The sequence below is a fragment of the Pleurodeles waltl genome, chromosome 8 (genome assembly GCF_031143425.1).
Source record: "Pleurodeles waltl isolate 20211129_DDA chromosome 8, aPleWal1.hap1.20221129, whole genome shotgun sequence".
In the NCBI taxonomy this organism is placed as follows: domain Eukaryota; kingdom Metazoa; phylum Chordata; class Amphibia; order Caudata; family Salamandridae; genus Pleurodeles; species Pleurodeles waltl.
In genome coordinates this window covers 739,765,265-740,053,622 of record NC_090447.1, presented here as the reverse complement: position 1 = coordinate 740,053,622, position 288,358 = coordinate 739,765,265, and the positions used below count along the sequence as shown (strand labels likewise).

At 45.2% G+C, this 288,358-nt stretch overlaps 1 protein-coding gene across 1 annotated transcript; it reads right to left on the bottom strand.

The window, feature by feature from the left end:
- Positions 1-142,314: 142,314 nt before the first annotated feature.
- TAGLN3 (transgelin 3) lies at positions 142,315-271,461 on the bottom strand. Its single transcript, XM_069204942.1, has 5 exons — positions 271,070-271,461; positions 222,748-222,929; positions 169,071-169,245; positions 149,538-149,640; positions 142,315-144,310 (listed from the first exon to the last, which is right to left on the bottom strand). Exons 1-5 carry the CDS (start codon positions 271,269-271,271, stop codon positions 144,169-144,171), a joined length of 804 nt encoding a protein of 267 aa, XP_069061043.1. The 5' UTR covers positions 271,272-271,461; the 3' UTR covers positions 142,315-144,168.
- Between the last annotated feature and the right edge of the window lie 16,897 nt (positions 271,462-288,358).

Here is a 288,358-nt window from a genome sequence, read left to right as displayed (position 1 = left end):
ACAGGAAGGGCCCAGCGGAGCGGTGCAGAGACGGCGGGGCCCAGCGGAGCGGTGCTTGAGATGAAGGGCCCAGCGGAGCGGTGCTTGAGATGAAGGGCCCAGCGGAGCGGTGCAGAGACGGCGGGGCCCAGCGGAGCGGTGCTTGAGATGAAGGGCCCAGCGGAGCGGTGCTTGAGATGAAGGGCCCAGCGGAGCGGTGCTTGACAGGAAGGGCCCAGCGGAGCGGTGCTTGACAGGAAGGGCCCAGCGGAGCGGTGCTTGAGACGGCGGGGCCCTGTTCAGCGGTGCCTGTCTTGGCGGGGCCCTGTTCAGCGGTGCTCTTCACGGCGGGGACCTGTTCAGCGGTGCTCTTCACGGCGGGGCCCGGTTCAGCGGTGCCTGTCTTGGCGGGGCCCTGTTCAGCGGTGCTCTTCACGGCGTGGCCCTGTTCAGCGGTGCTCTTCACGGCGGGGCCTGGTTCAGCGGTGCCTGTCTTGGCGGGGCCCTGTTCAGCGGTGCTCTTCACGGCGGGGCCCTGTTCAGCGGTGCCTGTCTTGGCGGGGCCCTGTTCAGCGGTGCTTTTCACGGCGGGGCCCTGTTCAGCGGTGCTCTTCACGGCGGGGCCCTGTTCAGCGGTGCTCTTCACGGCGGGGCCCTGTTCAGCGGTGCCTGTCTTGGCGGGGCCCTGTTCAGCGGTGCCCTTCACGGCGGGGCCCTGTTCAGCGGTGCATGTCCTGTCTTTCAAGGGAGCCAGACCTGGCCAAGACTCCCCGCTTAGTCGCCCTCCGACCTTGCGGTAGCGGGGCCCTCCTGTGATGGAGTCTTGGGCCCATGGGTGTCGTCCGTCACACCCGGTATGGGGCTGGTGGGGCCCTCCTGGTGCGCTCGCCTGCTGCATGTCTTCTCCGCCCTGCTGCCCTTGCCCTCCTTCGCTGCAGCTCTCTGGCCCTTGCCTCCCTTAGATGATGTGGCAGGTGACGGGGCAAGGCCACTCTCCTTGGTGGCAGCCGTCTCAGGCTTTTCGCGCCGGCCCTTAATTTTTCTTGTCCTCTTCCCAGGGGGTGGGCTGGCTGTCCCCTTGCTGCTGGGCGATGTTCCTTCCCTAGGAGCTGGTGGACTCCAATAGCCCTGCACTATGGTGATACTAGATGCAGGGCTGGTGGTGGCTGAGGTGCTCTTTGGACTCTTACCAGATGGAGGGGGTGGGTCAGGTGATGCAAAGAGGTTAATTTTGGAGAGGAAAAGTTTTTTAGGGTCAATGGGAAGGGTAGGTGCAGTGGGTATGGGAGTGGAGGAAGAGGATGTGGTTGTAGGAGAGTCAAGTGTGCTGTCCTTGGGTGCAGGTGCTTGGGCTGGAGGCTGTCGTGAGGTGGATGGCTGTTGGGTGGGTGGCTGCCTGCGTTTGTGTGGTTTGGAAGAGGGGGTGACAGACACAGTGGGAGAGGACACAGGGGACGTGTAAATGGCAGTGGGGGTGGTGACTGCACGTGTGCTGACTGTAATGGAGGGTGTGCTGGTGATGGAAGTACTGGCTGATGGTGGTGTGCATGCAGGTGTGAGTGGAGACGTCACAGGGAGGGAGGAGGGAGACGAGGAGGAGGGGGACACAGAGGTGGTAGTGACTGTTGGCATGTCTGCATCTGGATGTTGCTTGTGTGAATGCTTGTGGGATCTGTGGTGCTTATGTCTGGATGAGCTGCCCTTGGGTGTTGAGGTGTGTGCAGGCTGGTCTGATGGTGTGGATGGGATAGGCTGAGGAACAGGAGACTGGGACTGGGTGGAGGGAGTTAGAAGAGGGAGGCTGGAGACAGGGACAATGGCTGCCGTCAGTGCTGAGGCCAGAGCGTTGAACGATCGCTGATGGGCAGCCTGACCCGAATGAATGCCCTCCAGGTATGCATTGCTCCGATGCACCTCCCTTTCTACACCCTGGATGGCATTCAAAAGGGTAGACTGCCCAACAATGATGGTCTGGAGGAGGTCAATGACCTCCTCACTGAGGGCAGCAGGGGTAACTGGGGCAGGGCCTGAGGTGCATGGGGCGAAGGAGATGCCCACCTTCCTGGGTGAGCGGGCACGGAGCGAAGGCTGAGGGGCTGCTGGGAGGGCGGGGCTGGTGCGCTGGGTGGCGGCTGTACCTGTTGTGGCGGTGGGCACGGATGTTGCCGCCACCGCAAGGGAACTCCCTTCCGAGGATGTGTCGGTGTCGCTGACGTCTCCACGGGTCCCCGTTGTGGAGCTCCCCTCGCCCTCCGTCTCACTGGTGAACTCGGAGTCGGTTGCATGGCCCTCCGGGGCCATGTGAGATGCAGCTCCCTCGTGCGCCGATGCCAATTCTCCTCCGCCTGGTGATGCTAATGCACACATGCACAGGAAGAAAAAGAAAATGGGTGGGGGGGAGAAATGAAGACAGGTTGAGTGCATGCATTGGCAACACCGTTGGCGGAGAGGACAGACACAGAAGCCCCCTGCACTACGCTGCGCAATCGGGGTACACTATTCAGTTCTTGTGACTAGGCCTACAGGTCTATGGACGACAAATGCACACATGGGTGATGCAGGACCATGGATAGCTGTACTTGGCACCCTACAGAGGTGGGGGGCGGGGGCACAGGGCCATGCCTAACGGAGGGGACTAGCCTACAGAAAGCGCCCTGGCCTTGAGTTACCCACAGCCCTCCTCCCCAACCCAGACACCTCCACTGCGCGCAAAGATAGCAGAATGTGATGATACTCACCCCCTTGTGTCTGCTGTGATGTCCTCACGCGCCCATCCAAATCGGGGTAGGCCACTGCCAGGATCCGGGACATCAGTGGGGTCAATTGGCGGCTGGCACCCCTCCTACGTTGGGAGGCCATCCCCAGCAGAGACTCGGCGGTCTTTCTGGTCCCGCGGCGGATGTCCTCCCACCTCTTTCGGCAGTGGGTGCCCTGTCTGGAGTGGACCCCCAGGGCCCGGACGTCCTTGGCGATGGCACGCCAAATGTCGATCTTCTGATGGGCGCTGACCTATTTGACATGTACAGGGTGGGAAAGGAAATATCATCACTTTTCTGCATGGTCGATGTGAGGGGCCCCCCCTCCCCAACCTTGCCATGTGGCACATGTTCCCATCTGTCGTGCGTTGCACTCCTCATTCGCTCCCCTCCCCACCATCTTACATCCACCCCACTCAACACAGGCAGAGCCCATTCAGCGTGCACCCTGTGTACTAACCTGTTGGTCTGGAGGACCATAGAGTAGCGCATACTGGGGGAGGACCCCATCAACAAGTTTCTCCAATTCCTCAGATGTGAAGGCAGGGGCCCTTTCCCCAGTCGCAGCAGCCATAGTATCTCCCAGACCGAGGTCACAGCAGCACTTGCAGTATAGGTCCTCTCCTGTGGATGCTCAGGTCTCGAGTGAATAATCAGATAGAAAATGGCGGTCACGCCCGCGGCGGTGCGTACCGCGACCGCGACCGCCGGCGCACATCGTCATTGGCTCATGAAACCCATAGGGTGCAATGTTAACCAATGCGGCTTCGCACCGCGGTCTTCGACCGCCTACCGCCACGGTGTGCCACGCCAGCGCATTGACCTCACATCCCACTGTCACACTTCACAGGTCAGGCAGCCGCCATTTCCAGGGCCCACATGGCATAATTTCAACTGCGTCACACAGGCCTAGGCCTTGCATTGCCACTCATACAAGCCTTTCAATGCATTGCGATTCTTTTACTGTGCAAGCTGTGTGAACGAACCTGTGGGTTGCTTGACTGTGTGCTCCATGTTGTCCTTCCTAGGCACCGTCCGCTGGGACTTGTGAGGAGAAGGATGAATCCTCCCGTGTACCGACCGCTGGTGGACCTGTCGACAATGGAAGAACGACATATCATACTTACATACCGGCTTGACAGAGCCAGTATACATGAACTGTGTGCCCAGCTGGAGCCAGACCTGATGTCCCCCATCCGCCAACCCACAGGGATTCCCCCTCTGGTGCAGGTTCTGTCAGTACTCCATTTTTTGGCAAGTGGGTCTTTTCAGACAACAGTGGCCATGTCATCAGGGATGTCTCAGCCTATGTTTTCTAAGGTTTTGTCCAGAGTGTTGTCTGCCCTGATGAAATACATGCGGAGCTACATTGTTTTCCCTGAGGAGGATGATTTGGCTACAGTGAGGGTTGATTTCTATGCCCTTGGACATATCCCCAACATCATTGGTGCCATTGATGGGACCCATGTGGCTTTGGTTCCCCCCAGTGGAAGTGAGCAGGTGTACAGAAACAGAAAAAGTTATCATTCGATGAATGTCCAGGTGGTCTGTTTGGCAGACCAGTACATCTCCCATGTAAATGCCAAGTTCCCTGGGTCAGTGCATGACGCGTATGTTATGAGAAATAGCAGCATCCCTTATATGATGGAACAGCTACAGAGACACCGTGTGTGGTTATTGGGTGATTCTGGTTACCCCAACCTCTCCTGGCTATTGACCCCAGTGAGGAATCCCCGGACCAGGGCAGAGGAACGGTACAATGAGGCCCATGGGCGAACTAGGAGGATCATAGAAAGGACCTTCGGCCTCCTGAAAGCCAGGTTTAGGTGCCTACATATGACAGGTGGATCCCTAATGTACTCACCAAAGAAGGTGTGCCATATCATCGTGGCCTGCTGTATGCTTCACAATCTTGCTTTGCGACGCCAGGTGCCTTTTGTGCAGGAGGATGGTCCAGATGGTGGTGTTGTTGCAGCTGTGGAGCCTGTGGAGAGTGAAGAGGAGGAAGACGACGGGGACGACACGGACAACAGGGATACAGTCATACAACAATACTTTCAGTAGCACACAGGTAAGAAACAGCCACCCCAATTTACATTTACTTAAGGCCTCCTGCGTCTCTACTGTCTGTGTTTCCCCCCCAGTTCCTTTTAAGTTAATTGTGACTTTCCCTTCCCTTTTCAGAGCTGTATGACCGACTGCGTGACTACTGCTTTGTTTGCCCATGGACTAAACCTTATTGACATTGGTATGTTGTCATCACAATGTGACTGAACATAATTGCACCGTTATGTGCAATACATTTGTGAAAAATACAAACAGACTCCTGTTATTTTAAGTGCAATGAGTGATTTATTTCAAGTGCTACATATAGGTACATGATTGTAAGACGGTGATGGGTGGTGGTGGAGTAATGTCCATGGCAGAGTCCAGTTCTCAGTCGCACAGGTGCATTGTCCATATGCCTGTGGAAGGATGGAGCAGGGGCAGTTCAAGGTTGGACAGCGTGACAATGTGGGACAGTGGGATGACATCAGGGGGTATCATATGCTGGCGGGGGTCTTGCAATCCTACTCTGTCTTCTTGTGAGATCTCTGGTTCCGCTTGCGGGGTGGTTCTTCTTCAGCAGGAGGTGGGGTTCTGGTGGACTGTCGTTGTGTGGGGGCCTCCTGTCCACTAGCGCCGACGGAGGTGGTAGGCTGTTCCTGGCCTGGGCTAGTGACAGGGGCCCTTTGGGGTGCCATATGGTCCCGCAATGTGGTGACTATCTGGTTGAGGGCCAGGACGATGGTCCCCATTGTGGAACGGATGTTCCTCAGTTCCTCTCTGAACCCCATGTACCGTTCCTCCTGCTGTGCCTGAATCTCCTGGAACCTGGCCAGTACCGTCGCCATCGTCTCCTGGGAGTGGTGGTATGCTCCCATGATGGAGGAGAGGGCCTCTTGGAGAGTGGGTTCCCTGGGCCTGTCCCCCCCCTGTAGCACAGCAGCCCTCCCAGTTCCCCTGTTTCCCTGGGCCTCTGTCCCCTGGACGGTGTGCCCACTACCACTGCCCCCAGGTCCCTGTGGTTGTTGGGGTGGTGGGTCAACCTGGGTGCCCTGTAGTGGCGGACACACCGCTGATTGACGTGTCCTGGAGACAGAGGCATGGGCCCGCTGGGTGGGAGCTGTGCTGGTGTTCCCAGAGGGGGTTAGGTCTGCTGTAGCCTGTGGCGGTCTGTGGGGAACCGACTGTCCAGAGGTCCCCGATGGGCCGGGCTGGTCATCTGGGTCCAGGGAGACAGAGCTGCTGTCATCGCTGGGGGCCTCATCTGGGGGTGGGATGGACATCTCTGGACCCTCTGTGGCGGTGTGGTGGCGTTCGGGTCCTGCAGGGGTATTAAGGTATGGTTATAGCTTCTGTGTGTGGCATTTCGTGTGATGGGTGGGTGTCCGTGTACCCAAGTGCAGGCATTCCCTTGTGGGGGCTTTTGTGAGGGTGGCTTGTGGGGGTGATGTGTGTGTGCAGTGGGCATGCTTTGGTGATGGGTGTCCATGCTTTGTGGTCGCATGCAGGGCTTGGTGTTGGGATGGGTGGGTTGTGATGGTGAGCCTTTTGCAAGGAGTTGGTGTGATGGGGTGGGGGTATGTACTGGCATGCAGGTGGGGTGGGGGTGGGAAGTAGTAGTTAAGATTTGACTTACCAGAGTCCATTCCTCCAGATACTCCTGCGTGGCCCTCAGGATGCAGGATGTGCAAGACTTCCTCCTCCCATGCTGTAAATTCTGGGGGAGTAGGTCGGGGTCCGCCGCCAGTCTTCTGCACCGCAATGTTGTGCCTTGATACCATGGAACGCACCTTCCCCCGTAGGTCGTTCCATCGCTTCCTGATGTCATCCCGATTGCGTGGATGCTGTCCCACCGCGTTGACCCTGTCCACTATCCTTTGCCATAGCTCCATCTTCCTAGCTATTGTGGTGTGCTGCACCTGTGCCCCGAATAGCTGGGGCTCTACACGGACTATTTCCTCCACCATGACCCTGAGTTCTGCGTCAGAGAACCTGGGATGTCTTTGGGGTGCCATGGGGTGGTGTGGATGAGGTGAGGGGTGGTGTATGTGTTGTGGGGTGTAATGTGTGTGGTGGTGTATGGTGTTTTGTGCGTGGTAATTGTGTGGGTGATGTTGTGATTTGCCTCTGTGTGATGGTCTACTCTAAGCAGTGCTGTCTCTCTCTGTCCTTGATTCGCTTATGTTGTCGTAGGGGTTTGTGAGTGATGTGGGTGTGTGTTTTATTTTGTATTGGGTGTGTGGGAGTGGTGTGTATATGTATCTCAGGTGTGTGTGTTTCAAATTGACCAATGTGGGGATGTTTTGTAAAGGTGTGTGTATTTTGAGCGCGGCGGTGTGTACCTCCAATAGAATACCGCGGTTGAAAGACCGCCGCGTGGATTCGTGGGTCGTAATGGCATGGGCGTATTTCTGTTGGCGTGACGGTGGAGGTTTGTTCATCGCCATTTTTTCGCTGACCTTTGGTGTGGCGGACTTTTGTGGATGTCTGGTTTTTGGAGGTTTTCAAGTAGCGGGTCAGAATGACCGTGGCGGTTTACCGCGGCCGCGACGGTGTTATGGCGGTCTTCTGACCGGCGGTAAGCACCTTTTACCGCTGAGGTCAGAATGACCCCCTATATGTTTTGTGGAAAGCCACACTTTATCACCTGGTTGATACTGCGGTCCCTCACAATGTTTCTTGTCATAATGCTTTTTGTATTTTTGTTTGGCCTTTTCTAAATGCTGTTGAATCAATTTCTGGGTTTTATGCAGATGTTGAATGCTTTCTGACACAGCTGGATTAAGAGAACTTTCTTGAGGGATTGTGATGGGCAAGGTGTCAGGATTATAGCCAAACAAGCCAAAAAAAGTGTAACACCAGTAGAAGTGTGGAATTAGTTATTGTAGGCTAACTCAGCTAACCAGAGAACTGATGTCCAAGAATGAAGTGCTTTTTCAGTGTAAGCATGCAGGTATTGCTTCAAAGTCTGATTTAGTCTCTCAGTTTGACCATCTGTTTGAGGATGGTGGCTAGTAGATAGTGTAGATGTCACTTGGGGTGTTTAACACCATGTCTTCCAGAAATTGGAGGCAAATTGCGACCCTAGGTCGGGGAGGATCCTTTTCGGCAGTCCATGAGAACGAACCACTCTATTCAGTAAAATAGTTGCCAGTTCACTGGAGGTGGGCAATTTCTTACAGGCAATGAAATGTCCATATTTCGTGAGACTATCTACTACCATCAGGATTACTGAATGTTGTTGAACCACTGGTAGACCTGTAATAAAGTCTAAAGAAAAGTGCTCCCAAGGACGACTTGGAGTTGGGAGTGGATGCAACAACCCTTTCGGTTTTGAATGACTTGTTTTAGTGCGAGCACAGACTTCGCAGTTTTTACCATCGCTTTTACATCTTTTGTTAGGGTAGGCCACCAAAAATAGCGTTGGATTAATTCAAGAGTTTTAGGAGTACCTGGATGACCTGCCGTAGGTATAACATGCAACCAATGAAACACTATCTTGAGAAGTTTGGTAGTGGGCATGAACAAACGAGCATCATGAAAAGGTAATTCTTGCTTGATTGACCTTTTTCGGATCTGCTTGGGCCAATGTCTGCCATTTCTCAACAGTGAAAGAATTGCAGATATCTTCAAAGAAATCTTCAGTTTTTATGATACATAGGACTTTGTCTGGATCAATGATAGCTCTGGAGGTTTGAACTGCAGGCAACGTGGTAGACTCTTAGCGGGACAAGGCGTCAGCTTTGCGATTGTCTTTACCAGGCTGGAAAGTGACCACAAAATCAAATTCGGCAAAAAACAGCATCCAGCATAATTGCCGAGGAGTCAAAAGTCTCTCTGAACTCATGAACTGAAGATTGCGATGATCAGTATATACCGTGACAGTGTATTTGGCATCCAACAAATTATGTCTCCATTCTTTAAAGGCGTCACGATCGCCAGAAGCTCTTTTTCAGCAATGACATAGTTCTGTTTGGCTTCGTTCAACTTCCGAGACATGTAAGCTACAGGATGAAGTTGACCAGTGTCTTTGTTTCGTTGCGACAAGACTGCTCCTATTGCCACATCTGAAGCATCAGCTTCCACTATGAAGGGTCGATCCACATCAGGATGAGTCAAGACTGGGGCAGTGGAGAAAGCTTCCTTCAAAGTTGAAAAGGCTTGGTCAGCTTCTGGGAACCATACACATTTTTCTTTCTTTCCTAGTAGCTTAGTGATTGGAGCCACTGTCTGGGAGAAATGATTTATGAACCTCTGGTAAAAATTTGCAAACCCCAGGAAACATTGTACATTACGAACAGTCTTTGGGGTGTGCCAATCAGATACGGCCTTTATTTTCTTTTCTGCCATCACCATGCCTTGCGGGGTAAGGATAACCCCTAAAACCTCAACTGTGGTAACATGAAACTCACACTTGGTTAGTTTGTAATATAAATGGTGCTTTCAAAGGGCTGCAAGAATTTTCTTGACATGTTGTACATGTTCATTTTCATTGTCTGAGTAGATCAAAATGTAATTGATGTAGACTATGACAAACATGTTGAGGTACTCTCTAAGAACGTCATTCAAGAAAAATTGAAATGCTGCTGTAGCATTACACAGACCAAAAGGCATGACGGTGTATTCAAAGGGGCCATATCTTGTCTTGAACACTGTTTTCCATTCGTCGCCCTCTCTCATTCTGACCAAATGATAAGCACCTCGAAGATCAAGCTTTGTGTAGATTTTTGCTTTCTTTCCTTGTTCCAGCAAGACCGGAATTAGGGGCAAAGGATATTTATTCTTGATGGTGACTTTGTTCAATCCCCTATAGTCGATACAAGCTTGAAGTTCTCCATTCGCCTTCGGAACAAAAAACAAAGGAATAGCTGTAGGAGACTTAGAAGGGCGAATTAAACCATTCTCCAAGAATTGATCTAGATACTTTCATAAATGTTGATTTTCATGTTCTGACAGGGCATATACACGACAGTTAGGGAGTATCAAACCTGGAACTAGATCAATTTGGCAGTCATAAGATCTATGAGGAGGTATGTTCTCTGCTTCTTTCTCATCGAATACATCTTCGTAAGATGAATACTGTTTGGGCAATTTAACTTCTTTCTCCGCGGCAGTGGCTATGTAAGAGTTGCAAACTTTTGATACTTGAAACTTTTGGAGGCATTGTTCTTTACATAGCACAGATGATAACACAACCTTTTGTTCTGCCCAATTAATCTCTGGATTGTAATGAGTTAACCATGGTGAGCCAAGGATAATTCCATACTGGGGAGCATGGATCACATCAAGGATGAGTTTCTCTTTATGTTTCTTTCTTTGATTCTTATCTTCACAAATCACTGACAAGGGGACAGTCTGAAGAGTTACCGGACCTCCAGTCAAGAGTTTTCCATCTACTGCCTGGATGATTTCTGGGGTCTCTTTTTTAATACATGGGATCCCCCGTGCACTAACCAATTGGGTGTCAACAAAGTTCCTGGTAGCCCCAGAATCGACTAGAGCCTTCTTGAAATAGGTCTTTTTCTTTACCTGAACTTTTATACCCAGTTTGAGATGTCTAGATTGTGAAGGGTCCACAGTGACACCCAAGAGCAACCCTTCTCTGCATCTTGGGTGCTTTAGTTTTTCCGACTCGACTTGTGCATTGGCTGCAACCTTCTGGACCGGACCTCGTTTGCTCTTTGGTTTGATTGGACATTCTTTGGCAAAATGACCCTTGCGCCCAGAATAGAGACATTGTCTATTCTTTCTGCGTAGGTCCTTTTCCTCTTTGGTCAAAGGTCTCCTGATGGTTCCAATTTCCATAGGTTCCGGCGTTCTTTCTTTCGGAGTTCTTGAGTCTCTATTATTGTGAACACACCAGGAATATTTTTCTGTCTTTTTGCGTGTTCCTTTTCGTTCTGTTAAACGATGATCCAGCCTCAAAACAAGGTTTTCAATTCTTGACAGTCTGTAGGCTGCAGGTCTATTTGAGCTAGAATATCTTTTAGCTCCTCTTTGAGTCCCTTGTAGAACAAGGCTGCTTGTTTTTCTTCAGGCCAGGATGTCTCGGCGACCAGCCGATTAAAGTTGGCTAAATATGACACTAATTCCTAAATCCCTTGTCGTAAGTCTAATAATTCACGATCTGCTGACAATGTTACAGTTCTACGATCAAACACTCGATCAAACTCGCGAACAAAATTTCTCCAGTTGTACAGCAGGGGACTGTCTTTACGCACAAGAGGAATAGCCAAGGTAGCTGCATCTCCAGTCAGATATGATAACAAGAAAGCTACTTTGGACTGGGCATCAGGGAAAGTATGTTGCCTGCAGGTGAAGTGTAATTCCACTTGAACCAAGAAAGATTGCGCTTTCAAGGGGTCGCCTGAGAAACGTTCTGGGGGAGCTAAAGGAATGGCTGAAGGAACATTGAGGGAAATGTTTGTCGGATTACCTCCAGAAGTCTGAGAAGAAGGACCTGACCAAGACACACCTGTGGGATTTTGTTCCTTCTTCTCTACCTTATCCTGTAACTGACTCACTCTCTCAGCTAGGCTAGTTTGCCAAATCTTTTGATGATACCACCTCTGCTTGGAGCTGAGTGATAGTCTTGACTAGCTCGTCCAGTGTGGCCATGTTGAGAACATACAAAAACCAGGAGGATAATAATTTGTGGGCTCACTATTCTGTCAGAGTCACCAGGTCCTCGGGGTCTGTGCACGTTCCCAACACTTCCACCACAAGACAGCTCCAATACTCTGATTAGGATTGTCCCAGAGTCTAAGAGAGTTCAAGTGGGCAAAAGGGAATTAGGAAGGGAACAGCTGGGAAGGAGACCTGTAGGAAGCAAAAAGGTTAAAACACACAATATCATGATTCTATCATATTAATCAGTACTAGGCTATGACTCTAAGCATTTTCATTCTGAAAACATGGACAACCTAAGCATAGAATTAAATAACTAGGCTTCAATATTACTGGATACCTGTGAGGGAATCAATAAAGTTTAAATTCAGCTTTCAAATTCAAGTATTATCTTTTGCATGAGGATCAGGAAATAATCCGAATGATTTCTAAACCATCGTATGAATTGTGTTTGAGGAACTTATTATGTACATACAACATCACATCTAGAACTCTAGCATTTTCGTTTTCTCAAAATTGCCGGAACATGAATTGCGCACATTGCAGATTTTCACAAAGGTTGTAAATACCATGGAATGATTGTGCACCATGAATAAACATAAATTAGACTTGAGAAATAAATCACGCGTCTTGCCAACTCAAAAGCCACCAAGTAAATGCCATGAAGTGGTAGCGCATAATGAACACTGTGATTTTAAACACAAGAAATGAATCGCGCGTATTGACGATTCGAGCACCCCCAAGTAAATGCCATGAAATGGTAACGCTCGCTGAATAGCATGAGTTCAACACAAGTAATGAATCGCGCGTTCTGCCGATTCGAATGTCAGCCAATAAAGTCATGAAATGGTAACACACAATGAATATCATGAATTAAACACAAGAAATGAATCGCGCGTCTTGCCGATTCGAAGCCCATCATGTGAATGCCAAGGAATGGTGGCGCACACTGAATATCATGAACGAAAACACAAGAAAAGGAATCGCGCGACTTGCCGATTCGAAGACTACCTTATGAATAACAAGAAATGGTGGGGTTCAAGGAATAACATGAATCTAGGCACCGGAGAAGAATCGCGCCTCTTGCTGATTCGAATGTCACCATATGAATGTCAGGAAATGGTAGCGTACAATGAATAACATGAATTACACACAAGAAATGAATTGCGCGTCTTGCCGATTCGAATGCCAACATGTAACTGCCAAGAAATGGTAGCACACAATGAATATCAAGGGTTAAAGCACGAGGAATCGAATTGCGCGTCTTGCTGATTCGAATGCCACCATGTAACTGCCAAGAAATGGTAGCGCACAATGAATATCAAGGGTTAAAGCACGAGGAATTGAATCGCGCGCCTTGCCGATTCGAATGCCACCATGTAACTGCCAAAAAATGGTAGCGCACAATGAATATCGAGGGTTAAAGCACGAGGAACGAATTGCGCGTCTTGCCGATTCGAATGCCACCATGTAACTGCCAAGAAATGGTAGCGCACAATGAATATCAATGGTTAAAGCATGAGGAACGAATCGCGCGTCTTGCCGATTCGAATATTAACATGTAAATGCCAGAAAAACCCAGAGCACATTCACACACATAAGGTAAAATCTCTCAACATGAATATTAGGCCCAAGAACTCGGAGGCCTTCGAAAACGGGATCGGGGGCCCAGTCCGACCTCCGTCTTACCGCCCTGACCAAGGATCACCAATGTAAATGAAGGGCAAAGGCCTGGAAGATCAAAGTAGGCCTCTGGAACAGGAGCTCAGGAAGTTGCTGCTGCTCTGCACCGGGACCTCTGAATAGTGAGCATGTGGAGCTGGGCTGGCTCCCTTTTATAGAGTCTTAGCCCAGCCCACCAACCACACCCAGGCATGCTGCAAGGAAGGCTTCTAGAAGGCCCTGGAAGGGGACCACACCCTGACACAGTCTGAAAGCCTGCAGCAGTACATTGCATGTGAACAGTATTTATATGAATGTTGAACATAAGTCTTCAGGATTAAACTCTGCAATGCAAAAGGTTAAACAACATCATATCAGCACAATGCATAAATTACGTTATCTTGAGAGTGCTGGATTTTTGCATTCTAGTCGCCCGTAGAGTGCACACTGCCCTGATGAAAGCAGTAACTTTCCTAGAACACACAAGAACACGAGAAAGAAGATTATGCAAGAACCAGAAGAGACTGTGAAAGTGAAGTAAAGGATGCAGAGGATTCTTGCTGGAGTCTTGCAATCTGAATCTGAAGAACCACCCAAGAGAGAGACTCTAAATAGCTCTGAAAGGGGGATTGGTCAGCTAAACAGGAAAGCACCTATCAGGGGAGGGCTCTGACCTCACGTGCTGGCACTGGCCAGTCAGATGCTCACAGAGTTCCCTGTTAACTTGGAATCCAAGATGGCAAAACCGAAAGACCCTCTGGAGGAGCTCTGAGCACCACCCGTGGGGTGGTGATGGAAAGGGGAGTGGTCACTCCCCTTTCGTTTGTCCAGCTTTGCTCCAGAGCTGGGACTGGAGGTCCCTGAACCGGAGTAACCTGGATTATGCAAAGCATTTTCCAGTGGCTTGCGGAGGCTACCCCTCCCAAGCCTGTAACACCTATTTCCAAAGGGAGAGGGTGTAACACCCCTCTCCTAAAGGAAATCCTTTGTTCTGCCTTCCTGGGCTTGAGCAGCTAAAGAAAGAGGAGGGCATAAACCTGTCTGAGAGGTGGCAGCAGCTGGGGCTGCGTGGAAAACCTCTGAAGGCTGTAGTGGCAATACTGGGGGTCCTCTAAGGAGCCTCCAGAGTGCATGGAATCATACCACCAATACATTCAAAAACATTGGAGTATGATTCCAACATGTTTGATACCAAGCATGCCTATGTTCTGAGTTACCATTATGTAGCTGGAAATAGGTAGTGACCTATGACAGCAACACTCGTAAAATGGGATCCCCGCACTCACGAAATCCAGGAAAATGGTCCTGGAGGTCATAGGGGCACCTCTGCTAGTGCAGGGGTGCCCTCACACACAGGTACTCTGCACCCTGCCCTCAGGGCTGGAGGGCCTGCTATAGGGGTGACTTATAAGTGACCTGGTGCAGTGTAAATGGCAGTGAAAAGGTGCATGCATCTTTTCACGCAGGCTGCAATGAAAGTCCTGCAGAAGCCTTTGCATAGCAAAAGAAATGCTGCAGCCCATAGGGATCCCCTGAAACCCCAATACCCTGGGTACCTAGGTACCATATACTAGGCACTTATAAGGGGGCACCAGTGTGCCAATTTTGGGTAAAATACTGGGTTACCAGTATGCAGTGACAACATTTAGAGGATAGAGAGCATAATTACTGGGGTCCTGGTTAGCAGGATCCCAGTGAACAAAATCAAGCACACTGACATCAGGCAGAAAATGGAGGTAACCATGGCAAAAAGAGGGCACTTTCCTACATGCGCAGTCAGAACTTCAGGATTAGATGCTCTTGTTCCAACACCAGCTGTTGACTCATTCAGACATATAGGTAGTAGATTTGCAGGATTCAACATTGTACATCTTTTAAAAGTAACATCGGTTGCAGCAAGATTAATCTTCTTATATGTCAAGTGACTGCGAGATGTTGGGTTTTGGTGTGGATCAACTATATCTCCACAGAGTAGGGAACAAAAACATTCAAAGGATGATGAATAACAATGCTTTTTAACTGTTCAATCGTGATGTGGTTGCTATGACTTTAAGGCAACCCAGCAGCTACTGGGTCAAGTGTAGCTGAAAATAGGCAACGGGTCTGTGAGCATTCTCATGCATCTGAGTTAGCAGTGAGAGAGGGCATCCCTCCCTCTTACTGCAAAACAAAGTAAAGCATTTGTTGCAATCAAGTATTCCCAGAAAAGGGCACAACAGAGACTTCCTCTCAGCTCTGAGAAGGCAGCCATGCAGATGTCATCCCAAGCTACCGGATCTGACACATCCTTGTGTGTCAGCCTCCGTAAAGGCTTGGTCACTAGGGAAAAGTCCGGCATCCACTGACAACAGTAGCCCACCATTCCCAACAACATCTTGACTTCTTTCTGAGTTGTTGGTGGATTCATATGCAGAATCGCTGAGATTCTCACTTGTGACACCTTCCTCGCTTCTTTCTCAAAGTGATGTTCGAGATACAGCTGTTGTTTCTTACTGTACTACAATTTGAATGGAGATACTTTATGTCCATTTTCAGATATGTGGTTCAACAGGGCAATAGTAACATATTTGCAAGCTTCCTGAGTATTTGACACTACCAATAGGTCGTCAATATACTGAACCAAGACTGAATGAAAGGGCAATTCCATGGACCTGGTAGAAAATGGAAGGATTCTCCGTGTACCCTGTGGGACTCAACACCATGCCAGAACATGACTGCCAAACTGAAATGCGAAGAGGAACTGGCTATCCTCAAGCATGTGTATGGAAAAGAAGGCTTGGCAAAGGTCAGTCCCAGTGAACCACTCGGCCTCACATGGAATCTGAAATAAAATCACAGATGGATTCAGTACCATGTGACAATAAGGAACTACAATGGTGTTAATCTTTCTAAAATCCTGCATAGTGCGGTACTTGCAATTGGGTTTCTGCAAGCCTATAATTGGTGAGTTACATGGGCCCCCAGTAATCTCTTTCAGGATGTGTTGTCGGATCATTTTTTTTTTTAAACTTGTTTTTATTAGCATTTGGTTCAAAATGAAGACACGTGAGGACAGCCTGGGCATCATGGAGCCACGTGGGGTGACTATGTGCCAAGTGTATCCTTCAACAGTTTACAGAATGATCAGGTATCAGATGCACAACATAAAAAATACAGCAAAACAAATGCAGTTTATATCTAGATATCTTACTCTAAAAGAAACAGCCGCTCAACAAAACAGAAAAAGCCGGCACTTCCCATTTTGAGAAATTTTCTTGTGTATCCCACTGGGACACAGTGGGGTGTAGCGGTGTCAGATACGTTTTTAAATGTCCATGGGGCATGTTGGGTGGGGGGAGAGGGAGTCATCAACATGGTGAAGAAAGAGGGGGGTAGATGTAGCTTTAGCACACCCCACTTATCACCAACCCTCCGAAATCTACAGGAGCTCAACTAGCCTCTAAGTCTGACACAGCAGTCGAGCCAGCTGTGCAGGGTGTCTCCTGTACCTGGCACCATGAGGTTGGGGAGAGCGGCCACCAGCAAATCTACCCCTGACAGGTTATTCAACATATCCTCCCACAGTCCTAGATCCCTCTCAGCATTCTCGTCTGTGCATGTAGCTCTTACACATCTCTCTTCTGCCATGCCCAATTCTTGAAAATCAGCTAGCCATCTACCACCTGTTGAAGCTGCAGGTTGTTTCCAGTGTATGGCCACTCTCCTCTTGGCAAACACCAGACATAAGAGAGCAAATCTTTGGCATATTCAGGCCCCTCGTTTAGGAGTCAGGAGCACTCCAAGCAAGCAGTGTTCCACTGAGCCCTCCACTGACAACTGTGTGCCTCTCCATAATGTATTCAGGACTTTCTCCCAATACCCTCGTAAAGCGCCATAAATCCCAGATCATATGAACTAAGGTCACTGAAGTCACCCCACAGCACAGGCAATCTTCTGAATAGGCTCTATTAATCCTGCCAGGGCGACCCAGGGTTCAGTATTACCTGCAGAGTCTGAGACTCCATCGGCTTGGTGGGGAAAGGGCAAATTCGCCACAAGGGTACCAAGGGTCTGCCACCAACCACTCCCCACTCCAGTAGTAGTGGTGCATGGTCTGAAAGGAATCCACTAACTGTGTGTGTCTGTACTACTTGAGCTGCTATCTCCACTATGGTTAGGAATCTTCCTAAGTGGATGTATGTGTCGTGTGCCAGGACACAGCATGTGTATTCCTTGATGCCTGGGTGTGTTGTACGCCAGACATCCAAACAGCCTGTCTGCTCCATTATCCCATGCAGTGCAGCTACCATATTGGGTGTTGTACCTACCATGGGAGGGTGATGATCCCAACCACCGTCCAGCACACAATGAAAATCCCCAGCCCATAGTACGGGGTTTCAAGGTAGGGGAGGAGTTCTCATTTTAGATCAAGATAGAACGCCCAGTAATCTTTGTTGGGTGCATCCAAGCTCAGTAAACACACTTTGCATCTGTCCAGTAAGCGAAACAACAAAAGATATCTACTCTGGACATCTGCCTTAAAACTTTGCAACTGGAAAGGGCCCTGAGGTGTAATCTAGATGGAAACACGTTGGGCATAATTAGAGTATGTAGCATAGTGGAACACCCCCTCCCTCCTTTTCACCTCCTGGGCTTCGCTCTCCAAGACGTGGGCTTCCTACAGCAGAGCTATCTGTACACCCTTCCATCTAAGATATATGTAGACCCTACATCATTTGACATATGAGTTAAGAACCCGCACATTCCAAGGCAGTACTTTAAAGCGTGTAGTCATGGTGCTCTGTGAGCCACAGTATCCCACCCAACACACCCTGCCTCACTACACACTGCTGTACTGCTGCTGCAACATAGAAACAATTCAAATAGAAACCCATTGGGTAAACATTCCAAAACAACATGTGTCTACCCAATCACCCCAATCCCGCTACACCCACCCGAACAACGCCTCACTCCACTATAAACTTTCTATCTCCCAAACAACGCATAATCCTGAGCCAACTCTTACTACTGTGAAATAAATGGAGAGCTGGAGCATGTCAATCTCAGTTACCCTCCAACGGCAGACCTAGGTTCACCCCATATACACTCCCTCAGCACACCAGACACACTTCTACACAAACAGCACATCCACTTCTGTATACAATCCAAGAAAAACAATACATAAAGTAGGCAAAAGAAAAGGAGCAAAAGAGGGGGAGGCGTGGGACCAGCCTGTCCTATTTGACTCAGTATGGTCAACTTACAGGCCATCTTCAACTGTCGGCACCGTAAAGCTCATCAATGATATCAAAGGCCTGTCCCTAGGAAGTCTTCTGTCCCACGTCTCGTCCCAGTCACTGAGTGAGGGGGCCATTACAGTCAGGTCAGCCACCAGGATCAGATCTCTCCCATTTCTGGTGTCTCCTCCACCACATCCACGGCACTGGAATCTGAGCCAGAGGCTGTCACTGCCTCCACCAGTGCCCTTACTGCCTCTCGTTCTGATCTCTGCTGTTCTAGATCTAGTGTGCCATCGCGTCTGACCACCACCAGAGAGGGGGATCTGGAATGTCCGCTGCACGTCTTCTCAGTTTCCCTGATTGCCGTGAGTGCTAGGGGTTTTCCGTACTGTTGTAAAATCTGCGGGAAGGTTACACTGGGATTCTACCATCTCGATGGATCTCCAGCCAGTCCCTCACCCCCTAAGGCACGGTGAAGAAGCACAAATGGTCAGTATGTAATACTCTTGAATTCACTAGCTAAAGGAGCATATAGCGGAGTCCCATAGTTCTCAGCTTTTGTTTAACTTCCCGGATGTCTGGCATAATGTTTTTAAAATTTGGGGTCTCTGTCGGGCGGACCCTGTCTCTATAATTAAGCACTTTATCGATGACTGTGCATGGGGGGAGCGCCACAGCGAGCTTTGATGCCAATTTGTTGTGAACTCTCTCTCGACTACGAAACAGGTGAAAAGTTGGGAGAGGGGATTATCGTCATTATCCAGAGTTCAAGAAAGAGTTCTGGGCTCTGATCCGCCACACCTTCTGGAAAACTAATGAGGCAAAGATTTCAATGACGTAAGTGACTCTCCACATCTTCAGCTCTAGTCTTTAATGTGCTTGTTCTAATTGATAAAGATGGCAGCTCAGCCCACAGGGAGGCAACCTTTCCCTGTAATCTAGAGACCTCATGCTCAGTACACAAGGTGCGTTCCGCCACTCCACGAATATCCGCACGTAATAGGCCCACATCTTGTGAAACAGCTTCAATGTTTGCCTGAACCACTGCACTTGAGGCCTCTATGGTGGCCAATATTTGGCCATTGGTTGGAGTCAGTGGTTCCTGCACACGTTCTTGGCTCTCCTGTGACAGAGGGTTCAACCCTGTGCTTGATCCTGGAGCTGTAAATTAGTCTATCGTGGTCTGCTGTGCCCCTCTCTGTGGTCTGTCATTCCCCCATGGTGGACGTCGGCTGGTGGGGGAGACTCTGCGGGTTCACGCCTCAGATCAGTGGGTAGTACCAACTGCAATCTGGGCCTGCTTGCACTCCCTGGCTTCAAGGTGAGTGCAGCATGTGTAGTCCCGCAATGGCAACTGAAGAGTTCCTTTGGAGTCAGCTGCATCCACAGACAGGTTGGATGGTGTCACTTATGAAGAGCAGAATCTGCTTGAGTTCCCAGTGGAGCTCAACATGAGCACCTCTGTGGACCTGAAGGGGGGAGCTCCCAGGGGTCTCCCACAGCACAGTGGAGGAAGATGTAACTCCAGCAGGCGATGTATCAGCTCTTGCCCCTAAGTCTGTTAGCAGGGACAGCTTCAACCGCTCAGTATTTCTGTGGGGACAGTCCCCTGGAGCCCTTAAGTGCCAGGGGACCAGCCAAAAGACACTGCAGTCCTGGACAGTGGGGAGTGATATCAATCAGCAGGTAAAGGCTGCAGCATTCCCACCGGCAGCAGCAGGTGCAATGAAGGGCCCCTGCACTCACAGCAACCTGTTTAGTCCACCGTAGGTAGCCCAGTGTGGATCAGTGAGGCAGAAATATTATGTTGGTGCTGGCCCGCTTGTGCATGAAGGTGTCCAGAAGCAGCACAATGGGGGAGCAGGGCCTCTGCAGTACTGTGTTCACTGTGGTCTGTAATGTACGGCAAATGAAGATGATATACCCCTGCACTCTACACTAGCAGGTAACACTCCCAATCTTAAAGCACAATGTTCTTAGGGGAAAAGCTGGGGGGATGTCTCGCCATAAGTAAGGGGTGAAGTCTAAGTGTCCGAAAGCGGCCTGGCTCTCAATGGCTGTCTCTCTTCGGTCTCACTCCCGCCTTCAACAGCCAGAGCTGTCAAGCAGAGTAATCCCCCAGGACAGAGGCAGGAGAGGCGAGAGGGAGGCAGAGTACGGGGGGCTTGAAGATGAGTACCGTCCAGATGGGCCCACAGTAACAGCATGGCAGCTCAGCCAGCCGGAAGCCAGGTTCGTCCACACTAGAGGCCCCACCTAGGATGGCACACCGATACATGGCATCCAAACCCCAAGGAAGGCCAAGGGCCACACCAGGGGCCAAAGAGTCTCCCCCATCCGTCACCTCAAAGCGTCAGACTCCAGCCACACCCAGGGCGTGGGACCACACACAAACCCTTGTAGCAGGCAAACTGGGTCCTCTCTGCAGGCGCCAAGTACACAAACCTCCTTCCCTCTCAGGCACCATCATTGCGATAGGTGTGAGTTGTAATCCTCACCTGCTTGAATCATCAGGTATTATTGAGAGGTACCCTTATTCACAAAAGGGTTGTTGTTTGCATTGTGGACCTGATTCAGGTTAAATCTGGAAGTGCTTACATTCTATTGTGGCATTGGGCCTTGTAGAACCTGCATTCCTTGTGTCTTGGGTGACATTAAAATTTTGAGGTCCCTGTACATACTGTGTCTGAACCAGATTATTACCCTGTGTTTGTACAAATCCACAATTCTCAACCTAGTTCTCATTCTCCACATTATTAGCACTGAAACAACATTCCTGCTTCCAATGCCCCATCCTGCAGCAACCATGGCAAGGATTTGTCTTCTTCAAGACAGCTACATCAATTCCTGTACTCAGATCATTTGGGACACCACATCTTCTACACTGTTTGTGAAATCCATTACCACCTTGCATTACCAGGACTCCCTGCATATGACAAACATTCTCTACAAACTGTTGATTCTGACTTTGCTGTGCAGCTTTCATCTGTGCCACCATTAGCTATTGTTTCAATTTCTTTTCCTTCATCTTCAATGCATCACTACAGTATTTGGCATACTGCAAGATTTTATCAGTTGACTTACTCTGCCATCAAATTGAGGCCCGTATTTATACTTTTTGACGCTAAACTGCGCTAACGCAGTCTAGCGTCAAAAAATTTGCGCCGGCTAACGCCATTCTGAAGCGCCATGCGGGCGCCGTATTTATTGAATGGCGTTAGCCGGCGCAAGCAGACCGGCGCTGCCTGGTGAGCGTGGAAAAAAACCACGTACACCAGGCAGCGCCGGCGTTGGGAAAAATGGCGTTAGGGCGTCTTAAAATGGCGCAAGTCAGGTTGACGCTAAAAAATCGTCTTAACCCGATATGCGCCATTTGAAACGACGCCCAGACGCCATTTACATGACTCCTGTCTTAGTAAAGACAGGAGTCATGCCCCCTTGCCCAATGGCCATGCCCAGGGGACTTATGTCCATATACTTACCTGAACTTACCTGAATGTCCCTGGGATGGGTCCCTCCATCCTTGGGTGTCCTCCTGGGGTGGGCAAGGGTGGCAGGAGGGGTCCCTGGGGGCAGGGGAGGGAACCTCTGGGCTCATTCTGAGCCCACAGGCCCCTTAACGCCTACCCTGACCCAGGCGTTAAAAAGTGGCGCAAATGCGGGGTTTTTTGACCCGACCACTCCCGGGCGTGATTTTTGCCCGGGAGTATAAATACGACGCATTTGCGTCGCCGTCATTTTTTTAGACGGGAACGCCTTCCTTGCATCTCATTAACGCAAGGAAGGCGTTCACGCAAAAAAATGACGCTATTTGCCCATACTTTGGCGCTAGACGCGTCTAACGCCAAAGTATAAATATGGCGTTAGTTTTGCGCCGAATTTGCGTCGAAAAAAATGACGCTAATTCGGCGCAAACGGAGTATAAATATGCCCCTGGATGTTGTTGAATCATCGTGTTAATTTAAGGTTTCAATACATGCACAAATCTAAAACAAAATGTCCCATATGTTTAGCCTCAATGGTCTCTGTCACATTATACTGTTTAACTGCCTGCAACAATCTCTCATAATAGGAATGTATTAACTCTTTGGTTTCTTGGACCATTCTGTCAGTCTTAACCCAATCATTGTCTTTAGGTGACACCTTTGATTTAAAAAATGTAATCACCTGATGATACTTCCTCATCACCACTGGAGACAGACCCCTTGTCACTGGAGGACTTATAGGTTCTTTCTCAGGCTAATCCATGGCTATTTTGCATTCAACTCACAAATCACTCCGAACCACAATCTTAAACAAGGTATTCAAATCTATCTACAAGATGGCTGATATTTTCACAAATCTTTAACCTGTCTGTACCATTCCACTGGTTTTTCTCTCAATTTTGGAAAAGCATTTGTGAATGACGCAAGATCACTCCTACTTTAGGGCACATTGACATAGCCTCCACCTGGAACTTCTCTCCTTGGGAGCAGTTGTATATCCTATTTCTCCTTGTTCTCTGCTCCAACTGGAGGCAGCTCTAGTCATACTTTTGTTGGTTCTTTCTTCTTTACTCGCATGCCTTCCCATCTATCCAGTTCACTCCAATGTTGAATGTAGCCAATTAATTCCCCGATCTGTAATTTAATTCCTGATGGTCTCATGTTAGAGAGATCTAGGGCTTTGAGGCTTAAATTATTACGTTTTCTGTAATGCTCTGAATTTATTGAAATCAATTTCGGCCAACCTCTCATAACCCTGTCTTGCATGTCTAGTGATATCCTTACATATGAACAAGAGCTCATTTTCTTGGTAGGTGTCTAATTGAGACATATCAAGAGTTCCTAGTATCATTTCATTTAATTTCAATTTTAATTTAGCCACATCTATTGTCTTTTCTCTCACTAGGGTTTGAACTATCTTTCCGCCTGTTCCTGAATCTTGACCTCCATCTGTAATGTTTATGCCTTTGACCCAGTCATCTAATTCTTGGACACTATGACCTGGTTGCTCTGCTGGGGTATTAATTATTATTTCTCCTTGAGAGGTACTGGAGTTTGCATGGTCTGGTGAGTTCCAAGTCGACATATCAGAATTTGGCAAATCTAAAGGTATCCCTGATAGGGGCACTGCAATGTTCATTGAGAAGTACATTGATTTTAGGCAAGATAAAGGGTAATGATATTTGGAGTAACCCTTCAGGTGGGGAAAATCCTGTCTGACTTACTGTTGGATCTGCGCTTGCAGTACATTGAGCATTTCCTTGTGTCGGAACTGAAGGGATTCTTCTCATTGTGGAGCCAATAGGATTGTTACCTGAGGTACCCATTTTAGTAGGAACAGCCAAAGTATGTGTAGTGCTTCCTGCTACTCCAGGTTTATGCCACGGAACTACATGATCAATTATAACACAAACTGTCAATGCATCTGGAATATTATAGACACATTCATTCCTGAACCCTCTCCCATCAAATTAGAACTCTCCTCTACTGGTGCGGTGGACACATCCGAATTCCCAATGATGTTTGCATGACTCACTTCTCCCACCGGGTTACATTATATGGGTGCGGACGATTTAACAAGAGTTAATTTATTAAATCTTCATCCGAATCGCGATCACTGTCCTTCTATTCTTGGTATCATCTATCTCTTCTTCCTTTTTCTTTGGCTTTAGTTCATTATTCCTCTCTTCCTCACTTGTCAATGCAGGATACTGTCTAGTTCCCTCAATCACATTAGTTCTGCATATCTTTTGTTCTGCATCCCATTTAGCCTCCACACAAGTGAGTATTGCCTTCTTGACCCTTCCTTGAGAGCTTTTCTTTTGTTTTTGATGATCCATATGTTCCCAAGCATTAAGTGCTTCATATTGTGCAGGTCTAGGAGGAGGTTTCATGTCATAAAACATCTTTCTTAAATGTTCAATGATTCTCAAATTATGTGTGCCAAACCGTGGAAATGCCAGGGCTCCCTCTTTCTCAGTGATCTTAAGCCATTGTTCAAGCCAAATACATGTGTGAATGGCCACATTTATTGTCAGATAATGCCTTGGTGTACCTTCGGGACACACCTTTTCCACCTTTCTAATAGGTAAGGTTACATCTCTTGTTATTAGACTTCGTATTGCTTTAAAGAACTTCATTTTCGGTAAAAATATGCATGTTTCACAATAACTTTTTGTTCAAACCAGGAGATGTTTTTTTACCCACAGTGCTCTGTTCAACATCCACAACCAATGCCACCACTGCTTTACATCAACCAACCAATAATAGCATGGCACGTTGTGACGTCAGTCTCACTCCTTGCAGCGACTGTCCGTCCTTTACAATTTTCACGAACACTATATGACTCAACAATCTATGCGCAAAAACAAATGCAAGCACTTCAACAACTAACTTTGTCTGCTCCTCTAAAGAAATAAAAGTTCTTTAATCACTTCAAGAAATGGTTTAGAGTAATGCTTTCTCACCTACCCTGACTCACACTCAAATGAAACCTCGACCAGCGAGGTCTCACTCTGATTGATACAGTTCCTACGGGTGCACTGAGATTTACTATACTAACCACCTCACAATCACACAAAGATGAGTTCCCAATCCAATAGTGGAGCCGATGAGGTTGCACGACTAACACTACAACACAGCAGACCAGTACAATATAGTGCATTCTACACTTCTCTCATATCTATCCCAGGATCTTAGGCCATGACGGACCAGATAAACACTTCAACTTCTTTGCAATAAGCAGCATATTCAGACTCAACTCAAAATATTTCCACAGAACACCACACAATCCTAGCAAAGCACAGAAGCTAAGCATATGCAATCACAACATGCAACCCTATTGATACTCACACCTGCGCTGCTACAACTTGTTTCCGAACCACTGGAACTCCATCAGTCCTACGAATGAACCATGGGCTTTGGGCATTTGGGTTGTGTTTTGGGCAAATTTGGGTAGGACACCGTAACTCCCTCAATTTGGTGACTAAACCAACCAACAGTACTACCAGCTGATGGAGCATTGGGCCACCCTGCTAAATTCAGTCATCCGATGGACCTTTTTAAGTCAACTCAAAAGATGTAGGGAGTTAGCATTAATTAAATAATCTTCAATTAACAGTGTAACAGATTTGGCTACACAATGAGGAGAGGAATCTGGAATAAAGTTAAGAATCTTATTACAAGTTAACAGCCAGGTTAACAATATTCAAACTCAAAAACATGCTGTAAAGATACAAGATCACAACAGGATAACCAAATCTCCTGAAGAAGGTTAGGCACATTCACTTAAGGCATACAGGAAGTTAAGATACAGCAATACAAAAATTAGCAATACGATTAATGCTCAGAGAACAGCCTTCCATTCTCTATCCTAAACATGAGTAATATGTGAGGTCATCTAGCTTGGGACCTTAATCAAAATTTCTAAAACTAGGAAAAAATCTCAAAAAGTCAGAAAAATGTAGGAAAAGGAAAACATATGCTTGTGCATATAGGAAAGGTGTCAGCATTTCAGAAGTTTGGTCAATAGTCTTCTTAGGCTAACACTTAATTTTGGATTCTAAGCCAAAATTGGCAAAAGGGGACATAATGAAGGGGAAAGATAGAGGTCTGTACCTCTCAAAATCCAAAGAAGATCTGGCTCACAACCTGTGTGAGCACTAAAATATTACCACATGAATCCTCATAAGCAACACCCCTTGTTGACACCATCATGAGGTATATCGTCTTTTCCATTTTCACATTGTAAACTGCAATATCCATGGATTATCCCACAGCAATCCTGAGAACAACATCACCCTTGAGCACCTGTAACATTACTGAATGGAGAATGTCAGCTCACACTCTGTCTCTCCATGTTCTCCATCAAGGTCTTTTTCTCAGGCTCTCTAATTCTAAGAATGGACACCTATTCCCAAGGTTACAGCTCATGTGAACTTTCCTGAAAAGAAAAAGACATGCAAGTAGAAATGGAAAACAGCATTTCATGTCAAAAGAAATTCAGTCCTAGTCATGTCAAGTTTAAACGTACAATTCAATTGTGCACATTTAAATTTGTGTCAACTTTGCACATGTAACTACAAAATAAATGAGAATGTCAGTATATAAGTTCAAATTACTTCATGTTACATTTTAGTAAAAGCAAAACACTTTTAAAATTAATGAGCATAAATACGACTAGAAACTACATTAAAATCCAGATGTGAAAACATTAGTGCACACATTTACATGAATTCTTCTCATTTCTGAAGCTAATACATTTAAATAATATGGGGATGGTTTTAGTCCATCTCTAAAGAACACATTTAATTTAATAAGGTTAAGGCACACATCATATATGAATCTCTACCGTGAATGCACTTCAGCATAGTATTCAAGTGTAACACTTTACATTAATAACAATACATCACACAAACTATATAGTCCTAAGTGCATATATATTGCGTATTTGAGACGTGTGGGGTGGAGTCAAATGTACGCTCGTCCATCTGCATTAACATGTCACTGCTCATTTACTTCAGCCTACTATGCAGCAAAGGTTTTAAATTTAAGAGATCCTGTTCCAACAAAATGGTGTACCTTAGTATTGTCTTGAATACAAAATGTTAACAATCTAGTTATTAATTAGACGCTAAGGAGACAATTTCTGCTCGTTTTGAAAATACATGTTTTAGTCTGCATGTCAGAATGTTTTTCTGACATGGATGAGAGAGATATATGAGAAATCATGGAAAAAGTGTAATTTTAGATTTCTAGAGCACTAATCATAATTTCTACGAGAAAAAGAGTCCCACATGTAGTTCAGTTCGAACCTAAATCCTTTAAGTTTCATAGATTTAATTCCATCAAGATGGCTTCAGGTGTGCCACACTTTTGCGATAAATACAAATATTAGCACTCTAGTTGTTCATTAGAACATTATGAGAAGTTGGAGTATAACACTGGAGAGTTAACTGACAGAATGATGATGGTGTTGAAAGTACACATCTCGGTCTCCCTATCAAAATGTTTTATTGACATGCATGAAATAGATATCTGAGAACTCATAGAAAAATAATCCTCATTTTAACTTTCTAGAACAGTGATCATTTTTTTAGAAAAAAAAGAACCCCCTCTGTTGTGACTCTCAGTAAGTAAGTTAGACAGTACGTATTTCATTTGCACACCACATGATGAATAAATGCTTTCTCCTAATTGGTTGCTAAAAGTAAATGAAAAAATGAACGGAATGCCAATTGTGCTTTCTCCACGGCTAATTCAGAACTCATGTCTTTTGTACTTCTATTAGTGCTTTTTCCAGAAAATGTCAAATGCACTTTTCTTAGCACTTTAAGCCCATAAATGTCGGATATGATTTACTTAGTGTTTGTATTTCACTACAAAATATCAAATGTGGTTACCTCAGTGGTTATTCTGCCAAACGCTCTTTCCTCAGAGCTTGTTTTCCCATGTGTGACAAACGTCCTTTTCTCAGTGTTTGTTTTCCAATAAAGAAGTCAAGCGTTCTTCTTCCAACGCTCTTACAGCTTCAGATTCAGTGGCCTGAGATCCCAACAGTGGTGGCAGCTGCAAATGTCAAGGGGAGGGGTAGGGCAGGATACGGGGTAAATAAAATATATTTTTTTTAAACGTACTTGTTTCGGAACCGCTGATGCCACCTACCTCGATCCTTTTCCCTCGATGGTGTTGGTGTCCCAGCAGTCCCTGGGACACATGCACAGGTTCCCCAGCAATCCTGGTACTGCTCTCATGTTATACCTAGCATGAGAGCAGCGTTAGGATTGGTCTGAGTGGCTTGATCTGCCGCTCAGACAGTGCAATTGGGTCTGTGCAGTTTCTCCAATCCAGCTGTGCAACACAGCTGGATTGGAAAAACCTAAGTGAATATGTCAGTTTGGCCAGCCTAAGAAAGCCGGCCAAAGTGACATGCGCACTTAGTGCACTGAATCCACTCCCCCTCCTCCTCCCTCCCATGGACCAGCCCCGCCCCTCCCTGTACCTGCTGGCGGAGACAGCAGCTGAAAAGTAAAATAATATTAAAATATTGTTTAATTTTTTAGCTGCTGGCTCAGTCAGTGTCGCGACGCTCCTTCGCCATTGAGAAGGAGCTGCCCCTGGGTACCACTCCCGTGTACGGTTCAGAAGTGTCTTCTTGAAAGCAGAGATTGCCGGATAGAGGCCTATCCTTTCCTGGCACTGTGACTGGAAGAATTTGGGTATGACCGAGAGCTCTTTGGCCTCTCCCCACCCAGGCAGTCTGTACAGCAAGCAATTGTAACAAGGCATGGCTTCCTTTTGAATAGGAGTTTCCCAAGGTGGCCAGTCAGTATGGGTTTCGGAGAACTGAACCGGCATGAAGTGCCACAAAGGTTCATAGTCATGACACACTCATTTTGTTAATTTTTAAAGGATGTGTATAAGTTTTCCAGCTTTGATTCCATTGAGATGGCTTCAGGTGTGGCACACTTATCATGTGTCTCTTGTCACAAATACAGAATGTTAGTGCTCTAGTTGTTCATTAGAACACTTTGATGGACTGTGATAGAACACTGGAGAATCACTGACAAGCTGCTGTTTCTTTTGGAAGTGAATGTTTTACTCATAATATCAGAATGTATGCTCTTATGGTTGACGAATACAGTGTGAACACACAGAACATGTGCGCTCTTTTTCGCTTCTGGGGCACCTTCCGGAACCTCTATGAGAAAGTCATGAGAGAACAACAGTTTTCTAGTTCAGCAAATCCCAGCAGAGGATCAGCAATTTTCACATGATAAAATCACATGAGAACTCACCAGAATATCTAAAATGAGTATAACACCACATGCAAATGATTTATATTGTGTCGAAGGTCTGTTATTGTCCTTCATATGTGGGCTTTTTATGACGCTGATTTCAGTGGGAACCATGTCCCCAAGAACTTTAATGGCTGCAACTACATGTTGTTCAAGTTGAGGATGCCCAAACAAGTGGGCTCCATTTGAGGACTCCACTTGCCTCTGGGAGTCATGGTGTGCTCACCCTTCCCCATTATATATCTATATATATATAGATATATTTTTTTATGATTTTCAGGACGCAGGGACCACAGCATATTGTTCATGTTCTGGCCAGCCAATCAGGATTCACTAGTCCCATTTAAATTGGACAATCAAAGCAGATCCATGGACGTCATTTAGGGGTCGCACCTGCGACCCCTGCCTTGCCCCTTGCGACCCCTGACACTCCTTTTGCGACCCCTGGTCTCAGAGATGGCAAAATCAGTACCAGGAGCACAGGGGCAGCTCTTCCTTGCGACGTCGGCTGGAGCTTCATTTCCCTTGTTTTCTGTCAGTATGTTTTTTACACTAATAGTGAATCAAATATTATTCACAATTAGTGTAAAAAAGAATGGAGTACATTTAGATTAAATATGACCCTAACTGGCATCTGAGGTAGATAAACATACTTTTAAATGGATGATGTGTACATGCTTAAGGGTGAGAGTCTGTTTTTTTTAGAGTGAGTGCGTGTATGTGTAAAAGGTTGTGTGTGTGTGTGTCACTTCCGCTACCCCTGCAATTTGGCGACTTGACATTCGTGAGCGTATCTGGATACCAACAGTACACATACACCTATTTTTTAACCCCATTTATGACCACCCAACCAACCCTTTAAATGCTCTGGCGACCCAATCCGCCAGGGCTCAGAACAAGTACAGTCTCCCTGGGACCCCATTCCCTTGGGCATCGCTGTTCCCTCCTGGGAGAGTGTGGGCAGGGAATATAATCTTTATTCCTTGGCTGTGAATTGATGGTGCCAGCTGGGGCCGTGCAGCCTTGGGCTCACCTTCCATCCCCCACCATCAATGTCACAGGTTATGGGCACCCCAGTAGGGCACCGAGGCACACACCTTTTTAAACAATTGCCTGCTCCTGCCTCACCACACTAGGTGGGAATAAATGAGCAGAAGGAGCTGCTGATTTATTATTCACTGGTGTGTGCAAGTAGTGCACAATAATTGCCCGCAAGTGCTTTTTATTATTATTTTTAGATCTTGAGGGTGCCCCTAAAAGGGACAGGGGCACCAGCAAGCATTTTATAATGTTCTCAAGTGGTGCTGGCTGGGGACAAGATTGGGGCATTATGGGCCCTGGGGGCCCACTCATGGCCCCCAACATTTTGTAGTGTCATGGGTGCTTTGGATGGGCACTGGGACTCCCAAAAACTACTTAGACAATGATATATAAAGAATAAAAAATGAGATGAAGGAGCATTACAGTGCACCCCATAATGCTCTGTGAGGGCATTTTAATAATGTTTGTAAATCTTGGAGGTGCCACTAGAAGGGGCTGGGGGCACCACTAAGCAATGCATTTTAATGTTCTGGAGGGCAGCAGCCACCCAGCAACATAAGAAAAGAACACAGTAAGTCTCCTGGGTTATTGAATCCTTGACCCCACAAAAGCGTGCCATATTTCTTTAAAGCACTCTGAGCCAGAGTGCAGGGATTGGCTGTGGTCTATGGCTGTGCTTTGTCATCTAAAAGACTTAAAAAGCACTCAAAAACATGTTTCATATTTTATTTTTTAATAATGCTTTTTTGAAAATATATTCACTATGATTAACTATTGAAATGTGCCAATTTATTAAATATACAGTTGATTATAATTATTGGTGACTTTTTGACAAATCCAATAAGATTGTTTTATATATGTTGATGAGCTGACACCTTGATAAAGCCAATAAGCCAGCTGACCCTTTCGCAAAGCCAATAGGTCTGCCTTTTTTAAAATGACACCCTTTATATTGTTACATGAGAGACAGCCATGTGCAGCAGGGAGTAGCACCTGCATAATGGTTGGGTGCAAGCCGTGCCTGGGACCAGGCCTTGCACCCAACCACCCACTGTGCCTAGCCGAAGGAGACCATGCGCAGCAGGGAGTTGAGCATTAATTCAGGGAATCACAGGGCAGGCCCGACACTCAACCCCTGCTATGCATGGCGATTGACTTCTTACTTAACATTAAAAAAAACATGGAAATGCACTAATAAAACAAAGGTTATAGTTAGGAATTGTAATAATATTTTACTTTAGATTTTAAAAAACTTCACTGAAAAAAGCAAAGGTTAAAGAGACATCACAGTTAGGTGAATATGTCAGTTGAAACATGCTGTGTTAATTGAACAAACCTACTGAAATTCACCAGTTATAGTTATCTATAACACATGCTGCAAAGTAACTATAACTCTCGCCTTCACCATGCACTGCTACTTAATTCCCAGATTGCATTACTCTTAACATGTTCTTTGACATCATTGATAACAGGACTGCAACATCTGGAATGTCATCATTGATGATAACACTGTGCATGGCAGGAGCATGAAGTGTGGGCGCCCTATGTGGGACCAGGCCCCTAGCAAATTAAACAAAACAGAAAAAATAAGCACATGTGTTTCTTACTTGTGGGGCCCCAAGAGACAGAGCAGCACCAATGATTCATTTAAGTGTTGTGGCAGACTGCATGGAGCACAGCAGCTCCTCCAGAAATGTTTTGAAAAAAATTGTAGTATGTCTCCTGGGTCATTGTATAAATGACCTCAGAAGATCTTTCCGAAATTCTTAAAGCAGTCAAAGCCGGAGCTGCATGCCCTGCAGATGAATTGTGGGGACTCATTGCAGTTAGTTTTATGGCTACATTATGTGGCCTGAATAGTGTTAAAGAATGGCTCATGCACATGTTCATGGTTAGTTTGATTAGGAATATTTAATTTAAAATATTTTAGTGATAATGATTATTGAAAATTAATGCATTACATTAAGGTTATTGATTGAATCTGCTTTAATGATATTTTTGACATGTGCCTCATTTACTATTGTGGGGACTCTTTGACAAAGTCAATATACCTGCCTTTTATATATTGCTGTGTTGACCCTATGACAAACCCAATAGGCCAGAGTTTTATATATTGATGTCCTAAACTCTTAACAAAATAAGTAGTTCTGCCTTATTTAAAATGGCACCTCCCTATATTATGATGTTGCTCTGGTACAGGTGGGAGGATTGGTATTATGGGGGGTCATTACCTACTAGTGGTCTGGTGTTATTTGCGGGTGTCTAAAAAGGTATTGTCGTCTATTTAATGCATAGTATTTAGTAGTGTGTGTAATAAATGAACTTTTTATTTTTATAAGAAAAGGCACTGACTAGTCATTCATTTATTGACTTGTTGCATGTCAATGAATTGGCATTGCTACTGCACATCACTTACGCTGAGTAGGCTCTATACTAGTCTACTTCTTTACCCTGAGGGAGTCAAATGGTAAAGTGGGGTTTGTGGTTGGCAGTACATGTAATGAAATCTTACTTTACATTAATTAAACCCTAGAAACTCACTGAAAAAACACAAAGGTTAAAGTGATGTCAGTGTTAGGTGTAGAAAATTGACGCTAACTTCCATTAAATACAATTTAGAAATTCACTAAAAACACAAAGGTGGTAGTCAGGTGACAATGTCACCTATAGTGTTATGTTTTAAACCAAAAGATTTGTCACGTATAGTTCAGTGAGAAAAGTCTAATTTGCACCCCACCATTCATTGCTTATGACCTCACACATTACATAATTTGTGGCATGTTCAATGACATCATCAAAGACATCACTCATTATCCATACTACTGCTCTTCAATTTACATTATAAACCAGTAAATTATTTCACTTTTGCAATGAACTACTAAGTAGTGCACAATCATGCAAACCATAAATTGCATGCTCATATGTGCATATGTGAAATAATTATAGTGAAGCTCTCTCCTTTAAGACACCAATAACACCATATGTGAGCTAGCCACTACCCCTACACCCTACACCCTGTACAGAACCATTCATGATGACCATACTCCCTCCAGACAGCAAAACCCCTATTAGATCGCCAAACCATTAGTATGCAGAGGCCTTTGCCCTGTGCACAGTACTTTACAGAGACCACACTCCCTCCACATGCCCAAGCATCCTTAAGTATCCAAGCTTCCTACTATGCACAGCTTTCATCCTGTACATATGTCTTCACAGAGAGGCCACTTCTTCCCGGAAAACAAGACCCATTAGGTTGTCAAGCCCCTACTCTGCCCAGCTTTTGCCATGCGTACAGGACTTTATGGATGAACACTCTTTCCAAACACATATGCTGCGTTAGGTGATGAAACCCATACTACCAACAAACTTTACCCTGTGGACAACTGTTAATAGAGAGCAAACTTGTTTCTTACACCCAAGCCCCATTAGGTGGGCAAGCCAGCACTAGGCACAGCCTTCGCGCTATACACAGCTCTTCACGAACAGACCACTCCTTCCAAGCACACAAGCCACATTAGGAGGCCAAGCATGTTACAAAAGCTTACACTGATTAGCAACATGAATGTTATGGAAAATGTTCTGTTCTCCACATGTAGCTTACTAAATACATTTCAGTTTGAGGAGCATTTAGCAAGTTATAGTTACTTTACAGCACAAGCTATAGTTACTTGGGATAACTGAAACTGGTGAATTTCAGTGGTTTTGTTCCTTTAATTTTTTTTATTTTTTCAATTAACTATAACGCGCTTTTAACCTTTGTGTTTTCATTAAATGAATATATGTATGGGTCATGTGATTTCCTTAAGTGACTAGTTGATTTAAGGTGAATAGAAAATTGGCCACATTTGTAAAATGCTGAATTACTTCAAGTTCATAAACCTATAGCATGCAGTCACAATGACTGTAAGATGTCGTCAATGAGTGATGTAATATGTGAGGTCATAAGCAGTGTATGACAGGAGCGCAAGTTATAGTTACCTGAGCACTCTATAGCTGTGAGATTTTAATGTTTTCCTGGTTTTTAAACATTACTTTTATCATATTTCAACACCTAACTATAACTTCTCTTTAGCTTTTGTTTATTTCAGTGAATTCCTAGGTTTTTCTTAAGGTAAGATAAGATCTTATCACCATATCTGACCATAAAGTTGCTTTAATCTTTGTTTTTTTTTTCAGTGAATGTCTGTGGTTTATTGATCATAGGCAACCAATTCTGCAGTTGCGCATGGCCTTCGCCTGTGTGCAAGGGTGGGTGTGGTTGGTCGCAGCGAACCACTTCACAAAATCCCCTCCTCCAAACTGTCCACATCAGCTCATTTCAGGAAAGATTCAGAGGAGTGATCCGTCAAGAAGGGGCCATTAAAAAGCAAGGGTTCCAAAATCAGTTTTCCTCATACAGTTTCCCATTAGAAATTTTTGATAATGCTACAGCAACAACGAATGAACAGAATGACACCAAATTAGGCATACAGATAGGCTTGTACCCAGAAAGCATGTTTTTGTGTTTTGGTGTAGATCTGTTCACTAGTTTTTGAAATAATAGGGTTCAAAATGTACAATGTTTTTATGCTGCAGGGCTCCCTCAGGACAGGCAGATCAAAATTTAAGGGTCTGATTATGAGATTAGCAGCCGCACCACTGTACTGCCGCTGCGGCGGTCCGAAGACGACCACTGAGCCAGTGGTCTTCCACCCGCTGTATTACGATGCTTCTGTTGTGCCAGCGGTCTCGCAGCAGCGGTCCTCCCATGGAGGTGGACCGTTGTGCTAGGAACCTCACTTTTTGTAGGTATTGTTCCACAATGCAAAAACATATGTGTGTATATGCCATGAAGCAAATCTGAAAATGCATCCGTTTGTATCTCACCTATGAAAAACATACCTTGTCCAACAGCATGGATCAACAGCCATTGTACGAATGACCGACCTTAGGAGTTGACCCCGACTGCATGGATTTTCTTTGTGGACAAGTGTCTGCAGCAAAGGGAGGACCTTAACGAGGGGCTACTTGACAGGAAGAGGAGTGGCAACTAGACATAAGGTGTGTACTTACCTTTTTTCTCTTGCTTCTGCCAAGTTCAGTATAGAGGTCTTCCCAACACAGTTGGCTTGACAGTGAGCCACATTGTAATACCGCCGGTGGGAACAGGGGCTGGACTCCAGCCATAAGCTACTGTAGCCTGTGACCGCCATCAATGCAGGTGGCGAGAGGCTGGCCGTGGTTGCGGGACCACGGCGGTCTTTCACCTATATGATCACACGCATTGTAATAGGGTGGTCAGATCGCCAATGCTGCAGCAGTGATTCTGATGCTGCCACCACAGTGGTACCAATACCAACAAACTCGTAATCAGGCCCTAAGGTCTAAATAGCTGCGTCAATAGCCAGAGAGATGAGGGATGCTCATTTTAAGACTAAGGGACTGTTTCTATGTTCTGAAAGGAAAATGTTAATAACATATAGAGAGGGAGGGTATGGGTACCCAAAGCCCTTAGGCCTTGTGTGGTAGTCCTAGAGGGACCACCCCTGGTGCCAAAATTAAAAAAAAAAAATTTGCCATATCCTGGCCCTGTTGGAGTACGCTGGAGCCTGCAATTGTATTTTTGTTTAAAAAGGCATGCCACAGTTTTTCATTAAAATCCCTGAGGTAGTCCAGGGTCCGAGTGGTCACTGCATTTTTCTTTTATGATTGTGGGGAGGGGTCTGTGGGTTAGCCCCCTCCACGAGCCACGTCCCTGGCCCTGTGAACACCATACCCCTAGGCCCAACAGAACTGTTTTTTGTTTAATTACTATAATGGACAGGCAGGATCCCAGTGGCCTAAGACAGCTCTCCAGGCAGCACCCATTGTGGTGCTTGCAGGAGCCTGCTCTTTCACTTTGCTCCCGCTCGGGCACAAGCAGAATATTTCTCTGCTCCTCCCCAGGCAGAAAAAAAGTTGTGAACCCAGACCAAGTGAGTGTGGGTGTGGGCAGGCAATAAAGATTACATTCCTTGCCTGCACTATCCCAGGCAGGGAACATGAGTGTGCCCGGGGATTGGATTTCTAGGGACACTGCACCAGTATTGGGCTCTGGGGATAGGGTCGCTGTGGGCTATATAGAGCCAGGAAGGGGGCCCAATGGCACTCTCTAAAAAAAAAAAACACTAGACCCAGGGAATTGGGCCCTAATGGCCCAAAAGATCCTCAGAGAGGGGGAGCCTCATACACCCTCCCCTAACTAAATCAGCTCAGGGAGGGTAAGCCACTTGCCCCTCCCTCTCCCCTAATCGACCCAGTAGCACCAATAAAAACAAATTATGTTTTTGGCCCCAGGCTTAAAGGGCCGGGGAAATCTAACCTGCCCCCTCTAAGGTTCATTACTTCTTTTGTAACTTTTTTAACAGAACAGGGGACTGAGTCCCCAAGTCCTAAAATGACTGCTGCTGCCACATCTTTGTTGATGTGGTGGCAGCCAATAAGATCAAATATTTTGATCTGTTCAATTCACGGTGTGATATATACATACATTTTGAATCTTAATTTATCAAAAACTACTAAACGGATTTACACCAAATTACAAAAAGCACACTTTCTGGACTGAGTTCTAGCTGTCTGCCAATTTTGTTGTAATTCCGTTCAGCAGTTTTTGTGGTATCATTGTTCATTTGTCCTTTGAGCTTTCGGACCCCCTTTCCTTTTTCTCCTTCCCGCGCTTGATGGATCGCTTCAAACTTTCCAGAAAAGGAGCTGAGGTAGATTAACTTTTTTTTATCGAAAGTTTTGTGAAGATTCATCAAATGTGGTCCCAACTATAATGGCAATATATATATGTGTGTACATATACGCACACACACAATATATATATATATATATATATATATATAGATATATATAGATATATAGATATATATATACATATATATTTATATATATACATACTGTATATATATATATATATGTATATATATACAGGGAGTGCAGAATTATTAGGCAAGTTGTATTTTTGAGGATTAATTTTATTATTGAACAACAACCATGTTCTCAATGAACCCAAAAAACTCATTAATATCAAAGCTGAATATTTTTGGAAGTAGTTTTTAGTTTGTTTTTAGTTTTAGCTATGTTAGGGGGATATCTGTGTGTGCAGGTGACTATTACTGTGCATAATTATTAGGCAACTAAACAAAAAAAAATATATACCCATTTCAATTATTTATTATTACCAGTGAAACCAATATAACATCTCAACATTCACAAATATACATTTCTGACATTCAAAAACAAAACAAAAACAAATCAGTGACCAATATAGCCACCTTTCTTTGCAAGGACACTCAAAAGCCTGCCATCCATGGATTCTGTCAGTGTTTGGATCTGTTCACCATCAACATTGCGTGCAGCAGCAACCACAGCCTCCCAGACACTGTTCAGAGAGGTGTACTGTTTTCCCTCCTTGTAAATCTCACATTTGATGATGGACCACAGGTTCTCAATGGGGTTCAGATCAGGTGAACAAGGAGGCCATGTCATTAGATTTCCTTCTTTTATACCCTTTCTTGCCAGCCACGCTGTGGAGTACTTGGACGCGTGTGATGGAGCATTGTCCTGCATGAAAATCATGTTTTTCTTGAAGGATGCAGACTTCTTCCTGTACCACTGCTTGAAGAAGGTGTCTTCCAGGAACTGGCAGTAGGACTGGGAGTTGAGCTTGACTCCATCCTCAACCCGAAAAGGCCCCACAAGCTCATCTTTGATGATACCAGCCCAAACCAGTACTCCACCTCCACCTTGCTGGCGTCTGAGTCGGACTGGAGCTCTCTGCCCTTTACCAATCCAGCCACGGGCCCATCCATCTGGCCCATCAAGACTCACTCTCATTTCATCAGTCCATAAAACCTTATAAAAATCAGTCTTGAGATATTTCTTGGCCCAGTCTTGACGTTTCAGCTTGTGTGTCTTGTTCAGTGGTGGTCGTCTTTCAGCCTTTCTTACCTTGGCCATGTCTCTGAGTATTGCACACCTTGTGCTTTTGGGCACTCCAGTGATGTTGCAGCTCTGAAATATGGCCAAACTGGTGGCAAGTGGCATCGTGGCAGCTGCACGCTTGACTTTTCTCAGTTCATGGGCAGTTATTTTGCGCCTTGGTTTTTCCACACGCTTCTTGCGACCCTGTTGACTATTTTGAATGAAACGCTTGATTGTTCGATGATCACGCTTCAGAAGCTTTGCAATTTTAAGAGTGCTGCATCCCTCTGCAAGATATCTCACTATTTTTGACTTTTCTGAGCCTGTCAAGTCCTTCTTTTGACCCATTTTGCCAAAGGAAAGGAAGTTGCCTAATAATTATGCACACCTGATATAGGGTGTTGATGTCATTAGACCACACCCCTTCTCATTACAGAGATGCACATCACCTAATATGCTTAATTGGTAGTAGGCTTTCGAGCCTATACAGCTTGGAGTAAGACAACATGCATAAAGAGGATGATGTGGTCAAAATACTCACTTGCCTAATAATTCTGCACTCCCTGTATATGTGTATGTATATATATATATATATATAACCGATTGGCCAGTAGGTAGTTATATTTAAGACCATGTTTCCATAGAAAAAGTGTTTTTGAGTTGCCTATGTCTATGGCACAGTTTGACAAATATTCACAAACCTTTCCAAAAAATAAGTGTGCTTGTGATTCTTGTTGCTCACAGAATGTTTCGAGGTGATCTGTCAAGATGGGACCCAGAAAAATGGGGGGCAGGGGGTATAAAAACATGCATTTCTCATGTTAATCTCCATAGGAGTTTTGAACATGACTACAGACCGAACTGTTGGATGGAATTATATCAAATTTGGCAGAAAGCTAGATTTTGCTATGCAGATTGTGCTTTTGGTTGTTTGGTATAAATCTGTTCAGCAGTTTTTTAGATATTAAAGTGAAAATACATTTGTATAACTGAGGTTAGGAATTTGTTGCAACGATCGCGACGCATGTGCAAATGCACATGACTCCAGAAATGCTGTGATTGGCTTGCCGCAACCTGAGCAGAAATTTGCAGCTGTCATTTGATATTACGGTACATGGTCCCCGGGGCTTAAAATACAAAATGATAAGAGGCATAAGGGGTCAGGGTCGAGATATCCTGACCCCAGGGGTGTGATATAGTAGTCTTTGTAGGTCAAATCATGACCTTACTATGTTTATTTTCACGACGTGCGATATTCACACATATGCTACGATGCTCAACCTTGACCCCCCATGTAACATCGCAACAAATTTGCGAATATTGGCGACAACAAAAAACATTCACAGAGTCATTTATGCACTAATTCATTCACTCATAGTAGCTCTCAGAAACTCATGCACCCACTCACAGACTCACTCAGTCACATGCCCACTTTCAGACCCACTCAGACACTCATGCACCCAACAGACACACTCAGACACTCATGCAATTACTCACAGACCCACTTATACCCTCACACACCCACTCTTAGACCAACTCAGGCACTCATGCACACACTCACAGGCCCACTCTGACCCTCATGCACCCACTCACAAACCCATTCAGACATTGATGCACCTACTCACAGACCCACTCTGAGTGTAAGACATCCACTCACATAGCCACATAGCCAGTCAGACCCTCATGTACCCACTCACAGACCCACTCAGACCCCCACTTAAAAACTCAAAGATCCAGTCAGACACTCATGTACCCCCTCACCACTCAGAGGCTCACCCATCCACTCACACACCTTCTAAGTGACTCATGTGCCCACTCACGCACACAGTCAGAGTCTCACACACCAACTCACAGACCCACTCACACATTCATGCATCCACTCACACCCTCACTCAGAAACTCACACACCCAGTCACAGACCAATCAGTCATGCACTCACTGACAGACCCAGTTTGACAGTCACACACCAACTCAGAAATATACTATGCACCCACTCACAGACCCACTTAGACACTGATGCACCCACTCAGTGTCCCAGTCACACAATCACGCAACTAGTCACTGACCCACTCAGACACTTACACACACCCTCACAGACCCAGTGATGCACTCCTAAACCCACTCACAGATCCTGACAGGTACTCCCACACCCACTTACACAGCCATGTACACAGTCATACTATCACTCACACACACCCACTCAGACCCACACAGCCACTCACACACCCACAAACCCACAAACCCACTCATGCATCCATACTGTCACACATACACGCACTCACCTACCTATCTAGCCACTCACACACCCACTTTCAAAAGTTTCAGGTTACAACTAGGAAATAAAAATTTAAAAATATCTTAGAAATTCACTTAAAAACCAAAGGTTACAGAGACGTTATAGTTAGGAAATATAATTAAAAAAAACATTAGGGACGTTTTAGTTAGGCTCAGATTTCACTCACACAAAACCATTGAAATTTGGCAGTTATAGTTACCTGAGCTAACTATAACTTACGCCCTCACAATGCACTGCTTATGATCTCACATATTACATCACTCGTGACATGGTCAGTGACATCACTGATGACAGCATTGATGACATCTCAAAGACATCACTGAGGACATCACTGATGATATCATCTGGTGAGTTTATTTCATAAAACATTCTGAGAGTTAAAGATATATACTAAGTTACTGTAGAAGTGAAATTCTTATTCTTTTTGTACTACTAATGAGGGATACTATTTCTAATATATATCATCTGGATGGCACTGTGACTGTTTCAGTGTGGGAGTGGGTGTGGGAGTAGCTGTATGGGTGAGTTGGTGACTGTGTGACTGGCTGTATGGGTGGGTTAGTGTGTGTGTGAGTGGCTGTATCAGTTACTCTGGTGGCTGTTTGACTGGGTGTATGGGTAAGTGACTGGCTGTGTGAGTAGCTGTTTTCCACAGTAAGTATTTATGTGAGTGACTGCATAGATGAGTGAGTGGCCGTGTGACTGATTTTCTTCATGTGTGAATAGGCATGTAAGTAGTTTTGTGGATGAGTGAATGGGTGTGGGAGTGTCTGTATGGGTGAGCCAGTAGCCCTGTTAATAGCTGTATGGGTGAGTGACTGGCTGTGTGAGTGGCTGTAGGGGTGAGTGAGTAGTTGTGTGAATGGCTGTGTGGGTGTGTGAATGGGTATGTGAGTGGCTGTATGGGTCTGTGAGTGAGTGTGTGAGTATTTTTTTTGGGTGTGTGAGTAGCTGTATGAGTCTGTGGGTAGCTCTGTGAGTATCTGTATGGGTTGGGGAGTGGTTGTATGAGTGGCTGTTTGAGTGAGTGATTGTGTATGTCAGTAGTTATAGGGGTCTATGAATGAGTATGTGAGTGGTTGTGTGGGTGTATGAGAGATTGTATGGGGGTGTGAGTTGGTGTTTGAGTGGTTCTGTGGATGATGTCATCAGTGATATCATCAATGATGTCATCAGTGATGTCACTGACCATTTCATGAGTGATGTAATATGTGAGGTCAAAGGCAGTGCATTACGGGGACGTAAGTTATAGTTTGCTCAGGTAACTATAACTGCCGAATTTCAATGGTTATGTATGAGTGAAATCTGAGCCTAACTATAACATCCCTGTAACCTTTGTTTTTTTCAGTGAATTATATAAATATATGATGAAGAGGTCATGATGACGACCTCTTCATCATCAGCTCCTCCTTTTGTCTGTTTTAGTTCTTCTCTCTCAGCAACAGCCATCTTTTTAGGCATTGTTCCCACACAATTGAATGTTAGTTTTTTACATGGACCATTTGGATCCCAGTATCATGCCGTCCACCTAGCTTGACATGACACAGTGATCTGCTACACACTTTGCAGTCAGCAGTGTGGTTCCCATATGACCTAAGTGTAAAGAAGTCTCAAAATGGGGAAGAGAGCTTCTTCATAGAGCCAAAGTCAGATGTTGTGCTGATGCTAGGCTAGGTTTCCTTATCCTTAGGGAGATCTATGACTGCAGTGGGGTTTGTTTGTGGTGGTTCTGGACTTTTGAGAAGATGGATGCCTGTCGTGGTGGTACAGGAGCAGGGTTAATAGAAGGGATCGTGGTTTTCTCAGGGGCACTCTCAAAATTAACAATCAGTGGTTCATCTTATTTACTTGCAGCCATGTTTTCTAGAACTTTTGGCATGCCTTGTTTACTATGGTAGGGTTTGCAGATCCACTTCAAGTCACCTTCATTTTCATCTAGAGATGATGGGGGATAGGTCTTTTTTTTCCTCCAAAGAGATGGTGAAGATGATGTGTCCGATGCATAAAAGCAGGTACAACATCTTGCTGCACAGCAAGCTCAACTTCCTGCTGTGCTCCTCCCTCAGGGAGGTCAAGTGTAGCAGTCTTTTGTTCCTGTTGAGTTTCCTGGGATGATTAGATTTGATGGGATAATTTAATTTCTGACTCACTGATCTTAGTCATGACTGCAGTCACTGCAGAATTGAGAGGCCACTGCTTTGGTTTTGTTGGCGGTAGTACGATTGTTGATCCGGGGGGATCCTGCCAATGTCTTCTTGTCCACAAAAGAGTGCAGCAGGTACACTTTGTTGTGCACTATCATGGATGTAGGTCCCTTGCTTGCTGTGCCATTGAATTCAAGCTAGCCTGGCTGTTGAAGGGTGATACCCTGAAACCGGTCCCAGGATGCTTGAATCTTGTCCAGGGAGGACCTGGCTTGGCAGTTCGGGCTGGACTGTTTCCATAGGTTGTTGGATCAAGACTGATTAGCATATGGCTGGGTCCGAACTGGGGTGATATGGCAAGCAAAATAACGATGGATTGAACCCAGATGTGTGACTGGGGTTCAGGCTTTGAAAAGTTTCAGCACTCCGTCCATCATTTTATTTTGTGATGTTGCCCTGGGCGCCCTAAGTGGCTAGGGTATGCCCAAAGAAGGCCCCTTGCTTGCTGCTTCATTGGATTCAAGCTAGCCTGGCTGATCAAGGCTGAAACCGGTCCCAGAATGCTTGAATATGGTCTAGGGAGACTCTGGCTTAGCAGTTCGGGCTGGACTGCTCCCATGGGGAGCAGGGTCAAGACTGATTTGCATATGGCTGGGTCTGAACTGGGGTGACGTGGCAAGCAAAATAATGATGAACTAAACCCAGATCGGTGAGTGTTTGAAAAGTTTCAACACTCTGCCCATCATTTTATTTTGTGATATTGCCTTGTATGCCCTAAGATGCTAGGTTGTGCCCAGACGTGGGTCCTGTGTTTGCTGCGCCATTGGATTCAAGCCAGTCTGGCTGATCAAGACTGATTTGCATATGGCTGGGTCCGAACCGGGGTGACGTGGCAAGCAAAATAACAATGGATGAAACTCAGATCGGAGACTGGGGGTGAGTGTTTCAAAGTTTTCAACACTCTGTCTATCATTTTATTTTGTGATGTTGCCTATCATGGAAAAAGGCAGATGGCTTAATACCAGTGGTGGAAACAAGCTTCTCCTCACTGGTTGTTTACATGGAAAGAAGATGTTTCAAAGGTGCCAACTATTTCACTTCTTGTTGGTCAGCACAAGCAGTAGCACTTAGCAGAGAGATCTGTGGTTTGCAGTGTCAGCTAATTTACAGATTTCAATCTAACTCAGTCTCGACCACCTGCCGGCAATATAAAACAGAAAGGAAGACAGTCAGATGTTGCAAGTTCTAATAAATGTAATACAGGTCTTCATCATCTCAATAATCGTGCCCATGTGTAAACTAAAGTGCATATTTATACTCTGTTTCGCATTTTAGCTTCATTTTTTTTAACGATAAAATGTCGCAAACTTAACTCCATATTTATATTTTGACGCTAGACACAAATAGCGCCAAAATATTGAAGTTAGCGCTATTTTTGGGATGCGTGAACCCATTGCGTCAATGATATGCAAGGTAGGCGTTTCCGCCCCAAAAATGACTCTAAGCACATAGCGCCATATTTATCCCCGTGCAGAAATGGTGCACAGGTGGGAGGCGGACCTAAATAATGGCGATAAGCCTGCTTAGCGCCACTATTTAACTCCTGGGTCAGACAAGGCGCTAGGGGACCTGTGGATCCATTTCCAAGACCAAACACCATGGAATGGGCCCACCCCAGTTCGGACCCAGCCATATTCAAATCAGTCTTGACCCCGCATACCCTAAGCCCCACCCACACCAGAGGGACACCAGAGGACAGGGGCCTCCTTCCCAGGTGAGTGAGGTAAGTATTTATTTCAGTTTTATTACAGTGCCATTGGGGGCCCTTACATGGGGCCCCCAGCCTGGCACTGAGTGTAATGGCCATGCCCAGGGGACACTGGTCCCCTGTGCTGGCCATTGGGGTGGTGGGCATGATTCCTGTCTTTACTAAGACAGGAGTTATTTTTTGGGTGGTTGTGCATCAGGCAATGACGGTAGACTGGTTACCGTCATTTTATGTCACACAGCCTCCTTTTCCCATACTGCTAACCCCACCAGGCTAACATCTTTTTGTGACGCTAGGCCAAGCTTAGGGCCGGCGTGCGCCATTCCTTAGATATGGCACCTGGCTGGCGCTGCAGAGTGGCGCAAGCCGGCGCTATACTTTTTTATGCAAAACTGCGTTAGCACAGTTTTGCATCAAAAAGTATAAATATACCCCTAATAGTTTTGTTAGACTGGCTACTAGTTAGACAGAAATCAGTGAAGCGCGCTACATAAATAATAATAATAAATATCTGCTATCACTCCAGAGCCTATGTGACCCACATGGGAGCTTGGAGAAGGTTGGCAAAATGGATTGAATTAATTTAAAAATATATTAATCTTGGCAAAAGGGCCCATCCATGTGATAGAATTTATGGAAAAAATTGAGTGAGAAATAATACATAGTGTCCCTCTAGGACCCAGGGGATCCCTATGGAAACCAAGGGAAAACTGGCAAAAAACTTGAATAAATCAAATAAAAATAATTATTTTCGACTACAGAGTACTACAACCTGTACTACAATCATAATATAATAAGGGGAAACATATATTAAAAAAGAAAAGCTAGCAAAAATATTGGTGAGCCTCTAAATGGCAATCTCATACAATCCTCACAGGACAATTGCCAAAAGTAGTTAGTAATCAATGATCAGACATGCATGAGTTTCAAACAATGGTGAACAAGCACATGGCTTGGCAGGGAAGAAGGCATGGCGAACAAAGACAAGATGACCACCAATGAGGCACACACTGGTTTCCCAAAATGGTGGATGACCACATGATAATCAAGAAGGAGGTATGGAGGGCAAAGAGAACATAGCTGCCTGCCCTTGCTAGATTCCCTTCCTCTCCCCTCCACCAACAAACACTTGCAGAATTGCAGGAAACAAATTGCACACATACAGGGAGTGCAGAATTATTAGGCAAATTAGTATTTTGACCACATCATCCTCTTTATGCATGTTGTCTTACTCCAAGCTGTATAGGCTCGAAAGCCTACTACCAATTAAGCATATTAGGTGATGTGCATCTCTGTAATGAGAAGGGGTGTAGTCTAATGACATCAACACCCTATATCAGGTGTGCATAATTATTAGGCAACTTAACAAAAAACAAATATATACCCATTTCAATTATTTATTATTACCAGTGAAACCAATATAACATCTCAACATTCACAAATATACATTTCTGACATTCAAAAACAAAACAAAAACAAATCAGTGACCAATATAGCCACCTTTCTTTGCAAGGACACTCAAAAGCCTGCCATCCATGGATTCTGTCAGTGTTTTGATCTGTTCACCATCAACATTGCGTGCAGCAGCAACCACAGCCTCCCAGACACTGTTCAGAGAGGTGTACTGTTTTCCCTCCTTGTAAATCTCACATTTGATGATGGACCACAGGTTCTCAATGGGGTTCAGATCAGGTGAACAAGGAGGCCATGTCATTAGATTTCCTTCTTTTATACCCTTTCTTGCCAGCCACGCTGTGGAGTACTTGGACGCGTGTGATGGAGCATTGTCCTGCATGAAAATCATGTTTTTCTTGAAGGATGCAGACTTCTTCCTGTACCACTGCTTGAAGAAGGTGTCTTCCAGGAACTGGCAGTAGGACTGGGAGTTGAGCTTGACTCCATCCTCAACCCGAAAAGGCCCCACAAGCTCATCTTTGATGATACCAGCCCAAACCAGTACTCCACCTCCACCTTGCTGGCGTCTGAATCGGACTGGAGCTCTCTGCCCTTTACCAATCCAGCCACGGGCCCATCCATCTGGCCCATCAAGACTCACTCTCATTTCATCAGTCCATAAAACCTTAGAAAAATCAGTCTTGAGATATTTCTTGGCCCAGTCTTGACGTTTCAGCTTGTGTGTCTTGTTCAGTGGTGGTCGTCTTTCAGCCTTTCTTACCTTGGCCATGTCTCTGAGTATTGCACACCTTGTGCTTTTGGGCACTCCAGTGATGTTGCAGCTCTGAAATATGGCCAGACTGGTGGCAAGTGGCATCGTGGCAGCTGCACGCTTGACTTTTCTCAGTTCATGGGCAGTTATTTTGCGCCTTGGTTTTTCCACACGCTTCTTGCGACCCTGTTGACTATTTTGAATGAAACGCTTGATTGTTCGATGATCACGCTTCAGAAGCTTTGCAATTTTAAGAGTGCTGCATCCCTCTGCAAGATATCTCACTATTTTTTACTTTTCTGAGCCTGTCAAGTCCTTCTTTTGACCCATTTTGCCAAAGGAAAGGAAGTTGCCTAATAATTATGCACACCTGATATAGGGTGTTGATGTCATTAGACCACAATCACAAAAAGGGAGTACGGGTTAGTTGTAATGTGGGTAGGTCACTAATGTACTAATTATGACGCTAAGCCACTCAAAAAACCTCGACTAGAGGTGTAAATTATGTACGCTGTGTGGTGGTGTGAGGTCTGCGGGGTGTAGGGGAAGGGAAGTTTCCTTTACGGACTAGGTGGTCTCACACACTATGTAGTGTCATGCTTCATCATATGACCACCTAGCCCCACCCAGGTAGGACAGTGCCACCTGGGCGGACTCAACCTCACTGTTAAAAGAACAGGAGGGAGTGCGTAAATTGGACTTAATTCTGGAAAGTAGGGATCCAGCTATACTAGGGGAATAAAAACACCTACTCAGGTACCCGGGTAACTTTTAATAGGGGTCCTGTGCGGTGTGGTTAAAAGGAATGGGGGACCAGTGCGAGAACAATGACTCACAAGGTCACCTAACTAAAAGGAGTAGCCGACATGTTTCTGCCCTTATGGTTGAGCTATGGAGAGTCTCTGGGCATTCATCAGGGCATTGGATCCCTGTAGTAATTACTACTTGACCGCTACACAAATACGTGAAAGAGGAGGGGCCTACCTTAACCAAGATAATATCTGGGGAGGACCTAAAGAAAATGGGATGAAAAACAGACCAAAAACAATGTGAAAGATAAAACACTGCAAACCACTCCACACGTGACATAATTCATACAGGCTGCAGGGGTGCTGGTTGCAAATATAAATACAGTAGTGTCAAGGTTATGCACGGCGTACACTAAGTAAGGGAAGACCATTTCTTACCCTCACACTTGAGGCTACTAGCCTCTGGTATCCTGGAGAGGGAGCGTCCCCTTATAGTCAGACTCTAGAGTTCAAGGGGAAAGAGAAAGAGCAGAAGGGAAATCATGAAAGTAGTGAGGGGAATGCAGAGGAGAAGAAGAGGGGAAGAAATGAAAGGAAAAAAGGAGAAAAAGAACTGAGAAAAAGAGGGGAAGAAACAGGAGAAGAGGGATAAGAAAAAGGTTAAAAAAGACAAAAAAGGGGGATAAAAGGGGATAAAGAAGGGGGTCTGGGGGTGGGGAAGAAAGAGGGGAGGGAGAAAGGAGGGAAAGAAAAAAGAAGAACAAGGTAAAGAGAATGGAAAAAAGAAAGAAAAGGAAGGCAGAAGATCAGGGGGAAGGAGAAAGAAATAGAAAAAGGAGAGAAGGGAAGAAAGGAGTTCAAAAAAGAGAAGACAGAGACTTCTTATCTGTATCTCCAACGCTGTCTGACTCACTGCATCAAAGGTGGGCGCTCTCTGTGCGCCTATACCGACCTCTCGTTCAGGACCGCTTGAATGCAATGGCCAGGAGATGAGGGGTAGATATAGTGACCTTAATTAGGACAGGTAGCAGCTGAGGTAGATCACCGTCGTGGCCCGGGGTGGGCGGGGCCGGAAATATGACGTGCTCCCCACAAATATGGTCATTGCCCGGCGAGGCCCGTTGTGGCCATGGATATGCCGTGGGACAGAAACTGTGGGGAAGCGCTTGGTGGAGCGCCAAAAAGAGACGCTGCCCAAGTGCAGGGAAACGCCGGTGAAGGCGCGCGGGCCGCGTCAGCCAGTACTCCGTGTCTGGCTAGCCCCGCAAGTGTCGTCGGGAAACGTAGTTTCCCGGCTGCACTCTCTGTGTGCCGAAGGGTGTGTGTCGCTGGGAAACGTAGTTTCCCGGCGGCACAGCACGGGCACACTGGGGAGGGGGGAAAAAAAGAAAGAAAAGCAAAGATAGGAAGGAGGAAAGGAGGAGGATGGGGGGGGGGAGGGAAAAAAGGAAGAGAAAAGAGAAAAGAGAAGGAGGGAAAGGGGAAGGGGAGGGAGAAAAGAGGGAAAAAAAGGGAAGGGGAAAGAAGGGGCAGGACGGGGAGGGGGAAGGCAAGGGGGGAAAAAACACGGAGAGGGAAGGGGGACGGGGGACGGCACATACTCAACATGGGGAAACATGTGAGGGGTATATAGAAGGGGGAAGGAGAACCTCCAGACAAAAAGGGGGGGGGGGGTTTGTCGAAGAGGAGAAAGAAAGAACGCAAAGGGGGAAAGAGAGAGAAAACAGAGAAGGGGGGGGGGGAAGGGAGGGGAAAAAAAGAGAGGGGAAGGAGGAGGGCAGGGGAATGCAGGGGAATGCACAGGAGGGAACCAACCAGGTTCACCCGTGTCAGGAAGAGAAGAGAAAACTAAGTAGGACGGAATGTGATCCAGAGGGAAGGAGGAAACGAAAGCGGATCAAGGGGGGAAAAGAAAAAGAAAAAGACCGGAGGAAGGAAAAGTCAAGGGGCAGAGTATGTGGGGGGGGTTTCTAGGGTTGAAGCGAGAACCAGGGTATCTCATCGTTTAATCCAATCGTGTCTGTGTGCAACCTCCAAATCCAGCGTTGCTCAGCCCTAAAAAGTTTTTCGGACATGTTAGGGGTCGAGGGGGAAAGTTGTTCCAGGACTGTCCATGACATGTCGTCTGGGGAATGATTTTTTTGTAAGAAATGACTGGTAAGTTTAGTAGCATCTCGTTTGCACCTGATCGTGCTCCTGTGCTCACAGATTCTGATGCTGATTTTTCTCGTGGTCATCCCCACATACTGGAGTTGACAAGGGCATTTGATTAGGTAAATTACATTTTTACTATTACAGTTAGTGAATGATTTTTGTACCCAAGGGGTTCTTAGGTTGATGTTTATGGTGGTGGATTTTTGGGTAAAGGGACAGACACTGCAGTTGCCACATGGGTGATGACCTGCAGGGGGGGCCAATTGCCAGAGTGTGGTCTGTGTGGGACGTCGTTTCTCCTTTGGTCTGGTGTGGACCACCATGTCGCGTATATTACTTGCTCTCTTATACGCGTGTAGTGGAGGTTCAAAGGGTAAACCCCCTGAAGTTAGAATTTTCCAATTGTCTTTTATGATCTTTTGGATTTCATTAGATAAGGGATTGAATGTGGTCACACAAACGATCTTGTCCAATTTGGGTTTCGGTGTGTGGGGCTGTAGCAGTTGGTCCCTATTATTATTGCGTGCCCTTTTTAATGCCCTGCTCACCAGGTGTGGGGGATAGTCCTTGGTGTGTAGCTTAGCAGTTAGTTTGTCTGCATGTTTGCGGTAGTCAATCACTGAAGAACAGTTTCGTCTTAGCCGCAGGAACTGCCCGACCGGGAGGTTATCTCTTAAGGCTCGAGGGTGGAAGCTCTGATATTGTAACAAATTGTTACAATCCGTAGGTTTGTAATACACCTCTGTGGCTAGCCCTCCATCATGTTCATAAATGAGTAAGTCAAGGAAAGGTAACTTGTTGTCACCTATGTTCATTGTGAAGGTGAGGAAAGGGTTTGCTCCGTTGAGCCAAATAGCGAATGCCTGGGCTTCTTCCCTACTCCCAGTCCATATCAGCAGTACATCGTCGATGTATCGCTTCCAGAGTTTGATCTGGTCATGGTAGGGGTTCTCCTCATTCAAGACAATTTGTCTTTCAAAGTGGTCAACATATAGACATGCTAGACTAGGGGCGAAAGTGCTGCCCATTGATGTACCCTGTGTCTGCAAAAATAATTTATCCTCAAATTTAAAGTAGTTTCTGGTGAGAGCGAGGTGTGCTAGATCCAGGATAAAACCCGGAGGGGTTTGGGAATCACTCGTCTGGATTTCCAACAAATCGCTTATCACTTCCAAGGTAGCCTCTTGCGGAATATTTGTGTATAATGACTCCACGTCGAGGGTAATCAGGAGCTCCTTAGTTTTGTCAAAGGCTATAGAATCCAGTAGTAGGAGGACATGGGTGGTGTCTTTAAGATAGGTTGGTATTTTTTTGACTAGCGGTTGTAGGAAGACATCCACAAATTTAGACAGAGGCTCTAGTACTGAGCCTAGACCGGAAACTATGGGTCGTCCCGGAGGAGGGATCTTTTCTTTGTGTACTTTTGGTAAAATATAAAAGTACGGGATTTTAGGATTCGTCTGTATCAGGAATGATGCCTCATGATCTGTAATCCAGTTGTTCTCTTTCCCTTTAGATACTAGGAAAGCGATTTCTTCTTGGACATCAGTGGTAGGGTCACGTGCCAGGCGTTTGTAGTGTCTGGTATTCCCCAGTAATCGCTCACACTCGTCTCTATACATTTTTTGTGGAAGAATCACTGTAGCACCGCCTTTATCTGCTGGTTTTATAATGATGTTGGGATCGGCTGTGAGGCCCTTCAGTGACTCTATTTCGACTTTGCTCATATTGTGGAATGTGTTGTTGGGTGCTTCAGTGAGACCTTTGATTTTAAGGGACACTGATTTCTCAAAAGCCAGTACCTCAGGGGGCATTTGCCCTGCCAGGGGACAGAAGGTAGATTTAGGACGTAGTCCCGTGTTTTGTGTGGGAGTATCATATTCCTTCCCAAGGAAGAAGGTTTTTAGACGGATCTTACGGAACAGGCCCGCTAGTTCTGTTCTAGTTCTGAATAGGTCGACCTTAGGAGTAGGCACGAAGTTCAGACCTTTGTTCAGTGCTTGGGTTTCGGTTTGGCTCAGACTCCGGTTACTCAAATTAATGATGTTGCCTGTGTTTTCAGGGCCCAGTTTCACTTTGTCTTGCTTGTCCCTGGGATGGTATCCCTGTGTGGTGGATTTTCCAAGGCATCCTCTTTTGGGCGCCACTGTACCTCTTTTTTCCTCCCCCTGTCCCTTCCATGACCTCTGTCTAAAAAAGGCGGCGGAGGTTCAGAGAAAGACCATTGGGCAGGGTGCTGTAGGTAGGGTGCCTGGTACTGTGGAGGTGGGCCATATTGGTTTGGCCAGCCCCATTGTTGGTTAAAGTATGGTGGGTAAAGGGGAGGTGCAGATGGAAAGTTCCATCCTCCTCGACGTTGTCCACGTCGCCCACGGCGGTATCGTGTGTTTCCTGAAGAGTTACTATCACTGTCTGAGCTGATATTGCCCCCAGAGGAGGTATCGGAAGTGTTAGTGGAATTCTTCGCTACATAGTCAGGTTTGGTGTAGGGATATATCCTTTCTAAGGAAAAGCGATTTAGGTCTTTTTGAAATTTGGCTATTTTTTGCTGGGTTAAGTATTCTTTATATTCGTTCATGTTTTTGTTTACCTCCTCCAGTTTCTTTTTGAAGGAGAGGATACTCACACCTGACTTTAGGTTATTCTCACTGGTTTTTATCTGAACCAGTAAGGTTTCAGATAACCTAGTTGCTGTTTTTATAATTAAAATCAGCCAATCTCGTGTGCATTTCCATGCTATAAGCGACCAATCTTTACGAAACTCGAGGTCGTCTAGGAATATGCGAGGTTCATTGGTGACAAGAAGTCCGTTTGGAGCCGAGTTGCTACGGAGATATTCTGTAAGGACAGCCCCATGTAGTATAGTCTTAATTTGGGAGCGTTTTAATTCCACTAGGGTGTCCCAGTCCCCAAGTTGGGACAAACTCTTTGATAAGGCTGTGTCCCCGAGGAGTGAGGGGGCTGCGAGGATAGCTGATACTTCCTCATCATTAAAGGAGAGACCATCTGCCATTGTATGGCCTGGGGGGGGGGAAAGGAAGTGTAGGAGTGGGCCCAATAGGGGTGGTGGAGAGTCAGATCAAGGAGGAAAGAAGAAGGAAGAAGGAACCGAAGTTCTAAGGGGCGCAGGCTAGAAAGGGTGCTAGCTGGGAATCAGCAAGCTAATACTCTCGCACTTGAGAGATCTATGTAAGCTAACTCTCGCAGCCAGGAGGCTGCTCTACTATCATATTACACAAAGGAGAGTAATTGGGAGCAAGGAGAGAACCATTGCATTCAAGCGGTCCTGAACGAGAGGTCGGTATAGGCGCACAGAGAGCGCCCACCTTTGATGCAGTGAGTCAGACAGCGTTGGAGATACAGATAAGAAGTCTCTGTCTTCTCTTTTTTGAACTCCTTTCTTCCCTTCTCTCCTTTTTCTATTTCTTTCTCCTTCCCCCTGATCTTCTGCCTTCCTTTTCTTTCTTTTTTCCATTCTCTTTACCTTGTTCTTCTTTTTTCTTTCCCTCCTTTCTCCCTCCCCTCTTTCTTCCCCACCCCCAGCCCCCCTTCTTTATCCCCTTTTATCCCCCTTTTTTGTCTTTTTTAACCTTTTTCTTATCCCTCTTCTCCTGTTTCTTCCCCTCTTTTTCTCAGTTCTTTTTCTCCTTTTTTCCTTTCATTTCTTCCCCTCTTCTTCTCCTCTGCATTCCCCTCACTACTTTCATGATTTCCCTTCTGCTCTTTCTCTTTCCCCTTGAACTCTAGAGTCTGACTATAAGGGGACGCTCCCTCTCCAGGATACCAGAGGCTAGTAGCCTCAAGTGTGAGGGTAAGAAATGGTCTTCCCTTACTTAGTGTACGCCGTGCATAACCTTGACACTACTGTATTTATATTTGCAACCAGCACCCCTGCAGCCTGTATGAATTATGTCACGTGTGGAGTGGTTTGCAGTGTTTTATCTTTCACATTGTTTTTGGTCTGTTTTTCATCCCATTTTCTTTAGGTCCTCCCCAGATATTATCTTGGTTAAGGTAGGCCCCTCCTCTTTCACGTATTTGTGTAGCGGTCAAGTAGTAATTACTACAGGGATCCAATGCCCTGATGAATGCCCAGAGACTCTCCATAGCTCAACCATAAGGGCAGAAACATGTCGGCTACTCCTTTTAGTTAGGTGACCTTGTGAGTCATTGTTCTCGCACTGGTCCCCCATTCCTTTTAACCACACCGCACAGGACCCCTATTAAAAGTTACCCGGGTACCTGAGTAGGTGTTTTTATTCCCCTAGTATAGCTGGATCCCTACTTTCCAGAATTAAGTCCAATTTACGCACTCCCTCCTGTTCTTTTAACAGTGAGGTTGAGTCCGCCCAGGTGGCACTGTCCTACCTGGGTGGGGCTAGGTGGTCATATGATGAAGCATGACACTACATAGTGTGTGAGACCACCTAGTCCGTAAAGGAAACTTCCCTTCCCCTACACCCCGCAGACCTCACACCACCACACAGCGTACATAATTTACACCTCTAGTCGAGGTTTTTTGAGTGGCTTAGCGTCATAATTAGTACATTAGTGACCTACCCACATTACAACTAACCCGTACTCCCTTTTTGTGATTGTGTTCTTATGGGAGTAGAGTACGGTTTGGTTCTCTCCTTGCTCCCAATTACTCTCCCTTGTGTAATATGATAGTAGAGCAGCCTCCTGGCTGCAAGAGTTAGCTTACATAGATCTCTCAAGTGCGAGAGTATTAGCTTGCTGATTCCCAGCTAGCACCCTTTCTAGCCTGCGCCCCTTAGAACTTCGGTTCCTTCTTCTTTCCTCCTTGATCTGACTCTCCACCACCCCTATGGGGCCCACTCCTACACTTCCTTTTCCCCCCCCCAGGCCATACAATGGCAGATGGTCTCTCCTTTAATGATGAGGAAGTATCAGCTATCCTCGCAGCCCCCTCACTCCTCGGGGACACAGCCTTATCAAAGAGTTTGTCCCAACTTGGGGACTGGGACACCCTAGTGGAATTAAAACGCTCCCAAATTAAGACTATACTACATGGGGCTGTCCTTACAGAATATCTCCGTAGCAACTCGGCTCCAAACGGACTTCTTGTCACCAATGAACCTCGCATATTCCTAGACGACCTCGAGTTTCGTAAAGATTGGTCGCTTATAGCATGGAAATGCACACGAGATTGGCTGATTTTAATTATAAAAACAGCAACTAGGTTATCTGAAACCTTACTGGTTCAGATAAAAACCAGTGAGAATAACCTAAAGTCAGGTGTGAGTATCCTCTCCTTCAAAAAGAAACTGGAGGAGGTAAACAAAAACATGAACGAATATAAAGAATACTTAACCCAGCAAAAAATAGCCAAATTTCAAAAAGACCTAAATCGCTTTTCCTTAGAAAGGATATATCCCTACACCAAACCTGACTATGTAGCGAAGAATTCCACTAACACTTCCGATACCTCCTCTGGGGGCAATATCAGCTCAGACAGTGATAGTAACTCTTCAGGAAACACACGATACCGCCGTGGGCGACGTGGACAACGTCGAGGAGGATGGAACTTTCCATCTGCACCTCCCCTTTACCCACCATACTTTAACCAACAATGGGGCTGGCCAAACCAATATGGCCCACCTCCACAGTACCAGGCACCCTACCTACAGCACCCTGCCCAATGGTCTTTCTCTGAACCTCCGCCGCCTTTTTTAGACAGAGGTCATGGAAGGGACAGGGGGAGGAAAAAAGAGGTACAGTGGCGCCCAAAAGAGGATGCCTTGGAAAATCCACCACACAGGGATACCATCCCAGGGACAAGCAAGACAAAGTGAAACTGGGCCCTGAAAACACAGGCAACATCATTAATTTGAGTAACCGGAGTCTGAGCCAAACCGAAACCCAAGCACTGAACAAAGGTCTGAACTTCGTGCCTACTCCTAAGGTCGACCTATTCAGAACTAGAACAGAACTAGCGGGCCTGTTCCGTAAGATCCGTCTAAAAACCTTCTTCCTTGGGAAGGAATATGATACTCCCACACAAAACACGGGACTACGTCCTAAATCTACCTTCTGTCCCCTGGCAGGGCAAATGCCCCCTGAGGTACTGGCTTTTGAGAAATCAGTGTCCCTTAAAATCAAAGGTCTCACTGAAGCACCCAACAACACATTCCACAATATGAGCAAAGTCGAAATAGAGTCACTGAAGGGCCTCACAGCCGATCCCAACATCATTATAAAACCAGCAGATAAAGGCGGTGCTACAGTGATTCTTCCACAAAAAATGTATAGAGACGAGTGTGAGCGATTACTGGGGAATACCAGACACTACAAACGCCTGGCACGTGACCCTACCACTGATGTCCAAGAAGAAATCGCTTTCCTAGTATCTAAAGGGAAAGAGAACAACTGGATTACAGATCATGAGGCATCATTCCTGATACAGACGAATCCTAAAATCCCGTACTTTTATATTTTACCAAAAGTACACAAAGAAAAGATCCCTCCTCCGGGACGACCCATAGTTTCCGGTCTAGGCTCAGTACTAGAGCCTCTGTCTAAATTTGTGGATGTCTTCCTACAACCGCTAGTCAAAAAAATACCAACCTATCTTAAAGACACCACCCATGTCCTCCTACTACTGGATTCTATAGCCTTTGACAAAACTAAGGAGCTCCTGATTACCCTCGACGTGGAGTCATTATACACAAATATTCCGCAAGAGGCTACCTTGGAAGTGATAAGCGATTTGTTGGAAATCCAGACGAGTGATTCCCAAACCCCTCCGGGTTTTATCCTGGATCTAGCACACCTCGCTCTCACCAGAAACTACTTTAAATTTGAGGATAAATTCTTTTTGCAGACACAGGGTACATCAATGGGCAGCACTTTCGCCCCTAGTCTAGCATGTCTATATGTTGACCACTTTGAAAGACAAATTGTCTTGAATGAGGAGAACCCCTACCATGACCAGATCAAACTCTGGAAGCGATACATCGACGATGTACTGCTGATATGGACTGGGAGTAGGGAAGAAGCCCAGGCATTCGCTATTTGGCTCAACGGAGCAAACCCTTTCCTCACCTTCACAATGAACATAGGTGACAACAAGTTACCTTTCCTTGACTTACTCATTTATGAACATGATGGAGGGCTAGCCACAGAGGTGTATTACAAACCTACGGATTGTAACAATTTGTTACAATATCAGAGCTTCCACCCTCGAGCCTTAAGAGATAACCTCCCGGTCGGGCAGTTCCTGCGGCTAAGACGAAACTGTTCTTCAGTGATTGACTACCGCAAACATGCAGACAAACTAACTGCTAAGCTACACACCAAGGACTATCCCCCACACCTGGTGAGCAGGGCATTAAAAAGGGCACGCAATAATAATAGGGACCAACTGCTACAGCCCCACACACCGAAACCCAAATTGGACAAGATCGTTTGTGTGACCACATTCAATCCCTTATCTAATGAAATCCAAAAGATCATAAAAGACAATTGGAAAATTCTAACTTCAGGGGGTTTACCCTTTGAACCTCCACTACACGCGTATAAGAGAGCAAGTAATATACGCGACATGGTGGTCCACACCAGACCAAAGGAGAAACGACGTCCCACACAGACCACACTCTGGCAATTGGCCCCCCCTGCAGGTCATCACCCATGTGGCAACTGCAGTGTCTGTCCCTTTACCCAAAAATCCACCACCATAAACATCAACCTAAGAACCCCTTGGGTACAAAAATCATTCACTAACTGTAATAGTAAAAATGTAATTTACCTAATCAAATGCCCTTGTCAACTCCAGTATGTGGGGATGACCACGAGAAAAATCAGCATCAGAATCTGTGAGCACAGGAGCACGATCAGGTGCAAACGAGATGCTACTAAACTTACCAGTCATTTCTTACAAAAAAATCATTCCCCAGACGACATGTCATGGACAGTCCTGGAACAACTTTCCCCCTCGACCCCTAACATGTCCGAAAAACTTTTTAGGGCTGAGCAACGCTGGATTTGGAGGTTGCACACAGACACGATTGGATTAAACGATGAGATACCCTGGTTCTCGCTTCAACCCTAGAAACCCCCCCCCACATACTCTGCCCCTTGACTTTTCCTTCCTCCGGTCTTTTTCTTTTTCTTTTCCCCCCTTGATCCGCTTTCGTTTCCTCCTTCCCTCTGGATCACATTCCGTCCTACTTAGTTTTCTCTTCTCTTCCTGACACGGGTGAACCTGGTTGGTTCCCTCCTGTGCATTCCCCTGCATTCCCCTGCCCTCCTCCTTCCCCTCTCTTTTTTTCCCCTCCCTTCCCCCCCCCCTTCTCTGTTTTCTCTCTCTTTCCCCCTTTGCGTTCTTTCTTTCTCCTCTTCGACAAACCCCCCCCCCCCTTTTTGTCTGGAGGTTCTCCTTCCCCCTTCTATATACCCCTCACATGTTTCCCCATGTTGAGTATGTGCCGTCCCCCGTCCCCCTTCCCTCTCCGTGTTTTTTCCCCCCTTGCCTTCCCCCTCCCCGTCCTGCCCCTTCTTTCCCCTTCCCTTTTTTTCCCTCTTTTCTGCCTCCCCTTCCCCTTTCCCTCCTTCTCTTTTCTCTTTTCTCTTCCCTTTTTTCCCTCCCCCCCCCCCCCCATCCTCCTCCTTTCCTCCTTCCTATCTTTGCTTTTCTTTCTTTTTTTCCCCCCTCCCCAGTGTGCCCGTGCTGTGCCGCCGGGAAACTACGTTTCCCAGCGACACACACCCTTCGGCACACAGAGAGTGCAGCCGGGAAACTACGTTTCCCGACGACACTTGCGGGGCTAGCCAGACACGGAGTAATGGCTGACGCGGCCCGCGCGCCTTCACCGGCGTTTCCCTGCACTTGGGCAGCGTCTCTTTTTGGCGCTCCACCAAGCGCTTCCCCACAGTTTCTGTCCCACGGCATATCCATGGCCACAACGGGCCTCGCCGGGCAATGACCATATTTGTGGGGAGCACGTCATATTTCCGGCCCCGCCCACCCCGGGCCACGACGGTGATCTACCTCAGCTGCTACCTGTCCTAATTAAGGTCACTATATCTACCCCTCATCTCCTGGCCATTGCATTCAAGCGGTCCTGAACGAGAGGTCGGTATAGGCGCACAGAGAGCGCCCACCTTTGATGCAGTGAGTCAGACAGCGTTGGAGATACAGATAAGAAGTCTCTGTCTTCTCTTTTTTGAACTCCTTTCTTCCCTTCTCTCCTTTTTCTATTTCTTTCTCCTTCCCCCTGATCTTCTGCCTTCCTTTTCTTTCTTTTTTCCATTCTCTTTACCTTGTTCTTCTTTTTTCTTTCCCTCCTTTCTCCCTCCCCTCTTTCTTCCCCACCCCCAGCCCCCCTTCTTTATCCCCTTTTATCCCCCTTTTTTGTCTTTTTTAACCTTTTTCTTATCCCTCTTCTCCTGTTTCTTCCCCTCTTTTTCTCAGTTCTTTTTCTCCTTTTTTCCTTTCATTTCTTCCCCTCTTCTTCTCCTCTGCATTCCCCTCACTACTTTCATGATTTCCCTTCTGCTCTTTCTCTTTCCCCTTGAACTCTAGAGTCTGACTATAAGGGGACGCTCCCTCTCCAGGATACCAGAGGCTAGTAGCCTCAAGTGTGAGGGTAAGAAATGGTCTTCCCTTACTTAGTGTACGCCGTGCATAACCTTGACACTACTGTATTTATATTTGCAACCAGCACCCCTGCAGCCTGTATGAATTATGTCACGTGTGGAGTGGTTTGCAGTGTTTTATCTTTCACATTGTTTTTGGTCTGTTTTTCATCCCATTTTCTTTAGGTCCTCCCCAGATATTATCTTGGTTAAGGTAGGCCCCTCCTCTTTCACGTATTTGTGTAGCGGTCAAGTAGTAATTACTACAGGGATCCAATGCCCTGATGAATGCCCAGAGACTCTCCATAGCTCAACCATAAGGGCAGAAACATGTCGGCTACTCCTTTTAGTTAGGTGACCTTGTGAGTCATTGTTCTCGCACTGGTCCCCCATTCCTTTTAACCACACCGCACAGGACCCCTATTAAAAGTTACCCGGGTACCTGAGTAGGTGTTTTTATTCCCCTAGTATAGCTGGATCCCTACTTTCCAGAATTAAGTCCAATTTACGCACTCCCTCCTGTTCTTTTAACAGTGAGGTTGAGTCCGCCCAGGTGGCACTGTCCTACCTGGGTGGGGCTAGGTGGTCATATGATGAAGCATGACACTACATAGTGTGTGAGACCACCTAGTCCGTAAAGGAAACTTCCCTTCCCCTACACCCCGCAGACCTCACACCACCACACAGCGTACATAATTTACACCTCTAGTCGAGGTTTTTTGAGTGGCTTAGCGTCATAATTAGTACATTAGTGACCTACCCACATTACAACTAACCCGTACTCCCTTTTTGTGATTGTGTTCTTATGGGAGTAGAGTACGGTTTGGTTCTCTCCTTGCTCCCAATTACTCTCCCTTGTGTAATATGTCATTAGACCACACCCCTTCTCATTACAGAGATGCACATCACCTAATATGCTTAATTGGTAGTAGGCTTTCGAGCCTATACAGCTTGGAGTAAGACAACATGCATAAAGCGGATGATGTGGTCAAAATACTCATTTGCCTAATAATTCTGCACTCCCTGTATATAAACTCTATAGGTACCTGGGCCCATCCTTGGGTCTATACACTACCAATAAAGCAGCAATGAGGATATAAAAAAACAATCAAGATAAAAATAATAGCAGCTCAACGGAATAGAAACTGACAAAAATCAATTAAAATACATGTGAACATGGTCAAAATGTAAAGAACTGTAGTTAAAAATTATCCCAGCAAAATAATTCACACACTAGTTAACTGAATCACCAACATAGACATACAGGCATACAATAAAAGACATCAGAAAGTGCATTAATAGTGCTAAACCAATATGTACATAACAAAAATTAATACAGATACTTTAAATAAAACATCAGTTCAATGGCCACAGCATGTGCTAAAACAAATTAAAACTCTGTACCTTTCATCTTTTTGATTAAGCACACAGCGTGCAAAATTCTGCTTAGGACAAAAGCAATAAAAAGAGAAGTATTGTTTAAAAATAATCCTAGCACTGGTTGAAAAGTGTGTAAACCCAATGTAAGACACAGATATCTGTTTGTGTCTAGATTTTGCCTACCTTGGACACAATAATAAAACATGTTTGATATTTTCAGCAGCACAAACTTTTCCACCCGAGGAGTAATTTAATTGGTTCACATGTGTGTATGTGGGTCGTGTTACTCGCTAAAACACCTCATCCTCTCTAAACCCCTCTTACTCCTCCCTAATTCTATTCCTTTTAGTAGTAAGTCTGCCCTTTTCCCTCCCACACCCCTGTGTCCCTCCCACATGCACTACTTAAATCTATACTTATATGTATGGAGACTCTGCAATAGGGGTGGGGAATTCCACACACATAAGTATTGGCAAAACTTAGTTTTGTAATACTACAAAATGTACTACAAGGTGCAGTTTGAGAATCAGGCCCTTTGTGTGCTTTTCTAATTTTGAGGTTTTTTTTTAAGAGGTTGTTGTATTTATAGGAGAATAGGAAGGAAAGTGAATACAAATAAAAAGTATTGCATTTTATGTTTTTATGTAATTAAGTGATTAAGTGATTAATTTGTTGTGATGAAAAATGCAAACATATCTTTATTGTTTGGATCAAAAAATAAAATTGTTGTTATTAAATGTCCAATATATTAAAACTATATAATTTATTTAGTTAATGTATTTTTAAAATATTTAATTGGGTAAATAAAAAGATAATGCTATAGTAATAATGTATGTAGAAAATTGAAAGTATATTTAATTATTTAAGTAATATTTAACATTTCAATTATTTTTTATTTGATTTAGTATATAACAAGCTTGCCATTTGATGGAATTCTAAACTTTTAATTACAAAATGTCTTGTGAAAAATTGTAGTTGGCATTTTTGCATTAATCTAGTGAAATGTGAAATATAAAGTAATTCATTATTTTATTTAAATAGTAAAATGTGCATTTGTATATTGTAATACTATGTTTTAAATAAAGAAGTTATTTGAACAATATATTTGATTTTCCAAAAATAAAACATTATTTTCAGTGTTGGTTGGTTTGATTGACTTGGAGTAAGGAAATAGTTTTCACCTTACTAACATTCAACATTTGCTCTATTGCTCTGACTGGCCCAGTATTAAACATTTTCTCTAATATGTGTGGGTCTAGAGTTTGAGTAGTAAAAATGACCCCCACAAAATTTAATTATTTTTCTAATGAGTGTGGACTTGGAGCTAGAATAAAATACTTAACCTTTGAATATGTAATACTGTCTCCAATATGAGTGTTGCTGCTGTTGGAATCGTAAATATGTCCCCTAATGTTTTTACTATTCTATGTTAGAGTTAGAATACTAAGGGGGTCATTACAACATTGGCGCTAAAAGGCGCTTACTGCCGTGCAGAAGACCGCCAATACACCGCCACGGCGGCGGCATTCCGCCACAGCTATTATGACACACATCTTGGAATCCGGTGAAATTCAGACACCCACACAAAACCGCCACACCAAAGGTCAGTGATAAACTGGCGGAACAAATCCTCCACCTCCACGCCAACAGAAACACGCCCATGCCATTACGACCCACGAATGCAGGCGGCGGTCTTTCAACCGCGGTATTCCATTGGCGGTACACACCGCCGCGCTCAAAATGCAAACACACATACAAAACACCGCCACATTGGTCAATTCCAAATACACACAGCTGATACACATACACACACCACTCCCACACACCCATTACAATATAAAACACACACCCACATCACACACAAACCCCTACGACCAAAACATTAGACACGAAAGCGACAGAGAGAGAGCACAGAATAGACAACCCCACTACACAGAGGCACACAACACCATCACCCACACAACATCCACGCACAAAACACCTCACACCACTACACTCACCACACTCATCACCACATACACCACCCCACACATCACCCACACCACCCCATGGCACGCCAAAGACACCCCTGCTTCTCCGAGGAGGAGCTCAGGGTCATGGTGGAGGAAATCCTCCGGGTAGAGCCACAGCTATTTGGCTCACAGGTACAACACACATCAATAGCCAGGAAGATGGAGTTATGGCGCAGAATAGTGGACAGGGTGAACGCCGTGGGACAGCACCCAAGAAATAGGGAGGACATCAGGAAGAGGTGGAACGACCTACGGGGGAAGGTGCGTTCAACGGTCTCCAGGCACAACATCGCGGTACAGCGGACTGGCGGCGGACACCCACCTCCTCCCCCACAACTAACAACATGTGAGGAGCAAGTCTTGACCATCTTGCATCCTGAGGGCCTCGCAGGAGTCGGTGGAGGATGGGACACTGGTAAGTCAATTCTTAACTATCATATCCCCCACCCTACCTGCATGCTATCACACACACCCTCCCTCACCCCCTCCCCTATCACGACAACTCCCCACTAATGTACCCATGACACAAACCACCCATCCCAACACCAAGCCCTGCATGACACAACTAAGCATGGACACCCCTCACTAAAGCATGCCCACTGCACATACCCAGTACACCCCCCCAACCATCATCACACAAGCCCCCACACAGGAATGCTAGTACTGGGGTACACAAACACCCACCCATTGTACACCATAACACACACACATGCAATAATCATGCTCTTATGCCCCTGCAGGAACCCGAAGGACCATCACCACACCAGAGGGTCTAGACAACACCACACCACCCCCAGAAGAGGCCCACAGTGACGAGAGCAGCTCTGCCCTACTGGATCCTGATGACCAGCCCGGACCATCGTGGGCCTCTGGACAGTCGGTTCCCCTTGCACAGGCACAGCCCAACACCGACCTTCCACCCTCTGGTAACACCAGCACAGCACCCACCCAGCTGGCCCAAACCTAACTACCCAGGACAGGTCAATCAGTGGTGTGTCCACCACTACAGGGAACCCAGGATAACCCACCACCCCAACAACACCAGGGACCTGGGGGCAGTGGTAGTGGGCACAGGGTCCAGGGGACGGAGGCACAGGAACACAGGGGAACTAGGAGGGCTGCTGTGCGACAGGGGGCGGACAGGCCAAGGGAACCCACTCTCCACGAGGCCCTCTCCTCCATCAAGGGAGCATACCACCACTCCCAGGAGACGATGGCGACGGTTCTGGACAAGTTGCAAGAGACCCTGCGCCTGCAGGACGAACTGTATTTGGGGTTCAGGGAGGAGCTCAGGACCATCAGCTCCACCCTGGGCACCATCGTAGGGGTGCTGAAGGACATACAGCAGACCTTGAGGGACACCGTGGCACTCCAAGGGGCCCCTGACACTAGCCAGGACTATGAAATGCCCACCACCTCCGCCGGCGCTAGTGGACAGGACGCCCCGCCACAGGACCACCAGCACCCCACCCCCTGCAGACGGACAACCACCATGCAAGTGGTCCCTGAGATCCAGGAACAGGACAGAGCAAGATGGCAAGACCCCCGCCAGGAAATGACACCACCCTGATTGTCCTCCCACTGTCCCACTTTGTAACCCTGTCCATACTTGAACTGCCCCAGCTCCTCTTCCTATGCCCAGATGGGCAGTGCACCTGTGAGACTAATAGACTGGACTCTGCCATAGACATTCCTCCACCATCACCCATCCTCATTTTACAACCCCCTCCCATTTCTGAGCACTTCAATAAACACCCTTGAAACACAGAACATGCTGGAGTTAGTCTGTGATTTAGTAAAAATGTATTATCAATGACAGTGTCATAATGGGTGTCCCATTCTAAAGCTAACATACCTATGTCACACATCACAAGCCCTTGAAGGATGCAAGCAGTTGACACGTAGGTAACCACACCTGTGAAACCGTAATGGAAGGGTACAACTCAGTTACCAAATGTTGACTTACATCGAAAAACAGGATAGAGGTAGACTTGTGAAAGTTAATGTAATGCTAAAAATGCAATTGTTCTCACCTGTGTCTCACTGGAAATATTGCTGTATGACTGACTCCCTGTTGTCGTTGTCTTCTTCATCAGCTTCATCCTCATCACTGTCCACAGGCCCCACAGGCTCCACAGCTGCTACAACACCGTCATCTGGATCATCCTCCTGCAGAAAAGGCACCTGGCGTCGCAATGCCAAATTATGGAGCATGGAGCAGGCGATGATGATGTCGCACACCTTCTTCGGTGAGTAGAATAGGGATCCACCTGTCATATGGAGGCACCTGAACCTGGCCTTCAGGAGGCCGAAGGTGCGTTCGATCACCCTCCTAGTCCGCCCATGGGCCTCATTGTAGCGTTCCTCTGCCCTGGTCCTGGGATTCCTCACTGGGGTCAATAGCCACGAAAGGTTGGGGTACCCAGAGTCCCCCAAAAGCCATACACGGTGCCTCTGGAGTTGACCCATCATATCAGGGATGCTGCTATTCCGCAGGATGTAGGCGTCATGCACTGAGCCAGGAAACATAGCATTTACCTGCGAGATGTACTGGTCTGCCAAACATACCATCTGTACATTCACGGAATGATAACTCTTCCTGTTCCTGTACACCTGTTCACTCCTGTGGGGGGGGACCAGAGCTACATGGGTACCATCAATAGCACCTATGATGTTGGGGATATGTCCAAGGGCATAGAAGTCACCTTTCACTGTAGGCAAATCCTCCACCTCAGGGAAAATGATGTATCTCCTTACGTGTTTCAGCAGGGCAGCCAACACTCTGGACAACACGTTGGAAAACATAGGCTGGGACACCCTGATGCCATGGCCACTGTTGTCTGAAAAGACCCACTTGCAAGGAAATGGAGCACTGACAGCACCTGCACGTCAGGGGGGATTCCAGTCGGACGGCGGATTGGTGACATCAGGTCTGGCTCCAACTGGGTACATAGTTCCTGGATTGTGGCACGGTCAAACCGGTAGGTTACGATGACATGTCGCTCTTCCATTGTCAACAGGTCCACCAGCGGTCAGTACACCGGGGGATTCCGCCATCTTCTCATATGTCCCAGCAGACGGTGCCTACGAAGGACAACAGCGAAGAACCAGTCATTATTCCTCCAGGTATGTACCCACAGTCACACACAAGACTACACCACTCACATAACCCTTCCTGTATGTGTGTTGGGTGTAGGCCTAGCTATGTGTGACGCAGTATGAAATGAAGCCATGTGGGCCCCTGAAATGGCGGCTGCCTGACCTCCAAACTGGGACAATGGGATTGTGGGGTAACAGCGCTGGCGTTACACACCGTCGCGGTAGGCGGTCGTAGACCGCGGCGCAATGCTGCATTGGTTAACATTGGACCCTATGGGTCCCAGGAGCCAATGAGCAGGTGCGCTGGCGTTGATGATGCGCACCGCCGCGGACGTCACCGCCGCAGACGTAACCACCATTTTCTATATGTTCAATCACTAGATACCTGACCTTCGACAGGAGAGGACCTACACTGCAAGTGCTGCTGTGACCTCGGTCTGGAAGCGACGATGGCTGCTGCGTCTGGGGAAAGGGCCCCTGCCTTCACTGCACAGGAGTTGGAGAAACTGGTAGACGGGGTCCTCCCCCAGTACACGCTACTCTACGGTCCTCCAGACCAACAGGTTAGTACACAGGGAGCACGTTGTATGGGCTAGGCCTGGGTGGAGAGGGCTGGTTGGAAGAGGGAAGGGGGCAGAGACCACAGAACATTAATGCATGGGAATGAATGGGCCACATGGCCAGAGTAGGGAGGGGGCCACTCACAACGACGGTGCAGTTGGTAATGACTGGTCCTCTTTCCTTGTGCATGTTATGTAGGTCAGCGCCCACCAGAAGAGGGACATTTGGCATGCCATCGCCAAGGAGGTCCGGACCCTGGGGTCCCACCAGAGACGGGGCACCCACTGCCATAAGAGATGGGAGGACATTCGCTGCTGCAGCAAGAAGACGGCGGATGCTCAGCTGGGGATGGCCTCCCAACGTGGGAGGGGTGCCCGTCGCACCATGACCCCCCTGATGTTCCGGATCCTGGCGGTGGCCTACCCGGAGTTGGATGGGTGCTTGAGGGCATCACAGCAGACACAAGGGGGTGAGTACAACTTCATTCTGCTGACTTTGCGTGCAGTGGAGGTGTCTGGGTGGTGGAGGTGGGCTGTGGGTGTCCCTAGGCCAGGGCGAGTTCGGTAGGCAAGCTCCCTCCGTAATGTAGCCCATGTGGCACTCTACCCCACCTCAGCAGAGTGCCAAGTCGAGGTATAGTTGCCCCTGTGGCATCCATGTGCGCTGATGTCCACCATTGCCATATAGGCCATATCCCAGAAATTGCATGTGCAGAGGGCAGGAGCACGGCGTAATGCAGGGGGCATCTGCGTTTGTCTTGTCCGCCAACGGTAGCGGTATGCCATGCACTAAAACCCTCTTTCTTCTGTCTCCCCCCCTTTGTCTGCTCTCCCTGTCCTTTTGTACATCAGCATCAACAGGCGGAGGTAGAGTGGCACCGGAGCACGAGGGAGCTGCATCCCACATGGCCATGGAGGGCCACACCACAGACTCTGAATGCACCAGTGGGACGGAGGGGAGCTTCACGTCGGCCACCGGATCACCAAGCAGCGACACGGACTCGTTCGACGATGGGAGCTCCCTTGTGGTGGCGGCACCATCTGTGCCCCCCACCTCTACGGGTACAGCCGCCACCTCTCCTACCAGCACCGCCCTCCCAGCAGCCCCTCAGCGTTCGCCCCGTGCCCGCTCACCCAGGAGGGTGGCCATCACCTTCGCCCCAGGCACCTCAGGCCCTGCCCCAGTCACCCATGCTGCCCTCAGTGAGGAGGCCATTGACCTCCTCAGGTCACTCACTGTTGGGCAGTCTACCATTGTGAATGCCATCCAGGGTGTAGAACGAGAGTTGCAACACGGTAATGCATTCCTGGAGGGCATTCATTCTGGTCAGGCTGTCCTTCAGTGAACCCTGCAATCTTTGGCCTCAGCACTGATGGCAGCAATTGTCCCTGTGTCTAGCCTACCCCCTCCAACTTCCTCCACCCAGACCCAATCTCCTGTACCCCAGCCCATCCCAAGCACACCTACAGACCAGCATGCACACAAGTCAACATACACAAGTAGCTCAAGCAAACAAAGGCACCACACACACCACAAGCACTCACGCAAGCCTCACCCACATACAGACACAACAACATCCACTGCCTCCACTGTGTCCCCCTCCTCCTCTTCTCCCTCCTCCATCCCAGTGTTGTCTACACTCTCACCTGCATGCACTACATCTACAGGCACTAGGACTCGCAACAGAACACCCAGCACCACACCCCGCTCACCTGCACTCACCACCTCCACTGCCATTTACATGTCCCCTGTGTCCTCTCCCAGTGTGTCTGTGACGCCCCCTCCCAAAGTACCCAAACGCCGGCAATCACTCACCCAACATCCATCCACCTCACGACAGCCTCCAGTACCTGCACCTGCACCCAAAACACCTAAAGTGACACCTCCGACAACAACCTACTCTTCCTCCACTCCCAAACCCCCTCCAGCTACCCATCCCAGTGTTCGTCAGAAACTGTCCCTCTGTCAAGTTGACCTTTTTGCCCCCACCCCACCCCCTCCAATTCATCAGTCCCGTCGTAGCGCCTCAGCCAAAAAGGCACCAATACCAGTGGTGCCTGTTCAAGGTTTTTGGAGTGCACCGGCCACCAGGGCAGGCAGTAGGGCCCGGAGCCAAGGCACTGGCAGCCCACCCCCTGTAAAGGCAATAAAATTGGAGAGTGGACGACGGGACCGTGTGAAGACTCCAGGTGGGAAAACAACTGACATGGGTTCCAAGGGGATTGGAGAGTCAGCTGTGACTCCACCACAGGTGGGGAAGGGCCAGAGGAAGTCTGCCCAGCCTGTTGTGAGTGTCACGGCGGAGAAGTGCGCCATCATTTCGGGCGGTCGAGACACAACCGCCAGCACCGTCGTTACTGGTCCAGAGACCACAGCCAGAGTCACAGCCCAGGAGGGCCCAAGTATCGTCACTGGTCCAGAGACCACCGCCACCGCCAGAGTCACAGCCCAGGAGGGCCCAAGTATCGTCACCGGTCAGGAGATCACCGCCAGAGTCACAGCCCAGGAGGGCCCAAGTATCGTCACTGGTCAGGAGACCACCGCCACCGCCAGAGTCACAGCCCAGGAGGGCCCAAGTATCATCACTGGTCCAGAGACCACCGCCAGAGTCACAGCCCAGGAGGGCCCAAGTATCGTCACTGGTCCAGAGACCACCGCCAGAGTCACAGCCCAGGAGGGCACAAGTATCGTCACTGGTCAGGAGACCACCGCCACCACCAGAGTCACAGCCCAGGAGGGCCCAAGTATCGTCACTGGTCAGGAGACCACCGCCACCGCCGGAGTCAGTGCCCAGGAGGGCCCCGGCTGCCACAGCCCCGCTGGGCAATGATGAAACATCATGCCACACACCAATGTCCAGTGTATAGAACGTCATGCCACACACCAATGTCCTTATCAGAACCACCATGGCAAACCATCGCTGAACAGGGCAAAGACCGCCAGGGCAAAACACCGCTGAACAGTCCTGAACCGCCATGTCAAACCATCGCTGAACAGGGCAAAGACCACCATGGCAAAGCACCACAGAACAGTCCTGAACCGCCATGGCAAACCATCGCTGAACAGGGCAAAGACCGCCATGGCAAAGCACCGCTGAACAGTCCTGAACCGCCATGGCAAACCATCGCTGAACAGGGCAAAGACCGCCATGGCAAAGCACCGCTGAACAGTCCTGAACCGCCATGGCAAACCATCGCTGAACAGGGCAAAGACCGCCATGGCAAAGCACCGCTGAACAGTCCTGAACCGCCATGGCAAAGCACCGCTGAACAGGGCAAAGACCGCCATGGCTAAGCACCAGTGAACAGTCCTGAACCGCCATGGCAAACCATCGCTGAACAGGGCAAAGACCGCCAGGGCAAAGCACCGCTGAACAGTCCTGAACCGCCATGGCAAAGCACGCTGAACAGGGCAAAGACCGCCATGGCTAAACACCGCTGAACAGGGCAATGCACCGGGTAGGAATGAATGGGCCGCCACATCAGGCATCCTTATCCCATGTGCAGCTGGGACAGTGACAGGACACGACCTTTCGTGGGGAGACTCATCCAGTCTGGGCACCAGTCCCCCCCAGTACCAGTAGAGACCTGCATCAACTTGAGAGACTGTGGCTTTGCACTCCCCAGGATGGCACAGTGGGCAAGCCACCCACTGTAGAGACTTGAGAGACTGTGGCTTTGCACTCCCAGGATGGCACAGTGGGCAAGCCACCCGCTGTAGAGACTTGAGAGACTGTGGCTTTGCACTCCCCAGGATGGCACAGTGGGCAACCCACCCGCTGTAGAGACTTGAGAGACTGTGGCTTTGCACTCCCCAGGATGGCACAGTGGGCAACCCACCCACTGTAGAGACTTGAGAGACTGTGGCTTTGCACTCCCCAGGATGGCACAGTGGGCAACCCACCCACTGTAGAGACTTGAGAGACTGTGGCTTTGCACTCCCCAGGAGGGCATAAATGGGCATGGAGACCAGTCGTGGATCTGGCTTTGCAGTCATCCGGCTGAGGTGCCCGCCCTTCCCTTCCCCCTGAGGTGCCTGTAGTATTTCTATCTGATGCCCCGGCAGTGTTCTCTCCGATTGTGGTCAGGTATCATTTGTGGGCCTCGCCCATGTATTTTTGGACTGATGGTGCACGGACATTTTTATTTACATATCTGCACTACTTCTCGTATTGTAAATAATTATGACTGATTTTCAAATATATATCTGTGTATTTTTGTATGACATGTATATTGGCACATTACATTGTTTGACCTATTTTCGCTTTGTGTATTCATTCTTCCGGGGGATTGTGGGTTGGAACTGTGATTTTTGTGAATGCATTGGTGTGTATGTTGTAATATGCGAGGTTGGGGGTGGGGGTGTTTGGTGTGTGTCCCCCTAACTTTTGCCTCCCCCCTCCCCCATGTCGTAGGTGCAGTACTCACCATTGTCTGCGGCGCCTACGTAGCTGTTGGTCGTAGAAGAGCAGAAAGACGAGGGCAGGGAGTATTTGGAGTTCCGGCTCCATGGATTCCTCGTTACTCGTGGGATATGTTCAGGTGAGCCTTTTCCCATAGCAAAAGCTGTTTCCGCCGTGTTTTTATCCACAGTGAATCCGCCCCGGAAAAGGTGGCGGATTGGCGGGTTGTAATACTGTGGGCGGTACACTGTCTTCCACCTGTCTGTTGGCGGTGACCGCCGCGCTGCTTGTCTGTACCGCCGTGGCGGGCGAAGTGTTAAAGTGGCTGTCTTTGTTGGCGGTTTCCGCCAGGGTCATAATTCCATTTTTTGGTTCGCCGGCCTGTTTGCGGTATTTCCGCTGCTTTAACACCGTCCGCCAGGGTTGTAATGACCCCCATAATCTGTTCCCTTCTCAATTTTAAACATCTTCCCTAACATGCATGTGGTTGGATTTAGAATAGTAAATATGACCTGCCAAATAGTAAACATTTTGTCACATGCATGTGGTTTGGAATAGAATTATAAACCCCAAATCCCTAACTTTAAACACTTTCCCTAATAAGTGCTTGGATTGAGTTAGAATAGTACATCTCACCACCCTTTAACTGAAGTCTGTGGTGATGGAATTAGAAAAATAATTCAGACCGCCGTACTCCCCCCCACAACATTAAACCCATTCCCTAATATGTGTGGGGTTGGAGTTAAAATAGTAAATATGAACTTTCTAAAATGAAGAAAAAAAGTCCCAATGAGTATGGATTTGGAGGTGACATAGTAAATGTGTTCTTTCTAACATTAAGCACTTGTTATAGTTATAAGAAATATGGCCTCCCCACAAAATGAAGTATTTTCCATAATAAATATGAAGTAAGAGAATAATAAATCTGAGATTACGGATATCAAACAAGTCCTTAATCAGTGTTAGTTTTGTGTAAAATTAGTAAATCTCAACCCCCCCCAAAATGATATAATTTCTCAATAAGTGAGAGGTTGAATTTAGAATAGGAAATATGATCACCTAAACATTTAAGAGTGTCTTCAATGCATTTGGGGTTGGAGTTAGAATAGTATTAGCCCTACCTAAAAGTATTGGGTCAGGGTTTGAATCATGAATATGAACTCCCCAAATTATAATATTTTCCAAATTAATGTGGGAGTGCAGTTAGTATAGTATGTTGGTATTTTCTATTTTAACAGTAAACAAACTCAAAAGGTAATATATTTTTAATAATTGTATTTTAGTAACTAATTTTTCTATTATATTACAGTTCATTAGCAAAGTACAAAAACAAATTTAAATTATTTTACACAAATCATTTATGTTTACAATACTTATCCATATAGAGGCTTTTAAAATGGCTAAAATGCATTACATATCTTTAAGGAATTAAAGAAAGTAGGTTACATTTTTAGATACGTATTGATGTATTGCAAAAAAAATGTGATTAAAGTAATATAACATTTTTTTCAAAAACACTAACAGATACTTTGTAGATCTCTCTTCAATTTTATAATGAGTACATGTTTTTAAATACTAAATATCACAAAAATTAATATATAATTTCAACAGTATTTGTTATTTACTTAGTCAAAGACTGTTTTATTTAATATCATGTGTATGTTATATTCAAAACATGATAACATTCTCTAATTCATTTCCTCATTGTTTTCAATGGAGGTAAACAATTTTACTTCATTTTCCCCACCATTTTATTTTCCAGTAACTCCATTTTCTAGTTTTTTTAATTCTTGAGGAAGAAGCAGCAACTGATGTGGATGGCGGTTCTGGAGTGGTGGCTCTATGTTTTAGATAAGGCCAATTATTTTACTATTCTAACTAGTAGTAGGGGATCTGGGTTTGCTAAGGTTGTTGATTTTAGTGATTGTGCTTTGATTAGTTAGGTAGATTAGGTTGTTAATTATTAATTTTATAGTTAGATTAGGGCCTGGTGTGTCATGTAGTGAGCTGTTAGGCCTATTGTGTTGCAGTTAGTATAGTATGGTTAGGGTGTGTACTTGTTTATGTATTTTATGAATATACTTTTGGGTATTGTATGTTTTGTGGTTTGGAGGGTACATTTTCTAATTATAGCTATAATTCTCTTTTTGGGATTAGGATTTCAGCATGTAGTTTTTCTACAAAAAATAAATGTTTTATCTCTTTAATGTCCAGACAGATTATGCTCCACAGATGGGCCCACTACCCGTGGGGGTGGAGCATGTGCCGGTGAAGCACACCGGTGAATCAGTGTTCTCTGTACCCAATTAAAGTAAGCACGCTCACTCAGGCTGCAGGTGACAAATAGAATTTACTCCAAAACTGATGTGTTTCAGCTGACTCTGCCTCCTTGATCACATGACCAGTTCCAAAATTACACAGAGTGAAATACTGATAGTAAAGATAAAAAACGAACACAATATGTAATGTGTACATCACCGCCATGTTGAAGAAGAATTGTAAATCACATCATACCACAAAAACCTTGCATCCCAAAGTAATAGACTATTCAAACTGCTTTCAAATACAAATAATTTAATCAGCTTTCAAAACAGCCCAGGTACAGTCCTTCAACATATCACATTAGCAGGGATGTATAAGGTAAGCACCATAAAGCTTGAATATACATATAATTTATAAACATATTTTGGTAGAAAACCATGTATATATATACATATATTTTTTTTGATTTAGAACTTTGGTTCTCTGCCAAAATATATATAAATGCCCAAGAACATAAAAAAAAAAATATCATGATGAAAAGCAAAATTAGAGCTTGGTTGATCACACCCCATGTATATCTCATTGTATAAATAACCCCTATTGTGCAGACAGAGGGGGGTACCCTGGTCTCCAAAAGCTATCTAAAATATTGTACTAGAACAGTGAAAGTAGTAGGGAAAATGACATATGTGGACTCAAAGGTTGGTTTATACTATAAATGAGGACATATGGAAACAGTGCATTGCGCTGGCAGCCAAAATAATCAACCCCCCCCCCATGGACCATGGTAAGCACAATTAATGGTGACAACAAAGGTAAGTACTAAACATAGCCCACAGCTGGTAAAAATCCCAGTAGAGAGTCATTCAGGCTCAAATGGGCAATAACATGAGAATATGCATAAATATCTATGAGGAGGAATATACTAGGGATTCCAAAAAGGGTACCTATGGTCAGTATAGAGATAAAGAGGAAATAAAAATGGTATAAAAACTGAACAATCAGTGTATCCCTGTGTGAGAACATCAAGCCGATGTGGGCAATTCTATAAAAAAGAGAATAACCCTACCTGCTTCAATGTCAATGGAAAAAATCCACCCAGAAGACAAGCCCATACATTCTGCCAACAACAACACTAACAGATATCATATACCTTCATAACTATACAGTGTACACCTCACAAGCTCCTGCAATGATTGGCGACAACCCTAAGAAACCCAAAATGCAAAATTTACAATGAATACAAAAACACATAGTGCTTATCTGACGAAGAGTGCTGAACTCAGTGTTAATGAAGAAAGGGTAGAGGAACCCTTGTGAATAAAAAAAAGTGAGGAGCCCCTTCCTTTCCTCTTGTAAAAAAAGGAAAATTTGAAAAAAGCAGCATGTAAGTGTAGTCTAAATGGGTGATAATTCAAAATGCAATATGATCATATATAAGGGCAACCAACATAGAGTAAGATGTAAAGAAAAACAAGCTAACATCGAAATTAACATACATTGTACTGAAAGAAAAAACATATTATCTGAATAAGTAACAGATTTTACTACCGTTGTAAATGAATCCTGAGTTCCTCATCCAAATTGAGACCCCTGGGACTAAGGGTCTCCAGATCAATAATCAATTCAGACTCCCTCTGTCTTAACCTGAGTGTCCGAATGCCTCCTTTAGGACTGAGTTCAATTTGTTCCACAGCAAGGAAAGATAGTTTAGTACGAGCTTTGTTGTGCTTTTCTTAGAAATGTCTGGCAAATTGATATTTCACATCCTTATGAACAATGGCTCTCAGATGTTCTTGCACCCTCTTTCTGACTGCGCAAACAGTGCTTCCAACATATTTCATTTGGCAAGGACATATTAATAAATAAACAACATACTGGGATCTGCATGTAAGGAATTGTCCTTATCCTCCGCTTCTTACCACTAACAACTTCAAACTCATTTCTGGGCTGACTGTTCCTACATGCTTTGCAACGGCCACAAGGAAAAAAAGCAATTGAGGCCATGTTTCTTAATGCCCTTGTCAATGTGATGTCCTTGTGTATCAGGGAATCTCTCAGGGATTTGGCTTTCCAGAAAATGATCATCGGTCTCTCACCAACTTCCCTGCCGATGATAGGATCACTCTTGAGAACATCTTAATGTTTGGCTAGTGTGTGCCTGATATTCTTCGAATTCCCATTATATGTAAGGTTAAGTCTCTTAGCTGTTGGTTGTTCTGTGGGTAACTTGTTCTCAAAAAGGGTCGCCTCCCTGCTGACCTGAGAAACACGTTTTATTTTGTGGCTTTATTAAGAACCCACATGGGATAACCCCTTTCTTTGAACCTAGCAAGCATAATTTTTTGTTCTCCCCGGAATGCTATGTCTGTGCTACAGTTCCTTTTGGCCCTAAGAAGTTCCCCGTATGGAATACTGATGCATTTTTAATTCTTGTTATTTGCTTTGCATTGTGCATGAATACACACATATATATATATATATATATATATATATATATATATATATATATATATATATATCCTCAAACAAAGATGGTCTGAAAGTTGCTGAGCGGAGCACTCTGCTGCCGGTGCCAGTGACGGAGAGGACCAGTCTCGAGAAATACAAATCACCAAAAGTATTCACTGCACTCCATGAAGTTTCAATAGTGCAAATGTATTCCCAAAATAACAACCACCAACGCGTTTCAACTCCCTAAGGAGTCTTGTTCACAGTGAATGAGTCCCTTTTCCCTTTTGCTATTTATACCCCATGGTTCTACATCATACACAATGCATAATGGATAGTGTAGTTTCCAGTTAAAAGTTAAAAATCAATTCTATATTTTTCTAAATTTCTATTAAAAAGTAATAATAAATAAAACTAATAATAAAGATACCATTCTCAATATATAATGCTTTTTGCGTGTGTTCTCCAGTTTTGTGCTATGTTATTCTAATTCGTAATTTCATGCTATTTACAATCACTACTGATTAATTACTTCATTATGATTGTCAAAGCTGTACATATGTGACATTATTTACCCTTTAACATCTACTACATTTTTCATATTGCATATCTGTATTTAAAGAGATAATGTCCCTCTGATATTTCAGCATTTCTTACTAAAGCATTCCTAAATGTCAATATTCATCTTGAGAGATTTGATGATTTCATTCATTATTGTAATTTTGGCAATCTTGCCCTTTTACACTTATTTAGATCTACTCTATTGATTCTACATAAACATCAATAAATGTCCTCCAACTTAATAGCTATAATTATTTAACAAGGATGTTATATACTTTAATAGTATTTTATCAATAGCCGCCCGCATAGATGCCATTATTATCATGTGTTTGACCATATTACGGAATCACAAATGTACATGTAATTCCTCGTCCATATTCAATCCATAAGGCATCTTGGTGCGGAGCTGGATAATAAACTTATTCTCCATTTGTCTTAACTTTCGAGTTCTATCTCCTCCTCTCTCACTTCTTTTCATTTGCGCTATACCCATGAATCGTAGTGATCTCCAATCATTGGTATGTGAATTCACATATTGTTTTGCCATTGTGTAGCTCATGTCTTTATTGGTAATGGCTCTAGTGTGTTCCAAAATCCTTTTCTTCAATGGACAGATTGTACTCCCAATATATCTCAAACCAAACTCACATTCAAGCATGTAGACTACATATTGACTGTCACAAGTGATTCTTTGTAAGATATGTGTGGCCTTACCACTGTAGTCCATATGGGTTTTTGTGTTTCTTGCAATTTGACACACTTTGCATTTATTGTAAGGTTAAGTCTCTTAGCTGTTGGTTGTTCTGTGGATAACTTGTTCTCAAAGAGGGTCGCCTCCCTGCTGACCTGAGAAACACGTTTTATTTTGTGGCTTTATTAAGAACCCACATGGGATAACCCCTTTCTTTGAACCTAGCTAGCATAATTTTTTGTTCTCCCCGGAATGCTATGTCTGTGCTACCGTTCCTTTTGGCCCTAAGAAGTTCCCTGTATGGAATACTGATGCATTTTTAAGTCTTGTTATTTGCTTTGCATTGTGCATGAATACATATATATATATATATATATATATATATATATATATATATATATATTGTTTATAGATTGAAGCACAGTATTCTTTGTACATGTTCTTATTTCATTGCTGTGACCATTTTTTAAATGTGCACTTTCAGTTGTACACTTTTGACCTTTCTTAGCGAGCCTCATGGAGTGGTTTAATAAATGTATTTCCTAGACTAAGAGTTGCATACCAGAAATTCCTTTCAGTGTGTGTTTTATCTCTGTCCGTAGTGAAGCAAAACACTTTGGCGTATAGTCGGCAGTCTAAGGAAGGTTAGAAGTTGAAAGTGTACGATTTAAAAGTGAAAATCTGTTTGGCAAAAAGTCAAAAGCAGCATCTGTTTCTAAAAATGTGTGTGAACAAGGTGTCCATGACATCCACATCCCTTGATGGGTCTGGGAACCTTATAATGTTTTAGCAAACAAGTTTTCCCATTTATCTGGATTGTCAGAATGTTAGGATGAATATTTAGGTGAAGCAGAACCACATAATGTTTTACCTTGTTTGAAAAAAGTACCTGTTGAAGGGAAGGATGATTTCTCAGTTCTTGGCAGACAGGGGTGGATACTTTTGTCTGCTTACAGGAAAATGCATGAAAAGTGAAAACAGTTAGTACATGAAAATCAACAGTTAGAAAAACAACTTGTTGACTCCAAAAATACTGTCACCATGCTGTCTTGTCAGAATAAGTTATTGCAGGACAAGGCAGATACATAACAAACCATAACAGAGCGTGTCTCAATTAAAGTTGCCCAGAACAAATACTGTGAATGCAGAGAAAGGATGTAGGAAAGTACCATCTTGCCTGGCATGTTACCCCCATTTTTCACTGTATATATGTTGTTTTAGTTGTATGTGTCACTGGGACCCTGTTCTCCAGGGCCCCAGTGCTCATAAGGGTGCCTGAATGTGTTACCTGTGTAGTGACTAACTGTCTCACTGAGGCTCTGCTAATCAGAACCTCAGTGGTTATGCTCTCTCATTTCTTTCAAAATTGTCACTGACAGGCTAGTGACCAATTTTACCAATTTACATTGGCTTACTGGAACACCCTTATAATTCCCTAGTATATGGTACTGAGGTACCCAGGGTATTGGGGTTCCAGGAGATCCCTATGGGCTGCAGCATTTCTTTTGCCACCCATAGGGAGCTCTGACAAATCTTACACAGGCCTGCCACTGCAGCCTGAGTGAAATAACGTCGACGTTATTTCACAGCCATTTTTCACTGCACTTAAGTAACTTATAAGTCACCTATATGTCTAACCTTTACCTAGTAAAGGTTGGGTGCTAAGTTACTTAGTGTGTGGGCACCCTGGCACTAGCCAAGGTGCCCCCACATTGTTCAGGGCCAATTCCCCGGACTTTGTGAGTGCGGGGACACCATTACACGCGTGCACTACATATAGGTCACTACCTATATGTAGCTTCACAATGGTAACTCCGAATATGGCCATGTAATATGTCTATGATCATGGAATTGCCCCCTCTATACCATCCTGGCATAGTTGGCACAATCCCATGATCCCAGTGGTCTGTAGCACAGACCCTGGTACTGCCAAACTGCTTTTCCCGGGGTTTCACTGCAGCTGCTGCTGCTGCCAACCCCTCAGACAGGCAGCTGCCCTCCTGGGGTCCAGCCAGGCCTGGCCCAGGATGGCAGAACAAAGGACTTCCTCTGAGAGAGGGTGTTACACCCTCTCCCTTTGGAAAATGGTGTGAAGGCAGGGGAGGAGTAGCCTCCCCCAGCCTCTGGAAATGCTTTCTTGGGCACAGATGTGCCCAATTCTGCATAAGCCAGTCTACACCGGTTCAGGGGACCCCTTAGCCCTGCTCTGGCGCGAAACTGGACAAAGGAAAGGGGCGTGACCACTCCCCTGACCTGAACCTCCCCTGGGAGGTGTCCAGAGCTCCTCCAGTGTGCTCCAGACCTCTGCCATCTAGGAAACAGAGATGCTGCTGGCACACTGGACTGCTCTGAGTGGCCAGTGCCACCAGGTGACGTCAGAGACTCCTTGTGATAGGCTCCTTCAGGTGTTGCTAGCCTATCCTCTCTCCTAGGTAGCCAAACCCTCTTTTCGGGCTATTTAGGGTCTCTGTCTCTTGGGATTCCTTAGATAACGAATGCAGGAGCTCATCCGAGTTCCTCTGCATCTCTCTCTTCACCTTCTGCCAAGGAATCGACTGCTGACTGCGCTGGAAGCCTGCAAAACTGCAACATAGTAGCAAAGACGACTACTGCAACTCTGTAACGCTGATCCTGCCGCCTTCTCGACTGTTTTCCTGGTGGTGCATGCTGTGGGGGTAGTCTGCCTCCTCTCTGCACTAGAAGCTCCGAAGAAATCTCCCGTGGGTCGACGGAATCTTCCCCCTGCAACCGCAGGCACCAAAAAGCTGCATTACCGGTCCCTTGGGTCTCCTCTCAGCACGACGAGCGAGGTCCCTCGAATCCAGCAACTCTGTCCAAGTGACCCCCACAGTCCAGTGACTCTTCAGTCCAAGTTTGGTGGAGGTAAGTCCTTGCCTCACCTCGCTATACTGCATTGCTGGGAACCGCGACTTTTGCAGCTACTCCGGCCCCTGTGCACTTCCGGCGGAAATCCTTTGTGCACAGCCAAGCCTGGGTCCACGGCACTCTAACCTGCATTGCACGACTTTCTAAGTTGGTCTCCGGCGACGTGGGACTCCTTTCTGTAACTTCGGGTGAGCACTGTTTCACGCATCCTTGTAGTGCCTGTTTCTGGCACTTCTCTGGGTGCTACCTGCTGCTAAGAGGGCTCCTTGTCTTGCTCGACGTCCCCTCTACCTCCTGGTCCCTCCTGGGCCACAGCAGCGTCCAAAAACGCTAACCGCACGAATTGCAGCTAGCTAGGCTTGTTGGCGTTTTTTCGGCGGGAAAACACTTCTGCACGACTCTACAAGGCGAGAGGGATCCGTCCTCCAAAGGGAAAGTCTCTAGCCCTTTGCGTTCCTGCAGAAACCGCAGCTTCTTCTGTCCAGTAGAAGCTTCTTTGCACCCGCAGCTGGCATTTCCTGGGCATCTGCCCATCTCCGACTTGCTTGGGACTTTTGGACTTGGTCCCCTTGTTCCACAGGTACCCCAGATTGGAAATCCAGCGTTGTTGCATTGTTGGTTTGTGTCTTTCCTGCCTTATTCCCCTATCACGACTTCTTTGTCCTTTGGGGAACTTTAGTGCACTTTGCACTCACTTTTCAGGGTCTTGGGGTGGGCTATTTTTCTAACCCTCACTATTTTCTAATAGTCCCAGCGACCCTCTACTAGGTCACATAGGTTTGGGGTCCATTCGTGGTTCGCATTCCACTTTTGGAGTATATGGTTTGTGTTGCCCCTATCCCTATGTGTCCCCATTGCATCCTATTGTAACTATACATTGTTTGCACTGTTTTCTAAGACTATACTGCATATTTCTGGTATTGTGTATATATATCTTGTGTATATTTCCTATCCTCTCACTGAGGGTACACTCTGAGATACTTTGGCATATTGTCATAAAAATAAAGTACCTTTATTTTTAGTATAACTGTGTATTGTGTTTTCTTATGATATTGTGCATATGACACTAAGTGGTACTGTAGTAGCTTCACTCGTCTCCTAGTTCAGCCTAAGCTGCTCTGCTAAGCTACCATTATCTATCAGCCTAAGCTGCTAGACACCCTATACACTAATAAGGGATAACTGGGCCTGGTGCAAGGTGCAAGTACCCCTAGGTACCCACTACAAGCCAGTCCAGCCTCCTACAAAGGATAAATCAAAAAAAGGCTCATTTAGCCATTGGTAGAGCTGACTTGGGCTGGAGCCCAGCTTCTTGGCACGCCGACATTTGGAGCAGTGATTTTTCAAACTCTAGTGATGAAGAGGTTAAAAAAGGTGGCAGCCAGTGTGAGCCAGAGGAGCAGAATGTGGTTCTTTTACATCAAATATTTAGACAAAAATTGCAGCACACACCACAGAATCCGGCAGGAATTTAAATGCATTCCTTTGAAGATTACACCCAACAAGAAGTCAATGGTATTATAGATAGATTTAAGCAGCGGGCTGGGAAAACAGTACTTACCTGGATGGTGCATTGATTTGGTTCCGGAGCCTCAGGGTAATTCTTGATGTAGGAGACTCTCCTAAACTCTGCACTCTTAGTTCAGACCCTCTTATACAAAAACAGTTCAGAAGTTTTCAGGGTCCACACCAAATCACCCTGCTGCAGTTAGCCTCAGAGGGGTGTAACCATAAGTCCCCTACAGAATCAGATTGGCCAACTAATGATAAACCCTGGTACATCTTAAGAGATGCAATGCAGAGACTTAAAGAGGAAAGTATGAAGACAGCTTTTTTCCTGAATAATGCACACCATCTGTTAGATGGACCACTCACTGTTGCAGTGCACAATAGATTTATTCGCCTTGCTCCGCCAGCCTATAAACAAGTAATCATGGCTCTCCTAATTAACCAGACAGGGCAGTCACTGAAGGATGTCCTTGAGTCTGTTTGAGAGTTAGGTGATTTAGGGTAATGGGATAAACCAGAAAGAGCTTCACGCTCTGAGGGTCACACAGATAACAACAGACTGTCCAGGAGAGATATGTTTATGGGATTACTAAAGGATGGTGTCAGCAAAGAGTAGATTGATGGGATAGATACCAAAAGTTTGTGGGAGATGTACCGTAAAAGTGGTTTGGATCAGTAGGAAGGTAGCAGAAAGGTAAACAAGCAAGACAATAAACGTGGAATGCAGAACCAGCCACAGTTGCCAGAGGAAGGAAAAGAAAGGGAGAAAAATGTTTCCTGACGAGAGAAAGAGGAAGATCTGGACAGTGACTGGTCAACTTTTGAGAAAAGGGATGGAGGTGAGGCTGCTAGAAAATATGAAAGCATTTATCCAGACCTCACTTGGGCAAAAGTCGACAGGTTTAAATCAGACTAGTAAACTTGCCAAGCTCCGGTACAAAGTTGGGCTCATAAAAATAACAGACCCTATGCTGATTTAGAAATACATTGGAGACACAAAAATGTGCAAAAAGTTCGAGCATTAGTGAATACTGGAGCGGAGGCCTCACTGATTTAGGGAAACCCTAAGAAATTGAATGGGCAGCAGTACACCATCATAGCTGGGGGGAAAGCAAACCCCCGCTGTGCAAACTACAGTTCAAATGAAAATAGGAAAAACACCAAAAAGAGAATATACTGTCTTAATTGCACCCCTTCTGGAGTACATACCGGGAATTAACATTTTGAAAGGAATTACTTCGTATTTGGATGATGGTTATTACCAGTTTGGGTCAAAATTTCAGTGGCAGCTATGAGAGCAGGTCATCTGAAGATACCCCCACTGAAGTTGCCCCAAGCCACTAAGGTAATTCATTTGAAACAGTACTGCATTCCTGGAGGGCATGATGAAATAAGTGAAACTATAAAAGACATGATTGAAGCTAGTGTAATAGCTCCAACTACCACTGAATGGAACAATACCCTCTGGCTGGTTAGATGGCCTGACGGGCCATACAGAATGATGAATGATTACCGCGAGCTGAATAAACATACACACTCTTTAACAGCCGCAGTCCCAGACACCATCACTTTGATTGAACGAATACAGAAACATTAAGGCGCAGGGTATGCAACTATTGATATAGGCAGTGCGTTCTTCTCTTTACCCTTGGCCCCAGAAAGTCAATAACAATTCTCCTTTTCACATGCTGGCAGACAATATCAGATGCTATCTTTGCCAATGGGGTACATACATAGCCCCACCATCTGTCACCCGCTGGTGGCAGAACACCTGGATGAAGTATCCATCATCCCAGGCATGCAATTGAACCATTATATTGATGATGTGATGATTCAGGGAGAGACGGAAGATCAGGTGCAGACTCAGTTGGAGCAGGTGTTAGAACTCTTGCAGAGTAAAGGGTGAATGATTAATTCAGACAAGACACAAGGACCCTCTAAAAATGTGAAGTTTCGAGGGATTCAATGGAATCAGGGATACAGAGAGGTGTTGCCGCAAGCGATCCTCGAGTTTGCCACTCCCTGCACTAAGCAAGAGACACAGTGATTAATTGGATTGTTTGGTGTTTGGAGACAGCATCTCCCTCATTTGAGTCAGATCTTGGCCACTTTGTACAAAGTGACAAGAAAGAAACATGAGTTTGAATGGGACGAGCAGCAGCAGTGTGCCTTTGATTTGGCAAAAGAAGCAATTCAACAGGCTTTAGACTTGTGGCCAGTGCAGGAAGGAGACACTGAGTTGCACGTAACTGTCCAGGGACAATATACAAATTGAGTATGTGGCAAAAACAGAGAAGGATGAGGGTGCCCCTGGGGTTCTGGACTAGGAAACTACCTGATTCCGGGGAGCGTTTTACTCCCTTCGAAAAACAGCTTTTGGCTGGTTATTCGGCTCTAGTGGATACTGACCAAATAACATTGGGTCATGATGTGATTTTGAGACCTGAGATTCCAATAATACAGTGGTGATGAGTTCACCTAAATCTCACCATACAGGACATGCACAAGAAGCTAGCATTATACACGGGAAATGGAAAATACAAGATAGGGCTCGAGTAGGACCAGCAGGCAAAGCAGCACTACATGAACAGGTGTCACAAGCCCCTGTGCAGGATGAGGAGAGGGTGCACGAGGTACCACAGGTAAAAGAGTCACCAGTGAGATGGGGTGCGCCATTTGAATCCTTGTCCCCTGAGGAAAGGAAGCATGTATGGTTTACTGATGGTTCATCAAAATATGTGGGTACCAAAAGACATTGGAAAGCAGTGTCATATAACCCACTTACCAAAAAACTGTTGACCCCTACAGGAGAAGAGAAGAGTAGTCAATATGCTGAGTTGTACGCTGTGTACCAGGGGCTGAGACAGGAGCTGCCTGGAACTTGTCATATCTACCCTGATTCTTGGTCTACTGTCAATGGGTTAGCCACCTGGCTTCCCACATGGCATACCCATAACTGGTACATTCGCTCCAAAGAATTGTGGGGCAAAGAGTTGTGGCAAATAATTTGTGAAATGCTAGAGCAAAGCACCGTTACTGTGTATCATGTAGATGCTCACTGTCCCAGTGACTCACTGGAACGCTGGTTCAGTTCCCTTGCAGACGACAAAGCCAAAATCTGAGAGGCAGAAGTAGCAACGCAGGTTTCAGACTTGGTGGGGATGGCTAAATGGGCGCACCAAAAATGTGGATACCTGGGAGAAAAAGCCACTTGCAGGTGGGCAGAGATTAGAGGGATGCACATTCCCCTAGATTTGATAAAAACTGTGCTTTTGCAATGTCCTATTTGTCAGCACACACAACAGAGATCTGTTCCGCAAACTGTCAAAGGTCAATTGGGGAGAGGAAAGTTACCAGGACAGGTATGGCAAATTGATTTCATCGGGCCACTACCAATTAGTCGCAGGTGTCAATACGCCTGCAGAGCAGTGGACACTTAGGTGGTCATTCTGACCTCGGCGGTAAAAGGCGCCTACTGCCGGTCAGAAATCCTCCATAATCCCGCCGCGGTCGCGGAAACCCGCCACGGTCATTCTGACCCGCAGAAGGCAAACCTCCGAAAATCCGACCGCCACAACAGACCGCCAGACCAGCGGTCGGCGGAAAGGTGGAGGTGACAAAACCTCCACCGTCACGCCAACAGAAATACGCCCATGCCATTACGACCCACGAATCCACGCGGCGGTCATTCAAACGCGGTATTCCATTGGCGGGACACACCGCTGCGGTCAGAATACACACAAACGAACAAAACCCAGCCACATTGGACGATTTGAATCCCACACACCTGATACACATACACACACCACTCCCACACACACAATACAATATAAAACACCCACCCACATCACCCACAAACCCCTACGCTAAAAAATTCGTAAAGAAGGCAAGAGCGAGACACCAGCATCCAAAAAATAACAGCCACAGCCACTCAACACCATCACCCACACACTATCCACACACAAAACAACACACACCACCACACTCAACTCACTTAAATACACATACTCCACCCCACACATCATACACACCACCCCATGGCACCCCAAAGACAACCCCGCTTCACAGACGAAGAACTCAGGGTCATTGTGGAGGAAATCGTTCGGGTAGAGCCCCAGCTGTTCGGCACACAGATACAATACACTAGCATTGCCCGGAGGACGGAGCTATGGCAGAGGATTGTCGACAGGGTGAACGCAGTGGGACAGCACCCCAGAAATCGGGAAGACATCAGGAAGCGATGGAACGACCTACGGGGGAAGGTGCGTTCCATGGTATCCAGGCACAACATCGCCGTGCAGAAGACTGGCGGAGGACCCCCACCTCAACCCCCACAATTCACATCATGGGAAGAGGAAGTCTTGAACATCCTGCATCCTGACGGCCTCGCAGGAGTCGGCGGAGGAATGGATACTGGTAAGTTGAAGCTTCACTACTGCTTCCCCCCCACCTGCATGCCAAATCATACCCCAACCCTCACCCCCATCCTCGAACCCCACCCTCACCCCCACCCCCATCCTCACCCCCACCCTCACCCCCACCACCATCCTCACCCCCACCACCATCCTCACCCCCACCACCATCCTCACTCCCACCCCCAGCACACCTATTCCCCGCCAATGTCTCACCATCACAACCCACACATCCCAAAACCTAGGCCTGCATGCGTCCACTAAGCATGGACACCCATCACCAAAGCATGCCCAATGCATATACACATCCCCCCCACAAGCCACCCTCACGAAAGCCCCCACACACGAATGCCAGCACTTGGGGACACGAGAACCCACAGATACACCCATATGCCACACATTGAAACTATAACCATACCTCTATACCCCTGCAGGACCCGACCGTCAACACACCGCGGCGGAGGGGCCAGAATTATCCCCACCCCCCACCCAAGAGGCCGTCAGCGATGACAGCAGCTCTGTCGACCTGGACACCGATGACCAGCCCGGACCATCGGGGACCTCTGGACAGTCGGTTCCCCTCACACAGGCCCAGGCCACTACAGACCCTAACCCCTCTGGGAACACCAGCATAGCTCCCACCCAGCGGGCCCATGCCTCTGTCTCCAGGGCGCGTCAATCTGCGGTGTGTCTACCACTACAGGGCACCCAGGATAACCCACCACCCCAACAACAACAGGGACCTGGGGGCAGTGGTAGTGGGCACACCGGCCAGGGGGCAGAGGCCCAGGGAAACAGGGGAACTCGGAGGGCAGCTGTGCGACAGGGGGGGGAGGAGAGGCCCAGGGAACCCACTCTCCACGAGGTCCTCACCACCATCATGGGAGCATACAACCGCTCCCAGGAGACGATGGCGACGGTACTGGCCCGGTTCCAGGAGATCCAGGCACTGCAGGAGGAACACTATCGGGGGTACAGGGAGGACATCAGAGCCATCAACACCACCCTGGTTACCATGGTAGGGCTGCTGCAGGACCTCGTAAACACCAGGGCGGACACTGAACAACACCCAAGGGCCCCTGCCACTAGCCTGGACCAAGAACAGCCAACCACCTCCGCCGGCGCTAGTGGACAGGAGGCCCCCGCACAGCAGCAGCCCACCAGACCCCCACCTCCTGCAGGAGAAGAACCACCCCGCAAGAAGGCCCTGAGATCTCGCAAGAAGACAGAGTAGGATGTCAAGACCCCCGCCAGCAATGGATACCACCTGATGTCATCCCACTGTCCCACATTGTCACCCTGTCCATCCTTGAACTGCCCATGCTCCATCTCTCCACAGGCCTCTGGACAATGCACCTGTGTGACTGTTACTCTGGACTCTGCCATGGACATTCCTTCACCATAGCCCCCCCCCCACTTGAAACCACCCATCCCATTTTGAGCACTTCAATAAACACCTATTTTGCACCAAAATATCTGGAGTCTGGCTGTGATTTCAATAGATTGTAATTGACATGACAGTGCAAATATGTCCTTGTACATGGTGAAGTCAACAAACAGCTGCCACAAAGCTGTAGTCCATGGGGAAACGAAGCACAGGACTCGTAGTGGGGACCCCAGATCTGAAATAGGGAGGGAAAAGCCAAAACTCAGTCATCATACACTGGGGCAAATAGACAGGCAGCAGAGATGCTGGAGAGTAGTTCAGATTTACTAAATTATCTTTGAATTGTTACCTGTGTCCTATTGGAAGTACTGTTCAATGATTCTGTCCCTGTTGTCTGTTTCAGCCCCGTCGTCTTCCTCCTCGTCACTCTCCTCAGGTTCCACCGCTGCCACAACACCACCGTCTCGACCATCCTCCTGCAGGAAAGGCACCTGGTGGTGCAAAGCCAGGTTGTGAAGCATGCAGCAGGCCACGATGATGTGACACACCTTCTTAGGTGAGTACATTAGGGATCCACCTGTCATATGCAGGCACCTAAACCTGGCCTTTAGGAGGCCAAAGGTGCGTTCGATCACCCTCCTAGTACGCCCATGGGCCTCATTGTACCGTTCCTCTGCCCTGGTCCGGGGATTCCTTACTGGGGTCAGTAGCCACGACAGGTTGGGGTACCCAGAGTCCCCCACTAGCCATACACAGTGTCTCTGTAGCTGTTCCATCACGTAAGGGATGCTGCTATTCCTGAGGATGTAGGCGTCATGCACTGACCCTGGGAATTTGGCATTTACATGCGAGATGTACTGGTCAGCCAAACACACCACCTGGATGTTCATTGAATGCTAATTTTTTCTGTTCCTGTACACCTGCTCCCTGTCTCTTGGGGGAACCAAAGCCACATGGGTCCCATCAATGGCACCAATTACGTTGGGAATATGTCCAAGGGCGTAGAAATCACCCTTCACTGTAGCCAATTCGCCCACCTCAGGGAAAATGATGTAGCTCCTCACGGATTTCATCAGGGCAGACAACACTCTGGATAACACCTTCGAAAACATGGGCTGAGACATCCCAGAAGCAATTCCCACGGTTGTCTGAAATGACCCACTTGCCAAGAAATGGAGTACTGACATGACCTGCACCAGAGGGGGAATCCCTGTGGGTTGGCGGATGGGGGACATCAGGTCGGGCTCCAGCTGGGCACACAGTTCATGGATAGTGGCACGGTTAAGACGGTAGGTCAGGATAATGTGGCGTTCTTCCATTGTCGACAGGTCCACCAGCGGTCGGTACACGGGAGGATTCATCCGTCTCCTCGCCCAACCCAGCGGACGGTGCCTAGGAAGGACAACATGGAGCACACAGTCAAGCAACCCACAGGTACGTACTCACAGCTAGCACAGTATACGATTCTCTATGCAGTGAATGGCGTGTCTGAGTGGCTATGCAAGGCCTAGGCCTGTGTGACGCAGTTGAAATTGAGCCATGTGGGCCCTGGAAATGGCGGCTGCCTGACCTGTGAAGTGTGACAATGGGATGTGAGGTCAATGCGCTGGCGTGGCACACCGCGGCGGGCGGCGGGCGAAGACCGCGGCGCAAAGCCGCATTGGTTAACATTGAAGCCTATGGGTTTCAGGAGCCAATGGCGAAGGGCGCCGGCGGTGGCGGGACGCACCGCCGCGGTACGCACCGCCGCGGACGTGACCGCCATTTTCTATCTACTTATCCACTTGCGACTTGAACTTTCACAGGAGAGGACCTATACTGCAAGTGTTGCTGTGACCTCGGTCTGGAAGGGACAATGGCTGCTGCACCTGGGGAAAGGGCCCCTGCCTTCACTGGAGAGGAGTTGGAGAAACTCGTGGATGGGGTCCTCCCCCAGTATGCGCTACTCTACGGTCCTCCAGACCAACAAGTGAGTTTAATTCAATCTGGATTTGGGGACACTGGCTGGCTTGGGGGCCTGGTGGGGGGCCTGGCGGGGATGGGGGGCATGTTGGGCCTGGCGGGGGGCCTGGCGGGGGGCCTGGCGGGGATGGGGGGCATGTTGGGCCTGGCGGGGGGCCTGGCGGGGATGGGGGGCATGTTGGGCCTGGCGGGGATGGGGGGCATGTTGGGCCTGGCGGGGGGCCTGGCGGGGGGCATGGCGGGGATGGGGGGCATGTTGGGCCTGGCGGGGGGCCTGGCGGGGATGGGGGCATGTTGGGCCTGGCGGGGGGCCTGGCGGGGGGCTGGCGGGGATGGGGGGCATGTTGGGCCTGGCGGGGGGCATGGCGGGGATGGGGGGCATGTTGGGCCTGGCGGGGGCATGGCGGGGATGGGGGGCATGTTGGGCCTGGCGGGGGGCCTGGCGGGGATGGGGGGCGTTGGGCCACTGGCAAGGAAAATGCTGACAAACTTGAACGTGGTATTTCTCCCTCCCTGTACGTGTCACATAGGTCCGCGCCCATGAGAAGATCGGGATTTGGCGTGCCATCGCCAGGGAAGTCCGGACCCTGGGGGTCCACCATCGACGGGGAACCCACTGCCGCAAGAGGTGGGAGGACATCCGCCGCGGGACCAAGAAGACCGCCGAGTCTCTGCTGGGGATGGCCTCCCAACGTAGGCGGGGTGCCTGCCGTCAACTGAGCCCCCTGATGTTCCGGATCCTGGCGGTGGCCTACCCTGAATTGGATGGGCGCGTGAGGGCAGCACAGCAGACACAAGGGGGTGAGTACAAGCATTATCTACTCTGTTGTCGCGCAGTGGAGGTGTCTGGTTGGGGGAGGATGGCTGGGGGTCCCCCTAGGCCAGGGCGATATCTGTAGGCTGGGCACCCCCGTAAGCCCCTGTGTCCCCAGCCACCACCCTCAGTAGTTTGTCAGTACAGCCATCCCTGGGCCGTGTCATCCATGGGTGCAGTTGTCAACTCTAGGCGTGTAGGGCATGTTCCACGGAATGCGTAGCGGACCCCAAGTGCGCAACTTAGTGCAGGGGGCATCTGTGTCTGTCATGTCCGCTAACTGTACCGGAGATCCATGTACTCAATATCCCTTTATTTCTCTCTCCCCCCCCCTTTTTGTTTGTCTTTCTGTGCTTGTGTGCATCAGCATCATCAGGCGGAGGAGAAGTGGCATCGGGGCAGGAGGGAGCTGCATCTCACATGGCCCAGGAGGGCCATGCCACAGAGTCAGACTGGACCAGTGAGACGGAGGGCAAGGGGAGCTCCACGACGGGGACGACTGGAGCCTGCAGCGACACGGACACGTCCTCGGAAGGGGGCTCCCTTGCGGGGGTGGCACCATCCGTGCCCCCCGCCATTACAGGTACAGCCGCCACCCAGCGCACCATCTCCGCCCTCCCAGCAGCCCCTCAGCGTTCGCCCCGTGCCCGCTCTGCCAGGAAGCCGGGCATCTCCTTCGCCCCAGGCACCTCAGGCCCTGCCCCTGTTACCCCCGCTGCCCTCAGTGAGGAGGTCATTGACCTCCTCCGAACGCTCATTGTTGGGCAGACTACCCTTTTGAATGCCATCCAGGGGGTGGAGAGGGAGGTTCATCGCAGCAATGCGTACCTGGAGGGCATTCATTCGGGTCAGGCTGCCCATCAGCGATCGTTCCAGGCTCTGGCCTCAGCACTGACGGCAGCCATTGTCCCTGTCTCCTGCCTGCCTCTACTAACTCCCTCCTCCCAGTCTCCTGTTCCTCTGCCTGTCCCACCCACACCATCAGACCAGCCTGCACACACCTCAACACCCAAGAGAAGCTCATCCAAACATAAGCACCACAGATCACGCAGACATTCACACACGCAACATTCCGATGCAGACATGCCAACAGTCACTACCACCTCTGTGACCCCCACCTCCTCGTCTCCCTCCTCCCTCCCTGTGACGTCTACACTCACACCTCCATTCACCTCACCATCAGCCAGTGTTTCCATCACCAGCACACCCTCCACTCCAGTCCGCACACGTGCAGTCACCACCCCCACTGCCATTTACACGTCCCCTGTGTCCTCTCCCACTGTGTCTGTCACCCCCTCTTCCACACCACACAAACGCAGCCACCCACCCACCCAACAGCCATCCACCTCACGACAGCCTATCCCTCCTGCACCTGCACCCAAAGACAGCAAACGTGACTCACCTACAACCACATCCTCTCCCTCCACTCCCATTCCCACTGTACCTACCACTCTCCATTGTCCCAAGAAGCTCTTCCTCGCCACTACTAACTTCTTTCCTGACCCTGAGCCCCCCCCCTCCTTCTCGTCGGGGTAAGAAGAGCACCTCAGCCACCACCAGCCCTGCAGCCCCCTTGACAAGGGTGCAGGGGTATTGGAGCCCGCCAGCCCGCATGTCTGGATCTTCGCCCAGCAGCAAGGGGACAGCCAGCCCACCCCCTGGGAAGAGGAGCAGAAGGCGGAAGGGGCGCCGCAGGAGCCCGCCTTCTACATCCCCCCCGGACACCACCCAGAGACAGTCACCAGCCACAGCTCCAAAGGGAGGAAAGGGCCACAGGCCCACGACTAAGGAGGGCAAGGGCAGCAAGTCGGAGAGGTCAGGCAGCAGGCCTGCTGCCCAGGAGGAGCCCACAACCCCCATAGCCGCTGCCCCGGGAGGAACCGGCACAGCTGCCCCGGGAGAGCCCACCACCCCCATAGCCGCTGCCCAGGGAGGACCCAGCCCAGCTGGCCAGGAGGGCCCCACCACCCACAGCCCAGGTGGGCATTGAAGGAGCACCATCCCCGCTGCCCAGGAGGGCACCACCAGGCAATTAGCAGTTGGCCATAGACCGGCCGCCGTCTCAAGAACCGCTGAACTGGGCCCCACCGTCTCAAGAACCGCTGAACTGGGCCCGCCGTCTCAAGAACCGCTGAACTGGGCCCTTCAAGGCAAGGAGCGCTGACCTGGGCCCCGCCGTCTCAAGAACCGCTGAACTGGGCCCCGCCGTCTCAAGAACCGCTGAATTGGGCCCCGCCGTCTCAAGAACCGCTGAACTGGGCCCCGCCGTCTCAAGAACCGCTGAACTGGGCCCTTCAAGGCAAGGAGCGCTGACCTGGGCCCCGCCGTCTCAAGAACCGCTGAACTGGGCCCCGCCGTCTCAAGAACCGCTGAACTGGGCCCTTCAAGGCAAGTAGCGCTGACCTGGGCCCCACCGTCTCAAGAACCGCTGAACTGGGCCCCGCCGTCTCAAGAACCGCTGAACTGGGCCCTTCAAGGCAAGGAGCGCTGACCTGGGCCCCGCCGTCTCAAGAACCGCTGAACTGGGCCCCGCCGTCTCAAGAACCGCTGAACTGGGCCCTTCAAGGCAAGTAGCGCTGACCTGGGCCCCACCGTCTCAAGAACCGCTGAACTGGGCCCCGCCGTCTCAAGAACCGCTGAACTGGGCCCCGCCGTCTCATGAACCGCTGAACTGGGCCCTTCAGGGCAAGGACCGCTGAACTGGGCCCGCCGTCTCAAGCACCGCTCCGCTGGGCCCCGCCGTCTCAAGAACCGCTGAACTGGGCCCTTCAAGGCAAGAACCGCTGGCCCTTTGGCAGACGTGGCAGGGCAGGATCTATCTCGGGCAGGGCTGCAGGATGTCCTCTGGCCAACTTGCCTCCTCCAGTGGCAGTGGGTTCTGTTATGGACTGTATGGACTGTGGCTTTGCTCTCCCCAGGATGGCCCAGTGGGCAGGCCACCCACTGTATGGACTGTATGGACTGTGGCTTTGCTCTCCCCAGGATGGCCCAGTGGGCAGGCCACCCACTGTATGGACTGTTTGGACTGTGGCTTTGCTCCCCCCAGGATGGCCCAGTGGGCAGGCCACCCACTGTATGGACTGTTTGGACTGTGGCTTTGCTCTCCCCAGGATGGCCCAGTGGGCAGGCCACCCACTGTATGGACTGTATGGACTGTGGCTTTGCTCTCCCCAGGATGGCCCAGTGGGCGGGCCACCCACTGTATGGACTGTATGGACTGTGGCTTTGCTCTCCCCAGGATGGCCCAGTGGGCAGGCCACCCACTGTATGGACTGTTTGGACTGTGGCTTTGCTCTCCCCAGGATGGCCCAGTGGTCATGGAGTCCCCTCGTGGATCTGGCGTCGTGTACTCAAGTGGCTGAGGTGCCCCCCCTTCCCTTCCCCCTGAGGTGCCTGTCCGATTTTCTTTCTGATGCCCCTGCAGTGTTCTCTCCGTGGAGTTCTTGTCGTGGGACTGGGCCTTGCCCCTTTGCACAGGAACCCTGTGATCCACGGACAGTGGTTGGACTACATTTAGTAGATGTATATATTTGGTATATAGTTTATTTATTTATTGGGATTACTGGTGTCCATATTTCAATATATCTGCCCGTTTATGATCTCTTCTTTTGGTCTTTGCATTATTTCGGAGGGGGGTGGTTTGTGGGTTGTGACAGTGATCTGTGGGAATGCATTGATGTGTGTGTTGTAGTGGGTGTGGGTGGGTGGGTGTGTGCCGGTAATCTTTTCCCTCCCCTGTGTCGTAGGTGCAGTACTCACCGATGTCTTCTGCGCCGCCGGGCGTGCTCCTGGTATATGAGCAGGAATAGGAGTGCGGGGATGACCTGCAACTCTGGTTCCATGCTGCCGGAATCTCGCGTGGAGTGCGTAGAGGTGAGCGTTTTCCCGTTCGTAGTCTGTTTCCGCCGTGTTCTTATCGGCGGTGCTCCCGCCCCGGAAAAGGTGGCAGATTGGTGGGTCGTAATAGGGTGGGCGGTACATTGTCTGCCGCCTGGCTGTTGGCGGGAACCGCCGCGCTGTTTGTTTGTACCGCTGTGGCGGGCGGAGTGTTAAGTTGGCGGGCTGTGTTGGCGGTTCCCGCCAGGGTCAGAATTGCATATTTTAGACCGCCGGCCTGTTGGCGGCTTGGCCGCCGCTTTATCACCGACCGCCAGGGTCAGAATGAGGGCCTTACTCTGGTTATCTGATTGCTATCCCTTGTAAATGTGCCACCCAGCACAAAAACATAAAAATGCTGGACTTGTTAATGTTATACTATGGAGTACTACTCCAGGTTCAGAGTGACAATGGGTCACACTTCAAAAGAAAACTGGTGCAAGACTACTGTTCACAGCACAATACTGAGTGGATATGCCACATCCCTTACTATCTACAATCCTCAGGACTGATTGAGAGAATGAATGGCTTGCTGAAAGCTCAGTTGCGAAAATGATCTGACGGAACTCTGAAAAACTGGAGAGAGCATTTAAATGAAGCCCTCCAGATTCTGAATACCAGACCATTAACAAATGCTGAAACCCCCCTGATGCGAATACTAACCCCAGCTTTACAGATACAACCACATGTGGCCACCAACACCATCATGTACTGGGAAATAAAACCAGGAGCTTTAGCTCCTCACAGAGCCACACCAGAATCTGCAGGTCTCGACCTACATACTTTGAAAGCTTACAGGCGGAAACCAAGAGACATGGCACTGTGTGAGACCGGTGTTGGAATACAGATTCCCCTGGAGCAGTTCAGATTGATTGCTCCCAGATCTGGATTGGAACTTAAAGGTATTGAGGCCTTGGGGTGAGTGATTGATGCAGATTACCAAGGAGAAACTAAGACTATTCTTTTGAATAGTGAAGACACTGATTTGTTCATACAGATTGGAGACAGAATTGTCCTAATTCCAGTGTATGGAGGATTAGTGAGGAAGAGAACTGCCCCAGCTCTTCTTACAGTGCCTAGGGTGGGAGATTTTGGTTCAACTGTTAAAAACCCTGGTGCTAATGTGTGGGTGGAATCACAAAATGGCCATCCAGAACCTGCAGAAATTATAGCCAAGCGCCCCAATAATGTGTTGTTGATATGAAACCACAAAAGGAACGATGGGAACATATCCCAGCTGACAAATGTTATTTGCGAGAATTATTATACTTGTTTCCGTTACAGATCATACTCCAGGGTGTCTATGCCCTCAGTGTGCTGTGTGGTCTCTTTTTAGGCGTGTGTGTGGGGGTCAGGAGGGACACAACACCCCCAACTTCAACCAGATTGAACAACCATGTCGAGAGACACCTTTGCTACACTTGTCAGAAGACATCTGGACCCTCTTAACATGAGTTGTGCTCAACAGATCAGACTTCTGCATGGGAACAATGCAGAGTACCGTGGATGTTCTATCAACCTGTTTAATTGCCATACCTACACCAGCAAGTATCTTTTTAGAAATTTTCAATGCTACTAACCAGGATGAAGATGTGCAAGAACATGACGTGAAAACTCATCTCATGTAGGGACTATCAGGAAGCAACTGATGAGAAGTGGGATAATCTAACTCAGATAATTGCATACAATATCACCACCGGCGACGTTTGTTATTGTATGTTGTGTAATCCTCGTGATGTTGGAAAATGCAATCAACTGCGTTTAGAAAGAAAAACATTGACTTCCCAAGACATACCTTGGAAACACAGAACACTGTCTTCTTACCGATCGGATCAGCACTGCAAAAATGTGACCAACCACATGGCTTGTCATCACCTGGTGACTGTTGCCAGTCACATTAAGCTTGTTAAATTGCCAGTTGGTTGGATGTTTTCATGCGGAAACACTACATACACCTGCCTTCCTGCTAATATAACAGGTGGACTCTGTACATACTCTTTATCCTAGGGACGCAGTTCAATTAAGTGAGGGCTGTGATTCAGACATTGAATTACTATCCCAATCAGAATATATAAGTTTAAGTCTTTCTATTGTAGGCATGTCTGGCTTAGCTGTTCATAATACCCGAATGATCAATAAGTTAGCATGCCTAATGTTAAAAATATTACTTTCACTTTTATATTGCTTTATCTGAATTTTTGCTAGACATACCCGGAACTAGAAAAGCTGCTTTGCAAAATAGGGCTGCTATCGACTATCTTTTATTACAACATTATCACAAGTGCTCGGAGTTTGAAGGCATGTGCTGCTTCAATCTCTTAGACCACTCTAAATCTATCCAGTCCCATATTGACTCCCTACATGAACGAGTGAAAGGAGTAAAATAGGATGTAAATCAAAGGTGGTGGGACTGGTTATTTCAGTGGTTACCTGATTTCTGAGCAAAATCTTGGGTGGAATATTTGCAGTGATTGCTCTTGTCATCTTATTATGTTGCTACGTACAATGCTTACCCAATTTGCTTGCAATGTTTAAACCAAAAAAGGTTGATTTTAGACTTGTATGTTATGTGAGTCATTGGTCAAAGGGTGGAGTGTAATGATACTTGTGTTTGACCACTGACTCCACTTTGCACTTAGCCTAGCTGCACACTGTCACATTGGTGACCACCATCTTCATTTTGATTATTGACTTCATTTTATGCTTAACTTAGCGTTAGCCAATGCCATGTTAGAGGTGCAGACGTTAGAAGTGCAGAAGCTGCAGGTATCTTTCCGTGCCCATGTTATGCAATGTGTTTTTGCTCATGTTTTCACTCTACGTGTCTGCGTGTTCTTTCTCATCGAGGGCTAGGACATAACGTGAGGGAGTCAAAGAGATAAGGATGTACTAGGATGATGTTTATGGTACTGTAGGGAACGGTTTGCATTTGGGGAAGCACCTTGGGATCTTGGCCAGTTCCAACGTGTTCCTTTCAAAAATGACCTGAAGTAGCTAGCATTTTTTAAATAAAACCTATGGAGCAGGAGGGGTTTTCTAGAATTCTGCTCTCTGGCTTGTTTAAGGTATATAAGAGACCGAGACCACATTAACCAGGAAGTGGATTGAGCTTTGGTGGAACAGGGAGGCTTGTGTCCATTACAAATTCCTGTGAAGGTAGTTTTTCTCTCTTTCTTCATGGTCGACCAGGTTCAATGGCCTGTTGCTGGCAGAAGGGATGAAGTGAACTAAACTGTGCTCCATAGTGATGCATTTTTAATTCTTGTTATTTGCTTTGTATTGTGCATGAATATAAACTATATATATATATATATATATGCAAACAGTTCCTCCAAAATAGTAGACGAATGCCCGGTCAACAAGTTGAAGTCATATACACATTTTAATACCAAATTGCTTCCTCTCACAAAAACACGTTTCAGCCGTAGCCTTGCTCACGTATAGAATGGGAGTTGGCTGCACACATTAAATATCCTTGTCTTACATAAACATAAACAAAGGACTAACAACACCCTATATTTACAATTAACAAAACGTGCAGGCGCCATATTTGAATGACCAAACATACATGATCCAGATCTTCAAATGACCAATTCATATACGATATAGCTATTTATCATAAATGTATTGGTTTTAATAATTACTTATAATAGTAGTATTTAATTATTTAGTATTAATTAAAAAAAATTTATTATGAAAAAAAACCATTAATGAAATAGAATGAAGGAATATGACTTAAACATTACTGTAAAACTATTTTATTCAAAGTATATATGAATCAATAATTCCTCTAATGCTGAACAGTAAATCAGAGAATCCATGTTGTATCTTGATTTGGACCATCCACTAATAACGCCCTCCAGACCATTTGTGAGATCCCAAAAGAATCTATTGAACTAAACAAATACATTTAAATCTTAAAAAGAGCCCTTAGTCATTAATATAAGTGCACACCCCAATCTACACTTTTGTGTAAAAAAAAAATATATATAACCGAAATAATCAAAATATTTAAAATATACGAGTTGCATAAATGGCATTAAAAATGTTGTTACAAAATTATTTAGCAGCAAACAAAATCAGCAAACTTATTCAGCCCAAATGTACATTCATTTCCTCACTGGAATTCAAACCTATGGGACTCAGGGTATTCAGCCTAATAATCATGCTGGATTCTAAAATCCTCATTCTTCTCTCTCTGTTACCACCCCTAACAGTGGGTTTGATTTGATCCAAAACAGCAAAACTTAATAGCCGTTTTACATGCAGCTATGCGTAACTTGTGATCAACGATGGTATAAAGGGAACTCACATCAAGTGTCCTAAGGCAAAAGTTAGGTTCCCAAGGAATACCATTAATTTTACCAAGGAAATATTTGCTGTCCTTCACATATGAGGGTAAGCTCCATACAAAATCTCTCAGTATCTCATCTACGTGTTTAGATTAATTTTCAGTGGCACTCTCTCTGGAAGATACCATGGGTCTCCTTGGGGGGGATGAAGCCCTCAGTGATGACGATATGCCTGGATGTCTGGACGTGGAGGATGGTTCTGGCCCATCTGGACAACCTGGTCAAACCCCTACATTGAACTCGCTGTGCCCACATCAAGAATTCCCAGCCCGGTTGCCTCAACCTCACAGGCAGCCATTCACCCCCCCCTCAGTCTGTGTCCCTAAGACAGTGGCAACCATCTTGTGCCCCCAGTAAAGGATGCTGAGTCATAGTACAACTGGGGTGAGGTCACTGGGGATGCTTCTGGCCAGGACTCCGTCAGCCAACTCTTGGGGGTTTATCAGGAGTCCCAAGGCATGATGGGCCAGGTAGTAACCGAACTCTGGGAGATCAAGCAGCTATGGAGGGTCATCCACAGAGATATGCTTGAACAGTGGGAGTCCACCAATAAGGGGTGTTGAGGGACATTAGCAGTGCCCCGATCACGGATCGTTAGCAACACTCTGCCCCTTCCATTGGCGCAGCAACACCAGGCCCTAATTCATCGGTGCCAGCCACTGCAAGGGAGGCCTTGTCATGGGAAGAACCTGCCACAGACACTCCTGCCTATGTAGCAGCAGCACCCTCCCATGCAAGCAGGGACATCCAGCTAATAATTTAGGACGTGCAGATGGCCAGACACCGACCACTGCCAACAAGTGATCTCTTCCTGAAGGAATTCCTTTGTGTTCCACAGATTCACTCTGTTGACTGTCCTTCAGCCACCTTCCATTTCCTATGGACGGAGTACACTGGATTTGGGACTTACAGTGCTGTGGCATCTACTACAATGATTTCATGCACCATGACTGAACTCTTCTCTATTCTGATCCGTCATGTTTCTTATTTGTATTCTATGCACAAATTCACAATAAATACCACCTATCACAAAGTTTGTGTCTGCTTGCTTTTGTTTCAATTGTTGCTTTGTAAAGATGTAAGACCATGCCAAGGAAATGATGAACACACAAGAAACTAGTGCAAGGAAGGGATGTGTTACAGGTACAGTGTCCTGATAAAGATTACGACCAACACACACAAACACATTGTTACATGTGTCTGGTCACACCAAACATTTTATTTCACTATACAGAACATAGGCTGTTGAAATGTCTGGACTGTCATAGCCAAGAAAGGTTGACTCATATTGTGTCAAGGTAGACATACGGAGGTACAGTCCCCCAGACCACAGAAGGAAGGGCCTTGCCAGACAATGGGGGTCATTCTGACCCCGGCGGTCCTTGACCGCCGGGGCCAGGGTCGGCGGGAGCACCGCCAACAGGCTGGCGGTGCCCCGCAGGGCATTCTGACCGCGGCGGTTTGGCCGCGGTCAGAACAGGAAAACCGGCGGTCTCCCGCCGGTTTTCCGCTGCCCTGCTGAATCCTCCATGGCGGCGCAGCTTGCTGCGCCGCCATGGGGATTCAGACACCCCATACCGCCATCCTGTTCCTGGTGGTTCGCCCGCCAGGAACAGGATGGCGGTATGGGGTGTCGTGGGGCCCCTGGGGGCCCCTGCAGTGCCCATGCCAGTGGCATGGGCACTGCAGGGGCCCCCGTAAGAGGGCCCCACAAAGTATTTCAGTGTCTGCTCAGCAGACACTGAAATACGCGACGGGTGCAACTGCACCCGTCGCACCTTCCCACTCCGCCGGCTCCATTCGGAGCCGGCTTCCTCGTGGGAAGGGGGTTTCCCGCTGGGCTGGCGGGTGGCCTTCTGGCGGTCGCCCGCCAGCCCAGCGGGAAACACAGAATAACCGCAGCAGTCTCCTGACCGCGGTGCGGTATTCTGGAGGGGGGAACTCTGGCGGGCGGCCTCAGCCGCCCGCCAGAGTTAGAATGACCCCCAATGTCTTGTAGAATAGGCAAACAGAGAAGTGAATGTTGTCGCCAACTTGAGCCTTATCACATACTAAAACCAAGTAATCCAACATCACATACACCAAGATACAGACAGGGGGCAGTACAACAGTCCCTGATCACAGGTCCATCATAATCCAATGACCATGCATCTGGTGGTGGTATGATACAAACATATGTCAGTGTTGGGGTACAGCCGCTGTGGCTGCAATGATGAAACATACCTACAGCTACATACAAGTTATACAAGAAGAGTGTTTAGCCTATGTCAAGGGTGACTGGATGGCTTGCAGTTGCTGATAACATATTTCATGGCCACATGATCACACACTTAAAGCAATGGGCCAACCACAGTAAACTAAACAAGTACAATGCGTACTTCAATCCTTCTACCCACACACGGTCCAAGCTGGCTTGGCACAGGTCTCATATACCCCAAATCTGTTACTCACATTACCTGGAACAATCCATGTCAACTTCCTATGTCGAAACAGCATCAGGTACCTGCCAATGTCACAACTCTGAAATGCTCACATGAGGATGTCAGGGAGAAGGTACCTGTAAAAAGACAACACAAGGAGCATAGATTTGAAAACATACTTATTACACAAATCACATAACAACCATCTGGAAATGAAGTTGCATTGCAATGAAACTGACAATCAAGGTGGGAATATTTCAGAGGCTAACTCTTCAAGCACCCTTTTGCTGAATATTGTTAAGCATTAGCTCCCCATTGTTATGCCAAAACACTCTACTTCACACATTCTGACAACTACAGTCCTTCGTACAGTCACCATCATTACATCACATGACATACTTACACTCAAGAAGAGCAGTTGTTGATAAGATCTTCCTGCAAGTCACCTCCTTCCTCTTCACCACTGTCATCCTCACTTGGCATTCCAGGAGGCTCACCCGGTGGCACTGCAGGCTGCCCCTCCTCAAGAATATATGGGATGTTCCTCCTCAGGGCAATGTTGTGAAGCATGCAGCAGGCCACAATGATCCTACACACTTTTCTTGGTGAGTAGAGGAGGGCTCCACCAGTCCATTCCAGACACCTATATCTGGCCTTCAGTAGCCCAAATGCCTTCTCCATTACCCGTCTTGTTCTTACATGGGGCTCATTGAAGCGTACTTCCCCAGGCGTAGTAGGATTCCTCAGCAGCGTCAACAACCAAGGACGGTTATGCTATGCTGAGTCTCCAGTTAATTGAATATGTGCAACAATGAGTCCCTCTTATCAGAAAATCCTCACAAAACATTGCACACACACAAACATGACAGATGTGACTTACCAACCAGCCAGGCCCTCTCTGGGTACAGTTGTGACACTAGCTGGTGAATCATGCTGTTCCGTATAATGAAGGCATCATGGATTGACCCCAGAAAACTGGCACAGACGTGAAATGTATAGGTCCGCCAAACATACAACTTGGACATTGATGGAACGGAAGTTCTTTCGGTTGCGGTATACTTGTTCATTGGCATGCGGTGGGACCAAGCCAACACGTGTGCCATCATTAGCCCCCGCCACATGTGGGATGCGTGCAAAGCCATAAAAGTCAGCCTTCGCATGGGCTAAATCCCCATGTTGGAGAAACTGGGTTAAGCTGTCCAGATGTTTCAACATTGCAAAGAGGACATCCTTCAACACCAGACTGACCACAGGATTGGGCATACCACCATTTTGGGCCACTCTATGTTGGAAAAACCTTGTGGTCGGGAAGTGGAACACTGACATGACTTGTACAATGGGTGGTATGCTGTTTGGATTACTAATAACTGGCATCAGATCTGGCTGCAACTGACAATATAGATCCACTATTGCTTGCCGATTCAGATGATACAGGAGGATGATATGTCTTTCTTCAATGGCCTGAAGGTCTGGCAGTGGATGGTAGACCAGTGGTTGTTGCATCCTCCCTCTCCCTTGGTACCTATATATGGCACGAAATGAGTACTGACATTACTTATTGTGTCCACAGCAGCATACATGATGCACGCCAAGGATAACATGTGACAAGACAATTTAGAAGGGATGGACATGGCAAACAGCACACATCACAGATGTTGATGACATAAGGGTCACATTGTACTACCCTGGTTTGCCACACATGTGTACAGATCATGTATCTGAGCCTAAATCCACAATGTAAATCAAAACTGTCACTCAGAATGTGACTGGATGTCCTGAGTACAAAAATTATCTTTGACAGGGGTAGAATGTGCCCCACTGTAAATTGCCATCTGTGCCCTGCAACATACAACAATGGTGTTTGAGTAGTAGGACCTAAATGACAAGACAAGATGAGCAGATTTTTGTGCAAAATACAACCTTTTCATGCCACTAAAATGGCAGATGCCTGACCTACTCCACTAGACATTAGGACCGTCGGCGGACATCGTCCGCAGCAGACACAGCCAAAGGCTGACGTTGTTGCCAGTGGCGGTGGCAGGCCAATGGCTGTGTCTGCCGGCGGTGACGAACGCGTACGTGGCGGAGGTGACCGCTATGTTCTGCAAAATCCCTCACTTGACGCCTGAAACTACTGACAGCAACACCTCCACTACCGAGCTATTGTGTTCCACCTCTGGGAGCAATCATGCCACGTCGAGCAGATGATAGGGCCCCTGCCTTTTCACCAGAGGAATTGGAGAGGCTGGTGACTGAGGTCCTACCCCTGTATGACCAGCTCTATGGTGCACCAGGGGAGCAGGTAAGTGCCTTATTTACACAGTTTTCTCTGTACGTCTTCATCCTTTCCCTCCTCACAGGCTAGAATGTGCCCATGTGTAGCAGATCGAATACTCATGTGCCTGTAGGTACGGTCTGTGTGGCATCAATGGGAGAGTCAATGTGCATGTTTTGTTGGCCAGTACCACTTGATCAGTTCATTCACATTGTGGTGTGTGTGTGTGTTCATTGTGTTCCCTGATCCACCTTGTGTTGAATGCACATAACTAAGTGAGGTGACATTATAGCCATCCACTGACATCTCCTTCCTCATGAATGTTGTATTTGTGAGATAACATGTACGTGCATGACAGCATGAGCTGAGCATGCATTTTGTGTGTGTCAGTTGTGAGTAATGTGAGCTATGTATATGTTGCCACAGAGATTTCTTCGCACATCTTCCGTTGTTTTTGTAAGGAATGTCATCACTCTTTCTGCCCTCCAGGTTTTTTCACATACACTACATGCCAGTTTGCTGTTGGATACATGATGTACTGTTATGCATGGAGGTGGTGGGAGTGTAGTGTCATGTAGGTTCTGTCTGCTCAGCCAGCAGTGACCAGGGCCTGCACATGTATCTCCCAGTATGGGTCATAGTCTAAGTTGGGGTGGCGTCACTGTGGCTATGGAACTGTGGCACTGTGCCCACTCACTGTACACCATCAGATCCTGTCATGTGCCAATATGAGGCTCTGTTGTAGTATACTGCCCAGAATGACTCATTCCCTTGATCAAATTGGAAATGGGCACAGGGGTGCCTTACTTATTTGTGGCAGATGTGCCCTTAGCATCACTGTCAATGTGTGTCTCTGACTTCTGACAGGTTCCTTACTACCACAGCCCTGTTGTCACATTCGTGCATGTAATATTTGTCCTGTGCAGGCTCATTGCATAACATGTGCGGACAATGTGCTGAATCCCAGGAGACCATGATATGTGACGCAGTAGCTCATTGCACAAACTGGTCAATGTATGCCTTTGTTCGTTGGATGCCATCACTGTGGGATGGACACATATGTCCAAAAGCGTGTTCTGTGGTACAGATAAATAACACAGACCCACACCCCCTGATGTGGTATGAGTCTGCATTTGTTATTGCAAATGTCCACACATGGACAGGGTAGACACTCTCTCTATCCACCATGCCAGTCATTTCATTGTTACCCATGTGTGATATTTGAGCTTGTTTTCTACCAGTAGACTGTAGGGACTGTATGCAGAGAATCATTCTCACAGAGTGTGAATGTGTTGTTCCTTTTATGCCTAAGGATTCTACCTTTCGGAAGCCACAGAGGTGTGAGGTGTCTCATAGTGACTCACATCTCAGTCAGGTTGCTAAGGCACGTTCCACAAGATGTCAGTAAGCCTGCCTATTCATTGTCTGGCCTGAGCAGGGTGATGGGTTGGTCTGCAGATTAAGAAATGTATATCTGTAAACATGCCCCTTGGCTTGTATTTGTCACACTTGGGGAGTATTGACAAAATGGGAAAGTTCTAGCTAGGTGTAAATGACATGTATGTGACTGGACTATTTGTGATGAAACTTGTGATCATTATCTCTTGATTTGTGTTTTGCATCGATGCAGGTCAACGCCCATCAAAAGAAAGGTATATGGAGAGCCAGAGCCAGAGGAGCACCCACTGCAGAAAGAGGTGGGAAGACCTGAGATGCTGGTCCCAGAAGATTGCGGAAGCCCAGCTGGGGCTGTCCTCCCAGTTTGTGGGGGGTGCCTATCGGACCATGACCTCCCCCCAATAGCCCTCATTCTGGCAATGGCCTATCCGGAGCTTGATGGGCATTCGAAGGCAGCACAACAGCTACAAGGGGGTGAGTACAGGGCATATTCCGGCCTGTCACATTGCCGAGAGATTGAGTGAGGTTCTGACTGCTCCCCCTGACTATTAGGGATGAGCCATGAGTCATACAGTAGAGGAGAGATTGTTTGTGTTGACATGTGAGGTGTTTTCTACTGATGTGCCTGGCCTATCGGGCAATGTATCATGTGTATGATGTATGATGTTTGCAGGTGCCTCACTGCAGTCTGTGATCTGAAGGTGTCCAACAGACATGTGACGAGGCTTACATTGTTCTTTGTGTGCAGCTACAGACCACTACTTTCTCTTGGTAAGTGGGGAATGTTAATTGACTTGAATTATGTGCCATCACTGTAGCAACACCAAAGGATAGTGGACTGAGTGTTGAAAGTTTTTAAACACTCACCCCCAGTCACAGATCTGAGTTTAATCCATCATTCTTTTGCTCACTATGCCACCCCAGTATGGACCCAGCCATATGCAAATCAGTCTTGAACCTGTTCCCCGATGGGAACAGTCCAGCCTGAACTGCCAGGCCAGGTCCTCCTTGACCGGAAACAGGCATGCTGGTACTGGTTTCAGGGTGTCACCCTTCATCAGCCAGGCTAGCTTGAATCCAGTGGTACAGTGAGCAAGAGACCCATGACTGGGCACACCCTTCCCACTTAGAGCAACTTTAGCAACACAAACGAATGCTGGACGGAGTGTTATAACTTTTCAAACACTCAGCCCCAGTCAAAGATCTGAGTTTAATCCATTGCTCTGTTGCTCACCATGCCACTCTAGTTTGGACCAAGCCATATTCAAATCAGTCTTGACCCTGGTCCCCATAGGAACAGTCAAGCCTGAACTGCCAGGCAAGGTCATCCCTGGACCCAGTGACAAGCATCCTGGAACTGGTTTCAGGATACCACCCTTCATCAGCCAGGCTAGCTTGAATCCAGTTGCACAGTAAGCAAGGGACCCACGTCTGGGCATACCCTTCCCACTTAGAGCAACTTTAGCAACACAAACGAATGCTGGACGGAGTGTTATAACTTTTCAAACACTCACCCCCAGTCACAGATCTGGTTTTAATCCATCGTTCTTTTGCTCACCATGCCTCCCCAGTTTGGGCCCAGCCATATGCAAATCAGTCTTGACCCTGTTCCCCATGGGAACAGTCCAGCCTGAACTGCCAGGCCATGTCTTCCTGGGTCCTATTTCAGGGTATCACCCTTCCTCAGCCAGGTTAGCTTGAATCCAGTGGCACAGTGAGCAAAGGACCCACGTCTGGGCATAACCTTCCCACTTAGGACAATTTTAGCAACACAAAAGGATGACAGACAGAGTGTTCAAACTTTTCAAACACTCACCCCCAGTCACAGATCTGGGTTTAATCCATAGTTCTTTTGCTCACCATTCCACCCTAGTTTGGACACAGCCATATGCACATCAGTCTTGACCCTGTTCCCCCTGGGAACAGTCAAGTCCAAACTGCCAGGCCAGGTTCTCCCTGGAGCAGAAACAAGCATCACAGACCTGGTTTCAGAATAACATCCTTGATCAGCCAGGCTAACTTGAATCCAATGGCACAGTGAGCAAGGGACTAACGACTGGGCATACCCTTCACACATAGGGCAACTTTAGCAACACAAAAGGGTGATGGATGGAGTGTTGAAACTTTTCAAACACTCACCCCAGTCCAGATCTGGGTTTAATCCATCTTTCTTTTGCTCATCATGCCACCCCAGTTTGGACCCAGCTATATGCAAATCAGTCTTGACCCTGTTCCCCATGGGAACAGTCCAGCCTGAACTGCCTGGCCAGGTCCTCCCTGGACAGGAAACAAGCATCCTGGGACTGGTTTCAAGGTATCACCCTTCATCAGCCAAGCTAGCTTGAATCCAGTAGCACAGAGAGCAAGGGACCTACGTCTGGGCATACCCTTCCCAATTATGGCAACTTTAGCAACACAAAATAATTATGGACGAAGTCTTGAAACCTTTCAAACACTCACTCCCACTCACCCCCCGAGAACTGATGCCAACATTCCTTGTGCCTACGTCAGCAGGTGTTCCTTTCTCTTTAGAAAACATTTGTAGACTGCAGTTTTATGCATGTTCTACCCACATTGATGGGATGATGTCTGTATTCCCTCACATATGTGTGCATGGCAAACTGTTTGTGGGATAGTACATTTACAATGAGGCTATGTAGGAAAGTACCATCTTTCTTGGCATGTTACCCCCAATTTCTGCCTGTTTGTCAGTGTGTTTTGCCTGTCTCACTGGGATCCTGCTAGCCAGGACCCCAAGGCTCATAGGCCCATATTTATACTTTTTGACGCAAAACTGCGCCTACGCAGTTTTGCGTCCAAAAAATTAGCGCCGGCTAACGCCATTCTGAAGCATCATGCGGGCGCCGTATTTATTTAATGACGTTAGCCGGCGTTAGCCGCCGGCGCCGTCTGGTGTGCGTTAAAAAAAACGACGTACACCAGGCAGCGCCGGCGTAGGGGGATATGGAGCTTGGGCGTCAAGAAATGGGGCAAGTCAGGTTGAGGCAATTTTTTCGCCTCAACCCGATTTGCGCCATTTTTTTTCACTCCCAACCCCCATAGAAATGACTCCTGTCTTAGCAAAGACAGGAGTCATGCCCCCTTGCCCAATGGCCATGCCCAGGGGACTTCTGTCCCCTGGGCATGGTCATTGGGCATAGTGGCATGTAGGGGGGCACAAATCAGGCCCCCCTATGCCACAAAAAAAAAAAAAAAACACTTACCTGAACTTACCTTAATGTCCCTGGGATGGGTCCCTCCAGCCTTGGGTGTCCTCCTGGGGTGGGCATGGGTGACAGGGGGTGTCCCTGGGGGCATGGGGGGGCACCTCACAGGTCCCTTAACGCCTGCCTTTTGCAGGCGCTAAAAAACGGCGCAAAAGCGGCCGTACGTAATTTTTTTTGACCCGCCCACTCCCGGGTGTGATTTTTGCCCGGGAGTATAAATCCCACGTACATGACTCGGAGTCGATTTTTTAGACGGGAACGCCTACCTTGCATATAATTAACGCAAAGTAGGTGTCCACGCTAAAAAATGACGCTAACTCCATGGACTTTGGCGCTAGACGCGTCTAACGCCAAAGTATAAATATGGAGTTAGTTTTGCGTCGAAATTGCGTCAAAAAAAGACGCAATTTCGGCGCAAACGGAGTATAAATATGCCCCATAGTTTGTGGCCTATGTGTGTTGTCAGTATGCTTAACTTTGTCACTGAAGTTCTGCTAACCAGAACTCCAGTGCTCATGCTCTCTCTACTTACCAAATTGGTCACTACACTTTAGTGACTCCATATTCCAATTCTGATTGGCACACTGGACCCCCCTTCATAGTCCCCAGTATATGGCACAAAGGTACCCGGGTCATTGGGGTTCCAGGAGATCCTTATTGGCTGCAGCATTTCTTTTGCCACACATAAGGAGCTCATACAAACCTATCATCAGGACTGCCACTGCAGCCTGAGTGAAATAGTACACACAATATTTCAAAGCCATTTTCACTGCACTAAGGTAACTTACATGTCACCTATATGTCTAACCTTCATTTACTGAAGGTGCAAAGTTACTGTGTGTGAGGGAACCCTTGCACTAGAAGGTTGCCCCCACGTTGTCCAGGACCAATTCCCCAGACTTTGTGAGTGCGGGGTACCATTATAAGCGTGCACTACATATATGTCAATATATATATACATATAGCTTCACAATGGTAACTCAGAATATGGCCATGTAAGGTGTCTAAGATCATGGAATTGTCCTCCCAGTCCAAATCTGGTGTTGAGGGGGGCAATCCCATGCACCCTGGGGGCTCCACCATGGACTCCCAGTACTGCCAAACCAGTTCTTTGAGGTTTCTACTGCAGCCCAGCTGCTGCCACCTCACAGACAGGTTTCTGCCCTCCTGGGGACTGAGCAGCTCAATCCCAGGAAGGTAGAACAATGCATTTCTTTTGGGAGGAGGGTGTTATACCCTCTCCCTTTGGAAAAAGGTGTTACAGGCTTGGGAGGGGTAGCCTTCCAGAGCCTCTGAAAATGCTTTGAAGGGCACAAACGGTGCCCTCCTTGCATAATCCAGTCTACAATGGTTCAGGGACCCCAGTCCCTGATCTGGCGCGAAACTGGACAAAGGAAAGAGGAGTGACCACTCCCCTGTCCATCACCACCCCAGGGGTGATGCCCAGAGCTCCTCCAGAGTGTCCCTGGCATTAGCCATCTTGGATTCCAATGTGTGGGGACCCTCTGGAGACCTCTGAGTGGCCAGGGCCAGCAGGTGAAGTCAGAGACCACTCCTGATAGGTGCATACCTGGGTAGGTAGCCAATCCCACTCTCAGGGCTATTTAGGGTCTCTCCTCTGGGTGTTTCCTCAGATTCAGTTTGCAAAATTCCTGCAGGACTCCACTGCATCCACTGCTTCAGCTTCTGACCGTCGGATCAACCGCAGACTGCTTAAGGAACCGCTGTAACTGCAATAAAGTATGCAGGACGACTCCTGTGACCTGCAACTTGAGCTCCAGCCAGCATTTGCAACAGTTTCCAAGGTGTACACGCCTTGAGGACTACCTGTATTTACCCTTCACCAGAAGAACTGAAGGAATATCCCGTGGAGTGACAGAGTCACTTCCCTGCTTCTTCAGGAACCCTTCTGCGCCGACAACCAGTGCTCTGGGACTCCTCTCCTGATGACGAGCGTTCTCCCTGGAACACAGGTGGTGGAACGAAGTGACCCAGACTGTCCAAAGGACCAGCTGTCCAAATGTGGTGGAGGTAAGAGCTTGCCTCCCCATGCTGCAACAGTACCCCTGTGCACTGAGTCTTCTGCCGCTCCTTGGGCTTCTGTGCACTTCTTCCAAGTATCCGTCGTGCACAGCGTAGCCCAGGTCCCCAGCACTCCATCCTGTGATGTACAGCTCCTAGAGTTGTTCTCCGGCAGCATGGAACCTTCCAGTGTAGTGGTGCGACAACTGTATTTTGCATCCTCTTTGTCCCCGTGTTCTGGGACTCCCGTGGGTGCTGCCTGGTCTTCTGAGGGCTCTCTGAAGTGCTGAAAGCCCCCTCTGTCTCCTCAGTCCAACTTGAGACCCCCAGGTCCCTCCTGGGTCCAGGCAGCTCCTTTTTTATGCAAACTGCGTACTTGCTTGAACCAAGGCTTGTTGGCGGAATCCAACACCTCGACGTGGGACATCTCCTGCACCAAGCAAGAACCCACAGCCATCTTCTTTGGTGCTCTTCTGTACTTTTCTTCTGACTGGAGAATCCACTTTTACACCTTCTTCCAGGTTGGCAGTGGCTCCTGCCCTTCCTGGACTCTTCTTCGACTTCTGGACTTGGTCTCCTCTCTCCACAGGTCTTCAGGTACAGAAATCCATCATTTGTTGCTTGCAGTCTTGCTTAGTTCTTGAAAAGTCCTTTATCATGACTTGTAGTGTGTCCTGAGGAAACTTGCTGTACTTTACTCCTGCTTTCCTTGGCTTTGGGTGGGGTACTTTACTTAGCTTTGGTGTTTCCCTACACTCCCAGCACCCCTCTACACACTACACTTGCCTAGGGGGGAATTCAACATTCGCATTGCACTGTTTTAGTATATGGTTTGTGTTGCCGCTAGGCCCATTGCAATCTATTGTATTTTCTACTGTTTGCACTATTCTATGACTGTTTACTTACCTGATTGTGGTTACTGGTGTATATATTGTGTATAATACTTACCTCCAGAAGGAGTTTTGGCTCTAAGGTATTTTTGGCCTTTTGTCACTAAAATAAAGTACCTTTATTTTTGGTAACACTGAGTATTGTCTTTTCTTGTGTATAAGTACGGTGTAACTATAGTGGTATTGCAGGAGCTTTGCATGTCTCCTCGTTCAGCCTAAGCTGCTCTGCTACAGCTACCTATAGACAGCATAAGCTGCTAGAACACTGCCTACATTTCACTAGTAAGGGATACCTGGAACTGGTATAAGGTGTACTTACCTTAGGTACCCCTTACAAACCAGGCCAGCCTCCTACGGGCTACATTTCATGTTGTACTACATACATGAGTGTGTCACCATTGTTTATTGGCTGACACATTCCCTCATGTTTCATAGCATGTCATATGGCATGTACAACTGCAGTAGCATTGGTTGACATGATGGGTAGGCATAGAGTTTTGAGCCACAATGTGTATTTCTATGAGTTTGATGTGGCATCAGGTGGAACAACTGTACTGCAGATGTGTAAAGTTTAGGGTATATGCCCTGACTGTTGACATGCATCATGGAGTGACTTGCAGTTATACTTTAGACACATGTGTTTGGGTATAGGCATTCATCCACAGAGAGACATCTGGGATTCCACGACTATAATGAGGACGGTGATGTAGCTTCCCATTGGGCAACATGTTGTGAGCCTTCTACAAGTCCTTGCAACTTCTGTGTCTCTCCAACATGCAGAGAACCAATGGCTTCTACTGATGCACTCAGAGTATGACATTGTAAGAGAGTCAGCCATTAGTGGTGATTAGCCTGGGGCTTGCTCATTCATTGTGTGGTGTATTTTGGGGACCCTCTCTCCGTGACTTATTGGACATGATGTCTACAGTGGTCATTTCCATGCCATATGTGTGGCCTATCTGTACAACATTGATACTACCTCCTTGACTCTATTGGGACTAATATCACTTGGTGAAGTGTAAATTGTTGATATTTTTCCAGTGTTACGTGGGTATTTTCACGTCACCTTCTCCAGGCTATTGTACTTTTGTCATCAACATGGCTGAATTTTGGAACATCATTTGTTATTGTAGGGTCATTATGTTTGTGGCAAAATGATGTGTGCGTGCCCTTGTGTGGGGTCGGTGGGAATGGACTTTGCATTGGCCTACAATTGTATGTCAAAATGTAACTGAAGTCTGCTCCATGGGGTAAAGCTGTGTGGGTGATGAGGTCTCCTACTTGTTGACTGGTTCTCAGATTGCATAACTTCAGTAGTTTTCTGAGATCCTGATTTTGCTGTGGGTAGATGTTGACAGTGCAGATGGCATGCAAGAATATGGTATGGCACATGTATGGGCCACTTAGATGGAATTTGTTTCTGGGGCCTTCTTGACATCATAATAATGTTTGCTAAACAGACCGGTTGTTCAAGTGTGTTCATGGACATGTGATGATCCTATTCTCTTTTTCTTTGCAGCATCAGCACCAGCAGTCAAAGGAGACAGGGCACAGCCGAGTGGGGATGCATCTGACCACGGGACCTTGTGTCAAGACACAACTGACACAGAGGGACCCACTGGCCCAGAGGGCGAGGGGAGTGCAACAGGAGGAGACCAGAACATCATCATCATTGGATTACTCCTCATGTGGACACTCCCTAGTGGTGGTGGACCCATCAGGGAATCCCCCAGTACCATCCTTGTCCACCAACCCCATTCTGTCACCGCCACCCCCTGTTGCACTCCATCTAGCTGGCCATGCCCACTCACCCCAGAGGTTGGGCATCTCCTTTGCCGCAAGCATGTCCGCCCCAGTCCCTTTTACCCCTGCTTCTCTCAGTGAGGAGGCTACTGACCCCCTGAGAAGTATCGCTGTGGGTCAGTCAGCCATTGTGAATGTCATCCAGGGATTGGCCACCCAACTCCAGCAAACCATGCATTCCTGGAAGGCATTCATGGTATAATGTCTAGGCTACAGAGATCTTTTCAGGCTCTGGCTTCCTAACTGACGGCAGTCAGCCACACCCCACCTTGTATCTTCCCTCCACCTCCCTCTTCCCATTCCAAATCCCCACTTCCCCTACCTACCCAAAGCACACAGACTGATCTGCAGACACCCACCTCAACAACCAAGAGGAGCGTACATAAACACAAGCAGCACAAAACAGACCGGCATGCACACAAACAACATCCCCCCACAGACACAGCAACAACCACAACTTCCCTTGATATCCCCACCATCCCCAGCATCACACACACACACACCATATCCAGCATACCCAAAGGGACCACACCAACAGTGACTGACATACCCACCACACTCATCAAACACACAGACAGCACACCAGCAGACCCGCAGACATTCACCACAAGCAGTACATCCAGACACCACAACTACAGACACACAGACATCTACAACATCCACCATACCTGCACTCACCACCCCACCAGCCACACACACTCTACGACTGCATCCCCCAGCACCTCCACCTCTAACCTCAAGACACACAAACGCCCATACTCACATACCCAACAGACAGCCACCTCACACAAGCATACCCTCCATAAGCATGCACCCGCGACACTCACATGTACAGAGCATATAACTACCCCCTCGACCTCCAAATCCCAAACCCCTTCTGATGACTATTCAGTGTCTCTAAAAAACTTATTTTGTTAGAGCTTGACCTTACCCCTGCTCCCCTTACCCCCTGTTCCAACCCAAGAGGCACCTACCCAGCTCCCAGGCTGTCCCTTCCACCTCCAAGGCCTCAGTTTCTTCACTTGCAAGCACCCATACCCCCCAAGAAGAAGCCCACCCCTCCCAAGAGGAAGCCCACCCCTCCCAAATCTGACCCCCGAATAATCCCTGAGGTGCCTGGGTGCCCCCTTGATGCTCCATCCTGTGGAGGTTTCATGGCAGTCAAGTTTGGCACAACACTGTGCTTCTGTCATTGTTGGACACGCTCCATAGCAAGACTGTTGGTTTAGGGGCGGCAACACTTCAGTTTGTAGGTGACAGAGTCACTCCTACACATGTTGCAACTGTCGGCCCAGTCCTCCTGGCTCACAAGCAGTACCTCACTGAAACTCACACAATAAAGGTGATTTCTGGCAGCTTTATGCATGGACTCTAGATGCGACTTCTCAGGGGAGTCGTGGTGGAATGGAAGTTACCTTTTTCTCCTGTTAGCAATAAGTCTGATGCACAATTAGGCATGCAGGAGAGGTTTCAATATATTTATTGAATGGACTGCAATATACACCAAAACCCTCTTTATACCCTACACCAAAACCCTCTTTATTAAGTTCAGACTAGGGATCCTTCCGCTCAAGACATTTACTGCGAGATGGAGAGTGGAGGATCGTAATCTGACTTCTTGTCATCATTGTCAAGAGATACCAGAGTCACTCGAACATTTTATGTTTTTTTGCCCTAGATAACTGGCCCCTAGGAAGAAGTGGATTGTTCTGTCATGCAGGTCAATGGGGATAAGGGAAGGTAATACATCATTACGCCTTTTGACAACTGATACAACTGACAAGATAGTTTTTTCAGTTGCGAGATACCTGCAAAGTGCATGGGCTATAAGAACTAGAGAATTGTTATAACTGTGTATTTTAACAAATAGATTTTAGACCTGAATTATTCAATGCAGCAGCTGATAATTGATTGGAGTTAAGATTAACCGCCCACTATATTTTTATATCTTAATATTTAATATTCTATAATTTTAAGATTTTAAGATCAATGTCTGGTTTGTGCTGCTTTAATGAGTATGTGATTTTATAACTTGTTCAGGGTTTCTTAATGTATAATATGGCACTTCTCGTTTATCTCCTTTTACAATTGATTCACTGTATAACTATGGTATGGTGTTTTATTGCATACTTTTATGGCTTCTAGCCAAAATAAAGTTATTATTGATTAGACTGCAATATACGGTAAGATCCATGAATTGCAATGAATAGGACAATGAGCAATAATAAAAGCAAAATCATGAAGATGAAAGTTGTGAAAATGAAAACCCTCAGCATATTCAATAAACGTGATATATGAAATTCCGAAAAAAGAAAGCCTAATCTCTATCCTAACGAAAGCTAGGTGTGATAAACTGTAATCTGCCAGTAACATGTCCATGAGAAGCGCCCACCAGCTCTCCTTACCTTGGAATGAGGTCTCTAGGTTAGACTCCATGGAGACACAAAGAGTTCTGCAGTAATGTGACGCCCAGCATAGATGGCAATTAGAAGGAACCCCTCTAATGACCTTGCCCGTCTGAGGTGTATGTATACGGCTCATGTAGTATCCCTGAAGCAGGTATGTACCTAAACTACTGGTTATGTACGCAAACCATTGTCGGCAATCACATAAACAATGTCTAACAGGTGAGCATTACGTTCCTGTCAAATGTAAGAAAGAAAGGAACATGATGAAAATACCTATGTACATCACTGATAAAGACGTCTTTGCAGAATGCTATTGTTTACATTTTATGAGAAATGTTTTGCTTTTCGTTATCAGTGCCAGAGTGCTAGAAGAAATAATGAAATAAATAGGATAAAACAGAGCATACTAAGTGGGTAAAAGGTTACTAGCTAAAATGGGCAACAGGTTTGCAAGCCAATGGCTAAGCTGTCTCTGGTGCCCAGTGGGGAACTAAAATGGATTCACCACACTACTTTGGGGTAAATCTATATGGACTGGCCAATGACCTTTGGACTTTCATATTTCATACTTAATAAACCCACACAGTTTGTTTTTTAGGTATACATTTGTCCTGCAATTCCTTTTCTACCTTAATGTTGATCCTGATTAACTTGTGTTTTGTACATACTGTTGTGTGTGTGTTTGAGTCTGCTTGATGTCCCTTTTGCTGTTGTTTGCAGTAGTGACTTTGTGGGCAGTGCTGGTGTCCCCCAAGAGGAAGGTATATGTTGTGTGTATTTATATGTGTGTGTAAATGCAATGGTGGTGTCATGCCATTGTTTGGTGTTTGTTATGGTGAGTATTTCATTTTGTGTTGTCCAATGTGAGCATGTATGGTGTTAGACTTCTCCCCTGATATTGCTTATGTATTAATCTGATGTGTGTCAGCTTGAGTTTTGTTAGTTCAGACATGGAGTGAGTTTATGTGTGCTAGCTTTGTTTGCATTTGCTTGTGCATGTGTCCATTTAGATGTGTCCCCCTTGTAGCTAGTTCCTGTAGATGTATGTCCCATGCAGTTGGTGTTGTATGTGCTTACTTGACTTGCACTTCCACATTGTGCAGATGAGCTTGCCATTTATGTCTAGTACTGTTTGTCCCTAAGACACACGTAGGGCCATTTCATGCACACATGTTTTATCTGCAGTTGCAAGGTAATATGTGTCCCATGCAGCCTCCTTCCCTGAGTGTTCCTCATGCTCCCATCCTAATTGTGAAAGTATTGTGTGCATAGTGCCCTTTATCTATTTGTTTCTCTGTGTATCGTGAATGCCATTGTCCTTCCACTGTGCTGTGATGTGTGTCCATTACAGGGTCGTTTAATGGTGGCGTTGTTTGTGTTCCATGACACATTGATACATATGTGTGTTGTATGTGACTGCAGTCCCTGGCCTGTGTGGAATGTGAGAGTGTGAGTTGTATTTATATGTGTGATGTTTGTGTGGTGTTAGTGATGTGTGGGTAAATGTTGTGTAGTCTTCACTGTCTCTGTGCCAGAGATGTGTGGTAGTGTGTTTTTGTGTAGTGTTGTGATGCAGTGTAAGTGAGCTGCTCAAAGGGGGCGTATCGTGACTGTGATTGTGTCTTTCTTGATATATGTTTTGGACATCCATGGCAGCGTTGGTTTTGTGCACCTTCAAGGATCATCAGCAGTGGCAGAACATGTGAGATGGGCTCCATGGCGACAAAAGACAACTGAGGCTGCCTGCAGGTGAGTGTCTCCCTTTATACTGTCCTTTTCTGCCTTTTTTATTTCTAGTGCAAATTGGGTGTTTGTTGAGTAATCTATGTTCAAGATAGATTTTTGTAGGTGTTTCTATAGTGCCTGATTAAAATTGAAGTAACAGCCCTGTATTGTGGTTTGAGGAAAAACTTCACAGATGGCTTGAATTGCGACTTTGTCAATGCCCATGGCTATTTTTGAGGGCATTCATTGTTATTATTTTCTCTTATTGTACTTAGCAGTTTATGATGTGTACTGCTTCATTTATTTAGCTTTAAGGAGTAAATTAGTGGTGTTATTATAGTTTGGTACTGCCCATTGTGTATTGCCTAGGTCTGTGTAAAAGGTGCTGGATGGGGCTTTAATGTGCCATCCACTACCCATGTTGTGCATTGAGTACCTCTTAGTACATTGGTAGTAGTGCTGAAATCGATATATTCTGTGCTCACTGTTTATTGTACATGAAAAAGTTTTCTCCTATGTGAGTTATTTTGAGGTGGATTGGTATTTTTATCTTACAGGGGCAGTAGTGGTTCTTCTTTCTTCTCTTCAGATTCTAATAATGATCCCTTTAAATTTGAGATTAAGGGTTACATGACTTCTCAGGAACATTGATGAAGAAGGGCCACATGTACAAAGCTTTTTGTGGTGGCACACAGCAGAATTCAGAGAATAGACCTGTTTTTCAATGCAAAAAGGCGTTTTCACGTGTACAAAGCCAATTCAGTATCCTATTTTCGAGTCGCAAATTGGTTTGCTATTCGGTGGTAGGAAGGGGCGTGTTTTGGGTGTCCCTTCCTAATACCAAATCACAGTGATATGTGTGAATGTTTTGTGACTGAAATGCGGTTGCAAAACAGTCGCATTTTACCGCTGGACCACTGCCTACTCTTAAAAAAATGAAAAGAAAACATTTTTTTTAAAATCATCTCGTTATCTTTAAGAAAATTTGCGACCCATTGGGAATCGCAAAATTTGTCAAAGACACATTTGTACATTGGTGTTTTTGGTTACCAAACAGTGTTGCGCAAAATTTGGCTATTTGGTAATAGCAAACGATTACCTTTGTACATGTGTCACGAAGTCTTTTAAAATTGTTCCTGTGGTGCCAAAGAACTAGTGCTTTCTTCTTTTTTAGTCCAACACTATGTTACGAATTCAGACTTCTGTTATGTTTGCAGGATGGTTATGTTCCTTTCAGATCTCTACAATATCATTAATGGTGGTTGCACAACCATATAAGTTATTTGAGTGATATTTTTTGCACTTCCGGTAGGTTCTCCTACTGGAAATGCTCTGATTAGTGTAAGTATAGAGTAGACCATATATATTATTATTTTCTGTGATATTGTGTGACCTGCTATTTTGGACAATATGAAATCTGGTAATGACATAGGTATAAGGATATGAATTAATTCAAATTTTACTGAAGATATTTTTTGGGTAAGTGTGTTTAGAGTAAATATTTTAACATTTGTTTTTTTAACCCCTTTAGTGCGGGCATCGGCCACTGGCCGACGCCCGCACTACCTCCCTGCTGCGGGTCACGACCAGTTGGCGACACCAGGGTGGGGGTTTGAAAATCCTCGGGTTTCTTTTTTTTTTTTTTGCCCTGGGAGACCTAGAAGAGCTTCCGTGTCCCCCCCCCCCCACCAACCCCTTTGTGACGTCAGCGCGCCGCGGGGCGTGATGACGTCACAGGGTTGTTTTCCCCATCGGAGCAGGAAGCGGCCCTGTGGCCGCTTCCTGCTCCGATGGGGAAAATGGCCCCAAGCGGCCTTCCCCACATTCGGGAAGGCCTTGTATGAAAGGGGAGACTCTCCCCTTTCATATGAGGCCTTACTGAATGTGTTTCCTGGCCCCTGATCGCAGCACAGCTGCGATCGAGGGCCAGGAAACGGCACTAGATGCCAGGGATTTCACTTGGGGGGGTCAGCCCCCCTAGGAAAACGGGCTGCCCCCCCCCCCAGGGGCCATATTTTTAAAAATCAATGTTGGGGCCCCCGCGATCGCGCCACCCTCAGGGGCTCATTTTTTTTTTTTTAAAGTAAAGAAATTCTCAGGGGGTCACCCGTAGGCAGGGCAGCCTCCTGTGGGGCCATATTTTTCAATTTTGATGTTGGGGCCCCAGGAGGGGCGAGATCACACCACCCCCAGGGGCTAATTTAAAAAATAAATAAATAACGAAATTGACAGGGGGTCGTCCATAGGCAGGGCGACCCCCTGTGGGGGCAATTTCTTTTTTTTTAGTAGTTGTAGGGTTTCCCTGGGGGCCATTTTGGCCCCAAGGAAACCCTACAAATACCAAAAAAAAATACAGATATATATATATAGCTCAGAGAGGCAGAGGGGGTGGGCCCAGAGGAAAAAGAAGAGGAATAGGAAGGCCAAGAACAGAAGACAGAGAAGAAAATTCAAGATCGGTGGGAGTGGTTACCCGTGCTCGAAAGTAAATAACATGGATGTTATTAATTTGTCAAGCAGGTCGTTATCTAAGGATGAAAAGAGCCTCTTGGCCCTGGGCCTTTCCTTTTGCCCAACAGGCTGTTTCAATTATGTACAAACCAGAATAGACACCTTCAAATTCATTCGGAAGTTAAAGTTAATGAAGTGGTATCAGACTAAAGCTAGCAATATGAACAAAAAAGAAGTACGTTGTGAATATAGCAATTTGTGTATTTCAGATATTGAGATTTTACACACACTAGCAGATTTGCATGATGGGCTATCTGTACACGAAGATGCAATCTTGAATTTGGAGGGACTGGGCATTTCTTTAGATGATCCATGTCCCAGTAACTTGAAACCCAAATCTACATTCCTACCGGCCATTCAATGTGATGCTATTAATGTATTTGAACGTGAGGGTATCAAACATCTCAAAAGATTGAGATATAAGGGGAGAAATGGTAAGATGAATTTACCCAAAGCACAGTGGAAAGCTCTCCAAGATCTAAAAAGTGATCGGACTATTGTCATCAGACAGTCCGACAAGGGTGGCAATGTAGTGGTTCAGGATGTTAGCAAATATGTGGCTGAAGGGCTGAGACAGTTGAGCTCCAGGGAGTGTTATAAACAAATCTGTCATGAGGACATTAAATTGATGAATGATGAATATTATGGCATGTTGGTTGACTGGAGAGAGAAAGGTTTATTAGATTGGGATGAATTCTTGTTTCCTCAAATGTGACCATCCTAGGATCCCATTATTATATCTCTTACCTAAGGTTCATAAAAATAGGACAAATCCGCCAGGTAGACCAATAGTTTCGGCCATGGGCTCTCTTTTGGAAAATACATCAAAATACATAGACTACTTTTTACGTCCTTTTGTTGAGGCATTACCATCTTATTTGAAAGACACAACACATTTCTTGAAGATCATTGAAGGCATCCAGTGGGAGGATGATTATCTCCTTCTAACTCTAGATGTTACCAGCTTATATACTTGTATTGATCATGATCTAGGGGTGAATGCTACTAGACATTTTTTAAGGGCAAGATCATTGTCATTGTTTTTTCATTCAGAAATGTTGTGTGACATGATGAAGTTCTGTCTCAGGAACAACATATTTATTTTTGACAACAAACTGTACAAGCAGCTGCAAGGCACAGCTATGGGTACTTGTTTTGCCCCCAGCTATGCAAATTTATTTATGGGCTGGTGGGAGGAACAAGTATCAGAAACCATGACAGAATTTGACAAGAATGTAATCCTATGGTGTCGATTTATAGATGACATCTTTGTGATTTGGAAAGGTGATGAGGAGTCAGCGGTGCATTTTGTGCAGAAACTTAATGAAAATGAGTATAATTTGAGATTCACTAAGCAATTACACCCTAGACAAGCGGAGTTTTTAGATGTGGAAATTACAGCAACCACAGATGGTTTAGTTTCAAAATTACATAGGAAAGAAACAGCTGGCAACAGTTTGCTAGATGCACGAAGTGCACATCCGAGGAGTTTAATACACAGCATCCCTTATGGGGAGTTATTAAGAGCTCAGGGAAATTGTAGTAATGAGTTGGATTTTCACCAAGAGTGTGATAAAATGTGTGAGAGATTCAAAGAGAGGGGCTATGGGGCTAAGACTATTGAACAAGCCAGATGTAAGGTGAGGAAATTAAGGAGGGATAATTTACTTTATCATGTTGAGAAGGATAAGAATAGAGGTGAGGGCAAGGTTAGACTGGTAACAACATTCAGCAACCTAGCTTATAAGGTCCGGTAGATATTTAATAAGAGTTGGCACATTTTGCAAACTGATCCACTACTGGAGAAATGTATAGAAAAAAGACCTCAAATAACGTTTTGGAGAAGTAGGTCACTTAGGGATGACTTATGCAGAAGTGAAATATCAAGAGAAAATGATACTAGGGTCAACCTAAGAAATGGATTTTCATGCTGTATGAAGTGCAAAGCTTGTAAGACGAGTAACAACTGTAAATGTTTGAGAATACCGGGGAGAGAAGAGGTTTTTACTATCAAAGGAAGTTACAGTTGCAGGATGACATATTGTGTGTATTGCCTTATATGCCCTTGTAACAAATTATATGTAGGAAGCACGATACATACAGCTAAAAAACGAGTTTTGGAACACAGGAGGGCAATCAAAAAATACGACAAGAGTTATCCCGTGGTGAAACACTTTTTGAGCTACCATGAAGGAAATGGGAATCTCTTAAGGTTCGTGGTTATTGACCAGGTGAAACAAAGTAAACGGGGAGGTAATAGAGAACGTACTTTGAGGATTACGGAGTCACGTTATATTATTGACTTTGAGACATTGGACCCTATGGGGCTGAATTCTAATGAAGAACTGAACACACATTTGGGATGACCATTATATGGTGCAGGTGTATTTAACTTAATTTTTAAATTTTGATGTGGGTTGAGCTTTATTTATATTTTTTTCTTTCTATGTATATTTTTTTAGTTTTTATGGTTCATATAAGATGGGACTATATTAGATCCAGAAATAACGAGGAAGGTTAATAGGGTGTATAACAATGCCCACTGGGGCATAATCATGATGTTTGAGTGCATGTCTATATAACAAATTAGTTGTAAAATGATTATAATATAAAGTTAAATTGCATAAATGAAGTTGCCATGCAGGCAAATATAGGCATAGTAAGATGGCCGCTATTGGCATGGATCATACTAGTCCTTCTTTTGTGTTATTAGACTAGGATATTTAAATGAGAATATTGCAGACGGAGGTGTCCTGGTCCTCTTTTGAATAAGGAAAGAGCATTGGGAAAAAAATATACTTGGGTGTCCCTGAGCCCGACCAGGACCGCTGCGTTGGTGCGGCTGCATTACGGGGGCAATGTGTGTTCAAGAATATATATATATATATATATATATATATATATATATATATATATATATATACATCTATGTCTATCTACATGGATATATCTATAGATAATCTATACATATATATAGATCTATATATATATGTATATATATCTATCTATCTATAGATATATCCATGTAGATAGATATATCTATATATATATATATATATATCACTTTTGTCAGTGCATGTGTGATTTCCCTGGGGGCTACAATCGGCCCCCAGGAAAACCAGACCCACATATAAAAGTGATCTATATATATATATATTTGCCACCAGTTGTCTTGCAGTTGCAGATTGCGTCTTCAAAGCAGTGCACATACTTCAACTGACGCATTTCAAGTGTAGCTTTTAGGCAGCAATATGGAAGTCAAGTAAGTCTTGTGATTATGTTTCTGCTACAAAAGGATCAGACTTTTGTCTAGTGGCAGTTTTAGTGCCATAAAGAAGCGCTGAAGGTTTATATGACTACTGCAAAGAGCAAATCTGTATTTTAAGTAAATAGCTGAGTACGTAGTAAAGTCAGCCACTACCTGCGCTATAATACAAATTAAATGTATGTGCGGGTGGCTATGGAGTGATGAAGAGCACGTTTGCTGGGTGGTAATGAGGGAATCCGAGGAGGAGGACCTGGGAGTGGGAGCACAAATAATGATTGTTGGACTGGGCGAAGGAGGTGCTAAAGACTGTGATGAATGGTAAGTGACAAGGTGTTTGAGTGTCTTGAAAGAACGTGCTCATTGAGGTAAGAAGCGCAGGTAAGGTGGCCTCTACTGTTGCACGTATCACACACACACACCACAATTTTGTGACTGTCTATGTAGGCTAGTGTTTTAGAGCAACAGTTTAGCCAATAGCAGAGATGACGTCACTTTGGTTATAGAGGACAGCTCTGACATAGGATCAGAGACTGCGACAGCAGATACTGAGACAGCATCTGAGGGATAGGACAATGGCGCAGACTCTGGGAGTGATTTTTCAGTTGGAGGAGTCCCATTGGATATCTCCTTCCAGTAAATTGTGAGGGAGGTGATGAGGGCAGTCCTGCTGTCCCTTTGCAAGCACAGTCTGTGCAACAGGGCAACAGTGGGTTAGCCTAACCCAGAGAGCAGGTGAATGCGGGGGCAAGCACAGAGAGGGTGCTCTCTTGGGAGCTCCCCAATTTAGTTCAGCCCCGAATTCCACTGCCCAAACTGGTTTTGTAAGGCAGGCACCTGTGTTTTTGGTCCTGGTTTCGGCGGCTATATGGGGAAACATACTAAACCCAAACATTTCTGGAAACTAGACATCCGGGGGAGTCCACAGAGGTGTGACTTGTGTGGATTCCCCAAAGTTTTCTTACCCAGAATACCCTGCAAACCTAAAATGTTGAATAAAAACTCTATTTTTCTTGCATTTCTGTCACGCAAACTACAGGAATATGCTGCGATCACAAAATTCCTACCACCCAGTGATTCCTCACCTGTCCTGATAAAAACACTACCCCACTTGAGTGCTTATACCGAGTGCCTGCGTAAGCAATGGATCACCCCAGGGTCAGCAGTTGCCTCATGTAAGTACCAACATTGACCGTTGTGTGATCGATTCCTGTCAAAATGTGATGTGTCCACGTTGTGTTTTGGGGCATTTCCTGTCGCGGGCACTAGGCCTACCCCCACAAGTGAGGTATCATTGTTATCAGAAGACTTGGGGGAATGCTGGGTGGAAGGAAATTTGTGGCTCCTCTCAGATTCCAGAACTTTCTGTCACCAAAATGTGAGGATAAACTTTTTGTTTGGCCACATTTTGAGGTTTGCAAAGGATTCTGGGTGACAGAACCTGATCAGAGCCCCACAAGTCAGCCCATTCTGGATTCCCCTAGGTGAATAGTTTTAAAAAATGTGCAGGTTTTGTAGGTTTCCCTAGGTGCCGGCTGAGCTAGAGGCCAAAATCTATAGCTAGGCACTTTGCAAAAAACATGTCAGATTTCAATGTAAAAATGTGATGTGTCCATGTTGCCTTTCCTGTCGCTTGCATTAGGCCTAGCCACGCAAGTGAGGTACCATTTTTATCGGGAGACTTGGGGGAACACAGAATAGCACAACAAGTGTTATTGCCCCTTGTCTTTCTCTATATTTCTTCCTTCCAAATGTAAGGCAGTGTGTAAAAAAGACGTCTATTTAAGAAATGGCCTGTAATTCACATGCTAGAATGGGCACCCCGGAATTCAGAGATGGGCAAATAACCACTGCTGCTCAATACCTTATCTTATGCCCATTCTGGAAATACAAAGTTTTTCTTGATACCTATTTTTCACTCTTTATATTTCAGCAAATGCATTTCTGTATACCCGGTATAGAATGAAAACCAATTGCAAGGTGCAGCTCATTTATTGGCTCTGGGTAGCTAGGGATCTTGATGAACCTACAAGCCATATATATCCCTGCAACCAGAAGAGTCCAGCACACGTAACGGTATATTGCTTTAAAAAATCTGACATTGCAGGAAAAAGTTACAGAGTAAAACGCTGAGAAAAATGGCTGTATTTTTCAGCTCAATTTCAACATTTTTTTTTTCCAGCTGTTATTTTCTGTAGGAAAACCTTGTAGAATCTACACAAATGACCCCTTGCTGAATTCAGAATTTTGTCTACTTTTCAGAAATGCTTAGCTGTCCGGGATCCAGTATTGGTTTCACACCCATTCCTGTCACTAACTGGAAGGAGGCTGAAAGGACCAAAAATAGTAAAAATGGGGTATGTCCCTGTAAAATGCCAAAATTGTGTTGAAAAATGTGTTTTTCTAATTCAAGTCTGCCTGTTCCTGAAAACTGGGAAGATGGTGATTTTAGCACCACAAACCTTTTGTTGATGCAATTTTCAGGGAAAAAACCACAAGCCTTCTTCTGCAGCCCTTTTTTCCCATTTAAAAAAAAAAAAAAACTACATTTTATGTGTATTTTGGCTAATTTCTTGGTCTCCTCCAGGGGAACCCAGAAACTCTGGGTACCTTTAGAATCCCTAGGATGTTGAAAAAAAGGACGCAAATTTGGTGTGGATAGCTTATGTGGACAAAAGGTTATGAGGGTCTAAGCGCGAACTACCCCAAATAGCCAAAAAAAAGGCTCAGCAGCTAAGATGTTAAAAGGAGCTTGTCTTATTTTGCTTGTTTGTGTATCCTTGATTTGAGCAGCCGCTCACGATTATTCTTTTGTGTTTGGTGTTGGTTCTTCATTGTTTCCACTGCTAATCTGTATTGCAGACAGAAATATAGTAGAAAAAGTATTTCATTGTTTTTTAATGGTTTACAAATAGTTTAAGTGGTGTGGATTTGTTGCCATTTTTAAGGTTATTTAACTTAGTTTTTTTGGCAGGTGCTTTTTCAGTTGTGTAAGTTCAGGCTCTAACATGGTGGTGGTTTTCAACTCGGGCAGAGTGGCACACTTGTTTGCAGCCAGTTATCTTTGTATATATCAGTGCAAACATTTTTGTGTTTTAGATGTTCTCTTTTGTTTGATTAGTCCTGTTTTACTAATTGCAAATTATCTTTAGATTTGAGTGTCACTAGTTAAATTTTCAGTTACCTTTGCTTAATAGGTGTTACTTATATGCAGAATGCTAATTAAAGTGATAGTTTTGTCTGGTAACCTTTTTTATGTTATTTGGAGATTCACTTAATAGTATTATTCTTTTTTTCCTACGTTTTTGTGCTGTAGTTATCAATTATAATGATATTTGTGTTCTTGATATTTTTGTTTTCTGTATTTTGCTGCTCTGCATTATTTTCAATGATTTTTTGATAGGTTTGGTTGTCTATATTTTGATTTTCTATATTTGTTAACTTTTGCTTTTTTAATGACAATATATTAGTAATTGAATTTAAGTAAATTTAATAGGGCTTTGAGAAATTCAGTAGTTTAGTGTTTATGCAACAATATTTTGTGGTGGATATTATGTCATAACACCAATTAGCAATGCTGTGTGATATGGAGCTACTTAGGGGTGTAGTAATACAACACATTGGGTTTTATGTATGCACACAATGTCTGCATGTTTTATTTGCTCTGAGCATTTTAAGCACATTCTGTCAGTGATTTTCATGTGCTGGGAAAATAAGTTAGAAGTGTAGTATTTCTGCACAGCTCATAATCAGTTTTTTACTGTATTATTTATCAATGTGGACTTAACCGGACTCAAGCACAAAGTTGTGAATGACCTGATAATGACCTGCAAAATAATTCATCTTTTGTCGAGATGCTTATTTCCACAGTCTGCCTCTGCTGGCTCGGAATCTCAAATAAGAAAAAAGGTTGAGCATGAGCTTGTTTTACCACTGCTGGTATTGTTCCCTGTCCTTGCACCGCTGAGTGAATAATCCTTGGATAGGTCGGTAGTCAAAGCCTCAAATTACCTTGGAAAGACTTTTAAGTTTAAACAATTTCTTCAGTGAGGATTGTACCTTTTCTAGCTCAGCATACGTACCATCTCCAGTTGCAATTCTACACTTAATTTTGCCAGGCAAGTACAATGTCCAATTTACACATTTATTAGCTTAGCATTTGTATTCCCTGAACAATGACCCTTTTGATTCTTTTTTTCCCCTTTTCTCTATTTCATGCAGCTGATTCCAGTAGATCTCTCCTTTGGATTGTTGATAGAGATTCTATCTTGCCAGTTGATTTAAGAGAATATAATGAAGCTGACAAGGCCTTTGTGATGTGGTGGCCTCAAAGTGATTTGATGTGAAATAATGTCTTGAGATCTACTCACAATAGCTTTGTCTTTGTCTTTGAATGTAACACCAGATCTCCTAGTTTGGGGTTGATTGTCAACAGAAATCCTTTTCAACCTCCAGTCAACTCTGTTAAAGAAAAAGTATACGGGAGGACACTCCAATTTAAACCCAAAACATCTACACTCCCAGTTCTGTCGAGTTCTAGACCAGCAATCACAAGATTGACAATTGAGGTTGATAGGTGACAATAGAATGTTATCTCAAAGGATTAACTGAAAACAAGGTTGTAATTTGAAGTCATCAATAGTAAGGTAGAATACAATTTCAGCAAGTCAGATTAGGCAGTGACACTCCTGCCCTATCTTAGTATAATATGAATATTAGATATGTTAGCCAAGGTAGCCAAGATAACCAAGCTAATATTCATCGGTCTGCATACAACCTAATCTTAGTGTCTGACAACGATGAGCCACAGGACAATGTAGATACTGCCCCGTAACACAAGAAGTGATCCAGAACACTGCAGGAGAGAGAAAAGAGAACAAGCCAATGGCATTAATATATTAGGGACGGTGGTTGTTAACACAGACCACCAGGCAGAAAATAAAAAAGATGTGGGATGTGGAGCAGGAGCAGGAGCAACCTGAGGAAATGCCAAGCTTTACAACATGGCTATTGTAGCTAGGCAACTATGTGCAGTCCACCCACTCAGCCTTTCCTGGCCTGCAGGAGCTGCATGCATCCTCTGACCTAGCCCAGCAAAATGGCATCAGCATCCACAATGTGAGAACTTTAATGCTTATATCTCACATAAAGCTGTATTACCATGGTTATTTTTGGATAAAGCTAAAGCCACACATGTTTTGGGGATTCAAAAATCAATGAATATCGCTTCTTCAAGGTTGCTTTAGCTGCATGGATGCTTTTTCTTAAACAGAATCCCCTGAATCTGTCTCCAATGGATCATCGGCATATTATCAGAACCAACAATATTGAGCAACAAAAAATATTGTTACAAAAATATTGATAACAAAAAAATGATTTTAGTATACTTATAAGGTAAGCACAAAAATATTGTTTCACATTCATATATATATATATATATATATAGTATAATGTAATAAATATTCAATATTTTAATATATACCATTAATATAATGTTAGTTAAATAAATCTCACTAATATTTAATACTGTTGAAAAATATATACTTATTTATTCACACACACATATATATATATATATATATATATATATATATATATATATACACATAGATATATATATATATATAGATATATATTCATTCTCCTCACGCATACATATATATCTATATATATATATATATATATATATATATATATATACATATATATATATATAAATATATATGGATAGATAGATATAGATATATATTCATTCTCCTCAATGGGCCCCTACTTAAGAGTTTAAACTGTGTTGGTGGTGTTTCGTGTGCAGGTCGGGCATCCTATCACCATACAGCATTCACCACTTCCGGTCTTCTTGGGAAGAAAAAACACACACACTGCCAAGCATGCAAGGCAACAGATTTTAATTTTATTTCCCATTATGGCACCAACAGCACTCGGATTACACACCCAGCGTGCTTCAGTGTACAACGCCTTGTTCACAGGTGGGTTGCTTGACTCTACACCATGTTTTAACAACAAAAGAGTGATTTATAGGATTGATTTAGTTTATCCTGATGAACAATGTAACCAGCTTATCAAAATTGCCCAGGCTACATGGTTGGGTTGATATCTGCACACTAGGGCTATATGTTTGGAGAGTATAGGTTTGCCCACTTGGGCTAGATTGGGAGTTTTGTAACATACAGGTTGCACACAGATTACACTATCTGATACACATTATTGCAGAAGAAACCATCATGGTTTGGGGTACACGTGAAAGAACATGATTGCATTATTTCTTGAATTTTTACTATTCCTGGGGCAGTTGGGAGGGAGTTGGGAGGTACCTGTGCAAAGCATGACTTGGGAGCAGTTATTTGTTGTAATACAGCACTAGATGTCAAAGATGGCTACCATTGTCTTTGTGGGAAAGGGGCAAGCTTTTTAGTCCTTTGTTGTTTGTCACTGTTTTGATGTTAGAACATGGTGTAGAGTCAAGCAACCCAGCCATGAACAAGGTGTTGTATCCGAAACGCGATGGGTGTGTAATCCGAGTGCTGTTGGTGTCACAATAGGAATCTGAAATTGAAATCTTTTGCCTTGCACGCTTAGGAGTGTGTGTTTTTGATTGCTAAGGAGACCGGAAGTGGGGAATGCCTATGTATATATACATATATATACATAATGTGATACAATTATTATACATATATATTTTACATTATATAATTTTTTATATATTTAAATTCACTACTATAAAGCACTATATATAATATATATATATATATGTATATATATAGTAATAATAATATAGTACATTGTTTTACATAAAAACAGAAAATATTAAAATAAAAATATTAACAATTAAATCCCAAAATATTATATAAATTACTAAACCAATCAAATAAAAAATAAAAACAAATTTACATGAAATATTATAAACATTTACAAACAAAACAATTGTAAGCATATCATATAAAATAATAAACAAATATTAATATAAATGCATTTAAACAATAGTAAGCAATTTATTTACGTCTGGGAATAACACATACACTATTCACATTTGAGTTTATGCAACAGAATGGAAAGCATTGGACTTTGGAGTGGTTAAATTTACTATCCTGCTTCAGTCTGTGCAACAGTAGAAAAAGCGCTGGAATTCGGATGTACTAAAATTACTATTCTCACTCCAGTCTAAGCAACAGTGGGAAAAGAATTGGATTTTGGAGGGGTAAAATTTACTGTTGCTACTCCAGTTTGTTAAACAGCAGGGAAAGCGTTGGACTTCAGCCAGATCGGCGCTGCAGTGATCCTAACAATGGCTAACCTTACACCAGCCCCCTTTGGCATACAGGAGTGACGACTTGAACCTGCACATGGGCAACAACCCGAATGGTGCAACAGCTGTCTCTTCATACCTTGCTATCGGGATCCACTCGCCAGGATCACCCTCTGGACCTATCTTTCACCAGCATTCTCCTCTTCCTCATGGACACACTGGTCTTGGCAGGCAGGCAGGAACTGGTGCTCCCAGTTCCAGAGGTAGGTGGTCTTGGATTTTCCTGGGTGATGTTCTCACACCTAGTCATAGGCAGAAATCTTGCAGAGCGTCTCCTCCTCACACAGCCCAACTAGCTGCTTGATAGTTGACAATTTTGAGGGCCTCGAATTCCCCTTCTTGTAGTCCATTTCCAAACACCAAATGTAATTTAAAGTGTGAGGCTTTATGTATGTGAGGGAGTCTGCTTCCTTTTGAAGTCTCGACTCCCCTGTTCTGCCCTTCTTCCAGAAAGCAGTCTGTCACAGAAAGAGCAACTCCAAATCTTATAGCCACAACAAAGTCCATGGGAGTGACTAGACATTCATACTTGGATATCAGCCACGGTGATATGTGCATCAAAAGGTTACTCCAGGGCCCCAGCCCTACTCTATGATTCTTGTATCAGCCCCCATTTCTTCCTTATTCGTGCCCAGGCCTCTTTGCAGTGATTTATTGATTAATCAAAGAGCACCATTTGAAGTGTACTGAAGAATCTAGGTCTTTTTTCCTCAAGTGTGCGCTCTATCCGGCTACAGGAATGCAGCAATCCACAAATCTGTCTGGAGGGATTCATCATCTTCCACATGCTCTTCCAGCCAGCCCTTGCTCACCGAAAATTGAACACGAAGTCTTCCATATATTCTACCATTCATAGACACACATATGCTCAGCATACGCATAAAACAAAATGTGATGCAATGTAGGCCGAGGGCGAGTAAGCACACAGCAGTGGAACTTTACATGCATAAGCCTGTAGCCCTCACTCCAGTGACAGAAGTAGAAAGGCCTGTTCACTTCTACTGATCACTACACGGTACACTGCCAGCACCGCACTCGTGCTGCTTAACTGCCTGCAAATGCAGAAGCCATTTTCCACCATGAGAATTGGGGTTTGTGTGCCCCTTCAGTCCAACAAGGCCACAATTTGTGAGATAGGCCATTGCCATGGTAAGCATGCATGATCTGTGTTCACTCGTGACAACGCAAATCAGCACCAGGACTCCACATACCACTGCAGCTGGGTCACTCATGGCAGGGGTGCATGTCCGTCACCATGCAAGGCACTTTTCGGTCCCACCACTTGTGTTTTTTACCCTCCATGTCCTTTTTCTCTAGCCACATCCAGAACACTATCATAGCACACCTGCCAGCCTCTGTTAATGCCCTCTTTAAGGTTCTTCGTTTCCTTGGAACTGAAAATGATCAGCTTAGGATAAACTTCTGGTATCTTCTCTACATTCCTATCTATGTCTGGATGAGAGTATTCTCCCCTGAGTCTGATTTGCACTTCTCTTTTAAAGTGTTTGTGAAATATTTTGTGTACCCTGAGTGAATGGTTGTGGATAATGGATGCTCTCACCCTTCCTGGTTGCACTCGACTGAGGGGGGCAGCTACTAGAACACTCTCCCTATCTGGTCCCAGTGGCGTTACCACATGGGGTTGAACAAATGAACACATATACACACAAGTCTTAGTGTCATTTGTTTTGGGTTCAGTTTGTTTTCTTTCTACACACTGTGAGTTGGGTACCCCATATGTCATTATCCACAGAATAGTACTGGTTATGCATAATATGGTATAGAAGGATGCAGACGTCAGTTACTGCGCTGTACATGCGCTCCCACCCACTCAAACCTGCTATATGTCACAAGCGTTACTTACCGCATGTCTGCTTGGCTGTAACATTTGAGATCTTTATTGTGCTTTGTTACACTGTACTTTATGTTTCAAACTCCAATAAAGATATTCAAAGAGTAAATAGCATGCCATCTTATTTGAGGGAACCCAGTCTGATGATCTCAAATTTATAGTATCTTCTAAAGGCAAAAATACTCTTGTCTTCGGTCACCAAGTCTGTTCTCTCTGTGGGGGCACAAGTTGAGTCAGCATCTGATGCCTTTCTCTACAATTGAGGTAGAGCCTCACTAAAACAATCCGCTACTATGTATAGTATGAATTATCATCTCAGAAAATTGCCAAAAAGCAAGAAATGTGTATAGGAATATTTCCTGTACTTATTGAATAGTGTTTTACCTGTCACACTATTGAAAACTACTAATTGAGGACACAAAATATGGGGGCCTCACTACAAGCGTCCAAGGTATATTACCCAGTAACCTCCCCCCTGAAATTACTAATTCTGAAAGAATCAATAACTCCAAGGAGATAGGTGCAGGCAGAGTTTTCGGGCTTTACCTGACGGACCCTAGGGGGCTCCTAAGCAATGAAGCATTCCCTTTAGTAGCTAGGTCAATCTGATCTTGAGTGTCCTGGTTATTCTTCAATGTACACTCTTCAGAAGACGAAGTCTCTGGACAAAACACACTGGGTCACTGTGTTCCCACAGGGATTATAAATATGATGAGGCCAGTAACTCCTGATCAAGGCATCATCAGAATTAGGTTGGCATTTGTAAATAAGGCACCTTTGTGTGTAGTATTCCCTCCATAGACACCTGCGCACTTTAACATTATTTGAATTAGAACTTTGAATACCTGGGATGGCTGGAAGTTGTGTTAAACAAGCATTGGCAAAGCTTATAGGTCTCACGTATGTGAGAGCTATTGGCTTTGTTAATGTATTATAGCCATGTTATACAACAGCGTGGCTAGTGTGTAACATGGCTAAAAATGTGAACACTAAGGGACATATTTATACTCTGGTTGCGCCGGAATTGCGTCATTTTTTTTTACGCAAATCCGACGCAAAGCTAACTCCATATCTATACTTTGGCGTTAGACCCGTCTAGCGCCAAAGATCTTGGAGTTTGCGTCATTTTTTAGCGTGGACACCTACCTTGCGTTAATGATATGCAAGGTAGGCGTTCCTGTCTAAAAAATGACTCCAAGGCATGTGCGCCTTATTTAAACTCCCGTGCAAAAATGACGCAGGGGAGTCGGCGGGTCAAAAAAAATGACGTCCACCCGCTTTTGCGTCATTTTTTAACGCCTGGTCAGGGCAGGCGTTAAGGGACCTGTGGGCTCGGAAGGAGCCCAGAGGTGCCCTACCATGCCCCCAGGGACACCCCCTACCACCTTTGCCCACCCCAGGAGGACGCCCAAGGATGGAGGGACCCATCCCAGAGAACTTAAGGTAAGTTCAGGTAAGTATATATATATATTTTTTTGTGGCATAGGGAGGCCTGATTTGTGCCCCCCTACATGCCACTATGCCCAATGTCCATGCCCAGGGGACATAAGTCCCCTGGGCATGGCCATTGGGCAAGGGGGCATGACTCCTGTCTTTGCTAAGACAGGAGTCATGTCAATGGAGGGTGGGAGTCAAACCAAATGGCGCAAATCGGGTTGAGGCAGATTTTTTGCCTCAGACCGACTTGCCCCATTTTTTGACGCCCAAGCTCCATTTTCCCCTACGCTGGCGCTGCCTGGTGTGGGTAATTTTTTTTGACGCACACCAGTCAGCTCCGCCGGCTAACGTCATTCCATAAATAAGGCACCTGCATGGCGCTTTGGAATGGCGTTAGCCGGCGTTAAAATTTTTGACGCATAACTGCGTTGGCGCAGTTGTGCGTCAAAAAGTATAAATATGGCCCTAAGTGCTGTGACGTGACCAGAGCTGGATTCATAGCGTTTTCTTTCTGGCAGGAGAGTGGCAACCAACAACGATGGGAGAGGGGATGCAGAGACATCGCAAGCGTGATGACATGGCAAACACTGATTGGGTCTTATTGCTTTTTTCTCGTGGAAGGGTGGGGTCAAGGAACAATGATGTGAGATGGGACGGGGGAGGGAGAGGAAGCAGGCAACAATGATGGGGGTGGCAAAGAACAACAATAGGAGGAAAAGCAACAACGACAGGAAGGAAATGGAGGAGAGGCAAGCAAAAAGGAGAAGGGGGAGAGGTGACAAACAACAATGGGAGGGCAAGCAGCAACAACGTGAAGGGAAGGAAGCTACAACGACAGAGGGACACACAACAACAACTGGAGGGGGGAACAGGGGCAAACAACAATGGCAGGAGGCTGGCGGGTGCAAGTAATGGGCAAGCAAGGACGATAAGGGAGCAACGACGATGGGGTAATCAAGAAGAAAAATAAAGTACCCGAATTAGAGTGCGAGCATCAGAAGGACACTAAAAAAACAATTAATGAGTACTTCGTCTATGCTACATCGAAGGGACAAACGCACAAAGAGATAGTGAGCCCTCTGGATGTGCATATCGATTCCCTGCACTGAACCAGGAGTGATTAAAAGAACAGCATGTTAGATGATATTGTTTTGAAAATGTATCCGTTCTCTTTTCCAATGATTGCCTATAAGTATGAAATGGGCAGTGGAAGATGTATAGTACTTGCTCAGCAGTACTTAACTACTAAAACTAACAGTGAACTCCAAGAGGATTTCACAGAGTCTATGTGTGTAGTATGCCTACTTCCACTTGCACAGGGAACATTGACTTTACAGGAACCAGAATGGGAAACTAGCAGCTGTTATTCCTATGTGTTTACCTCTTCTAACATGCTACCAATATTACCTTTCACCTCCATTCTCCATCTACCTACTCACGGGTGACTGGGATCAAACAGCGAGAAGGCCCTACAGCTGTGTGCACTTTGTCTCAAATGACCATCACCCAAGGACTGCACATGGCAACAGTTGCTCCCTATCTCACAGCTGGCAAATATTTCAACCTGAGCTTCCACCTTTACTACTGCAGGCCTTTATCCCAGGCTCCTGCCTGGATCAGCAATGCATCATACTTTCCACGCACATGCACTGTAGCACCCTTTTACAGGTCCCTTGGTGGTCAAGCCTTGAAAAACGAGACACATGGCACCGCTTTCTATCACAGGAGGAAGAGGGTTTCTCCGTTTGGTGAAGTCATTGATAGGAGGTTGCAACTAGAATGGGGCTGGGGGTATTCTGAGGCTGCATTACCTCTTCGCCCCCTTCCCTGCTCCTCTCATTAGGGAATGAGGCATCCATGCCTGTACAGACACTTCTCTGAGCTCACATTCCTGATAAAATAAACTTAACACAATCTCCACCCCTCCCTCTTGTTACATTTAGCTTTGGCTAACCTAGCCCGTTCATTTTTATCTTCACAGGCCAGCTGAGTGCGGGGCACAGGCTGCATCGATTCATACTTTGTCCATCCACTCCCCCCGCTTGCAGTGCAGCAATAAATTCCAGACTGTCCTGATGAGCAGTGCAGCACTGATCATAGCATAGTTTGTCAGCACTATTCGTCATTTAGTTTCATTAATAGTTTATTCAGTCTGGGATGCCAGAGGTAAAATTGGTGTTTTTGTTGCAACAGAGGGGTAACAGAACAGTTTTCCCTTTGAAGCAATGGTTGTTTGGTGCTATATTCATAAATGATTTTATGGAAGGGTAAGAGGCGCAGTAGCTAATGACGGAACCTATAGGTCCAGGCTATAGGACTGTGATGACTGTTAAACATGCTGTTTTCATCTGTAGTATTGCATATTCTCTTGGGATGTCTTAAATATTCCAGTGCTTATTAGTTTCCCGAGTGAGTGCAAGCTAAAATACCAACAACACACATAAGCTCGCTAGTTCGTCATCAAAGTTGTCTCATTTGCTAGGCTATCAGAAATGCTATTGTCAATATTAATGCAGGTAAATGCACCAGCATTCTTTGACTTTATATTCTTTACATTTGTATTAAGATCCCAATCTATTTTATGGGGATAGTATTAAGGCAGACGGAATATCTGTCACGTTTGTGACAGAGTATCCTCTCGTCTGACATCTAAATCGGGCCCTTAGTCTCAATGTGAGAAGTACATCCATGTGTCTCTGATTCCCTGATCAATCAATGAAAAGTATTATAAGGAGTTTGTGTACACCAAAACTGAAAACGATAGTTGTTGTGTAGTTTACTATAACTCGAGAACATTGTTTTTTTAGGTTTTGATTCATAACCATGAGGTCTTTCCAAATGAGGGTTTCAAGGTGAATAAGGACCTAATTACGATCTGGGTGATGCAACTGCTGGACAGCTAGGGCCATATTTATACTTTTTGACGCAAAACTGCGCTAACGCAGTTTTGCGTCAAAAAAATTAGCGCCGGCTAACGCCATTCTGAAGCGCCATGCGGGCGCCGTATTTATTGAATGGCGTTAGCCGGCGCTAGCAGACCGGCGCTGCCTGGTGTGCGTGGAAAAAAACCACGTACACCAGGCAGCGCCGGCGTAGGGGGAAAATGGCGTATGGGCGTCTTAAAATGGGGCAAGTCAGGTTGAGTCAAAAAAATCGTCTTAACCCGACTTGCGCCATTTTTTTTCGACGCCCATCCCCCATCAACATGACTCCTATCATTGTAAAGATAGGAGTCTTGCCCCCTTGCCCAATGGCCATGCCCAGGGGACTTCTGTCCCCTGGGCATGGTCATTGGGCATAGTGGCATGTAGGGGGGCACAAATCAGGCCCCCCTATGCCACAAAAAATAAATTAAAAAATACTTACCTGAACTTACCTTAATGCCCATGGGATGGGTCCCTCCGTCCTTGGGTGTCCTCCTGGGGTGGGCAAGGGTGGCAGGGGGGGTCCCTGGGGGCAGGGGAGGGCACTCTGGGCTCATTTTGAGCCCACTTGTCCCTTAACGCCATCCCTGACCCAGGCGTTAAAAAGCGGCGCAAATGCGCCGTTTTTGGCCACGCCCACTCCCGGGCGTCACTTTTGCCCGGGAGTATAAATTCCACGTAAAGGCCTGGGAGTCATTTTTTTAGACGGGAACGCCTCCCTTGCATCTCATTAACGCAAGGAAGGGGTTCACGCTAAAAAATGACGCACACTCCGGGCACTTTGGCGCCCGAAGCGTCTAACGCCATAGTATAAATATGGCGTTAGTTGGCGTGTGTTTAGCGTCGAATTTGCGTCGAAAAAAACGACGCAAATTCGGCGCAACCAGAGTATAAATACGGCCCCTAATACCTTAGTGGGGAGGCGGCCACCAAGCTTGCGGCCTCCACTCCGCCGTATTATGACTTACCCACCAGGCTGGCCGGCACCGACAGTGTGGCGGTATTGGCCTCAACTCTCCCTGAGAACTGAAGCGAATGCTGGCACACTATCGGTGCCGGCAGCACACTTGGAATATGCACTGTCTGCCATGGCAGACAGTGCGCATTCCGAGTGTGCTGAGGAGGGAGCCCCTCCACTGCCCACAACATGGTCATGGTCAGTGAAGGGGCCTCCCTGTGGCCCTTTTCCTACCTTTCTTCCTTTTCATTGCTGTGACCCAACTATGAAAAGGCTGGTGGAAAGGCAAGTCTTGATTAGCACGACGGTGGCCACATCCGCATGGTGGTGCTTGACCATGACTTGCACCACAGCTAAGTTGTTGGGATCCATGGTCCTGGCAGTGGCAGCCAGCATCATAATCTGGTGGTCGGACCCCAAGATTGCAGCTGTTGGACCACCACTGTGAATGTGGCGGTCTTAGGACCACTGAACTCGTAATCAGACCCTAAGTGTGTTTTTGTGACATGTGTGTAACCATAACAACAAAGTTTCTTCTGTGGATATGCATAAGTTCGTCATAGTGAGGGTGACCAAAGAAGACATGTAGAAAATGTGCCAAGCTAAGCTTTGCTCACTGCAAATTAATTTCACCTTTTAGCAAATGTTTCAAATTGGTTGTTTCTGGAATAAAGTAGTTCCTCATTCACCATAGTTCATTTCGTGTTGATCACCCACTCTGCGTAAATTGGAATTTCTTTAGATCTCTATTTCAGGACAATCAGGGTACAACCCATTAAGAAGCTAATAAAAGTCAGATGCTCTATGATGTTTGCCCATCCTGGCTCCCCACACCTGCCCAGAATAGCCACATATGCATCCCATTCCATTGAGTTGATCAAATCAAATGCATTTCTGCATCTAGAATGGAACCATCAGTTGATCCATAATTGTCTGGGCCAGATCGCTCATTTCCCATAGTGAGCATTGGCTGTCATGTGCTAGCCAGGGATGGATACATTTGGATTAGTAAATATAAGTCTTTGGTGGATACTGGACAGTGTCAGAGAAAAGATTTGCATGAAGATTGTATATTCTGAATTAAGTAGGTGGCTGGTATGATCCACAGGCCTCTGGGTCCTCTTCTTGTTTAAGAACAGCAACCAGTTCACCTTGACAGAGGTTTGCTGGGGATTGGTTCCCAAAAGAATGAGCACATTGGCTAGCCGACATGCCAGGACCTCTAAGAAGAGGCTTTTCATTTAATTTGGGAAGCTAATTAGTCTTGGTGCTTTCTCTGTAGTTGAATACCTAATTACCAAATCGATTTCCTTCTGGTCTGTTAGCTTAAAAGAATCTCTTGTATGTCCTGTAATATTTCACTTAGCTGTTTTTTCATAAAAGATTGTGCCTCTTCTCCCGCAGTTCATAAAGAGTCTTGATATTACTCCAGATAACAATTCAAGAAGATCTTTGCAACTTTTGCAGAATGTTTTTGGAGTCCATTATTTTACTCTTAATCTGACTTACCACTTACCTTGCTTGGATTTTCTAGGTAAAAAAAAGAAATACACCCACCTTTTTAACTTCCTCCAAAAACTTTTTTATTACATTGTCTGTTGATTTATTGTTATGATTTGTAGCCACTTTCTAACACCCTCCCTCCAGGATTCGAGTTCCCATGTAGTTCCATTTGTGGGGTTGCGATCCATGAAACCTTGATTGTTTTGAAGATCTTGTTCAACTGATAAATATCTTGCTTCTGACATTTTCTTGTTAGATCCTACAGAAATCAAGATTCCCAGGTTATATTCCTAGAATGTATCCCTAATTCTAACATCTTCTCATTCCATTCGATAAATAATACAGGATCTGTGCCCATAAAGACATTTGCACAAGTGGGGGATCCAGAGGCTGCATGTCATTGTTGTACTCACTGCTGAAAGCAACCACCCCTATTACCAGGCCTCACCACATAGCTTTTTCGGGAGCGCATATTAGGGGAGCCAGTTAGTCCTGAACAATGGCGGAAACTGTGGCGAGATATCCCAAAATTCATTCATTCAATGGGCATGAGTGAAGCTCACTGCAAAGTACTTTATGATTTATGAAGTACTTTCTAACCTTAAACAAATCTACCCCAACACAACTGATCTTTGCTTGTGTGGGTGTGGATTTCTCAGGGATTTTCAGCATACCTGGTGGGACAGCCTGATTAGTCGATCTTTTTGGTCTGAAATTCTAGCTCAAATCAAAGATACATTGTAATATCCCCACACAGATACGCCTGGTTTTATCCTACTAGGGTTATTGGAAGACACCCTTAAGCACCAAACCTCTGGTAATTGGTCAGTTCTATGGCTCTGCCTTGGCACAGCTAGGATGGCCTTGGTGGCTTTGTGGAAGAAGATGGAGGTTCCCTCAATAAGCCAGTGCATGTGTGGTTATGGCACAAAAACTTAGAATACATCTGGGGTCCACTGATGAGATTCGTTTCTGTAGACCTACCACTTTTTACTTGTCCTGCCCATACACGAGTGCTCCACCTCTTCCAGATTTGATACTGCAGGAAGCAGGCAGCAGTCCCAGCACTGCCCGTTATCCTACCACAATGCCTTCTCAAGTATTATTACACTCTGTCCTCTAGATATGATACATATTGTTTTATCTCCACCACTCTACTTTTATTGTTTAGGGATGCTTGGGGGGAGGGTGAGTACGATGGGCAAATATACATATGCACTTCACTGTACAATTAATAGAGATTCCTTCCTTTGATTCCACCTTGATATTTGGAGCTTTTTTTTAAGCAAACTGTGTATCTCATTGGCACTCATACTTGCAACTTTGAGGTTTAGTATTGATATCACTGTCTGAATGTAACCTTGAAAAATTCAATAAAGACAATTTGAGAAACAAAATAATAAAGGATCTGTAAAGAGAGACATGTTCTGCCCATCAGCTGTACCTGATCGACCTAGAACATTTGTCGTCTAAACTAGAGAATATACCAAATTGTGCATGATCTTAAAGTATGGGGGAAGGATGTCCACCTTATCACATTTCAGAGTCTTAGACCATAAAAAGAACCTGACTTATGCTTGGCTTATAGATTGCTGGCTTTGCATAAGGATGCATTTCATTGCTTTACATCTGCTAATCTGAAACTCTGTTATAGCAAACTTGTTGTTTTTCTCACCAGAGTCATTGCTTTAAGCTATCTGCCTTTGCAGAACAGAATGTATCTTTCTCATTCATTGCAATATTGGAAATCCACCCCCATAATGGCAGGCCAGGAAAAAAGCTAATTCCAGGAGGCGTCGCTCTTCACGATGAGAGTTGTCCGTAATTTCCCTAACACTGTTGTTACCATAAGGTCTTGAGAAATGATAATGTCACAAGTCTACATGACAAACCGTTGCTATGCTTCATTTACCAATTTCTAAATCAATGTCCATGTATAGCTAAAGGTGTTGTTCTGATTAATAAGTGGATAAAAGGGTTGAAACCCCTATTGTTTCGTTGAGCAACTGGCTCACATTGGCTGTGTATCATTTGTGCAATATGCACAGAATGTATTGTAATCTATAAAACCCTATGTTACCTTCTGTAAATTCAGCAAGTCTACCCCAGTACTTAGCTCCTCGCAACTGTTGAATGATAAAGTTACATATTAATCTTACTGCTTTGTGTCTTTATTATTTAAGACTTCCACATATCCACTTTCTTTTTTATTTTCATCTGCTCACTCTCTCAACTACCAGCCTACGGCCATTTGCAGCCCCACTCTACTGAGTCCCACCCAGCCTCCATAGTGAGTATGCTGCTTAGCACTTTGTTGACAATGTGAGGTTTAGAGTGACATGGATGCACCTCTGATAAATTCAAATAAGTTCTTGAACGAACGTAAGGGGGAAAGAGAGTGAGGCTCTAAGGCATATGTCTTACCAGGAACACCTTATTATCCACAACTTTCACAACTCTCATTAGGAAATACCAGGGCTTCAGGGAACTATGACAATGTAACACAGTATAACATAGCCCTACATTACAAGGGGCCCAGAGGGTGCTATGGCAAATCATTAATCACCTTTTCACTACAAAGTACATTGTCACATTGCGAACTAATGCATTTTTGGAGGCTCCACTATCTTTGCTGTTAAAGTGAAGTACGCTCCTTGTGAAAAACATTTCTAGTGATTCAATCAATTGCTTGCTTAATATAGAGTGTGGAGACAAAGAAGTTACATGCACATGGGAAAAGGCTTATCACACGTTCACAGATAACACTCCATGAAGGGTATCAATAGATAACATTATGCAGCTTGTTTGGGTGTTCGTCCCTGTTTTTTGAGAAGGTCATCTGATAATATGAGAACCTAGGTCAGATCTGAGAACAAACTGGATTATACTTAGCATAAAGCGAAGGAACTTGTTCCACCTTTTCACAGTTATGTCTTAGAGCGTTAGGCATGGGTGCTTGCACTCTGGTTTGAAGCTTGCCTGTTTTTTACTACTGAAGGGCAGTGCTTCATTTATAAATAAAAACGTGCTGGTGCCCAAAGTTCTCTAGTGAAACACGCAGCTGCTGCAATTAAATGTGCGAGCACAGAACAGTGGGGCAAGTAAACTTAAAGCCATCTCGAGCCTCTTTAATCCATTCACAGCCACTTCCAGTCCCTTTTGCAGCCTTCTGCTTTCTCCCTTTGTCAGGCTTTCCCGTTTTTCTCTTCCTCAGCCTTTCTCATCTGTCTTTTGCTTTTAGTAAATGCCAGATGCAGAAAACTAAGAGGTATATTTATACTTTTTGATGTAAAACTGCACTAACGCAGTTTTGCATCAAAATGTTAAGCACCAGCTTGCGCCATTCTTGAGCGCTAGCCGGGCGCCATATTTATGGAATGGTGCAAGCCGGTGCAAAGGCAAAGGGTGGGCTAGCGTAAAAAAAAATTACGTTACCAGGGTGGGGGTGGCGTTATGTGAGAAGGGGGTTTTGCACTAAGAAATGACGTTAGCCTGGTTAGAGGCAACAAAAATGCCTCTAACCAGCCTAGGGTCATTTTATGATGCAAAACAATCCATACCACATGAGTCCGGTCTTAGAAAAGACAGGAGTCATGCCCACCACCCTAATGGCCAGCACAGGGGACCAGTGTCCACTGGGCATGGCCATTGCACCCTGTGCATGCAGGGGGCACCAAGTTCGGCCTCCGATGGCACTTTAATTAAACAAAATACTTACCTATACTTACCCTACTTACCTGTGATGGGGTCCACTATTCTCCAGTGTCTCTCTGGTGTGGGTGGGGGTGTTCCTGGGGCTTGAGGAGGGTGTCTATGGACCCATTCCATGGTGTTTAACCAAGGAAATGGGTCCACAGGTCCCCTAACGCCTGGTCTGAGCCAGGCATTAAATAATGGTGCAAAGCAAGCTTTGCACCATTATTGAGCCCCTCCTTCCACCCGTGCATCATTTTAGCATGGGGGATAAATATAGGGCTATGGAGTTAGCACCATTTTTTAGATGGAACACCTACCTTGCATCTCATTGACGCAAGGTAGGTTCACGCATCTCAAAAATGTTTCTAACTCCAACACATCTAACATCAAAATATAAATACAGAGTTAGTTTTACGCCAGATTTGCGTAAAACAATGGCACAAATTCGGTGCAAATGGAGTATAAATATGCCTCTAAGTGCCGGCCCTCAAAAATAAGTGATGGTGCCTGCACCAGAAACCACTGGCTCATATTAAGCACCGCTAGAAGGGGTTGAAGAAAAAGATGGGTAACTCAAACATTTATTGTCTAGTGCACTCAATATTGCATCCATCTATGCACCACCTAAATTAGAGGAGCATATTTCTAAACACCATCACTTGTGTGTTGCAGATCTCCATCACCATCCTGTTTTTCTAATTGTACTTCACCACATGCTGTAATTGATGCTTTAGACCTTTAGAAACAAGTCATCTACATACATTCTTACATTCTTGAAGAATGCATTAGGTGTGTCAAGTAGATTTTAAACAGGGTTGGCCATGGATGCAGCCTTCATAGATCGTGGCTAATGTGCGGGTGTATAGACTGGATGTACGGTGAATCAGCATCATGTCCAAAGTGAGAAGTGTGAACCCTATGTTTACTCTTGTCTATTGCAATGAAGGCCACACGTGGTCAATACAGCAACATTTTTTAATAAATGGAATTTTAGGGTCTCTTTAGAAAAAAACTGATTTTTATTTGAAGGTGCACACAGATGTAAATTTGAACTTGCACACTTACCTGGTTAATCACATACACCTTCATTTTGTAATACGTAATCAAGACAATGGGTCACTTGAAAGTTTCCTTTAACTCTTTATTTTATTGTTTAAGCTCCTTTCTTGACAGACCAGAAACAAAATATTGATCATATACACTAGGATATAGACTCTGTGTTAGGAAGTTGAACTAAGGATTTTAAGTTTACGTCTGGTAAACACCCTCTCCATCAGCTTCATTTAAGGCTACTCAGTACGTCGTTGTAATAATACAATTCGTGTCAGTAGAGTGTAACATGCACTCCACAGACTCGTCTGTTGTGGTAGGTGCTACTGTCTCAGGCACCCAGATGTCACTAGACATCACCATTATACACAATCGGGGCCGAAGAGGAGCCTGGAGAAACAAAAGCAGTTTTACTTTATACTGTAGGAATGATTTCAGACAGGTAGATGCTCACTTTCAAATTGTAATAAGCAAGCTATCCAGAGGTAACACTCACATAGATTATTGTCTGCAAGACCCAAATCTACTTCAGAGCCTCCATCATTCGTAAATTCTGTAGCCAGAACTTAACAGTCTGCATATTAAGGACAGTGAACACGGATACACACATGGCAAGTGAATCAAAAGATCCGTACTCCCGTGGGCAATAGATCGCAAGACCTCGCTCCTTCAGAGTACTCTCACCAATGAAGAAACCTACAACTGAAGAATACCAAGGACTGGGACCAGTTTACTGCATACCACAACAGAATCATGAGACCGACTGGACACGCTTGTATGGGTTAATGAAGTGACAAGACATGACCTTATGTTTTGGAACACACCCCATTGTTAGACAATAATTTGTTTATCGAGTCATGTAGGAATCTCATAAATGTAAGTATTTGGTGAACGTTTAACTATACAAATAACGCATAACGTAACGTGTCGGTGTGTGAGGGAGGCTTCTAGCGAATCATGTAAGAAGAATAGAATGCTTGAAATCGATTTCAAAGCTACCTGAAATACTGTGTTCATAATAAGACTTAATCACTGATTACAGGACATTGCAGGACATCGAACCAGAAACTGAACACAAAATGATGTGATGTTCCTTTGTAAGGCCAATTGTGCTACTTATAGCATAAGTCACCCTTTTCTAAATGAAAACCTTTCCAATCTGCGTCCCATAGGACGAGAATGTGAGGCAGGGCCTCCTCTGTGTTGGTCTCTACTTTGTGGCACACAATCCTCCTGCTTCCTCAAGTCTTCTGGTAGTCCCTTTCATTCGCAGGAAGAGGCTTTCGGCTTTCTGAAACAACCTCCCTTCCCTGAGCCTCGATTCAAATCTGCTCTCTTTTTCAAAAAATACAAGACGATGACATAGTTGTTTCCCATCCAGGATTAGTTCTACTCTTCCATTGCAGTCTTGGCTTTCTGCACAGCTTACCTCAGAGTCACAAAAATGTTACGCGGAAAAGAACTTTGTCAAAGCCACATCTAGGAAAACATAATCAGGACTAAAACACGACTTTCCTTGCAAGAATGCTCAGAATTGATCCTTTTGCAACAATATTGGAAACATTTTTTTGCAGCTCAATAATTCTATTTCAATGACATAACTAAGGATAACATATGTTTCAGGCAAGCAACAATGAGGCCTGCAACACGAAGAATCACAACACACATGAAGTATCCTAATTAGACATAAATACATAATAAATAAATACAAAATATGTTAATACAAATATTTGCATAGTCAGCAATGGAACCTTGGGTGAAAACCTTGGCTGTGAATTGGCACATATTGGGCGACCTATAAACGTACTCATAAGTTAAATATTGTTGAAATGATAATCAAATATACGGACAGAGTAAAAGCACTCAAAACCTCACTTTACTTGCATCATGCTTTCGAAAATGTATACTTTTGGTATGACGAAAGAGAGTGTTTATAGTATCTGCCTCGGCATTCCATATCCGGTCATTCCAGACTGAGATGCTCCCTTGTTACTACCCATCTGCAGGCCTATCATGTTCTGTCCATGGCGGAGTTGTTCTGTCGAAAATTCCCTCCGATTTGCTTGAGCTTTTCTGTTTCAAAGCAGAGAAAGAAAAGTGATGTGAGACTTTTGGCTATACTTCACAGGCAGCACACATTTGTCTGAATTGTTCTTGAAGCACCTGAGAAACAAGAGATTTCTTAGATCGGAACTACACATTTAGAAATAACTTTGAGACAATAGCACAAAGTTAGGCTTATATCTAAAATGTGTGAAGAACTAATACGTATCACTCAGTAAATAGTTTAATATAATTATGGTGAAAATTTGAACTGGACAAGGACTCTTTTACAATGTATGTTTGACTTGGCAACGTATGTTTGACTTGGCAATTTATAATGGATTTATGTATTCAACAAGCAAACGGGTTCTGTGGTGAGCATATGAGGTGGTGACCTAAAAATTAAAATTGTAATAAATGCGCTGATTAGTAGTATAAGGTGATCAATCCTTGAGTTTATAATCTGGTCCCTAAACTAACAATTTTGGTGAGAAAACGGCAGTCCAAGTAAAATTCAGTCAATGTTTCAATTTACTGATGTAATGATTATGCCAGACTTCTTCAGCTTGGAGCGGGGAAGGGTATGGATCAAAGGGCAGTTGAAGTAGCACCTGAGGCAAGGGTCAATGGGAACAGTGCATCAGCAAAGAGGCAAAACAGTACGGTGCACTGTTGAGTCGGGGGTCAAAAAAAAGAACCAAAAAGACCTGGGGCCAGATGTATGAAAGGTTATTACCAATTCTACGTCTATGGAAAAATGTGTTCATACATATGGCCCCTGGAACAACAATTTATTTTGGCATGAACTGAGGTAACCTTCAACATGGGTGTACTATGAAAGGTAAATGGAAAGAAGGGCACCCTTCCCTCTTTGTCATGCATCAAATGCTTTATAAGTGTACCCCATGGATTATAATCAAGTAGCTATGTTGATTCATCTTCTTCGGTCTCTTTCTGTCAGATGCCTCGGGGATACATTTCACTTAAACTGCTACATATGCTTTCAACTACATCTTGTTGCAGCAAAGGTAGAAACTCAAGGAAATCAAATGACTAAATAAAAATGCCTACTAAAACCAGTAGACACCATTAGGTACTAATAGTCAGTTTTAACAAGTTTCTAGAATAGACTGAAATTGTCTCCAGAGCAGTTATTTAGATGTAACATGGTCTTGTTTTGTCCAGTGTGGAATGGAGTGGCAACAAGTGATCATAAATGCCACCTCAGCAAGTGTCTGAATACCGAGGCATTTTAAACAAGATAGCATCTGGGGAGTAGTTTCAGAGTTTTTTTTTGGGGCGTGACACCCCCCCAAATATTTGCACTCTAGGCTTGGTACTTGAGGTTTGGGGGCCCTGAGTTGAGTCTGCTATCTCTGTGTAGGTTTTTCTAAATCGGAGACAGCGCTTGGGAGAGAGAAAGACAGAGATATCGAACTGGTGGCTGATTTTCAAAATGTGAAACAAGATTCCCTAGAATATATACCATTTTCCCTGCTTATCCAAATTGTGTAATCCTAGGCGCATATTTTATTTCACACAGCCCCCTTTGTATTTAGTATCACATATGAGCACATTATAAATACTCGAGCTCAGGATGTGCGCTGTATAAGCATCTCCTATATTTGATTTAATAGACTGGAATGTCTTGCTCTCTATCAAAAGAATTTAAGCAACGTTTAGGGTTTACATGACTTCTGACTTACCTCTTAGTTCACCAGTTTTGTTGTTGGAGGCAAGCCATTAATAGATAAGCCATTTTAATAAATGTCTGTCCATGCAGAAACATATTCTGATGTACTGAGGTGAAATATTTCAACATGTTAAAAAAATACACTTGTTTGTATTTTGAAGAGATTGTATCACATCTTTACATTATGTTTGTTGCACAATATTCATGCCAAATGTTTTCATGAACCAGCTTGTGCATGGACTCTTAACAGCAAAGCCATAACTATATCTCAGTTCTAGCTAGGCTCACCCTGTTAATCTGCCTCTGCTCCCTCCTCTATTTGTGACCTGGACTTAGCACATGGGTCTATCAGTCACTGGATACAATAATTTAGAAATGCAAGTACTAGAAACATGAAGCCCTACCCACATGTACAGATTTGACTCCTCTGCCATCAAGGCTTTTTCTAGCAGAGACAAAGAAGAGTGCCTGCAGTTAAAGTACACTCAAAATAAGTAATCCAAGATCAGGAACTCCTGTCTGTTTCATGTAACCATAGCGATGAGGTAGGACTGCCAGGGCTAGGTGGAAGCAGTAGGGACAAAGCAAGGCATTCTTGGTTTGGTCATTGGGTCTGGTGGTCCTGTGTCATGTGTCATATGTCTGCATCCGTTTTTCACATTCTTCTGTTCTATCCAGGTATTTACGTATAGCGCGAACCAACCTGATCAGGCCTCCCATTGCTGATGACAACTCACCTGCTGACTTACTAGATGTACTTAGCCAGGTATACTATTGTCAGTAAGTTAAAAAATATGTGTCTTGGGTTTTATGGAGCTAGGTACCAACTGGTCCATTCTGAGCACAGGAGGGAGGCTGATCCATAATTTGGAGACAAGCTGGCGAAGGAACGCCTGCCACATATGGGCTTGTTGACCTAGGCACTGTCAGCAACCATAGATTGCCAGACCTTAGAGACCAACTGGGAATGTAAGGGTTGAGAAGTTGCTAAATGAGTGAGCCTTTCCTGTGTATTGCCCGAGGAGCTATGCACAGTGCCTTGAACTGAATTATTTTCTGCACTGGAAGCCAGTGCAGGGCTGCTAAAGTGGCAGATTGATGTTTGGGGATTTTGCGGAGAGTCCGTGCTGCAGCATTTTGGATGACTTGCAGTCTCTTTATAACATACTTGGGACTTCCCAGATAGAGAGAGTTGCCATGATTGAGAGTTGATTTGTCCCTGTATGACCACTCTTCTCGAAGATGGTGGTAGCAATTATATACCTTTCCTTAAGGTTCTTCATATTCCGAAACATGGTTCTGTGAGTTTCTTGGCCTGCGTTTCCATGGAAAGCTTATTGTCTGCCCAGAAGCTCAAGGTTTTTACTGCACTGAAGGGCTGTGGAAGCTCTCCGAGGTAGTCTGGCCATTACACTTCCTTCCAGCTTGAGAGGTTGTTAACAACAACTAGCACTTCTGTCTTTATGCCATTGAGTTTTAGGCTAGTTGTCAGTCAGTGACCTGTTTTAGACAGGAATTCAGTTGAGTGGATATATGTCCAGTTTCTGGTATGAGGGCTAGGATCACCTGTGTGCCATCTGCATAAGATACAAGTGTGAGGCAGTGTGCACGTATAGCCCCACAAAGAGGAGAACATATAAGTTAAAAAGTGTGGGGCTGAGGGAAGAGCCCTGTGGAACACTAACATTTTTTGGAGTGGGTGGTTGAGAAGAGAGTTTCTTTACAGACCTGGAAGCTCCTGTTTTACAGAAAGGCTGCAAGCCAGTTGAGAGTGGCCGCTGAGATTCCAGCTTCCTCCATCCTTTCAATGAGACTTGAATGTGAGACAGTACTGAAGGCCGTGCTCAGGTCTAACATTATCATGGCTGCAGAGCAGCCTCGGTCTAAGATTATCCAGAGTTCCTCCGTGTCTACTAACAGGGCAGTCTCAGTGCTACTACCTTATCTGAAACCTGTTTGGGTAGGATGTAGAATGGTGTGAGCTTTCAAGAAGCTAGGGAGGTGTTTGCCGACATGTTTCTCTAGAACTTTACTTGCTAACAGGAGTTGGAAGATGGGTCTCTAGTTTTATACATTATTTTATATACAGTGTCTTAGTATAATTTGTTATCTGAATAGCATATAGCCAAAATAACCAAAATTGTTTGATTGATTAAGTAAATTATCCCAATTCTTAAATATGTTGGATGTGAATCTGATTTTAGGCGGACTTAAACACAGGTTGAACTGTCTGGGCCAGCATCCCAAACAATACAAGAAACAAAAAGGTGCATAAATAAAATGTACCTCAATCCAGTTGGAGACTGATAAATGCAAGGCAAAACAATGCCAAGCAGATACCAAAGTCTCCTCTGCGATCTGGAATGGTTAAACAAACAACAAGTTTAAAAAAGAGAGCGGAGAGAAATGTACAATGGGTGGGCAATCTACAAAAAGGAACATTGAATAGGGAACTTAAAACAGTGAAACTGAGAAATGATAAAGGCGCACAAAATCTCTCGTAACCTAACGCAATGCCCCTTTCTAGTAAATTGCACTGCATCAATAATGTTCTGGCCAGTACAAATACTGCATTTAGTTCCCAGATTTATGTGAGGTTATACTGTAAATCAGTTGATTTTGGATCTCTAAAACTCTTACACCTCTCAATATGCATTATCCACCAATTGTCAATCTTTCTTGATGCAAGGCAGGTTCAAACAGTACTAGTGTTTAGAGGGAGAGAACAAATTGCCATATCTTTGCATATATAATGCTGTTCTGCACTCTCCCTCTCATGTAATGTAGCCCATCTCCTTTGATAGCTGCACTGCACTGTGCAACAGAAACATGAAGCACTCCAATTTGCAGTGGGATCCACTGTTGTGTGATGTTACTGTAATTCTAGTAGGTTTTGTTTTGCTAAAGAATCCCAGTGAGAAAAGCATAATCCTAACTTGCATGCCTTTTACATTTTTAAAATCTCATTAACCACACACATTAGAGTGCATTGCTAATGCTATAATTCGTTTTTTTAGTCTCCAGGTGTTGATGTATAGACAAATTATTTGATGCTCTCTCTTTGTTCATACTGTTTCATAATCACTCTTGCCTCTTGCTATTGTCTGATATTTAATCACACTTAAAGTACTTAGCAGTTTATTTAGCTAGTGTAGTCAAAATATGTGTACTAATCATAGATTGTTAAAATTTAATTTAGATGATATAGATAACTTCATAGTTTATCAAAATATATTAAACATTTGAAGCTGGTGCACTAAAGAAGAATAGACATTTTGAAAATTACTTGTTGCTTCAGAAGATTTAGACCTAGGTCCAGCCCTGTCCAGGAATGTGATTGTAGACTGCCTTCTGAAAATGGCTCTGGGATCCCTGATGCAATGTTGCATAGAACAGGAGCTGGTTCAGTCATCAATATTCCTAGAATTGGTCACATTTTCCCAGTGTTTGGAACTCTGTTAAATGAGGAGATCTTCAAAAATGGCTTGTTTATCATGATGATAACTTCTTGTGATTTACACAATTGTTTAAACTATTGCTTTCTTTAAATGTGTTAAGAGTTACCTGGGAAACCAGCTTGGGTCTCCTTGATAGAATCCATCATTCTTTGTGAGAGCCAGACTGCCAAGTGCCATTAAGGTCCTTTGAACGGCTGCCATTTCTTTTCCTAAGAATACAAAATTCAGAATGTTAATCTTTGGATGTCAGATCAAAGATATACTGACCTTCACAGAAGTAGCACATGTAGAGAAAACTGATGCTTAATTGTGCGCATATTATGACACACATGCATACTTTCCATTTCAGCCAATATGATTCTCTTAAATCTCTCACAATTACAATTGTCTCTATCCGAAAGAAACACAATTCTCTAACTGGTCATTTTACCAAAAATAATAATATGTAAATGGCCTCTGAGTAAGAAATGAAAACCCATATTTTTAATCAGCTTCCTAATAATGTGCCTTACAATTTTTAGACCTTGAGCAGATATAGCTTGCTAATCGTCTACGCAAATGAGAGACAACTGAGTGAAACTCGCATTATATTCTTTCCAGATGTCGATTAAGGACCAATTGGTCATCCAGTGCTTCAGCGCTGCCGTCTGTTAAATAGCAGCAGTGTGTGGGGCAGGTGGGATGGTACTGGTCGCGATCAATATTGAGTATCCCATTGAAATCTCCCCCAATCACCCATGGAAGGTGGGACCATGCTGCAAGGATGGGGGAGACATGCTGCAAAAATAAATCTTGTTGGGAACATAAACGCTGCCTAATATCAACATTTCCCCATCTAACGTCCCACAAATAAATAGATATTGACCTTCCATCTGACTTCACCTCTAATGCCTCAAAGTGAACCCCAGCACGTACCCAGATCACCAGACCATGGGCAAAGCCCGAATATGTGGTGGCAAAAATATAACCTCTCCATTTATTATGCAACTTTATGAATTTTGGGGCAATTAGGTGAGTTTCCTGTTGATAGACCATGCTCACTTGTTGGCGATGCAATTGAGCTAGGCTCCTGTGTCTCTTGTGTAGTGTCCATAACCCTCTCACATTCCACGTGAGTATTTTATAGTGTTGGGTATGTATCATATACACAGATCAGTATTGTTCGCTCTCTTTCAACTCCTCCCCGGGCAAAACCACTGTACCCAAACCCCCCCACAATGCAAGTTCTAACGGAACATCATGTTCGACCAACAAAATAAAATAGAACTAACTCTGTACAATGTAATAATAAAACTTTTGGCAATTGTTAATTAAGAAGAAGGATGCCCCATTACTACCAAACATTGAAGGTATAAGCTACTTACACTTCATCTAGGCCCCCTGAGAATCCTGATATATGACACAGTAGAAAAAAGAGAGGAGAACACAGAGGATTAGGATGGGAGCATGTGTCTCACTCCAAATCCCTCCTGCATCTTAAAAAACGTAATAGACCATATGCAGTGTACTCAGGTATTAGCAGTGGCATAAATCAGGTCTGCAAGTCTGCCATTTGAGGAGTCAAACTAGGAAATAGTGCCATACTTTGATTTGAGTCAGAGTCAGATTCATTACCAGCCGAAGAGCTAGTAGACAAGGCACGGTTATTCGGACTCACAGAAATCAATGTTTCAAGTACAGCCCTCCTACCCTCTAAGGCCTGTTGGGGAGGGGGTACTGCCTTGGATATAGCCTTGCTCGGTGGGCTCCTTCGGATCAGACCATGGTTCTTCCTTAGGCACTGATCAAAGGGAGGAGGCTGTCAATGACTGGGATAGTTGTTTTCCAGCCAGTCCCCCACCTCGTGGGTAGAGTCGCAGAAAGTGGTCTTTTGATTGTGTATTACTTTCAATCGGGCAGGGAACAACCAGGCATAAGTTATGCCCTCCACACGCTGCTGCTTCTTGACCATCGTGAATGAGGCAAGTTTTCTCTGTACCTCGAGCGTGTAATCAGAGAACAGTGAGACCCCTTCATTGCCCATAATTAAGGGTGCATTTTCTTTGGCTGTCTGTAGGAGAGTGTCGCAGTCCCTGAAGTTAAGGATACGCCCAATCATAGGCCGTGCTGGTGTGCTAGTAGAAGGGCGTCTGGACGGTATGAGGTGTGCAAGCTCCACAACAAATAGGGGAGAGAGTCCTTGTGGTGCTACCATCATGCAGAGCCTGTCTTTAATGAATTGCGTGGGATTGGAGCCCTCCGTTTCCCCGGTACACCTATAATTCACACGTTGTTGCATCGCATACATCCCTCTGTGTCTTCTGCCCTGTCATGGAGGAGGGTCAACTGTTTTTGAAGATCCAAGATAGCATATGACTGGGATGCTTGCACTGAGGTGAGTGACGATAGTGCCACCTCTGCTGCAGAGACTTTTTCTGAGAGTTTGCAATGATCATCGCGCAGGAGGCTCAATTCAGCTGAGAGAGTGTCAATGCGATGTTCTATGGCCGCTCTGGAGTCTTTGGTTTCTTGACGTATTACAGCTAGTTTATCCGGGGCAGGTGGCAAGGGCTTGGGCGGAATGTAGTCGGCAAAAGTGGAAGCTACACTACCACCCGCAGGGCTGTTAGAATGCTTTGAGCCATGCTGAGATGCCAGTTTGATTTCTTGAGCCCCATGATGATGTGAATAGCACTATATTGGTCGCCCCAAGTTGGTCCACATAGTCGATGTGGCACACTCTATTTGCACCAATAGATTAGAAAGGCAAGGCAGGTGACCCACGTTGCATCATTTACCAAGGCACCCCCACTAACAACAATTAGGGGCTCACCCCTAACACATTTCCAAGAAGTAGAATAGATGTAGATGGGTTGCTGAGCAGTCTGGAAGTAAGGGGTGCAACAAGGGCACCGCACCAGAACACCAAAGAGCCAACAGTGCTATTGTGCCACAAATGGGGACCAAACAAAGAGCTTATCAGTGTCAGTGGTATCGGTTGGGGTCTGAGCGTTGGTCACAACCATGGAGCGCCATCACCTAGAATGTGTTGGCAATACGGCAGATGCAGTGCTGTACGTGTTGCGGGGCTCAATTGTGCCTCAGGACCCTCACTTAACATTGAGGATGTTATTTCTGGCAAGCCTTTAAATGTCCAGTAAATTATGGTTCACAACGTAATGAGCCTTAGAGGAACGCATTGCCACCAAAACTCTACTTACCGTTATCTCCAACCGTGTATTTACGCGATACCACGTCTGCTCCCAAATTTAGCTGCTCTGCTTCTGGTCAGGTCCACCGGCAAACGTACAGCTGGCAGATTCCCAGAGATCTGAGAGTGTGAGGAGTGGGCTCCGCTACTGGACAGGCACCACGTTGTCAGAACACACACAGCCCTCACTCACCGCCAAGCACCATGGGCCCCGGTCTCGCCATCTCGCTAAGCAGGGCTCATAGCGATTCCCTTGTGTCACAGCGGCCGCACCATAGCAGCGTCCAGCAGTAGAGAGGGAAGGAGGAGCAAACTCACTGAGAGAAACGTACCGGAAGGGTCACACTGGGCCTGTAGAACGGCCGCGGCAAAGTATGGGAAGGTCCAGCCCATCTCGCCTCATCAATCCCCAGGCAGCAGGCCATAGTAATCTGGGTCCCTCCACTGGAATCGGACAGCAAAAGCCTGGAAATTTCAGTGCTCCCAGTGTGCTGCGAGGTTAGTAGATGTGCTCTGGCACGCTCATAATACTAATGTTGAGAGCATTGCTGTTGGATTAATGTGGATTCTCGGGCGGCTGGCCGGAGCTAAAAAATGTATGACCGCCATCTTGGCGGCCGGCCACGTCCCCACTTTTATGGGTTTTTCATGTTTGACCACTGTTTGGTTGGGCTATCTGTCACCACCATAGAACTACATAGATGATTACATTAAGCCCTTTGTGTACCGTTTAGGTTTTGTACATGGGGTTCAAGTAGTCCTTTTATTAGTCTACAGCAAGTGTGTGCTCTGTATTTACTGTGCTGACACCACAGCATTTTAAGGCTTTTTTGCTTTGTATGACAATCTTGCTATGTGGATGCCTCTGACTGTTAAAACGACGGTGCTATTCGTTAACTACTCTAACACAATCATTTGTTTTACTTTGCTGCCATAATAAAAAGTTGGTCATAATATTTTGCTGAATATGCTTTTTAGGTTTAACACCTACAGCGCAAACTTCATCTTTTGATTCTTGTCATAACACTGTTCTTTGCGCTTATTGCTTAGCACTGCTAATATAGTTTGTTCAGGGAGAGAGCTTTACTCCCAGCATCTATGTTGTTGTAGGCTAAGATGATGCTTTACTACTGGATTTTCATTTTGGGAAATCTGTAGGCCACACATGCATAAGTTCCCAAATATTATGAAACACGCCTCCTAATAAAAAAAGAGAATTATTGTTTTAGCCAATGCTTGCTATGCTGCACCTTTTTAAGAAATATGAACGTTTTATGAGTATGTGCCTCTTAAGCCTACGTGCACCAGATGAGAATCAAACACGTATTCACTTCGCCATAGTTTTTGCACCACTTACAGCTGAATCAATGTATTGATCATTGGAAGGTCAGATTAAAGATAGGTGTGGGAAACACACTGGAAAATGTTAGCAAATACTCACACAATGATAATGGTGTACATCTAATTTTCACTGCATTTTTTCTGGCCACATCCATGATTGCCACTGAACAATGTAAGTTCAAGACTATGCATGTTTTGTTAACACAAGAGTTGCATACTCAACATATACGTAAACTACACCTCTTCAAATGTGATTTAGGTTTGCGGATCACACATACAAATCAATTAACTTACACAGTATGCCCAATGTGGCCATACAAGGAAAACTCCAGTCAGGAATAAAGGTAAGGGATTTATTACAAACTTAGGCTCACAGTCAAGTAGACAACTCGCAAGACAAAGTTATAAAGATTCAGAAGCAACAAGGGTTGACGAAGGTGACGAATCAAGTTCAGGTGGACTAACATTAGGAGAACTAAGCACTCAACAAAGACTATGCAAAACATCAACCAAATAATTTGATGTACAGAAAATAAACATTGCTCAGTCTTAAAAAACAATAAGGCAGTTTAAAATCATCATTTTTATATCAGTTGGACACTGGGAAGCCCCACAGTTAGCCAATCAGATAAAAACATATGTGGGGCAGAACAAAAGCGGGCAGAAGACAAAAAGATCAAAAAGAATTTGGAAAAAGGTAATCTCGAGCAACCAGTTACTAACTAAGGTGGGCAAACATATAAAAAAAGAAAGTGTCAGCAGGTAAGAAGCCTGGTCCAAAGTCTTCTGTAAAGGTTAGGAAGGAAAATCCCTAAGTCTCAGTAAGGCATTTCAAAGAGGCAAAGGCAGAGAGGAAGATAACTCTCCAAGGGACTCAGCATGTGGTGTTTTCATCTGCAAGGGTTCCAGTGAGATTCTTTGCTGGGGTCTGTTGGGATTCTGACCAAAGCACAGCTTGGCATTGATGTATCAAAATTCATATGGCAATCTGATTCATCTGGGCAACATTTAATGTTGAATGGGCATCATCCAATAGAAATCGATCATACAACTCCAACTTAAAACATCTTCAGGTTTTCCCAAGTCTGTCATGAGAACAGCGTCAATCCATGTAGCTCCACATGAGATTAAAACAAGGTCGATATTGTTTCAAAAGCGGCGCAAACTTACAAAATGTAATTGTATTTTGTAAATTTGCACTGCTTTTGCGTTAAACAATGATGCAAATGTGGCACAAAAAAAGTATAAATATGGACCTAAATGTCTAAATTGCTAGTCCACAGTCCAGGGTGTTCCATATCCAAGGTTGAATTCTTACAACTCTCTATGTGTAAAACAATATGCATATATTACCAAACCAGTCTTCTCATGGGAACGAAGTCTTAAAGGAAAGTTCACAGTAACAAGATGACTTGACATTTTCTGCACAGTCACATAATACACGGCCTAGCAGGTCTCAATTAGGCTAATACGAGTGAGTTAATTCAGCACATTATTACATCAAACAAAGCACATTTTAATAAGTAAACTGTAAATTCGAATTAATAGTTCTCCATTAGCATTCATTTTACAGTGACTTTTAGACAAAATGACTGTTAATACATTTCAGTCAGTATAACAGAGAACTACATTTCTTCATTTTTTGCACACATATTTAAAACATTAATCATTAGCATTTCAATATTGTTTCAATACAGACTATTAGTCTAGACTCTAAATTGTAACATAATATCGGTTTAATCCTTCTAGCATTTAATTAAACTTCAGTACCACCAGGGTGTAAACCACAAGTCTAAATGAATGCACATTTAAAATGGCTTCTCATTGTATCACTCTACAGCCAAACTATCAGTACTTTTGGCTATCATAATGTATATATTTTCACGAACAGATGATCACTGTGTCATGAGGGATAGCACTAAAGATTCTCCTACATCACAGGTCTATAATTAATGTAGGCTACTTTGTGAATTGGCCTCTGTTCAATTTGCTTATCTGGCATTGACACTACAAGGCTAAGGGCATCTGTAGATGGCATTAGGGATGACAATTTAGAGAGAATGAGAAGTGATATGTAAACTGTGTAGCAAACACATATGAGTTGCGACAGAGTGCTGGGGTGTGTGGGGGGAGTCAAAGGTTGTGGCAAAACAGAAGACTGACGCATTCTCAGTCACTTCAAAAGTACCGCTTAAAATAAAGTGTGATTTGCTAGGGAATTTAGCAATATATGGTTTTAAAATGGATAGCGAGCTGAACATCATTGCAGTGTTTGAAATTCAAAATTTCAATATCACTAACAACTTTTGTCAAAATGTGAACAATATACAAACTCACACCGCATCCAAAGTTCCTTGTACTTTTTGGCCACCACTCTAAAAATATATTCTTAATTTAATATACTGGCTTTGCTGTAAGAAAAAATTAGATTCCGGCTCTTACTTGAAATGTTTGGATCACCACCAACAAGTAATAGTTTACATGTGCTATATTTACTGAGATAAAGTTTGAAAAGTACTATGGTACATCAATCGATGTCAAAGAATTTTAGGGGTGTCTTTAAGTCCAACTGCAATGTTTTTATCTTGCTCGCAATATACACCCTTATACATAGTAATAGGTAGAAAATATGCCATGTCGTTTGGGAGGGCAGACCCAAAATAAAAAAGTTGAAGAGAAAATGAAAAACGGAGGTTGAGTATTCTCCTCAACTAATCGTCACAAAAGGAGCAGGACTGCACCGAGAAGTGGCATCCTTGATGTATGTAGTCTCACACATACAAACAAGCAAACAAGCAGATAAATAAATAAATAAATCTGTTCCACTGCCAACTAAACATTTTATAGTACAGAACTGTTGCTATTGGTGTAGTCCGGGACAGGGTGGATGTCGGCTCAATCAGCAAATACGTTATTCAGAAAATGTCTGGTATAATTGTTTGGTTTAATCAAACAGATATTTTTAAGGGAAACTGTGTACATGGGTTACCCCCAAAGGACTGTGGGTCTTATTTTGAGTTTGGCAAACATGGTACTTGATCAAAAACACGGGTGATGTCCTTTACACTGTATTACAATAACATTATAGTCAGTAGCATTCCAAATGCAGTGTACAGGACATCAACGACTTTATGGCAGAATACTCTCTCCGCCAAACTCAAAATAATGCCCTTTGTTTTGTGAAGGTGCCGAAGTCTGCACTGTTCAAATAATTGTGGCACATGGTTTGTGACAATAAAATATATTTGAGGCAGACAGCAGGAAAATGGGGGAGGACTGGGGTTATTCGAAGAATGTTTCTCACACACATTTCAAAGGATTGTGAACCAGCTTTTTGTGACAAGAATAACATGAATAGAACAAATTATAGTTTACTTGACTTAAAACCCAATATAAACCATTCCACAAAACAACATCTCACACCCTATGCATGAATCTAAGTTTAAAAACCATAAAAACAGGTGTATCATATTTTTCCCATAAAACACTACTCGTTTTTCAAGGCAAAATATGCCCTTAGGATGGTCACACCAAATAACTCTTTTTGCGTTATGTAAAAACAGTCCTAAGTCGTTAGCTACTTCTCTGTCATTTTACTTGAAAGAAAGTTTTCATTATTAAATGATAAGAACACATAATAATATTAACATGTAACACACAATTGTATTTATTGTGCACCTTTCAGGGTTTAACCAACTGCAGTTAATATAGGCAGCATATTAAAATGCCCAGCGTTACCTGCTTGTGCTGTTACTTTTTTCCATTCAGGAGAAAAGCTGCTTTGAATTATAATATAATTTATTTGTATTACTCATGAGAATGTTTAGCTTTATGGTTGCGCAATCCTCAGAGCAAGCAGTAGTGAGCACATTGTAGGGTTGGGGGCCCTAGGCCCTCATGCCACTGAAATAATGGACACAGACACAGTAGCTGGACAGTTGGAACTGGCTTCGGGCACGTGCGCCCGGCCCCTTTTATTGGCAGGGTCACCTGACTGGTGACGCCTGTGTTGGGTGGATGTGGGGTGTAGATGTAAGACCAGCCCTCAGCAGAGTGGCTGGCAGAAACACTAGAACGTGTCATCCCTCCCAAACTTTATTGAGGAACGAAACAACAAAGTCCAACTTGTGGGAGAGAAACAAAGACACGAAATATATACACAGAGTCTCTTCAGGCGGTCCGCCTGAGCTGTGGCATGGAATAGGTGCAGCTGGGCACTCGGCATCACAGCACGCCTCCGTTGTTCAACCAGACTGCGCTGGACACAAACAACAGTGCTGATGACATATGGATACTTCAGTCGCTAGTCCACGACCTCACAGTTCGCTGGATGTTGTTGGTCCGGTCCCCCTGGTCTCACGTTGTCAAAGTCTATTTACAGTTTCTGATGCGGGTGCATCTGGAGCAGAGGGAGTCCACTGTACACAGTTCGGGACGGCATTCTGACTCTGGAGATTGTCCACCTCCTAAGACTGCAGATGACGTGACGGCCTGGTGCACCTGGGAGTCCAGCGGCAGAGCAGCAGCAGTCTTCCCTCTAGTGCCAGACCTCCATCAAGCAGGAGTCTCCTCTAGGCCCTTTCGCGGGCTGCCACGGGGCTGTGTGGACAGTGCCGGACTATAGCAGCCCCAGCAAAGACATCGCACAGGAACAGCCTACAGGACCACATCCAAGCCTCACATGGAGCCACAAGGGTGGTTGATGCAGGGTCAGCTTGCTCGAGCCATCGGATTCAGGTGCTCTGGCCATAGTGCAAAGTCTTCAGATGACTAGTATGAGACCTCTGTGCTTCCTGATGCCTGACGTGGAGCTGTCTCAGATGCATTCTCTCTCAGCGAGATTCCTCGCTCACAGGAATTCGTTGGAGGCCCTAGCCCCTGGATTGCCACGGAACTGCGTGGGCTGTGCAGGCCAACATAGGTCACGCCAAAGGAGCCGCTCTGAACTCCCAACAGGGCCACGTCCAAGTCTTGTGCAACCCCAAGGGTGGATGGTCCAAATGATCTGGGCTGCTCTCACCGGCAGGTGTCTGGTTCACGGGGCTCATAGCAGGTGTTCAGATGGAAAGTTTCTATGTTGTCAGACCTGCCTTGTCAGAGTTGGTTCTTGTTACTGACTCTGGCTCCACTCAGGTGGTGCTGTGCTCCTTTGGCGGTTGGCCGATGCACCTCCTCATGGTGATGATGTGTTTTTCATCTTTCTGCAGATCAGACAGGTGGCGGCGTCTTCGTCGGCGGAAGGATCACTTGATGCATGTCGTGGCCACTGGCGGGTCTTGTCTGGCCTGTGTCGTTGGAGACAGGGATGCCATCGCAGCCAAGCAGCCAGTGACAGGACTGTCGCACTGAGAAGCGTGGGGGTCCACCCGCGTAGCTGTCTTCAGTGACATCTGCTCACCCCAGTGACTGTCTTGTGCTGATGGATACCTTCTCATCTGCTCGCACGAGTCCTCAGTTGTGTCACTCTACTTCCATCCGCTTGAACACCTGTGATGGAGTTGATCTGTGGTGTGACCGGTCTGTCACACTCCTCTCTTCTTCTCCTCATTTCTTGTTGTGGCCTCGTGCCACTCTCTCTTCTCCTTTTCCTCCTTGATGTGGCTTCGTGCCACAGGTCGCATGTTGCGTCACATGGACCTTGCGCTGCACCTTTGCTGGTGCATCTTCCTCTTTGTCCTCGATGTGGTGTTGTGCAACAGGTCGCATGCTGCGTCACATGGACCTATCCCTGCACCTCCGCTGGTGCATCTTGCTCGGTCGCAGCCTCTCGCAGGCTGAGTCCTGCGGGTAGGACATGATCCGCTCTTCTGGCAGACCTCTCCCGGTCTGGTCCGTTCCCAGATCCGCTTGGTGGACCGCACCTTGGCAGGAGGAATACCGCTCTCTTCCTCCTTCTCTTCGCTCGAGGGTGCCACACTTGCGCCTCGATGCTGCGCTGTTGCAGCGCTCACTCCTGCCTCCAACTGCTTTGGCAGGGCCAGTCAGTTCGGATCACCTGCTCACTGATGGGCCAACGGTGGCCATCTTCTGTCATTGTGTGGCCGGCTGACACAGCCTCTTGTCCTGTGCGTTACGTCACGCTCTCGGGTGCTCTTTCCATCTTCGCAGGCTTCCGCCCGTGTCGTCACATTCTCTGGCGCAGCTCTCTGCGCACATGTGACATAGTCTGTTTTTTTCACTTCTGGGCGTCCTTTGTTAATGCCTGGCATGTCCCTTTCTTGTCCTGCGATGATGTCCACCACTGCTGGGGCATGTGGCGTTCTTTCGACAGTGGCGGCAGACGGCCACCAGGAGCTGCGCAGGACATGCGCGCTCTCCTCGTGCCTCACGTGGCACTTACATCCATTCCTCACCATTGCAGCTTGGTTGGGACAGCTGCGGTCCTCTCTTTCCCTGTGCAACGTCATCCGCGTTGCCTCTATCTTCTGGGCTGTTTTGGTCTTCTGCACCGTTTCTGTCCGCGGGCGCGCTGTTGATCCGGTACAGTCACTCTCTGGGGTGTTGCTGTAGACTTTTCTTCAACACAGCTTGTTTCCCTGTAAAAGCAGAAACAAGGGTGCGGTACCTACTTTGGCCACTAGATGCCACTAGTGCACTTCTTTTCAGCTCGAAAGACAGTCTTTCTTTCTCTTGTGCCTCGTTTGTTGGAGGCAGACACCGGAGAGGAATGACACTGCCCAGGATTTCACCAGGCTGAAGGGGGCTGCAGGAGCTGCAGGTAAGTGCACTTTTCTTTCTTTTGCACCTTTCTGTCTTCTTTTCTTCTTTTTTTTTTTCTCTTGTAATATTTTGTCTATTCTCCTGCAGAGCCTCATTTGAAGAGGCAGGCAGATGGCACGGAGTTCAGGGGGGAGTGGGGGGCTCCAGACACTTGATTCTTCTTTTAGGTGCGTGTCAGCACCTCTCCCCTTCTTTCCATGCATTTTTTTCCGTTTTCACCACCAGATAGCCTTGTAGGAAGAGGTTTAAAACTTCGCAATGCACAATGAAGGGGCGGGGCGGCCGTTAGGCACTTCCTCTTTTTGCAGCCAGCAGCAGGCCATGTCACGGCCTTTTCAGCTTTATTGCAGGTGGGGGGGCTGCCCTTGGCATTTTATTACTTTGGTGCGTGTCTGCACCACTGTATTTCACTTGTTTTGGTGCGTGTCTGCACTGACGCACTTTCTTGCTTACTTGTGGCCGCGGCAGCCTTCCTTGATGCTGCAGGCCATGTTGCCGGCATTTCGGGGGTGGGGCGGCCCTGGGCATTTCTTCTTTTTTCTTTGTGGTGCACGGCAGCACCATTTTCTCCTCATGCACGGCCTCAGCAGCATGTCACACGCTCCTGGTAGTGACAAACTGCCTATTTGGTTTCTCACTGCTGTGAGTGCTGCCTTCTCATAGGATTGCATTGGAAATGCACAGCCTTATGTCTAGGGAGTATTGACTGATTTATGGGGGGTAGCGCATGTTTGGTATGAATGTAATGGTAGTGAGAAATGCTGCTTACTGGTATAGGTGGATTTTTTATTATCATTACAGAAATGCCACTTCTAGAAAGTGAGCGTTTCTCTGTGCTTATGACTCTGGTGTTTTGCCCCTTGACTCCAATCCATGCGTGGGCAGAGTGACAGTTGAACTTTGTGCATACTTTTCAGACAGGCTGGTCACAGGGAGGGTGAAGGTGTTACAGAGGTGCATTGGCATATTGAATGGTCTTCCTGGGCTGAGGAAAGGGAGAGGCGGGGCACACATGCATCTGTAAAGGCTGTGCCCTGGCCTCACACAAAAAGGTTGTTTACCCCCAACTGATGTTTGTAGCCTGTGCTGGAGGAGAGTGGGGACACTCCCAGAACCAGTTGTAGCTGGTTGAAACCCCCTCTCCTCTTCATTGGAAACGCTTTGCAAAACTGAGTATAAGTATAGGGGATTTTTCCGCACAATGTAGACAAGCAACATACTTGGAGCTGTACACAGGACGCTGCTATGCCCTGCCGCCTGTGCCTCCATTCATTGTCTCCAGGGGTGGTTGCTGTGGCCCCTGTTTCCCCTGCATCCCTGCTTTCCCTGCATTGCAGTAGTGCAGGAGGAGCGTTTTTCCTTTCCTGGCCATAGCGCCGTGTAAAGCGCTTTATTTTCACGCCCCTGGTGCCTCAAGAGTGCTTAAATTGGCCCCCAGTGCTAGTAAGCACATCAATGTGTGGAAAGATCACCGGCACAACCCGGGCTCACTGGAAATCTGAGCGCATCAGAGACGAGCTGTACCTGATGCCCCGGGGGAATGAAGGAGCGACGGCCGGAGCTGGTGTGCTCCTCAAAGTGCCCCCGGGGTGAAGCGTGCTGAGAGAGGCACTCTCGGGGCACAAGCATGCACCCATTTTTGTGCTGCTTCACTGTCGCGGCCCGGGAAGGGTTGAAGAGCTGCACGCGCAACTCGTCAGGTGCGACTGTTCCCCGAGTAGGGGTGGAAACCTCATGGGATGCCCTCCGCTCCACAAGGCCCTATTTCAATGAGGAGCTTGGGCAGGGAAGGAGGCGGCAACGGAGGCTCCCCGCCCCACTGAGTCCACTTATCCCTAGTGGAGATCGCAGGTGGACGGAAGCCTCATCGGAGGCCCTCTCCGCTTGGTGGGGTTTTTGTTAGTGGTCCAGGGGAGACCCAAGAGATCACGGGTCCCAGGAGGGGCCCTGATATAAGAGCCGGAAGGGGTGCATGCCACCCCCCTCCTCCTAATATGAAAACGCCCCCGTTGAAGAGCAACAGAGCACGAGGGGGGGCCCCAGTTGCTTCGTGGCACGGGAGGTGCCTTTCAATTCCAAAACAGGTGCTCTTGCAGAAATACCCTTTCTGGATGTTCCTTTTAGGGGCTTGAAGGGACTGTTAGGCTAAAATGTTCTTGGTGTGATATGACATACACGTGTTGATATTCCTTTTATGGGCATGACATGCTGATGTGTTTTAGGTGGTTCTTGGTATGGGCATTTATGATATTTTTATGACAAGTGCATTTCTTTGGTAATATGATTCCTGATTACTGCTTATGTTGCAGAATAATAAGTACATTATGTGTTCTAGTATGACTACTGCTTATTCCGCAGAGTACCATATGATGTTCTGACAACTGCTTGGGTAGCAGGGTATTACTTACAAGTTATGTTTGGCCTAATTATGTTTTGTACAATACAGTTTATTTTTACATAACTTGGTGTTGTGTTTCATTTGTGGTGGGGATAGTGCGTCACGTGTGTTGTGTGTGGTGTGCAAATGCTTTACAAATTGCCTCTGGGATTTGCCTGACTGCTTGTGCCAAGCTACCAAGGGAGTGAGCAGGGGTTATCTTGGACATGTAACTCCCTTACCCTGACTAGAGTGGGTGGGTCCTGGCTGGCTTGGGTGCATACCCTAGTCAACCAGAAGCCCCATTTCTAACACGCCTCACTTGGAAACTCATAGAATTTTTATGTATTCCCAGGTTTACTAGCTTTAGTAAATCTGGGAATGTGCCAAAATTCATGGGTGGATGAATGGGAATGCTGATGCCCCCTCCACTCATGGAGTACCTCCCAGATGCAGTGTAACACAACACAGCACAAGGGACTATGTTGTGTTAAATTTTGTTTACCAATCCACATATGGCAGCACAAGTTGGCTCTTGCATGGCTTAGTAAATATCAACTAACATTTTGCATTGAGGCTGTACTAATAAAGTGGTGCAACTACAACACAAAATGTTAGTAAATATGGGACTAAATGCTTCAGGAATACTAACAGACAGGCATCCTCTTCCTCATATTTGCACTTAATCTTCTTTAGCATGCACACCTGTGCTAACCCTGTGAAGGTTGAACCCTAATTTTTGTAGACTTGGACCCAGTCTAAATAAAATCAACATACAGCAATGTATATCAAACGTTTGTGAATATCGACCTCATATCTGAGGAGGCAGTGTTTAGAGCTCTACAAACCTAACACCTTTAGGAAGAATTTCACTCTGTAATTCTAAGGCTAGAGTCATTCTTTTTCATCCAGAGACATATCAAGTGTGGCTGTTGGAATAAGTTTAGCTGTGTAAGAATTTAATGGGTTGGTAAGGGAACATCTTCGCCATGTGGAGAGTGAGGTAATTCAGAGGAGAATCCAAAAATAGAATTCCCTCCATCATAGTGAACTGCCCTTTGTGAAATCGCCGCTGGATTTTGTACTACCACCAGAAGTCGAAAGTTGTTTCAAATATCAGCAAACTAAATCAATTAGTTTCTTCAGAGCACCATTGTGCAAGCTTCTGTAACATCCCACAGGAATGTGCTTCTACCAACATTGTGTGGATCGCTTTCACTACCTGCTGCTTCACAAAGCGAAATAAATCCACCAAGAAACCGTTGGGGCCAAGTGATTCTCCCCCCCACTTCAACTGTGCTAAAGCTTCCACAATTCCCCCCTCTTGCAAGTCACCCTCTATGGATTTTGCTGCCCTCTCATCCAATCTCTTGTTCAGAATATTACTTAAATCACCAGAGCGATCATCGTCCAACTTCCTTGCTTAGAGATCTGCCAGGTGGTCCGCAAAAGCCTGGGCTATTCCAAAGGACATGTCTATGACTTCCCCTGTGCCTGTCACTAATCTCAGGACCCATCTCAAGCCCTCTTCCTTCCTTGCCAACAATGCCAACAGCTTCCTCGCTTTGTTCCCCATCTCATACAGTCTATGCTCTTGAGGCCGGACAAGGAACTGGCCTCTTGGTATGCTAACTCCTGATATTCTGTCCTCGGGACCTCAATGACGGCTGCTAGCTCTTCACTGGGGCATATTATATACTGAACTTCCTATTCCAACACCTGCTCCTCCTTCTCTCTTCTGGCCCTCTCCCTCTGTCTTTTTTACCCACAGTGAGGGCTATCATTCAACTGCATATCACAGCTTTCTAGGCATCCCAAATTGTAGGCCAGAGGACACAGAGCCCACGTTTACCTTAAAACAGGTCTCCGTGCCTCCTGCACGTACCTCTTTGAGGACCATTCCATGAGAAACCAGAGGCCAACCTGTGTCCTCGTGTGGTGAGAAATGAACCTCGTCCCCCCTAATGCTTGTGGTACCTGTCGTCCACCCCTCAACATATCATATATCACCCAAACGATTATATACTTTCTGAAATCACACAGTGTGTGTCGGCAGCCTGCATCAGGTTTTTCAATCAAAGGGAAGGCCCAGTGGACCACTGCAGCCCAGGCTTCAGCCGGCAACATCCTGTAGTCCTGAGTGTTCAACCAGGTCATGCATGCAAATTTGTCCAGTGTCATAGGGGTCGGCATGTGTAGGGTCTGGCCCTCATCTCCAGAAACCTGTCTCTGTCTTCTGAATCAGGGAAAGTCATAGTTAACACAGACCATTTATTGCTGGAGGAGCACGGGTGCCTGTCGTGGACCTCCTGGACCACTCTTGGTCTTTTGTGGATGCCTCTGCCCCCTCGCTGGGTCATCCAACAAGACCTCTGCTCTCTCCATTTAAAGTCTCCACCTTGGTCAGCCGGTTCCACACTCTGGAAACCCTTGCACTCTAGCCTGTCCCATACCGCCGCCGCTGAAGTAAAGAAGAAGGATTCCCCCTCCATTACAGTTTGCAGTTTTGGAGGGAAAAATAGAGCATATTTCAAATTTAGTCTTCTCAAGTGCTGTTTCCCTATGACAAACGACCCCAGTTGGTGCTAGACCACCTCAAGGTCATCTGGGAAGACAGGTAACTGGTTGCCCTTGACCCCTCAGGGGGCCCCCACATGCACCACCTGCAGGATGTGGTGCTGATCTCTAAAATTAAGTAGTCTGCCAATTATCGGCCTGGGAGGGGCCCCCAGTGGGGGAGATCACCCTGGAACCCTATGTGAAAGCTCTTTAGTGTACATGTTGGAAGCCTCCCCTCTGAGCACCTCCTTCAGCAGCCATTGTTCCACAAAAATCTCTGTGCTGGGGCCCTCTGCATGTTCCCGGCCCCCAACGATATGTCAGTTGTTCCGTCGTGAGCGGCCTTCTGTATCCAATGCATGGTCCTTGCTTTCCATTTGTATCTGCCGAATTTGCACTGTGTGATCTGCAACCAAGGAAGACAGTTTGGTTAGAGAACGCTTGGTCTCTCCCACCTTCTCGGCCAAATTTTGGTGGTCCACCATGAATAGGCCCAAATCTTGAGCCTATGGCTCTTATTTCTGTTCTAGTGCAATATTTGTATCATGAATAGCCGCCAGGATTCTTCTGTTTGGGCATTCAGTGGCGACACCGCCTCGGGATGCACAACCTTAAACAGAGTGAGTGCCCTGCACCTGTTTGACCTGCTCCGGGTGCACCAGGGTTTTTAAGCGGTCTCCAGCAAACCCCCTTGGGTCCCGCAACGTATGTATAAGGCAAATAACTCCTGCATGATAGGGACCTTCCCCAGTCTCCCTTTAGGTCAACAGTAACAAAGATATATATCCAGTTCCACTGGGCAGCCACGCCCCCAGTCCACGCTGTGTATGACCACTCTCTGTGCCAGCTTTGAGTGTCCCTAATCTCAAGGAGAAGCCCCTAAGCCTATCGCCTCTCTCTCTCTCTGGGTGGTAAGGGGAGCCTCCGTTTACTCCCCCGATCCTTCCCAGAACCAACAAGTCACTCCGGGGTCTGCAATTTGCCATCAGGGTCTTACTTGTCTCTCTTTGGCAGAGTCCCAGCAGAGTCCCACTGCAAAGAGCCACACCAGTATTGTACTGAGGCCCAGCACTCCGCCGCCATGCAGATACCGCTTTGTCCCCTCTGCACCACTTGTAGGAAGTCAAAGTGGCCAACTCCAAATTGTCTGGGGAGCAAGATGGCTCCTGAAACCCTAGTCCAAGGACAGCACATCCAGCAAGCTGCCAGTACAATGCACAAATAAGCACAGGCCTGCTCACCATCCATGACCACGCCCCACTGAGTCCTGCAATCACAGATGACATGGCAGCCACTCCCTACTTCTGTGTGTTCTCCACTCTCCCAAAGTTAACTTCTGGCCACTGTGGGGCCACATGCCTCGAATGCAATATCTTCACTGCTTTCGGGTCAGCGTGCCATCCACAGCAAATATACCCTCAACCGCAGGGCCCCCCCACACCATCATGCCTCCGTGAAATACAAATCTACTGTGAGCCATCCACAGTTATTGATGCTATAGAGCCCGGTGGAGCGGAGCTTCAGCAGGGAGCGACCACCACCATTGTGCTCCAGGCCACGCCACCCCGATCTGATTATGATTTGGCCATAATTACATGCAATAACTATTTCACCTGAAAAAACAATGACAGGGAATTGCTCTGTATTTATTGAATAATTATTGTTTAGCACAAGTTTTGAAGGATGACATACAAATATTGACGCTTACCGCACCAGAATCCTCATTTTCTGGGATTTATCTAACATTTTTTGACCTGCCGAAATGTAGCCCTTGATGATTTTTTCATGCAAAACTCAAAGGGTGGCTCCTCCGCAATGGCAGAGGAACATCACTCCCCTGACTAAGAGCCAGTGGATAAAAAATAAAACAAAAGCTTACTATCATTTTATTTTTCATCTGCTGGCTCATCCAGCAGTGCAGGGAGGAGCAGGGCTATGCCACGGGAGGAGGGGGGAGAGGGGCGGGGAGGAGGAGTGCAGGCCAGCCAAACACACATGCACAATTAAGTGTCTCCAACCAGTCTGTTTTGAACAGACGCGCTGGAGAAACTGCACAGACCGAAGGGCAGTGTCTGAGCGGCAGTATAAGCCGCTCAGACCAATCATGATGGTGCTCTTGTGCTTACTTTAGCATGAGAGCAGCACCAGGAATGCTGGGGAGCCTGTGCTGGTGTCCCAGTGAATGCTGGGATACCAGAAGAGGAGCAAAGCGGCAGGAGGAGGCGGCAGGAACGGTAAGTGTTTTTGTTTTGTGTGTTTCCCCCGTCATCGCCCCCTCTTGGCATTTGCCGCAGCCACCACCAAAAACTCATGAATCTGATATGTGTGTTAGCAAGAACTACAGCACATATCAGAATTTTTGGCCAACTCATAATGAGGGCCCAAGACCTTTGATCACATTGCTTTTATCCTACTTTGTGTGCAACAGCTGATATACTAACACAATTGTATCCTTTTCAAGAGGTGCTACAATACTACATACCTTTCAAACTACATATCGATATATGTATTGTAAAGCTATATACATGTGGAGGCAGGTAGAGTAAATCTATGCTTAATTATATTTACTTACCTTCACAATGTTTTTGCTGCTAATATTCTTGTTATGATATTTTTGTAGCATGACATTTATAAGTCAATATTCTAGTAGCATACCCCTGGAATAGGAGGACTTGTTTACTGCATGGACAGTTCAGATATTTTCTATCTGAACAAGCCTTGATACCCCAGTCAGTCTTCAGGGGATGAGCAAGGTGAATAACTGAACCTTGTATTCATGTTTTGCTGTCCGGCACATCATACAAACCTATAATAACATGAGCGGTGGGTGCACTTTCTTTTGATCCTTTATAAGTAAGGGAGGTATGCTGACTACTTTGCCTACGTGTTCCCACTGTCTGTGATTATTGTGATTAATTTGTGCAGCTGGTTGTAGCTGGTGGGCACCGGAATTCATTTTTGGGGACCAGGGCTAATTTAGTTTAGATTTTGACCCCCACAAGAGAGAGAAAAGTAGCGAAGGGAGAAAAAAGTGAGTAGAGAAATACAGTAAAAGCAGTGGCCAAAGAAGAAAGCAGAGTTTTTTTTGTCCTAGCTGTAAGAGCCTGCTCTGTTTTGTAGCTGCGTTTGCACCACATGTCACAAGCACAATGTCAATTCTGATGCTACTGATGTAGTTGCCACAGTGAGGGCTAAAGATCCTTTTAGCTGTCTCTTTGTTAATTGCCTTGTCTGTTCTTACATTAACGGCCCTATTCTTAACCGAACAGAAAGCTGCTTTCTCTCCTTTTTGGGCATCTCTTAAATGATATATAAAAACAATTGTTGCATTATGATTTTGTATTATCATCACTTCAAGTATCAGAAACTATCTTAAAAACACACTTGAACATTTCAAGGCATATTCTGAAGATCAGATAATTCAAAATAATAATTACTGTTTTACTCCTTACCTTCCCAAAGATCCACAGTCTGAAAGATGTCTGTTGTCCTCACTCCATATGCTTCAGCCGCTCTCAAGAACTGGGAAATCAGCTCCATCTGCTTGAAAGGCATCTTTGATTCTGTGACATTCTGAATGGGTTCACTCCCTTTAGGATACAAGCTGTTTATTACCTTACAAAGAAGCTAGGAGAAAAAACACAATGTTTCAAACATAAGCTAAGAAATGCCTTAATCGTGTTACTGTAGTGGTTATTTTCAAGTTCACATGTAGATCTTTTTTACTAAGTAATGTTGCACATACACAGGCATAGACCCTCATTACTATAGGCCCAGAATTTCCTCATTAAGGGGGTCATTCCGACCCGGGGAGCATTCTAACTTTCCCGCTGGGCCGGCGGGCGATCTTCAAAAGATCGCCCGCCGGCCCAGCGGGAAAGCCCCAGCAAAGATGAAGCCGGCTCCGAACGGAGCCGACGGATTTGCTGGGGTGCGACGGGTGCAGTTGCACCCGTCGCGATTTTCAGTGTCTGCTTTGCAGACACTGAAAATCTTAATGGGGCCCTGTTAGGGGGCCCCTGCAGTGCCCATGCCAGTGGCATAGGCACTGCAGGGGCCCCCAGGGGCCCCACGACACCCGTTCCCGCCAGCCTCTTCCTGGCAGTGTAAACCGCCAGGAACAGGCTGGCGGGAAGGGGGTCGGAATCCCCATGGCGGCGCTTCATGCAGCGCCGCCATGGAGGATTCCCTGGGGCAGGGGAAAACCGGCGGGAAACCACCGGTTCCCCTTTTCTGACCGCAGCTTTACCGCCGCGGTCAGAATTGCCCCGGAAGCACCGCCAGCCTGTTGGCGGTGCTTCCTCTGCCCTCTGCCCTGGCGGTTACAAACCGCCAGGGTCAGAATGAGGGCCTAAGTCTTTTCCCCGCCCCAAAGCAGTTACTGATTCACCAGTAAACTTTTGGAGGCAGAGCTAACAGGACTTATAGGTGAAAACCTAAGTTTCCCCGTTGAATATAGGAATCACCAGAGGAATATGTGATTCTAGATCCAATTCCTGAAATAATTCATTCCGCTGACGGAATCGCTAGGTGAACCGAAACATAGATATGGAGTTTCCAGTAGTTACTGACCACCTCAGCATTAAGAAGCCACTCATAATGAAGGTAATTATGGGAAACCGTCCATGTCAAAATTGCAGCTCCCCATAAAGGACACCTCCTGAAATGCACAGCATGCTGCATAATGAACATGACACACACCAGAATGAATGAATGTAATATGTCATATGTCCAAATAAATATGAAACCTGGCAGAGTACATATGCTACTTAGTGATTAATATGAATAACTCAAAATCTGACTTGAATAAGAGATACAATGAAATATATATCAAACATATTTAAATAAATAAGGCCCTCACTGTAAACAATGAAGCAATCACTAAAACAAATACAATATTCATAAAAAAGAATGGGACATGTCTTGAAATGACTGACAAATGCTAAGAGGAATATGACATACATTGAAATTAATATGCCAGATTGAAATGGCTATAAGGTACTCAAATGAATATATATTATTCTGAAAAGAATATAATGCACATTGAAAATAATATATAACATACACTGAAATTAACATTAAACATGTTGCAATGAACATGAATTGTGTTGAAATGAGTATTACCCAGATGATTTAAAATGAATATGACTTGTGTTGAAATTAACATAACCCTCATTGACTTGAATTTGACATGCCTTCAAATGAGTATGAACAAAGCTGAAAAATGAATATGGCATACAATGAAATTAATATGATGCATATTCAAACAAATATGATATATGTTAAACTGGATAAGTTGCATCTTAACATAAGCATAACAAATGTTAATAAGAATATGACATCCATTGAAATAAATATAACAATGATTAAAGGAATATAACACATGTTAAAATGAATATGACATAAGTTGAAATGAATATGAGTTTTGCTGAAATTAATTTGTCATCGTTTAAAATTAATACAAATAACGTTACAATGAGCATGACATTTATCAAAATGAATACGGCTTGCATTGTAAGTAATATGATACAAATTGTCATGATTACAACGTGCTGCAATGGATATTATTCATGTTAAAATGACTACGATGTGTTAAAATGAATGAGACTTCCATTGAAAGGAACATGATACATGCTAAGATGAATATGACATGCACTGAAATGAATATGAGCCCCTTTTAAATTAATTCAGCATGCCTTAAACTGAATATGACCGATGCTGAAATTAAAATGAAACTTGTCAAAATGAATACATTATGCTTTGAAATTAATATGATACACATCAAACTGAATATTGCATATATTGAAATGAACATGACCTATTTTGAAATAGATGTGAATGAATATCCCATTCATTGAAAGGATAATAAACATGTTAAGACAAATATAAACATGTTTGGCCCAAGCTTTAACTGGGTTTGATGATGCTGATATCACAAGTTAACAAATATTCTTGCAATGGTACCCAGATGTTCATGGGCCACAGAGCATGGGCAATGGTGGAATAGTAGATTTCTAGTTGGTCGTTGCAGTATAGCATATCATAAAACCAGGTCCTTACTGTGGGTATGAGATCCCCACTCCACAAACAACACACGCCTCTCCACATCCTTTAGTCCTCATGTATACCCTCTCCCTCCTCAACCCTCAATCATCAGTCCTTATCCATTACTCATCAACCCTCACATCTGACTTTCCTTTCATCCCTCAGCCCTTCCTTTCTTCTTCCCTACTCATTCTTGACTTCTCTTCGATCAAGCTTAGGTCCCAGTTTAAATATTTGGTGGAGAGTGAACGGTGGTACCTGTCAATGCTTGAAATGTCCATTGGGCCAATTTGGTGGTCAGTACCTCCGTCAGGGTAACATGGTAGTTTACTCTGTTGCCCAGGTGGCGGAGGGGCTGACCGACAAAATATAAAGGAGGCCCTAAATGCCCTACTTCCTTCTCTACCCTAACTCCTCAGCACCCACCATCCTTCAGCAATCCTCTATTTCCTATAAATAAGTCATCCATAACCTCCGATTTCTAATTATCACATCACATCCCTCACTCTGCATCACTCAATCTACTTTTTGTTTCACCCCTCATTTGTCCCTTCAGACTTCTCATCGCTTATTCCATCCTTCTATTTCCTACTCACTTTACATCACTTACTTGTCACACTTCATTCCACACCTCTTGCTATTCTTCTTTCCTCATCCCTCACTGCTCATACCTCCCTTCTGAGAAATAAGTGATGATAATAGCTTCAATTGCATACCACACTATCCATTTTAAGAGATGCTGGCCCTTTACATATCATACCTCATTTCTCATTCCTTACTCGTACCCTCTTGACCTCATTCCTCTTTCTCCGCTTCTCATCCTTTTTTAATCAACCATCATTTCATATTATCATCCCTCACTTCTCAATGCCCAGCCCTGATATCTAACAATTCATCCTTATTTTCTCATTTGTCATCTCTAATCCCTCACTTTTAACCACTCCTTCCTCTTGCCTCACTCCTTAACCCTCACTTTTCATCCTTTCTCACATCCCTCACTCATCTTCTCCGTCTCCTCCCTCATTCCTTACCACTCAAACCTCATCCCTTATTGCTATCTCAATTACTTTCCTCACGCTTCTTTCCTCATTCCACACTCTTCACCCCTGATTTCTTACTTGACATCCCTTATCTACACTGATCACTCCCCCTCATTTCAGCAGTGACAAGGGAACTGGACGAATGATGTTTCCTAAAATGTCCACCACCCTGACCATATTAGGATATCCTCATCCCTCCCTTCCAATAATACAGATCTCAATCTTCACTTTATATTTCTCACTCATCACCGCTCACTATTCCCTCATTCTCTATCCCTCACTATAGCCTCATCAATCAACCTTCAGTCCTCAGCCCTCACACTTCATTTCTCATTCCTTATTTTTCATCTCTCACTTCCCATCCACCATTTTCCATTCTTCATCCTTCAAACATGCAGGATCTTATCCCTTGTAAGACATCCTCCTTGCTCACTCATCATCCCTCAGTCCTCACCTCTCATTCTTCAGCCCTCATCCCTTAAACCTTATCTATTACTCCTCACTCCTCAGGTCTCATCTGCCACTCTCATTCCTCATAACCCATCTTTCATTTCTCACCTCCAGTCCCTCATCCCTCAGTAGTCAATTCTATCCATCATCCCGACTCACCTTTCACTAATTTTCTCTAGCATTTCAATGCCACACTATGCCTATATATCCTGTGATTAATTAATTAGTGTTGTACTACTTTTAACAATTTTTTATGGTTGTTGGACATTACAATGCATGAAAATACAACACATCTTTATCAAGCATATAATACAACGCACTGACCTTCTCAACGCAGTGCATGGCATTACATATTGGACCTCAACCACACATTCTTGTGGCATATATATATATATATATATATATATATATAGATATAGATATGTGTGTGTGTGTGTATGCATATATATAAAGATATAGGGGTGTGTGTGTGCACACACTCCTACATGTATATATTTATATATGTATGCATATACGTGTGTGTGTGTGTGTGTGAGAGAGAGAGAGAGAGAGGCATACTAGGTGCTCCCTTGTGTCTAGACAAAGCTATACGTCTCTGGAGAGCTCTGATAAGAGCGCAACATGTGTCAGGGGTTGCTTTAATTCATTGCAGGTTGGCTTGGATGGTATTTTTCCAATTCAAAGCTACGATAAAGTGCCTGCAGTGGTAAAAGACCTATATAATTTTTAACTTGGCATGGATGACCCTATCTAATCCTATGCTTAAAGACTTTGCTGTAAAAATTGCAAAAGACTTTGCCACTTTTGGCTTGGCATGGATAGAACTGTATAAATCCAATGCTTAAAATGTTTGCTAGAAAAATGGATATTTGAGGTGAACAGATTCATATTGTGGGTGGTGTTGTAGGGTGCTCCATAGAAAGGAACTGCTCTCTAATCCTGAATCAATAAAGATACATACGTAGGTATGTGCGCACACACACATATATATGGATAGATATATATTATATCTTTTTTATTTTTTAAGGGGGAACCCCCTTTTTGTTCCTTACCTCCCTTTACCTCTACCCACTTCCTGAACCATAAAATCACCCTTAACTCCCTTTAGCTGTAACCACAGCTAAACTAAAACATTATCCTTACCTCCCTTTACCTCAACCCACCTTAAACCCTAAAATCATACTTACCTCCTTTTACCTTTACATGCACATAAAACATGTTATTTACAAAAATACTTACATGCCTGATAAAGTAGTGTGTGACAAATGTAGAAATACTTAACTGAATTGTAAATTGATGCATTTATTCAATACATAGTAAAGGCTGGTTCCTTGTTTTATACCTTATTAAATGTGTTGTATATTAATTTTAGTTATTTCATTTTAGTCCATATCATATCCTTTCAGAATATGTAACATTAATTTCAATATGTAATATTACTTTTAAAGCAAATTGATATAGGTTCAATGCAAGCCATATTCTTTTAAACAGGGCACATATTCATTTAAATATGGCTTGTGTTTATATTGATATATGCTTTATTTATTTCAAAGCATGCTACATTTATCTCACAGTTTCATATTCATTTAAAAAAGTGGCATATTAATTTTAATGACTGTCATATTCATTTTGACGTGGGCCATATTAATTTCACCAGGTGTCATATTCATTTCAAAGTGGTCCATATTCATCTTACCATGTGTCATATTCCTTTCAATTAATGTCATATTCATTTCAATGAATGTCATATTCACCTTAACACCTGTCATAATAATTTTGACATGAGTCATATCTATTTCTTTTTTGTTTTGCAATTCTTTATTGATTAAATCACCAAAACACAGTACACTGCATTGGGGTGGGGGCACAGTCGTGGTTAAATGCAATATACATGATCATAAGACATTGTGATCTTTGTACATTGTTAGGGATATGGTTCCATGCACCAAGTAAGATGACAGTCAAGGCATAACCAGGAGTAGGAATTTTGTGTGGGGGAGGATCCTGGTTGGGTTGATCAGTGCCGATGGGACAGGAAGGTCCGATCATGCTAATGGGTAGGAACCAAAGAACAAAAGTAGGTCAGGCAATCATTGGACCATTCCAAATGTTTACTCAGATCATCACAGGGGTTAGGGGTAAAGGTGGGGAGGGAAAGGGGAAGAGTGTAGAGGTGAAAAAGGACATAATGACAGGGCAATAAAGTGACAAGGTGGTAAGGTGAGAAGTTGACATGATGAGAGGGTAAAGTGGTAAGGGATAGAGTGATAAGGTAATTAAGTGCTATGGTGAGGGAGTGACAAGCGATAAAGAGTATAGTGAGAAAGGATGAAGGATAAAATGGAAAGTGTAACATCTAAGGTTTGAAGTGTAAAGTGTGAAATGCAAGGTGTAGAGTGTAAAGTATAAAGCGTAAGGCATAGAGTATAAAGTGTAAAGTGTAAAGTGTACAGGTAGGTGAAGTAATGGGGGTTGTGTGGGAAGAAGGGAGTAGGCTCCTTAAACAGGGGTTTTAGGGTTGGTACACTTCTGCCTGTGTTAGGGCACCCAGGTTGATGATGCATTCGTGCTAGGCTGTCTGATACATTGCTGTGAGCCACTTGTCGTGAGAAGGGGCTGTGGGGGAGCACAAGTGTTGGGGTATGCAAAGCTTGGCCGTGGCAAGCGCTGTGTGTAGGAGGTGGGTCTGCGGGTGAGTTAGGACCGGGGACCCAGCGGTATCATGTAAGAAGATCGAGGGGCAAGGGAGTGGGTTTGGGAGAGGTAGTGTCTCTTGCAATGTTCCTCCCACTGCATCCCAGTAAGGCTGAATCGAGGGGCAGTCGCATATAATGTGCAAGAGATCGTAATGGGCATGGGAGCAATGCCAACATGTCACGTGGGGTAGGAAGCCCACCGCCCTCAGTATCACAGGTGTCCAGTACCAATCATGGAGCGTTTTAAAAAGGCAGAATTTCTTCAGGGCTTCCCTCGCTCTGCGGTCACGAGCCTCTAAAAGATCTGCCCAGTCCTCCATTTCGTATCCAATCTGTAGTTTAATTTGCCAGGAGGTGCAAAGGTTGTTTAAAAGTGGAAGAGAAAAGAGTTGACAGACCATAAGGTTGTTAAGGCCGGACATCGCACAGCGGAAGTGGCCCCACGCCCTAAGATAGAAAACCACACGAGAGGGTTGCAGGGTCCATGGCACATTCCCATACTGTGAGCACGGCAATGTTGAAGTTGTAGAGGCCTCCAGGCCTGCTGTGAGGGGAGGCTGAACTCATTGCGGAGCGTTGCAGAGGGTTTAAGGGTACCATCGGCCATGACGTGGCTCAGATGGATGATACCCGCTGTGTGCCAGCTTTCCCAATCCAGCATCTCACCACCAATCCGCAGTCTGGTATTGCCCCATAGCGGCGGTGCTCATGGAGGTGTGGGTCCACTCTAAACAGGCGATGAGCTCATCACCAGGATTTCACCATGGACTGCACCATAGGGTTGACAGGTCTTAGCATGGAGACCCCATCTCGGTAGAGTATGCTCAGTCCCTGAGGGATAATGGTGTTTGTTCCACTTGAACCCGTAGCAGAGGGTCTCACATACTTGGGAGCATATAGGCAAGTTGGGAGAGGTGTAGGGATAGTGCATAGTTTTCTACAGAAGGTAGGCCTAAACCGCCACATGAGTGATGGGCCATCAGCTTGGCAGTAGCTAGATGGGGCGGGAGGATCCCCAGACAAAGGAGCGGATACTCTTATCAACAGAGTGGAGGACGGAAAGGGGTGCCAGCAGAGGCAGCATTCCAAGGACATATGTATACTGTGGGAGCATCAACATGCGTACTGCCTTCACTCTCCCCCATAGGAGAGGCCCAGCTTCGTACATGCAAGCAAATGGTGCATATTGTCTGCAAGCATGCACTCCAGGCCTCTGTTAACATAAATCCCCAGGTATTTGTGGCGAGACTATGTCTATCGGATGGGAAAGTCTACTATAGTGACACACGTGGTCACACGGGAAAGGGGTAGCGCCTTACTCTTGCCCCAGTTTACCTTATAACCTGACAACACTGCAAAATTGGAGAGGATGTCTCATAGGGTTGGGAGTGAGCGTGGGAGGTCCATGAGGATAAGTAGGACATCATCCACGAACTTGCCACCTGGTATCAGGACTCCGGATATGAGTGGGGTATTCAGATAGAGGCCACCAGTGGCTCCATGGCCAGGAGAAACATCAGTGGAGACAGCAAGCAGCCTTGTTGAGTCCCATGCCTAATGGGGAATGGTTCAGACAGGAAGCCTCCGCAGTTCACTTGCTCTTTGGGTGAGTCATAAAACCAGTGGACTTTGGCTATGAAGTTGTCTCCCAGGCCGAAGAGTTGCAGGATTGCAAAGAGGTACCACCATTCAATCCTGACAAACGTCTTGTCGGCATCCAGGGGTAGAGCAAGGGCTTTGACTTGCAGGTCTCTGGCTGACCACAGGGTGCACACAAGGGTACGTAAATAATTCCTGGATGATCGACCGGGCACAAATCCCACCTTCCTATGGTGTATGAGCTTCGTGATCACTCCCCACAGACAGGCCACTAGGACTCCCCCCAGTATCTTGATATCTCGGTCAGTAGAGAGATGGGCCTATAGCTTCCACAGAGCAGAGGGTCTATTCCCTGTTTAGGGAGAACTGCTATCACCGCCTTGGTGGAAATGGAGCCTAGGGAGCCATTGCATGCTGTTTCCTGAAAGGCCTCATGCAGGGAGTCAACAACATCTTCACTTGCCCATTTATAGAATTCTGCAGGGAACCCGTCTTTTCCCTGGTGGTTTAGGATAGGGAAGTCTAGAGATGGCCTATGCGATCTCCTCTGTACTAACAGGCTCCTTTTGTCATCATTGAGTCTAGGTATGGGTATGACATCAGGAAAGTAGTGAGTCGGGCAGGATCTTCTACTGCCTCTGGGGTGTAAAGAGTCCAGTAGAAGTCTGCAAATTTGCAAATTATATCTTTGAGGCGGGTGAGGATAATGCCACTCCAGGATTTGATGCTTCCTGTTGTTGCAGCTGTGCTGTCAAGAGGCAGCCTGCCTTCTCCCCTTGTTCGTAATGGCATCCCTTTAGCTTTTGAAGAGCGTACTCTGCTTTGGACGTGTAAAGAGTGATGAGGTCCATTTTGGCCCACTCGAGGTGGCGGCAAACAGAGGGGAGGGATCCGCAGTGTAGAGGCTGGCAAGGGTCATAATCGCGCCTTCCAGATCTTCCTTTTGAGAGCACCTTTGGGCATTGGCAATGGCTGCATCCCTCATTAGCTGACTGCATATAGTCGCCTTCGCTGCGGCCCATAGAACCCTTTGGGAAGAGACCGAGCCTTTATTGGTTTCTAAATAGGTAGAGATGTAGGAGCTTAATTGGGCTTTATCTTAGAGTGTGCCGTGTCATCAGATGTTCAGGCGCCATGGTTGGGTCCCAGAGTGGTGAGTCCCAGGTCCAGAGCAAGGAGCACAGCGGAATGATCTGAGAGCGACATTTCCAGGATTCAGGATTCCCTGATCAAGGCTACTGCCCTCTGGTAGAACAAAAAGTTGTCTAGCCTAGATTGAGTGTAGTGAACCGCTGACAGGAAGGTGTATTCCCTGTTTGTAGGGTGGGAGACATGCCAATGGTCCATCAGGCTGTGATCTGATGTGACAGCACCTAGGAGGGACCTATCTGCATTGCTACAATGATCTAGGGGGCCAGTGCAGTCAAGCACTGTGTCACTGGCCAGGTTCCAAATGCCTCCCCGTAGGAAGTGTTTGGCGCCAGTCTCAGTCAGGAGGTGGTTGATTTGAAGGAATAAAGCAGGTTCGGTGCCCGTGGGGGCATATATGGAGTCAACACACATAATATGGTCACCGAGTTTAACTTTGGCAAACATGTAGCCGCCGTCCGGATCCGACCAGGTCTTGAGAACGGTAAAGGGTAATGGCCTTCATAGAAGGATTGACGACGACGCATTTTCGGGACAGGCCATAGTCTGATGGTGAAACCACCAGGCAGCTGCTGTGTATTGCTCGTTCCATCCAGTGACAACACCATCTCTCAGATTCAAGGTGGGAGAGACCTCCTGCAATAGGGAGACCTCTACGCACTGGGATTGCAAGTAGGACAGTACTTTCTTTTGTTTGATGTAATGCATGAGGCCGTTAACATTCTAGGACATGACACGCAATGCGAACATTTTCTTGAGTCCTGTGTGGGACATCTGGGTGGTGGGTGGGGTGGTTCTTGGGAGGGGGTGAGTCATGGGTTAGGAAACAAGGGTAAGGGCGAAGGCGGAAAGCAGGGGGAGAAAGCGATACAGTAGGAATACCTTGGTCATAGTGGGGATGGTGGTGTCCGCAACCGTGAGTGACCTGGGCAAAAGTAAGGAGGGTGGGAATGAGGAAATGAAGTAAGAGAACATAAGAAGGGAAGGAGAGGGGAGAGAAAGAGGAGAACAGTGAGACATCCCTGAGTCAAAGGGGAAAAGTTAGCGAAGGCCGGGAACTATGAAACATGGATCAAAACTTGTGCGACTCACTGTGCCGGAGGCCCCCAAGGCAGAGGTAGGAGGGCAATGTAGAACCTGGTTACCAATGGAGACGGAAGGGGGGGAGGAGAAGGAAAACAAAGGGAGGATAGCAGGGCCGTGAGGAGGGGCTCACAGAACTATTGAGTGTTCCAAGGTGCGTGTGTTGAATATACACAGGTGCGCTATGGAACGGGCAAGGTCCACTAAGTGATCCAGCTGTGTGTCAGGATGTGACAGAAGCATTCAGGTGGTGTGAGGTGGTGAGTTGGTGGAGACAGTGATGGGGGAACGAGGTGATTGGGCCTGGCTCTCCCCATGGAAGAGGGGGAAGGGAGGATTGGGGAGTAGGGAAGACTGGACAGTGGCTGGGGCCTACTAGGTCAGGTTATGCAATGGTGAATGCAAGGCAATGCAGCAACAGACAAGCAGTACGTTCAGCATTAGATATCATGCGTGCACAGGCTGCCTAATCACTGGGGCAACTGGCCCCATAACAGTACAAAGACATTGTTACGTAGGGCTGCAAATGGCAGCATGATCAGGGGATATATAAACAGGACCTGCAGTGCCAAGAGAGAACAATCAGTGGAAACGGAACAGCAGGGATTGTAAGCTGTAATGGAATAACACTGTATAGGGTACAAAGGGTGGGCTAAGGGGCTAGTCCCCGTGTGTGCACTGAGGTCCATAAAGACGCCTAATCATCTGGGGGCAACAGGCCCCACAGCAATGCTAGGGTATTGTGCCAAAGGGTTGAATTTGGCAGCATAACCAGTAGGTATACAGACAGGGCCTGCGATGCAGCATCATAAACAGTCAGTCTCAAACGGATTGACAGAAGCTGCAAGCTACAATGAGATGACACTGTATAAAGGACTAGGGGTAGACCTTGAGCATGCATTAAGGTACATGAGGATGCCTGGTCATTCGGGGGGTAAACAAGCCCAGCAACAGAACAAAATGTTTGTTGTAGAGGGCCACGAATGGCGGTACATTTAGGATCCATGCCAACTGGAACTGCAGTGTATTATCAGGAACAGTCACGTTGAAACAGGGCACCAGGAACCTGCAGTCTGCTATAGAATAACACTGTATAGGAGACTAGGGTATAGTTCTATGCATGCATCAAGGCTTATGGAGATGTGGGCCAAGTGTGTGCCAAGGTACAGAGGCAGAGTTGGTAGTGATTGCCGTGCACTCGCCTAAGGGGAGGGCGCAAGGGGGACTAAGCATATGAACAATACGGACAGCATTCCTGTAGGTGCAGTGGACATTCTTATCAGGCCATCGGATGGGTGTTGAGAGGTCCTAATTGCAGCAGCAGTTACAGTAAGGCAGCACATCCTGGTGAGATGCAAGCCTCAGTCCCCTGTAGGGGAGGGTTTCAGCTGGGTTCTGGAATTGTCTCTGCTCTGGTCCTGAGCGAGGGCAGATACCACTTGTAGAGCCATGTCTCTGCCATCCTGCGACCTGAGGGTTGCTCCGGGACTCTGCCTTGTTTCTGGTTCCCGCCAGCACCCCAGCAGCTGTTGGGGGCAAAAGGAAGAGAGGATGCATCCAACGAGGGAAAGGCAGTTGGGGTGTCCAAGGGTGTGTGTTCCATTGGCTGGACAAGGAGGTTGTTCAGGAAGTGGCGTAATGCTAGTGAGCCATAAAAGTTGCTGGACCTGCCATCCTTTGTTATCTTCATATGAACAGGTTCAAACAGGCCGAATTTAGGGGCATATTTATACTCTGTTTGCGCCGAACCTTGCACCATATTTATACTATGACGCCCGACCCCGCGAACGTCAAAATTCCCTGTGTTCGTCATTTTCTGGATGGGGGAAACCGCCTTGCGTTAATGACATGCAAGGTAGGCGTTCCCGTCCAAAAAATGACTTTAAGGCCTGTGCGCCTTATTTACACTCCCATGTCATTTTGATGCACAGGAGGGGGCGGGCCTTAAAAAATGACCCCCAGCCTGCTGTGTGCCGTTTTTTAACACCTGGGTGAGGGCTGGCGTTAAGGGACCTGTGGGCTCATGTCTATGGTCTCTGACCATGGAAGCAGTCTACAGGTGCCCTTCCCTGCCCCCAGGGACACCCCCTGCCACCCCCACCCATCCCTGGAGGACACCCATGGATGGGGGGACCCATCCCAGGTAAGTACAGGTAAGTTGAGGTAAGTATTTTTTTTTTTTATTGTGGCATAGGGGGGCCTAACTTGGGCCCCCCACTACATAGTGCCCAATGGCCATGCCCAGGGGACAGAAGTCCCCTGATCATGGCCATTGGGCAGGGGAGCATGACTCCAGTCTTTGCTAAGACAGGAGTCATTTCCATGGGGGTTGTGCGTAAACAAATGGCGCAAGTCCGGTTAGAGCCATGATTTTTTACTCTAACCTGACTTGCACCATTTTTTGACACACAGCCCCCATTTTCCCCTACGCCGGCACTGCCTGGTTAGTCTTTTTTTTTACTCTGACCAGCCCGCAGCACCGGCTAACATCAATCCATAAATAAAGTGCCCGCCTGGCACGTTGGAATGGGGTTACCCGGCGGTACATTTTTTGACGCAAACCAGCGCCGGCGCTGATTTGCGTCAAAAAGTATAAATATGGGCCTTTATGTCTAGTTTCTGTAGCTGCAGACAAATGGCCAGGAATGCCTTCCTTTTGTCGTTGGTGTCAGGGGAGAAGTTGGAAGTGATACGTATTTCGTGGCCCCCATAGATGTATGGACCATGGGTGTGGGCAGCAGTCAGTAGTTGTCAGACCTGCTTGTGTCGAAGGAAGTAGGCTATTACAGGACGCACTCTCCCAGATTGGTCTTTGTATGTGGGACCCATCCTGTGTGCCCACTAGAATTCCAAGGAGGGGGGTGAGGTCGGTAAGGGGGGAAGGGTATCCTTGAGGAAGGCCCTGATATCTGTGCCCTCATTCTGTTCCAGAAATCTGAAGAAGCAGACATTGTCTCTGCGGCTTCTGTCCTCGAGGTCTGTCAGCTTTTTCTGCAGGTACAGCAATTCTCGCTCCCTGTCCGGTGCGGCATTGAGCCTGTCCTTCATGATCGTGAAGGGGTGATCCTTTCCTGCCACCCTGTCCTAGAATCCAGCAATGTCAGTGCGGATGGAACAGGATTCCCAGCAAGGTCCAAGATCTTGGTGTCCATGACCTCCAACCATCTGCCGACTGCTGTGATTTCCTGTACAATGCCTTCCATTGTGATTTCCGGCCTTGGCATCTGGTGGGCCTGAGGCAGGTGCTGCCAGTTGGGAGGGTATTGACCATTATTGAGAGAGGGCCTCTGAGAAAAGTAGTTGGCGGGCAGGTTTTCTGTTAGGTTTGTCTGTGGGCATCGTCGACTCAGGTTCCCGCAGCCGATGGAGATGTGTCCCATAAGAAGGTTGGAGAGAATGAGGATGGTGTGATAGACAGCACACCTCGTGGCAATGGTTAGCAGGGAGCGCAGTCCAGTTGGGTGCAGGAACATGCCCCAATGATTTCAGGCAAGGGCACAGGGTCTTGGTGCCAGGGACGGTCACTTTTTAAGCCTGTGGTCCTGGTACATGTCTGCGAGGTGGATCTTTCAATACTGAGGGTGGTACCAGCAAGAATGGAGCAAGCAAGGAGGGAGAGCGGGAGGTGCGCTGCTGGCCCTATATTTTACTCCTGTACCAGGTGGTATGGGAATAGGTGGAGGGTGACCGACCCGTGAAGGTCATGTGTAATGGGGACTCTGCAGCTGCCACCTGGTGGGGAGTGGGCCCTCTTGTGTTGCAGAAGAGCTCACCTCAGGATCATCAGTGAGTCGTAGAGAGGAGGTCAGGATACACAGTGGTTCATCCCCCAGAAAGGAGTAGGGGAGCACGGGCTCCACCTCCCTTTCCGTGTCCTGTTTATTATGGGTGGTGGCATGGGGAGTACTGTTAGTTAACAATCTCCCCTTTCAGGCACAGAGGCTGAGTAGCGGCAATAAGGCTTGTGCCAGGTGAGTATATCTGGCGCATTGGTGCAGTGTGCATGAGTGGGCCCAGGAAGGCTGAGGGCTGATCAGTCAGCAGGATCCCTGGGAGTGGTGGGGAGGGAGCCCCTGTGCTCTGTTTCAGATACAGGGTCTCTCATCATGGCCTGCGGTAGTCCATAATTCTCCTCATTACATAGACTGCATTGGCAGTGAAGGGGGCCTTCCTCCATGTGTCCCGGTGTTTCGTACTGCTGGCAGGTGAGACAGGGTGGGACCCAGTGCCCCCCCTGGCAATTGTTGTTAGGGGGGTGGTCAGGGCTCCCTGTGGCCTCTTGTAACAGACAGTGGTTGGTGTGGGGGAAGGCTCAGTCACGGTCATGCCCAGTGGGCACAAAGCAAGTACTTCTCAGCCGCTTTGGGAATTGAGTTTGCGGCTTCCTTCACTGCAGCAGGCCTGAGTTCAGGAGGGCGATAGTTGAGCTCGTGGCTGGGGCTGCAGCAGGGCATAACCAGCAGTCAGAGCACCCCCGCTATCTCAGGAACCGTGGGAGGGGTGATTACACAGCTCCTTGGATTCAGCTGTCACCCCCCGTTGCCTACCGGCATGCAAAGCTCTTTCAGCAGGCGGCCATCATCGTTCGTGGCCAGACCACGCCCCGAGGTTATATCCATTTCAACATAGGTCATATTCATTTCAATATATGCAATATTCATTTTGATGTGTATCATATTAATTTTAAAGCATAACATATCCATTTTGACAGCTTTCATTTTAATCTCAGCATTGGTCATAATCATTTTAAGGCATGTTGAACCAATTTCAATGGTGCTTATATTCATTTCAATGCATGTCATATTTATCTTAGCGTGTGTCATATTCCTTTCAATGGATGTCTCATTCATATTAACTCCTACTTTTAACATGAAACATATCCATTGCAAAATGTATCACAATTATGTCAATGTGTATCATATTACTTTCAATGCAAGCCGAGTTCATTTTGATAAATGTCATGCTCATTTTAACGTTACTCGTATTCATTTTAAAACATGTCAAATTCATTTCAATGAAGCTCATATTCATTTCAACTCATGTCATATTCCTTTTAATATGTTATATTCTTTTCAATCAATGTTATATTTATTTCAATGGATGTCATATTCATATTAACACTTTTAACATAGATCATATTCATTTGAATATGTGTCATATTCATTTCAATGCATACAATATTCATTTTGACAAATATCATGAGAATTTAAGCTTTGGTCGTACTCATTTGAAGGATTTTCAATTTCAATTTGATGGGACATATTCATTTCAACACAAGCCATATTCATTTTAAATTATCTCCTATTCAGTTCTGAATATCTGATATTCATTACAATCTGGGTAATATTCATTTCAAAGCAATTCATATTCATCTCAACATGTGTAATGTCCATTTCAATGTATGATATATTGTTTTTCAATGTGCATTATAGTCTTCTTAGAATATAATATATTACTTTAAGTACCTCATATTCATTTCAAAGCAATTCATATGCATCTCAACATGTGTAATGTCCATTTCAAAGTATGATATATTGTTTTTCAATGTGCATTATAGTCTTTTTAGAATATAATATATTACTTTCAGTACCTCATATTCATTTCAATCTGTCATATTCATTTCAGTGTATGTCATATTCCTCTTGGCATATGTCAGTCATTACAAGAACCGTCCCATTCCTTTTGTTGAATATTGTATTTGTTTCAGTGATTGCTATATTGTTTACAGTGAAGGCCATATTTATTACAGTATGATTGACATATACTTCATTCACTATGCATTGTATGTTATTCATATTATTCACTAAGTAGCATAGTCACTCTGCCAGGTTTCATATTTATTTTGGTTCCAGTCAGATTCGCTCTGTCAGGTATAATATTTATTTTGACACATCGTACATTCATTCTGGTGTGTGTCATATTCATTTTCTAGCACACTATGCATGTCAGGATGTATCCTGCAGCGGGAGCTGTAATTTTTATATGGAATGCTTCCCATAGGTCATAGTGTTGGGTTATATCTATTGCAAAGGTGTGATTTTTGATTGAAAACTGCAGCGCCTGGCAGGTGGAAAATTACATCTGGATAAACAGACTAGGCAAAAAACAACATTTTATAATAGGCTCACATATTGACACACAATTTCACCAGAACCAGTGCAATCTATGTAATCCGACACCTGGTTATTGTAAACGGTTTATGTATTAAAGATCTCACAGTTGAAAAGAATGTGGCATCAGCAATGTGTTGCATTTCAATGAATTTGTCTGTACAGGCTATCTGTGATGTATTTGAGGTCCAACATGATACAGTGAAGGCTCTGTGTGTGATGCTGTGAGTGTTCCGTAGATGAATGTTCTTAAGTGTGGGTTGACCACTAAATCCAACAGGTGAGCCCACATATATACATAAAACAAAAGTAACTAGAATAAATGCCCTTTGTATTGAAACTGCTTGCCTCCATGGTTTGTTACTGGTGCAACATTTTCGCTGTTACTAATATAGTACAAAATTAATCAGCAAAAAAGTAACACTTTGACTCACAAGATAAAAGCATCAGCGATGTGTAGACGGATCATGGAAACAGTCCATCAATAATCTTTTAAATAAGCAAAGGTTGCACACGTCTGATAGACACAGTAAAGTACAAGTCACAGATTAGGTGCCAAAGGAGTGAAAGTGTGGGGAATCACATGGTGGTCAGGGAACCAGGAATGGAAGTAGAGCAGCAGATTAAACAACACAGTGACAGGTGTATAAAAAAATCAAGGAACATAAATTTCGGACAGAGAATGAATACATTTAAACACAAGAAAATTAAATTACACGTAAAATGAAAAAATAAGCTTACTCAATGACGTTGGGGCAGGTACGAAGACATTTGTTAGTTACATGGAAGTGAACAAAAGACGAATACAGGAGTTTTGAATGTCTTGGAGTGGAGCTGTGACAAAGTAGAAGGTTGTAAGCAATAGTGTTTGAGGGGAAGAGGGAAGGAATGATCTGATGGTGTGGACACTGTAAGAATTGAACTGAGAAACTCTGGAGACCGAGTTCACCATAATAAGCGAGAAGCTAAATTTGAATTCAAATCAAAGATTGTGTGCTGAAGTAGGGAAAAATGACTGTGGTGGTGGAGTATTGAATGAGGCAAGAACAAAGAATATTTCATTTTTAGGGTTGTGTTTAGTAACATGAGAAGTCATGTAAAGGTCGACAGCACAAAGTTAAGCAGAAGCACATGCTTGTGAAGTTGAGAAAGAGGAACAAGAAAAGAACATTTGAGAACTGTCTGTGTAGACCTGAGACTCAAATCTATAAAAAAGAGGTGTAACAAAATAATAGCAAGACAGGGAAACAGAGTAAGATAAACAGAACCCTTTTGGACACAATAGCGTGAGAATGTTTTTAAATAGACAAATAATTACAATTAACATGTAGAATAATGGTGTACGCCTTAACATGCAAAGTAGTATTTTAAATGCAGATTTGCACAGAAAGCTTTCATAGTCACATGTATTTAGCTAAGGTTGCAGACAAATGTATTTTTCTTTCTTTCTTTTGTCCTGACTGAAGTTGGGAATTCGAAATATGAACCTTCAATGATGCAACTGTTATTTTGAGCCAATAGAATGAATAAATGAAGCATTATACTTCATCTTTCTTAACCGCATACCTTTTGTAAAATATAATAACTTATTAAAATGTTTAGTTTAATTTCTGTAGAATGTTTCTTTATGAATAAGCTCTGCCAATAGAAGCATATGGAAAAGGGAATGACTTCATCAGGTAATGTAATGTTCTCACCATTACCTGTTTTTGCATTTTAGCAAGAATCTCTTGGAAACTAAACTGACTTGATAGTCGTGTTACATTTTGTGGCACATGTGTATCTTATGTTTAAAAAGCTCTTTGTTTAATTTCCTTAGACAATGGTAGCTGTCCTGTTCTCATGATAAGACCGCTGTCTGATTGGACGAGACAGTGAACTACTGCTACAATTTGTTGCACTTTGTGATATGAAATATCTTATAAACAAGTGTTCCTAGAGAGAAAAGCCTGCCTGCCTGACTTCAGATACATTCTGACCTAGACTCTTTGCTGATGTTTCTCAGATTTACTCTGGGTGACTCATTATTTCTTGCCTGAATCTATGCTGCTCTGAGACTCTACTGAGTTTCTTGAACCTCTCCTAATGGGAAGGTCTGCTTATGATCTATGTAAAAGCTTAATGCTTTCACATCTTGAATTGAGAACTCTTCATGGGTCCAATTCTGTACTTTACTCACACTCTCCTTAGCTTACAATAGGGATTAGTTTATATGGAACGTCAGGGGCGGCTCCTCCATTAGGGTAGAGGAGCGTCGCCCCCCTTCCCCTGCCAGCAGCGACTGCTGCAAACCTTTTATCAAAAAACTATACTAAACTGTGTTTTTTATTGATTTTTAGGAAAAAGAGTGGTGTTTGAAAATGTTTGGCGGGACGTCTAGAGCAGGCCAAACACACATGCGGAGTAGGCTCTCTCCAGCCCAGCAACTTCAGGATTGGCCACAGAGCAGGCTGGGAGCCTGTGCCTGCAGCCAGCAGAGGAGCGAAAGGAGCAGAGCGGCGTTGCGATGAAGGTGTTATTTTTTTTATTTTATTTTTTTATTTACCTCTCCTCCGCGCACTGCCCCACCCGTTCTGCTCGCTGCGAGCTGCTGTTGTGGAATGTGCTTTATGCTGTGTTCTATATTGCATTGATATTTTATTGACTAACATTGATGACTTTCAATAAAAAAATCTTTACTAAAAAAGATTTAATAAAGCTTTGAAACTTGTACCAAAATCTCATCATTAACTCCAATGAAAACGTAGATTGAACTGTTATGATGCATAGATTGTTTTAGATTTGCAGTTGCTGATTAGTTTTCTACTGCCAGCAAAGGTCTATCGACCTTGGCCCAGTAAAAGCAGGGACTTTATGTTTTCGGATAGGTTTGTAAGATTTATGAAGTAATCCAAAACTTATCTCTTTGAAGTCCATAAATAACTCCTGAAAAAGTTGGTAGCAGAATACGGTTTATGAAATGAGAAAGAGGAACTGCAATAATGAAAAGTACCCCGAAACAGATAAATGCCCATGTACCAATGCCCAATGTCAGAGCTTAAAGCAGTTGCAGATTTGCAGCTGTGAGTATCAATAGGGTTATGCATTCAAATTGTCAATGATTATTGATCATTGTGTTTAAACATTGGTATTGGGGTAAACATGTTGAGTATATTATTGAAGCTGATAAAATTGTGCTTATGAATTGCTCATGCTTATGCACTTTTGTTGAAGAAAATAAGTTATCAGACTAAGAAGTAGTCCATGATCCCAGGTTAGATAAATAATATTTGATTTATGGCATTCTTGTCTGCCACGCTTTGTGGTACAATTTGTGAGATGTGGCCAACTGGAGTTTATTTTGTGTGTGGTGAGAATGCATACTTTAGGTTGCCTGCTGACTGGGAGGGAATATGCTATTTAGGTTTGCTACTTTGAAAAAAGTACCATGTACAGACCTTAGATGCTTTAAAAATGACACCTGCCCTCAGATACACTAGCAGTGTTACTGAAGGAACGCAATTAGTCGAAGACATGTTAGGAGCTATTATACCAGTAGAGGGAATGATACTAAATGACAAAAAGATTACAAGACTTTCAACAGCAGTTGACAAAATAACAGCTAGCACATCTGGAGCTTTATTAGTTGAAAACACTGAACTAGTAGCAATCAGATCAGTGGTGTTGCAAAACAGATATGCTTTAGACATTTTACTTGTAGAAAAATGGTGGAGTTTACAGGATGCTGAAAACAGAAAATTGATGAGCGTACATTGCTGACAAGAGTGAGAAGACTGTAGAGTATGCTAAGACTATTTCAAATCTAAAACTTGACTGAGAGCCTTTAGAAACCACTAGCATAGTGAAAAGCTTCAGAAAAGGAATTTCTGCAATAGGCAATTGGATTAAATCAGCACGAGGAAGCATTCTCAAAGCTATATTAGTAATGTTTGTTTCTTGTCTACACTAGGAGTCTATCGCTATAAAAGCATTGTTGCAAATGAAGAAAAGCAGAGAGATGAGTAGATAAATGAAGAAGGTTTTAGAATTTAATGATTGCATTAACAAAGAGTATCAAAAACTAAAGGAAAGGGAAAACTTAAAAAGAAAAAGACTCAACTGAAGATGAGAGTGAAATTTGAGATTAAATGTGAAAGAGAATTTTGTGATAGTTAGAAACGATCAGACGGGAGAAGTTATGAGAGTGCTTTAAGTAAATTCAATTATTACAATTAACATGTAGAATATATATGTAGGCCTTACTATGAAAAACAATAATTTAAATGCAGATTTGCACAGAAAGCTTCCATGATTACATGCATTTGGCTAAAGTCATTGACAAATGCATTTTCTTTCTTTCTTTTATCCTATCTGAAGTCAGGAATCTGAGTTATAGGCATCCATTGATGCAAATGTGATTTTGAGACAATAGAATGAATAATGAAGTATTATACTTCATATTTCTTACCCGCATACCTTTCGTTAAATATACTATTGTATTAAAATGTTTAGTTTAATTTCCATAAAATGTTTCTTTATGAATACATTTTGTCAACAGATGCATATAGGATAGGGAATTACTTATTCTAGTTATGTAATGCTCTCACTATGATCTGTTATTGACTTATAGCAAGATGTGCTGGGAAACTAAACTAGCTTGATAGTTGCAATATATTTTGTGGCACATTTGTAATTTATGTTTAAAAAGCTCTTTCTTTAGTTAGCTTACTAGACGGAAGCTGTCCTGTTACCATGATGAGACTGCTGTCTGATTGGATGAGATGATGAACTACTGCCACAATTTGTTGCACTTGTTGATATGAAATGTCTTATGAATGAGTGCTCATAGAGAGAAGAGTCTGCCTGACTTCAGATACATTCTGACTTTTACTTGTTGCTGATGCGTCTCAGATTTATTCTGGAAGACTCATTATTTATTGCCTGTGTCTATGCTGCTCTGATACTCACTGAGCTTCTTCAACCTCTCTTTACGGAAAGTTCTGCTCATGATCGCTCACATATTGAACTAAGAACTCTTCATAGGTCCTTTTCAGTGCTCTATTCACACTCTCTTTAGCTTAGAATAGGGATTAGCTTTTATGGAGCATGCTTTATGCGTTGTTCTGAATTTCACTGCTGTTTTATTCATTAACACTGATGATGTTCAATAAAGAAATATTTACTAAAAAGATTTAGTAAAGCTTTGAAACTCACATCAAAATCTCATCATTGACTTCCATGAAAACATTGATTGAATTGTAACAATAAATAGATTAGATTTGCAGTTCCTGATTAATTCTCTACTTATGGCAAAGGTCTATCCACCCTGGGCCCAGTAAAAGCAGGGACTTTATATTTCCGGAGAGTCCAAAGAAACTGAAAAACTCTGATTGGACAGATAAGAGGGAAGCTAATCTCTTTGTGATCCAGTGATCTTAAGCATTAAAAAAGTGTTCAGAAAAAAGGTGCTCCACCTTGTCAAACGGCGCAGAAGTGAAGACTACCAGCCTGGGAATCGTCAGATTTATATGAAATAAACTAAGTTAGAGTGAAGTAGTATGGAAAGACAAGAAGAAAGACAAGGAAAGAGTTAGGGGCACATTTATCAAAAAGTGATGCAGTGATTCTGTATCCTTAAACCTTAGTGAACTGAGCCCAACAGCAGGTGTTTGTCTCAGAAAGACAAAAAACTAATTGCCCTCACACCCTGCGAATTTTGTTTTAGGGTGTGGGGGTCGTATTTTTTCTTTCAATCCCCACTAGGTTTTTCTTGGCAGTGATGGATAGGAAAAAAATGACATTACACCCTCCACCCTAAACAGGGTAGGTGGTGTAATGTCCTTCCTGCAATGGCTTCTGTTCCGTCAGGCCATAGGTGGCCATTTTTCTATCGATGGAGCTAACGGAGGCTCCTTTGACAGAAAACTTAAGATCGGCTTCTCTTTAAATGAGGTGCGAGGACTGATGGTTTGGCAGACAGGGCATGCCATCACATTTGCAATGGAATAACCTGTCTGCCAAACTTTAAATCGGGCCCTATGATAGTCCTGGATGTTTGCTCTGCTTTGGGGGCATGTGAGGGAAGTCAATTGGCTTGTGGTAATATGGGCTCTTCTGCCGCTGATAGTTATTCCCCAAGAACGCATTTTCAGAGAAAACCAGGGATCCATGATATCGCCATTCAACTATCTGTGTCTCAGTCCCGCAGTTCTCTGTCCCCTAAGGAACCACAATAACATGACTCTTCAACATCATGATCTGGTCTTGATAACTTTGCATTTCGCCATAGTATAATGAACTCAAAGTAGACGGCAAATGTTCTGGTAAGTCTATCTTTGGCATTTCCAGGTGTTTCACCTAAAGTGTCCATCCTCTCTAACAACCCGTTGTGTAGGGCGTCTACTGACTCCTTTATGTCTTTAATATTATTTTTCAATTACTCATAGCAGAAGACTCTGCTTGTGATTTTTGCCCTGATTCCTTCCCTGAAGGTGTGTGTTGTTTAAAATTGCTTTCAATTCGGCTCTTTTAAGGAGCTATTGACTGTTTCAGTTTCACAGTTTCAGCCTTCCAACTGTCTTGTTCCTACTGAATCCTATATTGCCCTATATCTAGAGCCTTTCTCCAGAACATAGGTTTCATAATGAGTGTGTTTGAGGGCAGGGTCACCCTACAATGTAATTAATTCGCTTTGATTTCTCTGGCTTTTACTTGTGACATGGCTACTGTGGCTTCTGATGAAGAGTTGTGGCATGTATTTTCTGGAGGATTCCATAATGTACCAGAGTGGGTTGGTAGTAGCAGTAAGGATCTCCAGTGTATGCTGGATTGGTATCCCTCTCGGAAAGATTTTTGGAGTGATCAGTGGAGGACATTGTCTGCTCTCCTCTGTGCCCTCTCCTTATCAGATTACATGGTCTCTTTGACTCTTTGGAGATCTTGGTTTACTCTTATACTTGTGGATCTCCAAGCACATACGGCCAAAAGCTCCTCCAATCTCTGGATTCAGTTAGGGCCCTTGGGTCCAGGCTTAGGTGCATGCCCCTCTCTTGTGGCATTGATGCCTCCCTCCACTTCATTATTAATGTTTTGGTTCGGATCATCTCGAGGAGACCATGAGCTCCACTCAGAGAAGAGGGTATGCTCTTCCTTTTGGCTTTCCTTTCAGCTGTTTACTTTCCAGCAGTGCTTTCCATGCTAATATTTGTATTTATGTACAGCTCATTTCTTGTTTCATTAATTACATTCATACTTGCTATGCTTGTCGGTTCCCCTATCTCGTCTTAACTCTGAATCTGTTTTGACTCCTTTTCTTGAGCAGAAAAGGAAATTAAAAATTATACTCCTCTAATAGTTTTGCCTGTTTCAAGAGCACTTTATGGTATTGTTAGATCTGTCAGCCTTAGGGTGGTCTTCCCCCAAATGTTTTGCCTTCTCCCCGTTTTGCTGAATTTGATTTTGTTGGCCTTCAGACTCTGTGCACCTTACCACTTCTAATCAGTGCTAAAGTGCTTGTGCTCACCCACTAGAACATGGTAACACTGGAATACACCTGATTGGCATATTTAATTTACTTGGAAGACCCTAGTAAAGCGGTATACCATATATCCAGGACTAGTAAATTAAATGCTACTAGTACACCTGCAGCACTTATTGTGCCACCCACATAAGTAGTCCTTAAAACATGTCTCTGGCCTGCCATTGCATCCGGTATGTAGTTTTCAACTGAAATTTCAACTTGGCAAAATAAACCCCTTGTCATGCTTACAACTTCCTTTTTAATACATATGTCACTCCTAAGGTAGGCCCTAAACAGCCCCTTGGGCAGGTTGCATTGTATTTAAAAAGTTGGACATATACTTTTAAGTTTTACCAGTCTTGGTAGTGTAAAACTCACAAATTTGTTTTTCACTACTGTGACGACTACCCCACCCATAGTATAACATTGGATTAGCTCACTACATTTAATAGATGATAACGTTAGTTTGTAAGCAGGCTGAAATGTCATACTGAAAGCTTAAGGTAATGACTAGTGTGAAAGAGAGGGATGAGATGAATATAAGGAGTTTAAAAGATCTTTTTTTCATATGAACACTATACAAATCTTTTTGTTTTCATTTAGTTAATCCCAGTCTTGGTCCTTAAGAGACCACCACATTAATGGGGTTGAACCGCGTCAACACATAAGCACCTGAAGTTGTTAGTCCCAGCTGGAACGTACAGAGGCAACCTCAATGAATGAAGGAGGTGTCTCATATTTAAAAGTTTAACAAGACTGCAACCCCTGAATATGTATTTAAATTAAGAGCCATAAAAAAGAGAACTAATTACGTGGACTCTGTTAAAATGTAAAGCTCAAGGCTGGGTTGATCTAAAGGGGACTGGTAACCTTAAGATTAACTGTATTTGTTTGTTTTTCTATTAATGTTTTCCTTACCTCTGTCCTTTTAATGTGGGCTTAAGACTTTAGGAGGAGTGAGCAGCATGAATGTTGATTGTTAGAGTTTAAGCAAGAGTCATGATTTTTTTGTTGAATCATTGGTTTGTTGTAGTGTAAATAACTTGATAACTGTGGGGTGTATGAATCTGAGGGTTTGTCGTAATAAATGTCAAATAATGGATTATTAAGGAATTTGTGGCCAAGATAATTGAGTTGCTTGACCCATATGCAAATAACATTTCATAAACAAGTTCACTCAAGGTATATATATTTTTTGTACATTTAGTTTATGGTGGCCAAACCTGGCTATTTTGAAAGGGCCCAACCCCTGTTTGTAATTGACTTTTAGAAAGTTGGTATTTTCTTGGCCTAACCACTTGATGCCTGCAGCCTGCTTCCTGGTTCACATAACTATGGGCCTGATTGAAAGTTTGGCGGTCCTAAGACAGCCAACCTCGCAGTGGCGGCCCGAATGCAGCAATCCTGGCGGTCTGACTGCCAGATTATGAAACTGGTGGTTGGACCACCAGGAGACCGCCACCAGCACCAGGATCATTGATCCTGATGGGTTTGCAATGGTGAAAATTGTTGTCAGCGACGCGACAGCGGTGCCAAGTTCGACACTGCCATGATGATCACGACTTTCATTTCCACCAGCCTTTTCATGGTGGGGTACCCACCATGAAAAGGCTGGTGGTAAGGCAGAGTTGGGGTCACAGCTGTCCCCGTCAGCACCCTCAGTATGTGCGCTGTCTGCTACGGCAGACAGTGCGCGTTCCAAGGGTGCTGTGTGCTACGGCATGGGCCTCTGCTCTCTGAGGGAGCCAAGGCAAAAACCCCTTCACTGTTTCTGCCAGTCAGCCCTGTGAAAAATCATAATATGAGGGTGGGGAGGCCGCAAGCTTGACGACCGCCTCCCCACCGTCATATTGGAGTTCAGTCGGTCACACCGCCAAACTCATAATCAGCCCTAGGTATAGTTGGCAACTGGCTTTTGCGTCTTTCTCATGGTGAGGTCTCTTACTTAAAGGTAGGTTTAGGACTGGCTTTACTCAGGTACCCCGGCCTCTACTTCTGCCTCCTCTCATTACTGTTTCCAATTTTTGAGCAGTCATTTATTTTTGAACAGTAAAGAAAAGGGGAGTCCAGCCAATCGACTTCCTTAGAATGCCTATTCGTAGGTTAAGCAAGGTGTGGGAGAATCAAACCGGGGGGGCCTGGACCCTAAGCCTCCCAATAGTAATAGTCAAGATAATGCACAGGTGATTCCCCACAAAAAAAAATTTAAACAACTCATAAGTACATTACTTCAAAAGATTGTTTAATTACATTGTAAGGAGAAGGAGAGTTCCAGAAATATTTAGTCCATTTGAGGTAAAGACGAACTTGAAGTTGAAGTAATTTTCATTGATCAGCAAGTTGGATGCAAAATCAGATAGAAGTATACGTTGATGCAACAGCCAACACGTGTTTCGCCCCTTTGGCGCGTAAGCGGGGGCTTTCTCAAGGCTGTAGAGAATATATATAGACGATGTAAGTCATAAGTCAGAAATGTGGTGTCAGGTGTGAAGGCATGCTGCTAATGCAGATTGTGCGTTACATTATGTGCTTCTTCTAAAGAAACCAGTGAACTAAAACAAACCCATACCACTTTCCCAAGTGTGGGCCAGAGGTTTAAACTGATAAGAACAAGTGCTTATAGTGTTTTAAAGAAAACAAAGTTATAATACTTGTGCTAAGCTAAATGATAAGCGGAGCAGGAGAAAAAACCAAGAAGAAAATGTACTGGCACTCATATGCTATTAATGGAGATTAAGAAAAGACATGCATGAGAAAAATTATGTGGGACATTATATAATATGTGTTAGTAAGGGAAGTTTTTGGTAAGGAAGGAAAGACATACCTAATTCAGAGCATATTACACAAAACTTCAGACATTGAATTGTCACAGTTGTAGATAGGACCCTAGACATAAGATTATATACAATATATTTTTGTTATTAGAAAACAACCAAAGAAAATAAATAATATATATCAGATAATACTGATAAAAGCAACTAGTAAGCCTAAGAATCAAGTTTGCCACCTTTAACAATATAACTAGGCTGTAGACCAACAATATAGATAAACATCAAGCGAGATTGAAAAATATCGTGGTGTATCTAAGAAGTAATTTTTACACAAAATAGCAAGTGCATAATGAGCTCCAAACTATCTCAAAAGCTTAAACGGGGCTCCTTATCTAACCAACGTACTGAATCACACTAAATCAGGTGCTGAAAACCAGTCTCCCCGAAAGGGGAAAGCAGAAGGTACAATCGAGCAAAAATGGTTTTTACCTTATTCGGTGTTAAGGGAAAGAGAAAAGTGCCGGTAACTCGCCGGCGCGTCCCGCGGTAAATCGCTGCATCTCCATCAAGCGGCAGCGTGTTTTAAACGTTGCGCGTTCCTTCTCTGCCTCGCGTTCAACGAAACAGAGGAGGGACACTCCATATGTTGGGAAACCGAAATGTGGCGGCCATCTTAAAACGGATAAACAAAGTCTAGTAATGATGATTCAACTAAACAGAAACGAGCAAACTGCAAGCCTAAACAGGTCAATAATATCCAAGTACCACACAGTAAGAAAGAACGAATATTAGAAAAAGATATTAATACACATAAGAAGATTGAGGAGGTGATAATAGCCTGGGAGAAAAAGTAAAATAAAGTTAGATATAAATCAGGGAAAGACCAAAAGGATATTCTCCACAAGGAAAGAAAAAGACATTATTTAAAAAGGATCTATGATGACAGCAACCAGTACAAGGCTCAGTGTGGGAACAAAGTTAGAAAGTGATTATTAGTCTATTAAAGTAGAAATGAAGAACACATAGTCAGTAGATAAAACAATAAAGATATATTTGCCCTGTAAGTTTAGACTAAAGTCGTATAGAATAGAACATAGAGTAATGTGTTAGAAAGGAAAGTAGTGAAGAGAGTAAGTAAGTAAAAGAGAGTAGGAAAGAAAAAGGGCATGTAGGGAAAGTATAGTGTGGACCAAAAATTTAAAAAAAGGAGAGAAGACAAAAACTGTAGTGGCTTGAATAAAATTAGAGCTATCATACATCAAAGAAACAGCTTTAGTCAAGCAGCATTTATAGTAACCAGTAGTGCCATTCATGGTCCTGATTCAGACCATTATTCACCGTATCATACTGGATAATCATCTTGCTTTCTTGTTGACGTAGGCGTAGATGTAGATTACCACCTCGTGGAGACGGGGAGATGCGGTGTATTCCGATGAATTTAAAGGAACGTGCATTAAGGTGAAAAGTTTTGTAGTGCTCCACGAGAGGTGCTTTAGTCTCAAGTTTCAAAATATTTCGAAAATGTTCTTGGATTCGTTGTTTTAAGGGACGAATCGTACTACCAATATAAGCTTTTTGGCATGGGCAGAGTATCAAATACACCACGTTCCTGCTTTCACAGTTGATAAAGTCCTGAATTGTGTGTTCTTGGTCATTGATGTGCAGAGTAGAAGTTCGGTTGAGACCCAATTTGCATATTGAACATTTAGTGCAGATGAAAAATCCTTTAGGTTTGGGAAAATAAGGTTCAGGGACTGGTTGTTGAAAAAACGAAGGACAAAGTTTATCACGGAGGTTAGGGGCCCGTCGGAACCCTATTTGTGGGTACTGAAAAATAAATGGTTGGATAGATGGATTGTTGCTGATGAGGTGCCAGTGTTTACGAAGTTGTTTCCGTATATGGTAGTGACCATTATGAAATTGGGTTATAAATCGAATAGAAGAGTCTATTTTGCAGCGCTGTGGTGAATTAATCATCTTATGTTGATCCATTTTGCTCAGATTGTTATGCGAAGAGGTTAGCAAGCGTTGTTTATAGCCCCTGACCAAAAGTCTCTGAGTAATTTGAGAAGAAAAAAAGTCATAGTCGTTGGATTTTGAGCAGTTGACTTTGGCTCTTCTATATTCACCTTGTGGAATGTTTTTGATTATGCTTGGGGGGTGACAACTAGAGGCGTGTAAGATGGAATTAGCCGCTGTAGATTTTCGGTAGAATTTCGTCTGTAATTTGTTGTTATCCACATAGATTAGTAAGTCAAGATATTCAACTTGTGTATCCGAAATATTGTATGTGATGTCAATGTCCCATTTGTTTGGTACTAGGGACTGGAGAAATTGAGTTAAAAGTGTACTATTTCCTTGCCAGATCAACAAAATATCGTCAATATAGCGACCCCAGAAGATGATATTATGAGAAAAATCTTCATTATGATTGCTCCACAACCATTCCCGTTCCACTGCCCCCATTAGGATGCCGGCGTAGGGAGGCGCGAATTTGGCCCCCATCGCCGTACCTTGGAGCTGTAGGTAGAACTGTCTATCGAAGAGAAAGTAGTTGTTCTCCAGGCAAAATTGAAGCATGTTCAATATCATACTGTTATGGGTAGAAAAAGACACAGGTTTTGTCGAAAGTGCTATTCTGACTGCCTCTAGACCGTCCTGGTGTTTAATTGAGGTATAAAGGCTAACTATATCGATGGTCACTAAGAGGTAGTCAGGCTGCCAATCAATTTCTTGAAGTTTACATATGATGTCTTTTGTATCCCTCACAAATGAAGGTAAATTAATCATGAATGGCTGGAGTACTTGATCAATTAAAGTCCCTAATTTAGAACAAATAGAATTGATGCCTGATATTATAGGCCTACCTTTAGGAGGAAAGTCTTTTTTGTGTATTTTAGGTAGCAAATACATTGTTGGCACTGTTGGGTGAGAAAGAAATAGGGCAGATCTTTCTTGATGTGAGATAACTTGCCGTGAAAGCCAATGGTCAAGTAGTTCTGAGAGTTGCTGTTGAATATGAGCCGTAGGGTTTGAGTCTAGACGTTTATAGCACTTGGGGTTGTGTAGTTGGCGGTAAGCCTCCTGAAGATAATCCGAGGTATTTAGAATAACGATATTACCTCCCTTATCTGCTTCCTTTATAATGATATTGGGATTCATTCTTAAATTGGACAGAGCTGTTCTTTGTTGATGAGTGATATTTGAGGGGAGAAATTTACGCTTGTCGCAATAGCGTTTATATTCTTTATCAAGGTCTTTTAGAACTGCATGTGCAAAGTAATCAATGGAATTCCCTGCTGGAAGGGTAGGAGTGAAAGTGGATTTTGGTCTCATACCCGAGGGATGATATTGGTTAATGTTTAGTTCTAATTGTTCAGCTAATGTACTGAGAGGGAGATCTGGTTCAGTAAAATTGGCTAAATTACAAAGAAGACAAATATCTTCAAGGTCCCGAACAGTAGTATCATGAGAGGGAGGTGAGGGCAGTGGCTGGGAGGGAGAAGAAGTAAAAGTGGAGAAAAATGACTTTAATTTGAGTTGACGTATGAATTTAAAAAAGTCAATTTTGGTTTGAGTTAGATTCCAAGTGTTTGTGGGGCAATAGGAAAGACCTTTATTAAGAATGTGAAGTTCGGATGGGGAAAGGGAATAATCTGAAAGATTAACTACTAGTTGGTCGTTGTGTTGAGGGGCCGAAGGTTCTTGCTGCGGGCCCGTGTTTGTATACCTGAGGTGCCCGGAGTGGCCACTGAGGTATCTGGTAATTTTGTCCGAAATCATCTTGCCTCCTCTAAAAAATTTACCCCAGGTCTAGTAGAGGATTCCCTATGTTTCAACTTCAGAGGAAGGGATAGTATCCGGACAGCTTAGTGTGTCCAAAGGGGGATTAGGGTCCTGAACGTTATCATACTTCTTGCTAAAAGTATATACTCTCCCCTGTTGATAATCACGTAGGTCTCGTCTGAATTTACGGTTTTTCCTCTGAATAATGTCAGCCTCATAATTATCAATGATGTTGTTGAGGATTGCATAGTTTTTAGTTGAGATGTCACCCCAATTAGCCTCCTCTATTCGTTGAGTGAGCTGGTCTACTTCTTGTTTGTGGTGTTCATATTGTTCCTGAGAGATGTCAATGAGTTGGTGAATCATATTCATTGAAGCCATTTTTAAATTTGCTTCCCATTTTTGAAGACTCTCTTTGGAGGTGGTATCTGTAGGTGGAAAAATCAGAATGCGTAACCCTCGAGGGATACGGTCGTGTTCCAAATATTTTTTAAGAGAAGCCACCTCCCACCATTTGGCTGTTTCTTTTTTAAGTGACTTTTCCAAAGCTAAGAAAGTGCTTCTTGCAGATGTCAAGTTGGTGTTACCCAAGTTAGGAGTGCCAGTATCCGATGTATTGAAGACTTGATCCAGTTTGGCGTTTCGTTGTTCCCTTCTGTTAAGAGTAGAGGACATATTGATACAAGGCTTAAACAGGAAGTCTATACGTATGCAACTAGTTGCTACAGTAAAGAAAAGGGGAGTCCAGCCAATCGACTTCCTTAGAATGCCTATTCGTAGATTAAGCAAGGTGTGGGAGAATCAAACCGGGGGGGCCTGGACCCTAAGCCTCCCAATAGTAATAGTCAAGATAATGCAGAGGTGATTCCCCACAAAAATTATTTTTGAACAGTAAATCATTGGGTGATTTACATGAACTGATATTGATTATGCTGGTGGCCTTAATTTTGTTTCTTAGAATTGATAGTTATTAATGGTTATTTATTTTACTGACCTAGACCATAACCATTGGGTATAGTACAGTTCAGCTTTCTCATGAATGATCTTCTATTTGCAAACCCATTCAGTTCTGTGTCAAGATGTTTGTCTATGCTGGATTGGACCACCTTGTTATCAGTTTCTTAAAACATCAGAAATCATGTTCCAAAGAAGTTCAAGACTGTCTTACTACCCCGGTCTGTAGTCTTCTAATTATTACTCAGTGGTTATAATGCCTTGTATGGCTGAGAGTGTTACATCCTTGTGATCCTTGCTTTGTCAGCCTCACACCAGCTTCAGTTGATTCAGCTGCTGCTACCTTAGTGTCCCAGTTTAGCAGTGCGCAGCTGAAACGTTTCTTTCTCCCACCTATGACTCAGCATGTCAATTGGGGTCGCAACCACTGCTTCTTTTTGGCATTTTTAATTAAGGGGAGGGCCTCCTGGGGTGGAAACCAGGAAGGGGAGGAGGGTGTGTTGCCCACTTCCCCTTTTTGTATTCATTTGGCCTGGGAGGATGGGGTCCCTGGGGCACTGTAAAGGCTGGGGGGGGGGGGGGTGGGGAGGGTGCCCTCAATGCTCCCTGCCATCTATCTAGAATTCAGCCTGGGTGACGGGGTCCCTGGGGCCCAACAGAGGATTAGGAAGAGGGGACTCATGCCTCCTCCTCTATCATGTACATTTGGCACTGGAGATGGAGTCCCCTGGTCTCAATAGAGGCTCAAGGAGGGGAGCTGCATGCCCCTCCTCATTTGGCCCTGGTGATGGGGTCCTCGGGCCCTGAGTGGCTCAGGAAGGGGGGCCCTACTCATGCCCTCTTCCTCATGTACGTTATATTAAAGACCCTCAGGCCTTGGCCCACTCTCGGGGTCAAATCTGTTAAATTAAAAACAATATCAGGTGGGTTTTTTAAAGCCACAATGCTGCTGGAGTCACTTTTTCAATTATATTTTTATTTTGGCCGCAGAGAGGTCTTACTGGGATCGCCCACCTCAACAAGAGTTGGGGGGCAGGGAATACCTACACCTATGATGCCACCTTATATTTTTTCCTTCAATACACTCAGGAGTTAGATGGCCCAAGGGGAAAAGCCCTCTAGGCCAATCAAAACGCTCTATTTTTTTTATTGTGTTCAAGGGACTCTCACGAGAGTCCCTCAAACCCAATGGTCCATGTATATATATAGACACACCCTGAGGTGCAAATTAAAACATATTTTATTTTGCGCTGCTGCAGATCCAGGGAGACACTGTGACGTCTGCATGGCTGCTGTTTTATTTTGTGGCAGAACTATGTATCTGCAGTGCCATCAGAAAAGGGGGAGCAGTGTCCGTTGGTTGTCCATATGTTGTTGGGCCCAAGGACTGTTTTAAAAAAAACTAGAAATTCACTGAGAAACCCTAAGCTTAAAGGTTATGTTATACTTAGCTAAGGTGATAACATCATTCTTTATCATAAAAAAGCTTTGAAATTTACTGAAAAAGCAAAGATTAAAGTAACATTATAGTGGGGTGAAAATATCACTGACAATTATAAACTAAAAAACACTGAAATTCACTAGTTATAGTTTCCTCATGGTGCGAGTTACAGTTACTTCAGTTAACTTTCTGACCCCCAGCTGTACACAGCCTGAGGCCAGGCCTTGCACTCACCACACTGAGCGTGATCAACCCCTGCTGTGCTTGCCCAGGCTCTGCACCAACCCCTTATGTGTGGTCTACCAATCACTGAAACCCACTCCACATTTTTTTAGTAATTCATATTCCTTTCGGCAGTCCACCGGATGGCAGTGTCTCTGCCAACCTTTTAAAAAACTTTTTGGTCTGGGGCGCGGGTGGGGGTTCACTCTGGACCCCACCACAAGGGCAGGGAACCAAGCTCCTGAGTTCTATAATGGTCACTGCAAAATTGTCTTTCATGTTGTAACCTGCGAATCGCAGCACCCTCAGCCAATCAGGCTTGACTTTTTGAATTTCAGCCGAAAGCTCGAGATATCTATACATTTTTAACCTTAATTTCTGAAGAACTACTGTATGTATTTACACCAAAACAAAAAACGGGGGAAGCTTCTGAGCGCGGTCTGCCTTGTCACCCTTCTCTCAGGATGAAGGTAAACTTGCCATTAACATTCCCTTTCTCCTCCCTGCTTCGCAGTTCTAATTTGCGTTACTGCCTATTATAAATCAGTTGTGTCACTTATTGATTGAATTAACTAGGTTTTCCCATGATAATAAAATTATTCAGATGGCATTGAACTAATGTTGATCTTTCTACCCTATGCTCGCTGACATGATGCCTTACACCCTAATATCTGTTTGTTAAAGGAAGACCCGTGCTTACTTGTAATATTATTTTATCCATTCATACATGATATTGGTTGCAGATACAGTGTTCGTGCATAGCTTGCAGTCCTTCTCATTGACAACAGGGGGCATGATTTTAAATAAAATAAAAACATATTTTTTTTTGTCCTCATATTTCTTATAGTACTTCCATAGTAGCCATACCCAATACATATCTAGATCCCATTTGAACCAGATAAAAGACCAGCCTTGTCCGGAAGACACATCGTGGAACGGCAGACTTAGCTATGTTCCAGCCGTACCTTGAGAGGAAATAATCATTGGACAATATACTCAAGAATTAATATTGATGTTCGTCTTTGGAGAAAACCAACTCACCCATGGTTGCCATAATTCCTTAACATCTTTGACTCCAGTTCTACACAGATCTAATTGACAAATTTTCATTACAGCCTCCACCCATTCCCACCAAGTGGGAGGGGTGGGAGAAAGCCAGTGTCTACAAATCTTGCGTCTTGCCAAAAGTATTAAATAAAACAACAAATTCTTATAAACACTTGAAAGGTTTGTCAATTATAAAGTACTACCAAAAAAAACTAAAGCCGGGGAGACCGTCAGTGGGGCCTTTATCACAAAAGATAGAGTCTCGAACACATCCTTCTAATAATTTGAAATCCGAGAACATGACATCAACATATGAATATCATCTGCCTCCACTGACCCACACTTTTTACAGGCTGTATGGACATTATTGTTAAATCTATTTAACTTCTTTGGAGTGTAATATGCTCTATGCAGAACAAATAGATGATTTTTCCTAAGCACCGCAGGCTTGACCACTCTATAGAGACGTTGCCAAGAACCCGCCCATAATGTATTAATCTCCTCCGTGCTGGCCACCTCCTCCCATAAAGAGCCTGGGAAATTCCGGGCCTCCTCTGAGTCGTCTAAGCACTCCAAGAACATTCTATAATAAGTGTCGGCTTCCTTCTTACATGGTTGTTTTTTATGTAGGAGCTCCACTAACTCATTCATCTCCTTTTCTCCCGCCTTTAATGATCTTGCCCATGCCTGTAACTGATAGTATTTGAATCTGGATATCAAGCCGCAGCTAGTGACAAATGTTTCCCAGGTTTTCAAGGCCCCCTCCTGTAGTATTTGTCCCCATTGCCTGATACCTGCTTCCTTCAAAGGACGAGCCAAAACATCTTGCCAACATTCAGGAGTTCCAGGGGAGTCCCAAATGGGAGCCTGAGTACTATAATACGACAGGTTAGTGATTTTCCTGATCTTTGCCCACAAAGAGGCCGCCGCCCTTAGTGATTTCAATTGTACTTTTTTGTAGAACCTTGGGTGACCAAATTTATACAAATAGTTACGCTCTCCTTCCCCTTCACCCCTGAATATAGCCTTCTTTTGTGGAGACATCTCATCAGCTACAAGTAAATCTTTAAACATTTTTAACTGAAATGCCCATACATATACCTGAATATCTGAGAGGGCAATTCCTCCCTTACAATAATTTCTACGTAGTTTCTTCCTGGCAATCCTGATTCCCTTATAGGCCCAAATAAAACTATCAATCTTTGATTGTATGTCCTGTATTCACTTTTCCTCGAATTCCAACGGAATCATATTAAAGAGAAAAGTAAGCTTTGGGAGGATAAACATTTTAACTAAATTTGCCCGCCCATATAGAGTCAAAGGGAGATGTATCCAGCTTAGCAATAGTTTATCTATCTGATGCGTCAAATATTTCAGATTTACCATCGATATTTTCTCTAAGTCTTGTGGGATCTTAACTCCAAGGTACCTTATCTCTTCCTTTATTAGCTTATGGTAAATATTCATATTCCATGTCATAATTTCGGTCTTTGACATGTTGATTTGATACCCTGATATCTGGCCAAAACTTCGTGTTATCCATATCAGTCTATCTAACGCCACCGGGAGATCTGTGGTATAGACGATAATATCATCTGCATACAAAGATACCTTTTTCTCACACCCCATATAAATAAAGGGTTTTATTTGAGCGTCCTTTTTGATCATAGAAGCTAGCGGCTCTATATACATGTTAAAGAGCAGGGGGGAGAGAGGACAACCCTGTCTAGTCCCTCGAGTAATGAAAAACGGAGAGGTTAGACTTCTGTTTATCAAAACCCTTGCCGATGGATTTGCGTAAATATTTTTGATTGCTCCCAAGAACCTGGGGCCAAAATTCAACTGTGTTAAAATATAGATTAGATAACCCCAATTCACTCGATCAAATGCCTTAGTAGCATCAAGAGTCACAACTGCCAAAGGGAGGCCCGATACTGACGCCATATCAATTCATGGGATAATTGATACATATATCTATTTTTTTTTAAACCCTTTTGATCTGCATGAATCAAAGGCATAATACTCTCCCCTAACCTCCTAGCAAGTATGCTTGTAAATATTTTATAGTCACTATTCAATAGGGAGATTGGCCGATATGACTCACGGAGCGAAGCATCTTTCCCGGGTTTTAGTATAACAGTTATTATTGCTTCATTCCAAGACCCTGGCAATTGACACTCCCTCCTCTAAATTGCATTAAAAAGCTCTTTAAGTATGGGAGATAAAATACTACTTAATTTTACATAAAACTCCGCAGGCAAACCATCTGGACCTGCTGCCTTCCCTTTTTTCGCTTTGGCAATGGTCTGAAGTATTTCTGCCTCCAACAATTCCTCCTCCAGCAAAGACACCCCTTCCTCATCAAGTCTCTCTAACATCAATAATTGTATTCATTCATACATGATATTGGTTGCAGATACAGTGTTCGCGCATAGCTTGCAATCCTTCTCATTGACAACAGGGGGCATGATTTTAAATACATTTTGTTTGGTGATCTACAAAAGCATTGCTATGTATATGCATTTATATTGCTTGATGCACAGCTGTATTCTTGTAATAAAAATAAAAAAAGTTGTTTGTACATTTACACTTATTTACCGAGCTTATATCAAATGTGGTATCATACCCCTTATGAAGGACCTATAATGAGTACGAAATACATTTCATTTTCTGTCGTTCTAAACATTAATCACATGCCATGTCAAACAGCATTGTGGAACATGTTTTTTTCAACCTAAATTGGCAGTTTGTGTGCTCAAATTAAACATACTGTCTGCATACAAGATGGCTCTGATTAAAAGCTCACTGATGCAATTAAAATGCCTTGTTCATAGAATTAGTGACAGTTTTAGGACTGTGTGATCTCAATGGCTACAGGTTTTATGTAGATTATAACGCTAGAGTAGGCAGAGTCACTCTGGCACGCAGTTACCGTGGCTTTCCAATCCCACTTCCTCTAGCTTGAGCAGTGCCTGCAGGCTTGTTGACAGAGCTACAGCTGCTCCTGAGGAGATGGGCGCACCGTTGAAAAGCAGGTGCCAGTCAGATGATGCTGTGCACCCTCCTTTCTCTCCACATGGCCACGCTCCTCTACAAGAAGGCACGGCGACTGGTTATCCAACTGGAGAGAGGTCCACTGCTTTGACTACACACTGCATCACCACCTCTAGCAAGACAGGAGGGTGAGGACGTAAAACAGCCACCTGTGTGAGAAGGGGGATGCAGAGTACCACTAGCTACAGACCACATGTACAGCCTGAGTTCATAGCAGTGTGTCATACTTGTCACTGGCAGAACAGAACACACCAGCTCTCAGCTCCCACGAGAACCTGTTTGTAGTGTGCATGACTGCTGTCTGAAAGCAAATGTCTTTGTCTCCTAGTGTGTGTCCCTTTCTTATGTTAAACGAGTTGAAAATAGGCAAAATGTCCTCTCTCAGAATAACTGACACTTCAAATACTGGATGTCTGTCCTGTGGGCTCATCCAGTACATAACTGACACTGCAACAATGCAAATGATCAAAGTGGATAACCCACAGCCCCCAACTATGTATGCTAACTGCCCAGTGAACCAGAATGTGAATGATATTTCAACAAATAATGACTGATTTGGGCTGACCCCAAGCCTATTGAAGTATTATTGTCAAAAGCTCTGGCAAACAACTGAAGCTGTCTCTAGGCCAGACCTAAAAATGGCCCAACACACGAACCATGCCATGGTATGACTTGTGAGAATATTACATAGACAAAAGAAAAAAACACACAGGACAACAAGTACAAGTGTCAGCAATTATCAATATTCCATTCAAAAGAAGTGGAAAAAAAAAAATTTAACATAGCATGTACAAGGATAAATAGACTTATCACATAGATAAATTATCTGACTATATTTAAAATACTTAAACATTTTATATGGCTACTGTCTAAGGAACACCGCTAAAATAAATTTCAGAAATTCCTTGTATTGTATATTGACCCATAATCTTGCTAAACATTTACAAGTTAAGCTAAATATTGCAGAAAGAATCATACCTCATACTCGTAAGAACACAGATTATGCCACTATTAAAGCAATCACTTTGACTCCCAGTGAAAAATATATATTCACTGAAAAAAAACAAAGGTTTCAGTGAATTTCTATGTTTTTTTAATATAAAGTAATTTTAATGACTGTACGTTATTCCAACCCGCACCGTGCATGCACTTCGGCCGTGTGCTGCGGGGGTTGGTCCCAAGGCTTGGCCTTGCAGCCAGGCTTTACACCCAAGCCCTTATAACCACCTTATAACTATGGTCTTTGGACATGCGCAGCGCATGTTGGCCACAGGGGTCTGAAAGTGGGTGTATGAGTCTGTGGGTCTGAGTGGTTGCATGAGTGTCTGGGTGGGTGTGTGAGGGGGCGCCTGAGCCTCTGAGTGCATGTATGAGTGAATGAATTAGTATATGAATGAGTCTGTTTTTTTTCTTTCAAATTTTTCCATAATCACGAATATTTTGCAAATAATTTGCGGAAATTCATAAAAATCCTCAAATGTTTATGAATATAGCATGCCGTGATGCAAAATTATATTAAACTTCTAATTTGCCCTGAAGCACACCTATATCAAACACCTGGGGTCAGGGTACCTTCACCCATGACCCCTTATGCCACTTTCAATTAGAATTTTCACCCCCGGGGACCGTGTCCGTGAAATAAAATAGCGGTTGCAACTTTCTAGTCAGATTGTGGTCAGCCAATTGCAATGCTTCTTTTCGCATGCGTTTTCGGGAAAATTCGCACATTTAACGAAATATTAGAGGCCAGAGATATACAATTTTATTTGTCCTTAAATATCTCCTAAACTACTGAACAGATTCACACCAAATAACAACAAGCATTTGCAATGCAACGGGTCTCGCGTTTGCTCATGTTAGAGCTGATCGCGTTGTAAACTCCTAACCCGACTTTTCATCTATCGGCAAAAGTGCTTTTATGTAGGTAACCCGAAAAAGTGAAATTAACTGTGTAAAGCGCTCGACTTCTGCTAAGCGAAATCACGCTAGGAAAATAGAGAAAAAGTAGTCCACGATCCGACAGAAAACAGCGAGCCTCGCATGTTTTCTGTACTTGGTCGCTGCGCTCGAGGAGGGCTAACCACCGGAAAAGGCATGACGTGTACATGCCTTCCACTAATGAAAGCAAGCAGATTTTACTAGGCAAGCCCACGAACCAATGAAACACACTGACATGACGTCGACAGGGCTCCGAGCCCTTTTCTAATAACTAAAGCGTCTCGCTGCGATACGCATGTGTGAGCGCATGCAACGCAGGCTCGACCCTAAAAAGCACAACCTGCATACTGGCAGCTTGCTTTCTGCCAAATCTGGTGTAATTCCGTCCTGTGTTTCCGGCTGTAGATGTGTTGACAGGTCCTATGGGAATTAACATGGGAACTGCAACGTTTTTTTACCCCCTTTTCCTCTTCTCCATCTTGACAGATTACCCCGAAACTACCTGCGCGCAACAAGAATCACCGGTCCACTTTTTTGTGAAAATTTCGTGAAGATTCGTCAAACAGTGCCAAAGATATAGGCAAGTCAAAAAACTATTTTTCTATGGAAATATTGTCCTAACAATAACTACCTACTGGCAACTGCCAGTAGGTAATTATTAATATGTATATATAGATATATATATATATATATATATATATATATATATATATATATATATATATATATATATATATATATATATTCACTGAAAAAAAACTTTATAGCTAGGTTAATGTTTTACCCATACAAAAACCATAGAAATTCAGCAATTATAATTATACTTACAGTTATACTTATGCTAAGAAATTATAACTTCCAGCCTAAATTTACTTAACAGCAAGAGTTATAATGTCTTCAGATAAGTATAACCTATAAGTATAACTACAACTGCTAAATTTCTATGTTTTTGTATTGGTAAAACGTCAACCTAACTATGATGTCCCTGTAGTCTTTCTTTTTTCAGTGAATTTCCTTTTTTTTTTACATAAAGTCATATCTAATTACTGCAAATTAATGCAACGACAGCTGCCAACCCCACCACATACTCCCACAGCTGTGTGCAGCACGTTTTGTGGTGTGAGTAGGTTTTTTTTCATAGTTTTTTCCATAGTTTTTTGGTCCACAGATCTTTTGCTAGCTTACATGGGAGGGCTGTGCTGGGCGCCACTGTGGATTCGCGAAACCACGGATCATACCAAAAAAAAAAATACATTGGGCAATCTTTCCCCCATGAGTGGCTCCTCAGGGACCACTCTGCCTCTCCTAAGGGGTCAGAATAACTGCATCCTATCCCCCTATGTCAGTTTTTTCCTATTTTTTCCCTCCCCCTGGCCCGATGCAAGAAAGAAAACGGCAGCCACAGCTATCCTCTCAGTTGCAGCTAGCCAATCAAAGTCTTGCTTTTCCCCTGTATCCGCGGATCCTCCATGAATGGACCTGAGAAGGGTCTGCATCCCTAGATATTTATATTTCTTCTCCTTTAATATCTCCAAAACTACTAAAAGCATTTACACCAAATTACAGAAAGGCTCTTTCTGGACCAGGAGCTAGGTTTCTGCACAATTTGGTGTAAATCTGTCCAGCAGTTTGGGCTGTAGTCATGTTCAAAATCCTAATGGGAAATTGTATTGGAAAACAAATTTTTTAACCTCCCCTTTTTCTCAAACTCTGTTTGACAGATCACCCCATAACTTTCCATGCAGAACTATACAAGGCAGGGTACTTTTATTTGCAAATTTTGTGAATGTTGGAACGGGGGTCATTAGTTGTGTAGCCTGCACAAGTTATTGGGTCCGCACACGACCACCACTGGGAACCAAACACCCCATTGTAGCGCTTGACTCTCATAGGGTAACGTTGCTGAGCAGCCCAAGGCTTACTCAAAGAAGGTGGTGTGGGCTAGTAATTCTCATTCACGAGCACACAAGCATGGCACTCAATAAATGACTGTCCAGCCTGTGCTTTTTCATTTGATAAAGTAAAAGTACATTTATTACACACACACACTACTCAATACTATGCAACATTTTACAAATATACACAAATTGATGGAATTACCATTGGATGACATTGTGTAATCGCTAATGTCTCCCCGTAGTAGAAATACAATCCAACAACCCACGCAGCAAAACAATCCCTGATATCCTAATGCAGCATATGCCTATAATGTAGAGAGAAAGCACCATAATCTGACAACTAAGCACATTTACAGTAAAAGAGAGTGGGTATCAGTCTCATTACGCAAATCAGCATTATCAGAAACACATAAAGACATGTTTAAATATTTTAAACAGTAAAGATTACTTTTGGGTTAGCCTGGTGTAACATCATACACTTGATTAATCTGGTGTAATACAACCCTGCACCCCTAGAGACAGTGAAGTCACACAAACCAAGAACAATAGTTCTAAAATGCTGGTGCTTTACATTTGGTTGTAACTCTTGGGGTTATAGTTCCTTTGTCCCACCCAACCTAGGGTGGGGGACATAAACTTGGCATTGAGTGGACTCTGTGCTGTTCCTGCAGCTCCCCCTGACAATGGGCACTTGCTTGGTGGTAACCCCATCTTCCTGGGGCTGCCAGGAGCTGAGCACTGTGTTCTGGACAACTTGGGTCCCGCAAGGCCTTATGGGCCATATGCATATTTAATGAGTGGCTCTCCCGCTGTGCTGGGGAAAGCCGCTTGGAGTTTCTTCTTGCGGCCTTGCGCAGCTTTTCTGGTGTCCTGGGGGGATTGCAGCGCGGGGAGCCCACCCCTGGCTGCCCTCATGACCGACGGAGTGTCTGGTCTCCTTGCTCCAGCCTAGTCTTTCCCCCAACTAGGCCTCAGGGACAGTAAGAGGGCCAGCTTACCTGGCCTGAGCCTCGCTGGGCCTGAAGTCCTTCAGGGGCCGAGTCCCTGCCCCAGAGGGCAGTTCTTCTTTCCAGTTGTCCAGGACGCCCGTCTGCAGTTTCAGTGTCCAGCAATGAAGCACAGCTAAGAGAGACAGCTGTCCCCTGTGCAGGACCTTTTAATTGGGGGAGGAAGTGTCCAGCAGACCTGTACCACTGGCCAATCAAGATATGCCACATCATTTCCTTGCCCCTGTCCCCTCCTTCCTGCACAGACTTCTGGGATAGCTCAAAGATGGCGTTGTCCAGGAGCTTTGGCCACAAGTGCTCTGAAACTCAGCCCCTTCTTCCTAACATTCCTTTCAGGGCTTCTCCACCCATTTCCTGGCAGGGGCTGACAGCTGGCTGATTGATGCAAGGCCCTGCTCAGGTAGCTGGATAGAGCAGTAATTGACCCTAATTCTGAGCTGAGCCAGAGAAAGATGACATTCCTGGATGACCCAGAAGTTGTACAACTATGCCTTTGTAACCTACTGCATCATTCTTTTCATACAGGTTACAGTGTACATTGGTGTGACTCTGGTCTCTGTGGGCCCTAGGGGACCTGAGTTATGCCCTAGGCCACTCTTCCCTTTTGACATTGAATGGAGTGTCCCTACAGTGAAAAGACAGTAAGCACACTGATGTTCATATGTACTAGAGTGTCCCTACAGTAAAAATACAGTAAGCACACTGACTATCCCTCCTCTGTGTACACCCATCTCATGGGGTCTACTCCAGGTCACCACTCTGCATAGATCCTTCCGCGCCAAGATCCCTAAGCGCAGTTCTTGGGCTATGCACACCAGGAACCCTCCCCGCACAGCCCTCACAGGATTGAAACATGCATGTGCTCACATGATCATGTGTAACCAGCCCGGGGCCTCCTACACTTGATGCGCCACATCAGCCTTTCCTTAGCAAGGCAGCGCCGGTGGTCACATGCGCAATCCATTTTATCATGAGTTTACTGTGGGGGTCCCTGACTAGGAGGCTCCCTCACATTAAAAGGTAAAAAACCGGGTGGTTAAAAAGCAAAAAATTCAGGGCAGACAAAAATGATCAGAACCATCCTCCCACAGTGAAAATTCATCAAATGTCATCAATGTTATTAGCAAACCAAAGAAAACGCTTTGTCTATGGGAACTAGGTCCTAACTATAACTACACAATGGAGATAGATAGATAGATAGATAGATAGATAGATAGATAGATAGATAGATAGATAGATAGATAGATAAATAGATAGATAGATAGATAGATAGATAGATAGATAGATAGATAGATAGATAGATAGATAGATAGATAGATAGATAGTCTTATGTCCTATTTGAGTTGAAATCACTATACATAAAAAAGGTATGCAACAACATGAGAATAAACAATATAACATTACAACCAGCTAGGGCCAAGTAGCGTATAAGTAGTGAAATCAAGAAACATTGTAAAGTCAATAAAAAAATAGTGTAAATATAGATTGTGGTTGCAAGTAAACAAAGCAGCACTGAGCTTTTCATACAAGAATGCCTTCGGTAAGACTGCGTTCAGTAAGGCCCCATTGCATTCTAGCAGATGTAGCCCTTCCATCCTTATTACCTTTTTCAATCTTCATTTAGCAGTAAATAATGATCAATTTTTAGTGACATTATGATTTAATTTAGACATTTATCACAGTGTATCACTAAGGTAACCTCTTGACGCCATTTAGTTTCATTCGCATTAAAGCTCTTCAGTAGAATTTAACTTTATTAGGTGACGCTGACTTTAAATGTTGCAGAATAATTCAGATGGTAAAATACCCAAGGACCTTTGCCAGGAAGGAAATCGACCCCTTAGTGCATATCAATGGCCCACAGAGGCAGAGTGTAATAGTGTACAAAATGTCCTTGATCATGACTGGGAAAAAGGTTTTTACAGGAGCCCAGCAGCATCATCTGTCATACAACGATAAAATTCTAAACAGCAGCAGAAAGTCTGAACGTGCTGAATGAGCCAGAGAAAGTTTGAGTCCAGTGGATACATATTTCCAAAATGTAACATCAACAGCATTCTAATATAACTGAATTAGCTGATCACTTTAATAGGATTTCAAGTAACATTTGTGGTGGACATAATCAGGTCACTGAAGGTTACTTCTTAGCTTTAATAATAAAGATGTCAAAACCTTTCAGCAGTAGCAGACACAATGCTGAGATATTTTGATAATCCCCACTGGTGCTGAAGTCACCAGACTGCCTTTCGGAGTGGCCCGACTGAGAGGGCAGTGCTCTCCAGGGCCATCGATCCAGCCATGAAAACAGACTACGTGCCAAGTGGCCTACTCCTCCATTAGCTAATTTATACAAAAAACAGCAGAGCAAAGAGATAGGGACAAGAAAATCATTTTGTAGGACAGAAAAGCTGATTTTGAAATTGCGCTGGTTTCTCCTTAGTGTATTTGTGCACATGCACCAAAGAAACGTTGTATCACCCTCTACGTTGACTTGGAATGCGAAAAAAGGAGCCTTAGCAATATGGATTCTGAGTTAAGGCAGTACTTAATTTGTGCTTGTTGTTGTGCTGAGCACCGACACTTACCTTTTGAGGGCCGGCGCTTAGCTTCTGCCTCAAGCATTTGCTGCGAGCAAAAGACACATTTGGGAAAGACGGAGGAAGAGAAAAACGAAAAGGTGTCACAAAGGTAGAAAGCAGAAAGCTGCTAGAGTGAGATCAAGGGACAGGGAGTGGCTGTAAATGGATTGAAGAGGCCAGAGATGGCTTCAGGATTACGCTGGCTGCTTCAGTATTCCGTGCTCGCACATTTAAATGCAGCAGCTGCGTGTTTAAAACGAGGGCTTTGGGCACCGGCACGTTTTTCTTTACAGATTAAGCACGGAGTTAAGGTGAACCATATCTCTGTTTCTGACAGCGAGGTCGGAGGTGCACCTTTCCCTTTCTGTACAGCATGGCATGCCTCCTAGACACCACACCGCAGCACATAAGAGCAATTAATGCTTCCATCAAAGGAGCACTGCTGGCTAGTAAGTGGAAATCTGTGGAGAATTAGAGCATGTGAAAGGGAGAAAAACGGCTTTTTGTCTGTATATGAGTTTACATATTTAGGGGGTCATTTTGACCTTGGCGGACGGCGGAGGCCGTCCGCCAAGGTACCGCCGCTGAATGACCGCACTGCGGTCAAAAGACCGCGGCGGCCATTCAGACATTTCCTCTGGGCCGGCGGGCGCTCTCCAAAAGAGCGCCCGCCGGCCCAGAGGAAATGCCCCTGCAACGAGGACGCCGGCTCAGAATTGAGCCGGCGTAGTTGCAGGGGTGCGACGGGTGCAGTTGCACCCGTCGCGTATTTCAGTGTCTGCTTAGCAGACACTGAAATACTTTGCGGGGCCCTCTTACGGGGGCCCCGCGACACCCCCTACCGCCATCCTGTTCCTGGCGGGAGACCCGCCAGGAACAGGATAGCGGTAGGGGGTGTCAGAATCCCCATGGCTGCGGAGCGCGCTCCGCAGCCATGGAGGATTCACAAGGGCAGTGGTAAACCGGCGGGAGACCGCCAGTTTACCCTTTCTGGCCGCGGCTGAACCGCCGCGGTCAGAATGCCCTCGGGAGCACCGCCAGCCTGTTGGCGGTGCTCCCGTGGTCGGTGACCCTGGCGGTCACCGGCCGCCAGGGTCAGAATGACCCCCTTAATGTTGTAAGGCAGGTGTGGACCCATCCCATTCATGGGGTGCCTCTGGATGGGTGTATTTGTGCCTGCTTCCAGGTGTGTATCTATGGGACTGTAACTTTCTGTGTATCCGTGCTCCCATGTGTGTGTTTTGGGATGTGCATCTCTTTGGGGGTGAATGTTTCTGTGTACCTCTGTGAATCTGCATTGGTAGTTGGGATCGCATGTATGTATGCTAGTATGCATTTATATGTGTTTATGCATATATTCACTTGGATTGCGGCTCGGAAAAATTAGCATAGTAACGTGTGCTGCATGTAAGTATCTTTATCTTAAAACAGAAAAGGCAATGTAGTATTTAACTGATAACATTAATATTGTGGAAGCTGCCAAGGAAGTGTGGATATCTTTTACGAGGCCTTACCAGAGGGTAATTTTTTTTTATGCTCCGGTGGTGCAGTGCACTAGGCAATATTTATAAGGCCACACAAAACCACCTTGTGTGGCTTTTCATGAACTTGTAAATATGGACCCCTTTCACGCATAACACTGTGTGAGAGGGGCGTTCCAAGGGTGTTGCTTGGGGTTTTCCCACGCAACACCTATGGAACCCGGAGGAATGTGACACATTCCCAGATTTACAAGTTTGGGAAAGCGTCAGATTTTGACGCCACCTCAGTACTGACTTAAGAATGACACAACGGGGAGAAATATATTTACTTCTGCATGTTATTTCCTCTTTCTATGTGTGCCGCCTTCTGCAGCACACATATAAAGAGATAAACACCTCTTGTGATTGTGTTTGTGCAGGAAGGTGTCCCTTCCTTCAGAAAAAAAATCATCCTGTAAAGCAGGCATCCTTGCACCATGGTGCAACGGTGCCTGCGTCAGTGCTATATAACAAAAAATGTTTTGGTCATTCTGGGGGAAGGGTATGAATTAACCTCCACAACAGTTTGGAGGTCGAAACATGGACATTGTATTAGAAATTGTGGATTGACTTGAAAAATTCACCAGGCTCACATTACCTATGGTTATAGGTGCTTATTTGAGACATCATGCTTTTAACCACATTTTGGTTTTAGTTTTCATGTATATAGCACTGCAACACTTATACTAACACAAAATTCACTCACACTGCACCGTTATACAGGAGCACCTCTATTACTTTACTTTAATTTTTGAATGAATTTAAATTTCTAATAAATGTGATATATTACTCACAAACCACATCGGTACAGAAAGTTCTTTATGGTACAACCACTGTCGTGGAGGTTAATTCATATCCTTCCCCCAGAGGGACTAAACCATTTTTGTTATATTATTCACTTACCCTTACTTACTTGATTCACCTTTTGTGTGTCTGATGTAAAGCCCTAAAAGGCCAAAGGGATGCCCAGACATGCACACCTTGCTCACTGTTGCACTGGAACCAAGCATTACTTCTCTTCTATCTAAAAAACATTGGCCTTATTTATAGGCGCTACGTTTGCCATCGTGATTTAGATATACTAGAGATCTGCTACATATATAAGATAGATTTAGACATCACCACTAGCATGGCAGTTCACAAAATAATGTCCAAGGCAGTAGTTTGTTTATGAAAAAGAAAACCTATTGACATCAACAGCTGGGATATTTCTCCCAGGTGTGGGAGTCATTATTATTTTCTCTCATCACCACCAGGGTTTACCTGGCTGTGATGGACAGAAAAAAGGACAACTGGGCTTCCATTCTAAATAGAGTGATTGATCAGATGCCCCTACTCTAATGGCCCATCCTCCGGCGGGCACTTGGAACAAGTTTTACAATGGTGGCGCCAGTGGGGGCACCGTCATTGGAAAACTGACTTTCCATTCAACTCAATAGTGAATGGGTGGACAAAGGGATTGACAGACCGGGTGCAATGTCGCATTTGTGTTGTCCTTGATCATTTACAATCAGAAACTATTTTTACAATGTTGAGGTTAAGGGATGCATATAACCTTGCCCACATCAAGGAGAAGGTTGAGAGGAAGATGGTTTTCAACATAGGAGCCACTATGGATTCTTGGTATTGCCCTTTAGCTTTGGTATGCTTCTACGGCATTCTAACACCTGACTAATGAAGTCTTCATAGATGTATTGATTCCTATATCATTGCATTCTTAGTTGATTGTTTTTTTTTCTTCAAAGAATCTTACAGAAGCTAGGAAACATGTAAAAGACGTTCTTTACAGAAGACATCACTGTATCTATGTCTAAGTAGAGAAGTGAATGTTGGGGTCCTCCTCTGTGTCCTTTTTAGGAATCCTGAAAACTGCTCATGGGATTACAATGGATGTAGCAAAAATAGAAGAAATTCTACAATTGTACACTGCAACTTTGATGAGTAAAGTAAAATAATTGCTTGGGTTTTCTAACTTCTATAGACCATTATTGTACTCCTGTTTGGAGATTTTGGCTCTGTTGCACATGTAATGAAAAAGAATATTCCATTCAAATTGGTTCCTCAGCAAGAAACAACTTTTGAAACTCTGAAGAAGGCACCACTGCTCCCATTATATGGCTCCACAATTATGTCTTGCATAATTTAGTAAATATACATGCTTCAGCTGCCACTGTAGGAGCCATTCTATAAAAATAATACATACACTGATTCTTTCCATTTAGTAGCACTGTATCCCCAATGTTTATCAGAATTGAAACAACAATGTTCAATCTATGACAAAGACCGTCTAGCAAGGGAGGATGTTTTTTCTCACTGGAAGAATTACTTGGAAGGAGCCACTAAATACATTACATTTTTGGACTGACCACAAAAATGCTTGCTTCTTGGAATCCTTGTGCTGTGCCAGCCACCATCATGTTAGATAGATGCTATTCTTTTCTTGTTTCCATTTCAATATTAGTTATCGTTGATTGCATTGTCATGGAAAGGCTGATGCTTAATCATGGTTGGAAGATAGTGTTGAAGAGGCACATAATACACCCACGGGAGGTTCCTCCATTAGGGCGGAGGAGCGTTGCCCTCCCCACCAGGAACAGCAACTGCAAAACCCTTACCAGAAAATGATCAAAAAAGAGTTTATGATTATTTTCTGGAAAAAGGGACGGGGCCATGGGGGTGACGAGCAGTGAGGGGGAGTGCAAAGCCTGCCAGTCTCCCAGTCTGCCTGAGAACGCCATGGCTGGGTGCTCCCAGCCATCCTGATGCATCTCTGAGCAACTTCAGGATTGGCCGCAGGGCAGGCTGGGAGCCAGTACCTGCAGCGCCAGAGAGGAAGCAGAGGAGACGGAGGAGTGGATTGGCACGCGGCTTTCAAGTAAGTGGTTTTATTTGATGCTTATTCCCCCCCCCCTCTCCCTCCACACGTCGCCCCGCTCCTCCCCCGCTCCGCGACCCACGACTGAATACACCTTATATTCTTGTGGTGCACAATACAGACAGTCTTTCCAACCTGAGATAAAACAGGCACAACAATCAAGCCATAAAGAAGCATGCTTGGTACAAGAAAAACCTAGATATACATTCCTTCGTCTCCTTTTTGAGAAAATATTCTTTGCTGGTGCCACAATGACCCTATGGCAGGAGATCCATCATGTTGAGGTACTGTGGATTTAATAGACGTCAGTTTCTGTGGCCCATATTGCAACAAGATGTTAAACAATATATACAAACCTGTGTAGATTTTATCCAAACTGGAAAAAGTCAAACAAAACCTATGGGTCTGTTGGTGCTTCTTCCAATTCTCTTGAAACATAGCCCAGGATATCATATTTGGAATTAACACCTTCAAACTATTGTACTGTACTTTTAGTACTAGTGGATGACTTCACCAAGGTGGCCCAATTCCTTACCCTTCTTCTTAGCTATAAGCTCCATCCCCGGCTACAGTGTTTCAGAAAATCTTTGTTTGTCTCCAGTCCCCACCAAATATTATTGTGATGGATAGGGGCACACAATTCACTTCACAATCTGAACTTATCTTTTGAAAGCATTATAGGTTGCAGGCCACAGTTTCAGCAGTTCTCATAAGTCTGACAGAATAACAGAGGGAGTAAATAAAGCCATTGAACAATACTGGTGATTTCTCACTGAACATCAATTTAATTTTTTACCAGATTTGTAGGAGCTGCTAAGCCCTCACAGCCCCCAAGAGGCCCAATCCTGACTGTGGGAAGGTAAGATGCTTGATCCTACCTTTGGTCACAACGATGAAATATGGCATGATTTACTTCTAATTTTCACCTACATGTGAAGGCACGAGTGTGGCGTGCTTTCTCACCTATGCTTAATCCACCAGTGTGTGCACACCGACACCTGCTGTTACCAGAATATGTTTGGTCCACTGTGTTTACTTGATATTTGTTCTCTTTTGATTTCCTCACTGGTCACCTTTTGGAGGAACCATTTAAGGTACATTGAGATGTAGGCACATATGCTATGAGAGCTATCCTACTCTCTTTCCTGAAGAAACACCACTAAATCCGTAAGGACTAACCAAGGCATGAAACATGTCGACCTTAGACAGAGCTTTCGTTAGGACTTAGTGGATCATAATTTCTGGCCCTTTTCTAATTTGTTTTAAATCTTGGCATAGTTCCTAAAGCTTACAGTAAAACTACGGCACCAGTATCTATATCCAAATTTAACTTACACTTTTTCCAGTCCTTCACTTTTTCCACACACTGGGACAGACTTTACGTGCTCAGTATCAGGTGGCACCTACTGAAAAGATATCTGGCAAAGAGCCCTCTTGGTCCGGCAAGGAGAAAGCCCATTGATGAAGCATGCCACCTAATGGTGCGTGAGGGCACTAGCTCCTAAAAAGCAAACACTTTAGGTGACCTAGCTTCCCTCTCTGAATGAGTATTGAGGATTTTCACAAATGGAACAGTGTACTTATATACTTTTTTCTTCTCACATATAGACTTCATTGCAATGTCATTCAACATCTCATTTCTGCAAAACCTCGAACAAGAAGCATGCTGATAAAAACTGAAAACTAGTCTCTCCTTACAAAGTAGGAGATTCTGTGTTACTTTAAACTTAATCCCTTAGCTCACCTAGTTTTCATGCCAAATTTGAACTTCTCTATCTGGACCTATTAATCCTTGGCTGTTTGACTGACCTTACCTTCTCAGTAGAGGAGCCATCCAGTTTTCAATGTTTCAGAATGAAACCTTCTCACGCTGTGCCTCTGTGGAACATTCTTCCTCTGACCCCAGTGTTGGTGGATGGTTCTGTGGAATGCAAAGTTGACTCCATACTTCATGCCATGGTCCACCAGGGACAGCTACATGGAAATACATGGGAATCCTACATGCACCGCATTGGTTTGGGCACTTCATGCTTGCTTTCCAGCTGAGCTAGGGGGCCTTAATGGACTGAGGTGACTAACAGAAAGTATGCCATGGCTAGGGCCTCAAGGACATCCTTTATCTCATATGTGATGTGTCATTTCAGCAGTTATCAGAAAGTTACCTCCCAACTACAGCATGGAGTACATTTCGGCACAACGGATAACTCCAAATGCCAGGCAATGTGGTGCCTATCACATAGGAAATGCAGTGGTCAACATACAGGAGACATATAAAAGGTGGGAAGATATCTTAAGAAGGGAAGGCTTACATCCACAAGAAGATGTAAAAGGAGCTCTCCTGCACTCCGATATGGTACTCACAAGTGCTATTCAGAATGTGAAAATAGCCTGACTTCCTCTTCTGTAAGGCTGGCATGCACATTCAGTCAGTGTCTGGCAAAAGTGTGTGTTGGCAGATTTACTAGCTTGAGGTTTCGTTTGCACTTTGCCTTTCCCTGTATTATGGACCTTTGCTGTTTTCTTTGCTTCCTTCTCTTGGTTTCCCATTTTTGGGGATTTCTTCCCTCTATTACTTTGCTTCAGTGTACCTTCAAACCTTTCTTGATGACCTGCTGTTATTTGTCCTTCTAGGGACAATCTCTTTTGGGTTTCTTGCCACCTTGTAGACCAGGAGAGGTAAGTGTATTAAACGCAGCCTACAATGTTTAATCTCATTTTGCTGTATTGCATTTATAATAACTATCGTCTTTCCTCAGTTTCTAGCTCTCCACTAGTGACAGCTATGCCAGTAAGTGGTTCATTTCCAATCTTTGTTGGTATGCAACCTTACAAGTACTCCTATTGTGAGTATATTTGCTATATAATTGAAGTTTATTATTTAAATGTGAATGTTTGTATATATTTTTTGACTGGGCTCTTATTTTTCAATTTTTGTTTTTAAAACTGTCGGCCCATGCTAGAATATATAAGTGTCCTGATGATGACCCCAAATCAATCAAGAGTTCAAACACTATACACACACTACCTAGTAGACCAGAAATGTACTGCTAAGCAAAGCTTGGCAGGATTGTTGTGTCAAGCCTGTCCTGATGCATTTTTTATGGCATTTGTCTTGTTGTGCCTTCTATACACATGTAAACTACTTGTTTTATTGAGCACTTTGTGGTCACTGTCAGCAATGATCATATTTGTTTCATATTATAATGAATTATTGGAATGCTTTGAAACATATATAAATTAATTTGTCTGTCCTTAGAAAAGGAAACATTTTTCGGTGTTTTTCGAAAGTACAGACTTTTATTGCTAAACAAGCTGAACAATGTATGGTAAAATCGAGACATAATATATTAAATGATATCACAGCAAACCATAACAAACAATTTGGACGTGTGTTGCATTTTAACTGAAAATTAAGAGTGCAATCATCAGTAATGTCGGTTCAAAAATGCCCAATTGGGGGTGGGGCACTAATAAGACTCTTCATGGTTTCCTCCAGAATGGTGTTTTGTCTTATTTTTCTCACTCTATCAACTTTGTTGTTCTTGAGTTCATTATTCTCATTTTCTTTTTTTTCTTTTTTTATGTTGAATTCTGTATCCTAGGTGTCCCTATTGTTGAGTGGTCCTGCTAAGACCATATGTTCAACTAGGGGTCGAAATGTTTTCAACTAATAACAAATGAACCATGTATTGGATCCTCTGATTGTTAAGAGGATCTTACGGACATTGGGATTGAGGTCATTTGTTTAAGAAATTGGAAACCTATTTTTTTCCTTTCCTTTTATAATTCTTTGTTGTACACTACTGTTTTGTAATGGTTGTGGGTTCCAGCTCAGATGGGACCCAATTTAGATATATTATTACAAATTTATGTCGTTTGTTTTCTCAAAAACATTGTCTGTACAATCATCATTGAAGGTGGCATTTGAGTCTTCCTTACCACATCCTACCACAATTTTTGTCCTTGCGACTGTGCTTTCTTTTCAATTGAATATTCATTAGTATCTCTCCAATAAGGACAATTGTTTTTTTGCAAATTGAGGTAGATACAGTGGCATCATGCACCCTTTGATGCTGAGTAACATTAAAGAATTTACCCATCTCCAACCCTCATCCCCTCAGCAACCTTGTACTTTCCATTGAGGGCTAGGAGCGCTGGTAATGAGTGGAGCACTACATGAAGTATGCTGTTTTCTTCCTGCTGCTGTCTTCATGACCCTGATGCCGGGGACTGCAAGGACAGTGCTAGTTATTACAAAAGGGCAAGTAAGGGAAAGCAGTCTACCCCAGGCCATTGTATCTTCATGCTGCTCTCATGACCGCTAATGAAACTCACATATTATTTTTATAATATAAAGGAGCACTTACTGTTCCATCTTGCAACCATTCTTGGAAATTGTCCTTTCCTGGCTTTGGGGGTCCTTTGGTGTCATTAGATTGTGCAATAATCCAGTCCACCAATATAGCCTCCAGTTCCAATTTATATTTTTCGTCAATTTTTTGCTGCACCTCTCGACTCAAACCGTAACTTGGTCCTCTGTTGGCCATTTCTGCAAAAAAGAAAATATCACTCAAAGTGGGTACACAATATAACCTGCCCTCTATAGTTGCATATGACATGAGTATAGCTCCTTCCATACAAAAATGATAATAAAAATGAAACGTTCATTAAAAATCTCATATACATACCATGCAGCAACACCCCAACGTTTACCATGGAATCCCAAGCCTGAATCAATGTGCATAAGTGAAAGCTGCATACAAGTTTTCACCCATGAACGCTACCACTGTAGCTTCATTGAGTAGACTAGCAATCGGAATATTGTCTCAAAACATGTTTAATAACTACAGACTCCTCCCTCTCCCACCCCTTTAGGGTACTTTACCACTATGCTGTTGTTCTATTGAAGCAAGTAAGTAAATAAAAAGGTATTGCTAAGACAGGGCTCAACTGCTTTCTGGCTACGTTCGTGCTATAGAAATTCCATAAGCTTACATACATGCATTCATGTTCAGTAAACCATTCTTCTGCATGTTATCTTTGTCGAATTGTTTTTATTTTTGTTAGACCTGACTTGAATGTATAATGTGCCACTGAATTTGTTTATCACTTTAAAATATTCACCAAATGTATTGCTTTTGATTGCATAAGGTCTTATAAAAGCAATTGCAGCATGAAATAAAGGGCTAAACATACAACCTGGGTCTCACCAGCAGGGAGAATGTGACACTATTTCTGTATTTTGAAACTTTTGGGATGATTTCTGGTATTGTATATGTTTAGGAAATATTATATAGTGCGTACAAGCCCCGTGGGTGTCCTAGCACGTTATGTAGAGCCATTGCATTGAAGGCATGACGTGCAAACTCAAAATGATGAAATATTAATAGGTCAAATAGGTAATGAGTGACATATTAAGGGGAAATACAAAATGTTTAGTGCTTGCAGTCAAGCAAAATAAACAGTGATCATAGCTATATCCAGAGAGGTCATGCCAAATGGCCAACTGAAGTGGGAAGAAGTGGATAAGGAAGGATATATAAATACATATTTTAAAAAAATGGATTGAAACAAACGAAAGCTAAAAATAACAACATTTTGAATTGTGATAGGGAAACGGGGGTTAAGGTGAAGCAGTGGCACATGTAACGAAAGGTATAGGTAAAGAAATGTGCTGAACAGAATGAGTATTTGTTCAAAGTTGGTGTTGCTATTTGGTATTTCAGAAGAGATATTTCGGACATAATAATCGCAAATTCAGCATAAACTATGCAAAATTAAATTCTGATAGGGACAGGAAAGTCATGGACTTCAGCGAAGTGCTGGATCAACGACCAGGGAATGCAAGACAAATTTCACATCTTGGTGTACACTTCTCACACTTGTCTGATCCACTAACTTACACGCAAATACTGTATGCATGTGAAGAGTATTGATAACTCAATAAATATGCCTGAGTATTTTCGCTTCTCTTGTTATGCTGAATTCCCCTCAAAACATTTGAGGCCTGATTCACAAAGGTTTATCTGCGACCAACCCTTGTAGATGTCCTAAATTCCAGAAATAAGTCAGGAATACTCTGGTTGATTTATTCCTGAAATTATGGGCAAACCATGAGCACGATAAAATTAAGTGACACCTTCCCTTACACCACCCTTGTGAAACAGGCCCTTGGAGTTCTATCATACAGGATATTCAATTAGATAAAAATAGAACAATTCAATATTCTTGGCATCTCTTTCAAAGACCTGCTGCTTTCTAAGGACTTGGGCTTCGGAATACAGAGTAGCATTCATAAATGCTCTATTACTTACCAGTAATCTTCATTACTCCTGGTCCCATTCATAACACTTGAGATATCTCTATCTTCAGGACAGAAAAAGAATAAAGCAATGCTGGGAACCCTACACCCTTCCCCCGCCGCCAGGATTACTTGAGGCGTACTTACCCAGCATTCCATCTGAACTCCCAAGCCCCACAATGAAGGCAGTCATGTGGGAGGGAGGTAGGGGCATAATGAATGGGACAAGGACAACAGGACCAGGAGTAATTAAGATAAGATTACTAGTAAGCAACAGCACACTATCCACTGGTCCCCTGTCCTTGTCCCATTCATAACATTTGAGAATACCATAGCCGGGAACCCGGCCTTCATAAGAAAAATACAGCACCAGGACAGAGGCCACCCCAAAATAAAAGGCAGCGCTCATAGGAACAAGCCTAGACAGCCTAGGACAAAAGAGGAGGAGACAGCCTAGGAACCCCTCAGCCACAAAACAGGGCACAACCCACATTCTAGGCAGTAAAAGACCAGTCACAAAATGAAGCCCAAGCAGCAAAAACACCTGAGGGCAAATCTTCCCTGGGGGAACAATCTCCGAACTGTACCAGTAAGAGGAGCCAGAGAAAGAGCATGCCAGCACCACCAACCACCTGACCCCATGGCCACGTGACAAGAGCAGAAAGCCCCTAGATAGAGTACCCAAAAGAAACAAACAAGAGACTGCTGGACCAAAGGACTGTGACCATACCTACGCAAAAAATCATGACCATTACCCTACTGGAACACGGAACAACCCAAGAGGTACCAGGAACCGACCCTCACCCTTGTAAAAACCAGTGCAGAAAGCAGGCAACAGGAACACCCCAAGGACATGAGAAAGTACCACAAGGGAGCAGCCAGGACAAAAGAAGAACAAAGAGGAATCAATAACTGGTGATGTAAGTATCCCAAACATACAGACCTAAATACTTCCTTCCAAGACCACAGTCCATCAAGGTGAGCAGGAGACATGGAGAACCACAACCCACCAGAAAAAACGAAACAAGAAACAAAACCCTAACATTGCCAAGCGGCAAAAGGGAGGACACCCAAAAGACCAACACCAGATGTTAGACTCCAAGAGAAAACTAAGGTCTTCGATGAGCCCCCCAAAAAACACAAGCCCAACCAGAGCCAGGGAAATCCCACAGCTCCAATCGACCCAGCGAACAATCAGGGGAGAAACCCTAGACCAGGCATAAACACCAAAACACTCCAACTGTTGCAGAACACCCTGACCACAGACATCAGGAACAGCAGGGGGCGAACCTGCCAGCAAGCCCCTCCCCCCCCCCCCCACACACACACACAGGTGCCACCATGGCGGCCCAGAAAAAGGCACCCAGCACAGCCAAACCTCCCTGATCCAAAGACGGGGCAGGCAGAACACAGGAACCACAAAACTGGAAACGAGCACCAGAAACCAGAAATACACCCCACGCTGAACCCCAGGCAGAAAACAAGGGGCAGAGGACAGGAGGAACAGGGTCAACCACCAACAGGGGAAACTGCAATCAACCCAGGCCCGTGGAGAGAGTGACAGGCTCCCAAAACCACTCAACAGCACATCCCAAGGACCCAAACAGGCCCAAACCCAACAAGTGGCATGAAATGTACAGCCAAAGGGAACCCGGGGTCCGGACACCACAACAGGGACAGAAGTGACGGCAACCCAACCAGAAAAAAAGAAACACCAAAGAAGGCAAAAAGCACTCAATCCCAAGGAGCACCAAACTCCCCCCTCTCCCCTCGAACTGGGGAGCGGACCAAGAGCAAAGTAGGAAAGCCCAATGAGACATGAAGGCCAAAAGACCCATAAAAAGCAGCCCATGGAAACTTCTGCAGAGACACAATGGGCACCTATGGCGACCCCCAAAGCAGGAAAGACCAGGCGTTAAGAAAAAGGAGATTCAAAGGGCTGAAGGTGAGGACATCAAGCCATGGAACCACCAAGTCAGGCCACCCACAACCTGCCCCCAATCAACCATCTCCAGGCAAAAGCCAGAACCAGAGGAGACTGGGCCACCCAGAAGGGTGCCACAACCGCCACCCCCAAAACCAGCAAATCCAGTGCCACATAGGACAATTGAAAACAAAATACAAGGGCACCCATCAAAAACAGAGCCCAACCACAAGCCCAGGAAGACAGCCGAAAAGAAGAGGCTGCAAAAAGGAGGCAGAACCAAGACCTTAGGGACCCTCCATCAGTCCCACCAGATAGGACCTCACCCAGGCAACAACAAAGGAGAAGGAGGACTGGAAACAAAGCGGAGAGTGAGGAAGACCCACCGAACCGACGATGGATAGGTAGGCACCCCAAAACTCAAGAAATAGCCCTTCCACCCAGCAAGACTACAGCCAGAAAAATACAAGAAACAGGGCTCAAGGAGTCCCAAACAAAACCGGGAAGGGACAAAGAGTGCCAAGAGAATCCAAAAGCAGGGGAACACCAGGACAGCACCCACAGACACCGGGCCCTCTCACAAGAGAGATACCAAAGAAGCAAACCCACAACCAAAGGAGGAAGAAGAGCACCAGAATCCAGGGCTGAGTAACCCAGAGCCACATTACACTGCCCAGCAGACCAAACCTCAACAAACGTACACAGCCGCAGTCAAAGCTGACCAGCCCCTCACACGCCAGGCAGGGAGAACAAAAACACCTGCAGCCAACCACACTCCGACAGGACCCCAGCGCCCAAAAGCAGCCATAACTCAGTAGGCGCGTAGGTGGGTCCCTGCCAACAAAAGCGGACTAAGATGGGGAAGAAGGGAGGCCTTCTCTGCCGGCCCACCCTGAAACCCCCACAATAACAAGGCAGGGACACCTCAACAAACTGCCCCAGGCGGCATGATCAGCCAAAGACCCAGAGGAGAGCATTGGCCAGCCGGTCACCCATAAACAGAAGCAGCACTAGAAAACGCACCTCAGAAAAAGAGGCATGGGGGCCAAGGAACAGTCTGAGGAAGGCAAGCCTGATGGTGCCACAGGGCAAATCACTAACACTAGAACCTCCGAGGCAGACCACAGGGAAAGCGTCCGGCCCCCTGACTGGAAAATTAAATCCAGGAGGAAAATACCTGCATCAAACACAACCAGAAAGCAAAGGCACATTCGGCAAGCCCCCGACATACCGACCTCACCAGCCCCATAAACCAATAGGGACCAACAAGGAAACCATGTCCACCAGAAAGTAGAACTGGTAGTGCCAAGCAGCCAAGTCAGGCCCAGGCAGTACCAGAAAGGCAAGGCCCAACACAGAAACCCCTCAAGAGGCCAACAGGCCACAGGACCCTCACAGGGAAACACAACTGTCCCAAAACAGCCAGAGACCAGTTCCCAACACAAAAACCCCTGACAGAAAAGGAACCTAGCGACCTCAAAAAACCCAGCAGGAGAGGAGGCTGCACCCTCCATCACTAGGACCTGAGACTGCCCAAGCCCAAAAGCTGGGCACACATCCGATACTGAAAGTGCCTGATGAACCCCTGCCAGGAAGGAAGTAAACAGGTATCCTCATTGGATCCCAGGAAGGCCTGGACAATGGGCAGCGGAGGGTTGCCCACACCAACCGAGCTATATCCGGTCTGCAACAGTCCTGAAACTTGGCAGTGCCATACATGCACCAGCCTGCAGGGGTCACCAGTGCAAAAGAACCACCCAGAGCCAAGGGCCCAGGCCCCCCACCCTGGGTGCACACAGAAGGAGGGTGCTGTCCTGTATCATCCTGACAGCATTCACTGACCAGGCAAGGGGCCACAGCCCCTGGTAGCCTACCAACCAAACAGAGAGTTGAGCATAAGGGCATAACAGAACAGGTATGAAACAAGAGACATGCCACGGGAGAAGACTCCGAAGACCTAAACCACTGGGCCACACATTATCCTATACTGAGAATACACATGACTCCCTGCAAGCCCCTAGGCAAGCAGAGGGAAAAAAAACAGCAACATGCCGACGTGAACACCGCCCATACACCTCTGGGTTAGGAACAGAAAGTGGGAGCACATTGGCGCAGCGTCACAAAACTGTGACGGCAGACAGCAAGGAGTTGCGCTGGAACTCACAACAGCCCTACTGCATGCCAATGCTGCATCAGCCCAGAACATAGAGCATGAAGCAATCATCTGATCAGATGAAGCCGAAGTGATCCCAGAACCTTCATGCTCGGACAGCAGGAACTGGCATGTGTAGCCACAAACCAGGAAGCCAGGAGACAGGACTACCAGAAATCTCCACAGGGACGCACACCACCATGTACCCGGGCCCCATGTGACTCACAAACAATGCAGCGAGCAGAGAAACACCAAGCTGGTATGGCAATACCCTGTCCTGTTGGGGATGCCCAATGAGGAAGTGACAAATGCTGCATGGGAACATCAGGACAGCATTTACCTGAAGAGCTCCCACAAAGGCTTAGTAACGAAGGCTGAAGAAGTTATTAACAATATAGGATAAAGTGCTAGTGTGTATGTATTCTAGACACTCATTCTTTGTTTTGTTTATTTTTTAGGAATTACTAGTTTACCAACGTACATCCTTGCACTACAGCTAAACAAAGAACCCTTAACTCTTCGCTGCCAGGCCTTTTTCCCTCAGGTGCCAGGCCTTTTTTTGGCTATTTGGGGCAGTTCATGCTTAGGCCCTCATAACTTTTTATCCACATACGCTATCCACGCCAAATTTGCATCCTTTTTTTCCAACATGCTAGGGATTCTAGAGGTCTCCGGAGTTTGTGGGTTCCCTTGAAAGAGACCAAGAAATTAGCCAAAATACAGCAACATTTCAGTTTTTTTCAAAAAATGGGAAAAAAGGGCTGCAGAAGAAAGCTTGTGTTTTTTTTCCCTGAAAATGGCATCAACAAAGGGTTTGCGGTGCTAAAATCACCATCTTCTCAGCTTTCAGGAACAGGCAGACTTGAATCAGAAAAACACATTTTCAACACAATTTTGGCATTTTAAGGGGACATTTCCCATTTTTACTATTTTTTGTGCTTTTAGTCTCCTTCCAGTTAGTGACAGAAATGGGTGTGAAACCAATGCTGGATCCTGGAAAGCCAAACATTTCTGAAAAGTAGACAAAATTCAGAATTCACCAAGGGGTCATGTTGGTAGACCCTACAGGGTTTTCCTACAGACAATAACAGCTGAAATACAAAAACAGCCATTTTTCTCACATTTTACTCTGTAATATTTTCCTACGATGTCAGATTTTTTAAAGCAGTATACCGTTACGTCTGCTGGACACTTCTGGTTGCGGGGATATATAGGGCTTGTAGGTTCATGAAGAACCCTAGGTACCCAGAGCCAATAAATGAGCTGCACCTTGCAATCGGTTTTCATTCTATATCGGGTATTTAGCAATTCATTTGCTGAAATATAAAGAGTGAAAAATAGGTATCAAGAAAACCTTTGTACTTCCAAAATGGGCACAAGATAAGGTGTTGAGAAGCAGTGGGTATTTGCACATCTCTGAATTCCGGGGTGTCCATACTAGCATGTGAATTACAGGGCATTTCTCAAATGGATGTCTTTTTACACACTGTCTTACATTTGAAAGGAAAAAATGTACAGAAAGACAAGGGACTATAACATTTGTTCTTCTATTATGTGTTCCCCAAGTCTCCCGATAATGGTACCTCACTTGCGTGGGTAGGCCTAATGCCCGCGACAGGAAACGCAACATGGACACATCACATTTTTACATTGAAAACTGACATGTTTTTTGGAAAGTGCCTAGCTGTGGATTTTGATCTCTAGCTCAGCCGGCACCTAGGAAAACCTACCAAACCTGTGGATATTTGAAAACTAGACACCTAGGGGAATCCAAGCTGTGGTGGCTTGTGGGGCTCTCACCAGGTTCTGTTACCCAGAATCCTTTGCAAACCTCAAAATTTGGCCAAAAAAACACTTTTCCTCACATTTCCATGACAGAAAGTTCTGGAATCTGAGAGGAGCCACAAATTTCCTTCCACCCAGTGTTACCCCAAGTCTCCCGATATAAAATGGTAGCTCACTTGTATGGGTAGGCCTAGTGCCCGCGAAAGGAAATGCCCTAAAACACTATGTGGACACATCAAAATTATCAAATACAAAACTACCTCTTTTTGTCGGGCGCTGGGCACTTGCGTTTTTGGTGTTGGGTTCTGCAGCCATATTGGGAAACCTACCAAACCCAAACATTTCTGAAAACTAGACACCTGAGGGGGTCCAGGGAGGTGTGACTTGCGTGGATCTCCCAGTGTTTTCGTACCCAGAATCCTCATCAAACCTCAAATTTAGCTAAAAAATCACATTTTCAACACATTTCTGTGTGGGATCACCACACCAACGTTCCCCTTAGTCTCCTGGTAAAAATGATACCTCACTTGTGTAGGTGGGCTAAGTGCTTGTGACAGGGAAGAGCCAAAAACATGTCAAAATTGAGGGAGAACCAAAGCGGGTCCAAAAAGGCAGTTTGAAAAAAAAAAATTTTAGGCTGACAAGTGGGGCAGACTTTTTATCGGTATAGATGCGACAATACTGGGTGGTAGGAATTTTGTGGATTCCTGCAGATTCTGGAAGGTTCCATCACAAAAATGTGGGAGAAATGAGTGACTTCCAGCAAAGTTGGAGGTTTGCAGGGCATTGTGGGTCAGAAAATGGTGCAAGTGAGGTGCATGTGAAGCACACCACCCTGGACTCACCCAGATGTTTAGTGTTCAGATATGTCTAGGACCTGTGGATTTTTCTACATGACAGCATCCCAAAGTCCAAAAAGTGCAGCCCTCACCATTCGAAGTGGGACGATTTTGAGAGTTAGCAAAGCTCTCATGGCCCAAATGTAAAAGCAAAACCCAAAATAATCAAATGTCCTCTTGCTTGCCATGGGATAAGATGTTTTAGTGTGCGGGAGGAGAGCTAAAAGACTGATACCTCCTTCAGTTGGGGTGGGGGCATAACCATGCCCATACTGGTTGGTAGCCACCACCCCACTATTTTTTATTTTTTATTTCCTGGCATCTAGTAGGTTTTCTGTCCCCTGCAGGGAGTGAATCGGGGGTAATTGCCCCATCTGCCCATCGGTGGGCAGAACAACTTTGGCTCCATTTATTTGGGGTGGGGTATGGCCATACCCCCACCCTCTTTTTTTGAAAAAATGATCTTCCCTGGTGTCTGGTGGGCTTTCTGTCCCGCTTGGGGGGAGATGGGCGTTTCAAAAATAGGCCGATCTGCACCCCAGGGTAGCCAACCTCGCGTAAGGGGTCGCTTCTCTCATGTGAAACTGACCTAAAAACAAAAACCCTGGTGTCTAGTGGTTTCTGCTCCCCCTTGGGTGCAGATTAGCCTAATAAAAATAGGCTGATCTACCCCAAGGGGGGTAGAATTGAAAAAAAATAATTCTGCCCCCAGGGGAGTGACCCTTGTCTAAGGAGTCGCTCCCCACATATAAAAAAATAAAACAAACAAAAAATAATAATTATCCCTGGTGCCTAGAAGTTTCTGCCCTCCCTGGGGGCAGATCTGCCTAATTAAAATAGGCCAAACTGCCCCCAAAGGGGGGCAGAAATGGCCTAAAACAAATTTGCACCCCCTCACAGGGTAGCGAACCTTGCGTAAGGGGTCGCTCCTCTCATGTGAAACTGACCTAAAAACAAAAACCCTGGTGTCTAGTGGTTTCTGCGTCCCCCCCTCTTGGGGGCAGATTGGCCTAATAAAAATAGGACGCTCTACCCCCAAAGGGGGCAGAAATGGCCTAAAATTAATTTTGCCCCCAGGGGAGCGATCCTTGCCTAAGGGGTCGCTCCCCACATATAAAAAAATAAAAGTACAACAACAAAAATGATCCCTGATGTCTAGCGGTTTCTGCCCCCGCAGATCGGCCTAATTATAATAGGCTGATCTGCCCCCGGGGTGCAGAAATGGCCTTAAAATAAATTGCCCTCCTGGGGAGGGAACAGACCTTGCCCAAGGGGACGCTCCCCTTATTCAATAATAAAAATAAAATAAAAATTCCTTGGTGTCTAGTGGCATTTCTGCTGCCCGATCGCATCGTGATCGGCCAGCAGAAATGCTGAATGAAAGGCAAGGAAAGGTCTTTCCTCTCCTTTCATGCCTCTCTCGCCCCCTCCACATGATTGGAGGAGAAATGGTTTTGCATTTCCCCTCCGAAGGGTGGAGGCGTAGGCCTCTGATGAGGTCAGCACGCAATTGTGCTCTGATGTCATCAGACGCCACAGGGGGATGGGGGTGGAAGGGGAAGGGGATGCGAGGCCCCCTTGGGGAGCGCTAGCACTTCCCCTGAGGGCCCCTACCTGGACGTAACGGTTACGTCCTGGGCACCCAAGGGGTTATGACAATTTGGTTAAGATATCTCTTTGTCTTGTAGTTTTCCACTACACCCTGAAGACATCCTCTATCAAAAGATGTGACAAGGCAGAGTAGTGGAGTCTAGTGTCTTTATGTTCTCGCATATCCCATTTGTCATTCCCACAGTACAACCACTTGCTCTATTATTCAAGAGTATATAGTCACTGGTGGGGGTGGTGAGAGACGGAAAAATGCATTGCTCCCTTAGATTTCTGTCAATGCATGCTAAAAACTAAAAAGTTGTTCTTGCATACTTGTATACAGTTTTGAGATTTCAAGCGCAAAAGTTACTGCATCCTGACAGCCAGCAATCAAGACTCATTTGTTGATCTAATCACCCTTCCTTGCGCCGCAAATCCAACTCACACCTCACCTGATCTTACTGCGTGGCAGGAAGCCATCGCACTGTGTAAACGCTAAGTACAGCTGATTCCTTGAGAATTATCTTTGGTAGAAACCATTGCAAATTCTCCACTCACTCTTTGAATTCTTAGTTTTCTCTTTAGAAATGTATTCTTCCAAATTCTTTCCTGTTGTTTGTGCACAGAAGTGAACTCCATATTCCCCCATCCAAGTCACAAACACTATGCCAGATGGTCCTTGTACACCCATTAGAAAATAAATAAGTTAATCTGTGTCGATGTTTTGTGAAGTGTTGATATCAGAGGTCATCAAACTCTTAAGATGGCCCTCCAGGTCATTTTCAAGAAGAAATGTAACAATGGGGGTATATGTTACATTATGTTGTTGGCATCTCCTATCGCACATTTGCCTCAGTATTTGATTCTAGTGTTGTCATCATAGCCAATAGTGTGATTTAACCTTTGATATTATCATTTGAGTAATATGTCCTGATCCATCTCCGGTTGTGTGCATGGCACGGCATACTCTACTGACAACCAATATTAGATCTCACTTGGGGACATTTGGCTTTCTATTGGACACCTGCATCGTCATATCTAAAACAGCCCACATCCGCTCTCTTTGTCAGAATGCCAACAATAGAAAGACTAGCTTTGAGTCATTCCTATTATATCCCTGTCCCAAACCACACTAATGGCAAATTTCCTTAGGTTTGTTACCAATCAATCACATTTATTTAAGGTCCCTTTATGCTTTTGTGCATCAATAAATTTGGCAAGCTTGTTTGAGTTATGTATCAGTACAACATGCAGTCATTAATATCTCTTGCAGGCTAAGATTTGTATTAAACAAATGTTATTGAATTTTAAAGTTCAAGATATGTATCATAAGTGGATTTACACATGCTGCTCCTCAATTCACAAACCTACATGAACTTGACAGTGACCTCAAAGCCTTCATATACATATTCACATCTCACCACTGATCAAGTGCAAAACTCATGAATCCGCATTTCCCTTTCTAAGGATCCTCTATAGAAGAAAACTTCAGATAAAGGTTTTAGACGAGCCTGAAAATGTATGTCTTCAAAGCTGTAAATGAACGACAAATAGAGCAAGGGGGTCCCCAGCTTCAGCTAAGGGGCCAGTCTCATCAAGATGAGATGACACACATATCTATACCTTTCCACTGAAATTTGTAAAAAGTGTAACATTTGAGAGTTTCAACACAGGTGCAGAGCTGAGCTCATAAGAAATGGAGAAAATGACCCTCAAAAATATATTTAAAAAAATTATACAGAGGCCGCAACTTTAAAAAAATATCACACCCCTGTGCCATGGGTTGCTCCACGTGACTGCTCAGAGGCAGGAACTTCTGGTTAACACTGTTGACCACTGTCAAGAAAATATAGCCATTTTACACTAGTCAATTGAGAAATTCACACTGATCCCACTTCATGACTATGATAATCTTCTGTCTGAGGTTAATGTTGGAAAACATGCTCTTATTCTGCATGTACATATGCAATAATGTACACTTAAAATGTATCTTTCAATAACTGCCATGCAATTAAAGGATTAAAGCCCACTGGAAGGAAACACAAATGTAGGAACTGGATCTGCTTCATACGAATTCAAACACTAATTTTGGCACAAAGAAGGCTCAGTTGCTCACCTTAGAACAGCAATGCTGATTGAGTGCAGATGTGCTCCTAAACTCCTAGCATAACCGCACCAGAATATGTACCAGCTGTAGAGGGCAACTACAGGAGTCAAACTAAGAGAAGCAGAAGAGTAAGAGCCTGTAAGAGAAAACATTTCTTTCCGGGTGGTTCTTTCTTGCCTATTCTCATGCCACTGGTACATATCATGCTGAGTATTGGTCACGAGTCCCAACAAATATATTTGCAAAGTTGGCTGTATCATTAATATTCTCACAATATTGCTCCAGTGTGCCTAAGGTTTATACTTTTCCACGTTAATGATCAGCTACATTGTTCCATCTTCTTTTTTTTTTAATGTGCTTTATTCAAGCTTTTGTTCAGTACATTCAATAACATTGAACAAACAACCACCCCCTCCTAGACGGCGCACATATCCGACAATCTTATGCAATAACGTTTCAACTTTACAGTAAATTACTTCTCCCAGGAATCTGACCAGATGACCCACCCTGTTCAGAACCATCACCATCTGCCCCAATTTCTTCACTCTCCTCCATCGCCCCCTATGGCATTTCATCGGCCAGGCCCTTCCACGGTCTCCATTCCTTGGCAGATTTACTAGGGCATGCTCGGGCTATATATATCTGTTCTTTCGCTCTCATGCACCAGTTCACGTTGGCTTCCCATTGGTCCTCTTTTGGGGTTGTAGTGCTCCCCCACCTCTTCATGATACTGCATCTGGCTACTGAGAAAGATCAAATCAAATCAAATCATTAACATTTATAAAGCGCGCTACTCACCCGTGCGGGTCTCAAGGCGCTAGGGGGGAAAGGGGGGGTTATCGCTGCTCGAACAGCCAAGTCTTTAGGAGTCTCCGGAAAGCGGAGTGGTCCTGGGTGGTCCTGAGGCTGGTGGGGAGGGAGTTCCAGGTCTTGGCCGCCAGGAAGGAGAAAGATCTCCCACCCGTCGTGGAGCGGCGGGTGCGAGGGACGGCAGCAAGTGCGAGGCCAGCGGAGCGGAGGGGACGGGTGGGGACGTAGAAGCTGAGGCGTCTGTTGAGGTATTCCGGTCCCTTGTTGTGGAGGGCTTTGTGTGCGTGGGTGAGAAGACGGAAGGTGATCCTTTTGCTGACTGGGAGCCAATGCAGGTGTCTCAGGTGTGCGGAGATGTGGCTGTTGCGGGGTACGTCGAGGATGAGGCGGGCCGAGGCGTTTTGGATGCGTTGCAGGCGGTTTTGGAGTTTGGCGGTGGTCCCGGCGTAGAGGGTGTTGTCGTAGTCCAGGCGACTCGTGACAAGGGCGTGGGTCACGGTTTTTCTGGTGTCGGCGGGGATCCAGCGGAAGATCTTGCGGAGCATGCGGAGAGTGAGGAAGCAGGCGGAGGACACGGCGTTGACTTGCTTGGTCATGGTGAGAAGAGGGTCCAAGATGAAGCCGAGGTTGCGGGCGTGGTCTGCGGGGGTCGGTGCGGTGCCGAGGGCCGTGGGCCACCAGGAGTCGTCCCAGGCGGACGGGGTGTTGCCGAGGATGAGGACTTCCGTTTTTTCAGAGTTCAGCTTTAGGCGGCTGAGCCTCATCCAATCTGCGACGTCCTTCATACCCTCTTGTAGGTTGGTCTTGGCGCTGGCGGGGTCCTTGGTGAGGGAGAGTACAAGTTGGGTGTCGTCGGCGTAGGAGGTGATGATGATGTTGTGCTTGCGTACGATGTCGGCGAGGGGGCTCATGTAGACATTGAAGAGTGTCGGGCTGAGCGATGAGCCTTGAGGTACGCCGCAGATGATCTTGGTGGGTTCTGAGCGAAACGGAGGGAGGTAAACTCTTTGGGAGCGGTTAGCGAGGAAGGAGGCGATCCAGTCCAGGGCCTGGCCTTGGATCCCGGTGGAGCGTAGGCGGGTGATTAGGGTGCGGTGACAGACGGTGTCAAAGGCAGCCGAGAGGTCGAGGAGAATGAGGGCGACTGTTTCACCATTGTCCATCAGGGTTCTGATGTCGTCTGTGACTGAGATGAGGGCGGTTTCCGTGCTGTGGTTGGTTCGGAATCCGGTTTGTGAAGGGTCGAGCAGGTTGTTGTCTTCCAGGAAGGTGGTCAGCTGTTTGTTGACGGTCTTTTCTATTACCTTGGCTGGGAAAGGTAGAAGAGAGATGGGGCGGAAGTTTTTCAGGTCGCTTGGGTCAGCCGTAGGTTTCTTTAGTAGGGCGTTGACTTCAGCGTGCTTCCAGCATTCGGGGAAGGTAGCAGAAGAAAAAGAAGAGTTGATGACGGTCTGGAGGTGCGGGGCGATGATGTCGTCGGCTTTGTTAAAGATGAAGTGCGGGCAGGGGTCCGAAGGGGCGCCGGAGTGGATAGAGTTCATGATGGATTTGGTTTCTTCCGTGTTGATGTGGGTCCAGTTGTTGAGGGTGATGTCCGGGGAAGCGGGTTCAGTGGTGTATGGTTGGGTCTGGTGTCCGAAGCTGTCGTGGAGGTCGCTGATCTTGCGATGGAAGAAAGTGGCGAGGGATTCGCACAAATCCTGTGAGGGCGTGACGGCGTTGGCGCTGGCGCTGGGGTTGGAGAACTCTTTGACGATGCTAAAGAGTTCTCTGCTGTTGTGGCTGTTTTTGTCTAGTCTGTCGGTGAAAAAGTTCCTTTTGGCAGTGCGGATCAGGTGGTGGTGTTCGCGTGTAGCGTTCTTGAGGGCGGTCATGTTGTCAGCGGTGTGGTCCTTGCGCCAGGCCTTCTCAAGGGCACGACAAGTTTTCTTTGATTCTTTGAGGGTGTCAGAGAACCAGAGAGGTTTTTTGGTGTTGGTCTGTCGATGCGTGCGTTTGAGGGGAGCAAGGTTGTCAGCGCAGTTGGAGATCCAGTTTGTGAGGTTGAGAGCTGCGTCGTTGGGGTCGGTGGTGAGGGTGGGTTGGTTGGCGGCGAGAGCGGAGAAGAGTTGCTCTTCAGGGATCTTGTTCCACTGTCGACGAGGGATGGGTTGAGTGCGGAGGTGGGAGGTCTCGCGTCGGAATGTGAAGTGGACGCAGCTGTGGTCGGTCCAGTGTAGGGCAGAGGTGTGGCTGAAGAAGACGTGTTTGCTGGCGGAGAAGATAGGGTCGAGCGTGTGTCCGGCGATGTGGGTGGCGGTGTTCACCAGTTGTTTGAGGCCGAGGTTGGCGAGGTTGTCGAGCAGGGTGGTGGTGTTGGGGTCGTTGTTTTGTTCCAGATGGAAGTTGAGGTCGCCTAGGAGGATGTAGTCCGGTGAGGCGAGGGCGTGCGGGGAGATGAAGTCGGCGATGGCGTCGCTGAAAGAGGCGCGAGGTCCGGGAGGACGGTAGACGAGGGATCCTCTGAGGGTGGTCTTTGGGTCGGTGCGAATCTGAAAATGCAGGTGTTCAGCGGCGAGGGGGGGGTCTTCGGTGGAGGTGGTGACGCTGATGGAGTCTTTGAAGATGATGGCGACACCTCCTCCTACTTGGTTGGTGCGGTCTTTTCTGGAGATCTTGTAGCCTTCGGGGATGGCGGGTAGCGATGTCTGGAGCAGAGGAGGCGTTCATCCATGTCTCCGTGATGAAGGCGACGTCCGGGGCTGTGGAGTCCAGGAGGTCCCAAAGTTCAACGGCGTGCTTGTGGACGGAACGAGCGTTGATCAGGATGCACTTGAGGTGGTTGATGGCGCGTGGGCTTGTGGTCGTGGTAGCTGCGTGGTGGAAGATGCGTTTGCAGGAGTTGCAGGCGAAGGGTCCATGGGTGCGTTTGGGGTGAGCTAGGAAGCAGGTTTTGGAGCGCCCTGGGTTGAGGGCGTGGAGGGTGGTGGGGTCGTAGCGGATCAGCGGGGCTTGGGGGAGCTGGGGACCAGGGGTCGTGGCGCTGGGCGCGGGCCAGGCGCGGACGGGCGCAGACGGGCTTGCCTCTGGCGCGCCTCCGGCGCGCCAGCGGCGTGCCCGCTGCGCGCGCCCGCTGCGCAGTCGCGCAGCGGCCGCCATAAGAGGTAGGAGGGGGGGGAGGGGTCAGCTGGGGGCGAATGGGAGCTGGGGGGCGGGGGCGTGCAGGAGGTCGCGGCGGGAAAGCGCGAGGGAGGGGGGGGGGACAGGTAGAGTGAGAGGAGCTGGGGGAGGGGGTTTAGGGTGGAGGAGGGTGAGTGTTAGGAGGTTTGGAGATTAGGGAGAGAGATAGGAGTAGGGTTGTGAAGATAGGGGAGGGGGGGTTGTAGAGGTGGGTGAGGGAGAGAGGTAGAGTGAGAGGATAGGGAGATAGGTAGTAGAGGGGGTGGCGGGAGGGGGGGAGAGATAGAGAAATAGATAGAGAAAATAGATAGAGAAGTCGATAGATAGGGAAATAGATAGATAGACAGATAGGTAGGTAGGAGGAGGTGGAGAGTGGGGGAGTTAGATAGTGAGATAGGGAGCTAGAGAGATAGGAAGATAGGAGGAGTGAGGGAGGTAGATAGCGAACGGGTTAGCTAGGGGTGAGAGAGGGGGAGGCGAGTGAGGGAGGGGGATGAGGAAGGAGCAGGAGGGCAGGCTCGGGGGAAGAAGACGGAGGAGGTAGAAGAGCCGAAGACAGGAGAACAGAAGACAGAAGAACAGAAGACAGAAGAACAGAAGACAGAAGAACAGAAGAACAGAAGACAGAAGCACAGAAGATCGGAAGAGCAGAAGAACAGAGAAGAACAGAGAAGAACAGAGAAGAACACAGAGGAACACAGAAGAACCGAGAAGAAGAACACAGAAGCACCGAGAAGAAGAACACAGAAGACCGGAAGAACACAGAAGAACAGAAGGGAAGAACAGAAGAACAGAAGAGAAGAACAGAAGAACACAGAAGAAGATTGCAGAGGGGGAGCGAGGAGGAAGAGACAGAGAGGAGGAAAAGAAGCAGGAGCAGGAGAGAAGGTGAGTGGCGCGGGGCAGGGCGAGGGGCTGGGAGGAGGGGGGTACTTACAGTTAGGTGGGTCTCAGGAACACAGGAACTCGGGAACTTGGAGGAGCTGCAGCGGCAGGGGGAGCGACCTACCCTTGGGTCAAGGGTCGCTACCACTGTCGCGCAGCGGCCGCCATAAGAGGTAGGAGGGGGGGGAGGGGTCAGCTGGGGGCGAATGGGAGCTGGGGGGCGGGGGCGTGCAGGAGGTCGCGGCGGGAAAGCGCGAGGGAGGGGGGGACAGGTAGAGTGAGAGGAGCTGGGGGAGGGGGTTTAGGGTGGAGGAGGGTGAGTGTTAGGAGGTTTGGAGATTAGGGAGAGAGATAGGAGTAGGGTTGTGAAGATAGGGGAGGGGGGGTTGTAGAGGTGGGTGAGGGAGAGAGGTAGAGTGAGAGGATAGGGAGATAGGTAGTAGAGGGGGTGGCGGGAGGGGGGGAGAGATAGAGAAATAGATAGAGAAAATAGATAGAGAAGTCGATAGATAGGGAAATAGATAGATAGACAGATAGGTAGGTAGGAGGAGGTGGAGAGTGGGGGAGTTAGATAGTGAGATAGGGAGCTAGAGAGATAGGAAGATAGGAGGAGTGAGGGAGGTAGATAGCGAACGGGTTAGCTAGGGGTGAGAGAGGGGGAGGCGAGTGAGGGAGGGGGATGAGGAAGGAGCAGGAGGGCAGGCTCGGGGGAAGAAGACGGAGGAGGTAGAAGAGCCGAAGACAGGAGAACAGAAGACAGAAGAACAGAAGACAGAAGAACAGAAGACAGAAGAACAGAAGAACAGAAGACAGAAGCACAGAAGATCGGAAGAGCAGAAGAACAGAGAAGAACAGAGAAGAACAGAGAAGAACACAGAGGAACACAGAAGAACCGAGAAGAAGAACACAGAAGCACCGAGAAGAAGAACACAGAAGACCGGAAGAACACAGAAGAACAGAAGGGAAGAACAGAAGAACAGAAGAGAAGAACAGAAGAACACAGAAGAAGATTGCAGAGGGGGAGCGAGGAGGAAGAGACAGAGAGGAGGAAAAGAAGCAGGAGCAGGAGAGAAGGTGAGTGGCGCGGGGCAGGGCGAGGGGCTGGGAGGAGGGGGGTACTTACAGTTAGGTGGGTCTCAGGAACACAGGAACTCGGGAACTTGGAGGAGCTGCAGCGGCAGGGGGAGCGACCTACCCTTGGGTCAAGGGTCGCTACCACTGTCGCGCAGCGGCCGCCATAAGAGGTAGGAGGGGGGGGAGGGGTCAGCTGGGGGCGAATGGGAGCTGGGGGGCGGGGGCGTGCAGGAGGTCGCGGCGGGAAAGCGCGAGGGAGGGGGGGACAGGTAGAGTGAGAGGAGCTGGGGGAGGGGGTTTAGGGTGGAGGAGGGTGAGTGTTAGGAGGTTTGGAGATTAGGGAGAGAGATAGGAGTAGGGTTGTGAAGATAGGGGAGGGGGGGTTGTAGAGGTGGGTGAGGGAGAGAGGTAGAGTGAGAGGATAGGGAGATAGGTAGTAGAGGGGGTGGCGGGAGGGGGGAGAGATAGAGAAATAGATAGAGAAAATAGATAGAGAAGTCGATAGATAGGGAAATAGATAGATAGACAGATAGGTAGGTAGGAGGAGGTGGAGAGTGGGGGAGTTAGATAGTGAGATAGGGAGCTAGAGAGATAGGAAGATAGGAGGAGTGAGGGAGGTAGATAGCCAGGAGAAAGCCATTCTGCAGGACCCCCCCCACCCTCCAAAATGGATGTATCTGTGGCTGGCCCCATAGTGTGTGAATGTGTAACTCACTGTGTGAAACTCTTAGGAAACGATCTGTTGTAATCCTACCCATGGCAAAAAGCCTTGATCGTATAGTATGCTCAATGCAAGATATTAAGGTGCATGAGTGTGAATCCAGCTCAAATTGACACCTCTCAAGGGTAGCGGCACATCGCTACCCAGTCATCATCTTCCAATTTACTGAGGTATTCTACGTATTCCGTAGCACCCTCAGTAGGGGGACACTATTGTCAAAAGCATGCCATAGATCACCTAGAAAGCACGGTAATGCACATGAGCTGCCAGTACTCTGTATTCCATGGGGCTCTATTCTGGCACATCTGTCTCCAGGTATATAGAGCTCCATAATATGTGCCTAAACTGGATGTAGCATAGGTATTGGCTCCCAGGCAGTTCATGTTATGCCTAGATGTCTGCAAAAGTCATCATGCCCTTATCTGTCCAAACATCCTACAGCTCTGAAATGCCCAGCATGTCCTATTTCTAATGTCCTTCAACCCCTTGTAGTGGGGCTAAGGCTGCTGCACCCCACTGCAGAGTCTCCAGGGTTAATATGCCCTGCCTTCTAATTATTTTAGTAGCTCCTCTCCACGCCTTAACCACCATTGCAATAGGGGCAGGCAGTTTAGTCAGCTTCCCCTTCCTATAGGTTTGTCTAACATATCCCAGTGGGAGAACAACTCTCCTGTCCACCATTAGTGAGGGTTTCTTTTGTTCTGTGAATGACCAGTCATTAAATATCTATAATTGTATTGCCCAATAGTAGAGGCAGAGTTTCTGTATGGCAATAGCCCCGTTAACAGGCCTTCTGGTCAGTGCCCGCAGTGCTATTTTTGGTGTTCCATCAGCCCAAAGCAATAGCCCAGTTTCAGCCTCCACTGTCACAAAGAACCACTCAGGGATCTCAAATAGGGAGTTGTTGAGGATGTACACTGACATTTTGTCTAAGGTCACTTGGCCCATTCTATAGTTGATTCCAGATACCTATGTCCCTCATATATTCCTTCAAGAGCCTGCCAAGGTTCTGATTATAGAAAAAGTGCCAGTCTCTAGTTATGTAGATTCCCAGGTATCTGAACCCTCTCCTTTCTCTGGATATGGCACACTACCAGTCTGCCCTGGGCTCCCACCCCATGAGTGGGAGAGGCAATATTTGGTCCAATGAATGCAGAGCCTGGCATGTGTTCCAAAATCCTCTAAGATCTTCAGTATTCTGGCAATGGACTCCTCAGGCTCTGCCATGTATAGCAGGACATCATGCACATAGAGCAAGACCATATTCTCCAACTCACAGTCCCATCGAATGCCACATATCAGGGCACTGCCGCAGACCCAGTTCGCTGTCAGCTCCTTCGCTATTGCAAAGACGAGGGGCGACAGGGGACATCCCAGTCTATTCCCCATCTCTAGTTCGAACTCAGATAGTGCATCTTACCCAGACCTGGGCTGTGTGTAAAGGAGCCACACAGATTACAGGAAGGAGAGGCCAAAGCCCATCCTTTCAAACAACATCATATATAGTCACTCCAGAGTGTCAAACATCTTTTTCATGCCCAACGCTAAGAGCACCTCCATTCGCACATTCCCTTTTCCCATGCCAAATAGCCAATTAATCACTTGAGGTTATGCCTGGTAGACCTATAGGACATAAAGCCTGATTGGTCCAGGGCTATGACTCTGGATGACTTGCATCAGATGGTTCACTCACACCTTTGCAAGTACTTTTGTTTCAAAACTGAGGAGGGATATCAGACGGTACAAAGGTCATAACTCCACAAGCTTTCCCTAGTTATAAATTAGGACAATTGTTGCCTGTTGGCGATCCCTCTGTAGTTCACCTTTATTAGTGTATTACCAGAGCATTGCTCAAATCGGCTTCACCATCGGACTTTTTACAGAATTCAAAATTCGGGAGAAAAAACATTAGGGCCAGGAGATTATGTAATAGTGATTCCACTAAGTACTAAGAAGTTTCCTTTACTAAGCAGCCCTAGACATGTCTTCTAACAACCAGGACCAGACTTCCAACTGCCTCCAACCGTTCCTCATAGGATCCTGTTACCCTGTGTGTTCCTTAGTGGAACTATGCCTAAATTCTACAAGGCCAATACAAACAAGAATTTAATATGTCAAGCGTTACAAAACATCTTCCTCCTCAACAAAACAGAAACATAATAAAATTCAATAAAGTAAAGATATACCAACCAAAATGATTACAACATAGCATAATTCTATAAATATGGTAAACTCATACAATGACATATGAAAATAATATAAACTATACATAAACATAATCTTTAAATCCCTTGGGTTTAGTAATTACTCTTCCATATCTTCCAGAAATGATCTGATGACCATTATTTAAATTACCAGATAGGGTATCTGGTTTTGAAGATCGAGTGTTACACCCTGCACTCTTCTCCAAGTACAAGCCACCCACACCCTCCTCTGGCATTAATCATTTTCTCATGCATGCCCATCCAATCATAGATGCGTTAATTTTCAGTTTCTGCCTGAGCAAAAATTTCTACACTTGGAGACTGTGCCCACATGTCATACTTTCCCATCATTCAACTTCACTGAGTCCCGAAACACTGCACACACCTTCAAAGGTTCCGACAATCTGCACTCACCTTTACGCACCTTTCTTTCTTTTCTCACGCTGACCCAATCACCACACTCCAATCTCACCTCTTTGGCACAGACTTTTTTATCATACCAAGACTTATAAACTTCCTAGGCCAATGTTATCTTCTTCCTTACTTGCTCAGGGGACCATTTCACCTGCTTGGTAGACAGCACCCAACAAAGATCCTTACTAATTGGCTACCCATCTTTCATTAAACTGAAAGGACTTTCCTCTGTCACATTACTGGGAGTAAATCTATATGCCCAAATTAGTTTAAGGATTTTGTTTTCCCATCTTCATCTGTTGCTCCTGGGTAGGTGTATAATGCCTTTACCCACTCTGTGAAAGCACTCAACTAGACCATTCCCTTTGGGATGGTACACTGAAGTGATTTTGTGTGTTATGGTATTTATTTTAAAAAAATGTTGGAACTTCTGTGAAATAAATTGTTGGCCACTGTCAATAATGACACACTTGTGTAACCCTTCTCTCACAAGATTTTTATTCCAAAATAGTATAATGTTTTCACGGTCCGCCTTCTTCACATTCTCTATCTCAGGACACTTACAGAAACGATCAACCACTGCTATGATGTACTTATATTCACCTTCTTCACTTTCCACAGGCCCAAATACGTCAAGTCCAAACCTTTCCCCAGACATATGAGGAAAAGCAAAGGGCGACAAAGGCAGCTTAAACTTTTTTTTGCACTTATCAGAATTGTTACATTCAACACAATTGCATATTTTCTTTTCTGTTTATCTAATCCAATCCACCAACATAAATGATTTACTCTTTGTTTAGTCTTGGATACAGCAAGGTGTCCTTCATGACAAAACCCAGGGACTTTTTCCGTAAGCATCACTGGAGGTACCACTCTCCTTGTTCCTCACTTCCCAAAAAACTATTTCGTCATTGCCAAAGTCATTTTTACCTGACCAGTCTTTATTCATAAATTCTATAATCTTTTTCATACCTCATCCTAGTCCACACCTTCTCTTCACTCACATATCTACTCACATATCTCAGTACCTTCCTTTCCTTCAACAAAACGTCCAGTCACACATCCTTTTTCGCAGACACGCTCATTATCCTCTTTTAAAGGCACTGGCATTCTACTGAGGAAGTCAGCCACTTTGTTCTTAACACCAAGCAAATATTGTACTACATACGTAAAATCCCAAAACTTCACAGACATCCTAGCCAATCTTGAGAGGCATTTTGCAAACCAGCCAGTGATAAACCTTAATTAAAGGCTTGTGATCTGACCTTAGCTGTACTGGAAATCACCAACACAAATTGGCAGAATGATTTAGGGCCCACAAACAAGCCGATGTCTCTTTTTTGATCAACGAATATCTCTCTTCGGTTGGGGATAAAGCATTCAAGGCAAATTCAACCACCCACGCATTGTTCAGTTCATAACACTTTGACAACACTGCCCCCATTCCTTTTTTTTTGGCCTCAGTTGCCACAATGATTTTACATTCAGGATCAAACCCCTTGAGAACTGGTGCACTGCAAATCCCATTCTTCAAATGGGTAAAAGATACATGGCAATCCTTTGACCAAACAAATTTAGATTTGTTCTTAAGCAATTGACGTATGACATCATTTTTTTCTGAACATTATTTTACCAATATTGAATAAAATTCAATGAAACCTACAAAAACTCTCACATTATCCTTCCCCAATGGGCTTGGAGCATTTCTTTTCGCATCCACTAGCTCTTGTTTGGGCTTTATGCCACCCTTACTAATACTGTGTCCCTAGTAGGTGACCTCCCCCTGTTCAAATTTACACTTGCAAAACTCAACAGTAAGTCATTTTGCTTTGAGAATTTCTAAGACTGTTTCAACCTGTTTTCATGTTCCCTCTTGCTTTTACCCATGACCAGGATGGCGTCTTTGAAAAACATCACACCAGTGATTGTGCAAAAAATGTTACTCATTATCCTTTGAAACATTGCTGCAATGGACACTAGACCGAATGGTACCCTGGTGAATTGAAAACAGTTGTTAGTTTCCTGATGTCATGGTATAGCAGTATCACATGATAAGCCGATTGTAGATCTAAAGTTGGAGCCAACACACATCATTTGTGGCTGCAAACATTTCATTAATTTTGGGACGGGGATACTGCTCAATCAATATATTTTAATTTAGCTTCCTGCTGTAAACACACAACCTTACTTTTCCATTGGGCCGTCTTATCACTACTAGTGCAGACTCTGCTTGCTCTACTTTTTCATTTTCCACCAACTTTTTCAATTCTTGTGACACTTCGTCCGTGATGGAAATTGGAACATGTCTAACTTTGTCCATGCAGGTTTTGATGACGACTTCATTTCAATCTTATCAACAAAATCATTCATTGATACCACCTTACCAGTAAACACTTCAGGAAATGATTCTAGCAATTTCTTACTTAAAGCTACACTGTCATGTACTGTCGTACCGAGTTCAAGACTTTTGGGATTTAAAATAATCCCCAAATCTCCCATATCTGTTCATCCTAACGAAGAAGGTCCCTTCCTTAATAAGTACAACTTACAATTAGCCTTCCTGTTTTAAACTGTTCTAACTGCCAGAAATCATTGAATTCATTATTGCATGCCATGTAGTTCTTAGCTACAACATCAGGTTTGTTCACATGTGTGCCTAACCTCTCGCTAAACTGGTCTTTCCAAAACTTTTCATTCAGTAAAGTAAATGGTGATCCCTAATCTGCAATTACATTCACAACCACACCATCTGATCTGATCTACACCAAAGACATCATACTCAATACAGAATACATGGTACATATTTTTTTTTAATTCCTCAGAACTAGAATCATCATCTTCTCTGAAGCATTTGACATTTAATTTAGTGTTATTTATTTTGCTGCAAGCCCTTGCAAAATGCCCCACTATGCCACACACATAACACTTTCGATTCCTTGCAGGACACTTCTTGTAAAATGCCCGATGATCCAAACTCCCACATCTAAAACACCTTCTAAAACCCAAATCCACTTGTTTATTCTCAGCCACATCCCCATGTTTGCCTTCCTTGAAGTCCTGCAACCCTTTCTTAAATGTCTCACCTCTCTTGCCTTTAGAAGTTGTAATTATATTCACTACTTTGGCATTTTGTATTTCTTCTGTTACTGCTTTAGCACATCTCTCTGCAAGTTCTGCCTTTTTCACGAGTGCAACAACTTCTTTCAAAGGTGCTTCACCATCAACCCTCAGCTTGTCTTGAATATTAGGGTTACTAGCACGCATAATTTGGCCCTGTATTAATTCATTGTGCAACGTACGAAAGCAACACGATATGGCAAGGACATTTTCAGGTAAGAGATCCTCTTCATCAAAAGTAGCTATGTAGTTACAAAAGTACTCCTTCCACTACCTCCATTGCACTGTGGACTCACCATTTGCTGGCAAAAATGCTTGTGGTGCTGCTAAGTTTGGAGTTCAAGGCACACATGACACAAATTTACTGAAATGCCACAAATATGGCTATCCTTTCTTCAATAACAACTTTCTACTAATTTCCACCTAATGAACATATAAAGCTTGCTGCGTGGATGTGCACCGCATTACCGTATTACTTGTAAATTAATTAAAATGAATCACCCACTTCGCTGCGGACCAAAAGCAGAACAAGCATGCTGCGTGTGAATTTCTTGAAATTAATCTTCCGCTCCACTAGCAAAAAAAGATCAAGCGATCTATGTATGCCACATAAACCTCCACATAAACTATGGCGGCCGCCAGGGGTCAAAGTTGAAATATGACACTGCAACTTTCTCCATGTCTATGTCACAATCTGATTCCCATGCAAGGTGCAGTCCCACCTCCATCACAGGAACGCGACTTGATGCACACATCACTGGAACACTCCAAGAGGTGCATGGAGGCGGAATTAAGTCACTGGAACACACCAGGGTATTGTCACTGGACCGCAGGTACCCCGTGGTAGTTGCTAGCCCCCAAAGTTATGGCAGGTGCACAGTAGGCTAACTGAACTGCACCAGCAGCGCTTCGTACTCCACAACTTAGAGCGCAACATGAGTGCTTGCCTCCAAAATGCCTTTGCTGACCCAGCAATGGCTCTGTTACGCTTTCAGACTTGACCAGCAGTGCAAGTTCTTCAAACTGCTCACACCGCATTTAGGGCTGCCCTTATCCACCATCCTCATCGCCAATTCTGTAGTAATGATCTCCACGAAGTAGTAACAAGTTTCTTTAATTAAGCAGCCCTAGCCATGTTTTCTAACACCCATGACCAGCCTTCCAACTGCCTCCAAATGTCCCTCATATGATCCTATTACCCTCTGTGTTCCATAGTGGAACTATGCCTAAGCTATACATGGCGAACACAAATGAGCATTTAACATGTCAAGCATTACAACAGATTACCCGCTCCTCATTTGTGTTAAGGCTTTCACTATCGCACCCTTCTGGATCTCACTAGTAGCTTCGTCACCTCCTTCCCCAATGTTGATACCAGTAGGTCCTCAAGGAATCTATCCAGGTCTCTTCCCCCACCTGTTGTCCCTGAGTGGGGTATAGAGGCTTTCTGAGAAACCTGCAAATGTCTTCTCTATTTCTGTTGTCACATGCCCTCCAATCACGTAGAACTTTTGGATCCACCTCTGTCCCTCCTTTCTCTCAGTGCCAGCCAGGCCAGCAACTTTCCTGCCTTGCTACCCACCTCGTACAATTTATGTTAGCTGGACCTAAAGAGTTCTTTGGCCTCCTGATGCATCAGGCATTGGTAGTCCTTCCTCATGTTCTATCAGGCAGCTAGTGACACATCTGGATATTTTTTGCCTTCAAGGCTAGTAACTTCTTCTCCATCTCCCTGCCCTTGTGGTATCCATCCTTCTTTGTCCCTTTCATGTGTGCTATTAGCTGACCCTTACCATCATTTTAAATGCCTCCAAGAAGGTCACCATTAATGTCACTGATCTCTCGTTCTCCTTATATATCTTTGTAGGCTTTGAGTAAATGTTTGGTAGCACAATATGTTAACACCCACGGGTCCAGATTCCAACCCAGGATAGTGCAGAGAGTGGACTGTGTTAGTCCCATACACAATGGTGAGTGATCCGAGATACCTCTAGGCAAGAAGTCTGTATTTTGGCACCTTCCTAGGGGGCGAGCCAGGATCAAGAAGTAGTAAAGCTGGGATCTGGAGGACTTTAAATTGACTGTGCAGGAATACTGTCACTCTCCCAGGTGGGCAGCAAGGCAGGCGTCTACCATCCCCAAGGAAGACAGAAATGTACTCAGCCTTGCATCGTCTCTGGATTGTCCTCCCCTCCTAGTTATCCTGTTGTGGTCCCCTTGCAGAATCATGTTGAGGTCCCCCACCGCAATCAGGAGCGCATGTGATCTATTCCCCTTTAGACTCAAATTCAAATTCAAATCAATCTTTATTCGGATTTTACTCCATAAAAGATAAACAATCTCTTTAAAATGATAAAAATATACAATAAAATACTTCAAGAAAACATTACTAATAAATAAATAAATAAAACCTTTGCTGCAACAAATTGGGAGATTATTCATTCTCATATCGGAGGTTTTCTAAATACGACAGCTTTTTTCTTTGTTCTATGGCATGTAGGATAAATTTTATTACTGCATCACATTTCTCATTGGTATCCAATTTACATAAATAATTAAAAGCTTCTCTACAATAAAATAATTTGTTAATAACAAATAGAGGTTTTAAAAATTGTTTCCTAATGTCATGATAAAATTTACAAGATATAATAAAGTGCATTGTAGATTGTGCAAATCGTCGCACACAGGGGCACCTCGGTAGGCTTTTGCTCCAAATCCTCACCTTTGGGAAAGCACCAAAAAGTGCAACATTCTAAAGCGCATTCGGGTCAGATAAAATCTATCCTGAATGTTTGCAATTGTCAGTAAGTAATTTGGCATTACCTCGTTATTTTCAGTCATATAAAGTGCTACTGTTGGTTTCCTACATTCTCCATTTTTCTCTATCACCATCCCTCCATGCCATTAGTTCGTTTTTCAATTCTTTCTTACTAAATTGGAGGATAATACCTGGATTGTCCAAATTTGGAGCTAAATTTATACCTTTCAACAAGTCTTTTAGATGTATGAACCATGGGATTCTATCCCAATATTCCAATGTAAGGCAATCTTTAATAATCTTTTGGGTAAAATGCATCCCTTCTTTAGACCAGATGCCATGCCAAGCCAACAACGCATTGGTATATATTAGATCTTCCACATAAGGGCAGCCCAGTTCCTTATGTACCATAAATGTGGAGGTGGTATTTGGCACTGCAAGTAGTCTGCTAAAAAATGTGTTCTCTAGCACTTGTAATGAGTGGATCTCGGGCATCAAACCCCAAAGGGCAGCACAATACGTAATGCTGCTAATTGATTTACTTTTATAAATTTGCAGCATTTCCCTAAGGGGTTTATTACCAATTTATTTTTTTAATCTATAAACAGCCTCAGTTGTCCTAATATACTTCATTTTGATCATTTCTAGATTTTGTTTCCAATGACCCATATTAGAAAACTGTATACCCTGATATGTAAATCCATTCACCTCTTCACATTTATGGCCCTTAATAAAATAAGTTTTCTTCCTGGCTTTTCCCTGTCCACAAGTCATTACCACTGTTTTGCTCATATTCAACAACATATCTCTTTCCTCCATAAATTCCACAAAGCCCTCGATTAACCGCTGCAACCCATTTGCAGTTCGTGACAGCAGTACTGCGTCATCTGCGTATAAAAGGATTGGGATAGAACATTCTCCTATTTTAGGGCTATCAATTTCTATATTTTTTAAGTGGGCATCTACTCCATTTATATAAAGGGAAAATGGAAGAGGCGCCAAAACACAACCTTGGCGTATTCCTCTCCCTATCCTAAAACCTGGGGTTCACTCACCATTTCTTCCATATCTCACCCGCGCTGTTAGATGATTATATATTTGTGCCAAGAAGCTTATTATATCTAAGGGTGCACCCATATCTATTAAAACTTTCCACAGCTTAGCATGATTCACCAAATAAAAAGCGCTGCTAAGATCTGCAAAACAAAGGAACACATGGCCCTTCCTTGCTATTGTATATTTACTTATTATTAAATTAAGGTTTATACATTGTTCCAGAGTACCAACCCCAGGCCTAAATCCCAATTGAGCCTCTGTTAATATATGATTGTTGGTTGCCCATAATTCTAGTCTTTCTAGGAGTATTCTTCCCAGCAATTTAACAGAGGTATCTAAAAGTGAAATTGGCCGATAGCGTTTGGGGTCGCCTCTATCTCCCTTTTTAAAAATAGGAACAATTATACTTTCACTCCATGATGTTAAAATATATCCCTTTGTCACACTCCAAAAAACTTGGGTCAAAATAGGGCACCATAAATCGACGTGTGTCAAATAGGCATCTACTGGCACCCAGTAAGGGCCCGGCGCCTTCCCTTTCAAGCATCTTCCCATAGCAGATTTCACTTCCCCTAAACTAACTGGTTTCAAGAAGGGTAGTTTGATCTCAATTATCCCAATATTCGATGGGTGAATAGTCAGATTATCTGGGTGAAAGATTGAGCCGAAATGAGAAAGCCATTCCAATGATGGAACGTGTACTGTTATTTCGGGGGCATCACTATTTTTTAGGAATGGTTGGTTAATAGTTTTCCAGAATAGGGTACTATCTCTTAGTGTCGTCGCTTGCTCGAGATCAGCCCATGCCCTAGCTCTCAGTTGTGCCTTCCTGGTGTTTAGTGCTTGTTTGTAGCAAGAGCGTTTAATAATTACTTCTTCCCTATTTCTTGGTCGAGCTTGCAGGGCTTGTTTTAATTCCTGGCTTGCTAATGAACAATTATGATCAAACCACCGCACTTTTTCACTCTTTTTGTTCCCCGATGTTCTCACTAGGCTTCCTGCAATGGCGTTTCTAAGCTGGTTAAAAGATCCTAAAATCTTATATGGACTTTGATTATATTCTGTACATGTGAAAATTTCTTGACGGTATTGTGTCACAACTTTTTTCATCACATCTATTTCATTTACCCCAGTCCATTTAATTACAATTCCATTTTCCCTTCTTATTCCTATATTCGTTGCTAATCATTCACCTATATTAAACGGTTTGGCTAATCTCATTGTTAGTAACAAGGGGTGATGATCACTAGAGATGGTTGGCTCAATCTTCAGGGATTCGACCATATCGATATTACTCTTAGACATTAATATGTGGTCGATTAATGAGAAATGTCCTCTTCCTATAAACGATGGAAGCTTCATTCCTTTAAGCCCATCTTGTTCCATCAATTCTAAATCATATCTAAATAATATTTCATTCAATACAATTCCGTAATTATTATGCAAAAAGTGCATTTGGGCGCTTCCCCCATCGTCGATAAATCCACATGTCTTTCCTATAGTATTCTGGCATGTCCAGATATTAAAATCTCCAACCCATATTATTATATAACTTGAAGTTTTATCATTTACAAAGGTCTGTAGATCATCCTGGAGAGTCGATGCCACTACTCTATTGGTGCCATCAAATTTGTTATTGTAGTAGTTTATTAATACACTTCCTAAAGTTCCATCTATCTGAAAATATAAAAACTGATAATAAGGGGAATCAAGGGAGGATTTCACCAATGTATATGGTACCAGTGTTGAAATCAGTATTGCTAGTCCTCCCTTTGCCCTACCACTGGCTGAGGCAGAAGCTGGTGTGGAGAACATGGCATATCCTTCAATAAAAAAGGATCCCATATGCCATGTCTCTTGAAGGCAGATTAAATGTGATGAGCTTATTATGGTCTGCCATTCCTTTTCAACCATTTTCGTTTTTTACTCCAGCTATGTTCCACGACATGAGTATAATTAGGTCTCCTGCTAGGGACCTCTCATCTGACTCAGCGTCACCATTACATCTTAAAGATTTTAATTTGGGCACTACAGTAATAGATTGTATTTTGTCAGGTAGCAAAGTCTCTTTTCTACTCATGTCCTCCTGCTGTCAGTCGAAATCCTCCATATTACTCAGGGGAGCGAATCAATTGGAACACTCTAGTTTGTTATGCCTATACAAATTGCTGGGTATATTCCCTATAGCCTCTGTGTCTCTTGTACCTGAGGTATTCATTATTCTATAAAAATATCCTAGGGGAACAGCCATAATCTCCCTTCTCCATTTTTTACGAGTTCGATGTCTTATATCCAGGTCCACTAGTAGTTGACCCACAAAACAAGGATTACGAAAATGAACCACAATGCAATCTCCCTCTTCTTCCTCCAAATATCCCACCCAATCAACTCTCCTTGCATATAAAATTTCACAAAATAGTATATCTGGTGTACATATTTTCCCTGACATCCAGTGTACTATTTTATTACGTAAATCTGGCCAGGTCTCAACGATATTTGGTCCCAATTTGGGAACATTTTTAAAAATAATTGTATATGGAGTAGCATCTGGCGGTAATTGCAATACCTCTTTCACAGATCTATTTCTAGTCGAGGACTGGCGTCTATGATACTATCCAATTGCTTCATTTGATTGATCATAGGTACCTTAGACTGGGGGATTTCTTCCTGTATGGGGTACCAGCATTCCATACTTCTTTTGTTAGGATCTGCTTTCCCTGTCATTGTACTATTCCTTATGTCTACAGCCGCTTGACTCTCATTTGATATAGTGTCACTACCAAGAGACAAAATTTTTGCTTTAGTCACTGAATTAACACTTACTTCTATCTTGGTTATACGTTCTTTTATCTCCTTAAATTCTAACAATACTTTTGACTCCATGTGGTCTAACTTGCCATGCAATTTCTTGAAAAGAGTTTCCATACGTTTTTGTAAGGAACCATCGTTATCTGATGATAGTACTACTGCATGTCCCCCATGCATTTCAGTAGTTATTTTGTTACCCTTCGGCAACTGTGGAGGTGGAAACATAAACTTAGATTTGGTGATCTGACTACTTCTTTTTTTCTTGGGTGGTGAGGGAATTTGGTCATCTGTACTGTTCGATGGATCCATTTCTTCTATTATGTCTGTAGGTAATAGAGGGCCTAGGGAAAATCTAGGATCCACCCCAGTCCCCCCGTTAGACTCCATTCCAGCTGATTGCAGCCCGGGGGAAGTACCAGGAGCCACTTACAGTTGTTCTCCTTGCCAGATGCCCCCTAACACTGTCCAACAGCCCTGGGGATCCCTCAGTTTCCTGGACATCTGGGCAGGGAAAGATGGAGCACTGTAAATATGCCTCTGCTTAGAAAGCTGCAGTTGTTACCCAGCAGATGTGTGTCTTGTAATATCAGGTGCATGGTGGGCCAAGTACTTCAGTGCCACCCCTCTCTTCAATTTATTTCCCAGCCGGTTCACACTCCAGGATAAAATAGTGAGTGATGTTTCTTTCCTACTACGTACTTTCTGTGTCAGCAGCAGTTCCTCCATTAGGGTAGAGGAGTGTCGCACCTCTGCCTAAAATGTCCCCCAGGGATGAAAAATAAAATGGTATTAAAGTTCTTTTATTACCATTTTATTTTCTATCCTCCCATCCTGAACGAAGTTTCAGGACCAGGTGGGGCCACTGCTGCTGAGTGGCAGCACTGAGCTGTGTACTATGCCTAAAGTGCGCATGTCTTTTTGACCGACTCGTGATGGTCAGCCAGACACGTTCACTTTAAACTTCTCTAACCTAGCTGTCTTAAGACAGCTGGGTTAGAGAAAGCACAGGCCTCCAAAGAGGCAGCTCTATCCAATCCTGACGCTTCTTTCATGCTGGATACCAGCATGTAAGCAGCACCAGGATTGCTTAAGAGAATTTGCTGGAGCCCGAGAGGAGACCAGGGCGAGGAGGACGTCGGACGTTGGATGTCGTGCAACAAGCAAGGTAAGTGTTTTTTTTCTTTTTATTTACATACACCACTTACATTGAATGCATGCACTCACCAACACCACATTTGACCCCCCACCCTACATTCTGCATACATGCCAGCTGCTCTGTATTGATGGAAATTGAGGACTTAGCAAGGTCCGTCAACCAGGACCACTCCTGGGTTTCACTTTGATTGTCACTGCCTAGTGGTGCCCGGAGCCCACCCCCTACCCACCTCCCTGTCATGTCATGTGGGGAGTCTCCAACTATCCCCCTCCCCCAATGCCTAAGAAGCCTGGTGGCACTCCTATGAATATGTTATGCATTACCTAACAGTAATATTGTGTTGTGGCGTGGGTGGTTCTGGCCTCAAAGGTAATTTCTCCAGCAGTCGTTCTCATAGAAATGTATGTTCCACTTGGGTCCCTGAAGTCACTGTCTTGAATGTTATCTCTGCCCAGCCATTATTTCTTAGATGATTTTGACTACAGTCATTGGGGAGACCACCGGTAAGGCATTCTCCTCCATCTCATTGCTTGAGGTTGCTGCACTGTTGCATCTGTTGCCTACCATTCATGAGAGATCCTTTTGTACCTCCAGTATCACTCTCACCCTCCTGCTACGTGCCTGAACTTTCGTAGGAGTTGTCGTGCCATCTGGCTTGCACAGTGGTTTGGGTTGTGTTCTTGCAAGCCTGTCATTTGAGATTGGCCCAGTGGTTCTGGCATTGGGTAGCCCTTGGTCTCCAGCCAATCATAGACCTCTGCTGACGCAACCAACACATGCAACTCATTTTAAGTAGACAGCCTCACCTTAGCTGGGAAGAGTGGGAACTATTTCTCATTCAAACTGCACAACTGTCTTTTTACCAATAGGAAGGTCTCTCTCTGTCACTGGTCGGCATTTGCATAGTCCAAGTAGATGGTCAATAGGCTGGTTTCAATTGTCCTGGGAGCATGAGACCATGCCACCTGTAGAATGTGGTCGTTGTGCCTGAAGTTAGACATTCTGGCTATTATTGGGCATGGTGGCACCCCGGGACTCTATGGGCATGCTCCACTCTGTAGAGATTCAATGCCTGTCCTCCCAGAACAGTTGATAAACATTATTCCACAAACAGCTCCACATTTGGCCCCTTGGCTTTCTCGGGGACTCAGAACTGACATACATTGTTACACCTGGAGCAGCCCTCCACATTGTCCAGTTTGGCCATTAGGGTCTTATTTCCATCTGCAGTTGCTCAATTTGGTGGCATTATCCGTGAATACAGGTGTGATTTGGGCCACTGATCTTTCAGCCTTCGTTACCCTTCCTGACAGCTTTTTGGGATCAGTGGGCAATAGATCTACATCGCGCACCGCTGCCTCTAGCTTATGTTTGTGTGCCGTTTTCGTGTCTCTGATTGCCGCCAAGATACCCTCCATGTGTCCCTCCAAATTCACCTACCTATCTAACTTTGCTGCAGCAGGGGCATTGGGACTTTCTGTTCTATTGTCATGTGCCACTTTGCTTTGCTTGGGCTGTATTATCTCCTTTAATCCTCCCAAGGCCCCCTTGAGTGACTCTCACTCTGAGAAAGACCTCAGCCACAGGTTGATGCGTTCGCTCATTCTCACAGGTCGAGCTGTGGTGAGGGCTGCAAAGTGACTTTGTCTCCATTCCTCCTTCTTGGCTCTTAGTTACTAGGCCCCAGATTTCCTCTAGCTCTCCATGTCCTGTCTGCTGACCAGAACAGCACTCCCTGGGTCTCCATGGACCCTGTCCCTATGGCTCAGGGTATCCTGTATGGGATGCCTACATGTCCATGTGCACCTCATTCACTTGTTCAGTGACTCACCCCAGGGCTCCAGGGGGACATGCCCTTGCTACTCTGAACACCTGATTGGGCTTAACCCTGCTGGGCTTACTTTCAGGCCAGACTGAGATCTCTTACAGGCTCTCGGGCTTCCTCACTCAGTTTTCTACTGGGGTGTCATTAGCGGTCTCCGTCTTTGCCAAAAACCCTTGCACCTGGAGGCAGATGAGAAGCTGTGCCAGAAACAGTCTCCTTTGCCTAGCCTCTCAGATCATCTAGCTGCACTCTGTGGTAGCTCACTGACCCCTCTGCTATAGGGTCTGCCAGCACGCTGTTGATTGCTCTAGGGCCCACAGCCTCCACTGGTGTGCTGCAGCACCCTACTTTCTGCACAGTGTCCAACGGTCCTAAGTCTTCAGGGGCCAGTTGTGGCCGTCTTGGGTTCTATGGCTGCCGCGGCCCTCTCTTCAATACTCAGGGGGCTGGCCCTCACCAGCACAAGGGATTCAGCGGGGCCTGATCAGGGATGATGTGTTGTGATCTCCTCATTCACCAGAGTTCCTCACGGGCCGGGCACAACCTTCTTAGTCACCGGTGCTGTTGTGTTCCTGTTACCTCTGTTAAGGGGGGTCTCCCCCAGACTGATCAGGGTGTGTGTCACCACCACTGCTGACCCTGGGACTCGGCAGACCCCGTCCTGAAACAGGGCGCCCCAGGATCTCTGTGCCTAAGGGGCATACCACTGTGGAAATAAACACTGCTTGTCTGCTGTCATTGCTATCCAGACCATATCCACTACACTGTTTCATCCTTGACAGAGACTCAGGGTTTGAATACTGACCTTTAAGTCACTTGCATTCTTTCTTCACGGAGTATGGTATAGACTTGTGCGCAATAGCACTTTACCTGGATTACTAACCCTCTAACAAATTGCACCTGGCTAAGAAGGTCGTCTCTCTAGATGTTGTGCTTCCATAGATACTTCTCTGGATTCTTCTTTGGTGATATGGTTCGTGACCAGTTGTCTGTGAAGCTTTCTCACTGAAACCTCAATGCAAAGTGACATCATGGGCACTAGACATTGTTTTTACACATAGCCAAAAACAAGCTGGCTCATAACACCAAATTAGATCATTATTCGACTGATCACTTTTTTGTTTTTCTCAGTGAGACTCCCTATGTGCAATGACCATGCCCAGATCAGGGACCTGTGCCTCAGAATCAAACTACCACTTACTACTGAGGCCAAACTAAGATGAAACTGGTTAGGGATGGCTTGTGAATCTGAACATCCGTTGTAGGTTTGCAAACATCTCTTAAATAACAAAACGAGAATCTTGTTTTGGTGAGAACGTTAGGATTCTGCATTTTGACTGACACTTCATATCCAAAGAGCTTCATGAAGATTAGCTGTTTGGGAAATGTTCATCACATATCTGTACTGCATACATTAGTTCTGTGTTATTCCAATTCTAGATGTGTTTCGACCATCGGGAACAGCAGCACCTCACAAACATTAGAAATGCTTGTGAACGTGGTATAGTCTATTTATCTGGGGGTCGTGGATAAATTACTGTACAGTTCTTTAAAATCTGCTTTATCAGCTTTCTGGTACACACAAATAATTGTCGCTTTCACTGTCAGATTACCCAGCTATTGCATTATCTTGTGTGTTGCATTGGTATTCTGATTAACATTGTGTTTTGCGTTTTGCATTAATCTGCCCTATCATTTTTTGAGTATACAGCTTTGGCTGGACTTTTATAGATTTGTGTTCTAATAACCGTGTTGCTCTAGAGAAGAACTCGCTCGTCTACGTCTAGCCCAGGAGTCAATGACACTTAACGGAGATCCTTGCTCTGTTGCAACTTGGTCTATTGAGCGCTGTTGAGTAGGGCCACTAAGCGTTTCTCCTTTCAGAGAGCTCCGTGGGTTGTAACTTCAGCCTATGGTGAATCTGGCCTAAGTTTGTAGTTTAACCAGTATCCATTTTGAGGGTGAATTTAAAGCTGTTTTACACTCTCTACATTATCAGCACAAAGAACTCTATTTCTGGTGTGTATCTGGCATAACCACTAGTAGCAAACAGGACATATGTTTTACAAATGAACAGCAACTGTGTATTTTCTGAACAAGTGCTACTGCACTTTCAATAGGACAGGAAAAGGACATCCCAATCTGGTCAGCTTCACAACTGGGCTGCTAGCCTCTAATGAAAACGTTAAAATATTTAGCAATTGGGGTTTTCATTCTTATTAGGGGAATTGCCTTACATTGAGGTAATGATTAATGTTTTATCAACAATTGGCTTAAATTAGTCAATGCCGGCAAAAATAGGGGATGCCTTACTGAAAACTGGAATTACATTAGAAGGATGTGGTGTTTGAACTGGTAACCTATTAGCATATTGTGCATACTTAATGCAGCCCTACTTGTAGGCAAGTGCAATGATATCAGATTACTACCCAATATACTGGGCAAAAGATTCATGGTACAAGCTGAACACACACCAATAGTATCAGACATCCTTGGTTTTTGCCAATCATTGCCCAGTCCCTCTTTAATCATACAGTGGTCATGGGTCTGATAGTATAACGCCTTGATCCTTTTAAAACGTTCAACCAAAGTCCATGTCCTGCATTGAGTTCCACAACTAACTCTGTTTAGCTCAATGTACTGGTTTCTTATCAATCAAAATGGGTGATAGACAATATAAGCAGTTTGGTCTGGGAATATAGTGTGCTTCAGTAATTAACAACCAGTATTGCTGTCCAGGTGTGAAGAAAAATTATCATGTATATTTATAGGTTTGGTTGGCGACAGTTTCACAGACCTAACACAATCTAACAGAAAGGGGACACAAGGTGAGCCCACTCAGTTACTGATTGTTGTGTGACTCGTATAGGACCAGACTGGCAACCGAAAACAGCTCTGGCAAAATGTTCAAGCCATCCTCTCTTCCTCTCTCTCTCTTGCTTTCCATTCTTTCCTTCGTCATTCTTTATTTTCTCTTTCATCTGTTCCTTCATTCCATCTCTTTTCACTTTCTGTATTCCGTCCTTACATCCCTTACTCTTTTTTTCTTCTTCCATGTGTTACTTCTCTTTCTTTCTCTCTCTCTCTCCTTCTTGCTTTCCCCATCTCACTTCCCTGTGCCTGTAGCAATAAATGCTGGGGAGTCTTTTTGAAGGTCCCGCAACAATCGGCATCAATGTATCCAGGGCCTGGGAAATGCCTGATGGGTTAAATGGCAAGTCCATCCCTACATTCACATAATGGTCAAACCATATTCATAAGCCATTGATTGTTACTGCCATACATTACATCTGGAGGCTAATTACTGAACATGTCGGGAAGACAGTGCAATTAGCTAATGCAAAAAGAAAAACAACAGGAAGCCGATGTGGTCTAGTGGTAAAGTGATAGATATAAGAAACGTTCAGCCTAGCTTAAAAGTCGTGCTTTGGCTTTTCTATTCCTGAACAGATATACGTAATGTAGAAGTCTACTTTACCGTCAAAGAGATATTTTTTAGCCCTTACCCACACATTCTGATCCTGCGTAGACACAACCATCATGGCTCTCATTATGCAAAGGATGTAGTCGCCCACCAGGTGGTAGATTTGGCTATTACAGGCCGGGCAGGACTGGTGTTTCCCCAGGAGGCTGGAAAGGTGGGGCCAGTTCGGGCACAGTGTGGGCCAGTTTTGCAGCCGTGCTGCAATATGAGCCCTCAGTAACAAAAGCAGCAGTGTTTCATTCCTCCTCTCCCTCTCCCCGCGGATGGTCTGACAAAGTTGCCAGGGCTGCTTTAAGTTCCCAGTTGGTCCCTGATTACAGGACAGTAACTACTGATCCTCTACATTGACTGCAGTGGCGACAGATTGGAATTACTGCTTGTGGGCAATCTCATACATCCAAAAAGAGTGATTCTATTGGTCATTAGGTGTGGGTTGTAGGAAAGTACCCTCTTTTTTGGCATGTTACCCCAGTTTTTGCCTAATATCAGTGTGTTTTGACTGGGTTCACAAGGATCCTGCTAACCAGAACCCCAGTGACTGTGCTCTCTCCCTTTAAATTTGGTTGCCTAGGACCTAGCACACCCCATAATTGGCATATTGGTGCCCCCATATAAGTCCCTAGTATATCATACCTAGGTACCCAGGGCACTGTGCACCAGGGGTTCCTCATGGGCTGCAGCATGTATTATGCCACCCATGGGAGCCCATAAAAAATGTGTCTGCAGGCCTGCCATTGCAGCCTGCATGAAAAGGTGCATACACACTTTCACACAGGTCTCTGCACCGGGTCACTGCCAGTCACCCTTATGGCAGGCCCTCTTATCACAGAGGGCAGGGTGCAACTACCTGTGTGTGAGGGTACCCCTGCATGAGCACAGATGCCCCTATGAACTCCAGCTCCATTTTCCTGGACTTCGTAATTGTGGGGAAGTCATTTTTCCCATGTACTGTGTCCAGGTACATAATGGTAACTCAGAACCTAGGCATGTTTGAATCATACCCCAAGACTGTTGCCAGTATTGGCTGTATGATTTCATGCACTCTGGGGGCTCCTTAAAGGACCCCCAACATTACTCCTGTCAGTCTTCTGGGGTTTTCCGGGCATCCCGCGCTGCTGCCACCCCAGAGACAGGTTTCTGCTCTCCTCCTGCAACACAGGTGGTGGACTGCAGTGATCCCCTCGGTTCTCTCTACCAGCTGTCCAACTTGGGAGACAGTAGGCTTGCCTCTCTTTGCAGGACAGTACCCCGGTGCACTGTGATCCTTGAAGCTACCAAGTCTTGTTTGTACCTCCTCCAAGGGATCTTCAGGTTCCATGTAGCTCCGGCATTCAGCACTCTTCCCTGGAAAGCACAGTCTCCTGCCTGCTGCTCCAACGAAGTGGGACACCTCTCCAGGTGTGCTAAGCGGGCCTCACTGTGACCCCTGTGCTTGCTGCCTGTGAGTTGCCTGTGGGACTGCCTCCTCGCCTTCCACTCTCCTCACAGCTGAGGGTCACCTGGGACTCCCCTCCTTGGGTTGAGTCCTCCTGGACCTTGCTGGTAACTGGCAGCTCTGCAACTCTCCATCTGTGACTTTTGCCTTTGCCAAGGCTTGTTGGTGGTTCTCCAACACCACTGACTGACTGCAACTCTTCTTCCATCGTGCAACATCATCTGCATCATTTCTGGAACTCTTCTCGTGCTCCAGTGCCGCACAGCTGACTCCTTGTCTTCACCATCGACCTTGTCCTGCATGTCCAGAAGGGTGGGTAATAGCTCCTGCCCAGACTAGACACTCCAAATTGAACTGGACTTGGTCCCCTTCTTTTGTAGGTCCTCTTCTGTCAGGATCCACCTTTGATTTCTTCCAGTCTTGCTTGGGTCTTGCACAGTCCTTTTCCAAAGTTGAATCTGTGAGTCTGGGGAAAAAACAGGTACTTACCTCTTTCCTCCTGGTCACTGGGGGTCACCCTGGTACTTAGCTTTTGGGGTTCCTGGTTCCTCCAGGCCCCCTCTGCAGATTCCACTTCCTTGGGTGGGGGACTGTCTTTTGCATTCCACTTACTTAGTATATGGTTTGGTCACCCCCCCCCCCCCAGGCCTTCGCTATTTTCTATTGTTTTACTATTTGCTATTGCTTTCTATGCTAATCACTGACTTCTAATGTGCTGTGTGACTGTAGTAGTATTGCATAAGCTTTGCATGTCTCCTAGATTATCCTTGGCTGCTCATCCACAGCTACCTCTAGAGAGCCCTGGCTTCCTAGACACTGTCTACAACTAGACCTGGACCTGGTATAAGGTGATAAGACCATAGGTGCTCACCACACACCGGGCAAGCTTCCTACATGGGTGAATTATGGAGTCTCCATCCCGATAAAGAGCCACTGGCTCATAAAAGCTGTGCCAAATATCAATTTTGTATTATAGTAGGAAAGATGGGAGGGAAATCAGGGCCCACCTTTAGTTCCACCACTTTAAGAGGTCGGCCCAGGAAAACTGCATTACCTTGAAGGAAGAGAGACACAACTGTACCATTCATCAAGGCATTTCCCTTTAGCCTCTTGGGTCAGTGGATTTTATTAAATAAAAGCTTACATATTCTAGATATGTATCTCCTGCTTGAGAAGCTCCTGGAATAAGTGCTCCCTGGAGCTCCGTCTATGCTATAACTAATGAAGACAAATAAAGATTAAATGGTTGGAGACTACTGTAAAATATGCAGTGGTGGGGGTAAAACATTCTGGCGAACTGAAAGTTTTTAAGTCCACCAATAGGAAATCTTTCGATTTAGGAGGAATTTGCCATTTTTTCATGAAAGGGTTCCACTTGGCGGGTTCCACACTATTTGAGGACATTCCTTGGAATTTTAGGGGCCTTTCCCCCCTCTGAACCACAAAGCAACTCAAACCGCAAACTATCACCAGATGAAACTTCGCGAATGCAGAAAAAGCAAAAGTAGCTTGACGCACTTTTTTTGTTTGTGTATTTCCCCAAAAAAATCTTTCAGGCTTACCGATAAGCAAATGGAACATCACAAAATGAGGCTGTTGACTACATGGCTCTTTTGTAACAAGAGAGCATATCAGCTTGCTGAATCATTCAAAGTAAGACTGCCGCCAAACCCAGAACCGAAGACTGGGTTCTTATCCTGACACATGTACTTATGCCTAAAATAATCAAATATAGCAGTAGGTTCTCTATTTGAAGCTATTACTGTTCTATAATAATTGACCTATATTTTTCAGGCATTTGCTAATTTCGAGCTACAAAATGTGCTAGTTTAAAAGTGGAATTTATCATGCGATTTTATAGCTGGTAATGTTTACTTAACACATACTTGAATACTTGTGATGAAAACGATCCTGTGCAAAATACATACGGATAAATAGTATGCAAATGAGCAGTCCTCTATGGGCCACAAGCGTATTAATGTGTTGGTAAGGTTAATGCTAGTATGAACTGCAGAAGAGTTGGGGGCGTGGTGTTACACGGAGCTTCCGCTGCTTGACCTTGAACAGCCTTGGTTTGAACTCTGCTTCTGGCTTCTGATAGAATAAATTATAAATGATCTGTGCCTCGCTCTGCTGACTAATATCCAGATGGGCTCGGGGTATTGATTTCTCAGCAGCACGCAGCATTGGACGGCAGTTCTTGTCGTTACTTTGGACGTGCTGCAAGAGGGCCTCATTATTGTTACTTGGGCGCACTCGCCTTCATTACTTTGTCCTAAATAAATGAATGAATATATAAATAAATATTTGCAAGGTGCCGAGGAGCTCCTGGGCGCGCAGCTAAATACTGGCTTTGCCCATCCAAAGACTGCCTAGTCTTGATTTCACCTCATGCCGCTTTCTGCCGCACCCCGACACTTCTTTTCTCTTTATGGCTCCCAGGCACCAAAATAAACAAGCATTTGCAGTGCAATGTGTTTCGCGTTCGCTCAAGTTGGAGCTATTAGCGTTGTAAATTCCTTACTGGACTTTTCTTGCCACATACATTGAAAATGTAAAGTAAAACAGTTGACCTAAGCAAGCCAATTAAAAGCGCCACGGCCACCAGGAGCTTGAGCACGAAGGAGAGCGACACAAAAGGAAAAGAAGTGCACTCGCAGTCAAAAGTATCGGCAAACGTGCAATTATCCATGTAACAGAGTTGATGTTCAAGTCAGTAACCAAACCACCCCAAGGAGGAACACACATAAACCATTTACCAATAATGACAAAGTATTTTTGAAAGGCAAGCCTAGGAAGGAGTGATAGTGATGGGCATGTGGTGGGCGATGTTAAAAGCCTACAGATAGATTACAAAAGGTCCGAGCGCTTGCACGCTCGACCTAAAGATGAACCCCTTTAGTGGATCAGATAGCTAAAAACGTGGACCACTTTTACAAATCAGGGCAATTTAGAACTTGTAAAAATGTGCTTTATAGGTGTTTTGCAAAGTATGGAGGACTGTATTTGTGCTTGCTGTAGGCAGTGTTTGTGGTAATACAAGTGAAATCAACAGTAAAACCGGGCCCACTAGGAAGAGACCAGAAAACTAGCCCACAACAAGCCACAGAAACAGACCACATACTGACCTGTCAGATCAGCCCTTCGGCCACTGCCTGATTGCCCTAAAGACCAGTCCCATCCTGTCTCTGCTTTCTCCCTTTCTTTTTAATCTTCTTCCCCTATTTTATGTTTTCCACCTCATACTCTGGGTGGAAGTCAGTGGCGTAACGAAACTTGAAGTGGGGGGGGGCTCCTGCAAAGTACCTGGAGGGGGCCCCTTAAGCCTAGGACCCAGTCAGGGGCCAGCAGCCCGTGCAAAGTGTGCTTGACTAAGGGGACCCGGTGGAGCTCACCCCCTCCGTCCCCCACTGCACCACAGCAGAGGCCTTTGTTACACCACTGGTTGAAGTCTGATGATGAAATGGCCTGATCCCCAAAAATGAAGGTTGCAACTACCAGCACTGAGGAAACATTGTGTTTTTTAGCTTTGCCTGAATTCGCTACGTTTATGGATGGAATGTGTGTGAGCATAGATTCAGAGCCCTTGCATCTTGCCATGCCAGGTGTGACTGGTTCTGCCTGTAATGGGACCTGACTTATTTACGTTGCGGTGCTATTTACATCCTAAATAGCACTATATTATATGTTGGAAGGGTATGCTATTCTGCTCCAATATTTTGTGGTTCGGTGCAGTGTTAGGATATAATTTGGCCTTTAGGGGGGTGTTTTAGAGAATATTTGGGGGGTGGGGCCTAAGATTTCCCAGTATACTGGCTGTTTAACCAACTAAAATATATTCTCATTTGCCAAACATAGATCGGGTTGTCTTTCTAAAGAGAACATAAGCACATTGCCTGCTTTTCTCAATGTTATAATATACATACAAGAGGGGTTATAGCAGGGGTCTCTAACCTTTTCTGCTGTTAGAAATACTTATGTTGAATGAAAATCATCCGGAGCTTCTAATATTATTAGAGGTTTAGCAATGTCCACATCAGGCAAGTTTACATTAGTCGCCTCGATATGCAAGATTACCAGCAGAGATCACATCAGTACATCAGGCCACAGTTCCCAGCAATAATGTAAAAAAGACTTTGTCAGTGTGGAATGCCTGTCCATGGGTAATACATACCAACCATAGCTGCAATGTTAATACTAGTAATAAGCCTCCTCCAATATGAGTTCTAAAAATATACATATTTTCATCTTGAAGACACACTTTTCAATTTTGGTACTCATATAAATTCAAATAACCAAACACTTCTAATTTATTTAGATGGGCTGCATACTTGAGAGCTACTATAGGTATCTGGAGAGCTACCAGTAGCTCACAAGCTACTCGTTGGAGAACCCTGGGTAGGATGCTCGCTGTACCTACTCTTCCAAACATAGAAAGGATATTTTGAGATTCAGAGAGTGAGTCAGGAGTGGGAGAAGGAGAAGGAGAAAGCGATGATAGGGGTGAAAAATACAGCTGAAGGAGATGGTGTAGCAGATGAGAGTCAGATTACTGAGAAGAAGCACGGGCAGGGGTGATGACTAATTTGCAAAGGAGAGGGGAAAGAGACGAAAGGAGAGGATGGAGTAAAATTACGACAAAATTAGTCAGATAGGGCAGGGGACAGAGGAGTGAGAAATGCTGAAGGAGAGATGAGAAATAAAGTAAAAGAGAGACAAAGAAAGTGGAGAGAAAAGAGGTGGATGGAAGTGGACAAACGCTGAGGTAGAGGAGAAAGGAAGAATGGGGACAAGGGGGGATAAGGAAGAGGACTAAAACGAGGAACACTGAAAAATCAAAGATGAGGTGGAAATAGGGAACAAATCAAAAAAGAGAAGGAGCAAGGGGAGGAAAGAAAAAGAGAATGAGGAGGGTAAAAGAGACGAACATAAAAGGCAATTAAAGTAGAGAGGAAAAGAGGTAGTAGCTAAGAGACGTTGGGAAGGAGGGAGAATGGAGAGAGAAAATCATCTGGAAGGAGCTAAGATGAAGATGAGGAAGAAGGAAGCAGAGAGGGGGAAAAGGCCATCGGAGAAGGAAGACATGCATGAACCAGAATAGAAAAAAAGGAAATTGACCATTGCAGGGAATAGCTGAAATAAAATATATGAAGTGAACAAACTAGCATAGAAGAGGAAGGAGGGAGAGAGGTAAGAGAGAGGTTTAAAAAAAGAAGAAAGGAGGAGTAGGACAACTAAAAGAGAGGAGGATACAGGGGGATAGAGTAGAGGAGATAATATATTTAGAACGGAAGGAAGAAGAAAGAAGAGGACAGAGATAAGAGAAAAGAGTAGGAGAGTAGAATACGAATGGCGAGTTTCATGACGTGATGTTTGTTATAGCAGTATTTTAATGGTCCTATGTGTGTAGTTTACATGATGTAATGCTGTGAGTTTGTGAAGAGTCTATATGGTGTGTTAAAGTCTGGCAGTGATAGGTCTTGTTCTGTCAGCAGGAGGTGGAGGGTAGAGTGATAAGGTGCTGGTTGGTGATTTGATGGTTTATTTTTTCACCTGTTGGCCATGAGACAGGAGACTGTCCTCACACCTGATCTCACAGATATTCCTTCCCTGCCTCCCTTTAAAAAACGGGTCTATAAAACTTGCCTTCAATCTATGTCAACATAGACTCACCATGGTGCCCCATTTGATCTTCCTGCCTCCTACAATTATTGCAACACAATGTGCAATATGTATTATTTGAATTATAATATTGTACGTGCTGTTCACCAAAGACCTTACAAATTTCTGTTATATTTAAACACCCTGCTAATACTTTATTGGTGCCCCATTTAATTGCTCTGCAAAACATGTATCGAAACTCTAATAGCTCCGCTACAAGAATATAAAAAAAAAAAATCACATTTTGCAAGACAGTTGTGAATGTGTTCCCTTTACTTCAAAAAGTAAGCATATACTCCTCACCCTGAGTAGGCTTCACTGGCTTCAGTCAGTTATTGAATGTAGTGCTCTACAATCACCCATAAAGACTTCTATGTCTCAGCATTTCCCTGAAACAGAGACTCGCTGCATATGTGCTCAGTAGGAAGCTTCACTCTAAGAACCAACTGATATTGACAATGCCTAAAATCAAAGGACGGAATTAGAATTTCCATAGTACACTGGGTACATTTTATAGCTCACTGCCTGTCACTCTTCATAGTACTAATGCTCTCCTTGCATTCAGGAAACATCTTTAAGACTTTTCTCCTCTAGTTTCTTCCCTTTAGACATTTGAGCTTCAATTTCCAATTGGGGCTAATTAGCACTTTTACAAAACTCCTGATGATTATGGTGCCATTTGCAGGAGTGAGCAGAGAAAAAAAATCAATAAAGAATGACACAGAGAAAAAGATAATTGACTCCTTGGTAATTAACTTGCTAGGTTACAGGAGGAAAACAGGCAGGGGAGCCAGATGTGAGATAATATCTGACGCAAGACTTACAACCTAAGTGAGGAACAGGTGACAAGGAGAGGAAAAAACCCTCTGTATGATCAAAATGGAGTCAATACTTTACCCTCATAAGCCAAATTGCTCTTTTTTTATTTAATAAGATGTAATGGATGGTGCTCTGTTGCCCTTTGTAGGCAAATGTATTGTGATGAATACAAAAAAACACAAATTTGCTATTGTGAACTTTCAAAGCTCTATATATTTTTGAGGATGTATACGTATAGTGTGCAACACTTAATTATTTACAATTGCACTAATACAGCGCCCACTCCCTTTGCCCTGCAGGTTAAAGAAATGGATGTCCACACAGTAGACATGTCTTAGTCAGTCAATCATGTCATGTGGTATGAGATGACGTGGTGTATCATGGTGAGGTCATTGGTGGTGACATACAGTATATGTTGGGTGTGCCCTTTCATGCTGCAGTTTTTTTCTAGGATGAGTTATGATGTGAAGTGGTATTTTGTATTAAGGGGTGCAAGGTGGAATGGTTTTGTCTCATACTGTGGGTGGTCAAGTAGGGTATGCTGGTGTGTGGTTGGTGTGGTGTAGTATTATGTGAGGTGCTAGGGTGAATGGTGGCTTTCCTTGTAAAGTACGGAAAGCTATACCAGTATTGGATTCAGAACAGGTTGTTGAGATCAAGAGGTTTACATAAAAAAGAATTCAAATTATTCTTCAGATTTTAAAGTATATGTTCTTTATTCAAAATTAAAGAAATAGGTATCCAAACGTTTTGGCGGACGCATGTTTTCAGACTGAGCAATCAATTGAATGTGTTGCTTCTTCATGGCCAACAATACATAATTAATTTAATCTTAACTAATAAGTCTAATTGTTTGAACTTTTTTGAGGAACTGCGTATCACAAATTCAAAATACCTATTGTAAACGTCAAAACACAATAAGGAAGCCGTCTCCAAAGAACACTGTCTCAACACAGTCTGCTCACTGGATCTGAGCTGCAAAGAAGCATGATTACTCGTAGCAACCCAGCATCCTGGAGCTTGGTCTGATGTGACCCTAGGAATTGTCCGGTGGCACGGGGTCCTAGCATGAGATTAACTGCTCTATGACAGGGTACTGTGTGGTAACAGTTTTGTGCTTTGGTTGGGTGCCTGAATACTTACAACTGGGTGCCATGCAAGTGGTGCTCGGGGACATGGTTGAAATCAAACTAAGGAATTTGGTGGGGGGGGGTAAAGAGGATTTTCAAAGGAGGTTTTAATAACAATGAGGGATAGCGAGCTAGAGGGAGGCCCAATCACGAGGAGAAGAGGACAGGGATAAAGACTGAAGTATGTGGGAGAAACAAGAAAATTACAGATGATAAAGCTGTGCAAGATGTATGGCACAATGTAAAGAAAATGACAGAAGAGAGCGGCAGAGATGTGTGAAGGAAAGAAGGGTATAGGGAGTTGCAGAGGAACATAGCGAGGGGATACCACAGCTCGGGGCATAGGGTAAAAGGGAGGAAAATGGTCCTGGCCTGGAAGAATGGTTGGAGTAACTACAAGGGGTGAGGGCCAGGGGATGGGAAAGGGTCAGGCCACTTCATAAAGGCACTAAAGAGCACGAAACAGTAGTACAGAAGTGCTAACCTACAGACATCAACATTTCTTTGTGAATAAACCCCATTGTTTCACTGCCTTTGCTAAGAAAGCGATTGAAAACTTGCTAAGGCTGTTAACCAAAGTGCTGCTTTGATAACTGTTTCCTATATGAATGGTTGAGGATAGAATTTAACAAACTGTTTAGACCCTTCCCCTTGGAGGTGGCTAAACAGATTGGGTACTCTGCGAAATGATCGACTGTTGTCTCCTGATTAAGCCTTTAACTTTCTGGGTTCCATACAATAAGTTATCGAATATTTATTTATTTTGACGGCTTTATATAACAGGGCCCAAAGGCATTCAAGCACTTTGCAATAAAAGGATTATGATTAGAGGAGAAAAGTAGCAAAACGGCTATACAAATCTATAAGGTGGCAATGCACATTATTATTAGACTTATAAATGAAAATAAAAAAGGAATAAAAAGGAAAATGCGAAACCGCGAGAGAGAATTCAAGCAGGAGCCTGAGAAATCAATATACAATGAGCACTTTCTCTGACGTAAGGGTAAAACAAGCAACAAATTAGGCTGAGAGGCAAGGTACCATTAGGAAGGGATGAGGCTACAACATACTCAAGAGAGTCAAACTAGGTTTGTGTTGTGCGTTTGATAAAACCAAAACAGAAAACAACCAATAGGTGGAAAGGGAAAGTACATGGTTGAAGATGGGAATAGAGAAGAAATTAACCATTACCAGATCAGGAAAGGCGTATTCTTACATGGCTGCTAAAGGGTAAATGACTTCCCATTCGACATCTGATCCTCCCCCTCTCTTGAATTTCACAAGAAGCTGGGGACCGGTTTTTCATCTAACCAACCTACAATATACAGGGCTAGGCACTAACACCTGCTCAGCACCAGGATAAACTTTGATATAGAAACACAGTGACATCTACAGATAACGAACCCATAGACAATGGAGTTTGTTCCAGCACAAATATAGTGACTTATTATTATTATGAGCGGAGCTCGCCGTACCTGCTGGTATACGGGGCGGGTCTCCAGTGGTTTCCGGGCAGCTGCTGGGGGCGCAGGAGTTGTTCCTCGTCTGACCCCTCCTTGTGCGCGTCCTGCGATGCTGCCTCGCCTCTGCGCTCTCTTTAAATGCTTCCTTGCAAAGCACGCCTTCCCCATCTGCCGCACGGCCAGACCAGGGCGGGGCCTTTTCCATCAAAATCATTACATCCCACAGAACTGGGCCCAGCTAGTGTTTCTCCAAGCAGAAGACAGAAAATGATCTCTCCGGAAAATAAGACGATATTTGTGCCCGAAAAACAAACTACAAAACACGTCCCTGGCCAAAAAAAGGACGACAAAGCTGAACAGTCACCCATGTCCGCCACGAGCCTTTTCGACAGCCGTCACCAATCAGTTAATTATTTGAATTCACAAGCGATTTAGGCTTTGTTCGTTGGATGGAAGCGCTTTATATATGTATTGTTGTGCACATTTTTATAAGTCCAATACAATCCAATAGAAATCCACTACATCCAAGTGCACGACCAACCCTAATGTTCGTGTGCACGTGCAGCATATGGATATGTATCTTTATAATTCTACAGGAGCATTACTGAAGACATCGATGTATTTCCCTTAAGTAACAAAACAAATATTTTTGGGGAACGTTATTTGCGAATATAATTCACAAATTTGAACGTACAGTTGTATACTACGACATATATTTTTGTCCTACAGCTTAATAGGTGCTTACGCGCACAATATATATATATATCCTCTGTGAACGTGGATGTGTCATTTGAATGTAAAATTAATATAGTTTCCTGTTGGCAAAAGAAAGTATGCATTTTATATAGTGACCATCAGTCCTGGAATCAGGGAAAAATGCCCTGGGATACTATAAATCTGGGCGGAGCAGTGCTTAATATGAGCCAGTGGTTGCCGGTGGGGCCACCTGCACTGATTCTTGGGGACCAGCACTTAAGTTCACATGTCAGACATTTGCCGAGCGAGAGAGTGGGGAAAACATAAAGATCTGGAATAAGGAGGAAGAGAAAGACTACAAAACCTTCGCAAATGAGGAAGACAGAACAAGCAAGAGTGAGATAAAGGGAAAGAGAGTGCTTGGTTGTGGATTAAAGATGCCTGAGGTGGATCAAACATTTCCAGGGTTGGTAATCTGCGCACCGATGTTTAAGTGCATGCTCCGGGCCTCTGAGTAGGGCTTCGGCGCAGGCACTTTTTAAAAATAAAAACAAATAAAGCACTGGGGCGAAGGGGTGGCAACAGAAAAGGCGCAACCATGAGGAGTTTACTCTGGCTGTCCACTTCTCTTTTGAAATTCTTCTCTCAAAGAAATTGGCAAAAAGGACAAATGTGACAGCAACTTTGTTCTGGTTTATATCACATGGTTAAGCCACTTTTTGAAGAGATCTGCGGACTTCTAGGACATAATGTGGTGAGATAAATCTGATAGATAATGTTCTTGTTGGATAGATTTGATTGCAGGCTTGACTCAACATAGCATATAATGCCAATGTGCCTTCTGCTAAGTGTTGAATGTAACATGCAGGTCACGCATTTGTTTTTTACAAGATAGCTCAGTGGGACACTGCCGTTGTTGCAGAGATCCCTGTTTTACGTGCACATTATAAGTTCCAGTCCTTGTCAGATAGTTTGGAGGCTTATGAACTAACATCAAGGAGCTGCATGGAAACTCGAAGGCATACATTTAGCGCCTTGAGACCCGCACGGGTGAGTAGCGCGCTTTATAAATGTTAATGATTTGATTTGATTACATTTAGAACCATACTTTTTTTCTTAATGTTTTGTTATCCTAAAATGCTAAAACTGTTTTTTTGGGTAGAAACAAACATTTTTAAGCAGCATATGGAAAGAGTCATCAGTATAACTACTCATGTGATCAAATACATTTTGCATTCTTATAGTGCTTGGTATATCTTCCATACAGATCATGTAAAAGTCAAAAACCTGCCACCAAATATAGTTTATTTGTAAACACTTGTGGAGTTACAAGCTGTGTTTTCTTGTTGTCTTGGCATCAAAGTTCTAGGTTCCAGGAAGAGTCCACCCCGGATGACTCTCCTGGTCCTTTATGTGAGGAATTTGTGTTTGGGCCAACTGGATCAGAAAATATGAGCCGCCACCCCACACCAAGGGTCAGACTGGGACAAAACATTGACCCGGGCACACAAATAAAAGTGGCCCCATGTTGAGCCTGACAGCTAAAACAGTGGCCCACCTTGAAAATCATGCTAGTTTTGAACTTACATAGGCCCTCATTATGACTTTGGCGGTCTTTTTCCAAGCCCGCCAAAGCCGCCACTAGACCGCCAGTGCTGGCGGTCTGCAGACCACCATATTATGACTGCTAGCAGCTTTTCGCCATTCTTTAGGCGGAAAGTCGTCAGCAGTCGTGCTGGCGGTCAGTGGTGCAGAGGCAGTTCCACCGTTGGCCCTGCCAAAAGGACTTCCCCAGCCATATTACGACCTTTAATACGGCCTGGCGGTGTCCTGATGACGGGACGCTGCCGGCAGTGCAGGCGCCGGGTCCCTTTCCTTCAGGGAGGAGCACCTCGTCAGATGAGGTAAGTGTCCTCCGTGAGGGGAGTGGGGTGTGGTGTGTGAATGGATGTCATGAACAGGAGGAAGGAGGAGGAGTGTTTGTGCATGCGTGTGACTGTGTGTAAATGTGGTGATGGCGATGCATGTGTGGGTGAATGTGAATAATGGATCAGGGTGCGTGTGTGCATGCATGTACACAGGGGTGGGGGTTGTGTGTGTATGTATGTTGAGGTGGTGGGGGATGGAGTGTGTATGCGTGTCAATGGGGTAATGTAGTGAGGGCGTGTGTGAGAGGGGGTGTTGTGTGTGTATGGATTTGGGGGGTGTTGTATGTGTGTGTGCGCTTGAGTGTGAGGGTGTTGTGAGTGTGAGTGAGTGTCACGGTGTGCATGTCTGTGGGTGCGTGCATGTATGCGGGGTGGGGAGTTAGTACGGGGATTGGGAGTAAGTATGTGTATGCGGGGGGCAAGGAGTCACTACTGAGAGTGGGGGCTGGAGGGGTTACTGGGGGTTCTGTGAGGTGGGGGTGGGAATGTTGTAAGGGAAGGGGAGGTGGGGGTGCTCTTGGGTAGATGGGGGGCGGGGGAGCCGTCTACCGGTGATAGGAATGCAAATTCCTGTCATCGGTAGCCGTTCCACCAGGGATTTCATGGCGGTGCTATCGCCATGAAATTCCTGGCAGATAGGGGACTGGTAATACCGCTGGCGGTCTTTGGTGGACCGCCAGGTCGGAGATGCTTATCTCTGGCCCGCCGGTCCGACCACCCAGGGGGTAAGCACAGGAAAGTCGCGGTTTGGCACAGGCCAAACCGCCACACTCGTAATTCGGCGGTCCAAACTGCTGGCCTGTCGGCGGTGGAACCACCACTGTGAGTCTGGCTGTCTAAAGACTGCCAGACTCATATTGAGGGCCATAGTGTGTGTGTGTATTTTGCAAGGTATGGGGGACTGCACGCATATGTCTTTGCTGAAGGTAATGTTTGCAGTAATAATCAGGGAAATCAACCGTAAAAACAGTCCCATTTGACCATAAAACATGCCCACCTACTCATCTGTGAGAGCAGTCAATTGGGCACCGTCTGATTGCCCTAAAGGCCAGTCCACTCTACCATCACCCTCGCCGCTTGCAGGTTGCTGCTCGCATTCCAACAGCAGTAGGACATGAGAGGCCAAGATACATCCAAACACACATTAAAGTTTAATCAGAACCACGCAGAGGGGGCCGCAGAGTTTCACTTAAAATCCATTTGCACTCGAGGATGTAACAGCTGGGGCCCGGATATTTGCATGAGGGGTCAAAATAAGGTCAATAATGAATGACACAAGGAAAAAAGTAAGTGAATCCTCGGTAAATTGCTGGCTAAATTAAGGAAGGAAAACAGAGAAGAGAAAGCCAGATTTACAACATTACTGAATACAAAGAAGAGTGGAGCAAATGGACTTTAGTAAGATCAGAATGAAGCCTCGATATAGTAACCTCAGAAGTCAAGTTGCTTCTTTTAAGCATTCAATACAAAACATGACACTTTCTCACTGCAGCAACGATTTTCATTTAGCTTCTCAATCCGTGACCTCTCGGCATCGCTCGCAGCCAATTTTAATGTGCTACCTACAGAAAGTCGAAAACTGTTTTTTAGTAGACTGCTTTCAGTCTTGTCCGTTGGTTATCATTAAAGAATGAAAGACGTCGTGCACAATGTGGAGTTATTTTGTTTCAGCATCTTAGTATTGCATCCGTTGTTTTTAAATGTACAGCAGAATAGACAGACATTGAGAAAGCAGAAACGTAATTTTTTTAAAAATACATCTGAATGTCCCTTTAGTTAATGCATGTCTGCAGCTGCAGATGTGATCGAGGTACTATTTTGTTCTGTTTAAATTCTAGTGCCCCGCAAACAGAAGGGTTGTGATTGGCGAAAACGTGCCCAGTATGGCAAACAAAATTGCAAAGTTTTATTTTTTAAAGCTAGCCTTCTTTTATTTTGCCGCTTTCTACTCATGTTTTCTTTTTTTTTAGCTTGTGGATACCCTTCTCAAAATATGCCAATTAACTTGTTCGAAATATTGCAAATTGGCGGTGTTTCTTTTTTATGTGTAACCTCTGAATTGATGCTTTAACACATAATCATGCAGTACACCCCATTCCACCCCACTCAAATCCGCCCCACTACAATCCACCCAATCCAAACCACTCCGACCACCAATCCACTCCACCCCAATCCAGTCCGCTCCAACACAGCCCACTTCAATCCTCCCAGCCAACCACAATTTTATGCGCTCCACTTCTATCCAATCTGCACCACTCCGGTCAGCCCCACTCCACTCCAAAACAATCTGCCCCACTCAATCAGCCCCATTACAATCCAAAACAATCTGCCCCAATCCAGTCTGCCGCACCCCAATCCAAAACAATCTGCTCCACTCAAATCCAAAACAATCTGCGCTACTCCAATTCACCCCATTCTAATCAAAACAATCATTCCCCAATCCAATGCAAATAATCTGCCCACTCCAATCTGCCCCACCCCAATCCAAAACAATCGTTCCCCTCCAATCTGACCCACTCCAATCCATAACAATCTGCCTCACTCCAATCTTAAAAATTTGCCCCATTCCAATCTGGCCCGCTCCAATCCAAAACAATCTGCCCCACGTCAATCTGGCCCACTCCAATCCAAAACAATCTTCCTCACTCCAATCCAAAACAATCTGCCCCCGTCCAATCCAAAACAATCTACCCCTCTCCAATCCAAAACAAGTGCCCCCTCAATCCAAAACAATCTGCCCACTCCAATGTGGCCCACTCCAATCCAAAACAATCGCCCCCAATCCAAAACAATCTGCCCCTCTCCAATGTGACCCACTCCAATCCAAAACAATCGGCCACACTCCAATCTGCCCCACTTTTACCGGTTCTGTGCCGAGGACGTAGTGGTTACTTCCTGCGGCACAGTGCTGCTGTGCCGAGGACGTAACCATTACGTCCTCGGCACACAGCCCAGAGGGAGCGCTCTCGCTCCCTCTGTGTGCTTCCCCCCACCCACCCAAAGGCAGGGATGAAGGGGAAGCCCTTCCCCTTCCACCCCTGACCCCCCCACCCCTCCTGTGACATAAGCGCGCGAGCGCGCGCTGTTTGTCACAGAGCCTCCCCCATCGAATTGAAAGAGAAATGCTTTGCATTTCTCTTTCGATCACGTGGGGGAGGCCCGGAGAGGCTTCAAAGGGAAGGAAATGTATTTCCTTCCATTTGAAGTCTCTCCAAGCGTTTCAAAAGCCGGATTGCTTGCAATCCGGCTTTTGAAACGCCCACTAGACACCAGGGATGTATTATTTTTTTTTTAATGGACATAAGGGAGTGACCCCTTGGGCAAGGGTCGCTACCAGGGGGGGCATTTTTTGGGAAGGCCTTTTCTGCCCCCAGGGGGGGCAGAACGGGGGGCCCCCAGAGGGGCACCAGGGATTTATATATTTTTTTCTTTTGTTTTTGTTTATTTTTTTGTTTTAGGTGTGGGGAGCGACCCCTTAGGCAAGGGTCGCTCCCCTAGGGGGCACATTATATTTAGGCCATTTCTGCCCCCCTTGGGGGCAGATTGGCCTGTTTTGATGAGGCCAATCTGTCCCCAAAGGGGACAGAAACCACTAGACACCAGGGAGTTTTATTTTTTACGTGAATTTCACGCAAGGGGAGCGACCCCTTAGGCAAGGGTCGCTCTCCTGGTGGGGGAAATTATTTTAGGCCATTTCTGCCCCCCTGGGGGGTAGATCAGCCTATTTTGATTAGGCCGATCTGCCCCCAAGGGGGGCAGAAACCACTAGGTACCAGGGATTTTTTGTTTTTTTTGTTTTACAGATGGGGAGCGACCCCTTGGACAAGGGTCACTCCCCTGGAGGGGAAAATTGTATTTAGGCCATTTCTGCCCCCTTTGGGGGCAGATTGGCCAATTTTTGCTATGCCAATCTGCCCCCAAGGGGGGCAGAAACCACTAGGCACCGGGGATTTTTTTTTTGGTGCCAATGTCACGCAGGGGGAGTGACCCCATAGGCAAGGGTCGCTCCCGGGGGGGGTTAGGGGTGTGGAGGGGCAAATTTATTTTAGGCCATTTCTGCCCCCCCGGGGGCAGATCGGCCTATTGTTTTTTGTGTTTTTTTTTTTGGTTTGTTTGTTTTTTTAGAGATGGGGAGCGACCCATTAGGCAAGGGTCGCTCCCCTGGGGGACAAATTGTATTTAGACCATTTCTGCCCCCCTTGGGGGCAGATTGGCCGATTTTAGGTCAATCTGCCCCCAAGGGGGCAGAAACCACTAGGCTCCGGTGATTTTTTTTTGGCGCCAATGTCACGCAGGGGGAGCGACCCAGTAGGCAAGGGTCGCTCCCGGGGTGGGGGAGGGGCTGGGGGGGGGACATTTATTTTAAGCCATTTCTGGCCCCCCGGGGGCAGATCGGCCTATTGTTATTAGGCCGATCTGCCCCCAGGGGGGGCAGAAACCTCTAGGCACCAGGGCAATTTTTTTTTTGTGTTTTTTTTGTGTTTGTTTTTTTAGAGATGGGGAGCGACCCATTAGGCAAGGGTCGCTCCCAAGGGGGGCAGAAATTGTCTTTTTTTAGGTCAATGTGCCCCCAAGGGGGCAGAAACCACTAGGCACCGGGGATTTTATTTTTTGGTGCCAATGTCACGCAGGGGGAGCGACCCCGTAGGCAAGGGTCGCTCCTGAGGGGGGGCTTGGGGGGGGTGGGGAACAAATTTATTTTAGGCCATTTCTGCCCCCCCTGGGGCCGGCTGAGCTAGAGGCCAAAATCCACAGGTAGGCACTGTTTTCTATGAAAAAATGTGATGTGTCCACGTTGTGTTTTGGGGCATTTCCTGTCACGGGCGCTAGGCCTACCCACACAAGTGAGGTATCATTTTTATCGGGAGACTTGGGGGAACGCTGGGTGGAAGGAAATTTGTGGCTCCTCTCAGATTCCAGAACTTTCTGTCACCGAAATGTGAGGAAAACTTGTTTTTTTAGCCAAATTTTGAGGTTTGCAAAGGATTCTGGGTAACAGAACCTGGTCAGAGCCCCACAAGTCACCCATCTTGGATTCCCCTAGGTCTCTAGTTTTAAAAAATGCACAGGTTTGGTAGGTTTCCCTAGGTGCTGGCTGAGCTAGAGGCCAAAATCTACAGGTAGGCCCTTTGCAAAAAACACCTCTGTTTTCTTTAAAAAAATGTGATGTGTCCACGTTGTGTTTTGGGGCATTTCCTGTCGCGGGTGCTAGGCCTACCCACACAAGTGAGGTATCATTTTTATCGGGAGACTTGGGGGAACGCTGGGTGGAAGGAAATTTGTGTCTCCTCTCAGATTCCAGAACTTTCTGTCACCGAAATTTGAGGAAAACGTGTTTTTTTAGCCAAATTTTGAGGTTTGCAAAGGATTCTGGGTAACAGAACCTGGTCAGAGCCCCACAAGTCACACCATCTTGGATTCCCCTAGGTCTCTAGTTTTAAAAAATGCACAGGTTTGGTAGGTTTCCCTATGTGCCAGCTGAGCTAGAGGCCAAAATCTACAGGTAGGCACTTTGCAAAAAACACCTCTTTTTTCTTTAAAAAAATGTGATGTGTCCACGTTGCGTTTTGGGGCGTTTCCTGTCGCGGGTGCTAGGCCTACTCACACAAGTGAGGTATCATTTTTATCGGGAGACTTGGGGGAACATAGATTAGCAAAACAATCTATTGCACCTTGTCTTTCTCTACATTTTTTCCTTCCAAATATGAGAGTGTGTAAAAAAGACATCTATTTGAGAAATGCCCTGTAATTCACATGCTAGTATGGTCACCCTGGAATTCAGAGATGTGCAAATAACCACTGCTCCTCAACACCTTATCTTGTGCCCATTTTGGAAATACAAAGGTTTTCTTGATAGCTATTTTTCACTCTTTATATTTCAGCAAATGAATTGCTGTATACCCGGTATAGAATGAAAACGCACTGCAGGGTGCAGCTCATTTATTGGCTCTGGGTACCTAGGGTTCTTGATGAACCTACAAGCCCTATATATCCCCGCAACCAGAGGAGTCCAGCAGACGTACCGGTATATTGCTTTCGAAACTCTGACATTGCAGGAAAAAGTTACAGAGTAAAACGTAGAGAAAAATTGATGTTTTTTTCACCTCAATTTCAATATTTTTCTTATTCAGTTGTTATTTTCTGTAGGAAACCCTTGTAGGATCTACACAACTGACCCCTTGCTGAATTCAGAATTTTGTCTACTTTTCAGAAATGTTTAGGTTTCTGGGATCCAGCATTGGTTTCACGCCCATTTCTGTCACTGACTGAAAGGAGGCTGAAAGCACAAAAAAATAGTAAAAATGGGGTATGTCCCAGTAAAATGCCAAAATTGTGTTGAAAAATGTGGTTTTATGATTCAAGTCTGCCTGTTCCTAAAAGCTGGGAAGCTGGTGATTTTAGCACCACAAACCCTTTGTTGATGCCATTTTCAGGAAAAAAACCACAAGCCTTCTTCTGCAGCCACTTTTTCCCATTTTTTTGAAAAAAACGAAATTTTCACTGTATTTTGGCTAATTTCTTGGCCTCCTTCAGGGGAACCCACAAAGTCTGGGTACCTCTAGAATCCCTAGGATGTTGGAAAAAAAGGACGCAAATTTGGCTTGGCTAGCTTATATGGACAAAAAGTTATGAGGGCCTAAGCGCAAACTGCCCCAAATAGCCAAAAAAAGGCTCGGCACAGGAGGGGGAAAAGGCCTGGCAGCGAAGGGGTTAATTCAAAACAATCTGCTCCACTACAATTCAAAACAATCTGCGCCACTCCAATTTGCCCCACTCTAATTAAAAACAATGTGGATCACTACAAAGCAATCTGACTCACTCCAAATCGCCCCACTCCAATCCAAAACAATCTGCCTCACTCCATTCCAAAACAATCTGCCCCACTTCAATTCAAAACAATCTGCCCCTCTCCTGTCTGCCCCACTCCAGTCCAAAACAATCTTCCCACTCCAATCCAAAACAATTGCCCCCCCACCAATCCAAAACAATCAACCCCCTCCAATCCAAAACAATCGGGCCCCCTCTAATCCAAAACAATCTGCCCCACTCCAATCTGGCCCGCTACCATCCAAACCAATCTGCCCCACTCTGGTCCAGCCCATCCCAACCCAAAACAATCTGCCTCACTCCACTTTGGGCCACTCCAATCCAAATCATCTGCCCACTCCAACCCAAAACAATGTGCCTGCTCCAATCTAGCCCAATCCAATCCAAAACAATCTGCCCCAATCCAATCCAAAACAATCTGGCCCACTTCATTCCGCCCCAATCCAATCCAAAACAATCTGGCCCACTTCAATCTGCCCCACTCCAATCTAAAACAATCTGCCCCACTCCAATCCGCCCCACTCCAATCTAAAACATTCTGCCCCACTCCAATTTTCTCCACTCCAATCTAAAACAATCTGCCCCACTCCAATCCAAAACAATCTGCCCACTCCAATCTGCCCCACTTTAATCTAAAACAACCTCCCCCACTCCAACCAGCCCTACTACAATCCAAAAAAACCCACTCCAGTCCCAAAAAATCTGCCCCACTCCTATCCAGTCCACCTCACCCCAACCCAACACACTCCATTCCATTTCATCACAGTCCTATCACCCACAATCTACCCCACTACAACTAAGTCCACCCCACACCAATCCAATCCAGCCCAGTCCAATCTACCCCACTACAACTAAATCCACCCCACACCAATCCAATCCAGCCCAGTCCAATCTACCCCACTCCAATCCAATCCAATACATCCCCCACTCCAAACCATCCCACCACACTCCAATAATCACCCCACACTCCACTCATCCCACCCTACACCAGTCCAACCCACCCCACTCCAGCCAAGTCTACTGCTACCTATTCCACCTCACTCTAATACAATCCATCCCACTCAAATACAATCCACTTTAATCCAACCCACTCAGTCCAGTCCACATTAATCCACCCTACTCCAGTCGAATCCACCCCACTCCAAACCACCTTGTACACCCCACTTCATTCCAGTACACCCCTATCCAATCCAGTCCACCACGCCCCACATCAATCCACCCCAACCCAATCCAGTCCACCCCACTAAATTCATTCCACGTTAATGCGCCCATCTCAATCTAATCCACTCAATCCAATCCACCCCACTCAGTCCAGTCCACCCCACTCCATTCCAACCTACATCACTCCAATCAAGTCTACTGCTACCCAATCTCCCCTACTCCAGTCAAATCCACCCCACTCCAAACCAGCTTAATCTACCTCATGCCAATCAACCCACCCACCTCCAATCCAATCCAGCCCTCTGCAATCCACCCCTCTCCAAGCCAATCTATCACACCCAACACCAACACACTCCACCTCAGCCCAATCTACTCCAATCTACCCGATCCACCCCAATTCACCCCAACCAGATCCACCCCAATCCAATGTACCCCACCCCAATCCAATCTTCCCCACCCCAATCCAGCCCTATCACCCACTCAATCCAATTCACCCCACCCACTCCAGGCCACCCCTCTTGTCCACCCCACTCCAGTCCAAATCACCCCTTGCCAATCCCATCGACCTCACCTCAGTGCAATCCACCACAGTCCAATTCATCAATCCAAGTCAAATTCACCCCACCCCAATCCAACCCATTCCATTTCAATCCACTCCACCCGACTCCAATCCAGCCCACCTCATCCCAGTTCAGTCCACCACACTTCATTCCAATCCACCCAACTCCAATCCACCCTACTCCAACACAATCCATTCCACAGACCCCACTAAAATCCACCCCACCCCTATCCAATCCACCTCACCCCGGTTCACTCCATCCCACCCCACCCCACTTTAATCCAATCCATCCACCCCATCTCAATCCAGCACACTTCCATTCAAACCACTACAATCCAATCTACCACAATCCAATCCAGCAGACACCACCTCAGTCCAATCCACTGCACCCCAATCAAATCCAATCCACCCCACTGAACCACCCCAGTCAAACCCACCTAACTCCATTACACTCACTCACTCCAATCCACCACTCTACACCAGTCCACCCACTGTATCCCAATCCAATCCACCCCACCCCAGTTCAGTCCGCCCCACTCCAATCCATCCAGCCCAACCAATCAAATCCACCCACTCCAATCCAATCTAATCCACCCTATTCCAGTCCAATCTATTTTAATTAACCTCACTCAGTTCTATCTAATCCAATCCACCTCACTCCAGTCTAATCCACCCACTCCATCCAATGTAACTGACTCCAGTCAAATCTAATCCAAACCACCCCCCACCAATCCCGTCCACCTCAACCAATTCCAAGCCATCCCCATCACTCCAATCCAACCCACCCATTCCAATCCAATCCACCCCATTCAAATCCACCCCAATCCCATCCACCTCACCCCATTTCAATCCACTCCAGTCCAATCCACTCCACTCTACTCCAATCTCCTCATTCTACTCCAATCCAATCCACCCCACTACCTCAATCCACTCCAACCTACTCCATTCCACTCTACGACACTCTCTGCCACTGAACCCTACTTCCCTCTACTCAATTCTATGACACGAATCCTTCTAATCCACTCTTTAACATTCAAACAAATCCACTCTACTCCCCCACTCCACACTGACACTTTACATCACTGAGTTTTAGCCATGCTGAGCAGGAGCCACACTGATGTACAACATGGCAAAACACGTTGCCAAAGCCAATAGCTCTTTTATAGGCGAGACCTATTGGCTTTGCCAATGCCTGTTTTTTGTCTAGCTATGTTGCCTGCTCTTAATTCCATCGCTTACTTCCCTATTCTGGTGTTTGGCCTACCTAGGAGCATTTTTGTATCATAGTGTTCTGATTCAACGAGTTAGAGCCCTCCATGGCAAACCTCGGGGGGCTGGTATTTTTTTATACTCTGTGCTTCATGGGAGTGCATCTATTGCCTTTCTCTCTCTCTCCCTTGCTTTTACCCCAGCCTCGCCCACTAGCTAGTTATTCATTTCCCCTTTCCGAGCTCCAGATGTTACCCCTCCCACTTCCCACTCCGGTCCCTTTGTTAAATTTATTATTGTTATTTATTTATTTATTTTCACAGGGCTGGGTAGCTGCAATTAGTTACTGTAAAGAAATGGCTCCCTGTTGCAGTTACCCCCCACTTTTTGCCTGATACTGAAGCTGACTTGACTGAGAAGTGTGCTGGGACCCTGCTAACCAGGCCCCAGCACCAGTGTTCTTTCACCTAAAATGTACTTTTGATTCCACAATTGGCACACCCTGGCATCCAGGTAAGTCCCTTGTAACTGGTACCCCTGGTACCAAGGGCCCTGATGCCAGGGAAGGTCTCTAAGGGCTGCAGCATATCTTATGCCACCCTGGGGACCCCTCACTCAGCACAGACACACTGCTTGCCAGCTTGTGTGTGCTGATGGGAACAAAACGAGTAAGTCGACATGGCACTCCCCTCATGGTGCCATGCCAACCTCACACTGCCTATGCAGTATAGATAAATCACCCCTCTAGTAGGCCTTACAGCCCTAAGGCAGGGTGCACTATACCATAGGTGAGGGCACCAGTGCATGAGCACTATGCCCCTACAGTGTCTAAGCAAAACCTTAGACATTGTAAGTGCAGGGTAGCCATAAGAGTATATGGTCTGGGAGTCTGTCAAAAACGAACTCCACAGCTCCATAATGGCTACACTGAATACTGGGAAGTTTAGTATCAAACTTCTCAGAATAATAAACCCACACTGATGCCAGTGTTGGATTTATAAAATAATGCACACAGAGAGCATCTTAGAGATGCCCCCTGTATTTTACCCAATTGTTCAGTGCAGGACTGACTGGTCTGTGCCAGCCTGCTGCTGAGAGACGAGTTTCTGACCTCATGCGGTGAGAGCCTTTGTGCTCTCTGAGGACAGAAACAAAGCCTGCTCTGGGTGGAGGTGCTTCACACCTCCCCCCTGCAGGAACTGTAACACCTAGCAGTGAGCTTCAAAGGCTCAAGCTTCGTGTTACAATGCCCAAGGGCACTCCAGCTAGTGGAGATGCCCGCCCCCTGGACACAGCCCCCACTTTTGGCAGCAAGTCCAGGAGAAATAACGAGAATAACAAGGAGGAGTCACTGGCCAGTCAGGACAGCCCCTAAGGTGTCCCGAGCTGAAGTGACTCTAACTTTTAGAAATCCTCCATCTTGCAGATGGAGGATTCCCCCAATAGGGATAAGAATGTGACCCCCTGCCCTTGGGAGGAGGCACAAAGAGGGTGTACCCACCCTCAGGGCTACTAGCCATTGGCTACTAACCCCCCAGACCTAAACACGCCCTTAAATTTAGTATTTAAGGGCTTCCCTGAACCTAAGAATTTAGATTCCTGAAACTACAAGAAGAAGAAGACTGCTGAGCTGAAAACCCCCTGCAGAGGAAGAACAGAAGACACCAACTGCTTTGGCCCCAGTCCTACCGGCCTGTCTCCTGCCTTCCAAAGAAACCTGCTCCAGCGACGCTTTCCAAAGGACCAGTGACCTCTGAATCCTCAGGGGACTGCCCTGCTTCAAGAAAGACAAGAAACTCCTGAGGACAGCGGCCCTGCTCCAAAAGACTGCAACTTTGTTTCGAAGGAGCAGATTTAAAGACCCCTGCAACTCCCCGCAAGAAGCGTGAGACTTGCAACACTGCACCCGGCGACCCCGACTCGACTGGTGGAGAACCAACACCTCAGGGAGGACCCTCCGGCGACTCCGAGACCGTGAGTAACCAAAGTTGTCCCTCCTGAGCCCCCACAGCGACGCCTGCAGAGGGAATCCCGAGGCTCCCCGTGACCGCGACTGCCTGAACCTAAAGTCCCGACGGTTGGAAAAGACCCTGCACCCGCAGCCCCCAGCACCTGAAGGAACGGAACTTCTGTGCAGGAGTGACCCCCAGGAGGCCCTCTCCCTTGCCCAGGTGGGGGCTACCCCGAGGAGCCCCCCCTTGCCTGCCTGCACCGCTGAAGAGATCCCTTGGTCTCTCATTGAAACCTACAGAGAACCCAACGCTTGTTTACACACTGCACACGGCCGCCCCTGCGCTGCTGAGGGTGTACTTTTTGTGCTGACTTGTGTGTCCCCCGGTCCCCTACAAAACCCCCCTGGTCTGCCCTCCGAAGACGCGGGTACTTACCTGCTGGCAGACCGGAACCGGGGCACCCCCTTCTCTCCATTGAAGCCTATGTGTTTTGGGCACCTCTTTGACCTCTGCACCTGACCGGCCCTGAGCTGCTGGTGTGGTAACTTTGGGGTTGCTCTGAACCCCCCAACGGTGGGCTACCTTGGACCCCAAACCTGAGACTTGTAAGTGATTTACTTACCTGCTAAAACTAACAATAACTTACCTCCCCCAGGAACTGTGAAAATTGCACTGTGTCCACTTTTAAAACAGCTATTTGTGTTTTATGTGAAAAGTATATATGCTACTGTAACTATTCAAAGTTCCTAAAGTACTTACCTGCAATACCTTTCAAATGAGATATTACATGTAGAATTTGAACCTGTGGTTCTTAAAATAAACTAAGAAAATATATTTTTCTATAACAAAAACCTATTGGCTGAATTTGTCTCTGAGTGTGTGTTCCTCATTTATTGCCTGTGTGTATGTACAACAAATGCTTAACACTACTCCTTTGATAAGCCTACTGCTCGACCACACTACCACAAAATAGAGCATTAGTATTATCTCTTTTTGCCACTATCTTGCCTCTAAGGGGAACCCTTGGACTCTGTGCATACTATTCCTTACTTTGAAATAGTGCATACAGAGCCAACTTCCTACATTGGGGGATCAGCGGTGGGGTACAAGACTTTGCATTTGCTGGACTACTCAGCCAATACCTGATCACACGACAAATTCCAAAAATTGTCATTAGAAATTGATTTTTGCAATTTGAACTATTTTTCTAAATTCTTAAAAGACCTGCTAGGGCCTTGTGTTAGATCCTGTTTAGCATTTCTTTTGGAGTTTAAAAGTTTGGTAAAAGTTTGAATTAGAACCTAGAACTAGTTTTAGATTCTTAAAAAGTATTCCAACTTTTAGAAGCATAATGTCTAGTGCAGAGATGAATGTGGTGGAACTCGACACCACACCTTACCTCCATCTTAAGATGAGGGAGCTAAGGTCACTCTGTAAAATAAAGAAAATAGTAATGGGCCCCAGACCTTCCAAACTACAGCTCCAGGAGCTGTTGGCAGAGTTTGAAAAGGCCAACCCCTCTGAGGATGGCAACACAGAGGATGAAGATAGTGACTTGGAGGAAAATTCCCCCCTACCAGTCCTATCTAGGGAAGACAGGGCCTCTCAAGCCCTGACTCCAAGCATAATAGTCAGAGATGCTGGCTCCCTCACAGGAGGGACCAACCTCTCTGAAATCACTGAGGATAACTCCAGTGAAGAGGACATCCAGTTAGCCAGGATGGCCAAAAGATTGGCTTTGGAAAGACAGATCCTAGCCATAGAAAGGGAAAGACAAGAGATGGGCCTAGGACCCATCAATGGTGGCAGCAACATAAATAGGGTCAGAGATTCTCCTGACATGTTGAAAATCCCTAAAGGGATTGTAACTAAATATGAAGATGGTGATGACATCACCAAATGGTTCACAGCTTTTGAGAGGGCTTGTGTAACCAGAAAAGTGAACAAATCTCACTGGGGTGCTCTCCTTTGGGAAATGTTCACAGGAAAGTGTAGGGATAGACTCCTCACACTCTCTGGAAAAGATGCAGAATCTTATGACCTCATGAAGGGTACCCTGATTGAGGGCTTTGGATTATCCACTGAGGAGTATAGAATTAGATTCAGGGGGGCTCAAAAATCCTCGAGCCAGACCTGGGTTGATTTTGTAGACTACTCAGTGAAAACACTGGATGGTTGGGTAACTGGAAATGAAGTACATGACTATGTTGGGCTTTATAATTTGTTTATGAAAGAACACATTTTAAGTAACTGCTTCCATGAAAAGTTGCATCAGTATCTGGTAGACCTAGGACCAATTTCTCCCCAAGAATTGGGAAAGAAGGCGGACCATTGGGTCAAGACTAGGGTAACCAAAACTTCCACTGGGGGTGACCAAAAGAAAGGGGTTACAAAACCTCCTCAGGAGAAAGTGGGTGACACTAGAAACAAAGAAAAAGAGTCTTCTGTAGGCCCCCAAAAACCAGGCCAGGTGGGTGGGCCCCGAGACACAACCCAAAACAAAGGTGGGTACCAGGGTAAGAACTGGGATGCCACTAAGGCATGGTGCCATAACTGTAGACAGACAGGGCACCACACCAAGGACACTTCTTGTCCCAAAAACAAACCCCCTAGCAAAATCCCAGGGGTGACCAGTGTAGCCATTGGGGATGACTCCTCAGATGAGGAGGTCTTCATAGCCTTCAACTGGAAAAAGGGCCCAACAGGTGAGTTGGAGATTCCAGAGGGAAGTAGACACTTCCACCACCTACTGGTGAATGGAATCCCAGCCACTGCCCTGAGAGACACTTGTGCCAGTCACACTATTGTGCATGACAGGCTGGTGTTCTCAAACCAGTAAATTCCAGGTGAGACTGCCAGAGTAAGAGTTAGCCCAGACAGGGTCACTGATAGGCCTGTGGCTTTTGTGCCCATAGAAGTGGGTGGGACTTTTAGCTGGAGAAGGGTGGTAGTCAGTACAGACCTCCCC

Bases quoted from the DNA above. Each gene is read 5' to 3' on its own strand.
- TAGLN3 (XM_069204942.1), bottom strand. From the start codon at position 271,271: ATGATTTTGATGGAAAAGGCCCCGCCCTGGTCTGGCCGTGCGGCAGAT. The intron at 222,930-271,069 runs GTACGGCGAGCT...TCTTTTTTGCAG, and splicing joins CCCGCCCCGTATACCAGCAG to AAATGGCCAACAGAGGACCA. The intron at 144,311-149,537 runs GTAACTCTTAAC...GCTTTGAAACAG, and splicing joins GACCCAAGCTGGTTTCCCAG to AAAAGCTCAAGCAAATCGGA.